This window comes from Mirounga angustirostris, unplaced genomic scaffold, assembly GCF_029215605.1.
Source record: "Mirounga angustirostris isolate CCGP_5_RB_7025 unplaced genomic scaffold, mMirAng1.0.hap1 SCAF_4, whole genome shotgun sequence".
In the NCBI taxonomy this organism is placed as follows: Eukaryota; Metazoa; Chordata; class Mammalia; order Carnivora; family Phocidae; genus Mirounga; species Mirounga angustirostris.
Genome location: NW_026991712.1, coordinates 106,842,943 through 107,054,122, shown reverse-complemented (window position 1 = coordinate 107,054,122; position 211,180 = coordinate 106,842,943). Strand labels below are relative to the sequence as shown.

Genomic DNA, 211,180 nt, shown 5'->3' with positions numbered 1-211,180 from the left:
GACAGCTGACATATTTATTCTTCTTGAAATATTATCTTTTCTTTCATTCAGTTCGGTGTGAACTACATGGTGCAATGACTGATTATGACCTAAGGCTATTAGATGGAGGCCTTCCCATATTCTCAAAGAATACAAATCTAGTCTAATGTTTGACCAATCCTTGTAAAGATGTTAGAAGCCTAATATTAAAACTTAATAGGAATGCATACAGCATGTCATTCCTAAGTGTTCTTGCCAAGATGTTAAATCCTGATTTGAAGAATACACCCATGCCACTTCTCTCCTACTCTACCTTCTTGTACTGTCCTCCACCCAACACTCTCAAAATCCATCTTCACACATCTTCCCCTGGATCATGCCAGTGCATACTACCCAGGTCCCGCAAGTCCTTCAGTGAATAGTCTGTTTCCTCTCAGGGCAGAAACTGAATTTCTCTGGTGAAACTATGGTGAGACCTTATCTTGGTTACTGGTGTGGAGGCAATGAGAGGTCAAAGAAGCAGATTCTGATGAGGACAAGCTTAACACCCTGCCAAGCATCAACCTCAGATCAATTGTTTGCAAGGGGCAGTTGTTCTGTAGCATGAGAAAACTCCTCTCTCTGCTGGCCTGGAATCTGGAAAATGTGGAGGTTCAAATATCAGAGACACTTTGACATAAACACCCCTGTCCCAGGTCCAATGTTCCCATTCCTTCCCTTTCATGGTTCTGACTTTAGCATAAGTGACTTGTAAAATGGCACATTTTTTGTAGCTCTGCCAAACTTGTGATTAAAGCACCGATTTTTGGTTTTGATTGTGCATACACAAATGTTTATTAGAACTGCCTGGCACCTAGCAAATGATCAATAAATGAATGAATAAATGAATGAATGGTTCAGAAAGGAAAAGATGTAGTCTCCAAGGGGGGACTGTGTAATACCAGCTGGCCTCAGGCAACATGAGCCAGAATCTGGCTGGCCGATATCTGGTCCCTTACGAAAAGGCATGGGCCAGGGCTGGTGCATAGAAGTGGCCCAGCATGGCCACAAAATACCGAAGGCTGGAGCTGGTTTTTTATCTAGGGGTGAAGCTGGAACTGCAGTGGAATTGGCTGCCAGGCGAGCAGAGGGGGACTGAGTGCAAAGCTGGAGCTGGTCAGTCAGGGCGGCTAAAGTGAAACTGTACTATCCCACACACCAACCCATTGACTCCTGTGCTCAGTGAATAGAAAGGAAAACTAGAAAATGGAAGTGACGTGCCTTCTTGCGGCTCTTGCCTCGCAGCATCCCTCCACCACCTTCTCTCAGCAAAGCCTAACATTGCATCAAGTGACAAAGGAGAGATGTTTACAGGGTCAAGATCACAAAACAGGGCAAAGGATGCATTTGGAGATGAAACATTAAATGATGATGATAAAGATGAAGCATTAAACTAGCACAGTCCACCCATTTTTATACTCAGCTTCCATATTTATCTTTCCACATAGATTTGAACATTGGAGAAACCAAAACACAACTCTGTTTCCATCTAATAAGATGCTGCTACCTTTTATACAAAGATTTCACCCTCTCCCCAAAGGAGGAGACACACACTCTCAAGAGTCATTGTATCCACAGCTAACTACATTAGACATTACTTTGAAGAACAATTTTAGATGAACAGAAAGATTGAGAAGATAATACAAAGTTTCCATATACCCTGCACCCAGTTTCCCCTATGACTAATTTCTTTATTAGTATGGTACACTTGTTATAATTAAATGAACCAATAATGATACATTATTATTATTATTCTCATAGTTTATTCAAATTTCCTTTGTTTTTACCTGTCCTTTTTTGTTGTTGTTCCAGGATCCCACACAGAAAACATTACTTTTAATTGTCATGTCTACTTTGCTCCTCTTAGATTTTTCTTGTTTTTGATAACCTTGACAATTTTGAAAATTACTGGTCAGATATTTTGCAGGATATCCTTCTGTTGCAAATTGTCTAATGTTTCTCTTATGATTAGAGTGGGGTTGGAGGAGGAAGATCACAGAGGTAAAGTAACATTTTCATTGCATCATATCAAGGGTACAAAATTTCAATAATTTATTCCTGGTGATGTTGACCTTGATCTCCTGGCTCCTGTATGCCTTTGATGTATGCCCCAAAATGTTTTGAATATGAGATGTCTTTCCATTTCATCAGATCTTTAGTTTCTTTCAACGATGTTTTGTAGATTTCAATGTACCAATCTTACATTTCTTGATATTTATTCCTACTTTATTCTTTTTGATGCTATTGTAAATGGAATTATCTCCTTAATTTCAATTTCAGATTGTTCATTGCTTATGTTTGGAAATGCAATTGATTTTTATACATTGACTTGGCATCCCACAACTACAACCTTCCTTAATTCATTTGTTCTAGTAGTTTCTGGATTCCTTAGGATTCTTTTTTTTTTTTTTTTAAGATTTTTTATTTATTTATTTAATTGACAGAGAGAGAGACAGTGGGAGAGGGAGAAGCAGGCTTCCCACCAAGCAAGGAGCCTGATCCGGGGCTTGATCCCAGGACCCTGAGATCATGACCTGAGCCGAAGGCAGTGACTTAAACAACTGAGCCACCCAGGCGCCCCTCCTTAGGATTTTCTATATATAAGATATCTGTATCTGTATATATCTGTAAAGAGTGATAGTTTTACTTCTTCCTTTACAATCTGGATGCCTTTTACTTCTTTTTCTTGCCTAATTGCCCTTGCTAAAACCTCCAATACCATGGAGATGCAAAATGGCTAATGTGTTTGTCTTGTCTTGTTCCTGATCTTAGAAGGAAAATATTCAGTCATTCACCAGCAAGTATGATGTTAGCTATAGGTTGTTCTTAGATAACTTATAATTTTAAAAGAGAAATTCCCTTTTATTTCACATTTGCTGTGTATTTTATATCATGAATGAGTGCTTCTCTTTAATTCTGCCAACTCTTTCTTCATGTGTTTTGAAGTCTGGTAGGAACATAACAATTATGAATGCAGTGTATTCTTGATAAATGAATACTTCAGTCATTAAGAAAGGTCTCCTTTTATCTCTAATAATACTCTTGGCTGGAAATGAATTTATCTAGCATAAATACAGACATTTCAGCCCCCTTGTTCTTACTATTTTATAGTATACCTTTTTTCACTCATTTGCTTTCAACCCATCTGCCTCTTTATATTTAAGTCACATCATGGGTTTTCCTTTATCAGTCTGACATTCTCTGCCCTTTAATTGGAGTATTTAGTCCACTAATGTTTAATGTGATTATTAACATGGTTGAGTTTTGGCCTACCATTTTATTATTTGTTCTCTATCCCCTCTGTTTTTCCTCCTTTATTTTTCCTTTCTTGCCTTTCAAAGTTAAATAATTTTAGAATTCCATGTTAAGTCTTTTTTTGGCTTTTTATATATGTCTTATTTTTTTCTCTAGGAATTACAATATACATTCTTAACTTTTTGCATTAGAACTGAGAACTAACATTGTACAACTTTAAATAAAATGCAGACATTTTGCAACTACTATATAGGTCCATTATCCTTTCCCATCTTTTATACTAACTTGTTATATGTAGTACATTCACCTATATTATAAGCCCCCATGAAACAATGTAGGCTTTTTTGTTTGCTTGCTTTAAACAGACATATTTATTATAAAGAATTTAAATGGGAAAAGCCCAAAAAGCATTTTATATTTACCAATTATTTACCATTTTGAGTGCTCTTCGTTCCATTCTGAGGATCCATGCTCCCATTTAGTATCACTTCTCTTTAGCCTGCAGAACTTCCTTTTGCATTTCTTATAGTTCAAACGTGCTAGCAACAAATTCTCTTAGATGTCTTTCACCCAAAAATGTCATCATTTTGCCCTCATTCTTTTTTTAAAAAATATTGTATTTATTTTTTGAGATAGATAGGTAGAGAGAGAGCACAAGTCGGGGGGGGGGCGGTAGGATTGGGCAGAGGGAGAGGGAAAAGCAGGCTCTGCTGAGCAGGGAGCCCAACATGAAGCTCAATCCCAGGACCCTGGGATCACGACCTGAGCTAAAGGCAGACACTTAACCAACTGAGCCACCCAGGTGCCCCCGTTTTGCCCTCACTCTTGAAGGATTTTTTTTTTTCAGGTAGAATTCTTGATGACTTTTTCTTTCAGCACTTTGAAGATGTTCTACTTTCTCTGGTCTCTATATATTCCTATGAGAAGTCAGATGTTAAATCATTGTTTCCCTGTATATAATCCCTCCTTTTTCTCTTTCTCATTTCAAGATTTGCTCTATGTTTTTTTTGCTTTCAAAAGCTTGACTATGATTTTAAAAAGCGTAACTGCCTTCATTTTTTTTTGCTGAAGTTGTTTTCCTGCATCATGAGTGAGTAAAGTTAAGCTTTTTAGCATATTTGGGGATTTTCCAGTCATAATCTCCTCAGATTCTCCTCTCCTTCTTAGATAACACCTAAAGATGCTATTATTTAACAGGTCCCAGAGACTCTGTTCAATTCTTTTCCAAATTTTTTTCCTTCTTCTCTTAAAACATTAGACAATCTCTATTGATCTGTCTTCAAGTTCATGGGTTTTTTTCTTTGTCATCTCCATTCTGATATTAATTCCCTCCAGGGAATTTTTCAAATAGTTTTATTTTTTCAGCTCTCCAATTTCTATATGGTCCTTCTGTATTGTTTCTATTTCTATGCATATTTTTTTATTTATAGCAAGCATATATTCTTTTACATCATGAGAATAGTTATAATAGATGCTTTAAAATCCTTATCTACTGAATCTAATCATCTAAGAAATCTTTAAGGTTGGTCTTCATTGATTATTCTTTCTTTAAAGCATGGGTTGAAAAACTATAGCCCATAGGCGAAATCCATCCCAAATCCTGTTTGTGTATGTTTTTGTATGTTTTTCCATGGCCCACAAGCTAAAAATGGTTTCTCAAATTTTTGAAGAATTAGTTAAAAAACAAAACAAGAAAACCATATATATATATTCTACAGAGACCATACGTAGTTCACAATGCCTAAAATATTACTTATCAAGCCCTTTAGAGAAAAAGATAGCCAACCTTTACTTTGGAGAATGGGTCAGAATTTCCTGGTTCTTCTTACCTTAGGTAGTTCTGGATTATCATCTGTACATCATAAAATATTAGGTTATAAAAATACCGGATTCTCAGGGCACCTGGGTGGTTCAGTCAGTTAAGCATCCGACTCTTGATTTCAGCTCAGGCCGTGATCTCATGGGTCATGGGATTGAGCCCCATGTGGGCTCCACACTTGGGGGAGTCTGCTTCTCTCCTTCTCCCTCTCCCTCTGTCCCTGCACCCCCCACACACATATGTTCTCTCTCTCTCTCAAATAAATAATCTTTATAGAAAAATACTGGATTCTCTTATTTTTCTCCATTGAATGCTCCTTCATTGGAAATGAAGCAATTAACTTTTCCAATTAACTGGGTTAGAACGCAAACTGTTTCTTGTGTTACAGCTCCAATCTCAGGTCAACTTTTTTTCTTTGCTCTAACTGCTTTGTGTTTGCTTCACTCATGTGAACATATCCAAGGTTCAACCAGAGCTTTTGGCAAATAGGAATTGGGATCTCCTCTTTCATGTTTTCTTTCCAAGATCACCTCACCCCTCCCCCCGACAGCGGTAGTTGGCCCAGCCATCAGTCCTCTGGTTTCCTCTTCCAGAAGCACTGTGGTTCCCCTGCCACCCAGCACCGCACACAGTTGACTACAACTGCCCAGAACTTAAAAACTTTGAAAACAGGGCACTCTAAACAATTTGCCTCCTCTGAGTGTGGACTCCTCTCCAGCATCCTCCTACTTCTGTTCACTCTCTGGAACCCTCACATAGCTACTTTTTTGAAGTTTACACTAGTTTTCTGGAGGAGAGTCAGTTTGGCAGGATCTCACCCGGCCATTATTGGCTGTACATATTTAAGGCGCATGGGTTCAGGAAATTCTTATACCAAGAATTTGATTACCATATAGCAGTGTCTGAGGACAAATCAGAAAATGTGTTTAGGTCCTTACAGGAAACCCAGAGTACAATAACAATTTCTTTTACACATGAATAAGACATCATATGAGGAAGATATACTTCTAAAGATATGTTCCAGAGACTTTTTCTCCCCTAAACTAGAGGTATATAACCAGGCATAACATAAAATTCCATTAACTTCTTTGATAATGAGATAACGAAGCTGATACCAAGTTTAGGGCCAGCAAAAACCCCAGGTCCTTCCACCCAAAGGTATAATCCAAAAGCAGTAATAAGACAAATATTTGGGGGCGCCTGGGTGGCTCAGTTGGTTAAGCCACTGCCTTCGGCTCAGGTCATGATCCTGGAGTCCCAGGATCAAGTCCCGCATCCGGCTCCCTGCTCAGCAGGGAGTCTGCTTCTCCCTCTCCCGCTCCCCCCTCTTGTGCTCTGTCTCTAAAATAAATAAATAAAATCTTTAAAAAAAAAAAAAGACAAATATTTTTTTAATGGTGGTGATAGTCACACAACATAAAATAACCATTTTATAGTGGACAATTTAGTGGCATTTCTCACATTCACAATGTTGTACAACTATCACCTCTATCTCCAAAACTTTTCCATCACTCCAAAATAAAATCTTACTCCCGGTATGCAATTACTCATTCCCTCCTCCCCCACTTTCAAGACTATGGCAACCACCACTCTGCTGTCTCTATGAATTTACCTGTTCTGGATATTTCATGTAAGTGGAATCATAATATGTGACCTTTTACATCTGACTTCTTCCACTTACTATAGTGTTTTGAAGGTTCATCCACATTATAGCATGTAGTAGTACCTCATTCCTTTCTATGGCTGATAATACTCTCTTATATGTATGACCACAATTTGTTTATCCATTCACCTGTTGATGGACATGTGGGCTAGTTCCACCATTTGGCTATTGTGACTAGTGCTGCTATGAACACCAAATTTCTTTTGTTTCTTTGTTTTTTATTGTTAAAAATATGCATAACACAACATTTACCATTTTAACCATTTTTAAGTGTACAATTCATTGCATCAAATACATTCAGTATTATGCAAGCATAACCACAACCAATCTCCAGAACTATTTCATCATCCCAAACAGAAACTCTGTTTTATTTTTTTTTTTTTTAAGATTTTATTTATTTATTTGACAGAGAAAGAGACAGTGAGAGAGGGAACACAAGCAGGGGGAGTGGGAGAGGGAGAAGAAGACTTCCTACATAGCAGGGAGCCTGATGAGGGGCTCAATCCCAGGACCTTGGGATCATGACCTGAGCTGAAGGCAGACGCTTAACAGCTGAGCCACCCAGGCGCCCCAGAAACTGTTTTAAATGTTTAAACATTCCCTCTTCTCCCTCAGCTCCTGGTAATCACAGCTCTACTTTCTTCTCTATGAAATTTAACAAGTCTAGATACTTCAAATAAATAAAATCACACCCTGGTTGTCCATTTATGCTTAGCTATTTCACTGAGCATAATGTTTTCATGGTGAAAATCAAAACTTTTTATAAAACAAAAATATACATTTTATATGCAAAAAGGACTCAAGTTTAACACTGTAATCAAACAGCACCAACGTCATCAATAACATGTACAAAGCAACTTTTGTTGAAATCACTTCATTCATTCCTCACAACTGCCCTGTGAGGAACCAGGTTCAGAGAAGACATAAGTCACTTGCCCAAGGATAGGCAACTTGTAATATAAACATGCACACAAAGATCTTCCAACTCCATTCCCAAACTCCTGGTCCTTTTTACTTTTTTTTTATTTTTTTGAAGATTTTATTTATTTATTTGAGAAAGAGAGAGCACATGAGCAGGTGGGGGGGGGAACCGAGGGAGAGGGAGAAGCAGGCTCCCCGCTGAGCAGGGAGCCCAACACAGGATCAGTCCCAGGATCCCGAGATCATGACCTGAGCTGAAGGCAGGCTCTTAAGCAACTGAGCCACCCAGTCGCCCCAATCCCAATCCTTTTTAATTGACAGGATCAGCTGCCTCATAGCCCAATACCACACCACTCATAAGGATGGTCAGGAGAGACCCATGTGGAAGGGACAGCCAGGGAAGGCTCCAAGGACAAGGAAGATTTTGAGATAGAACTTGATAAACTAGCTTTTGCTAGAAAGAGAGAAACACAATGGGCATTCTAGGCATCATCATGACCATCAGGGACCTGGGTGCAGATGAGCCTGGGTACTGGGCAAGGAGGAAAGAAGCAGGATATGGATAGGAACAGGGTGTATCCTAATCAAATTTGAGAAGCGCTTAGAAGACTCCTATCTTTCATTCCCATCTATAATGGATTATCTTAAACAAGGACATTTGTTCTTCTTTTTTCCTGCTTTAGCAGAACACAGAGATAAATAACATTTCAGCCAAAAGCTACATGTGCCCCTAGAGCTTCCTAGCTGGCACTGACTGCCGGTCGGCACCGTCTTTTTTCACTGCATCCCGGACTGAGGCCGGATGTGGAAGGGATGAATATCACTTCACACACATTGCAGCCAAAATCCTGATTGAAATCAAGTAAGCACTAAAGGGATTTTGATTCATTTATTCGCCAACTTATGCCATAGGCTACCTACACCCTTAAGATTCATTTCCACAGAGCAGAAAATAATAAAAGCAAAAAATAGCCTCAGCTGTGAATGCTACCCCAACCGTAGTTTTCGAGAATTTGTTTCATCTTTTCCAAAAAACATACTTTTATTTTATAGAGGAAATCATCTTTAGGAAGAAAACTTATGATTTTGATCACTGGGGGCAACACTGCTGAAGATCTAAAGACATTTAGTTTTACAATCACTCCTATCAAAAGAAGTTGTAAAAAAAATTGTTTATTACAAAAACAAAAAAAATAATGACAGGAGTAAAAAATAAGCATTTTTCAATCTGTGGATATCAACCATTCATAAGCAGAAAAATCATAATTTGGTATTAATAAAATGGTGTCTTTATCAAGATTAAATAAGAAAGACTTTTTGGACAACTCTGTATATCAATTGATGATACAGCAAAATAGTGCCAACAGATGAATCAGGGAAAAAGAAAAAGTTAAAATATCTTAGCCTCAGTACTAGAGACCCAATAAAGTCACAGATTTGAAAACTAAACACCAAGGTTCATTTTCCCTTTAAAGGAAGTTTTCTTTGTCATATACAGAATATAATTTATTAAAAGAAATTTATTAACCTTTAAGCCCCATATAATTGAAAACTGGAGGAAAATATTTTAGTGCACACTTAATTTTCTATATTTAAAAAAAATGTTTTTAATGAAAGTATTTAAAATGAAAGTTTAGACTGTAAATAGCCTGGCACTCACAGAACATGAACACAGAAGATCCACATCTCAACCCTAAGCTATTTACGATAAACACCTATATAAGGAACAAAACTAAAACTTCCATATCATTTTACCCCATAAAAGATGTAGCAAACACAGACAAGGCTATTATTTACACCAAAAACAAATGAGGTCCTTGGACTAAGCAGAAACTATAAGATAATCAGACAGAACACCTAAAAAATAAAACATGCCTTCCTAAATATTTTTTTAGGAATGTCCAGTTTTGCTTGCTTCCTCTGCTTAAGATAGTTATATTCATTTATCACAGGGTCAGATGAACGTAAAGGGAACTACCAAGCAATAGTTACAATCATGGTTAGAAAACAAACAGAAATGTAACCAGAAAAATAATAATAGTCCCTAATTTCAGTTTCTAACTCACAACCCCAGCCCCCTCTCCCTCCCAAAAAAGGCAGAAACTTTTCAAATAAAGATTAAGAGTTGGTGAATTTAAGGGAAATGCCACTCCATGGTATTACCTAAGTACTAAAAATGAGTTAACACAATGAACAGGAACAAAGCAGTACTTTGGTATTATGGCGCCACCCACTGGCTAGAAGTCCTCATAGCAAATATGAAATCCAACCATTAAAAAAGAGATTATTGGAGTAGGAAGGAAAATATTCTAATTCATTACACCATCAGGAACTTCTAACAAAAAAGAACCATCCATATTATTTATTACCACTAAGAAAGAGAGTAACTGCTAAATATATTCACAAGGGTAAATTTTATTATTTTTGAAATGCAAGTCTACAATCTCCAAAAGCTAGGACTTAATCTTAAGAGTCAAAACAATTAATATATAAAATGTCCTTTCAGCCCTGTAACTGAATATATAAATACAGTCTTAAGCAGAAGATGCACACTTGCATTTCACTGCTAAGAAATTCTAATATCCATAATATATTTAAATGTTAATACAATGTAAGTTAGCCCCACTTCCACCTTTACCAGAGAAGTAAAGAATACAAAGAAAAAAGGACATGTCCAAAAAACTGGACTGAAAAACACAGTTTCTCAAAAAAATGTCCTAAGAAAGACCATTCAGATAAACTAGCATAAATATTGGCTTTAAAACAGCACCTTTATAGTCCAAAATATATTCACTTTAATACAATCTCCATTTCCTCCAAATAACATCATTTCTGCCTTTCCAAACAGTTCTCTTCTTAAATGCTAACATTCTAAAAATCTCATCATGAAAAATATCTGAGAGTCATTTCTCCTCAAGGATAACCTTCCCTGGTAACACTCAGAGCCACACATAAAGGCTTGATGTCCTTTTTAGAGTCCATAGGACCCTGCTAAAAGTTGATCTCTAAAGACCGCTACTCAGAATTCCTCTACAGATATGACCTGCTCTTCTAATTCAGAATTCATGAATATGCTCCAAGCAGTCAGTATAAGCTTCAAGTTTCTTTGGCTTAATGATCATTATCATCTGGTCTGCAAAGCCAAGGTCTTTGCTTGCTCAGAGTTGGTTGATTGCAGATAAGAAGATGATGAGAAAAGTCACATTCCCACAGATATAAACTGCAAACACCACCTTTTTAAAAGCATGACCCTGAAAGAAAAAATTGAGACGTGAAAGAAAGAAACAACTATCATTGAAGTTTGTGTCAGTAAATAAGAAAAGGAGGACTTACTTCTGCTTCAGCTACAGTAAATGACTGAAGGATCTGAATTCTGGCATCATCCAATATTTCAACTGTCAAAAACAACAACGTAAGTTTGTAAGGCTTGTGAGTATGCCGGTAAACTAACTTTCAAAAAAAAAAAGTCCTGATGTGTAGCATTTGTTGATTTCTAGGTGTATATTCTCCCATATCAAGCTACCAAATGTTGCAAACTTCCTGAACATGTAAGGCTCTCACAAATTGGGACAAGTGGGCTACAGAACATATTTGTCAAGGGACTTGAAATATGCCTCTTCTCCTGGTCAATAAACACCATATCAAAGTCTTAACAGACCATGTTTTAAGTATGTATGTATTTTAAATAGCAAGCCATAATTCAGTGGTCATCAGAAACCCCATGTATGTGACCCTGTTGAGAACCAAAAATGGCAGGATAGATATTTACTACTCGGCTCCTAAAAGCTGCCCAGGCTCCTAGATTCACAACAAAGAGGTCTTATTTTTAAAAGGCCACCTTAACTTATCATTTAGGGGGGTGGAAACTAAATAAGACACAAAGGACACAGCCCAGAAGCCAAGCTAGTTTAAAATGTCACGTAGTCTCTACTAATGTCTCCATTCCTAATGGCTATAGGTATCTTGACCCTGCCTAAGGCCCATTTCGTACTAAGATCAAAATGGACTGGCCACTAGAAAGTCATGGTAAAAGAATTCTTCCCCTCTAGCTTGCCTAGTTAGCTAGCTATATATGATGTACATGACAACTGAAGTGTTAGTACACAGTAAGTTTATCAAATAGGCAAAACCTGCCTGCAGCTTTGCCCTCTGTTGACTTTAGGCATCTCTTCTTCCTCCATTTCTGAGTTCTCTCAGCTCCATGCATTCAGGATTCTCAGTGTGGACTGGCTCCAAGTCAGACCAGCATTATAAAAAAAGACTTCTTCCCTAAAACCTAAAATCGTTCCCTTTTTTCCCTCATAAATTGTAATACTGGGTGCCTGGGTGGCTCAGTTGGTTAAGCGACTGCCTTCGGCTCAGGTCATGATCCTGGAGTCCCGGGATCGAGTCCCGCATCGGGCTCCCTGCTCAGCAGGGAGTCTGCTTCTCCCTCTGACCCTCCTCCCTCTCATGCTCTCTGTCTCTCATTCTCTCTCTCGCAAATAAATAAAAAATCTTAAAAAAAAATTTTTTTAAAAATTGTAATACTAATGAGTATAAAAAACAAGAGCAGAATATTTCCATGAGTTCTAACACTGACTAATCACCACAGACAGTTTTAGTGAGCTATCCTGTAAGAGCCAACCATCAGTATCTAGAAACTAATCACATTCCTAGAGTTTGTATAAAGGTGATTCTATATAACATGGCTGTTTGAGCAGGTTACCTTTTCGAGAAAGTCGGTAGGCATGTATCTCCAGAACAATCTCCACCCCAACATGCCAGGCTACAAATCCAATCATTGTATAGGTTTTCCATGGGCCAGGAAGATCTAGTCCTGGTAAATCCATTCCCAGGAACATTGCTGCCACTACATTTATAAGAAAAATATATATATTCAAATGTAGTCACCCTCAAGAGAGGTAATTATGTGTGTATTATATCAAGTAAAACACAGTAAAAGAGTTTATGAGCTGAATTAGACTAATATTTAAGACCAAATAATTAACTTAATCTTTTTTTAATTGTAAGACTAGAAACGGTAAGATGGGAAATTAAATTATGATCTATCAATTGTTTAAAAAGAGACACTCAAACTTTCCAAAATGTTTTAAGTCTGTAATGTAGGAAAGGGAGAAAAGTATGGAAATCATTGTTGACTATGATGTTGACTCCTGCTTCCACGAAGAACCCCCAAAGACTATCAAAATGTAAGAATAGGAGGTGTCAGTTTATGTATTTATTATACAAAGCATCAAAATACATTGGATAACCACACCTGACTTTTGAAAATCACCCTTCCCTGGAAGGTACCATCTCCATGGAAAGGACCTGCAGACAGAAGGCTGGGACGCCCACAGCCCACCTCAGCCCAACTCACAAATGGCCCTCAACTTGAGCGTTTGGCCATTAGCACAGCTTATTCTGTGGGCAAAGGCAAATGCTAAAAAAAAAAGAGTCGTAGAAGGAAAGTTTTAAGGCCATTTCAAAAACCTTAAACTTAAAACTGAAAAAATGACTTAAATAGTCACCTCAAGAAATTACTTTCTGGATTTCAATGTTTAAGACTGATCTCTCCTCAACAACCAATTACTCCAATTACTAATACATCTAAAAATCATTTAAGCCAAATTACCATCTGCAATATAAACAACCAGCAATTATATATGAATAAGTGGCATCACAATTACTTACCTGCTATTATTCTAGCAGCTGTGCCCATACTCCAATGAGTCCAGTTAAACATTGGCCTTCTACCAAATAAAGAACCAGTCAGTATTTTCAAAAGTGACAGAACTACAATTAATTCCCAAGAGAATAAAAAGCACAAAATTTCCCTTATTGCCTCGGAATTAGGTATCTGAAATACATTTTAAAACCATTTAAAGTAAATATAATTTATCACTGAATTTTATAACATGCAAAGTGTTTTCACTTAAAAAGGAGTTAGTTTTTAAAAAAAAAAAAAAAAGAAGATAGCAGGAAGGGAAGAATGAAGAGGGGGAAATCGGAGGGGGAGACAAACCATGAGAGACTATGGACTCTGAGAAACAAACTGAGGGTTCTAGAGGGGAGGGGGTGGGGGGATGGGTTAGCCTGGTGATGGGTATTAAAGAGGGCACGTACTGCATGGAGCACTGGGTGTTATACGCAAACAATGAATCATGGAACACTACATCAAAAACTAATGATGTAGGGGCACCTGGGTGGCTCAGTCGTTAAGCGTCTGCCTTCGGCTCAGGTCATGATCCCAGGGTCCTGGGATTGAGCCCTGCATCAGGTTCCTTGCTCGGCAGGGAGCCTGCTTCTCCCTCTCCCATTCCCCCTACTTGTGTTCCCTCTCTAGCTCTCTCTCTCTCTGTGTCAAATAAATAAAATCTTTAAAAAAAAAAAAAAACTAATGATGTAATGTATGGTGATTAACATAACATAATAATTAAAAAAAAAAAAGGAATTAGTTTGCCAAATAATGATATCCACATTAAGACCATTTATATATAAAAGCTCTAAGTACCTTGGGTCATGTAAAGTTGGCCTGAAGGCTGCCAAAAGAGGCTGAAGAACTGCTAAAATCATCACTATACAACCAAGATACGGGTGATAACCTGCATACTGAACAAAGTTACATGATTTTAATGGTCTCGATCTCACCCATCAATGTAAATCCTCAAGTTAAAAATAATACACACAGATGATGTATTCTTAGCGTTTTTCTGTAGCTTAAAACATTTACTAATAAGAACAGGCACCATTCACTGAGCACCTACTGTATACCAGGCATGTACTTTATATACATTATTACTGATGCTCACTACAATGCTTGACAGTTATCAATACCCCACTTTCATGGGGAACTGAGGCTTAGAGATAACAAGCAGTCTGTCCAACGACATAGAGTGTGTAAATTGGTTGTGGTGGAATCCATGTAAGGTGCTGCCTCTCCCCCATCAGGATGTTAGATGATCACCAACTCTAGTACAGCCCACCTAGGACTAGTTAGTATCCCCATGTCAAGGGCAATCACCCCAGTGTACGGTAATTTTGTTTAGAACTCTGTGTTTCCCTGAGCTGAAGGTTCTATATGATTCCCTATAACTCCAATGCTTAACAGAGCTTTAATCACTCAACAAATGTGGATTAAATGAATAACCTGTATAGCCACTGCATTAAAATCTTAGCTCCTCTGTTCAGAATGGAGGGATAACCTGAGAAAAAACATCAACAAAGTATCGCAACACTGTCAGCTCCACTCCTCTCTTAGAAATGCTACATGCCTGCTCAAAACAGCAGACGGTAGATCGCTTGGCACAATTATTCCACTTAAAAACTTAAGAGACTAAGGAGATGTTCTAACCTGTGACATGTTTAGGTGGGGGAATATTACAGTCTGTTGTCACTGACTGCCATGCTTGGGTAGGCTCTAAAATCTGTGATCTAGAACAAGGGTATAATGGTTTCTAAGCCATGATGGGATGCTTTGGTCAAGAAGAACAGTAAGCTGACAAAAGAACATTACAAAAACACGCTCAAGCTATGGACTCGGTTATAGACGGATAAAATTATAACCAGGACCATGGAGAGGGAAAGGGCCTCTGTTTCATAAAACGACAGTAACAGCAGCAATGAAATTCCTACATGTGCTTAGAATGTGCACAAAACTGTCCTAAGTGCTTTCAGCTAATTAACTCTCAATTCTCAAAAAGCCTGTGACATGGCTACTATAGTCTCCCCTTTATATGATCCAATTCATAAATGGCAAAGACTGCAAACTACAAAGCTCACAAAATAAGCATTACCCTTGTCCCAAATACCTGCATAAAATAAGGTTCTGATGTCTAGATTCATATGAAGATTTTCATCATTTCCTTTAAAAAAAATAGGTTGACCAATTTAGAAACTACCTAAAAAGCAGGAGGGAGGTTTCCTAGACCCAAGATTCATCAATCTTGCCCTTATAGCAACAACCGGAATGGAAATATCAAAGTTTGAGATCGAATTCTGACTGGATATGAAATTGGAGAAATGTCATGGGAAGCACAGATCTGACCTTAGGTATATTACTTATTCTTGGTAAGCCTTATTCATTCATTCAATACTTACTGAGGACCTACTACATACCAGAAGCTGCTCTGGGTGCTGAAGAATCACTGGTGCGCATACCAGTAAATATCTTCGCTCTAACATTCGCTTAGTGGTAATCATAGTATTAGTTAGAGAAAACCACTTACAAAGTTCACGTTCCTTAGATAGCACACTGAATTTTCACTGCTCCATAGTGAGAAAACTCACCCAAGCTATGTAGAGTATCCATAACATTTGATGCAGCCTAAAAATATATTTCATTATCAAGTAATCTGCAATGACATCCTCACTCTATTCCCTGACCCCCCAGCCATATGGAAGAGTTGCCAGATGATTAAAAAAAGGAAAGAGAGATGTACGCAGAAATATCTTTTAACCTCTCATTTGAGAATGAAACAGCAACCTCCTCTGACATCAAAATGAATTTATATAAAAACATCCTGTTTGAGAGATACCTACCCAACTCCAGCCTCCTCTGTAAACAAAAGGCAGAACAAAAGCAATGCAGGTAAGGGCGGTGGTCATGAGCATGAGCATCCGATGCACCTGCAAGGGTGAAATATAACCATGAGAATACAATTAACCAGGTAAGAGGAAGGAGTTGGCGTTACTGTGGCAAGAAGACTGAGGGGTGGGATTCACTGAAGGCAGGCATTCGATGGACATCTCATCACCATTTGCTGTGAGTTAAAAAAAAAAAAAAAAAAACTTAGTAAACGACTGAACTTAAAGAAAACTCTAAGCTGCCATCCTCGTCATTCAAAAGCATTTGCCAAGACTTCACCTGCACAGAGCAGCATTAATGGCTATTTCACACACGGAGCATACCTACTTGCCAAAAGTCCTTCCTTTCCTTCCTTTATTAAGTTCCACCACCAAGCACAGTGCTGTACCAGATACCATCAAACAGCAAGGAAACAGAAAATACTGTCTCCCGAGAAGCTTCGCATACAAGTGAGGAGATGAAACATTTATGAAATGTCATTCATTGTCTAAATCATGCAAGTGGAATGACACTGTTAATTGAGTATGTCAGGATAAATGATGCAAACAAAAACTATCTCAGGGAAAGGAGAACACATAATCACTCTATATATCGCACTACATATAGAGACAGCAGAGTTTTAAAGGCAGTAGAGAACCGAATTGGTAAAGTGGAGACAGAAAGAATTTTCCAATTGGGAATATCCATACGAGCAGATGAGAGAGAGAACGAGAGAGTGAAATCAAAGGCAGAGACAGAGGCGAGCAAGGTGCATAGCAGTAGTGAGAACATATAAAACAGACTGACCCTGTCAGCCAATAGTGAGAAACCAGGTTAGATAAGGTAAGTCTTAAAGGCTACAAACTTATATGTACATAAAGTTTCAAGAATACTCCTTATAAAGTTCAAACTGTTCCAATAAACAGTATTTTCTCAAAAGCAGACATGTACACGCTATCTCAACATAGACACATTGATCTTCCACTATACGTGCAACATCTATACTCCGTGACATGTGAAAGAGAAGGTTGTTTTGCTTTGTTTTGAGGCGTGCTTATTGACTCTTGTCTTTCTATGAAGAGTCTGCCTCCTCATCCCATGCAAAGGGGCAGCATGAAAAAAAACACTTCTAGTTCCTCTTCCCACCTACAGAGTAGACAGATGATCTTGAGTAGTGAGTTAGGGACAGTCTAACATTCATTGGCATCAACCAGAGGCCAGACCTCTGTTCGGAAATGCATTAACCCTCGCTACTTCTTTCTTCGGCTCTCCCATCCGCCTTGACCTATCTGTACTCAGTGAGAGCAGTGAATGAATGCTCTTCCAGGCTCTACCCTCGTCCAACAGACATGTAAGTCAGGATCTTTTGGGTCCCAAAGTCTATGTTGCAAAGGGATGCACATGGTCCTGAGACATTCTCCAATCCAGCCTGACCCTCATAAAGCTGTCTCTATTTTGACCACCATCAAGTATCTTATGTCTCTTCTCAACTGGTTAGGAAGCCAAAGAGCAAAATGAAGGAATTATTAGGATTCCACAACTACAACAACTATAACCACAAAAAAAAAAAAAAAAGAAAGAAAGGAAAAGAAACCCACATACTATGTATGTTTTCATGTTGCAGTGTTCAAATAATATGGAAATTGCATTAAACTTTTTCTCCCACCTACCTGAAACCAAGCTGCTTGACCAAAGAAAGCCTTTGACCACACAGATTTGAAGAACCGAGCAATGAGCACACCTATGCCCACGGTAGTCATCCATGCCACAAACATTAAGGCACCTGCAGGTGGGAAAATAAAAGGGTTGAAAACACAAACCACGCTGTTTCTTAAAGGGCCATGCCAAATGCTCAGAACATGGAAAACAACTAAGGAAATACATTCAATGAACGTAAGCATAACCTAAAAACATCCTGCATATCATAGCTTTTACCGCCACCATTACTACTTCTAACAGCTAACACTTCCGTCGCTCCTACCGTGTGCCAGGCACTGTCTCCGAGTGCTTTACATGTATTACTCTAATTGATCTTTATTACAATCCCATTCAGTAGTTACAATTATTATTCGGGTTTTGCTGGATAGGGAAACTAAGGAAGAGAGAAGTTAAGTAACTCGCCTAAGGTTACAAAGTTGGGATCCGAACCCAGCCTGGCTTCAGCAACTGTGCTCTTAACCATGACACTAATACAGCCCTTCTGCAGGTAGGCGAGCATCTTCTCACTTCTCATTCCAAAAACAGTGAAAAACAAATAGGCAGGTTACATGCGAAATCCAATTACTGTCACCCTGGAGCTACCAGTAGAAGCAAATTACCAATAATAAAATTATTTTCAAGCTTAACTATGATGACATTTATTGAAACTCTACTGGAAGGAATAACTCTGGGAATATAAAGGAAATATACCAAATAAGGACAGATTCCCCACCTCATACAAGTATACACTACACTATTCCCCTACTTTTAAATCCCATCTTTTCAACAACAAACCGGGCTACTTTTCAAATGGAATCGACTTTCATCTGTAGAACCGAGCATGTTAGAACCTTATTTTGGGGCTATTGCTCTTCCAACGTGGTTAATTTCATCATTTTAATGATTTAATCATATCATGGTTAAAATCATCATTTGTATAGCACTGAGTAATTTGTACACCCTCAATTACTTATACACTGATCAGTTCTTCAACAAAACTGTATTTCTGAAACCAAACTACTATTAAACAATCAAAATCACAAAGCACTCTTTTATTATAAGCCTTTATTTTAATAAATGGCCTAATTAAGGTCTCACAAAAATTAAATTGATTAACCCAGATACTCAACTCTGGCTACAGTTAGAAATAACTAGGGCACTCTTTAAAAATTATAGATGTCTTAAAAGCTCCATTAGTGACTTTAATGTACAGCCAGGGTTAAAACCAATGACTTATCCCTACTTTCCATTTTTAATAAAAAGGAGAAAACATTAAGATAAACATTGCTACCTGCAAATGTTAATATTTAAATATAGAAGACTGATGAACATTTGGTAAATTATGCCCACCGCCATTCCTAATCCAGCCAGCACTGAGTCATCAGGTAAATTTATTGCACAAAGTAGTAATAATACTACACACATAACTTACCATGAGCCTTCAGAAGGAAAAAAGAACGGGATCCTCCCACATTCCTTGGATAGTCTGTCACATTATATTTTTCATATGTAATCAAAGGTTGCTGAGAATGCTTATAAATTTGACCTGAAATTTCACAAAAAGAAAATGAAGAAGAATTACTTGCTCAGGAGAGAAGGAATGGAAAGACAGTGGCATGGCAAAGAAACAAACTTTCTTACAGTAATAAAAAATAAATAAATATCATCAGAGATGCCACTCATATGCAAAAGCCACATAAATGTATTCACAAGCACACATGATCATCTTGAAAAAAGTTAGAGAAATAATTTAGCCAATCAAGAGATGAATCAAAACGAGGACGAAGAATGGCGAAGTTATGCTGAAAGAGCAGGTGGTATGCAAGAGACCAAACACTGGGAAGTCAAGATGATCACTGGTAATATCAAAAATCACTGAAAATGTCAAATACAATTCTTCAAAGATACTACATACTTTTTAAAAATCTGGACTCCTAGACTAAACTAACAGAACTCAGACCTGGACAAAGTAGGTGGGTAGAAGACAAACAAAAGCATGTTGATGCAATATTATATTATTTGGCATATGGTCAATTCGGACCGGCTTTGACTAACAAATCAAAATCCCAAATAATGGTGATGTAAACAAATTAAGGATGTGTTATTATTTATTATGTATAAGATTAAGTCTGTGAATGTATAGAATCAGTCTGGTATGTGAGTATGTATGTGTGGCTGTTCATTCTGGGAATCTATCCTACAGAAATACTCCCCTTTTACCCAAAGATATATGTGTAAGAATCTCTACGAGAAGTTGTGGGGGTTTTGTGCTGGACCAAAAAAAAAAAAAAAAATTAAGCAAGCTAAATGTCCATCATTAGGAGAATAAATCATGGAACATACATTATTTTAAGAATACAAGTGTCAAAAAGAATAAAAAGAATTAAGAAATTTGATATAACAGATATATAGGAATCTTTACCCCAATAATAATAAGTACTAGACTATAGACTACATCTCAATAATTTCCAAAAAGAAATAATTATATAAGATACAGGTTATATTATTTATCCAAAACACAACAAAACTAAAAATAAACAACAAAAAGCTAGGAAAAAATGATCCACCTAGATATTTATAAAACTACTCTTCTAAATAACCCTGGGGCTAAACAGGAAATCAAAATTTAAATTTAAATTTAAATTTAAATTGCAATTAAAATGACATTTCATATCAAATGATATGACATTTCATATCAAAACACATGTGATGCAATCAAGGTACTATTCAAAAGAAGCTTTTATCATTTAAAAAGAATTTCCTTTAAAAAAAAAAAAGACTTAGGGGCCCTGGGTGGCTCAGTCGGTCAAGCGTCTGCCTTCGGCTCAGGTCATGATCACAGGGCACTGGGATGGAGCCCTGCATTGGGCTCCTTGCTCAGCAGGGAGTCTGCTTCTCCCTCTCCTCCCCACCTGTGCTCTTTCTCCCTATCTTTGTCACTGTCTCTGTCTCTCTCTCTCACATAAATAAATAAAATCTTTAAAAAAAAAAAAAAGACTTAAAGTATTGAAGTCATCATTTAATTCAAGAGGTGTTTACACCAACAAAATATAACCAGGAAAACAGAAAGGAAGATTGGTTAAAAATAAAGGTAGAAATTAACAAACTAGTAAGTCAAAAATGAAGTCTATAAAAGGCCAATGAAATCGACTGTTTGGCAAGTCCAACCACAAGATAAAAAGAAAGAACACAAACAGTATTAGAAATAAAAAGGGTGACACAGCAGCTGATAATAGAAGATACTCTTCAAAATTATATGAAAATGCTACATACAACTTTAAGTAAGCCAAAAATATTTTAAAATCTAAATGAAATGGATGAATTTATGGAAAAATCTAGAATTAAAAACTTCACCAAAGAAGTAGTAGTAATTCTAGAGAGTAATAATGGTAGAAGAATTTTTTTAATTAGTCAAATATTTCTATCCCTAAAGGTTCAGACAGTTATTATGTGGATGAGTTCTATTATACAATTAAAAAAATTTTTTTAACTTTAAAATTTCTTTTTTTTTTAATGTTTTATTTATTTATTCATGAGAGTCAGAGAGAGAGAGAGAAAGAGAGGCAGAGGCAGAGGGAGAAGCAGGCTCCCCGCCTAGCAGGGAGCCCGATGCGGGACTCGATCCCAGAAACCTGGGATCATGACCTGAGCCGAAGGCAGATGCCCAACCATCTGAGCCACCCAGGCGCCCCTTAATTTTAAAAATTTTTTTTTAATGTTTTATTTATTTATTCATGAGAGTCAGAGAGAGACAGAGAGAGAGAGGCAGAGGCAGAGGGAGAAGCAGGCTCCCCGCCTAGCAGGGAGCCCGATGCGGGACTCGATCCCAGAAACCTGGGATCATGACCTGAGCCGAAGGCAGATGCCCAACCATCTGAGCCACCCAGGCACCCCTTAACTTTAAAAATTCTTATTTATTTAAGCTCTTCTAGAGTTCATTCTATGAGATTAGAATAACACTGAAACCAAAACTAGGCATGCATGCGCACACACACGCACACAATCCCACAACCATAGACCAAAATCAATTACAAATATAGATACAAAAAGTTTAAATAATAAAATATTAGTGAGTCAAATCAACTGCCCATTAAGAGAACTATGAAACATAGCCAAGCAAGGTTTATCCCAATAAAGTTGAGGATTGTTTGCCATTTTGAAGTCTACAAAAGTAATGGTAAAATATTATCTCAATTGCTGCCTAAAAGACCTCAGATGAAATTCAGCACATGTTCATGTCATGAACTCTGTCAAGTTAAGAAAAGATCATTTCCTAAACACCGTAAGAGATACCTACCAAAAAAATACAACAAACATGACACAACAATGAATATCAGAAGCATTCCCATCAAATTTAGGAACAAGACAAGAAGGCTTGCCACAGCACCACTACCAGTCCACTTTTTCTGGGAGAAGTAATCAATGCAATGAAACAAGAAAAAAATGAGGGCTTTGAACCTTGTCGTTATTTGCATAAAATATGGCGTTTATCTAGAAAATCCAAATAATCAACTGGCAAACTAGATGGCTAAATTCGAGATAAACATTCAAATATCAATAACTTTCCTACACACCAACAAATTTAGAAAATGTAAGAAAAATAATCCCATTCACAATAGTTTGTATTAGAAATCTATAAAATACATAGAAACAAAGTAACAAAAAAATATATAAACCTATATGAAGACATGAAGAAAACCACCAGATTTTAATCAATGGAATATCCAATATATTCCTGGATAGAAAGATTCACTATTGCAAAGATGTTGATTATTTCCAAAATTAATCTAAAATTTCATTGCAATTCCAATCACAACCCCAATAGGATTTTCAATGGAATCTGACAGTCATTTCTAAAGTTTATCTAGAAGAAAAGATATACAACAAAGAGGCAAGAATTCCTAGAAAAGGAGGCCAGGAGGGGAATCATGCTCTATCAAAATTCATAACCTGTTATAAAGCTACAGTAGTTTCAACTGACACAGTAATTGAGTAATGGAAGAATAAACTAGAAATAGTTTGATTTATTGATAGATGTTTGGCATACAATAAAGAGGCTTCTGAAGCAGCAGAGATAAAATAAACTATTCAAAAAATGGCATTAGGACAACTGGTTATTCGTTTCACAAATACTACTATATCATGGCTTGTTTATAACAGAGAGGATCGGAGAGAAAGCAGAAAACAAGAAAAGTTTTACGTAACGAATACCTAGAGAAGAGAGTCAAGAAGAAAGAGACAATAACTATCAGGAATTATACTGAATTAGCAGAGTTGTGGTGATGAAAACCAGACCACATTCCCCAATAGCCTGAGAGACAAGTTGGAAGAAAGTGTTTTTAAACTGATTCACTGCAGACCCATAGGCTAACCAAGAACTGAACCTTCATAAAAGCAGAAGTCCATTATAATTTTGGGATTCCTTTGTATGGCTCCATTATAATCTTGGATTTCTGCTCTAAGGCAGATTGACTTCATGTTTAGTACAAGGCTCTACAGTATTACGTGACGTGTGGTATTCCTAAATTGTTAAAATAACCGGTCATGTGATAACGGGGTCTCCAATTCATTAATTATTTAAATTGGTAGATTTCCTAATTGTGAATTACTTATTCACCCAAGTAAGTTCTATCATTTCCCATGACTGCTTATCTCATGATAGAGCAATGTTAGCATTCTGGGGGGGAAAACAGCATTAGAAAAAGGTTTTAAATGGATTTTACTGCAATTGGGTACATTTTACATTTATATGGGTCACAGAGATTTTATGATTGCTTTGAAAAATGGTTTCAACCTCACAAAGTCTCACTGCTTTTAAGCAGAGTGCAATTTATAAATGGTTCACATACATATAACTAGATAACAGAAGAGAAAATGATTTATGTGGCAATTTTATTTTGTTCCCCAATACAAGGGTAATGGAAAGTTTATTCCCTGAAGCATTAATGCCTAGGTTTGGGTTTTGGGGTTTTTTTTTAAGGTTTTGTTTTGCATTTTTGCTTTGCACTCCACCAGTTTAAAAAAAAAAATGAGTCCGGGGCACCCAGGTGGCTCAGTTGCTTGAGCAGCTGCCTTCAGCTCAGGTCATGATCCTGGGGTCCTGGGATAGAGCCCCATGTGGGGCTCCCTGCTCAGCAGGGGGTCTGCCTCTCCCTCTCCTTCTGCCCCACCCCTCTGCTCCTGCTCTCTCTCAAATAAAATCTTTAAAGAAATAAAAAAAATTTTAAAAATGAGTCTGTGCTCCCAATATATGTATACTTTAGAACATATTCATGTACTATTGTCTTAATGCATTATGAACACTGTAAAATATATTAAAATAGAAATTTTTGAGATGAGAGGAGATAAAATAAATCTAAATATAAGATTCTAGTGTTGCTCATTGTATCCCCTAAACTGCCTTACAATGTATATACCTTATTTGGGAGAAACTTGTCCTAGAGTAGTAAGTTATCAAATCACAGTATACAAAACAATCACCTGCAGATTCCAAGCATCAACGACAGAGATTCAGTGAGTCTAAGCTGGAGTTCGGGAATCTACATTTTCAGCAGTCACTCCAAATGGTTCTGAAGCAGGTTGTTTGGGGCCACACTTTGAGAAACACCACAAAAGATAGAGATTCTCCCCACCATACCATCCGCATAGCAACACCAGCAGGAGAGGGAGATACAGAAATGCTCCATTCTGCACCTATATTATCCATGAACTAGATTTTTCTGGGGGAATATTGGAACTATCACTTAAAATATTGTTTCTATCAGAAAATGCATTTCAATTTCTACAGTGCTGACCTAAGAAGAAAGTTTTGGCATCACCACACACACCCCCACACACAATTTATTATATAATAGAATTCATCTACTTAAATGAAACTGCTTTTCTTTTAAAGTGTAAATTTTTTAAGTATCAAGTTTTTTTTGAAGATTTTATTTATTTAACTGAGAGAGGGAGCATGAGCAGGGAGTCTGACATGGGGCTCAATCCCAGGACCCCAAGATCATGACCTGAGCCGAAGGCAGACGCTTAACCATCTGAGCCACCCAGGTGCCCCTAAGTATCAAGTTTTTTAAAGTATAAATGCAAACCGTTAAATGCCCTAGCAGCTGAAGACATCCATTTGCTTCAGTAGTCACTCATGGAGCACCTGCACCACACCAGGCACCAAAGGAAGCAGGCTGGTATGATGGAAAGGGCACGGCTTCTGTAAGCAGAACAGCCTGGGATGAAATTTCTGACTCCGCTACTTGTTTGATTTGGAACGAGTTACTTAGCCTTTCTAGGTTCCAGTTTCCTCCTCTTAAATGGGCAATATAATGTCTATTGACAAAGCCTCTGTGAGACATGGGATATATGTAATGCACAATAAGTGACAGCTAGAGTAACAACAAACACAATTACCTCTACTTGAGTGGCATCCGTTTCAAAACACAAATATTTGACCCTTTTCCTCATTAAAAATTCAATTCCTACATTTTCCATGTTCAAAAGTGTTGACGACTTAGGCTCTGAGGTCAACGAGTTTGGGTTCAAATTCCAGCTCTACCATGGACTCATCTGGGCAAATTACTTAACCGCTCCTAAGCCTCTGTTTCCTCCTGGATGAAACAGGGATAGTAAAAGAGTACATATCTAATATAATTTTTATGAAGATAAAAATGAAGGATCTAACTACAGTGCTTAGCCAGTGACTGGCAGTCATTAGCACGGAGTAGTTTTTCTTCATTATCATCACTTAGCCAAGAAATGATTTTCAAGCTCTTTTTGCTGTTACTGGCGCAAACGAGACTACACGATTTAACTAAAATAACTACATATATCACCTACAACTAAATCTACGAATATTCCTAAATTTTCTCATAACACTGAGGAGATACTTTATCCTGCTTCAAAACTATTGTGTCCCCTTTACCCATAGTATAAAATCAAAACCACATGATAGAATATGCAAAGGCTTTTCACCATTTTACCTACACCACATTTCTGCTCTTTCTCTTCCTTTACCTCACCCCCTATCCTTCCATTCCATCCACCCAGCTTCTCACCATTTTCAAAGGAAGCTATATTCTCAAAGTTTGGGGGTGGTATTATCTCTCAAGAGATGAGTCACTACATACTACCTTGGCATTTCCTGTAGTTCTTCAAAACATCATCAGCCAAGACCTTAAACAAAATCTAATAATCCTTATTACTATGTGTTGCAATACCCACCAGGGCAGTCTTCTTAAGGACAAAGGAAATATTCTTTTAAAAAAAGAGGATAAAGTAAATATTCAAACACATAAAACTACCGCGGGCTGCACTTGGCATCAAATTCACTTAGAGAGATGTGGGACAGAGACAAGCACAGCTGCAGGGCATTTAGAGGCGTTTTCCTTTGATGGGAGATCTTGTAGCACCTTATTCAGTTGGCCAGGGGCTATTCTCTCTACCCCTCTTCCACCTCCCTGGAGAAAGCTCAGGTTCAAGGAGATGAGATTCACATTAGACAGGTTATCCTACAAAAGCCAGCATCTCTTGCAACAATCCCACAGTCACTGCTTACAGGATCCCTGCCAGGAATCTGCCAACGTCACAACACTTAGGGAAGCCCAAAGATATGGCTTCTTACTAGGTATTTATAGTTCTTCCTGGTCCAAATGCAGTTTGCCAGCCAGAAGTCACTTTTGTCATAAGCATGTCACCTTATAACATAGTTGACACTACTTTTATCTAGTTTCCCAGGATACAAAACGAGAAGGTCATCCACAGTCGAACTGTCAGGCAAAAATGGAAAAGGGTTTTGATAACTCTTTACCCACAAGTGTGTATCTTAAAAAATGAGCAATTATAGTAGTCTCTTCAGGAAAGGTGGAAAAGGGAAGAAGAGAGAGAAAAAAACTTGAAAAGATAGGTTTCATCAATATACGTACCACCGTCAGCTGCACCATCTGCTAGAAATATGTAGTAGCTTGTGTTTAGATCAAATCTATTCTTAACCCCAGGAAGGGTAATGTTTCTTCTGAAAGAACACTGCATAACACCATCCGCCAGCCTCCAAGCCAGATCCTCAAGAGCACCCTACAAACGTACACAATGGGTCTTCTCAGCACTTTCCACAGATTTGTTAAAAATAAAATATGATCAAAATCCTGACCTGCTGGATTTCCTTTCCAGGAAAACTATATACATAGTGAAATGATTACTACAGTTGTGTCCTTACATACTTACCTTTTTTTTTGTGGTGAGAGCACCTGAAATTTACTCGCTTAGCAAATTTCCAGTATACAATACAGTTTTATTAAATACAGTCATCATGCTGTACATTAGATCTCTAGACTTACTCATCCTACATAACTGCAACTTTGTACCCTTTGACCACCGTCTCCCCTTTTCTACACTTTGCAAAAGCACAAGTTTCTCTTGTAGGAAAAGATGAATTCTTGCCTGTGTCACCTAAATCCTTTTTTTTTCACATGTTAGAAAAGAATATTTTATGATGAAGATGGTCAGAGCATCAGCTCCTTTTCAAAACCTTACAGACCGATTTTTAAGAAGAGGCTTGGGTTAATGACACAGAGTTTCTCGTCCAGTGAGAAGGAGGAGTGTATAGGGCGGAGACTGGTTCAGTGCCTTGGACAGTTGTCTTCTGTGCCTCTTCTTGGCATCTGTGCCAGAGATGGCCTATTTCTGGTAGAGAAGTGTCTCTCATCACATGGCATCGGCAAGCAGATGAGCGTTGACGGAGCGGTAGCTGTTGCCTAGGACTTCACACACTCTGTGGAGCTTTCCCCTGGGCTTGGGACTTCTCCCTTGTTACATGTTACATTGTGGCCACGGGCGTATTACTTCCTAATTGTTTCTTCAGTGTTTTTGATTTTGTGTCAGTGGCCAGATGGGGTTACTACATCTGCCAAAGTTTCTTACCTGGGTAGAGGACTTATGGGGTTCTGACTCCAAGTAAAAACAGTATTTTGCCACGTGGGATAAAGACAAATAAACTAGGAGAAAATGTTTCTTGTACTCCTCAGAGAGGAAGTGGGAAAACAATGTATATCAAACCATCATGTTGTATACCTTAAATACACATAATTTTATTAAATTATATAATAATAAAATATACTTTAATATATATTAAAATATAAATATATAATGATATTAATAATAAATTAAACATATAAATATAATACTATATAATTTATTTTTATATTTTATTTTAAAATAAAATAAAGCACAGAAAAGTTTCTCCCAGATTATTATAAGAAAGGAAGCCTGTTGCCAGACTCCTGCTCTGGGTCTGCTAACTGAGGATGGGGAGCTATCTTGCAGCAAAGTTACTCCACTGTTGGCCACACAGCCAAAAGACGGACAAGCCAGGTGGAGGTTCCCAGAATTTTCACACCTACCCCGGAGTCCATCACAGGGTGACTTCGCCCTGTCAAATGGGAAGGTTGTATGTGCACAGTCTGATCTTCACGAATACACAAATAAGCATCATCATCACCCTAAAAACATTTGCAAATGAGAAAAATTCAAAGGAATATCAACATTTTGTTTTTAAAAGCATCCCTAATGAAATCAAATAGTATTTGATGCTGTTAAAACATAATTTTCTGATTCAATCCTAATGATGCTATGAACTCAAGAGAATTGGCTGCCCAATTTATTAATTTAAAACAATTTTGCTATAATGAAGAAAGAAACAAAGATCAGAAACAGACCCATAAATACAGGGAACAAACCTGGTGGTTGCCAGAGGGGAGGGGGTGGGGGGATGGGCAAAATGGGTGAGAGGCAGTGGGAAACAGAGGCTTCCAGCTGTGGAATGAATAAGTCATGGGAATAAAAGGTAGAACACGGGGAATATAGTCAATGGTATAACAGTGTTGTATGGTAACAGATAGCAGCTACACTTGTGATGAGCATAGCATGATATTTAAAACTGTCCAATCATTATGTTGTACTGAAACTAATGTAACATTGTGTGTCAACTATACTTCATTCAATATAAATAAATAATAACTTTGTTATAATACAAAAGCAACACAATTTCAATGTAAAAATAGATTAAAATAACATGTTTATATGCCCATAAACTCAAACACCACTGTTAATGCTTTCATGTATATTCATCCAAACCTATTTGTATTTATACCTACTTTTTCACCCCAAATAGGAAAATACACAGTTCTGTTACTTTTTCACTGAACTTATTATGAACATTGTTTGTAAATAAATATCTGTGTCTTACAAATTTTCATAACTATAAATGCACTGCACTATATTGGGTTTGGGGGTGGTAACTTTTAAGATGAGGACACTGTAATCAAATACTGCTAATATTGTACACACTCAATAGATCACATATTAAGACCAACTTGTCTGAACTCAAGGAGGCATTTTCTGTCAGTCTAATTCCTATCTACTCTTTAGTCTCCAATATTCCTTAGCTCTAAAAGTTAGAGCTTAAAGTGACTATCAGAGGACACACAGAATCTTCAAATTACATTTAAATGATGGTACAAAGAAATAATCTGCATTTTAAATTACTGTGTATAGTTTTGGTTCTTTCACTTATTCTAAACCATTCTCCATAAACTATCTAACAAGATGTTTTTATATGTTGTAGTCACTAAACTCCTTAAACAAAGCCAAGACTGACAATTTATAATAAATTTTGCTATTAATCCCAATGATATTCTAACATATTTTAAATTTATTTTTTAAAGTTCCACCTTTGAGAACTCCCAAGTACATAACCTTAGCAACCAATTATTCACTGTTACACATCTTCTATTCAAATCAGAATTAGCCCAACTCAAGAAATTTGGAGTCATGGTGATTTAAACCAGGAATCAACCAACTATAGCACACACACCAAATTCAGCCTGATGCCTGTTTTTGTACAGCCCACAGGCTAACAAGGATGTTTACATATCTAAACCATTTATTAAAAAGAAGAATATGTCATGGGCGCCTGGGTGGCTCAGTCGTTAAGCGTCTGCCTTCAGCTCAGGTCATGATCCCAGGGTCCTGGGATCGAGCCCCGCATCGGGCTCCCTGCTCCGCGGGAAGCCTGTTTCTCCCTCTCCCACTCCCCCCTGCTTGTGTTCCCTCCCTCGCTGTTGTCTCTCTCTGTCAAATAAATAAAATCTTTAAAAAAAAAAAGAAGAATATGTCATGATGAGTAAAAATACATGAAATCCAAATTTCAGTATCCACAAAGAAAGCCTTACTGGAATACAGCCACACCTATTAATTTATGGATTGTCTATTGCTGTTTCAGTGCTACCACACAGAGATGAGTATTAAGAACACAGACCATATGCCCACAAATTCTAAAGTTGCTACTATCTGAATCTTTACAGAAAAAGTTCACTGATCTCTAATTTAAACAATGTGTTTTCTCTACACTTTCATCTATGAGGTATACAAACTCTTTTTTTATTTAATAAAACAAATTTTAATATAACAAAACGGTTGATTTTGAGGCAAAATGATGATAAGCCAACTGCCATACTAACTCACTGCAGACAGACCTCTCAAATATTGGAGAGAATGATGGGGATGGAGAAGAAGTAACTTTCAGTCCTCACTACTCTACAGTGAAGAGTATGAGAAGGTTGCTATTACAACCTTAGGCTCCAGGCAATTCTAGAAACCCCAAGTATGGAGCATAGAAGCACACATATAAGAAGTTCCACCAAGTTTCTGAATTGGACAGATCCTCTTTCTCCCATTTGTTTCTCTTGAATCAAGCATTTAGAATGCACTCTGTTCAGAAAACATTGTGTGGGTTACTGTGGGAAAAATAAAGATGACTAGATTGTTCTTACAACCAAAGACTACTTTTTAATGGAAGAGACAGTTATAATAGTATGTGAATTATGATAAAACAGGTTTAGACAAAGTACCACGGAAGGACAAATTACGTAGAGCCAAAGGTTTGAAAAAACTTATCAGAAAAGATAGTAAGTAGGCCTTAGAGAATGAAAAATATTTATATGTTGATAAGGTAGAGTTGAGATTAAAGGAAAAGTTTCCCAAAAGGAGGAACTTCCAGGACCAAAGACATAGAAATAAAAAAATATATGAAACTTTTAGGGAACAGGTGATTATGTTAGCTAATACATATACATGGTAAGGCTGGAAATTCCAACAAGGACTTTGAAGAGTTTTGAAAGCCATGCTAATGAAAAAAGAACATTTTTCCTATAACTACTAAAGGTTTCTGGAGATAGGATTGAGATGATCTCCGTGGTAGCCCAGGAAGAAAACAACAGTGACTATTGAAAGATGAAATGGAATAAAATTGCTAAAAATTTTAAAGGAGAAATCATGGAGCCAGCAGGACCAGTGAGGGGTCACTGCGGCGATCTTGAAATGACAATAAAGGTGTAAGCCAAGTCAGAGATAGTGACGATACAATAAAAAGAATGAAGAAGTATGTCAAAGACAGAATCAAAAATCTGGAAGATTGGTAGCAATGAACATATTGGCACCCAAATCTTGACTTATTTTAAACACTATTCCTATTAAAAGGAAACAGACCTCCTTGGAGAAATAAAAATGCAAAACAGTGTAAGATGAGTGGACATCTTGTTTCACCAGAAAACAAAGACACACCAAAAAATTAACACAGACACATCGAAAGGTCACAAAAAAAAACAGCTTGAAAGAGCCGTATTTGGGTTAATATGAGCATCTAAAACAAGAATGATGATGATAAACTATAACACAATAGACCAAAGGAATTCATTAGTCCATAGTGTGTCACCAAAAGGGAAGGGCAGATGCAGAGAAAAGAAAGTTCTTCTTTTTAGAAGAACACCAGTTAATAAATAATTTAGAAAATCACCATTTTGTAACCACAAATGTAATAACTGTTTCAGGAAAGGAACAGCAATAGATGCTAAAATCATTTAGTAAAATGTTATTGAGGAACAGAATATTCACCCTCAAAGTATCACCCCACAGATTACTTATTAATTAAAAAGAGAAAATTCGGGGCACCTGGGTGGCTCAGTTGGTTAAGCATCTGCCTTTGGCTCAGGTCATGATACCAGGGCCCTGGGATCGAGCCCCACATTAGACCCCCTGCTCAGTGCAGAGTCTGCTTCTCCCTCTCCCTCTGCCTGCCACTCCCCCTCCCTCTGCCTGCCACTCCCCCTGCTTGTGCTCTGTCTCTCTCTCCCTCACTGTCTCTGTCAAATGAATAAATAAAATCTTTCTTTTAAAAAAAAAGAGAGAAAATATGCCTTCACAATGGAAAAATCTGACAGATACCAGTGATCAAACATAGAATCATCAATAATGGACTAACTTGACATTACACACCTCTTGATATGATCACTGAGATAGAAACAAACCCTTTTGGCAGTCTTTGTGCCAAAAATCTTAACCTGAATCTACTGTACAAACTGTGGAACATTCTACAGAATTGGACTAAAAAGAAATCTAGAAAATAGGTAGGGTAGGGTGCCTGGGTGGCTCAGTTGGTTAAGCGACTGCCTTCGACTCAGGTCATGATCCTGGAGTCCCGGGATCGAGTCCCGCATCGGGCTCCCTGCTCGGCAGGGAGTCTGCTTCTCCCTCTGACCCTCCTCCCTCTCATGCTCTGTCTCTCATTCTCTCTCTCTCAAATAAATAAATAAAATCTTTAAAAAAGATTTTTTAGGTAGGGAAACTGATCAAAGAGATACGATAATTAAATGTATTGGGTGATAAATGATTGGATCTTGGGTCAGAAATTTTTTTAAAAAACAGGTATAAAGGACTTTATGGGGACAACTGAGGTATTTGGAATATAGACTATATTGCATAAAATTATTATATCATTGTTAAGTTTTCTCAATGTGATCAAGATATTATGGTAATTATAGGAGCATATCCTTGTTCTTAGGAGATACTTGCTAAAAATTGTAAAGATAAAATGTCATGAGATATCTATAACTTTCAAATAGTATGGGGAAAAATGTGTGTTTTATATACACTTCATAAGTCAATCTACACACAAACATACAAACACACACACACACACCTGGTGGGGGAAGGAAAGGGAGAGAACATGGCAAGTGTAGATGAAGAACTTATTGGTGTTTGTTGTACTATTCTTTCAACTTTCATGTAGGTTTAAAACTTCTCAAAACAAAAAGTTGGGGGTGTGCAGGAGGAAGAAGGACCTGAGGTGAATAAAAGGGAAGAACCTAAGTCACAACCAAATTCCCTGAACACCAAAGAAGATGGTGGCAGCAATGAATGAGAGTCTATAAACTGCCCAGGACAGTTTCTGAAAAGAAGCAAGAGATCAGTAATGGTAACTGCTTTTTTATTACTGTTTTTGATCACCAAGAATGGGGAACACAGGAAACATGAGGAGGGAAGATACTAAATTCAGTTTTATAAATGATGGTTAGTGCTGTCCAGGAATACTCATCTGGACAAGATCAGCCAGCCACTGGAAATCCCAATCTGAAGTGCAAGAGAGGCCAGAACTGGGAACATTCTAGAACTCAACATTAAGAAATTTTGTACAGAGCAAGATGACACTGGGCAGGAGAAGGAAGCCAACAGAAGCTAATATATAGTATGCCTTCTTGATACACTTTGTATCATTTAATAAAGTATCTGAGATAGGGAATATGTGTATACTTTGAAATTTAGTTAAAATTCAGACATCAGCAAGTCATTGTTAGCAAAAATATGGAAAATTATACTTTTCATCAATTTTAGTGATGAAGTCTAATACCAAAATAATTGTTATCATTAATTCACAAGTAAAATTGAAAAAGGTATCATTTAGCTAGTATTCATAGCATCAGATACCTTCAGTATTTAAATTTATATTAGGAACTAAAAAGAAACAGCAGGTCATAAAAGTATCCTAAAATTTTCTGAATAACCAAAAATAGAAATAACCACTTTAAAAATATTTTCTGAGGATGATTTATTTCCCCCAATTTAGGCAAACAGGTGTACAGATGATTTTAATCATTAAGTAAGATTGCTCTGTAAATCAACTGCACCTGCATAATTAAGTCTTTTTTATAAACATTTTTTGATGAGTACTATACTAGAAACATAAGATTTCTAAGTAAGATAAATATATCTTGAAGTAAAGACAAATGCTTTTGTGCCATCGATGCCTACAACTTAGAACAGAAACAACGGGTCTACTTATGGGCTCCTCATCACCACGCCCAGGGTAGCAGTACTGTCTTTTCCTCTCGCTGACAGATTTTATGTGACCAGAAAAAGAAAAATGTGAATATACTATTGCATGAAGTTTGACTCTAAAGTGACTGCAATGTTTTCTATTTAAGGGACCAGAGCACATATCTCAATGAGCACTGTATGTTACAGATGAAGCTACATGCTTATTCCAACGAGACCACCACTGTTAATCCTTGGAGGGGGGCCATCTTCAGAATTTCCTTCATAACCAGTTCCATCACATTTACACAACAAGCACTACCACCATCTTTCCTTATTGCTGTGTAGTCCCATTTTATTTTTAATCCAGTCTCATCATCCCCCTTAGGCGCCAAACCTGGTTCATTTTGGCCAGAACTGCAAATACCCAAAAGAATATGCTATAGGTTTGATGACAATTACAAAGGGAAATGGGGAAAACATTTTGAACTACTGTAACATCATTCAATCAAGTATAAAATTTCCCAAGAAACAACTTTAAAAAAGAAAGAGTCATAATTCCTTATATGTTATTTTTAAAAGCACATGACATATCTGGGGAGCTTACGTGGCTCAGAAGGTTAAGTGTCTGACTCTTGATTTCAGCTCAGGTCATGATCTCAGGGTCATAAGATCGAGCCCCACATCGGGCTCTGCACTGGGCATGGAGCCTGCTTAAGATTCTCTTTCCCTCTCCCGTTGCCCCTCCCCCTCTAAAAAAATAATAAAAAATAAAAGCATATGACAGATCTTATCTCTCATAAGTTTAAGATATACACTTTGCTTAATGAAAGAGAATAATGGGTGCATTCAAGGACTATATAGTAAAATATCTAGGTCATATGCATACACATATAGTAAAATATCTAGGTGTAACTTTTTACCCCTGGCTTCCTGCAAAACTTGCAAGCAACATACAAGGACCAATGCAATCAGAGCGCACTTTTGGGGAAAATATTAGTTCTAGTACAGAATCTCAGCGTTCCTTTCCTTTTTTTGAAATAGGATTCCCTAAAGAAGTGATGTTAAGTTTAAAACCTGACAGGAAGAAATCTCTCTAGAAAAGACCTGTTGCCTTTGCTAACGTGGAAGTAAGAGGCTTTCTCCATTTGTAGTCATCCCCAACCTCCCCGCCAACTCTGCTCTGAACAGGACTCACACATGTCCTGGCCCATACTCTCCTGCCTTCCTTCAGGGAGACCAGGATGCCTCTGCAGCACTTGGCTCTTCCACACCACAGCACAAGGCTGCCATCTATAGAACCATTTAATCCATTCAGCACTACCCAGGGAGAGTGAGAATCAGCTTAAAACAAATGCTGCCTTCCCTAGATCTGACAAAGGAGCCTACCGGTGAAGAATATATTAAGCCTGGACACACCAGATGTCATTCTGTTTGGGATAGGCACCGATGACTACCAAAATGGGGACACCGAGGCAGCAACCCATGCTGTGGTTGCTGGCCACTCGAGAAAACAACGAGGGTTGGAAAAGCATCACAAATAACATAAGACTTTTATGCAGAGCAACTTTTCTTAACTGTACTTCTTGCTTTTATCACAGACAGACAGAGACAGACAGAAAGATACAGTGGCAAGTCCACTGGATATAGAGTGATTTTCCTAACTCTCCGTAGGATGGCCTGTTCTTAGAGCTATGTAATTGCACAACTGTTAAAAACATGAAATACCCAAAGATGTTTAGGTCAGCATCTGCTCTAAGTTACCATTTCCTGCCCTCCCGTTCCCCTTCCCATTGTTAAAGTGTGATCATTTGACTCTAGAACCAACAAGTACACCGCCACTGATTACAGTCCCTCTAGTAATTTTCTTTCATTACCACTTACGTAAGTGAGGGATACAAACCATCCATCTGTCATGAGAAAACGCAAAGGATAAATAGCCTTTACTGGGACCACTCATTTCAACCACCACTGACTGGTCATCTCGTGTGAAGGACAAGAAGAAACAGGCCGGCTCCTTCTCTGGGTCACAGTTCACAGGACTCCTAATACAGAACTTCTTGTTCCCACAATCTGAAGCACTGAACTAGAAAAATGACAGGGAGAAAAAGTCTTAATTACCAACCAAGCAGTTCATTTCACCATGATAAAAGAGCCACTACCTGGAAGCACAAATTTTAACAAGAATATCTTCTCATAATATTTCAAAGAAGGAAACAAAAGACACATCCCAAATTAGAAATGATCAAAGTAGTAGTTAGGTTGTGAACTTTTAAACTTAATTAATTTTAATTAAAATCTGGAAGACAACATTAGTTGGACTATAATGTGCATGAGTATTAAAAGGATTTTAATACATAAAATTAAAAGGACTTTAATACCCGAAATATTTCACATTAATTATGTTCTGGAGCAAAGTTTCTAGCAAATTTTGAAAAACATCTTAGAGAATATTTAAGTCCACATTGACATTCTTACCTAAAGGATACCCTTGAGTTTTTAGAATGGACTTTTAAAAAGCAAATGGACAAACTCTTAGCAAGTTTTTATATTTAGATCCTGAACTCTGCTTCTAGAATTCAGGTTCAAATTGGATATTAAAACTGTAAGAAAAAATGGTTATCCCTATGTATACCACCACTCCAAATAATAACAATTTAGTGGAGGAAAAACAGGAACAATCTACAATGACTTGATTCAGAGCTTCTTATGGCAAAAAAGAGGAAGCATATCAAAAAATGTCAGCTCTACAATTTGACAGAGCAAATGTGCAGTCATCTTGTTAGAAGGCACTGTGAGGGTGTATTTCAGAAAAGAGTTAAATACTACGTAACTAAATCTAATGGGAAATGAATAAAAAAAAAACTTCTCATTTCTTCTACTCTACCAATATTTCCGGCCACCAAATGTGTGGCGGGTTTTCCCACATTAACCAATTCTGCAATTCTCTGGGGACCCCAACTGCGTATCCCACATCGCAATTCCATTCTGACACAATCTACCTGAAGTTAGTGTTCCATCCTACAAGTTAGGGGCTCAGTCCCATAAGACTGCTCCTTTCAGGGCCAATCGCAAGTTCCAGGTTCCCACTGGACGGGATTGGGGTTCCCATGACCCTCTCCTCAAGTTTGATAATATACTAGGATGGTTTGCAGAACTCAGGAAAACAGCTTTCTTACTAGATTACCAGTGTGCTATTTATTTATTTATTTAGGAAGAGAGTGAAAGAGAGAGAGCACACATAAGCGGAGAGGGAGGGAGAGAAAGAGAATCTCAAGCAGACTCCTTGCTGAGTATGGAGCCCACGTGGGGCTCGATCTCACAACCCTGAGATCATGACCTGTGCCAAAATCAAGAGTCCAACACTTAACGAACTGAGCCACCCAGGTGCGCCAAGTGTATTATTACAGGATACAACCCAGGAATAGTCAGATGGAAGAGGCACACAGGGCAAGGTATGTGGCAAGAGGTATGGAGCTTCCACACCCTAAGGCACCATCCTCCCAGGACCTCCATGTGTTCAGCAATCTGGGAGCTCTCTGAACCCCATACTTTTGGGATTTTTATAGAGGCTTCATCGTGGAGGCATGCTGGATTATTGACTCTATTTTCAGCCCCTCTTTCATCTCTGGAAAATAGAGAGTGAGGTAGAAAGTTCCCAGCATGGGTTGGTCTTTCTGCCCTCACCCAGGAGCCCACCCAGAGTTACCTCATTAGAACAAAAGGTATTCCTACCACTCAGGAAATTACAAGAGATTTAGGAGCTCTGTATCAGGAACTGGGGTCAATGGCCAAATATTAGCAGGAACCACGGCAGAGACCAATATATATATATATATTTCTTATTATTTCACAGGAACTTAAAAGTCACAGTAGAGTGGAAAAAACAAGCCACTACAAAACTTGGATTTTTGGTCTCTGCTCTCCCCTTTACTCCAGCATGTTTGCTAAAGAACTTACTGTCTCTCTTGTATACCTTCAACTACACAACAGGGACTGAACCCTGAGGTCTCTTCTAGCTCTACAAATGCTGTAATCTCATGACTCTTTTAAACTTTTCTATAATCAGAGGTTACAAACCTGGTGCAGAGATACCATAAAAGCTCTGAAAACAAATGCCTTTTATGTGAATATATGGAAAGATAATTTTGTCAGTAGATTCCTACCAGGAAGCTCAGGTCCAAAATGACTATTTACTCCCCTAAAGCAGCTTTGAAATTAAATATTAAGACTAAGTAAACTGAGGGGTGCCTGGATGGCTCAGTCGGCGGAACATGTGGTGCAACTCTTGGTCTTGGGGTTGTAAGTTCAATATCCATGTTGGGTGTAGAGGTTACTTAAAAATAAAATCTTTAAAAAAAAAAGACTAAATAGACAAGTGCAAATAAAAGATCTAATTATATGGTCAAAAGTGTAACATTCATAATAATGTAGTCAAATAAAATCATCACACATTGCAAAATGTAAAAGGAAAACAAAATGAGACATTACATAGGAGCACAAGTGCTTTACTTAGTCTTCCCTACAAGAACAAAGAGCTATAAAAAGACAAAAAAGAGAAGGAAAAGAAAAAAGGAACTAATATTTACAGAATTTCTATTAAGTGCAAAGTAGTTAGAAACCTTATATTCATTACATTGTTTTAATTCTCATAATGATACTAAGAGCTAGATATTAAGATTTCTCATTTTATAGGTGAAGAAACTGAGCCCTTGAGAATTAAGTAGCTTGTCCAAAGCCACACAGAAAGTAAACAAGTTGGGAATCAAACCCAAGTTTGTTCTTTCAACTGTAATAACTTGCTGTAAGACATTTTTCATTATATGCACTTCTGAATTAATAAGTCTAACATCAGAACTTCTTTCAGTGAAAACTTCCTAATGTTTCCAGTATGCATTACCCTTTACAAGATATGTTTTTTCAGTCATCATTCTTCTGAACCAGAGGGCCTGAATGAATTCTCGCTGATGAGTCTGCACAAGTTTCTGTAGTTCAGCACAAAGAATCCCCCAGTACTCACTGGCTTTCATGAAATCAGATCTAAGAGTTACATCATCATTTCAAGATTCTCCTCCAAATCCTGTCTAAATTTAGCCCAAGCTTTAATCTTCCTCTTCCACGTTTGATATTTAGCTGTACAGACTCTGAATGAATGTCAGATCCACAACTCGAACATGCAGGATCTTGCACTGCCTTTATTCTGACCTGTAAGTCATAATGTTGCAATGAAGACTTCCTTCAGATTTCCTGCAGAAATCCCAAAAACTTACTACCGCGACCCAGTACAGCTACTTCTCTACGTACTTCACCAAGCCTAGAACCACAATTTCCAAAGACACCGTTATTACAGATTGCATTTGGTGAAACCATAAAAATGTTACTTACTGATTTGGTTAGATGGGAGACCGGAGGGAATGTCGACAAAGGGGCTCTTGTAGCTTCAGGTGTCGTAAAAGGCAGGGCGTTTGGTTGTGAAATTATAGGACCAGGAATCTTCACCCAGTAGATTTTATACTTCTCAACAACTGTGACTCTGAAATTCAGTACTAATGAGATCAAACAGAACCCTGATTGTGGCCCATCATAACCAAATCAAAAAAAAAAAAGGGGGGGGGAGAAAAGGAATAAAGTAGAGACACACAACGTACTACTACCTAACAGTACTACCGCTTTTGTCTAAGGCAAATCTCCAATGACTCTTCCACCTCATCACTAAATGAACTTTACTGCTCTTACTCTCTTGTTCGCTCTCGATCTTTCTTTTCTTCTCTTCTCCTCTCTTCCTTGTCCGCTCTTTGGACATACTCACGGCAGTCCTGAATGCCAGATCTAGGGACTAAACTGCACAGATTTCTAATCCCTGACGTATAAAGAACACACTACTACTACTACCCATTTCAGAATGTGCTGTTCAAATTATTCCACAGGGCATGTGTAGCAGGCAGCTACGGGGAGAAGCTATTCTATATAGCAACCATCAGCTTGTACTGGTGCCACAGTCCACACAACACACATGTGCGAAGCTGTGTTACTGTGTGCTGGGACCTGTGTGCAAAGTGGAACAAAAAACAGAGACGTGCCAAGAGAGCAATTCTCCTTAAAACATATGCCTCTAACACCACTCAGGAATATCAGACTGCTTTTCGACAGTCCACTTCCCCTTGCACGTCGAAGTAAGGACTTCGAATTCTACCAAATTTCATAATTCTGAGGGCATGCACCATCTTACTTTTCTGGCAATCTAATCTGCAAGTTGTAACACTACAAAAAAGTCACCCAAATTTCAGGATTTTTTTTTCATATTCTCCTCTTAAGACAAGAGCAAATCAAAAAAAAAAAAAAAATGTATCAGTCCATACACCATATTAAGTATTAATAGTAGTAACTGATGCCTCTTAGTTTGAAGGCACTGCAATATTTCACTCATTCAACCGATGTCTATTAAGTGCCTATTAGGTGCCAGGTCCTGTGCTAGGTGGAAAAAAATCAAACAAAAAGCAAAATGACTACTTATCTCACTGACGTGGTGTCATTACTACACCAAACCTCTCCTGTACAGGTAAATGTCCAATAGGTATCAAAGATGATATAGACAGGGCGCCTGGGTGGCTCAGTTGGTTAAGCGACTGCCTTCGGCTCGGGTCATGATCCCAGGGTCCTGGGATCGAGTCCCACATCGGGCTCCCAGCTCAACAGGAAGCCTGCTTCTCCCTCTCCCACTCCCCCTGCTTGTGTTCCTGCTCTCGCTGTCTCTGTCTCTGTCAAATAAATAAATAAAATCTTTAAAAAAAAAAAAAAAAAAAAAAAAGATGATATAGACAGTTATTGTTTCAATTTTACTAGTTGCAGATTTGTAAGCTCTCCTACTCACAGAAACTTTACGTGATCTGGAGCATCGCTTGGAGCATTCCAGTAGACTTTAATTTTTGTTTTCTTGGATGGACTTGTGTGACTCACAGCATATCCCTGAAATAAAATGGAGAAGAACTACCATTCAGTCACTCAATAGTTGAGCATGGCTGGAACGACTATCATTTTGCAAAGTAATCTATCACTGGGTGATGCTGACACCCTGGTAAAGACTGCTCTACTTAGAACAGGGACTCAGGAACTCAACAAATACATGTTGGCTAGTGGATACCAGATTAGCAGCCGGCTCTGTGAATAAATTAGAGTCCACAGAAATTTAACAACTGCAGAGGGTTATGAACACTGGGTATGTTAATGCTATATAGGGCCTGCTCCTTATTCATTTATACTATAAATTTATATTCCTTCCATTAATAGGAACAAAGAGAACACAGAAAAGTCATCAAAAGAAAAAATTCCTGCCCCCACATACATAGCACTATATTTTAGGAATACCTTCCCCTTGAACAATCTCATTTCCCACTTTCACTCACCTGGCAAATTCCTACTCATTCTTTGAGGCCTGATGTGGAGACTACCTCCTCCAAGGAGCTCTCTCTCAATTTCCTCCAGCCTGTGTGTGACTTTCCCTGCTATGCTTCCTACCCATCCTGTGTGTTTCTAATCTAAGTCTACTTAGGTGTTCTTGTATATCTGTCCTATATCCTTATGTTCTACTTATGTATCATACATCGTATGTCCATATGTTCTACCTATGTGTAATGCTCTGAGCTCTTCAAAGAACAAGTCGAGCTGCTCATCACCATATCACACTGGGACAGTTCCTGATATAATGTTTATTAAATGAATGAATGATAAAAATTAGACCTCTGTCCGACTCTAGAATCCTATCTTCAATACTAACACCCTTTATAATCAATATAATATGAGTCAATACTATATAAAATATCAAAACTCTTTAAGCTACTGTCTTTTCTAGGATGCTGATGTGTAAAAAATATATTGCAAATAGGAAAATTAGGGGGAAAGCCTGATCAGTGTGAATCCACTTAAATGTCTGCAATACACAGATAATGTCATTGTTTATCTTACAACCACCACCCTGTAGTGAAAAGATCCACGCAAACCAACAGATTTCAGACATAACACAAACCTGTACATCTTCACAGGTCAGAAGCTGTGACACCTGACTGTCAATCAATGTGAAGGAGCCAACAGGAGGGCCACTCAAATCCTCAGCAGCCCGTGCTTCTAAGAGAAAGCCTTTAAATGGTTTCCCTGACAAGGTAACTGAGAAACAAACAAAAAGACGTTTAAGAGGTTTAGCAACATCCCCAAAAGGAAACTGTTCAAAGGAGGCACTCACAGTTCGAATCTGGTGTACATATACAAAACTGCTCCAGGAGAGAAAATGGTAGAAATTATCCTGTAGCCAAAGAAGTTCTAAACTGTGTTCCACAGGACATTCACTCCGTGAGATGTCAATAGCCATTCCAAAGGGGGGGAAAAAAGGTAGGTGATGGTCAGGGAGTAGTCCATGGGGCCAAATTAGTTTGAAAAATGCTGAATGAAAGTAAATACTTGTCTCTCTATTGAAAATCGCCAAGACCTTTAACATCCTACTCGGCAGGATGAAACCCTCCGAAGTACATTATATGTAACACACGGAGGGTTCCAAATTTATTTTTCCATACGCTCTTTTTGTCAAAGTTTGTTAATATTTTGCATTTCTGGAATCACAGAAAATAGTTTGTAAAACACTGTTATAGACACACCTTTAACAGCCCATATTTCACCAGAAGAATCAGAAAAACACAAGAGTTTACATGGAACAAAGAAGAAGGGTTTATTACACCTTAAACCAGACAAAAGAAAATTTATTTTCCTCTTCTATTGAGTTAATAGTACTGTTAAAAAAGATCTATTAACTAATGATAAAACTGTACTTAAAACGTACTCTGATTGGGGAGCACATATACCACTTAAGTAATATAGTCATCGTTAGTAGTTAAACTCAAAATGAGAAGTATAAGATGGCGGTCTCTTATGAAAACAGGTGAACAGATTTAAATGACACTGTATAAATCCCTCAGTAATACAGATTCAACATACAGGAAAAGAGTGAAACTCAAAACCGAAATAGTTAATCCCAGCACAGTACCTTCGATCTGATCTCCTGGTCTGAATGTCATCTGACTCACTGAAATGTTGTGAATAGGATCCGGGTGCGCAGTATGACCATGTTCAGGAACCATTCCACGGCATGATGTTCCTACTTTTCCACTGGGATAATTAGCCACAGAACTAATGTGCAGCACAAGTATGAAGGCACCAAGGGTAAATCCAAGAACTGCCATCTCAAAAAGAAGATTAAAAGCACATTATTTTCATATGTAATTAAAATATAAAGCTTTCATACCACAGAATAGTAATTCTAGATGGCTGCTTGGTGTCAACACCAAGACAGCTAACCATATTTTCAAAAATATGTAATAAAAAGAATATGATACGTGAAGTTTGACCTGGATTTGCATCTCAGCTCTACCAATTACCAATTATGAGACCTTAACCAAATCACTTATGCCTCCACTTCCTTACCTGAAAAATTAGGAAACTAACACCATCCTTTCAAGTTGTTTTAATAAAATGAAGATACAAAAAAATAAAATAAAGTTACAACCCAAAGTCTGACAAGGAAGAAAATAAATGTTAGCTTTCGTTAGCATGATTTGGAAATAATAAGCCAGTCCACTAAAAGCGAAAGATTCTATTCTACTTTACCCTAGGAAGCTTAAAGAACAAATAAGAAATGTTTCTTCTGGATTTAAATACCGTCATCTAAATAAGTCTCTGATATGACTTCTCCCAATTTCCCATTAAATTAATCATGACAGGGGCGCCTGGGTGGCTCAGTCATTAAGCGTCTGCCTTCGGCTCAGGTCATGATCTCAGGGTCCTGGGATCGAGCCCCGCATCGGGCTCCCTGCTCAGCGGGAAGCCTGCTTCTCCCTCTCACACTCCCCTTGCTTGTGTTTCCTCTCTCGCTGTCTCTCTCTCTGTCAAATAAATAAATAAAATCTTTTTTAAAAATTAATTAATTAATTAATCATGACAGGGTGGATAATTTAATTTGCAATACTGAAAACTAAGGATAACAGAGAACCAATTGCAAGAAACAATATTTCTATTACCCATAGCCCAGTTACTTCTGAATTAAGAAACACCATTGTCAATCCAAGCAATATTCTTCTTTTTTTTTTTTTTTTAGATTTTATTTATTTATTTGACAGCGAGAGACACAGCGAGAGAGGGAACACAAGCAGGGGGAGTGGGAGAGGGAAAAGCAGGCTTCCCGCGGAGCAGGGAGCCTGATGCGGGGCTCGATCCCAGGACCCTGGGATCATGACCTGAGCCGAAGGCAGACACTTAATGACTGAGCCACCCAGGCGCCCCCCAAGCAATATTCTTCTCTCATCCAGTTTACCAGCCTCTTACCATCTGCCTAACAGAAAACTAGCTACTTTACGTCAGTCCCACCCTCTTGTAGCCTATAACAATCACTTCACTTGGTCCTTATATTCAGAACCTGCAAATCACCGCATATAACAAGGCTAGAGGAGGATGGCAGGGACATGTTACATAGCAGTAAAAAAAAGTCAGCTTATGGAGAGGCTGCAGATGGGCAGAACCCAAGGAGCAGCTCATTCTCCATAGAGATGGAGTTAGACAAAATAAAAGCACCCCTAGAATCACTAGAATAAATTACTCTTTTATGGTCACATAAATTACAAACCCCACACTGAACCAGCACTAAACTGCAGGAATTCCTGCTAGACACCAGAAATTATGCTGGGGGCTACACATTTCAACCAGCCCTGCACCTTCCACCAGTAGCTATAAGGAGATAGTATAGGGTCCAATGGTACCACATACCCCTATCTTTTATCAAACATCAAATCTAGGTAGGAGTTTTTCCCATTTAAGGATAAGCAAAAAGAACAAATAAACAAATCAAGAGTGTCTGAAAAAAAATGTATAACATAAGAGAAGCACAAAATTTCTCTATAGAGTCCTAAGAAAAACAAAATTTTGAAAATGGTTAATTACTGTAAGAAACAGTATTTAGGAAAATAACTGTCTTAAACATATTACAGTGATTTATAACAATTATTTCTCAATAAAACTGGGAGAAAAAAAAAAGAGTACTAAAGAGTGGAGCAGTAGGAGAATTTTTCTATTCAAACATGGCTTTCGTGTGGTTTTGTCAGGGGCGGACCTGCTTTTAGGACCAGGCAAGATTTGCTGGAGACGATCAAGGTCATAGTTTTTTAACCATGTGACCTTAGCCAAATTATTATGAAGGTTAAATGCAGTAATGTGCCACTCAACTAAAGGATGGTATAGGGGAAGAGTCAGCCCAGTTTAGCAAATATTTATTTGGCACTGACTTCCTGCCAGGTCAAAGTGGAAACAAGACGTGATTTCTAATCTCCGCTATGCGTTGTTTAGCTGAACGACGTCAATCCACTTACTTAATCTCTGTCTCAGCTTCTTCATATGTGAAATATAATAGATGAACCAGAATAAATTCAGGATCACCTTCATGCCTAACATCATGATTTTAAGAAAGTCAAGTGGGGGGAGTCACCTGGGTGGTTCAGTCCGTTAAGTGTCTACGGCTCAGGTCATGATCTCAGGGTCCTGGGATGGAGCCCTGCCTCTCTGCTCAGTGGGGAGTCGCTTCTTCCTCTCCCTCTCCCTCTGCGATCTCTCTCACTGTCGCTCTCTCTCACTCTTGCTTTCCCTCAAATAAATAACATATTTTTAAAAAATAAATAAATAATAAAAATTTAAAGATTAAACAGGAAGGAAGGAAGGGTGGGAGGGAGAGAGGGAGGGAGGGGGCAAGGAAGGAAGCCAAGTGGGAAAGGCTATTAGGAATTATCAAAGCAAGAAGTGAAGTGTAAGCCCAGAAAGGGAAGTGACCAAGGCGCCACCACCGCCTGTCAATCATTAGGAAAATATAACAAATGTAGTCAGGGAGAGAAGTAAACCAGCAATTTCTTTATCCTTGGTCAGATGCTGACCATGAAGGGTGAAGCTCTATTTGCATTACAATGGCTACTGACGGATTTTCCAGTTAATGATTTAAGAAACAGCCTTTTTTCAAAGTAATACTTTAATTCATTAGCCAACCTATGCCAACAGACTGCATAGTTATGAAAAGAGAATCAGAAGTTATTCATGGAATCATTTAAGTTAAAATTATGTAACGTGGATAATGAACTATATTATACTCTGTTATGAGGTCTTCAAGCACTGAAAAACTCGCACCAATTTTGTGGGATTCTTTGAAGTTTTTCATATTCGGGGCGCCTGGGTGGCTCAGTCGGTTGAGCGACTGCCTTCGGCTCAGGTCATGATCCCGGAGTCCCGGGATCGAGTCCCGCATCGGGCTCCCGGCTCAGCGGGGAGCCTGCTTCTCCCTCTGACCCTCCCCCCTCTCATGCTGTTTCTCTCTCCCTCGCTCTCTAATAAATAAATAAATAAAATCTTTAAAGTTTTTCATATTCATATTCGACGGTGGGTACAATAGAGAAGATAAAACAAAAGTATCACAATTTGCATTTTGTCGTCCCAAAGATAAACCAATTAGTTTAAAAAATTAGAAGAGAAGTTATCCTGATTCTCTAACTGAAATATTCCCAAACCTGATATTTACATAGTTTTCTTTCTTGCCTGAAAAACAGGCATTTAGTAAAAAAAAAGTATGACTGCTTATATCATGTTCTACATACATCTCAAAGATAAAACTTCAAAACAAATGTATTCTTTATTATTTAAATACCAAATTCTTGTATTTGCATGAATATTTAATTAATATTGTGATTGTGGACCACAGAGGCAAAGTGATATTAATCAAAACAATATATTTAATTAAAGCAAAGTAAAATTCAGATAAAATGAGAAGAATCCAATTGGAAAACATTTAGGTGTAAGAAAATGATTAGAATAAAGAGTCTGTGTTAAGAATTTTTTTTAACAAATTAGTCATTAAATGTCTTTTTATTGTGTCACTCCAAGAACATGTGAGAAAAAGAAGAAATGGAGGAGAGCATATCTTTTAAAACCATGTCAGATGATTAAGCTAGCAAATAACTAATCAAGTCTAGTTATACTGCAATCAAGCTCTAGCTCTTGTTAATCATTCATTCTAAATTAAGGCATCAAAAAGTTCAAAAGTTAACATTCACACAAAAATTGTAGGAACTCGGGGTGCCTGGGTGGCTCAGTCGTTAAGCGTCTGCCTTCGGCTCAGGTCATGATCCCAGGGTCCTGGGATTGAGCCCCGCGTCGGGCTCCCTGCTCCGCGGGAAGCCCGCTTTTCCCTCTCCCACTCCCCCTGCTTGTGTTCCCTCTCTCGCTGTGTCTCTCTCTGTCAAATAAATAAATAAAATCTTAAAAAAAAAAAAAAACTGTAGGAACTCAGGCCAGTAACACTCAATCTACAGTACCAAGATATGAGTATAAGCACACAGTGAGAGTCTTAATCAATGCACAGCTATGGGGTAACAAGGTTTCTTAATTATGGGGAATGAGTTGTTAAAAAAAAAAAAAAACTTAACCAGAAGGGTTCACTATAAAATATTTAAATAATTTAGAAAAGGTTGGTTTGGGGTTTTTTTTGGGGGGGGGTTGCTATATGCAAGGAATTTATGTAATTTTTTACCATATTCAGATAAGAAAAATATGAAATATTTTTACATTATGACCCAACAAACATTTCAAGAGATATTATTTACCTTTACCACTTGGGATAAATTCATACATTTTCTATTCCTTACTTTTTTTAATGTTGGTTTTATCTATCCTACTGAATTGTACAATCTATCAATTGATCTTAACCTGCAGTTTGAAAAATACTACTTTAGAGCATATACAAACCATTAAGTTTCAGCCTTGAATCAAGCTCTAAGTTAGGAGTATCGAGGATTTCAGTAAAAAAGGAGAGTTCTCAGAACCAAAGAAAAATAAGCCAAGCAATAGGGAGGATCTTGGAAATAGGAGATGGACTTATTCAATGAAAATGTCCTATTCTCTTTTATCCCATTTGTGAACCTAAACAGAAACTATAAATACAGCTAATAAATGAGCATTCTCACGATGACCTTCTGCATGAGAAAAAAAAATTTTAATTAATCATAGCATACAAACACTGCAATCCCTAAAGCATCTAAACATTCCTTTCAGAATTTCCATCAACTGCATTCCACAATGTTCAAAGTAAATAACTACTCCTTACTCAATATAGTTTTCATTTTATTTTATTACTAGAATTACAATGGCATTATTTTCTTTTCCTCTGTTATAAGTGTAAAATATTTCAATTAACTTCTAAGTTAAACATGCTTTTGCTTCTAGGCTTTGGGCCTAGAAACAGAACCACCATTTATAATATTGCTTCTCTTGGAAAATGGAATTGAAATTCCAAGCGGAATTGGAAATTAATTTGGGGACCCAGCACATTTGTAATAACATCAGCATTTCGTGTAGGATCTGGGGTAAACCTGACAGGCCTGTGACCAAAAACCTAAGAGGGACTAGGGCTAGAGGTGGAAAGAGGTGGAAATAGAGTGGCAGAGTTAGGTGGAAAGAATTTTAGAAAAATAGGTCGAACCATAAGAAGGATAAGGAGACTGATTAAGTCAAAACAGTTAAGACTAGGCACAAGAGATACACAGGAAGCAATGAAATTTCTAAGACATAAAGAAAAGGATTACATTTCTATTACACAGGAAGGAAGAAAGAGGACATAGCATGGAGAAAAAGAAAAAGAAATAAACATTTAATGAAAACCTAGAAGATACTACTACATCTAATATAATTCTTACAATACGCAGATAGTACCTTCATTTTAGAGATGAAAAAACAGAGGCCAGGGAATGTACCCTAAATCTAAGGGCAATGTCCATGTTCTCTCTTCACTTTGCATCACTGCTCCCTCCTTGCAGAGAGAAGGATGTAGAAAGTAAATAAATCCAGCAAGGATCCAAATTTCACAATGAACAATGTTGAGTGGGGGCATACTGTGACAAAGTTGAAATCTAAATTAGCCTAATTCAGAATGTTGAGGGGCACCTGGCTGGCTGTCAGTAGAGCATAGGATTCTTGACTTCAGGGTCATGAGTTTGAGCCCCATATTGGGCACAGAAAGTACTTTAGAAAAGAACTACAAGTGTTTTGAGGCACGTGGCTGGCTCAGTCAGTAAATCATGCAACTCTTGATCTCAGTGTCCTGAGTTCAAGTCCCACATTAGATGTAGAACTTACTTTAAAAAACAAAAACAAAAAACAAAATATTGAGTCCACTCTAGGAGCCTAAGAAGCAATATAGAGAACTTTTCATAGAACTAAAGCTCCTGAAAGAATGGACATTAAAACAACTAGTTTGATGCCTAAAACACCAAGTTGTCAATAAATGATAACTGCCATTATTTGTTAATCACTATTAAATTTCCTTATCAGCAGTACGTGCTAATTTCTTCCCAACACTGTTGTGGTTAGACAAGTGAAATTTTCATATATTTCTTTCATCTGCATTTAATTTGTTCAAGCCTTCTGAAATATTTCAGAAAATGTGCTCCCCTTCTTTCCAGCAATTTAACTTTACCTTCATAGAAAACTTCCACATCAAAAATTAAATTGATTTTGATAGCAGAATCTCAAATTATAGAAAAATTGAAAAATAGGTCAAGTATTTCCACTTCTTCAGATAAAAATGTTTCAGACTCCATTTGCTCAGCAGGAAGCAAAGAGAAAAAAGATTTTTTTTTTAAATTAACAATTGGAGTTATGACATTTTCAGAGATGGTTCTAAAAAACAAAGAGGCATCAAAAGTGACATATTGAATACCAATTTGAGATCTGTCAGGTCTAACAACTTAAAAGGGTTGAAAAAAATTCTGAAAAAGAATTTAGAGTTTAAGTAAAAGCAAGAAAAAGTGAAGGGAAAGGTAGAGGAAACCACTGAAGAAAAAGTGATGGGGAACTCTACAATCTAATCCTGATTCTCCTAATCACAGCATCCTCAGCAAGTAATGTTTCCATCTTCTTTATTCACCTCTGGAAAAAAGATTGGAAGCAAATACCTTATTACATGATATAGAGCTTTCATCTGGGTCATTCCACATGGCCCTCACAATAACCCTGTCCACAAAACAAAATTAGGTAGAAAGTGGAATGGCCCCTTCTCTAAAGATGCAAAACTAATGATGAAACAAAAGCAAATACCAGTAATCTATCATTTAAATGACACTATTTATTGAATCCATTGTAGTCATCACAGTACGTGCTTCACAGAAAGGAACTCTAATCCTTGGAAGAAACATACAAAGGTTTTTTTTGTTTGTTTGTTTGTTTGTTTGTTTTTCGTACAGACACTGAAGCTCCCAGAGGTTATAAAAAACTACAGTCTAAGATAACACAGGGCAGAATAGGAAAAAATTATATTTCATTATAGATATTTAGAGGTATAAGGAAAAAATAAGAAGAGCTAACAATTCCAAGGGCTTACAACATGTCAGACATCATGTCAAGGATTTAGCATGCATTCCTAAAAACCACCCAGGAAGGTGTGAAGGGTGTAATTGCTCCCACTATGTAAAACAGGGCACTGATTAAGACATTTATCAGAGGCACAGCAAATGAGTGGTGAAAAGTATGGTCTCTGATCTGGCTTCTGAGGTTTTAACCAATAAGCCATCCATAACTTCAGATCAGACCCTTAAGGCTGACATGGTAAGTAAACAAGGCATTATGGAGGAAAACAGGTTCAGAATGTACATAATTTGAATAGGAACAATAAAAGAAACAAAGATGGAGACAAAAAAGTGGGCATGGACTTTTGAGGGCCGTTAAAGGATTGTCTAGATCCGAGGTCAAATGTCAGAAATAGTCATTGTAAAAATATTGTAATTAAGTCTGGTTCCTCTTCATGCCTCATACATGAACGTATCCATTCCCAAGACTTTTTACCTTGGCCCCCACATTTCTCTGCAAGCTCATCATGATTTCCATGGCCTGTTTTCATCCCTAAGATATCTCCCAAATCTTCCGATTGCCCCCACCCCACATCTGAACAATGCTTTCACTCAAATTTCCAACTCTACGTATATTTCTGTTTGGACGACAATAAGCTTAATTTGTCTGCAATGAAATTCATCATCTTTTCCTCCAGACTAGCTCTTACACCTGACTTCCCTATTCTGATGGTGGCCTGTCAACACGTTTCTGGTCAGCAATACTCGAAACCCCATATTCTCAAGACTTGACCCCAAATACTCTTTTAGACCCCAATTTCCAAACAACCTCTTCAGATTCTCCCTCCACCCTTTCACCCTCCTACCTATCCCTTTTGCATCTCTCTTCTACTGTCCATTCTTTCTATTACATCTGTCTACCACTTTCCATTCTGCCATCACCTCCAAGCACAAAGCCTTCATTGTCTATCACCAAAATTAATGAAACACTCTCAATTGGCCTCTCTGTTTCTTTATCTCTATTCTAATCTGTCCTACACAACATCAGAGATCATTTTCCTAAAGCACAATTCTTATCATATCACTCTTCTCCCCAGAAACCTTCATCAGCTTCCCAGGAATTATTAAATTAAGGACAAAAACTTTAATGTTTCATACTATTCAGCCCAACCCCATTTTAAGGATTTTTTTCTCCCAGGCTCTTGCAACAACGTACCATTTGTACTAACTCCTGGAATAAGCACCACTCCTTCTTTCTATCCATGTCCTGCCTTCTAACTGGGACCTCCATTATTTCATGCATCAAATTCTTACCCGTGTAAAAACAGATGTTAAATGGGAAAAAATAAGATACAAAAATCTCTGTACACTATGCTTTTTATGTAAAAAAAAAAAAAAAATTCATTGCCTGTCATTTCATGGATAAATGCAAGAGACTGCTAATATCCAGTATAAGCAAGAATGTACAAAAATGAGCACACATACACAGTGAAAAGTGTAAATTGGCACAATATTTTTGGAGGAAATTTGACAGTATCTTACTAAACTAAAATATGCCTAACCTCTGACCTAGGAATTTCACTTCTAGGAATTTATCCTACAGAAAAACTCGCACAGTTAGACAAAAATTATATTTGTAGTAACAAAAATTTAAGACAATTTGGGTGGTTACAAAAATAAGCTACACTATATCCAGACTATAGAATACTGTATACTCACTCACTTAAAAGAATGAAATAGAAAAGTCAATGACGGGGTGCCTGGGTGGCTCACTCAGTTAAGTGGTGAAGCGTCTGCCTTCGGCTCAGGTCATGGGATCAAGCCCCACATCAGGGCTCCTTGCTCAGCAGGAAGCCTGCTTCTCCCTCTCCCTCTGCCTGCCACTCCCCGTTTGTGCTCTCTCTCTCTCTCTGTCAAATAAATAAATAAAAATAAAGGAAAAACATTTAAAAAAAAAGTCAATGACAAATATAACAGCTAATAATTACTGAGTGCTTTATGGGAGCTAGGTATTCTTTTAAGTGCTTTGCAAGTATCAACTTGTTTCACAAAAGCCCTAAGACATGAGTCTGCATATACTTAAGTGGAAACATGCTCCTGCCACACTGAGGAATGAAAACAAGCAGATTACGAAATGATATGTAGTATATTGAAAGAAATGTTACTTAAAAGTTAAAGGGAAAAGAAAAAAAAAAACCTTCTACTCCACACTTTAACAGTTCTCAAGAGTGGTTACCCCCAGGAGAGTGTTTTCAATAGGGGAAGAGGAGTGGACTTCCTCTTTTTAATCCTCATTGTATTGTGCATATTTTTTTTAAAGCATGTAGTGTTTATAATATAAAAATAATCTAAAAATTTTAAAGCATGTAGTGCTTTATAATATAATAAAAGATAATAATTTATAACTACAAAATACGGATATATAAAGACCGTAAAGAAATACAATAAAACTACTTAGCTTTTTTTCTTTTATCTATTTTCAAACCTTCTATGTTACCTTCACTGCTTTTGTTTTTGTTTTAGTAAATAAAACCTCCTCCCCTCTTTCAAGGTCCATTTCAAATGTATCCTATGAGAGAGTGAACAGTTTGGACCTCAAAATCACATAGTTCGAATCCAGCTGCAGGTTTGAATCCAGCAGGCACCATCTTAGTGACTGTGGGCAAATTATTTAACCTCACCAGGCTTTTTCTCATTTTGTTAAGAGAAAATGCAACAAATATCAAGGTGCTTTGTGAAGGTCAAATAAAGCAATACATATGAAACATCTAGCAAAGTGCACACCATAAACCAGGTCTCCCATTAAAATCTTCTTTGTAGGAAACAAACTGAGGACTGCTGGAGGGGAGAAAGGTGGGGGTAACTGGGTGATGGACATTAAGGAGGGCACGTGATGTAATGAGCACTGGGTACTATATAAGACTGATGAATCACTGACCTCTACCTCTGAAACCAATAATAAATTATATGTTAATTGAATTTAAATAAAAAATAAATTAAAAGAAAAATAAATAAAATCTCCTTCTTTCCATGGAGTCTTGGCCAATTCTGTCACCTTCTGTAACTGCTCTCTCTTTGGAACCTCCAGAAGCTTTGCTTTTGCTAATAAAAAATGTTATCACACTTGCCCCAACTGGTGACTTGTCTTGTGGCCAGCTTGTTGATCCCCTTTCCCACTGACTAGCAGACAACCTTGAAAACAGCGCTTGTACAGTGTGATTTCCAGAGAATCTGACATTACGCAAATGGAGAGCTGTGAAACAGAAGCTACACTTGGCCAAAATAGTCAACATGTTGGCTTACTAAGCAAATTACCAGAACTCATCCCCTTAAACAAAATAAAATGTCTAGCTCATTGTTTTCAACAAATCAATAAACCAAATTTTAGCCTCTACCTCTGTATAGTACTCAAATCTTTCCACTTTTTCTTTAATTCAGAAGAAAAAGAAAGTATCTGAGCTTAAAAGTTTAGCTTTGTAAAGAAATATCCCTGATAACACATTCACAAACTGAAAAATCTCCTTTGCCCCTAGGTAAGCACTGACAAGATTAAAAAAAAAAAAAGGAGGGGGTGGCAAAGGTCTTACCAGAGCCTTTCTGAAATTCTAAATGCACACCAGGGGTAGGGGGTGGGGGAAGCTAAAATTTCTAAATTAAAACATACTTCAAAAACCAACTAAGGCTCTAAGTAATCTGCATACAGGTAATTATGCCATTAAGTTTAATTATAAAAGAGAGTTTCCACAGTTTCAAGTTTTTTTTAAAAAGGAGAAAGAAACACACGTGCATGAATAAAGTCCATGCTTTTCAGGACCCCAAGCATGACTCTACTTTTAATCACCCATTTCTTGGGATTAAAGCTCGTTAGTCAAAGTCACAGGACATCTTACTAACCTAACTCGTTTGTGAAAACTCATTAGCTCAATACAAGCTCCAGAACATAATTTGTTAAAGCATTCATTCTGCATCGCCGACCGCCCCCATCATCACAGTCGCCTGTTCTCAGTACTGTCGCCTTAGCTGGCTTCAATTTTTAAACGCTTTGCAAAGAGCTCTGACTTAAAGAGAATAGAAGGAGACGCTTACCTTGAGAAGCGAAGGCAGCCTAGCCAACTTCCGGTTTTGTTACAATTTGTATCTCCTTTCAGCAGCTGGGTGGAGCCCGCTTACCCAGTAACAAGAAGGCAACTTTCCCAAGCTGAGCAGCAAAGTTTGATTTGCAAGACCAGGAGACCAGTACTAGTTTGGGGACTCCATTTCCGAGAATTAAGCGTTCTGTTTTACATACAAGAGCACTTTGCCAAGTAATAGTTGTTTCCTTGAGAAAATTGTGTGCCTTTAACTACAAAACCACTTGGGAATACATATCTGTTCTATATATTCTATATATTCTAAGTAAAGACAAACAAAGGAACCTAGTTGTGCTTAGGTAGGGTTGCCAAATTTAGCAAATTAAAATACTGGCTGCCTGCTTAAACTCAATTTCAGACAAACAACCAATATAAATATTGTTCTATGCAGTATTTGGAATATAATTATACTAAAAAAATAATTCATTGTTTTTTCTGGCAACTCTTAAGGCATAACCGTAATTAGCAAACTATTTCAATTAACTATAAAAGGTGCAAAAGAATCAGATTGCATAGAACTGAAACCTTGGAAAGTAAATGATATCATGCAAAAGAGTTTTAGTTTGCAAAATTCACTCAGAAACTTAGGAGTTTAGTTTTCATTTCTTTCATTCCTTTAATCTTTGTTTTGCACAAGATTTTTTTTGCAAAAGAACATTTTTAGGGCTAGGAAAAGACAATGTATCTATAAATATTAAACATTCCATTGCGAGCTATGAATCACAAGTGCAGACTGGAAAATAAATGTCATATACGCTTTGACCTGTGATCCCTGGTTGGCAATCAACACTACTAAATTCTCTAAAACCATTTTAAAAGGAGAGAAGAGAAGTGAAAGAACACCATCACTTTAATCTTTCTCCTTAAGAACTCTCTCTGTCAAATAAATAAAATCTTTTTTTTTTTAAGATTTTATTTATTTATTTGACAGAGACACAGCAAGAGAGGGAACACAAGCAGAGGGAGTGGGAGAGGGAGAAACAGGCTTCCCACAGAGCAGGGAGCCCGATGCGGGGCTCGATCCCAGGACCCTGGGATCATGACCTGAGCCGAAGGCAGATGCTTAACGACTGAGCCACCTAGGCGCCCCAAATAAATAAAATCTTAAAAAAAAAAAAAAAGAACTAGTCACAATTAACAAAAACCCCTCTTTATAGGATTTTAGAGAGAGGCTTTTAAAAAAGATGCCAGAGAGCCGGTTCTCTATTCTAAAGCTGTGTGAAATGTGAATAGACTCAAACTAAGTAAGTAGAGCTTCATTCCTTCTGTATAAAGCCTCAGGTGATGACAGAGATTTCTGCAGTCATAATTAAACCTTTTCCAGAAATAGTCCCCAGGGGACACTGTGCATGCCAAAAGCATGATTAAAAAAAAAAAAAAAACCTATAAGACAAATAATTCTTAGAATATAGTATTGTAATCTTTCATCCTAAAGCACTCTTAAACGGATGAACATGGGCGGGGGGGTGGGGGGGGAGGCAAACCAGGAAAGGGAACTAAGGGTTACCGGAGGGGAGGTGGGCAGGGGGATGGGTGAAAGAGGTGATGGGGATTAAGGAGGGCACTTGTGATGAGCACTGGGTGTTGTATGGAAGTGCTGAGTCACTAAATTCTACACCTGAAACTAATATTACACTGTGTTAACTAACAGGAATTTAAATAAAAACTTGAAAAACTAAATAAATAGTAGTGGGAAGGGGCACAGTGGGAAGAACTGAACAGAGAGGATTAGCTCTATCTAAAAGCACCCTTTTCCAGGCCTACCATTTCCCCTAAAGTCCCCAGCTGTAACTCCCCTTATCACTCCCTGCCAGATGTCCACCTCTACCAGGCTCTTTCTTCATCAGCTCCTTGTCAGCTGTTCCCAAAAGGAACCAAATTTAGTAAGATGTTCAATGGAGCTCAGACTCTGAGAAGTTGATACTATCCTATTGGATCCCATTCTCATGCCTCTACATTAGCAGTTCTCAAATTTTTTGGTCCAGACTCCTTTACAACTTTTAAAAATTACTGTGGACCCCAAAGAGATATTCATTTACATGGGTGATATCTATCATTATATGTATTAAAAATTAAAAGTGAGAAATATTTCAATACTTACAAATTCATTTTTTTTAATTTTTTTAAAAGATTTTATTCATCTATTTGACCGAGTGGGAGAACACAAGCAGGGGAGACAGTAAAGGGAAAGGGAGAAGCAGGCTCCCCGCTGAGCAGGGAGCCCAATGCGGACTCATCCCAGGATCCTGGGATCATGACCTGAGCCAGAGGCAGACGCTTAACCATCTAAGCCACCCAGACGCCCCAAATTCATTTTTAAATGATAAAAATAAACCCATTACGTGTCAACATAGTATTTTTTTTCGCTATTGCTGTTATGATTGTTTGCCGAAAATAAGACTTTAGTGAGAGGAGTGTTGTTAAATTTTTGCAAATCTCTTAAGTGCCTGGCTTAACAGAGGACAGCTGGATTCTCACATCTTCTGTATTTGATCTGTTGCAGTATTATATGACACATCACAGAGCCACTGGAAAACTCCAGTGTATATTCATGAGAGAATGAGAATGAATAAGGCAAATAAAGTATAGCAAGAATAAGAAGCATTTCATTCTGACCAAGGCACATGCACTATCTTAACTCTCACAAGAACCCTAAGTGAAAGGTATTACAATATTGTAGACATTCTACCACTGAGTGCTGAGGGCAATGCAGAGCTAAGTAAATTGCCCAAGGTCAGGCAGAGAAAAGAGGCAAGACAGGGTTCTAAGCCACAGCTACTATCTACCCTGAACCTCACTGCCAAAACTGAATGATGTCTGATGGACCAAACATAAACTTGCCTTTTCTATGATACTGAGCATTTCATAAATGGGATTCAAGTAGAACATCTCCAATTGATTAGACCCTGCCTCCACTCAATAAATCCCAAACCCACCATCTAAAATGGACCCATTCTCATGTGGCCTTTAATTTTGTCCTCTTATTCAAATTCGTTCCCTCTTTATCTCCACTGCTATCACTTATCCTCTGTTTTTGTTACCTCAAGAGTAAAAATGAAGGGTTACAACCAGAACCTTATGTTCTCTAAGGTCTCCTGCCAAATTGTGAAAGCAGGTTTCTGTTGGCCAAGAAGAGACATACAATGGGCCAGAAAAAGACTAGATTTTTTAGAATGACAGGTCACTTAAATAAAAAAAAAAAAAGAATTATCACAATCATTCAATAGCTATTTTATCAAACACCTACTATATGGCAGATACTGTGCTAGGCACTATCCTATATTTGTACAAAGTGGCTCTATGTCTAATATATTGCGATTTCTTAGGTGGATAATAAAGGAAGAACAAAAGAAAGAGAGGTAGAGGGGAGGAGAGGAAGGAAGGAAGGAAGGAAGGAATGGAGGGAGGGGCATAATTACCTGATAAACCCATGTTCCTGTAGATGTGCAGTTCTCATTCCTTTCCAGATGTCATTGGGTTAAGAATCTTGAGATAGAGGGGGGTGGGAGGATGGGTTAGCCTGGTGGTGGGTATTGAGGAGGGCACATTCTGCATGGAGCACTGGGTGTTATGCACAAACAATGAATCATGGAACACTTCATCTAGAACTAATGATGTAATGTATGGGGATTAACATAAGAATAAATAAATAAATATTAAAAAAGAAAAAAAAAGAATCTTGAGATAGAAAGATTATCCTGGATTATCTAAGTGTGCCCTAACTGCAGTCACAAGTGTTCTTAAAAGAAGAGGCTGAAGGGGGTGCTTGGGTGGCTCAGCCTTTTGAGCATCTGACTATTGGTTTTGGCTCAGGTCATAACCTCATGGGTCTTGGGATCGGGCTCCACACTCAGTGGGGAGTCTGAGGATTCGCTCCCGCTGCCCCTCCCCCCACTCACATGCTCACTCTCTCTCTCTCTCTCTTCCTCTGTAAAATAAATAAAGCCTTTTTAAAAAGAAAGAAAGAAAGAAGAGGCAGAGGGAGATTACACACAAAAGAAGACAAGGTGACCATGGAGGTAAACACTGGAGGAATGCAGCCACAATGATGCCAGTAGCCACCGGAAGTTGAAGAGACAAGGAACAGATTCTCAGCCAGAGCCTCTGGAGGAAGGGGTTCTGCTTCACCTTGACTTTGCTCCAGTGCTACCGATTTGGGACTTCTGGCCTCCAGGATTGTAAGAGAATAAAGGTCTGCTGTTTTGGCCACCGAGTTTGTGGTCATTTGTTCCAGAGCTACAGGAAACTTAATCAGTCGCCCTTTCCAGTTTCTCCTGCATTTTTATCAATGCTCAAGCAAAACCTAAAGATGACTTTCAGCTTTTTGTCTCTTTCATATTTTATAGCTCAGAGTTTTTCAGTTTGGAGCCCCAACCCATTTATTAGCAGAATATAAAATCTTTAGTGGGTGGGGCGCCTGGCTGGCTCAGTCGGAAGAGCACATGACTCTTGATCTCAGGGTCGTGAGGCTGAGCCCCACATTAGGGGTAGAGATTACTTAAAATAAACAAATAAGCTTTTAAAAAACTATTTAAAGTCTTTAGTGAGTAACGATCAGAAAAATATTAATAAAATAACAAAAACATTAGAGCACCTTATATATAATAAGGGTAAATAAATGCTGTTTCATGGGTCTAATTCAGATTATATCCATGAGTTGATATGTCCTGGGTTGAGCACTGCTTTTTTTTTTTTTTTAAGATTTTATTTTTTTATTTATTTATTTGAGACAGAGAGAATGAGAGAGACAGAGAGGACATGAGAGGGGGGAGGGTCAGAGGGAGAAGCAGGCTCCCCGCTGAGCAGGGAGTCCGATGCGGGACTCGATCCCGGGACTCCAGGATCATGACCTGAGCCGAAGGCAGTCGCTTAACCAACTGAGCCACCCAGGCGCCCCCTGGGTTGAGCATTTCTTATTTCTTACTGTGGGCAGCAGGCCAAAATGTTGAAACCAAGTGCTTCTAATATCTCCCCAACTCAATTATCAGTTCCTCCTTTCTCAACACTCATATACAGGCCTTCCTACTTATTTATTCTGAGCAGGGGAATCGGATCACCCAGGATTGAAGATCAGCTCCACCACTAAACTTTGTGATCTAGACCTCTCTAAACCCGTTTTCTCACCATGAAATGAAGATCACAATACATAATGTTGTTGTGAGGATTAACTAAGATAACATATGTCAAGTGCTTAGTTCAATGTCTAAACAAAGAAGTTGTTCAATAAAATGTGTGCACTATAATTACCTATGCTCAAATTCTCTGGAACTAATCTCTCCTACTTGTTCTCATGACCCCCATGAAGCCTGCTGACAATAGTCCAACATTGCATGGATCTTCCTAAAGTAATACTTTTATCAATAATGTCCGGTGACTTACCATTGCTTATAGCGTTAAATCCATACTCTTCCTGACATTTAAAGCACTCCATCACCTGGCCACACTTAACAAACATCCTCATTGCTTTCCACCAGGTACTGCTGACTCAATCACTCCATGAAACACCAAGTCTTATTCTCATCTTTCCACATTTGCTAATGCTGTTCTCTTATCACATTTCTTTTTTTTTTTTTAAGATTTTTTATTTATTTATTTTGAGACAGCGAGAATGAGAGACAGAGAGCATGAGAGGGAGGAGGGTCAGAGGGAGAAGCAGACTCCCTGCCAAGCAGGGAGCCCGATGCGGGACTCGATCCCGGGACTCCAGGATCATGACCTGAGCCGAAGGCAGTCGCTTAACGAACTGAGCCACCCAGGCGCCCCCTCTTATCATATTTCTTCCCGCATATTAAACGCCACACATTCTCCAAGGTTTAGCAAAAGTCCCAATTCATCCATGAAACTTTTCTGATAATCAGAACTAATATTAGTTCCTCCATTATAAATTGACCATATGGCCAAGTAAAACGATCATATTCTCTGAAGTCTGACCCACTTCGGTTGAAATCCCAGCTCTGTTCTTTAATAGCTGGTTGACTTCTGGCAAATTACTTAACCTCCTACTCTTACTTTCTTCATTTGCATAAAGAAGATAAGGATACAGATGTAGAGTTATTTGATGTTTTCATGAGATAATATCTCACTACCTTTAACGTCTTGTATTAGAGTAAGGAAATACACATTACATAAGATGCTAGTCCCACAGGTAGGCAGTCATCATCATCAATGATTTATAATCTCTTCTCTACTAAACTGGACATGATTTCAGATCCTTCTCAATACACTATACCAAGTAGTCAGTACCAATGGATGAAAACTATACTTTAAGCAATTCCTGGGGTAGGGACTATGTCATTACTTTCAATACCTCTTTTTAGGAACTCAAAAAATAGATGTTAAATATAAGATCTCACTTTAATTTAAGTAACAGAAAGATAAGATACTAGAAAGCCCCTTCTTCTGTTTTACCCCTCTTCAAACTTGACTTGAATTTCAGTTCATTTTTTTAAAAAGATTTTATTTCTTTATTTGAGAGAGACAGAGAGCATGAGCAGTGGGGGGGTGGGGGTGCGAGGAAGGGAGAAGCAGACTCCACTGAGCAGGGAGCCCGATGCAGGGCTTGATCCCAGGACCCTGAGATCATCATGACCTGAACTGAAGAAAGACGCTTAACCAACTGAGCCACCCAGGCACCCCTTGAATTTCAGTTCATTTTAAGGCCAGTTTATTGATTATAATGAAAGCATGGCAGACATTCTTCGTCCTCTTTAATTACATTATTTTCTTTTGTAGCATTTTAATTTAGTGCAAGACAATATTAATACTCTATAATTATGTGCCAGAGATGGCAACACTGATTTAAGTAAAATATTAAAAGTTTGATTCAGCTTTACCAAATCGTCAATAAAATCTCTGTTGATCATCTAGAGACATGATATAAAGTTAAAAGTCTTGGCAATTACAATCAGTGGCTTCTAATATTTTCTATCATTTAGGGTTATACTACATTCAAGTTTCTACCATATCTGTTATTAAACCAATTAAAGCAAATTAGAAAAGAAATTAAAAAAGAATCAAGGAAAGGAAGAAAATAGCATCTATTTAGTAATAACCTAGTTCTACTCAGTAATAACCTAGGGTTTTTTTTTATTTCCCAAGTTTTAACAATGAAGGAATAGTATAATTTACTGCAGAATTTTGTTTTAGCAGCTCTTGGGCTATGTGACTTTTTAAAATGCCATTTATTGGGGCGCCTGGATGGCTCAGTTGGTTAAGCGCCTGCCTTCGGCTCAGGTCATGATCCTGGAGTCCCAGGATCAAGTCCTGCATTGGGCTCCCTGCTCAGCAGGGAGTCTGCTTCTCCCTCTGACGCTCCTCCCTCTCATGCTCTCTCTCTATCATTCTCTCTCTCTCTCTCAGTAAATAAATTAAAAAATAATAAAATGCGATTTATTTACAAGATGGCTTAGGTCCTATTGTGTTAAGTCAGTACCTTTAATATATACAGATGTAATGTAGTTTAGGGGCACCTGGGTAGCTCAGTTGGTTAAGTGGTTGACTCTTGATTTCAGCTCAGGTCACTATCTCAGAGTCCAGCTCTGTGCTCAGTGCAGAGTCTGCTGGAGGATTCTCTCCCTTCCTCTGCCTCTGCCCCTCCCCCTTCTAGTGCACATGTGCGCGCGCGCACACACATGCACACAATCTCTCTCTCTCTCAAATAAATAAATAACTTTAAAAAAGAGAAATCTATAAATATATACAAATGTAATATAATCTTAATACTGAAAAGAAACCATGCTCTCACAGTCAAAATGAGAAGTAATACATTTATTAACTGAGTAAAAAGTCATTGGTTTCTTTTTTGCACAAAACATTACATAGTCAGGGTGACATTTACAATGAAAGCCAGCAGCTCTAACCATTTTTGCAAGAATACTTTTTCTCCATTAGGTAAGCCTTCAAAGTAGAATTTTAAATTCAACAAACATAAAGCATAAAAATAAGTAACATAAGGTCCCAATCCTCAGGAACCCCCAGAATATGATGAAACAGCATCATCTCCTCTGAGAATGAAAAATAATCCTAGAACATGAGTGAATTGAGGTGAATATGATTCTCACCCTCAACTTCACCAGAGGAAGCAGGAGTTTGTCTATCCTATATTGCCCCAAAATTGAATACAGAAGCAAAAGCCTTTACTCAAAAGCCTCTAGTTGCATAAAATCTGAAGGCAAATACCAAATATAAGATCCTGCCAATGAAACAATATTAAAATAAGCAGAGCATATCCAAACCTGGTCATTAACCAAAGCAACTAGTATGAAAATGAAAGCGGAAATATGTGGCCAAAATAAGGAAGCCTGAGAACCAAGAAAAGCAGGAGTGAGGAGTAATGGAATGGCTAAAAGTACTGATCCAGATTAATTCTGGAATGGAGCACAGAGTTTATGGTAACTTTTTATGCAGGAATGGACCAGCATAGGCAAAAAGGGCCTTCTAAAGGGATAAAATCAAATGAACACCATCCAGTCCCTCTGGTTTCCCAGATCTCCCCACCCCCAAAAATGGCCCAAAATGTTTAGTGTATTTTTTCTTGTGTTCTGATTTTTTAATTATTATGAATTACATAGATCTACGTGTTTTGATTGTAGAAACTGAAACAATAAAGATAAAATTCTACATGATACCATTTAATTCCATTTGCTTTCCCAAAAGCAACCATTGCTATCAGTTCAGTATGTTTCCCTTTAAGACTTTATATACAGTTTCTTATACTTGCAAAAAGATATAGCTTTGGTTTTGTAATAGAAATAGTATCATTCTCTGCATATTGTTCTGAAATTTTTTTCATATAACAATATATGGTCAAAACATTTTTCCAAAGAAGACATCCAGATGGCTAACAGATACATGAAAAGATGCTCAACATCACTCATTATCAGGGAAATACAAATCAAAACCATGATGAGATACCACCTCACACCTGTCAGAATGGCTAAAATTAACAACACAGAAAATAACAGACATTGACAAGGATGCAGAGAAAGGGGAACCCTCTTACACTGTTGGTGGGAATACAAGCTGGTGCAGCCACTCTGGAAAACAGTATGGAGGTTCCTCAAAAAGTTTAAAATAGAACTACCCTATGATCCAGTAATTGCACTACTAGGTATTTACCCAAAGGATACAAAAATACAGATTTGAAGGGTACATGCACCCCAATGTTTATAGCAGCATTATCAACAACAGCGAAATGATGGAATGAGCACAAGTGTCCATCAACTGATGAAGGAATAAAGAAGATGTGGTGTATATATACAATGGAATATTACTCAGCCATCAAAAAGAATGAAATCTTGCCATTTGCAGCAATATGGATGGAGCTAGAGTGTATGATGCTAAGCAAAATCAGTCAGTCAAAGAAAGACAAACACCATATGATTTCACTCATATGTGGAATTTAGGAAACAAAACAGATGAACATGTGGGAAGGGGGGAAAAAAGAGGAGAGGGGGGAGGCAAACCATAAGAGACTTTTTTTTTAAGTAGGCTCCATGCCCAGTGTGGAGCCCAATGCAGGGCTTGGGTCTGAGCTCATGAACCTGAGATCAAGACCTGAGCTGAGATCAAGAGTCGGTCACTTAACCAACTGAGCCACTGAGGTGCCCGCATAAGAGACTCTTAACAATAGAGAACGAACTGAGGGTTGATGGAGGAAGGTTGGTGGTGGATGGGCTAAATGGGTGATAGGTATTAAGAAGGGCACTTATGATGAGCACTGGGTATTATATATAAGTGATGAATCACTAAATTCTACTGCCAAAACAAGTATTACACAATATGTTAACTAACTAGAATTTAAATAAAAATTGGGGAGAAAAAAAACAATATATGGTCAAAGAATAACTCAGGTATTTAAGACACCTTTATTTATTTACTTTATGCACTGTTTATTTTTTACATGAGGGAGGCAGACTATCAAGGGACAAAGGCAAAAATAGGATGTATAAGAGAAAGAGGAGAGGAAGCAAATTGTAGGTAGTCTGGAAATAGTGAATCTTTCTGTTCATTTTTGGCATAAACTAATTCACCGACAGCTAGCTAAAGGTTCAGTCTGGAAAGTATGCCATTGAGCAGGCTGGCTGGAGTCAACAAAGATAACCATTTCAGTAGTTTACAGATTCTCTAGAGAACCTTGCTAATACCTACAGGGCATACGGGAGCAGCTGTCTCTGTGTGACAGCTGCCATGTCTGTCCAGTGGCTCCCCAACTCCGACAGCCACATCTGCATTCATTCAATACCCTCCTCCAGTCTCTAACCTTCCATCAGCCAACAGCAGAGGTGAGTCCTGATCATATCAGTTCTCTGGTGCTTAGGAGAGTTGCCTAATAACCAGTTATTCTCAGTTGCCTTCTCTGGGTCTAAATATCTAGCACACTGTTCTCTGTGGCCCCCGGTGGGCCAAGTTTACTCTTCTCTAGCCTAAAATAGGATATTTTCTTTTAAGAGGTTAGCAGTAAGACTCTAAAAACACTGAACACTGGATATATTCTTGACCTGAATCACTATTAATTTTACCTTTTCAAGAGCAATGGGAGTAACAACCAGAACTATGTGTCTTGAATCAGTCCTGATCGACAAAGAAACTTTAATGAATCCAGAGACAGATAACGTGAGAGAAAGAGAAAGAAATTAGAAGTGGTAGCATCTATTTGGACAGGAAGATTGGTGGGACATAGGGAAGGAGCTAGTTTGAAAGGTGGAAAGCAAGAGTTAAATGTTGGACATATTAAGTTCTAGATGCCATTAAAATATCCAAGTGGAGATATCTGTTTCACAGATGTGTTTGGAGGTATAAATTTGAGTCATTAACACTTGGCAGTCCTAGAAAAAGGAAGTGAGTAAGGATTAAAAAAGAGATCTGAAGAGTGAGCCTTGGGACACACTAATGTTTAGAAATTGGGAAGAACAGGCAAATTCAGTAAAGGAAATTGTGATTGAGTGGCCAGTAAGATAGGAAGAAAACCAAGAGTGGTGAGTCCCAAAGTGTAGAGAATGGTTCTGAAGGTGCGTGTGGTCAATCATGTCACGTGTTGCTGAGAGCTGGGATATACTGGAAACCAAGAATTGACCGATGAACGTGGTTTTTCAGAATCATCTGTGAACCCCCTGCATCAGAATTACTTAACAAAATGGATTTTTGGGGGGCACGTGGGTGGCTCAGTCAGTTAAGCATCTGCCTTCGGCTCAGGTCATGATCTCAAGGTCCTGGGATTGAGCCCCATGTGGGGCTCCCTGCTCAGTGCAGAGTCTGCTTCTCCCTCTGCCTCTCCCCCTGCTCATGCTCTCTCTCATGCGAGAGCTCTCTCTCTCTCTCTCAAATAAATAAAATCTTTTTAAATAAATAAATAAATAAAATGGGTTCTTCTCGCTCCTCACACCAGCCACCTGGACAATGTGCAAAATGGGTTCTCTTACATTCCCTCCAATTATTAGAAATTGGGCCATATTTCAGGTTGCTTCATGTTTAGAACATACCTTTCCTATATTGTTGAATGTTTGTTTGCTTAGTCTTGGGGTTTCTTATAATCTTTATTTTCTTAGGACATGAAGAAATATATGCATTCCAGACAATATCTTTAACGTCATCCAACTTTTTACTCATTCCATCTATTGCTTAAAATCCTATTCCATTTTAGGGGCGCCTGGGTGGCTCAGATCAGGTCATGATCCTGGGGTCCTGGGATCGAGCCCCATATCAGGCTCCTGACTCAGCGGGGAGCCTGCTTCTCCCTCTCCCTCTGCCTCTCCCCCTGCTCATGTTCTCTCTCTCTCTATCTGTATCTCTGTGTCTCAAATGAATAAATAAAAAATCTTAAAAAAAAAATAAAATCCATTCCATTTTAGTTTATGTCCATGGATCTCCTATTTTAGGTTGGATTCATTTAGGCCATGAGTTTCTTGTACATTTTTTTCTTGAAGATTTTAAATTGCCTTTCCTTTAAAAAAAAAAAAATGCACTGTAGTGCCTTCTTAGTGCAGTGGGCAGCGTGTCAGTCTCATAAAAAAATGCATTGTGTGTTCTCTGCCATATCCTAAAGTTTGTACTATTTCTGTTTTATGGATTCAGAAATTTCTTAAATTTTTCGGAATTTTGTTTTTACGTGTAGTTTCTGTTCTCTGGATTACCTATTTCCTCACAAGTCAGTTCTTTTCTTTTTTTTTTTTTTTACTTTATTTTAGTTCTTCTTGTTCAGATTATAGGCTTACTGCAAAGGTCAGGCAACTTAGCTGCCTGTTTCAACTTAAGAATGCAGCAACTGGGGACGCCTGGGTGGTTCAGTCGGTTAAGCATCTGCCTTCAGCTCAGGTCATGATCTCAGGGTCCTGGGACTGAGCCCCACGTCTCGCTCCCTGCTCAGCAGACAGCCTGCTTCTCCCTCCACCCCCTGCTTGTGTTCTCTCTCGCTATCACTCTCTCTCTCTCTCAAATAAATAAATAAAATCTTAAAAAAAAAAGAATGCAGCAATTGAAAGTTTGACAAAGCATCCGTAAAAACAAACAAACAACAACAACAACAACACCTTACTCTTCCTCCTAGGAGTCTCTTCTTTTTTTTTTTTTTTTTTTTTTTTTAAGATTTTATTTATTTATTTGGCAGAGAGAGAGCGAGAGCAGGAACACAAGCAGGGGGAGTGGGAGAGAGAGAAGCAGGCTTCCCGCTGAGCAGGGAGCCCGATGTGGGACTCGATCCCAGGACCCTGGGATCATGACCTGAGCCGAAGGTAGACGCTTAACGACTGAGCCACCCAGGCGCCCCTAGGAGTCTCTTCTTTATTCTGACACTATTACCCCATTCAAAACACTCTGACACCAGGGCGCCTGGGTGGCTCAGTCATTAAGCCTCTGCCTTCGGCTCAGGTCATGATCCCAGGGTCCTGGGATCAAGTCCCACATCGGGCTCCCTGCTCGGCAGGAAGCCTGCTTCTCCCTCTCTGACTCCCCCTGCTTGTGTTCCCTCTCTCTCTGTCAAATAAATAAATAAAATCTTTAAAAAAAAAATTAACAAAAAAAACACTCTGACACCAGATGTGTGGGGGTGTGTCCCCACATCAAGTAATTCTCTGTGACACCAGCTGGGTATCCTACAACTTAATTCTGACACTATCTACTTGGAGATAGCATCAGATCCTACAGGTTAAGGGTTTAGTCCTACAGGACTGACCCCCACTTCAGATGCCAATGACTAGTCCATGTTGTGACCTATTCTTCTGGCCAAATTGCTATGTATCAGAGGTTCCCATGATCTCCTCCTCGAGTTCAATTAATTTGCTAAAGTGGCTCACAGAACTCAGGAAAACAGTTTACTAATTAGATTACTAGTTTATTATAAGAGGATAGAACTCAGGAACAGCAAGATGGAAGAGATGCACAGGACAAGGTATGTGGGAAAGAGCATAGAGCTTACATGCTCTCTTGTAAAACACCACTCTCCCCAAAACTCCCTATGTTCCTCAACCCAGAAGCTCCCTGAACCCCAAACTTGGGGAATGTTTATGGAGACTTCATCACATAGGCATAATGGATCAATAACTCAATTTCCAGCCCCTCTCCAGAGAATGGGGGGTGGGGCTAAAAGTTCCAAGTTTCTAATCATGTCTTGGTTTTTCTAGTGACATACTACCAGCCAGGAGCCCACCAAGAGTCACCTCTTAGAACAAAAGATACTCCTATCAAAAGACACCCAGGAAAATCCAAGGGATTTAGGAGCTCAGTGGAACAAAGATGTTTCAAATGCTCTTATCATTTAGGAAATTACAAAGGTTTTAGGAGCTCTGTGCCAGGAACTAGGGGCAGAGACCAATATATAGACAGTCCCTGAATTAACAATCATTTGCCTTTTTACGACTTTTCAACTCTGCATTGGTGCAAAAGCAATATGCATTCAGTAGAAACTGTATTTCAAATTATAAGTTTTGATCTTTTCTCAGGCTAGCAACATGCAGTATGATACTCTCATGATGCCAGGCAGCAAGCACCTAGCCACAGCTCTCAGTCAGCCTTGCAATCATGAGGGTGAACAACCAATATACTTAGAACATCCTGTATCCATATGGCCATTCTGTTTTTCACTTTCAGTACAGTTTTCAATAAATTACATGAGATATTCACAACTTTAGTATATAAGAGGCTTTGTGTGAGATGATTTTGCCCAACTGTAGACCAATGTAAGTGTTCCGAGCACATTTAAAGTAGGGTAGGCTAAGCTATGATTTTGGTAGGCTAGGGATATTAAATGCATTTTCAACTTAACAATATTTTCAACTTACAATGGGTTTATCAGAACAGAACCCTATCGTAAGGTCAGCGAACCCTCTTGCTCAACTATAGACACCAACAGTTAAAATCAGAAATAGACAAGACCACTTAACTCACGCTCTAACTGAAACCCATTGTTCTTATTTCTTATGGCACTTTCTTGACACTAATGAAGATGTTTTGCAATGACTGGAACATTCCAATAGCCAAGCCCGAAAAGCCCTGATAGCAAGAGAATGCCTAGAAGACCACATGCCTTTTCCTGCCCATGATTACATGCTAAACAGATCTCGACCCCCACCCATGTTCACAGGTTCCTTCCCGGCTCTCTTGCATGAGCTACCCCCTACCCCCGAACCTCTCCCTATAAAACTCAAGGTGTCCATCTTGCAGGCAGAAAAGTTGGTAGGCTTGAGCCTGCCACCTAAGCCAGCTGCCAGCACCTGAAGTAAATTTCTCCCTTTCTCTTTTCCAAACCCCAGTCTCTCACGTGATCGGGCTTCTCTTGTGACCAGTTAATTTATTCGAGTTTTTTCGGCAATAGCGTTGGCAAACCCAGCCAGGAGCTCTGCTTTTGATTCCTCCAGCCCCCTGGGGATTCCCTGGGACTGAGCAGGCTGGCCACGGCAGTTGGCCAGGGCTTCCCTATTCATGTCCTGAGTTGGCAGCTATGATAGGTCAGCGACAGTAAGTCGAGGAAGATCTGTACATATTTTCTATTACCTCTGAGGGAGAGGACTGGGCTTATCATCAGACCAACTTTGCTTTAGAGTAGGTGACCTTTTGGAGAATCAGCCCAGTCATCCTGCTGGCTACCAAATACCACAAAGATAATTAATAGATCTAAATACACAGCTGCATGTGAACTTTGAGTATCTGAAGGCACAAAGTAAACATGTAGAAATTTCCACTAGACCAACTAGACCAGATTGAAAAATGTAGTAAGCAGGAGGTAAGGCCAGACGCTTGGTTCCTGGACCTGTTTTCAAAGCATAAGTAGAACCATAATTGTATTAATTGCATTAACTTTGCTCCGTGTTCTGTTTTGTTCCCTAGTTAATTACAGTTTTATGCACATCTTATTAATCATTAACTTTGCCTTTTCCACTACAACTCCCTGCTCACCCACTGATTGCAGAAATCTAATGGGGATCAAACAGTAACATTTGTCTTGAAGTTATCTGACATACCTGATTGTACCAGGTCCCAAACGGCACCTCATTGTCTGGAAGAATGCATACCTCCAAACTGTTTCAAGGCACCCTCCCTGAAAGGTTTCAAGAAACATTTCACCCTCTTCTCAGGTATTCATTTCCTTCCCCAAACATAGATAAGCTGTCCCTAGGCTCAACACAAGCAAGGCAGCTTTGGGAATAATCCCCTGCCTTCTTGCTGGGCTGTTTTTCTTTTTTTTCGTTTTTTCTTTTTTTAAAGATTTTTTATTTATTTACTTGAGAGAGAGAGTGAGAGAAAGAGAGCACAGAGGGAGGGGGAGAAGCAGACTCCCTGCTGAGCAGGGAGCCTGATACACTCGATCCCAGGACCCTGAGACTATGCCCTGAGCTGAAGGCAGATGACTGAGCCACTCAGGCTCCCAGGGCTGCCTTTCTGATAACAAAGCTTTCTTTGTTTCAAAACCAGTGTCTCAGACACTGGCTTACTGAGCACTGGGTACATGGACAAGTTCAAGTTCAGTAACAACACCATGTTTCAATTAAAATGTAAGCCTTCTCCACCTCAAAAGATAATCTCTCATCTTACTTGATTTTCTTGTGGCACTGGATACCACTGGTCACTCCAAGTTTCTTGATACCATTTTCTTAGCATCTGTGACTCCACCTTCTCCTAGTTTTCTTCCAATGGCTCTGATATGGCATACTCAGCCTCCTGCATGGACTATTTAACCTGAAAATAAATGATGAGGGAGCAGAAGGCAAGCTGCGGACAAAACGTGAGCTGACACCCCACAAACACCCTCCCCCCAAGGTGGTATATGTGTGACATTCTTCAGGCACTCCTGCCTGCCCTAAAACTAAGGGAAGGGAAAAACAAATGGTTAACTTATAGAGATCACAGTCTTGCAAGACAGGAGTCTCCCTCAGTTTACCAAAGTCTTAGAGACTTATAAGAAAAAAGTATTCTTTTTTTTTTAAACAATTTATTTATTTGAGAGAGACAGAGAAAATGAAAGAGAGCACAAGTGGGGTGAGGGGCAGCGGGAGAAACAGACTCCCTGCCAAGCAGAGAGCCTGATGTGGGGCTCCATCCCAGGAACCTAGGATCATGACCCAAGCCGAGGACCCTAGGATCATGACCTGAGCCGAAGGCAGACGCTTAACTGACTGAGCCAACCAGGCGCCCCAAGAAAAAAAGTATTCTTATCAATAACCTAACTTCCACAAGGAAGCTCACAACTGTCTTAATGTTAATGCCTTACTAGAGAGGAAAAACAACCTTGACAATGGCAAGGCCTCCAGTATCTCACAGGTCCTCTTTAGCATATGAAAGTTGTTTTGAAAACCTCCCTTTTTCCTTACCTCCCCCAACCCCATAGTACATAATCAGTCACCCCTCACAACTGCCGTGCAGCAGCTCTTTCTGCCCACGGGTTCTGTCCCCGTGCTTTAATAAAAATCACCAAAGACATCTCAAGAACTCTTTCTTGGTCATCAGCTCCGGACCTCACCCCACTGAACCTTACCTATATTCAAAAACTACATCATAAAGAGCCACAATGAGGCAAATAAGTGTTTATTTGCAGTCAAAGAATTGCAATGTAGGGAACACAGATACAGGGATTAACCCAAGTTGTGTCCCACTTGTAGGGTAAAAGCAAGGGGTTTTTATGAGGAAAGGAAGGGCAGAAGAATTTCCTGTCCCCTTCAAGGTCCTTTTGGCTGGACTGAGAATCAAACTGGCATGAGACAGATTAATAGAAGGAAATAAAATTTAATTTTGTATGCACAGGGAATCCACAACAGACATGAAAGTCCAAAGACAGTGAAGCAATATGAAGCTTATATGAGCTAAGGAGAAGGGTAGGGGTCTGAGGATGCAGAGGGGAGAAGGACCATCACCAGGAAGGTGAGAGGAGATGTGTAGAAAACAAAAGTTGCCCTATTATGCAGATAAAGTTTCCCAGGTAAAGAGGAATCTCTGTTAATAGCTCTCTTCCTGGTACAAGCAGGCAGTTGAGGGAGACGTAAAGAGCTTTTCCTGAATCTTCTGGGTTTTGATTGCTTTTAACTCAAAATAATGTTCATGCCAAAGTGACCCATCTTGGGATGGCCTGCCCTTTGGGGTGGCCCTACATAACCAATTGTGAACTCTCACACCAGAATTCTTTAGATTGGCAAATTTATGAATATATTTCATAATTTCTAGAAATGTGCTTTTTCATAGTATGATCCTCTCAATAACGCATAAGACATGTTTACTAAAAGACACAAATTTATCTTTAGTTTCTCTGTAATAAAAGTAGATAAACCTATGTTCAGTACCTAATGTTTCATTACTTTATCTTATTTGAAAATGATCTAGATATTTAATGAATATAACTTTATTCATCATTTAAGTTAGCAAAACTTTAAGGTGCAGGTTACCAAAATTTTGGAAACTATGTAAAGGTTTGCCTACAAACCTTTTTATCTTATTAAATGTCTATTTAATTTACAATTATGTTTAGACTACCCGTAAAACTTCGTGAGGCATTAGACAAAGTCAATCATTATTCTTTTTTTTCTGACAAATTTTATAACAGAAATAACATGAACTTATTTGACTTTTAGTAATATAAGCAGAATAAAAGTTTTTATTTAATGCTAAGAACTCTAAAGACATATCTATTTTAATTAAACCAACAACCTTAAATTAGCTTTTTTTTAAAGATTTTATTTATTTATTTGACAGAGAGAGACACAGCGAGAGAGGAAACACAAGCAGGGGGAGTGGGAGAGGGAGAAGCAGGCTTCCCGCAGAGCAGGGAGCCCGATGTGGGGCTCGATCCCAGGACCCTGGGATCATGACCTGAGCCGAAGGCAGATGCTTAATGACTGAGCCACCCAGGCGCCCCTAAATTAGCTTTAATACTGAATATTCTCCCTTGATCATATGAACTTGAAAAACATTTAGGTTAGTTTCTATCTTTCTGAGTTTTAGAATACCCAGTTCCTACAAGTGCTTGTCTTCAAACCAGTTAAGCAGAACTCTTTTACAAATTAATTTTAGCAATGCCAGATACAGAGAAAATATTTCACATGTACAGCCTATCTGGACACACATACAAATACACAAACAAGATGCAACCAAAATCTTATACTGGTTTTACTAATATTTGTGGAGAGGATATTAAAGGTCCAATTTCCAAAGACTCTTTTTTTCCCCCTAATGAAACACTTCTCCCTAAAATTTGCATTTCAAAAAATGGTTCCTAGGTCCTAGCTATGCTAGGGTAGAAAATTTACATCATAAAGGCAAAGATGGAGTATCTGAGTGTTCTCCAAGGTGGATATTTAGAGCCTATCTGTTGGAGGTGCTAGAGTCTGGGCACAAGAGATTTTTTAGCAATTTGTATTTTTAAAAGGCCTCTTCCCCCCCCCCCCCACCCCCACCTCCTTTTTTTTCCCTTCAGTTTCAGGAGATTATGGACTATGTTTACATTTTAAAGACAAGATTTATAATTTCAAGGGACAGAAGAATAATGTAAAATCTTTTTTTTTTTTTGCAAGTATAGGACAATTTTATTCCAATATCTTGATCTTTTATAATACCTACAAACATTTTGAGAGGAATAGGCAAGTTTTGGGGATTGGTAAAAATACGTAGGCTTTGACTTGTTTCTAGAGTTGCATTTTTGGTTTTGTAGAAATTTGTAAGGCAAAGTCAGTTGTTTCTAATTCCCCAAATAACTGGAATTGCAGCCTCAATATGAAGGAATTGGCTGTGTTCCTTTTTAAACTAAATTCACTCTTTATTGTATATGAGAGAGCTTTTAACTAAAGTGGGACTCAAAAGATTTATCTTTGTAAAGTCTGTGTGAAGCATTTTAACAAAAGCCTTTGTTCTGGGTGCACTATTTTAAACTTGGCTTCTATTAGCACCTGAATATTAGCCTTTTGCAGATCATTTGTAAGAAGGCCTAAGAGAAATTTTGGTCCTCTCTTTCCTCTATGAAGGGGAAGCTGTGAATATAATCAAATAATCTTTTGCATTACTCTCTAAATTTGGTAAGATCTTTTGAAAGTAGAGGTAAAAGGGTTTTATAATTTAAAAGATCTGCTACTGTCCAAGAGATACAGTGGGGATCTAGGATACACCAGCAAAGGACATTGCATAGGAATGCCTGAGGCTGGCAGGGCCTGATTACAGAGCCCTGGGAGATAGGAGTAAAGTGAGCCTTAATGCCAGTGTCGGATGCTTTTGTTAAATTCATTTCCTGGCTTCTAGCATCTACATGAAAAACCTGTATTCTTCAAACATAGAGATTAGGCTGGAGTGCTCCTTCTAAATCTTGTAGGGGAAGAAAAGTTAAAACAGGTAGATAAGGCTGGATTTTAATTCTTTTTTTTTTAAGATTTTATTTATTTACTTGACAGAGAGACAGAGAGCACAAGCAGGGGAAGCAGCGGACAGAGGGAGAGGGAGAAGTAGGCTCCTTGCAGAGCAGGGAGCCCGATGAGGGGCTCGATCCCAGAACCCTGGGATCAAGACTCGAGCTGAAGGCAGACGCTTAACCAACTAAACTACCCAGGCGCCCCAAGGCTGGATTTTAAGAAGGGAATTTACATTGGGTGCAGACATTTATATTTAAATCTGAAGTCTGATTTTTGTTCTTTTAATTTGTCAAGGGAGTCCCTAAGGCTACCTATTATGCTAATAAGACCATTGAAAACTCTCCATAAAACTTATAATTTTTTTTAAAACATAGCCAATTTAAAGGATCCATCACCTAGTCATTGATGAGTAGAATCTATTAATAGCAACTCAAACCAATAAGCCTTTTAATGGTTTAACCAAAGATGGAAGAGGCATCCAGAGACGGCAGAGATGATGTAGCCCCCATGATCCAAAGTTTACTCCCAAAATTAATCTAAGTAAGCAAAAACCTTTGTTGCACAGCAAGTAAGGATTCCGTAGTGAAAACAGTGTCTTCAGTCTCCCATTAATCATGAAACACCTCCAGTCACTGACCACCCCCTAACCTATGACACCAGGCAGGCATTTCGGGAATGGGACTTTCCAGCACTAACAAGCAACAAAGAGTGAGATAACAAAGGCTCCTCTGGGCTGGAATCTCTTGTAGCAAACACCCCTGTGAGTTGTACAACTGGAGAGAGAAAGAAACTCGGATCCCCAGTCTATTTAACTGGCCACCAAGGTGCACCCCAGTAAGTGCACCCTCCAGATGGTGGAGACCAAAGTGAATATTCTCACCAGTCACAGAGCCAAGCTCTTAGGACACAGAACAAGACCAAAGGAAAAATATATGCACTTTAACAGCTTTAGTTAAGCCTTGGATCTCCTGGAGCCAAACTCATAATGTGTCACAGAGTTATGTGTTGTTTTACAGTGTTCCTCATTGCAATGAAGTTTTCTTGAGTTTGGCAGGTAACCTAGTGTTGATCTAACCCATTCCATGACCAACTTATCCTAACATGAGAGTTTTCTTAAGGTGGCAAGTGCTCTAACAGCTTTTAAGTGTTCAACCCATGCCCACCAATTTTGCAGTTTTGGCTCCTAAGATGTCCCTCAGCAACAATCTGTAAGCCACAGCAAAATTTGTCTAAACAGACTCTGGTCTGATGAGAATTGTGATTTTACCAGTCTGTGGGGCCGGCTCCAACAGCAGGATTATAGGCCTATGCCTGCATTCTATCCTTTTTATGACATAAGACATAAAAGACACAAAGAAAAACAAAGACCATTCCTGGGAGGAAATGGATCAATAACCAGAGAGTACTCTACCAATTTCAACCAAAGAATCCCTAAGCCCAAGGAACTGATTCCAAAAACATTTTCTCCTGCTAATCTAAATTTAGAAAGAGAGAAATAGGACACTACCACTCTCCATAAGATTCCACAGATAGAGATTCCAGGAGACTGACATAATAAATCTTACCTTCTGCCAACTGTTTGTCAGATATCTCTCAGCTACAGCAGTGTCTGGGGTGAATGACATCCAACAAGTATCTTGCCACCAGCTACACCAATTGTTAGCAAGAATTTCTTGTCCATTTCAAGGTCCTTCTAGCTGGACTAAGAATTCAGTTGACATGAGACAGATTAATGGTAGAAAATCAAACAATTTCTTACATACAAGAAATCCACACAGACATGGAAATTTCCAAAAATGGACACAATGAGGTACACATGTCATCCTGAACTATGGAGAAGGGCATAGGGGTCTGGGACTTCAAAAAGAAGGAATGTAATGCATAAAAAGATGAAAAAGAATAAATATTTGATAAACAAATGTTTGCTGCACCACTCAGTAACAATGGGACATAGAGGACTTTGATCAAAGAGATCTAGCTAGGTTCCTCCCTGGCTACTACACTTAATTCATAGTATAATGAAGTTATCTATGATGATAACCCTCTTCCCAGAGCAAATTCTCTATCTAAACTATTTTTAGGCAGTTTAGGGGGAGGTAGGGAGCTTTTCCTGAATCTACTGGGTTTGGTTGCTTTTTAACTCAAAATAATCTTCGTGCCAAAGTAACCCACCTTGGGGCAGCCTGCCCTTACCCCTTACAGGGTAGAGGGAAAATTATTTTTCCACCTTTACACATATCACCAAAGCCCTTTAGAATATGATTGCTGCTTGCCCCTCTAGCTCCTACCATTGAAAATGCTTTGTAGTGCTCCAGGTGTTTCAAGCAGGTTCTTGTCTCCAAACTGTCCCATCACATGTTTCTTCTGTGTTCCCCTCATTTTCTTTTCTTATCTTTCTTTCTCCCATTACACATTTACTTTAAAGGTCAGGAATGTTTTAAAGGTTCAGAAAGTTATATGACTAGTATGAAGTCTCACAGTTAGTTGGAAATAAAGCTTCAGCCTAATAGCATAGCCTCTCCTCAGATTTTAGGCTCCATAAGGAATATCTTTACATATTTTTAGTTCTGGAAAAACAATTTAAGTATAAATACAGATATTCTCTCTTAGCCAAAGTTATATATATATATACATATATATATATTTTATTTTTGGTACTCATTTTCCTCTTTGTCAACATCAAGTTGAAATCAAACTCAATAAGACAACACAAAGGAGGGGTGCCTGGGTGGTGCAGTCAGTTGGGCGTCCAACTCTTGGTTTTGGCTAGGTTGTGATCTCAGGGTCATGAGATCAAGCCCCACATCGGGCTCCACATTCAGTATGGAGTCCACTGGGATTCTCTCTCCTTCTCCTCTGCCCCTCCTGCTCATTCCCCCAACCTCTCTCTCAAATAAATAAATAAATCTTTAAAAAATAAATAAAATAAGACAACACAAAGGAAAAATTAAATAAAAATACTTGAACTCAAAAATTTCTATTGAGTGGATTGGAAGAACAAATATTGTTAAAATGTCTATGCTACCCAGAGCAATCTACACATTCAATGAAATCCCTATCAAAATACCATGAACATTTTTCACAGAGCTGGAACAAATAATCCTAAAATTTGTATGAAACCAGAAAAGACCCCAAATAGCTAAAGGAAGGTTGAAAAAGAAAACCAAAGCTAGGGGCACCTGGGTGGTTCAGTCATTAAGTGTCTGCCTTTGGCTCAGGTCATGATCCCAGCGTCCTGGGATCGAGCCCCACATCGGGCTCTCTGTCCACGGGCAGCCTGCTTCTCCCTCTCCCACTCCTGCTTGTGTTCCCTCTCTCGCTGTCTCTCTCTCTCTCTGTCAAAATAAATAAATAAAATCTTTAAAAGAAAAAGAAAACCAAAGCTGATGGCATCATAATTCTGGACTTCAAGCTCTATTACAAAGCTATAATCATCAAGACAGTATGGTACTGGCATAAAAACAGACACATAGATCAATGGAACGGAATAAAGAACCCAGAAATGGACCCTCAGCTCTATGGTTAACTAATCTTCAACAAAGCAGGAAAGAATATCCAATGGAAAAAAGACAGTCTCTTCAACAAATGGTGCTGGGGAAATTGGACAGCCACATGCAGAAGAATGAAACTAGACTGTTTTCTTACACCATAGACAAACACAAACTCAAAATGGATGAAAAACCTAAATGTAAGACAGCAATCCATCAAAATCCTAGAGAAGAACACAAGCAGCAACCTCTGTGACCTTGGCTGCAGCAAATTCTTGCTAAACACCTCTACTACTGGGACTTCATCAAGATAAAAAGCTTTTGCACAGCAGAGGAAACAGTTGATAAAACCAAAAGACAACCTGTCGGGTGAAGGAGAGAAGATACTTGCAAATGTCTTATCAGATAAAGGACTAGTATCCAAAATCTATAAAGAACTTATCAAACTCAAGACCCAAAAAACAAATAATCCAATCAAGAAATGGGCAGAAGTCATGAACAGACATTTCTGCAAAGAAGACATCCAAATGGCCAACAGACACATGAAAAAGTGCTCAACATCACTCAGCATCAGGGAAATACAAGTCAAAACCTCAATGAGATATCACCTCACACCAGCCAGAATGGATAAAATTAACAAGTCAGGAAATGACAGATGTTGGCAAGGATGTGGAGAAAGAGGAACCCTCTTTCACTGTTGGTGGGAAAACAAGCTGGTGCAGCCACTCTGGAAAACTGTAAGGTTCCTCAGAAAGTTGAAAATAGAGCTACCTTATGACCCAGCAAATGCACTACTAGGTATTTACCCCAAAGGTACAAATGTAGTGATCCGAAGGGGTACCTGCACCCAATGTTTATAGCAGCAATGTCCACAATAGCCAAACTGTGGAAAAAGCACAGATGTCCATCGACAGATGAATGGATAAAGAAGATGTGAGGGTGCCTGTGTGGCTCAGTCAGTTAAGCATCTGCTTTCAGCTCAGGTCATGATCCTGGGGTCCTGGGATTGAGCCCTGTATGGGGGGGTGGTCCCTGCTCAGTGGGGGGGGTCTGCTTCTCCTCTCCTTCTGACCCTCCTCACTGCTCATGCTTTCCCGCATGCTCTCTCTCTCTCTCTTTCAAATGAATAAATAAAAAAAAATTTTTTTAAAGGATGTGGTGCATTTGTGTATATATATATAATGGAATACTACTCAGTCATCAAAAAAATGAAATCTTTCCATTTGCAACGATGTGGATGGAACTAGAGGGTATTATGCTAAATGAAATGAGTCAGAGAAAGACAATTATCATATGATTTCACTCATATGTGGAATTTAAAAAACAAAACAGAAGATCAGAGGGGAAGGGAGGGAAAAATAAAATAAGATGAAATCAGAGAGAAAGACAAACCACAAAAGATTCTTAACTATAGGAAACAAACTGAGGGTTGCTGGAGGGAGGGGATGGGGCCACTGGGCAATGGGCATTAAGGAGCGCACATGATGTAATGCGCACTGGATGTTATATACAACTGATGAATCACTGACGTCTACCTCTGAAACTAATAATACACTGTATGTTAATTAATTGAATTTAAATAAAATAAATTTTAAAATAAATAAATATGTAAATATATAATAAAATAAAAACTCTCTATTGAGTAAAAATGCTGCTATTATTACATTTTTCCTGAGATGTAACTGACATATAAATTTCAGGTATACAACATAATAATTTGATATTTGTATATATTGTGAAAGGATCACCACAATAAGTCTAATTAACATCTACTACCACACAAAGTTACAGAATTTATTTTCTTGTAATGAGAACTTTTAAGATCTCTCTTAGCAACCTTTAAATTAACTGTAGTCACCATACTGCATGTTACATCCCAATGACATTTATTAAGTTTGTTCCTTTTGACCCCTAGGGGCGCAGAATTTGCCACCCCAAAATGTACCTTTTTGGCATGTGGATTATTTTTTTTAAAGATTTTATTTTATTTATTTGAGAGAGAGAGAGCACATGAGCAGGGGGAGAGGCAGACTCCCTGCTGAGCAGGGAGCCCAACATGGAGCTCAGTCCCAGGATCCCAAGACTATAACCTGAGCTGAAAGCAGACGCTTAACTGCCTGAACCACCCAGGCACCCCGGCATGTGGATTATTTTTAACTGACTTTTTCCTAAGAAACAGAAGGATCAGAAAGAACCTTTGTACTTCCCTATCACTGCCTGAAAAAATTTAGATAGAACTGTTCCAGGAAGGGAGCTATCACCATAGATAGATACAGTATAATACAAACTAGGTGTGGTAGACTGCAAGGAACCTAGCAAAGTCTGTTTGTTAAAATTCCTCTCTGTGTCCCATTGTTTTTGTAGGTCCGGCAGACCTTTGTTCATCACACATCCTTTACTCATTTTCATCTTCCTGTGAATTGTCTTCCTCCCCTTTGAGGTCCCATACCCCAACCCCTCTCTCCTTAGTTCTGGATGGCATATAAGCTTGAAGTACCTGACTGCCTTTGAGCCTCATATTCTTATGGAGCCCCCATAAGAATGGGTACATATGTAATTAAATTTGACCTTCTCCTGTTAACCTGTCTCCTGTCTATTTAATTCCTAGACCAGTAAAAAAACTTTGAAGGATAGAGAAAAATCTTTTTTCCCCAACATCCCCTTCACCCATTTCCCCAACCTCCAAAACCCTGCCCCCTTCATTTTCCTCTAACCATCTCCTTCCTGTCCTCCTGCCATCCCTTAAGTTAACTTATTACGCTCATCTTTTTTTCTGTAGGAGACTATAAAATCACTGTGGGCTAGATCTATATCTTTTTTTTTTTTTTTTTTTTTTTTTTAAGATTTTATTTATTTATTTGAGAGAGAGAATGAGATAGAGAGCGCATGAGAGGGGGGAGGGTCAGGGGGAGAAGCAGACTCCCTGCCGAGCAGGGAGCCCGATGTGGGACTCGATCCCGGGACTCCAGGATCATGACCTGAGCCGAAGGCAGTCGCTTAACCAACTGAGCCACCCAGGCGCCCTAGATCTATATCTTATTAGACCTTATGACCCATCTGCTTAGTGAACAACAAGAACAAAAGGTTGTTTAATTAATTGATTAATTAAATGACTAATTAATCATTAATCTAGCCACTTCCTCCAATTTCCAACCCTTAAGCCCAACTATTCCGGCACATAAATTTGCACATGCTGGGTCTTCTGATGGGTCAGTCTTTGCCCCTCCCCACCATTTTTGGCTTCACACTTCTGTCTTAGTGCTCTCAAAATTGACCCAAGTTCCGGGCGCCTGGGTGGCTCAGTTGGTTGGGCGACTGCCTTCGGCTCAGGTCATGATCCTGGAGTCCCGGGATCGAGTCCCGCATCGGGCTCCCTGCTCGGCGGGGAGTCTGCTTCTCCTCCCTCTGACCCTCCTCCCTCTCCTGCTCTCTGTCTCTCATTCTCTCGGTCTCAAATAAATAAATAAAATCTTTAAAAAAAAAAAAAAAAAAAAAAAAAAAAATTGACCCAAGTTCCACCGTGCTATTGTAAACAGAATTAGGGGTCCTGTTACCCACAAATCTACCATAGCTGATCTATCCCAGCCGCTAACTCAGGAAATGAAAGGGTAAGCCCTGGTGCACTGCCACGACCATATTGCTCCATCATAGGGAATCCCGGGGAGGATGGACAAATCAAAAGCATAGCTCCTGACTGAGTTCACCAACACTGTTGCTGAACAGATTCAGATAAACTCATCACAAGAGAAGCCAATAACTCAAGGGATGGGGGTTTGGAAAAGAGAAAGGGAGAAACTTATTTCGGGTGCTGGCAGCCAGGGAAGGTGGCAGTTTTAGGCCTTAACAACTGAGCTCTCTCTACCCACAAGATGGACACCTAGAGTCTTATAGGGAGAGGTTGGGGTGGGGCACATGCAAGAGAGCAGGCAGAGGGTGTGTGATCATGGGTGGGGGGTGGTATGTGTTTAGCAGAGAATGAGAACTCTTCTATGCATTTTGTTGCTATCAGGGCTTTTCTGGCCTGGCAACTGGAATCTTCTGGCTGTTGCCAAACATCTTCATCAATTCGTCAAGAAAGTGCCATAAGCATTAAGAACAATGGGTTTTAGTTAGAGCATGAGTTAAGTGGTTTTGTCTATTTTTGGTTTTAACTGTTGGTTAAACTTGAAGAAGAGGGCCCACTGACAGTTCTTGGAGAAAGAAAGATGAGACATAGCTTTCCTGACATAAGAAATGTCATCTTAGGGGTACCTGGGTGGCTCAGTCGGTTAAGCATCTGCCTTTGGCGCAGGTCATGATCCCAGCGTCCTGGGATTGAGCCCCACGTTGGGCTCCCTCCTCATCGGGGAGCCCGCTTCTCCCTCTGCCCCTCCCCCCTGCTCGTACACCCTCTCTTGCACTCTCTCAAATAAATAAATAAAATCTTGAAAAAGAAAAAAAAAAAAGAAGAAGAAAAGTCATCTTAGGCTCCCAGCCATCTTGTGATCTATGGCTGACCAGCACTACTTGACCAAGCACATTTTTTTTGCAGAACTTCCTGGGATATGTTGAAATTGCAAAATAGACCCCAGTAGCTAATGATTTTAAAGGAACAAAAGATTGCAAGAATGAATAGCCACTATCAGGTCAGGAACAATAAATCAGCGGTAGAACTCCCAGAGCTGGTTCAAAAGTAAAGATTGACCTGACACACATTCTTGATTTATCTTATGCAGGATTTAAAATCAGATACTGGACCAACTGCAGCCAGAGAATTGAAGATGCCGACCCTTGCCAGCCCTTGTGACTTCAATCAACTAAGACTTGGACTCTGTCACCTTAAGATGACTTTTGCCCCAATTCCATGCTGAATTCTCCATTGAATATGCATACCTTCATGCATATGCATGCACCCTTAGCTTAAAACTTCCCCAGTTTTGTTGTTTGAGGAAACACTGCCTTGGGAACTATGCCCTATCCCCAGTGTTCTCCTTTACTTGTTACAAATAAGACTCTTCCTTTTCCAATTCTTTGGCGCAATTATATCTTTTGGCTAGACACCCACAAAGAGGTGAACCCAGTTTTGGGTGTCCCAGGTATTGGGAGGTGGGGGAGAGACAGTAAAGTATCCCCCAAACTGAGAAGGCTCTTTGAGACTGGAAGGAAGCAGGCAACTCCATACGGTTTACACAGTTTTATTCAGGGTAACTAATAGTGGGGGCATAGGATGGAGGATGATGCATGGCAGCCACATTGTTATTCTCTGCAAAGTCCAGACTTCAGTCCACAAATTATATAGAGTAAGGGGACACTTGGGGAGGGGCACTCTAGTGAAATCCAAGGGCTTATAGGCACCTAACAGCTAACCTTTCATTAGACCTTGTGGCACCACTTGTGCATCAGGAAGGGAAACGACTATGTTATCTCTAACAAACCACAACAAGCCTCCCCCAAACCTGGCCTTGGCAGGCATTTCTAAGATACGTGTATTAATCTCCAAAGGGCCCAGAACATGTAGCCCCAAGCGAGGTCATGGAGCAAACATGAACAAGATGGAGGGCAGAAGACGGGGTAAGCATTATCAGCACTCCTACAGCAGGCATGTGTGTTTCCATGAAGAACCTACCTGTGCCCACCTCTGCTTGTTACACTGGCCCAGTTTGTGCATCTGCTTTTGTCTGTGTCTCCCTCTCTATTAGACCAAAATAGTTTTTTGGAACCATCATGACATCTCACCTAAATTTAAATATTGCCTCTGGCCTCAATTTTCTACATTTTTTTGGACAGTGGAGATTGTTTTGTTTTGAGATGCCCAAACCAGGGATAGTGGTGAAAGGTGGCAAATAAAGACTAACCCATCAGAAGATGCACCATGAGCAAGTTCATGTTCAGGAAGAGTCCAGTGCAGGGCTGGATAGTGACGTATACTCTACTTTGAACAGGAAGTCACTCATCAGGAGGATCAGTTGTACAGACTAATCAAGTCTGCACTGAACTTCCCAGAACTACCAACCTCCCCTTTTCCATTGTTGATGGATCAATCACAGCTGCTGACTCAGGAAACCAATGCGTGACTCCCACCCTGGCCAACGGCTCCATTCCAGGAAATCCAGAAGGGGCTGGACAAATGGAAAGCATTGCTCCTGGCTGGGTTTGCCAACTGTTGCCAAGCAAACTCAGATAAACTTGTTGCAAGAGAAGCCAATAACTCAAGAGATGAGGGTTTGGAAAAGAGAAAGGGAGGGTGCCTGGGTGGCTCAGTCGTTAAGCGTCTGCCTTCGGCTCAGGTCATGATCCCAGGGTCCTGGGATCGAGTCCCGCATCGGGCTCCCCGCTCTGTGGGAGCCTGCTTCTCCCTCTCCCACTCCCCCTGCTTGTGTTCCTGCTCTCGCTATCTCTCTCTCTCTCTGTCAAATAAATAAAATCTTTAAAAAAAAAAAAGAGAGAGAAAGGGAGAAATTTATTTCGGGTGTTGGCAGCCCGGGCAGATGGCAGGCTCAAAGTTTAACAATTGAACTCTCCACCCACAAGATGGACATCCAGAATTTTCTAGGGAGAGGCTGGGGTGGGGTACATGCAAGAGAGCAGGCGGAGGGTACACAGCATAGGTGGGGGAGTGAGGTATGTGTTCAGCATGTAACCATGGGCAGGGAAATGGATGTGGTCTAGGCATTCTGTTGCTATCAGAGCTTTTCGGGCTTGGCTATTGGAATGTTCCAGTCACTGCAAAACCTCTTCATCAATGCCTCAAGAAAGTGCCATAAGAAATAAGAACAATGGGTTTCGGTTAGAGCATGAGTTAAGTGGTCTTATCTATCTTTTGTTTCAACCGTCCGCGTCTATAGCTGAGCAAGAGGGCTCACTGACATCCACTGCCCTTCAGTTGAAACTGAGCATGCCTGGGCGCCTGGGTGGCTCAGTCGGTTAAGCGACTGCCTTCAGCTCAGGTCATGATCCTGGAGTCCTGGGATCGAGTCCCACATCGGGCTCCCTGCTGAGTCTGCTTCTCCCTCTGACCCTCCCCCCTCTCATGCTCTCTCTCTCTCTCTCATTCTCTCTCTCTCAAATAAAAATAAATAAAATCTTTAAAAAAAAAAAAAAGAAAGAAACTGAGCATGCCTGACAACCAAGCTTACTTCAATCATGCCAACAAGATAATTTATGAGCACTTTTTGAGTTTAAATGTACTTAAGCCTCTGTACCAGAGCTGAATAGATGCTATTCTGGTTTTCGAAAAGAGTAAATTAAATTCTAGAAACTGCAGATCCTGATGGCACCCCCCTACAAAACTCTATGTTTCATGAGAAAAGGTGATGTTGATACTAGGAGCAGCTTAGGTTAATAAATTACCAGTTACTACAGGTGAATTTCCTTTACATTTATCAGACTGGTTCATCAGAAGCATGCCATTGACAAAACACAATTGGCTCTCCATAACATATATGAAATTCCGTGTAGTTATTAAAAAAAAAAAAAGCCCTGGTTGTAGGATAGGATCAAGCTGATGGTCCGTGATAAAGGGAGTTACTCCCTCTCCCCACCCTTGCCTTTTAGCACTCTCTGTCAAGTGTTTCATACTCTTAGTCAAGTGTTTCATGACAAAGCCCTGACATGAGCGTTTTTTAAAGTTAAAAATAAGTTTAATATCTGTCATAATCACTATAGCTACAATCATATAAATGCATCTGGAAGGGGATGAATTATCCGACAAGGTATGTGATCTCAGTTTTTGGCTAAGTTGAGTCCACTGCTGGATTTAAGCCTACCCACTATTATTTGGGAATTATATATGCAGTTCCAACAGAACTCTCTCTGTATGAATAGCTGAGGTATTTCCTGAGTGAAAACTTACCTTAAAGGAATCAGGCACAACAGCCCCTTGGAAGGAGGGGACGGACAATTCTAGCACAGAATGGTGTTTGTCAATTACATTTATTTCCAAGAATGGTCTCTAAAGACCTATATTGCAATCCTGTAAGGAGGGGAGTCACATACGTAAAACCAAAGAACTGTGTATTAATTAGCTATTGCTGCAGAAAAATGGCCACACATTTAGGAACTAAAAACAACACACATTTATTATCTCATAGAATCTGGGCACAGCTTAACCTCATCCTCTGCTTCAGGATCTCTCCTGAAGCTGCAATCCCGGTGTCAGCCTGGGTAGCATCTCATCCAAAAGCTCCACTGGAGAGCCATCTGCTCCCAGGTTCACGTGGTCGTTGGCAGGATTCAACTGGCTATGTCCTGTTGGATTGGTGCCTCTGTTTCTTGCCCGCTGACAGCCTGTAGTGGCCCCCAGTTCCTTTTCACTGGGCCCCCCCAAACATGGCTTCTTGCTTCATGCATGCGAGCCCAGAAGGCAATCTAGAGAGTCTGCTAGCAATATGGAAGTTGCAGTGCCATGTAATGTCATTGTGGAAGGGTCATTCCCATCACTTCTGCCATATTCTGTTGGTTAGAAGCTAGTCACGGGTCCCACGCACACTCAAGGTGAAAGGGATACACAGGCATGAATATCAGGAAACAGAGATCCTTGGGGATCATCTTGGGGTCTCTCTGGCTCAAACTGCAGTTATCAAAAATTAAAAGTCATTACAGTATCAGCAGCAGGACTTCAGCACTGCTTTAACAGACTGCAGCATAAGGGAAGAGAAAAGTAATAATGGAAACTCATTGTGAGTCTGAGAGTACAGGGAAGCTGGAGGGGATGCAGGAGCCAATCTGAGGCTGAACGACACTAAAACAAACTTAAAATTCTGTGCTTAGGACCAGGCTTAAACAGGGAAACACTCAAGTTTGAATTCAGTAATTGTAAATACCCACACGGTGGCAGTAGATGTCAGGAAATTTGAAGTATTATGAGCACCTGAGAGTACAGAAAAGCACATTTATCTCCCTCAGTGACAACCCATGTTTTCCTTTCTGTCTGATCACTGGAAGGAGAGGGAGGTAACTAGTAGCTTTCTACCCACCCACCCTCAAAGCACTATCCATAAAGCACTACCCCTGAAGAGTGAGGACCCATACAGTTCACCGTATTCTTCCCACAATTCCTAGAACAGTGGTGAGGGTCTCAGGGAGAAGGAATAAGCTGTCTTGAAATACATACTTATAAAGACTTCTCCTCTCAAGTACTAACAGCCAAACGAGTCAGCACATTAATTAAAAGTATCATATTTGGTCTTATGTAGAGCCAGTCTAGCTCAGAACTGACACTATTGAGAAATCCCAGGGGAAGAAAAGTATCAAATAAAATGGGGAATATTATTTCTACAAATGAGAGACATTAAGGAGAAAGAATTAGTGCTATATATACATGCCCACAAACATAGTCATATATTTACACACACACTGTACAGAAATTTCTTTGTGTTAAAAGAACAGCCAAAGAGGTAGAAAGTTGAAAGTGCCTTGTGAAACCTGAACAGTCATGGAGATGACAAATAGTTAGCTAATCTTGGAGGAATGATAAATGCTAATATTATCCTCTGCCAACTATATGCCCACGCAAACCACAATCGCATGCAATCGTTTGAGGAGTTAATAATGTGAGCAAAGATGTGAGTTAACTGAAAAGATGAGCCCCACAGAAATATGGAGAAAACTTTACTCCAGGATGAGAAAACAGTGAGAGCACTCTTGGTGTTTTCAAGGAAATTGGAGTGCGATGGGAAAGGGGAAAAGTGGCGGGCGGTGAGGTAAGCCCCAGTGAAGGCTATGGATTGTACTCTGGGTGTGATGGGAAGCCAGCGGAGGCTTGTGAACAGGGAAACAACACAATTCACGATTCATGGTGTTAAATGATTGCTCTAAGACATATTCTAACTGTTATATATAATATATATGAAATCCATGATTCATACTTATCTAGAGGGCTGGAGTAGCATGACAGCAGGACAAATGATGGGATCTGAATGACAATGTATTTTGAAGGTTGAGCTGACAGAATTGGATGGATTGAGTGTACAGATGGGAGACTGAATCCTGAATTATTTCAAGGTGTAAGAAGATGAGAAGAGAATGCAGTGTGTTAGGGAGAATACGAAGGTTTGGTTTGGGACAGGTTAATTGTCAGATGCCCAGAGAATTGTCATTTCAGACCTAGAACCAGAACGTGGTGACTAATTGCACTGGAATTAGCAAAAAGGGAAGCCATACTCAGGACAGGATCCATACTCAGTCAAATGTCTCTTAAGCTTGCCGTGTTTGGCTCCAGACGCTCAATTTCTAATGCCTTCAGGTACACAACCGATACAACCAGGATTGAGAATCTCTGGTTTACAAGATTATAACAAACTCAAACTATTTTCTTACAATAATTATAATGTGTTGAGCAAATGCATCTGGTTCATATTCAGCTATAATTTCTTATTTAAATAAAAAAAAATGCCATTGGAAAAGACATTTTTTTTCCCTTTCAAGTGGTCATCCCAATTTCATTTGGATTATATAGCTAAAAAACAAATATTATACTAAACTCACTGCCAACGTGAAAACCACACATTCGCTGCAGGTTCTGAGTAGGATCTGGGTATAATAACTATTCAATGAGCAATTGTTACAAGTCTGTACTCATCACCCTGGGAGGATGACAAAAAGGAAATTATTCCTGCCATAGATGATTTTACAATCAAGTTCAGAGACCATTTCTAACCTCCTACCATCATATCACACAACCTACCAGCATTTGCACCCTGGCCCTCTGCCTTCTTGCCCGTCCTGAGCGTGAACCACAGGTGTTCCCACTCTATGGCTAATCCCTCCACTTGTACACCAGGTTCTCCTTCTCTCACTCAAGGTCACATTTCAATTCTGCCATTCTTCCTGTGCAGAATTTTCTGTTTGCCCCTTCAGATCCATTTTCCTCCTTCCCTTGTCCCACTCTCTGCCAGAGAGTCTGCCCTGAATCAGCAGGTTCCCCTGCCCTCCAGTTTCCAGACTTTTCTGTCCAGTGAGAAGGATGGGGTGCCCAGGAAAGGACTTGGGATGTAACAGGAGGGAGGAAAGTGGAGGGAGGGGCATTTATTTTTCCAGCTCTCTCTCTATGAGCTGGCTTAGTCCATCCACCAAATGGCACACGTAGGTCTGTCTACACAGCTCCCTTTTTCCAGATTCTGGTAACTTTTCCCGCTCCCCTAATGGGTATTAATACCAATCTGTAACTTACCCCAGGGTACTGCACTATCCCTTTGTTTTCCTTATACTCTGACCATAATTTTGTATAATAAATAATCCCTTTTAAAACTCCAAATTATCCAACTTGTGCCCACCATCTGCTTCTTGCCCCAATCTAGACTGATACATTCCCCTTTTCTCTCCTACATCATCACTTTTTACCTCTCCACTGAGTCCCACTGATGGTAAATAGACACGCGGTTCTTTCTCTGATATTAAAAACAAAGAAGAGGGTCCTAACGGCACACTCCTCTTCCAGCTACCACATCTTTTCTCTGCTCCTTCTTAGGGCAAACCTCCTTGAAAGGTCTGTCTTACCTGCATCCTTGGTTCCTTTCTTCTTCCACCTATCAGATACTCAACCCCACGAACTGGGTTCATTGGGTCACCAATTACATCTCCGTTCTTGCGGACCCATCAGCAGCACCTCCCTCACTCTCCTCCCAGAAACCCTTCCTTCACTTCTCATCCAGCATGCCCTGCTCTCCTGTTTTTCCTCCAAACTCTGCCCTGGTTGTTCCATCTCAGTTCCCTTCTCCTGTTTTATTTTGATTTTTTAATCCCCACCTCTCAATGTCGCAGTGCCCCCAGGGCTGACATTATGAACCTTTTCTCTTTTCTACCTACATTTCAGTGGAGCTCACACCCAATCTCATGGATTTTACCACCATGCTACCTATTATGTAGCACTAATGGGAGTTATTTCCACCCCAAACTATAAAAAATGTTAGTCTCAATTGCATCTTCTAAATACTAGGATTTGAAAAGAAGCTTTCACAACTGAAAATAAGTGGGCCAACACAGTGTCCTTCCACACTGTCCGGCAGCCTCTCTCCGTCTGATACAGCTGTCGCTGAAATCTGCCAACAGTACAGTTAAAAATAGATGGTGGCTCCCTTCAAGGAGTTGCATGATTGATTTTTATAGCCTTCCACAGTTATTTGTCCAGATCAGTTGTCTCCAAATGTTTGTGCTTGCATGCCCTTGAAGGTAATGTGAAAAGCTGTGTATCCACAGATGTTTAAGTTGACCACCTAATATTTTTAAATATGTTTGAAGGTTTATTTATCCATGGGTTAATATTACTTTATTGCTAGAATAAGTCAGGATTTAGCTATTCCTATTTTTTATCTGTACCTCTTGTACTTAAAAAAAATCTTGTTCTTATACACAAGAAGTTCTGTTTGCAAAACTGAGAATATATTAAGTATTTATTTTGCATCTAATAATTAAGACAACATATTAACATTGGAGAGGCAGGACTTAATCTTAACTTAATAAAGCCATTTTTCTAAAATTTAGGGCACTATATCCTAGGTGATATTTTTGGAATACTTTGCTCTACATCCCATATATATTAGTATAGGTCCTGCTTTTAAGAACACGAAAAGCAATGATGAGAGAAACAGACAGAAAGAGAAAGATAGAGAAAAAATATCAGGTCTGGGGAGGGATTTAGGTCTTGTTCAAATATAGCTTGAGGTACAGACCTCTTAAAAAAAAAGAATACAATATTATCACTTTAAAGAATAAGTATAAAAGTAAATATTTTTGTAATACAAGAATAAAATCAGGGGCGCCTGGGTGGCTCAGTCGTTAGGCATCTGCCTTCGGCTCGGGTCATGGTCCCAGGGTCCTGGGATCGAGCCCCGCATCGGACTCCCTGCTCGGCGGGGAGCCTGCCTCTCCCTCTCCCACTCCCCCTGCTTGTGTTTCCTCTCTAGCTGTCTCTCTGTGTCAAATAAATAAATCTTTTAAAAAAAAAAAAGAATAAAATCACAACAGGGGCACCTGGGTGGCTCAGTCGTTAAGCGTCTGCCTTCGGCTCAGGTCATGATCCCAGGGTCCTGGGATCAAGCCCCGCATCGGGCTCCCCGCTCCGCAGGAAGCCTGCTTCTCCCTCTCCCACTCCCCCTGCTTGTGTTCCCTCTCTCGCTATGTCTCTCTCTGTCAAATAAATAAAACCTTTAAAAAAAAAAAAGAATAAAATCACAACAAATTATAAATTTTAAAAGGATGATAAAGTCCACAAACATCATATGACCTAGAAGAACAGAAAATATACTTCTTAACATATCTCTGCAACACTTCTTCTACAGTTTTGGGCTGATACTTTTAATCACCCCTTCAAACGGCGATGCCTTTTTATACCATTTTCTCTGGGGAAAATAGAAAACCGAGACCTTTCTTCAACATAGTTGATACATTTTCTTTTTATTAGTAGTAGTTAAGAAAAGCTTCTTTCTGTTTCATCATGATTGGTAATTATTGGTGAAACCGTAGCTACCATTTTCTCCCAGTTTCTTATTCAGGAGGTGCTTCTCACCAGGGGAAGCCCTTGGCGACTCCAGCCCTCTGACTGGCCAGGCGACAGGCACAGCATGGGGGCTACAGCACCCCTGATCTTGCTGCCTGCCTCTCTGACCCTCCGGACCGAGTGTGTGTGACTCCCTCAGCAGTAACTCATTATGACAAAATATGAATATGAAAGAGGTGAGGCAGTTAAACAAAAACTGTCATCGGTCCCACTGTGCCATATTACTGAATTTGGAATATCCCAACACCGGTCAAATCACCGCTTTCCTAATGTCATGACTCACCCTTAACAGACGTTCATATAAGACAGGAAAAGACAATGACCTATGAAAGGTTTATGATTTTTTTTTACAGATTTTATTTATTTATTTGAGAGAGAGAGAGAAAGAGAGAAAGAAAGGGCACGCACAAGAGGGGGAAGGGTCAGAGGGAGAAGCAGATTCCCCACCGAGCAGGGAGCCTGATGCAGGACTCCATCCCAAGACTCCAGGATCATGACCTGAGCTGAAGGCAGCTGCTTAATCAACTGAGCCACCCAAGGGGCCCAAGGTTTATGATTAAGAGAGAATTCTCCGACACCAGTATTGGACCTCTGAAGTTTGTATGCCCCGAGATGATGCATCATGGGAAATCTGGGATGGAGAAGAGGTATTCCTTTCTTTTGAAAAATGGGAAAATGGTGACGGTGAAAGAGAATTTGCGGAAAGGAGAAACAGCATCAAGGCATATGCTCTAGTTGTTGCATACATTATTCTCTGGGCCTATACTGTTTTCTGATTTGAGCCAACATCAATACAGTTACTTGGCGTTATTCAAAGTTTCTATATCTTTATTACTATTTTGTCTGCTTAGCCTATCATTAATTTTGAGATATGAGTTGAAATATTCCACTGTGATTGAGGATTTGTCAACCTCTCCCTGTAGTTCTATCCATTTTTGCTTTGTAAATATTGAGTATTTTAATTAGGTATATACAAGTTTAGAATTATTAAATACTACTAGTGAATTGAATCTTATCCTAGCACTTATCCCATTATATTGTAATTATTAGTTTATTTGTATGTTTCCCCACTAGAAACCTGTCTTATTGAGGAAGAGTCGATGTTTGACTCATAGGTAAGTACCTGATACCACTACGATGGATTCGGCTCTCATTACCTCCTTCCTGACTATTAATACAACCTCCTTACCAGACCAGCACTAAGCTACCAATTTTAGCTCTTTAAAAAGTCTCTCTCAGATTAATATACTGTGAGGACAGCTCTGATCATATCACTCCTTTTTAAAAGTATGGGTCCCTATTGCTCATGAAATAAAGTACAAACTCCATAGCTCATCATTTGAATTATTCAATGACTTAAAATTCACCTACTTTCCATTCATTTCCCTCTCACATACTAGGAGACCAATCAAATTCTCACTAGTCCCACACAAATCCTATATTCCTTCTGCTTTACACATATAATATTTAGATCATGGCATAATTTCCCTGCCAACTCTGCAAGCCCAAAGTCTGTGAAGTCAATCCTAAAAGCCTCTTTCTCTAAAGATTTTTGGCATATTCACCCAAATCATATTCTCTCCTTCTTTTGAATGGAGTTATGGACTAAATGTTTATGTCCCCTCAAAATTCATATGCTGAGCCCTGACCCCCAATATGACTGTATCTAGGGATAAGGCCTATGAGGAGGTGATAAAAGTTAAATGAGGTCATAAGGGTAGGGCCCTAATCTGATGGGAGTGGTACCCTTATAAGAGAGCCCTGAGCTCTCTCTCTCTCTCTCTGCCACGTGATGACACAGTGAGAGGTAGCTGCCTACAAACTAGGAGAAGAGCTCTCACCAGGAATAAAATCAGTTGGCGTCTTGATCTTAGACTTCCCAGCCTCCAGAACTGAGAGAAATATATTTCTGTTGTTTAAGCCACCTAATTTGTGGTATTTTGTTATGGCAGCCTGAGTTGACTATTACCGATGGTAATATACTACTTTATAAATATCTCTTCATGGCTTTAGATTTTTTGCACTGAATTATCATTGTTCATGTAGCATGGTTATTTCTCAAATTATTAATCTAATAATTCATAATGATTCAAAGAATCCAGTGACCTCTGTGCCAGATACATAATCTCATTTGCATGCTTACAGAGCCAAGTTTTCTTGTCAGATTCATATTTACTTAATATCTCGTCATCAAAAAAATTGAGTGTGAAAATTTGTTTACAAAATCTTGTGTGATCATTTAAAAGCTAAAATAATTCATTGTTATGTAAGCCTTACCCTCCAAGATTGATGTTTGTTTTCATTATCCGTTAGGGAAAGTTATATCTACTTCTTATGTATTTAATATAGGAATTTTAATTCGGATATAAATTTCAAATTTATAATTTTTTTAGTTTTTTTTTGAGAGAGAGAGAGTGTATGTGAGTGGGGGGAGGGGCAGAGGGAGAGAGAGAGAGAGAGAAACTCCACGCTCATCACAGAGCCCAACATGGGGCCTGAGATCATGACCTGAGCCAAAATCAAGAATTGCATGTTTAACTGACTGAGCCACCTAGGTGCCCCATCAAATTTATAATATTTTAACTCAATGACTCTGACTTCAATGATTTTGTTATACTGAACTCAACCAGCATAAAATATTATTTAAATTCTCCTAAAATTAAGAAATCACCTATTTTCCTCTTAGCTTAGATTGTGCAAATGAAAACAGTGAATGACTATAGTAGAATCATTTTAAAAACAAAATGCAGAATCTCTATTTTTTCATCTATACAAATGTGCTTTGCATTTATACAGCATTTCTTTTTCCACACACTTTAATTTATACATTACTCTGGCAGTTACCACATGCCTGCCATGTGTCATAAACTGTGTTGGCACTGAGTAAAAATTGATGAGCAAAAATAGTGGGAGAGACAGATGATAATTAATTTTTTTAAAACTACAGCAGACATTTACATATGCTTACTATCTTCCAGGCACCATTCTAAGCATTGTACATACACTAATCATTCAAGACTCACAACAACCCTTACAGGTAGGTTCTATTACTATCCCCATTTTAAAGATGAGCAAACTCTTGGCTCCAAAATCCCTGCTCTTAACCGCTCAACTGTATTCTGCTGTCTCATTAACCACACAAGTAGATGGAAAACTGCTCCTGTGCCATGCCATAAGGAGATGTTTGGGGACCATTAAAGGCCTCCATAATGGGGGATTGGCACTGGTTAGGAACGTCAGGGAAGGCTGCCTGAGGAAGTCTGCTTGAGGTAAGACCCAAAGGATGAGTTAAGTAGGTAGAGGTGAGCAAGAGGAGCATTCTAGGCAGAAGAATCCTGTGGTGGAGCATGAGCAAAGGACTGAACCACAGTCAGCTGCCTTGAGTAGGAATACAAGAGGGATGGTGATGGAGGATGAGGTTAGGGAGGGTACAGGGGTGAGAGGCAGGGGTGGAGGCAGATTATTCAGGCCCTTCTAGGCCAATTTAAGAAACATCATTTCCATCTTTAACTGTATTATTCTCATTAAGAACTAATGTTCTGGGGTTTCTGGATGGCTCAGTTGGTTAAGTATCTGCCTTCAGCTCAGGTCATGATCTTGGAGTCCTAGGATCGAGCCCCACGTTGGGTTCTCTGCTCAGCGAGATTCTGCTTCTCCCTTTCCCTCTTTTCTCTCTCTTTCTTTCTCTCTCTCTCTCTCTTTCTCACTCTCTCAAATAAGTAAATAAATAAAATCTTTTTTAAAAAAAGAACTAATTTTCTTACCTTTCAAAAGGTAAAACTAGGAGATTTCTGTTTTCTCTAAAGGACAAGGCTACCACACAGAGATAAGACTCACAAGCTATGGATAAACTATTGTCTCCAGCTTTTTCGTTGCTGTTGGTGGGAAGGTTGGCCTGTTTACCATACTGAAGCTAGTTCCTTGTAGCTGGAAACAGAAGTATAAATATGGAAACTAAAGCCTTGGATGGGGATGAGAGTCCCCAGAAAGAGAGCTGAGTAAGAAGAGAATGCCAACATTTAATTATCCATTGGCAAAGGATGAACCTGCAAAGGAGATTTATTTTGTTTTTGTTTTTTTTTTTAAAGATTTTATTTATTTATTTGAGAGAGAGAGAATGAGAGACAGAGAGCATGAGAGGGAGGAGGGTCAGAGGGAGAAGCAGACTCCCTGCTGAGCAGGGAGCCCGATGCGGGACTCGATCCCGGGACTCCAGGATCATGACCTGAGCCGAAGGCAGTCGCTTAACCAACTGAGCCACCCAGGCGCCCTGCAAAGGAGATTTAAAGAAAGAGAGAGAGAAGGGGGGGGAGGGAAAGAGAGGAAGAAAGAGAAAGAAACAAACGAACAATTTGAGAGGTAAAAAAATCAAGAAAATATTAAGTCATTGGAGGTTAGAGAAAAATGTTATCTCAGGAAGGGAGAGGTTAACAATGTCAGATGCCACTGTGATTTCAAGTCAGATAAAAAATGAAACAGCATCATGAAAGTATCAGTAACCTTAACAGGCGCCATGGGGATAGAATAATGATTCCTAACCAGAGGCAATTTTGCCTCACAGAGGTCATTTGACGATGTCTAAAGACATTTTTGGTTGTCACAGCTGGAGGGAGAAGGCTGCTCCTGGCATCTAGTGAATGAAGACAGGAATGCTGCTAACTAAACATCCTAAATGTACAGGATGGTACCACATACATAAAGGACTGATTCAGCCTAAAATGCCAATAATGCCAAGGTTAAGAAATCCTGAGATAGAGTAATATAGGACAAAATTAACTTGAAGATGGTTTAGAGATTGTTAGTGGGAGAGAAATAGAAATAGTACATAGAGACAATTTTTCAAAAATTTGTCTGTAAAGAGGAACTAGGGCAGTAGCTAAAAGAGAATGAAGGCATCAAGTGAGGATTTTCCTTCTTCTATGTCTTTGTCTTAGTTGGGGAAAAACTTGAGCCTTTTTAAAAGCTTCAACTGAGAGAGAGTATGAATATTCAGATTAGAGAAAAGATAATCCATAACTTCAGGTACCTTAGAAGGTGAGAGGAGGTAAAATAAAAGCAGTAGAGGAGGATTTAGCCTGAGGAGAAATAATTATACCCATATTGTAACAGAAGGGAAATGGAATAGTATGGATAGAGATGCAGTTAGGGTCGTGTGTGCTGGAAATGGGACAGGTGATGGAGTTCCCATTTAACAGCTTCTATTGTCTCTATAAAATGAAAGTCAAGATCACCTTCTGAGAATCATAGCAGATGAGAGGAAGGTTTGAGGAGGCTTGACATAATCCTTATGGAAAATGGGAGAGAGACTGACTGAGAATCATTTCAGGGTTGGTATACAGTTTGAAGTTATTTTAATTAATTTTCTGTAAAATCAACATGCCCTATTGTGTAATTCTCTCCAGCAGCGCTTGGCTGCTCAGGCATAGATGTAGAGAAAGCAGTTGGTTTATCGATGACTGCAGCCTTGGCAGATGCCACAAAGAAGACAGAAGGGGAAGGGAGTGTAGTGAGCTAGCAGAAGTATTATTGAACAAATACAGCATGGCATCTTAGCTGGGCAAGGAGATATGTGAATAAGGGAGGTAGATGGCTGAGAAGAAAATGCGCAAGTTAACAAACACAAATAGGAGGACATTTTGTCCAAGGCAAAACATGACCGTGACCAATGACTTTAATCCCTGTTACAAATATGCAAACTGAGATACAAACTGCCCAAAGCAAGGTATGCAGAGCAAAGCTTTGATGTGCTGTGCAAGATGGGCCCTTTTGTGGTGGCCATCTGAGGTTCACCAGAGCTCAGGGTAAATTTTACAATATCATACTGTAAGGGTTAAAAAAAAAAATAGGTTTTACTGCGAAAACTCAAGCAATCAGCAACAAAAGTCACAGGTCCTTCGATCCTACCATTTTTCCCATGAAGAAATATGCAGGGGCCCAGGCCATCTGAAGGGCACTCAGTCCAGTATTCCAGGAAAAAGACCCCTCCCCACTGTTGCTCTTCTTTCTTACAGGGCAAGCATGATAGCAAATTTCTCAGAAGACATAAGCAGACAACTTAAATGTTAGGCAGTCTGGATTGCATGCTATCTATTTAGAGGAAGTGACTGTGAATGCTAGCTGCCCAGCATCCAATGTCAGTGGAGACCATACAAAGTTGTAGTTCTTGCAATAGGGTAAGATAATGCCATAGTCTTATAGACACTGGGTTCAAGTGTGGCTTCTCCCACTGATTGAAAGGTATTCTTGGTTACAAATGGCCCAGTGGTTCAGGTAACCAAGAATGAGCTCTCAGGGTCAATTTCAGACGATCCTATGCCTTGTACCATGAAATTCTATATATCATTTAATAAATGATATTTAGCATAGTTTGTTGTATGTATAATTCAGCATACTTCTCTCACTTTATTTCCTCATCATCCTGTGTGGTTTTTAGAGAAAATGAAGAAACAGAGGACATGGTTTCAAAGTAAAGAGAGGTCTTATGAAACAAACCATGATGTTGTTGGCATTTACCAACTAAAATGGTTTAAGTGTAACTTACAGAGAACATTTCTAAATGTGACTTCTGATACACACACAAATAGTATATACATACATACCTAAAATTCAAAATGGCAACATGTCTCATGAGGATTTTTTTTCCTTTTATAACAAAGATGGGGAGGGGCATGTAGGTGGCTCAGTTGTTAAGTGCTTGCCTTCAGCTCAGCTTGTGATCTCAGGGTCCTGGGATCGAGCCCCACATTGGGCTCCCTGCTTGGCGGGTCTGCTTCTCCCTCTCCCTCTGCTGCTTCCCCTCTTGTGCTCTCTCTCTCTCTCTCTGTCAAATAAATAAATAAAATCTTTAAAAAATATTGAAAAAAAAAAACAAAGATGGGGAGAAAAAAGAAAACAAAGCTAAGAGATCAGAGAGGAGAAAATGCTCAATAAAAATTTTCCCTTAATTGGTTCAGAGTTCTGGGATAAAATAATAGTAGACTTACAGCTAAGAAACAGAAAATATAGCTACTACTGGGAGAGATGAAATTTATCAGGTCCAAGATTTTTCTTTTTCTTTTCTTTTCTTTTCTTTTTTTTTTTTTGAGTATAGTTGGCACACAATGTTAGTTACAGGTGTACAACTTAGTGATTTGACAAGTTTTTACATTATGCTATGTTCACCACAAGTATACCTACCATCTGTCCCATTGCATCACTATTACAATACCACTGACTGTATTCCTTATGCTCTGTTTTTTATTCCCTACTAATTCCATAACTGGAGGTTTGTATCTGCCTCTCACCTTCACTGATTTTGCCCAACTCCCCACTGGCAATCATCAGTTTTTTCTCTGTATTTATAGTTCTGATTCTGTTTTTTGTTTATTCATTTCTTAGATTCCATTTATGAGTGGAATCATATGGCATTTGTCTTTTTCAGGCTGACTTATTTCATTTAGCATAATACCTTCTAAGTCCATCCATGCTGTCTCAAATGGCATGATCTCAACTTTTTTATAGCTGTGTAATGTTCCATGATATAGATATAGATATCCCCCACACTTTCCTTATCCATTCATCTATTGATGGACACTTAGGTTGCTTCCATGTCTTGGCTATTATAAATAATGCTGCAAAAAACATGGGGGTACATATGTCATTTTGAGTTAGTATTTTCATTTTCTCTGGGTAAAATACCTAATAGTGGAATTATTGGATCAGAAAAGACTCTATAATGTGGTGAAAAGGCAAACAAAAACAAAAAAAAAACAAAAAGAAGTTGAACATGGCAGAGAAAGCCACCAAGTAGTTCTTTTGGCAGTTTTATTTTTAAAGATACTCTAAAGCTACTTAGAAATATACAATATTGGAATTCATGGCAGCTCACCTTTCTGATAAAATTCCACATTCAACAGAAACTCAGTACCTCAGTGTTTTTGAGGGAAATGCCATGGACAAAAATATTCAGGTTGAAGATCAGAGAGAAAATGTTTCCTGAAAGCCAGAGGTGATGTTTTTCCTCCAAAAGCAAAAATAATCAAGAGGAAAGAAGTAAAAAATGTTAAGAATGCAAAAGAAAAATGTCCCCCTTTTCTGACAAATAAGGGAAGAACAACTTAGAGCACACAAAGTTATAGGTTTTAGAATTTAACATGCATCCAACTGAATTGGCTACCTGCTGGCTTGCACATTTCAGAAAAGTTAAAAATGGAGGTTTGGGGAAGTATGCACTTAAGACACAAAGGCATAACTGGTGCTTCTCAAACTTGAATGTTCTTACAAATTACCTGGAGAACTTGTTAAAATAGACTCTAATATAGTTGGTCTGGTATTCAGCCTGGGATAGTGCATTTCTAATAAGCTCCCAAGTGATCTGAATGCTGCTGGTCCTGGGCTTACACTCTGAACGGCAAAGTACTAATGACTCCCAACTTAACATAGCATCCAGGAAACCCAAGTAAAAATTCTCCAAATATTCATTCAGTCATAGAAATGTACAGAGATAGGTCCCTTTGTGTTGGCCTAATCACAAGATTTAGGAAATTGGTGGCATGGGGAAACAGGGTTTATTCCCTTTACCTATGAGTCACTGAATTAATTTTTGCTTTATACTAATCAAACTTATGAACATAACTCTATCACAAAAATACTTGTGCTGGGGCGCCTGGGTGGCTCAGTCAGTTATGTATCCGACTCTTGGTTTTGGCTCAGGTCATGATCTCGGGGTCATCGGATCAGGCCCTGTGTCCAGCCCCCCACTCAGCAGGGAGTCTGCTTAAGATTTCTCTCTCTCTCCCTCTGCCCTTCCCCCTGCTCTCTCTCTCTCTCTCAAATAAATAAATAAATCTTAAAAATAAATACCTGTGCTATTTTTCAGATAGTTCCAGAACCACTGATAAAGCAGTATATGCTCACCTGGCAACATTTCATGAAAATACACATGGGGATTACTACAAAATTGCAGTGGCACCCATTTTATACAGGTGATGTATGGAAACTTCCAAGGTGTAAATCTGTGGACTTCAATGAGCAGAGCACCTCACGTAAGCCTCGGATAAAGCACATGCCCTAGAAGTTGAACTATGTGCTCAAGTGCCAAAAGAGCAGTGCTTCTTTCCCCTGCCCACTTGTGCTCCACCCAGCAGAGAGGACTAATGACACCTCATCAGCAGACTGAGCCTTGCCAGTGAGAACCAGGCCTGGAAAATGTCAAAAGGTCTAGAATTAGCCTGCTTTCCTTATGTTTCACTTCCGGGGTGACATTCTCCAGCCGGTTAATTAGCAGCAGCCTCCTCCCCAAACTCCTCGCCCAATTCTCAGTGTTTCCCCAATATCTTAGACTGAGCAGCTACCCTGTCCTGATTTATGTTCCACTTCTGCAACTAAGACTGGAGCCTGGCCAAGAATCCTAGACAGTATGGCTTCCGGGGCCCCTGATATTATGCTCGGTCCTTGTAGTCTCTACGACCTGTGGTCCAATTCCATTCCCAAGAATGAAGATATTGTTATTTGACTAAAAGTATTAATGAAATGATTGTTACCATATTTCACCCAGTCAGATTGAATCTTTTCCTACTTATACCAGCCTAGATAGGATCCATGCCATTTCTGAAACTGTGCTGTTTTATTTTAAAACAAAAATGAAAAGAAAAAACACCAAATTATTTGTATGACTAATCTGTTTACTTTGTCTCTGTGTAACCCCTAATACCTTGTGGCCACACTTAAAAATTAAAAAAAAACCTAGACACCACTGACTAGCCAGATTATATTACTGAAATCACTTTATAGTCCAGGACCTCATTTTTCTTATCTATAACATAGACATGTGGCATTAGTAACTATCTTGTCTTCACAAAATTGCTGTGAAGATTAAATGGAATTCTGAATATTGCAACACTTTGGAAATCTGTAAACTATTACATAAGCAAATATTATCACTGATATTGTAAGTTTAGTTTAGCAGATGAATAAACTACTTTTAGAAGCAAATTCTCTAAGCCTAGAGTAATGAAGTGACAGGTAACATTACATTCTGCCTCTTAAAGTAACCTCAGGGATTAAGCAGACAACTTTATCTGCAGTTATGCTACCAAATAAAATGCAACTAACTTGCATAGGTTTAAGTACTCCCCTAGGCACTAGCTAACAAAACGTGACTACTGAGCTTGTTGTCACAATACTTTGTGGTTCACTTATTCTTTGTAGGAAAACTAATTCTATACTTCCGTAATTTTTATTTTTTTCTATTTTTGATATTATAAACCAATTGGATCAATATATTGCACGACAGTGCTTTGTAGGTACGCAACACATATTATACTAAATAAAGTGCCAAAGAACTTTATCAACCCAGGGATGATGCGACCCTATGGTAAAACTGAGTATAAATTATTCATAGAGTCTATATTCATTTTCCAATATAGAGAATTTTTAAAATACAAATAAAAGGGGTGCCTGAGTGGTGCAGTCAGTTAAGCATCTGACTCCTGGTTTCAGCTCAGGTCGTGGTCTTGGGGTCATGGGATTGAGCCCTGAGTCGAGCTCCATGCTCAGCGCAGCCTGACTCTCTCCTTCTCCCCACCCCCTGCATGCTCTCTCTCTCTTTCTCTCAAATAAATGAATGAATCTTTAAAAAAAAATACAAATAAAAAGTATACATTGATTCCATAATATTCACACAGAAAATCATCCATTATTTCTCTAAATATTTCTCAGTATTGCTGAGAAATTCCATTTTAGTCCAAGCTCATCAAGTTGAATTGGCTAGTTGATGGCTTGCAGATTTCAGAAGAGTAGAGGGTAGAGCGTCCTTAAAAATGGTGGTTAGGGGCGCCTGGGTGGCTCAGTCGGTTAAGCGACTGCCTTCGGCTCAGGTCATGATCCTGGAGTCCCGGGATCGAGTCCCGCATCGGGCTCCCTGCTCGGCGGGGAGCCTGCTTCTCCCTCTGACCCTCCCCCCTCTCATGTGCTCTCTGTCTCTCTCATTCTCTCTGTCTCAAATAAATAAATAAATAAATAAATAAATAAATAAATAAATAAATAAATAAATGGTGGTTAGGAAGGCATGAACATGAAGCACAAAGGTATGACTGGCGCTTCTCAAACTTGAATATGCTTACAAATCACCTTTTATGTCATCTTGCGTCTTAAACAGTCCAGAATTATGAACATAAGAATGTTGTTTGACATCTTGATTTTAAGATCACTATTAAGATATAACATGAAGGAATTAGAAATCACCTCGTTTTCATTCCTTTTTAAAAATTTATTTTAAGGGGCACCTGGGTGGCTCAGATGGTTAAGCGTCTGCCTTCAGCTCAGGTCATGATCCCAGGGTCCTGGGATCGAGTCCCGCATCGGGCTCCCTGCTAGGCGGGGAGCCTGCTTCTCTCCCTCTGCCTCTGCCTCTCTCTCTCTCTCTGACTTTCATGAATAAATAAATAAATAAATAATTTTTTAAAAATTTATTTTAAAATATCAAAGAATCAATAAGCCCTAGGAAGGAGAGAAAGACATGCCAAGATGGATCCCAGAGAATATATTAAATGAATATGTCATGATTCGCAAAATCAGTTCAGACTAACATACTGAATCTGTTCTAAATTTAGTACACATTACATATATTTATACTTCAAAAATACTATTATTGTCAAATATATTTTTAAAACATTACTATGTTTGAATCTCTAAATAAATTCTTCCCAAAAAAAATACTTAAAAAAAAAAAGAAAATGAAAGCTTATTAGTATTTTTCAAAGAAGCGATCATTTGTCTCAACAGGACATGTAATCTATGCCCATGTAAATTAATCCAAAGTGCTGATTAATTTAATTTAACCTTAAAGTTTTGCTGATTATCCACTATGCTGCATTCATGATATACAACCCCTTTAATCACCGTGTAAGCAGGAAAATGATTCCGACAGTCACTGTAAATCAAGAAGAGGGCTTTTTTTAAACCCTTAGGCAGTAAAAATAGACTGCCCTTTGTCTTATACTGTTGACCTTTCCTCTGAGTTTACTTGATTGGCAGTGAAAGACTTCAGTCAACTGTTCTGGTAAATTCAGTTGTGTTGGTCATCAAACTGAGAATCTATATAGCAGGTATCACTTGTAGATTATACTTCACCTAATTTTATTTTTTACCAGTGTACTAATGTGATGCTCTGTATTTAATAAAGACCTACTTTGATGGGTTAGTCGAAATGCCTCTATTTGCCAACTCTGACTTTATATTACTGTTTGGCCATCAACCCTTAGATAGTCTATCAACTTAACTTTTGAGAACTGAATAATGCATGAGTCTATATAGCTTTAAAATGAGAAGGCAATCAATAATGACGTGACAAAAAGAGTACAGTTCTCTCTTAATACCAAATCTAAATATTTCAATTCAACAATACTGATTCAAATGGCACACTGCTCACTTTTGCACTATTTGCAGAACTTGGATACTTTCATACTTATACTTCACAGTAGATTAACTACATGAAAGTTACTGAGTTTGACGCAATCTCTCTTGGAGAAAGGAGAGGGAGAAAGGGCAAGGAATACACCATTGTTCTTTGATTCCCTCCCAGGATATTTTATGAAGAGTTTGTTATTTACCACAGGTAACAATCTCCAGTTCTAGGCACTGAGAGTTAGGAGAAAAGATACTTTCCACCCTCCCCTCTGGTAGGAGAGATGGACCTATAATTGTTATTGTCAGGATAACGAATGCATTCTTCCATTTTTGAAAGCTTTATTTTAAGAGGTTGGTTTGTTTTCCACCCTTTTGAGTTGGGCAAAAGACCCACAAAACCAGCTATCAAGTAAACTCCTATTCATGTCTGAGAAAACTGAAAAACCTAATCAAAATTAATAAGAAGAGTACTACTTTTGAAAAGACATTAAATGCAACATTGTTAGCTCCATGCTAGCTATGGGCTTATCATATGAGATACAACAAATTCAAACCCTGTGACATTTCAAAAGGAAAAGGAAATGAATGTTTTTATTTTTTTGGGGGGATGCATGTTTTTAAAAAGAAATAAAATATCATCTCAATAGGTGCAGAAAAAAACTTTTGGCAAAACTTAACCCCTTTTTATGAAACAACACTCAACACTCGTATGTGGAATTTAAGAAATAAAACAGGGAATCATAGGGGAAGAGAGGAGAGAATAAAATAAGACAAAATCAGAGAGGGAGACAAATCATAAGAGACTCTTAACTATGGGAAACAAACAGGGTTGCTGGAGGGGAGCTAGGTGGGGGGATGGGGTAACTGGGTAATGGGCATTAAGGAAGGCACGTGATGTAATGAGCACTGGGTGTTATATAGGACTAATGAATCACTCAACTCTACCTCTGAAACTAATAATACATTATATGTTAATTAACTGAATTTAAATAAAATTAAATTAAATTAAAAAAAAAAAGAAACTACCTTAACAAATAAAAGCTTTGTTTGGGAAAATCCACAGCAAACATTATGCTCAATGGTGAAAGCCTGAAAGTTTTTCCTCTAAGATGAAGAACAACAGGCAAAGTGCCCATTTTCACCACTTCTATTAAATATAGTACTAGAGGGCGCCTGGGTGGCTCAGATGGTTAAGCGTCTGCCTTCAGCTCAGGTCCTGATCCCAGGGTCCTGGAATCGAGCCCCCATAGGGCTCCTGGCTCAGAGGGGAGCCTGCTTCTCCCTCTCCCTCTGCTGCTCCCCCTGCTCATGCTCTCTCTCTCTCTCTCTGTATCTCTGTGTCTTAAATGAATAAATAAAATTAAAAAATATATATATATAGTACTAGAAGTCCTAGCCAGAGCAATTATGAAAAAAAAAAAAAAAGAAAGGGCATCCAAATTTAAAAGGAAGTAAAATTATCTCTGTTCACAGATTATATTATCTTACAGTAGAAAACCTTTCTTTCTTTCTTACAGTAGCCATCTGTGGGTATGAGGTGGTATCTCACAGCGGTTTTGATTTGCATTTTCCTAATGATTAGTGATATTGAACATCTTTTCATATGCTTCTTGACCATTTGTATATCTTCTTCAGAGAATTGTTTATTCGAGTCCTTTGCCAATTTTTGAATTGATTTGTTTGTTTTTTTGTTGTTGAGTTCCCCCATATATTCTGTATATTAATCCTTTATTGGATATGGATATGCAAGGATTTTCTCCCATTCCATGGGCTGAATTTTCATTCTCTTGATTGCGTCCTTTCTTGCACAAGAGTTTTTAATTTTCATGAAGTGCAATATGCTTATTTTTGTTATTGTCCATGCCTTTTATGTCATATCCAAGAAATCATTTCCAAATCCAGTATCATGAATTTTGCCCTAAGTTTTCTTCTAAGACTTATATAGTTCTGTAGTTACAGCGCTATAAACTATATTTATAGATTATATATATACATATTTATAGTCATTTAGTTTTACATTTTAAGTCTTTGATCCATTTTGAATTAATTAAAGATATCAGTGTGCCTTTCTCATTTGCCTTTGCAACATACAAGACTTTCTGCCATTAGGCCTAAGACACCCATCTGCCTCAGTAGGGGACTTCGATTGTTAAAGAATTAATGCAAAGAAAAAGACAAGCTAATATTAAACACCTGACATTCAAAACATGATTCTGCTGCAAGACTATAGGCATTTTTGATAGAGAAAAATTCTCTAAGTTATTTTTTAAAGATTTATTTATCAGAGACAGAGAGCGAGAGATCACAAGCAGAGGGAGCAGCAGGCAGAGGAAGAAGCAGACTCCCCACTGAGCAAGGAGCCTGATGCAGGACTCCATCCCAGGACCCTGGGATCAGGACCTGAGCTGAAGGCAGATGCTTAACTGACTGAGCCACCCAGGAGTCCCCCTAAGTTCTTTTATCTCTCATTTAACATATTAGAGGTGGGGACTAATGAGGTAGCTCCTAGCAGGAAAAAAAAAAGGGAAATCCATTCCTTCTGGGTTTGGTAATTGTGAAAATGAGACCATCTAAAGAGAGAGGGAGGTGAGAGAAACAGTTTGATGTGTCCTAATGGAAACAAGCCAGAGAGGTTCAGGGCATTTTTAGAAAATAAACTCCAGATAGTCAAGGATTCATGTCTGCTTTGTTCATTACTGTACCTCCAGTGTCTAGAACAGTGCTTAGCACACAGTAGGTACAGTATTTGTCAAATGCACAGAGGACTTTTTGTTCTGCTCTGTTTTGAACTCTGGGTGAAGAGTGCTATGCTAGGCAAAAAAAAAAAAAGTAGGGCAGAGGTCCAAAAAGGGGAGTCCCAGCATGATTAGAAGGGTAAAGCAAGGACATCAGTTACAGACGGGACCTAGTTTTCATCCCCAGCACATATTACATGGATCCATCATGGCAGAGGTGAGGTGGCTCCAGCAAAGTCTTATGAAATGGATATCTTGTGCCTTGGACCAGGCTGAGAACACTTCAGATACTCAGAGGGGTCTTCAGTGAAAGTAGGACATCAAGGAAGTCTGAGGCAGCAGGGAGGGCTTCTAGGCTCTGACCAAGCCAAGAAAGAATGACCAGGAAGTTATCAGCTATAGACATCAGTAGCCTTTGTCAACAGGATAACCAGGAACAGGATTATACAGATGTACTTTAGGTAACATCAGCCCCTGCACAATGCCCAGTTCAAGGTCACAGAGTTCAACTCCTCCAATGCAATGATTTCATGTAAGATCCTATTCTGTGTGCCAGACACAATTTATAAGTAAGGAGAGGAATGGGGATGGAAACAATAAAACAATTATTTCATAGAAACAGAGTTAAAGAGATTTTTTTTTTTTTTTAAGATCCTATTTATATATTTGACACAGAGAGAGATAACGAGAGCAGGAACACAAGCAGGGGGAGTGGGAGAAGGAGAAGGAGGCTTCCCGCTGAACAGGGAGCCCGATGTGGGGCTCTGTCCCAGGACTCCAGGATCATGACCTGAGCCCAAAGCAGACGCTTAACGACTAAGCCACCCAGCCTTCCCTAAAGAGATTATTTAACCTTGTTTGTTTGTTTGTTTTATTTGACAGACACAGCGAGAGAGGGAACACAAGCAGGGGGAGTGGGAGAGGGAGAAGCAGGGGGAGTGGGAGAGGGAGAAGCAGGGGGAGTGGGAGAGGGAAGCAGGCTTCCCGCTGAGCAGGGAGCCCGATGCGGGACAGGATCCCAGGACCCTGGGATCATGACCTGAGCCGAAGGCAGATGCTTAACAACTGAGCCACCCAGGTGCCCCTAGATTTAGTTTTAAAATAGACTAGACTAAAATTACTTTTGTTTTCCCATGCCTATCTAGCAGTTGAGGAGCAGTAAAGGAGATGAGAGCAGTTTCTAAGAATAAAATATATATGCAACAACCTAAGTGTCTGTCAGTGGATGAATGGATAAAAAAGATATAGTATGTATTGGGGCTGGGGATGGGGGAACTAGGGAGATGTTGTTTAAGGTTACAAACTTATAACCAGTAGATAAATAAATCCTGGAGATCTATTGTACAGCATAGTGGTTATAGACAATACTGTGTTATAAACTTCAAAGAGACTAGGTCCTGCTAAGAGACTAGGTCTTAAGGTTTTCCTCCCCAAAAAGAAATAATTATGTGATGTGGCACGGTGTTAGCTAACTCTACAGTGGTAATCATATTTGCAATATATAAATGTATCAAATCAACACACTGTACATCTTGAACTTACACAATGGTATATATCAATTACATAACAATAAAACTCCTTTTTTTTTTTAAAGGAAAGTCTGGGGCGCCTGGTTGCTCAGTCAGTTAAGTGTTTGCCTTCGGCTTAGGTCATGATCTCAGGGTCCTGGGATCAAGCCCCACATCGGGCTCCCTGCTCAGTGGGGAGTCTGCTTCTCCCTCTACCTCTGCCCCTATTCCCCTCCACTCATGCTCTCTCTCTCTCTCAAATAAATATATAAAAAAATCTAAAAATTAATTAATTAAATAAAAATAAAAAAGGAAAGTCTAAGAAACCGTCACAGCCAAAAGCAGTTTAAGGAAACATGACAACTAAAAGTAATGTGGTATCCTGATGGGAACCCAGAACAGAAAAAGGATAGTAGGTAAAAACTGAGGAAATCTGAATAAACTGTGGACTATAATAATGTGTCAATATCAGTTCACTAATTGTAACAAATGCATCATACTATTATTGTAAGATGTTAACAATAGGTGAACCTGGGCTTGAAGAAATGGGGATCTCTCTATACCCTCTGCAACTATTTTTTTTAACTCTAAAACTATTCTAAAATAGAGGGCTTATTTAAATTATTTTGAAAGAAGAAACTATAGTTTTCTTGTATATCTAAAAAGTGCAAATAATTTTACAACTCTACCGTCCAGAGACAGAAAACACAATCCCTGCCTCAAAAATTCTAGTGAGAAAGGGAGAAAAGAAAAAGACAGTCATCGGGGTGCCTGGGTTGCTCAGTCGTTAAGCGTGTCTGCCTTCGGCTCAGGTCATGATCCCAGGGTCCTGGGATCAAGCCCTGCGCCAGGCTCCCCACTCAGCGGAAAGCCTGCTTCTCCCTCTCCCACTCCCCCTGCGTTCCTTCTCTCGCGTTGTCTCTCTCTGTCAAATAAATAAATAAAATCTTTAAAAAAAAAAAAAAGAAAAAAACAGTCCTCATTTAACATGATATCATATATCATACAATAGAGGACATGAAGGAGGCACACCTAACCCAGACCCATGGTGGGAAGGGCAAGGTGGGAAAGATTTCCTGAAGGAGCTGTCCTGAGATGACTATTAGATTAGCCAGAATATTCCTAAAAGAAAACAAACTCACTGTTGACAAAGCCATATATAAAGTCAGCAACATCCAAATTCAATTTATAAAACCTTTATTGATTTCCACGCCATGGGAATAACATCAGTGCCCTCAGATTTAGAGTTTACTGAACAGAATCACTGAGAATGCAGTTGAAATCACATTCTTCCACTTGACCGCTATGTGACCTTAAACAAGTTACTTAAGCTTGGGCACTCAGTTTCCATATCTTTAAATTAGGGGTAATAATAATATTGTTTTGGGAATTGAGTTAGTACGCGTAATGGGCTTAGAACACTGCCTGGCATCTCTTAGATGTTCATTAAATATTAACTGTTATTAACTATTTATAGGGTATATATTAATTTTTGAAACATTTCAGACATTTTATTTTTACATATACTTGAAAAATAAATTACAGCTTAGGAAGTAGAGCACAAAAGAGGTTAAGGGACTTGCATAATGTCTGAAGATGAATGTTTTTCCCTAATTCTATTTTTTTTAAAGAAAGAGCCTCTCTAAACAAACCTTTGGCTTCTCTTTGCTCTAGTTAACTCACTCCATTCCTGGGGAGGGGGAGTGATTTACCTGGTTGGTAAATTTGGGAAAAATAACTGGTCAGCTTGGCTCACCTCTGTCCTTCTTTCTGGGGAATAAACATGCAGTGAGCATGATTTCCCCAATCCGTCCGTGATGGGGAGAGTAAGTTGTCTGGTTCTGGAGTTTAGTTGTAGCAAGCTCATTTGGCTGACAGATCTATAACTGCAGTCTCCAACTGGACTTTTTAAGTTTTTTTGGCAAGTTTGTTTGCTTCATCACCCCCAAGCTTTCTGACAGAAAACTAAGGTTTTTGTGAAACATCTCTCAGTGTGGCCAAGCACACTAAACAATCAGCTCCATCTTTTTTCTTTTCTTTTCTCTGTCCTTTTCTTTTCTTTTTTTAAGCAATCTCTATGCCACACGTGGGGCTCAAACTCACAACCCTGGGGTGCCTGGGTGGCTGAGATGGCTAAGGGTCTGCTTTCTGCTCAGGTCATGATCCCAGGGTCCTGGAATCGAGCCCCACATTGGGCTCCTGACTCAGCGGGGAGCCTGCTTCTCCCTCTCTCTCTGCCGCTCCCCCTGCTCAGGCGCTCTCTTTCTCTGTATGTATCTCTGTGTCTCAGATGAATAAATAAAATCTTAAAAAAAAAAAAACCTCACAATCCCAAGATCAAGGGTTACACACTCTACCAACTGAGCCAGCCAGGTGCCCCCTCCCCATTTTTTTTCTTGGAGATATTCCCCCTGAACCTTCCATCCTCCTGCTCCAAACTGTATCGCTTTGAAAACAATTAAAATAAAAAAGTACATGCAAACTGTAACAGACACTACTTATTCATTCTCTCTTTCCTTAATAACAAAACCTGGGTTTGGACTAGTCTCACCGCTGCCTAGATGCAGCTGACCAAGTTTTGGTGAATGAGATAGAAACAGATATGCTGTCTGGTATTTCCAGGAATACTTAAAGGGAGGAGGTGCATCCTTCTTTTCCTCTTCCTCCATCATGTTGCCCGAACTTGGATATGATAGCTGGAGCTCTGGTAGCCTTCTTGTACTATGACAAGGTCCACATAATAAGAGGGAGGAAGCTGTGAGCTGGAGAGAGCCTGGCTTCCTGATGACTTTACAGAGCTGCCACACCAGCTTTGAATTGCTCACCTCTAAAGTTTTATGTGATAAACAAATTTATCTCTTGTTTAAGCCACTGTTGCTTTGTTTTGTTTTGTTTTGTTTTGTTTTGTCATATGCAGCTGAAGTAGTCCTTACAAATATAGAAAATCAGCTCAAGCCCTCCTTCTCTTGTCCTTTCTCCCCAACCAGACTGCCAACTCTAAACCTTTCTACAGGGAAACTCTGGAGTCAGGATTTCAAAAGGAAGTTAAATTTATTTGCAAGGGTAAAATGATTTAGCTTTAAATTTGGGGCCAAAGAACATTTTATAAGACCTATCGTTAGAAAAAAGAAAATATCACCATTAAAAAACCATCTCGAGTTTCTTCCTATCATGGTTTCCAAGCATTCCATACACTGTTTTTGGTTTATTTGTTATATCAATGCTTAGGACTTTTTTAAAAGACTTATTTATTTATTTGAGAGACAGAGAGAGCGAGCGAGGGGAGGGGCAGAGGGAAGGGGGGGAAGCAGACCCCCCCACTGAGCACGGAGGCCCATGCTAGGCTCCATCCCAGGACCCTGGAATCATGTCCTGAACCAAAGGGAGACACTTAACCAACTGAGTCACCCAGGCACCCTGATGCTTAAGACTTTTTAAATGACTTTTCCTATGCAAGCTCTAAGAGCCCAAGTTTTGACGGTTATTTTTTTGTTTTTTAATAAAAACATCAGGGCTCAGTTGTGGCTCAATTGGTTAAGTGTCTGCCTCAGGCTCAGGTCACGATCCCGGGGTCCTGGGATTGAGTCCCGCATCAGGCTCCTTGCTCAGTGGAGAGCCTGCTTCTCCCTCTGCCTGCCACTCCCCCACTTGTGCTCTCTCTCTCTGATAAATAAATAAAATCTTTAAAAAAAAAAAAAGAGTTGTATGTAATCACTTTAAAAAAGTAAATAAATAATAAAAATAAATAAAATACAACTATCTTTGCCTCTATATATGTGCATCTCTATAATTTTTCTAACAAATATTAATTGCACAGCAACTAAACCTTACTTCATTCTTAACGTCCTTCCTCTGTTTTCTATAATTTAGGCTAAAACCTTGGGCTCTGACTTCACTCTATGAACTCACTTTTATACTCCCTCTTCACTGAGTAAGATACCTTTTGATTATGTCTTTTGATTCCCATGCTCTGGGAGCCTCTTCTTCATCTGCTTTGTCTAACTGCCATCCTCACCCAGCAAAGACAACTAGCCATCAGCCCTTCTCTTTTTAAACTATCACTTATTAAAAAGCCTGATTTTTGATAAATGCTTTCATTATTTCATCTAATCTTCATAATGATCCTCCAAGTGAAGTGTTATTCTCTTCATTTTACAGATGAATCAACTGTAATTCAGAGAGAATAAAACTAATCTCTGGTTTGTTTCCAAAGTCCGTTTTCTTTATATTGTACGACCCCTTTTCAAAAAATCTCTCTCTGGTTTCCATATCTCTGTCATTATATTAGGTCCTTCTACTTGTCTGACGTCAACTCTATTTCCTTTCCTATCTCCCCTTCTCTTCACTGGCTAAATCTGGGTATTTCAAAAAAGTGCAGAATAAATTGTTCAATTTAGAAGAGATTTTGGAAACACAATTCCAAATTTTACAAAATAATATTATTAACAATATCAGTATATTATTGCTACAAAATAAAATACACCAAAAATGCTGATGGATATAAAAACTAAATGAGGCAGACTTGTCCACTTCAGACCCAAATTATCACAGGATTGGGACTATGAACTATACATAATACCCCAAATAACTCCTTTCCTTTCCAAAAACAGACACACACATACACAGACCTTAAGAAACACTGTAGTGTTTTCTGACCCTTCTGACTATAGCCCTTCTCCCACTCCCCAAATACATTAATATCAATGTTTTAGAAAACCCTAGAGTCACTGCCAAATAGCTGAGATTATCCATCAGATGTTCCTCAAGGAGATTCTTCTCCTGACAACTCCAGCATGAGATTATTGTGTATATATAGATCACTGTTATGCACAGGACAGGCTCATGACAAATGTTTGCCAAAATGAAGACAGCACATGGCACCACTGTAGCCCTAGACAGCAAATTCACTGGCATTCCAAGAACGTCACAAATAGCACACTAGTGTGACTTTTTTAAAAAGGGCACTATGTGGCTTGTAAATGTCATCTTGGAGACACGTCACATTGAATCGTGGTGTTTTCATTACTTAACATTCCTCACTTCCTTTCACAATATGAAATTTCCAAAATTAAGATCATTTGGATTGACAGATCTTTTAAAATTCAAGCATTTGTATAAGAATAATTCCCCACTAAAGGAATTCATTTCGTCAGTCTGTTTTACTCCTTATTTCTAGCTAAAATATTGGGCACTAACGTGACAGTTTTGCTGGCGGAGGGACAGCAAGAAAGGCTAATTTTGGAGCCCTGGAGAAGAGTGATGAACAGGAGGGCAGTGCAATGAGAGGGTCATAGGATAGACTGAAAGTGGAAGGGGGTATGGGTAGGAGAGCCTGAAGACAAACATGAACATGAACTGTGTTTCACATCAGTTAGGGTCCCACTCTAATATTTGTACTTCCACAGTACTTAGTACGTCTCAGGCACAGTTCTAAGACCCCATTCAATTAATAGTAGCTTCTAGGGGCACCTGGGTGGCTCAGTTGTTAAGAGTCGGCCTTCGGCTCAGGTCATGATCCCAGGATCCTGGGATCGAGCCCCACATCGGGCTCTCTGCTCTGCAGGAGGCCTGCTTCTCCCTCTCCCTCTCCCACTCCCCCTGCTTGTGTTCCCTCTCTCTCTCTCTGTCAAATGAATAAATAAAATCTCAAAAAAAGAATAAAAGAAATTAATAGTAGCTTCTATGTTTATCCCTATTTGGTAAAAACCAAAGCACAAAAAGGTTGAGTATTTTCCAAAGCTTCACAGCGAGTTAGGGGCAGAGCTGGGTTGAAAACCAGGCACATTTCATAATCATGAATTATTATGCTTTTCTACAGCATACACCCTAGAGCAGTGGCTCTCAAACATGTTTGACCATGACCCCTTGGAGGATTACATGACCCAGTACAACAAAAAATAATAGAAACAGAAGTTTTTAGAAATAATAGTCTTACCACGTACAGTGCATTCAGCTCTTTCCTATTTTATTTTAAAAATCGTTGGTTGCAGGGACGCCTGGGTAGCTCAGTCGGTTAAGTGTCTGCCTTTGGCTGGAGTGCCTGGGTGGATCAGTCGGTTAAGCGTCTGCCTTTGGCTCAGGTTGTGATCCCAGGGTCCTGGGATCGAGTCCCGTCATCGGGCTCCTTGCTCAGCAGGGAGCCTGCTTCTCCCTCTGCCCGCCGCTCCCCCTGCTTGGGCTTGCGTTGCCACGCACTCTCTCTGACAAATAATAAATAAAAATCTTTAAAAAAAAAAATAAAAATCATTGGTTGCAACTAACAAATTACTTTTACAACCCTCAATGGGTTATGACTTACAATTTGAAAAACACTACTGTAGAGACCAGGGCTACGAGTGATCATTCAGTATCTCCACTTGGCTATTTGACAGTCATGTCAAACAAATGAATAGTTATCTTCACTTGGTTACTGATAGTCTACAACCAAACTCCTGAATTTCATCCTCCAATTCTGTTCCTTCCCTTTTCTTCCTCTCTCATTAAATGGTAGCTTCTTCTGCACTGTCCAAATGGTAGCCACTAGCCACTAGCCACAAAGCTATGGAGTGCTTGAAATGTATCTATCATAATTGAGACATGCTGAAGTGTAAAATACACACCAAATTTTGAAGACTTAGCAGGAAAAAAGAACCTAAAATATCTCAGTAACATTTTATATTGATTGCATGTTTAAATAATGTTTAAGATATACTGAGTTAAATCAAATATATTATTAAAATTAATTTCACCTGGGGTGCCTTCAGCTCAGGTCATGATCCCAGGGGCCTGGGATCAAGCTGCGCATGGGGCGCCCTGCTCAGCAGGAAGCCTGCTTCTCCCTCTCTCATTCCCCTTGCTTGTGTTTCTTCTCTTGCTATGTCTCTTTCTGTCAAATAAATAAATAAAATCTTTAAAATTAATTTCACCTGTTTCTTTTTACTTTTTTGATGCTACTTGAAAGATTTTTTTTTTACCGGGGCGCCTGGGTGGCTCAGTCGTTAAGCGTCTACCTTCAGCTCAGGTCATGATCCCAGGGTTCTGGGATCGAGCCCCACATCGGGCTCCCTGCTGGGCAGGAAACCTGCTTCTCCCTCTCCTGCTCCCACTGCTTGTGTTCCCTCTCTCGCTGTGTCTCTCTGTCAAATAAATAAATAAAATCTTTAAAAAAAAAAAAAAGATTTTTTTACCTATGTGGCACATATTTCTTTTCTTTTTTTTTTTTCATGTATTTCTATTGGACAGTAATCTTCTGATTGCTCAAGCTAAAAATCTTAGAATCATCCATGACTCCTTTCTATCCATCAGTATAAGCTCTACTTTCAAAATAGATCCATAATTCAAAACTTCTTACCACCTTTACTACTATACCTTCTTTTCTTTCTCTCTCTCTCTCTCTCTCTCTCTCTCTCTCTCACACACACACACACCAGTATCTCTTGGTTAACTGAAATAACTGATCTTGCTTCCTTCGTCACCACACCCTCCAGCTTATTTAGCTATTTTACACTTCTAGCATGTCTCAACTATAAAGTTGCAGAGTAATCCTTTTAGAAGGTCTACCAGATTATGTCACTCCTGTGTTCAAAATCCTCCAATGTTTCTTTTGCCCTGATTAAAAGCCCAAATCCTTGCCATAGCCTACAAAGCCTTATAAGATCTGGCTGCCAAGCCCACTCCATTATCTGTCCTAATTTCTTACCACTCTCTTCTCAGCTTTGGTGGCCTCCTTGAATCCACCAAATATGCTCCTAGACCTCATGGCCTTTCCACTTCTGTACCTCTGTGTGTAACCCTCTACCCTGGATATCCTCCTTCCTCTTACTCTGATTGGGATCAAATGTCAATTTACCACCAAGTCCTTCACTGACTATTGTATTTACAATTGCAAACATCCCTCTCCTGACTCTTCCACACTTCCACTTCCCACTTCTTTTTATTCTTACAACCTTTCATTATCTTATATAATTTACTTACTTAATTTGTTTATCTGTCTCCCACAAATAAAATGTAGGAGTTCCATGAGGGCAGTGAATTTGTTTCACTTCCATGCCTGGCAAATCCTAGGTGCTCAAAAAATACTAGTTGAATGAATAAGTGAACTACATATTCCCAAACTCAGTTTTGGACCACTTGCAACTAGCCATTCTCAGAAATCTGAAACAAACATTTCAGGATCTTCAGTTTTTAAACCATTATTGTTTTTGGACCTACAGTATTTCCACAATAAGGGAAGCAAGATTTTTCTCCACACTCCAAATCTTTTGTCCGTTTTCTCATGATCCTTAGGTGTCCTCAAAGTGCTCTACAAGAGGGGTTTTCTTTTCCCCAGGCATTAAATCTCCATAGGCATCTGTACCACATCCTAAATTTCTGGCCTAAAATATGTACAGCGATAGCCAGTATAAATCCTTTTTTTAAAAAACATATATTACTTGTTTCAGGGGTACAGGTCTGTAGATCCTTTTTTTTTTTTTTTTAAGGAATTGTAGTTATATTTATTGAGCCCATATTGTATAACAAGTGCTCTTCTGTCTTATTTTTTTAATTATGTTCAATTAGCCAGCATATAGTACATCATTTGTTTTGGATGTAGTGTTCAACGATTCATTAGTTGAGTATAACACCCAGTGCTCATCTCCACAGGTGCCCTCCTTATCCTTAACCCCATACAACCTTCAGGTCTATGCAGTGTACATGAGATACAACCACGTTGTACAAGTGGTATTTGCACCCTCAATTGTTTGTAAACTGGCCACACTTCACCTACCTAGTAGTTCCATCTCTGCATTCAAGATGCGCCCTGTGTTAGGACTAGAGTTGGTAGACACATGGATGGAATGTCAGAGATTGTACACAGGCCCCTTATTTTAGACATGGGGAAATCAAGATTCAGAGAACTGGGGCCACAAACTTAGGTCACATAAAAAAATATAACAATAGGGTGCCTGGGTGGCTCAGTCGGTTAAGCGACTGCCTTCGGCTCAGGTCATGATCCTGGAGTCCCGGGATCGAGTCCCGCATCGGGCTCCCTGCTCGGCAGGGAGTCTGCTTCGTCCTCTGACCCTCCCCCCTCATGTGCTCTCTCTCTCTCTCTCAAATAAATAAATAAAATTTAAAATATATATATATATATATATAACAATAAATAGATATTTTAAATTAAAAAAAAATCAAAACAAAGACACAAAACACTTCGTGGTAGAAGAAGCACTAGAAGCCAGGTCGCTTGCCTCCCACCATTCAGCTGTTCCGCAAAACGACCCTGTTGTGCAGCTCAACTTAGTGGCAGCCTTCTACCGCAACATTTTAATGTGCAAACAGGAGCTCACGGGCTGATAAAGCAGGTGCACAACCGGGACCTCGCACCTCCACAGCAGCGAGAAAAACAAGCAGCTCGCAGCTTCGGCCGCTACCGCCTCCCGACCCCGGCCCCGCTGACCACAGTCTCGCGAGACTAGCGGACGCGGCGAGCCGGCGCAGAGCCGCCCGGAAGTGGGCGAGGGGACCTGACAGCTCCACCCTGGCGTGTGCACTCGAGGCCAGGTGGGGTCGAGGGTCTCCTCGGGGAGCAGCGCGAGGCGGAGTCACGGAGAAGCTTTCTGCCGTTCGCACGGCGGCCTCGGCCCTGGCCCCGCTGCGGCCGCCCCGCCCTTTGCCCTTCACGGCGCCCGGCCCTCCTCGTCGGGGGCTGCCTTTTGCGCCCGGGCAGCCTGCCTTTCCCCTTTTGCTTTCCCTCACGTCTCCTCCCCCGACTCCAACCCCGGAGTCGCGGGTCCTGCAGTGTCCCAGAAGCCGCACGTATAACTTGCTCAGTGTAAGTGCTAGGAATGCCGCTGGCCTCTCTGGGAAATGTGTTCTATCTATAGCTCGGTCTGTCCATCCTGTGTCTGCAGCAGCTATTCCAGGGGCGACATCTGCTTCCCTCTGTTCTCATCTCCCCATTGGTGGCTTCCAACCCGAATTTGGGAATGGGGAGCTCTCCCACCTGTTATCTTTGAGCAGACTAATCTCTTGTAAGCAGAAGTGCCATTTGTAGTCTTCAAAGCCTTTTGGCTTGGGACCGGGAAATTTCCCCCCGGCCCAAATCCAGGCTTTCCAAAACGTATTGCTTTTCTCTGAGAATAATTTAGTTTTGTTTTTTGTTTTAATTTTAAGAATCTGTAACACAATAGTTTTTGCTTTGGTCCTATTGTGCTCGAAGGGAGGAAACTATTAATTTGCCTTCTCAGGTCTTATAAAATTCATTCTCTTTGCTCTGCTAGGGTTAAAACACATTTAGAACATGTAAGTGCGGCTGTCAGCCTTAAAGAATTTAAGGTAATAGTTATTTTCTTTATCTTAATTCCTTTTTGTTTCATAGGGGTAACTCATTCGATTTCGGAGTTCTTTTAATTCTTCTGAAAGATTTCAAGTCTTCTAGAAGCCAAAATGGGACACAGTAAACAGATTAGAATTTTACTTCTGAACGAAATGGAAAAGCTGGAAAAGACCCTCTTCAGACTTGAACAAGGTCAGTAGCAAGTTGTATAGTTGGCTCTGTGTCTTTTAAATTTTTAATTAAATGTCATATTAATTTTTTTAAAACTTTAAGATAAATATAATTTCCAAGGACCTTTCTAAACTTGATCAGTGCAAAGATGGTGCTGCATTCTAAAAATATCACTAATGAAAGTTAATTTTAGTTATAAAGTTGAAAATATGTTTGTCATGTTAAAACAAGGATAAAGTAGCTCACTCTTCTTTCCATGGTAGCTTCCACTTAAGACAGAGGTGTGTATAGGATCAAGACATTTACCATATTATTTCTATTAACAGTTATTATAAAAACTTAGTAAGTTACTTCATCTGTAATTTTACTTGGAGTGTATGTATAGTTTTCCTTTTTTTTTTTTTTTTTAGTTTTTCTTTTTTATAGCCCTCATTCTTTTCCTTTACTGGGACTTTGATTTAGTAAAATAGATCACAGCAAAAAGCAAACTATTATTTATGTTTTTCAAAAGCCCCTCAAATATGGAGAAGATAAAGCTGAAAATATTTTTTGCCAAATATAAAGTGAAAAAACTGATCAGGTTATGTTGAAATATATTTGAGCTTTTTTTTTTTAGACTTTATAATTTTTCAAGATTGAAAAACATTCCAGGGCGCCTGGGTGGCTCAGATGGTTAAGCGTTTGCCTTCGGCTCAGGTCATGATCTCAGGGTCCTGGGATCGAGTCCCGCGTCAGGCTCCCTGCTCCTTGGGAGCCTGCTTCTCCCTCTGCCTCTCTCTGTCTCTAATGAATAAATAAATAAAATCTTTAAAAAAAAAAAAGAAAAGAAAAGAAAAGAAAAACATTCCACACTCATTTATGTTAATATAACTTGTGAAGTAGAAGTTTAATGTATGAAATATAAAGTGCATAGTATAACAGATAGATGTTGATAGTAAACATTGAAGGATTTTTTCCCCCAATATCTCAAGTTAAATTTTTGAAAGAAAAAAAAAAATTCAACCATCACATGTGTTACCTCCATGCCAAATCACCTTCTTCCAACTTTGGCATTTAAGATCACTGAGTACTTACTCCATTTTTGGCTTTCCTAACTCTGCACTTTCCTGGTTTTGATTTTTTCCCTACTCTCTTGAGTACTCTTGTCAACTTGGTGGTGTCTCTTGCTGAGTTCTCTTCCTTCCACATTTTAATTAATTCTATCTATCTGCAAGAAATCCTTTCTTTTTCTCTTCCTCTGCCCTCAAAGAATTATACATTCTCATAGCCTCATTTGTTGCTTCTATGCTGACGGCTCTTTTTGGAAGAAGAGCCTTGAATTTTGCTTGCTTCTTGAAAGCCAGGAGTATAATGGCAAGAGTAAGAAACTAGAATTTTCTTGGCTCTGCTGCTAACAACTTTTTTTGACTTTGGGCAAGTCACATGAATTATTAACATTAATTTGTGAAGTGAAGGGGCGCCTGGGTGGCTCAGTTGTTTAAGCGACTGCCTTCGGCTCAGGTCATGATCCTGGAGTCCCTGGATCGAGTCCCGCATCCGGCTCCCTGCTCAGCGGGGAGTCTGCCTCTCCCTCTGACTCTCCCCCTCTCATGCTCTCTCTCTATCACTATCTCTCTCAATAAATAAATAAAAAATAAATAAATAATAATTTGTGAAGTGAAGATGTTAATTTCTGCTCTTCTACCTTCCTGGATTTTGAAGCTCAAAATTAATAATACATGGTTTTAAAGACTAAATGGGTATAAGGCATTGATAGATCACTGTACCTATTTATTTCACCCTGGTTTCTTGGCTTCATCCAGGTATTACACTATAGAATAGACTCAGGATAGCTCCACTTGGAGATGCTTAAGTCTAACATATCCAAAACCATCTCCTCCCCATTCTCAAACCTTCTTCATTTCACATCCTGTTTATTCTAGTGATATCTCCATTTTCATAGTTTCAAGGCCTTTGAAACTATGTACTCTTCTTTGACAATTTCTTCTCTTTAACTGTAGTCTCTTTAAGCCCTATAATTTCTTTCCAAATGTCTGTTTGCCTGTCTCTCTCTTTCATATGCCTGAATATGTATACTAGGATAATCTTGGGATGCTTGGGTGGCTCAGTCGGTTAAGCGGCTGCTTTCTGCTCAGGTCATGATCCCAGGGTCCAGGGATCGAGCCCCACATGGGGCTCCTTGCTCAGCGGGGAGCCTGCTTCTCTTTCTGCCTGCCTCTCCCGCTGCTTGTGCATGTGCTCTCTCTCTCTGACCAATAAATAAATAAAATCTCAAAAAAAAAGATAATCTTCTTATGCCATCTCTTCCCTTTTCATTAATTGGTGTTTATATAGTCAAATTTAAATGCTTCTGGCTGGCTTCCAAGACATTCTATAATGAAATACACCTTCCTTAGCCAAGGTTGTTATCTCATTGTTCCCCATTACTAGTGTCCTGCATCTTTACAGTTCCCCTGTTAATTCCCTCCCCACTGGCTTTTCCTTTTTTTAAAAAAGATTTTATTTATTTATTTGACAGAGAGAGAGACTTCGAGAGAGGGAACACAAGCGGGAGAGTGGGAGAGGGAGAAGCAGGCTTCCCGCTGAGCAGAGAGCCCGATGTGGGACTTGATCCCAGGACCCTGGGATCGTGACCAGAGCCTAAGGCAGATGCTTAACGACTGAGCCACCCAGGCGCCCCCTACTGGCTTTTCTCATAGCTCTCCTGACACTTTCATTTTTGTCAGATTCCTCTATAATTATTAAATCCCTTTCCTATCATTCTGTGTGTTGCCTACCTCTCAACTTGAAGCTAAAATTCCACCTCCTCCTTGAGGTCTTTCCTTAATTTTTTGTTATCTCCTTTCTTTGATTTCCAATCACACAATAGTCACAGAACAATTAAGTCCTCAACAATGTAGCAGTTTCTAAAAGATTATTGGTCTTACAGTGTCCAACTAGAGTTTAAGATCTGTGAGGATAGGGCAAGTATTATAAACCTAGTACAATGTACAACAGTCAATAAATCCCTGCTGATTGATTACTAAAACATGAGTTAAAGCTAGCAAAAAGTGTAAAATCAGCCAAGCTAGTTGAAGAGGGAACTGTGAAGGGTTTATAAAATAAGAGTGATGTGGTTGAGTCTGTAACTCTAGTTAAAATCAGTAAATTCAACCAAATGCTATAAATGGGAACATGTCAGTTTTTTGTGTGCAGTAATGAGGTGATCATATTGTTATAGAAGATAATTATAATGTGAAAGATGAAGAGACATTGGAGACAAGAAATCCTCAAGAAGGCTATTTTGAAAATATGTCTGTTTGAAGATAAGGGTTTAACTACATCAGAGTCAGAAAAAAGGGAATAGAGTATGAGACATTTTAAAATTCACAGGACTTGGCGACCAATTAGGTGTGAAGAAAAACTCTGGCAGTTTTTTGTTCTTTCATATTTAATTGGTCACCATGTCCTTCTTTGTTTTTCTTTTCTTTTCACTTTTCCCTAAGAAAGGATTCCTCCTCATTTTTTTTTTTTAAAGATTTTATTTATTTATTTGAGAGCGAGAATGAGAGAGAGAGAGCATGAGAGAGGGGAGGGTCAGAGGGAGAAGCAGGCTCCCTGCCGAGCAGGGAGCCCGATGCGGGACTCGATCCTGGGACTCCAGGATCATGACCTGAGCCGAAGGCAGTCGCTTAACCAACTGAGCCACCCAGGCGCCCCTCCTCCTCATTTTCAAGGCTAGTATCTCTATAGATTCTTCTAATTCAACAAGTACAAGACCAAATAATTATTTTTTTCTAGCCATATCATAGCCTTCTATATTTCCTATTTCACTCAGTGGCAGAATAATGAACAAAATCAGTTTTCCCCAAACCTGGAGTTCTTCCATTTTTATATTGGTTGGTCAAATTTCAACTTACACTTTTTTTTAAAGAAAATACTTATAGGGGCGCCTGGGTGGCTCAGTCGTTAAGCGTCTGCCTTCAGCTCAGGTCATGATCCCAGCGTCCTGGATCAAGCCCCACGTCGGGCTCCCTGCTCCACAGGAATCCTGCTTCTCCCTCTCCCACTCCTCCTGCTTGTGTTCCCTCTCTCCCTGTCTCTCTCTATCAAATGAATAAATAAATAAAATCTTAAAAAAAAAAAAAAGAAAGTACTTGTAAAGCTTTCTTGATTAGGATCTGGAGCTTATATAAATTTAGTGGAGGGGAACAAGATGGGAAAATTTAGTTTATATTAATAGTTTAATCACTCACTTTACTAGTTGCCTGCAGGAGGGAATGGCTAATCTGAGTAAAGTATTCCTAGTGTTCTATGAGGAATAAGATAGCCACACCATTTACTGCTATGACCTAAGCTAATTTTAGCAAACTGAGTGAGTAATTATGGAATCTGACATACTCTAGGTATTCTAATGTTTCATTTACTGTATATAAAAATTTTAATTTCAGTGAGTTGTATTAGAGGTCTACAGAGTGGCTATGTACCCTTAAGGGTAGGCACTGATCTATCTATTGGAATATAGGAAAAAAGTACAGGATTTTTCCTTTCTTTTCCTTTTTTTCTTTCATCTGTTTTTGTTTTTAAAAAAGCTATTAAAGGGCGCCTGGGTGGCTCAGTCGTTAAGCGTCTGCCTTCGGCTTGGGTCATGATCCCAGGGTCCTGGGATCGAGCCCCGCATCGGGCTCCCTGCTCGGCGGGGAGCCTGCTTCTCCCTCTCCTGCTCCCCCTGCTTGTGTTCCCTCTCTCGCTGTATCTCTCTCTGTCAAATAAATGAATAAAATCTTTAAAAAAATAAATAAATAAAATAAAATAAATAAAATAAAATAAAAAAGTTATTAAATTTGGGGGCACCTGGCTGGCTCAGTCAGAGCATGCGACTCTTGATCTCAGGGTCGTGAGTTTGAGCCCCACGTTGGGTATAGAGATCACTAAAAATCAATCAATCAATTTTTTAAAAAGATTTTTAAAAAAGCAGTTACATTTTGGTAATGCATAAATTGATATTGATGCTTTCAGTTTGTGTGTCACATGAGTTATAAACAAGAAGGACATATTCTAGAAAAGAGTGGAGGTTGGAGGTCTGGAAGGGGTTGACAGTCACACCATATCTGGTTTGCTTGCAGTATGTTGCCACGGATTACATTTTTAGCTAATCCAGGTTAAGTACGTATACAAGTTATATTATCTTAAATAGTAGAGTCTGTATAATACTTTGCCAAAAAAGGTAGAATAACCATAAATGCCTCTTTTACCTCGAGGTTGTCAAACTTAAAGATGAGTTAGAAAATGTTTGATATTTGCTGTTTGAAATTTGTCCTTTTCAGGAATGACATGTAGCTTTCTTAGAAAATATTTTCTGAAAAAAAATTTTCTGGGGGCACCTGGGTGGCTCAGTCGATTAAGCGGCTGCCTTCAGCTCAGGTCATGATCCCAGGGTCCTGGGATTGAGCCCCGCATCAGGCTCCTTGCTCAGCAGGCAGCCTGCTTCTCCCTCTGCCTCTGCCTGCCGCTCCCCCTGCTTGTGCTCTCTCTCTCACTGTCTCTCTCTCTGTGTCAAATAAAAATAAATAAAATCTTTAAAAAAAAATTTTTTTTTCTGAAAAAATAAACACAATTTAACTGTGAGGTAAACCTGAGTGAGAAAGTTAACTGCTTTTTGATGAAAATTGATAGTATAGAGCAGAGTTGAGCACATTTTTCCTGTAAAGGTTCAGATAACAAATATTTCAGCTTTGCAGGCCATATACTTTCTGTTGGAGCTACTCAGCTCTGCCATTGTATCATGAAAGCAACCATAAACGACATATAAATGAATGGGTATGGCTGTGTTCCAATAAAACTTTATTTACAGAAACAGATAGTAGACTGGATATAGTTTGCTGACCCTTGCTATAGCAAGAACATTTTGAATATGTATTTTAGGAACCCTTCCATCATATGATTTTAGCCATATAATGAATATCTGCCCTCTTTAAAAAGTTGATAACAAAATTTTCTAATCTGTTTAAAATCTTCCAAATAAAGGATTTCTGTTGGTTTTCAAATCATCTGTTTAATATATAAATGTGGAACATCTTATTAGCTTATAAAAACAATTGATGATGGCAGGAAAATATATCTTTACTAGCACATTTCAACAAAAATCTTTACATAATTGGTGAATGGGATTGAAAAATTAATGTCATGGATTAGTAAACACAGCCACCAAGAGCTTCTTCCATTTGAATTTGGGTATCTTTGTGTTTTTTTTTTCAAGTCTGAGGCCGCTAAATCAAATATCAATAAACAGAAGTTGGAATCTTTAAATTACTTTATCATGGAATATGAAACCAAGACTTAAAATTAATGAAATTTATTTAATCACATTGCTATCACTGACAGATATTATCAATACTAAATTTTAGTGAGAGCTAAAAGATTTTTTCCGTCCATTAATAAATTAGTTATTTAAAATGTTTATTTTATTTACATCTTATCCCATTTTTATGTTTTATAATTTATATAATCTATTAAATCATCATACATGTGTATTCTATAAATAAATATTCATATTTAGAGAATGCTTGTCAGTTTTTTTCTGAGGGTATACCACTGATCTAAATACTGTTTTGAGATTTTGGATGAGTTTTAACCTTTGTACTACAAGTTCTCTGAATCCTTGTGTAATGATAAAAACAATATTTGTATAAGCTGAACAGGGGACAGGTTGTTTAAATATGCTCAGACAGCTAATCTCTGATGTTTGTACCTGTTCAAAATAATACCACTTCTTCCATAATAAATTTAATCAGTATTGTAAAGATATAGATATTTATGGTTCTCACAGTCACTGAGTATTAAAATTTTGTGTTTTAAATCTTTGGGCAATTATTTCTCAAACTATCTCTTCATAATTGTATCTCTAACTTTAAAATGATGTTTTCCCAATTATGAAATTATAGAAGTGTATAAAAAGCCTTTGTTCTGTGCTCTTTGTTTCAAAACAAAATTGGGTTTATACTATCCAAGCAAGTTGAAACCTGCTTATAGTATAATGGTGGGTGAATTCCACCTCCTAGCTTACTGCCACATTTCAGCCATGCTTTTTTCTAGAAAGGATTTCAAAAGATCTCTATAGATGCATAAAATGAACAAAATGGAATAAAAGTAGCCATGTTATTAAATATCTTTAAATAACATGACTTATAATGGCTAATAATATTCTAGCTTGGATAATACCATAATTTGTACCATAATTTATTTAATCATTCCCAATCTTTAGATAGTTTGTTGTCAGTTTATTTAATTATAATAAATGAAGCTGTTATGAATACACTCTATGTTTACATCATTGATTAATTCCTCAGAAAACATATGTGTATATGAAATTATTGGGCCAAACATAAGCCTTATTAACACTTAGTATATTTATGCCAAATTATGTTTAGAAAAATTTAGGTATACAGCTACTTGGAAAAAAATTATAAGTTTCACTGTACAATGTGAGAAGTGAGTCCCTAAAGTTTTGCAGTTAATGACATTTGGATAATTTGTTTCTTATTTGCTAAAGCCATTTGCTATGGAAAAAAATTATATTCATAATTTAGTACAATCCAAGAATGTGGTTAGCAGTACTTATCACTAAATTATAATTTTTTCAAGGAATGCCTAGAAATTCCATTCTTCACATTATCTGCAGTATGCAAAACAGAGTATTTGTATTTCTCTAGGCAAAGATAGGGGTATTTGATTGGATTACAGTAAATTGAAAGAGTCCAGCATTCTCTTAATATCTTTTATTGAAATCTCCTGTTCATAAAGAATAGCTTACCAATCTCCTGTTCACAAAGAATAGCTTTGGTATTTAGTGTTGTGATGTAGAATTTACCATCTGTCAAATATCATTGGGAGGGGTTTACTTCTACCAAAGAGCAGTTTTAAACATGACTGAAACATCTACATGTTCTACATTTCAGAATTTGCTTTGAATCAAACTGACATTATATATGTGTGTGTGTGTGTGTGTATTAGCAGATATATATGTATAGTATATATACATATATGTGTGTGTATATATATATATTAGCAGATACTGATATCTCTGATTCATATCCACCACAGTAGGGTTCACTGTAGCTTCAGCCTTGCTTATTTGTAACATCTTTCTCTGACATTGAAAAATTACCTTTATTTTTGAAAGATATTTTCACCAAGTATGGAATTCTAGGCCGACAGTTTTAATCTCTAAGTACAGTTGACCCTTAAACAATGCTGAGGTTAGGGGCACTGACCCCCCTCCCCATGCAGCCAAAAATCCAGGTATAACTTTAGATTCCCCCAGAACTTAACTACTAATAGCCTATTGTTGACCAGAAGCCTTACAGATAACACATATTTTGTATGTTATATGTATTATATGCTGTAATCTAACAGTAAGTAAGCTAGAGAAAAGAGAATGTTATTAAGAAAATCATAAGGAGGGGCGCCTGGGTGGCTCAGTTGGTTAGCCTCTACCTTCAGCAGGGGTCGTGATCTCCAGGTCCTAGGTTTGAGCCCCACGTAGGGCTCCCTGCTCTGTGGGGAGTCTGCTTCTCCCTCTCCCTCTGCCCCTCCCCACTGCTCATTCTCTGTCTCTCTCTCTCAAATAAATAAAATCTTAAAAAAAAAAAAATTTATGAGGAAAAGAAAATACATTTACAGTACTGTACTGTAAAAAAAAAACAATGTGTAAGTGGACCTGCACAGTTCAGACCCGTATTGTCCAAGAATCTACTGTACCTTAAGAATCTACTGTACCTCCACTATCTTCTTGCTTTTATTGTTTCCCATGAGAAATCTGGCATCCTTATCATTGTTCCTCTGAACTTACTATGACATTTTCCCCCCTCTGGCTACTTGTAAGATATTTTCTTTATTACTGGTTTTGAGCAATTTGATTTTGATGTTTCTTGGTGTGATTTCCTTCATGTTTCTTGACTGGGGATTTATTAAACTTCTTTGATCTATAAATTTGTTGTTTTTATCAAATTTGGGTATTTTTCTACCCATTATTTCTTTAAATACTTGATATCCCCCCTCTCTTTACTCTTCTTTGAGGACTTTAATTACCTATATATTAGACCACTTGAGTTTTTCCACAGATCACTGATGCTTTTTCAATTTTTTAGACTCTGTTTTCTCTCTTTGTTTCATTTTGGGTATTTCTTTGCTGTGTCTTGAAAGTCACTAATTTTTTTTCTGCCATGTCTCACCATCCATTAATTCCATGTTGTAGATTTTTCATCTCAGACCTTATAGTTTTCATTTTTAAAAAGTTTTATTTCGATCTTTTGTTCTGTTTTGTTTTTTATTATTTTCCATGTCTTGAAATAACTTTTTTTTTAACATATGGAATACACTTACGATAACTGATGTCCTTCCTTATCTGCTAGTTCAACATCTGTGTCATTCCTGGGTCAGTTTTCATTAAGTGATTATTTTCCTTGTTAAGGGTTGTGTTTTCTTCTTTGTATGTCTTATAATCTTCATTTGGATGTCAGACATAAATTTTACTTTGTTGAATGCTGGGTATTTTTGGATTCTTATAAATGTTTTTTGTCTTTGTTTTTGGAATGAAGTTAAGTTACTTGGAAATATTTTAATACTTTTGAGCTTTACTTTTGATTTGTGAAGCTAGTCTAGTCTATGTCCAGTCTAGGGCTCATTACTCTCCACTCCTGAAACAAGATCCTCTGAACTTTCTTCCCAGTGCCGCATGAATTATGAATTTTTCCAATCTGGCTGGTTAGAAGAAACACTATTCCTGGTCTCAGACATGCACTGATCAGTACTCTGCTGAATACTCAAGGGAGACCTTCTGCAAATCTCTGGAGTTCTGTCTCTGTGCAGCTTTCTCCTCCTCACTAACTGTTCTCATCTGCAAACTAGCTGCTTTGGTCTCGACAGATTCTTAGCTCCATCTTCTCAGCTCAGAAAGTTAGTTGAGCTCTGCCTGGTTCTCCTTCTGCCTCAACCTGGAAATTCTTTTAAGGTAGTAAGAAGGGGCAGTTTTAAGGTTCACATTGCTTATTTTCTGTCTCTTAATTGCCTGATGTCCAGGCTTAAAAACTATCATTTCATATATTTTGTCTGGTTTTTCCTGGTTTCTTTTAAGTTTCAAGGAAGAGTGTAAATCCAATCCCTGTTATTCATTACATCTTTGCCAGAAGCAGGAGTCTGAGGTCCTTTACATCTTCTGTTTCCTCTGTGTGGATTGCCCTACCCCAGATATCTGTGTCATTGACGCTCTCACCTCTTTCTGTTTAGCAGTTTTTTATTGGATGCTGGACATTATGAATGTTCTGTTGTTACATCTCTGGATTTTTTTGTCTTCCTTTAAAGGAGTGATGCCTTTTATTTTAACAGCCATATACATTATCTGTGGGTCACCTTATCCTTTTGAGGCTATTTTAAGCTTTGACAGGATAGGTTTATAGTAGTTTTTACTCTAGGGCTATGTTAGCCCTACTACATAAGACATGATTCTTTTGAATACAACAGGTGTTCAAAAACGTCTCTTCACTCTGGCTGCTTGAAAATTGTAATGTCTCCCAGGCCTGAGTGAGCTCTGGGAATTGGTCAATTGATAGTTCCTAGTAGTTATTCTTTGCCCAGGCTCCTGGAGTCAAATACTGCCCATGTCAGCCTGGTATTCAGGCATATTCAAGAAGACCCTAGGTAATTTTCTAGAGCTCTTTCTTTGCATAGCTTTCTTCTGTGCCATACTCTGCCCTGAAAATTGCAGTTTCTTCACCCTCCCCAAACTCTAATCTCTGTCTTCTCAACTCAGACTACTGTTCCTGCTCCCTGTGTCACAGCCCAGAAAGTTTCCCCAGTCTAAAAGCTAGAGTCCATAGGAATCACCCTTCTCTCAGGCATCGCAGTCCTTTACTACTTATTTCTGAAAACAGTTGTCTCATATATTTCTAGTTTTTCAGCAGAGGGCAGATCTAATGCCAGTTACTCCATTATGGCCAGAAGCAGACATATTCAGAGTGATATATCATGCAAAGTGATTTAATATACAAGTTAGGTTATGTGACTTCTCTGCTTAAAACTGTTGATTGGCTCCTCATTTCAGTCAGAGAAGAAGCCAAAATACTTACAGTGGCCTACAAAATCATGATTTGACTTCCCTGTTACCTTTCTTTCCTTATACCCTACTACTTCTCTCCCGGTTTATTCCAATCCACACATACTGAACTTCTTATTTCTGGAACCACCAGGCATGCTTCCATCCTAAGTCTTCTCTGTTTCCTTTGCTTGGTCAGTACTTTCCATAGATGGCCATGAATAGCCATGTGGCTAACTCCCTCACTTCTCTCAAGCTTTTCAACTTCTTAATAAAATTGCTACCATCTCCCCACCATCTCTTCTTTTCCCCCATTTTCCTTACACTGCTCTGATTTTTCTTTTTTCTCGTAGCATTTATCCCTCCCTGACATATTGTTTTTTCTTACTTATTTGTCATGTTCATTGTTTAATGGCTGCCTTCCCCCTTTAGAACTCAAGCTCCACAAGGGCAGAGATCATTGTCTATTTTGTTTCCTATACATGGTCTACACTTATTACATAATTTTCTATACTTTGTTAGATGTTTAATAAATTGAGCATTAAAAGTATTGATATTGGGCGCCTGGGTGGCTCAGTTGGTTAAGCGACTGCCTTCAGCTCAGGTCATGATCCCAGGGTCCTGGGATCGAGTCCCGCATCGGGCTCCCTCCTCTGCGGGGAGCCTGCTTCTCCCTCTCCCACTCCCCCTGCTTATGTTCCCTCTCTCGCTGTGTCTGTCTCTGTCAAATAAATAAATAAAATCTTTAAAAAAAAAAAAAAGTATTGATATTAGTATGCTTCTTTCTATTCAAAAAGTTTCTTAAGAGGTAAACATTTCCGGTTCTACAATAAATAAGTCCCAGAGATGAAAAGTACAGCATAGGGAATATAGTCAATAATATTGTAATAACATTGTATGATGACTGCCCTTATTGTGGTGAGCATTATGTGATGTGTATAGTTGTTGAATCACTATGTTATATACCTGAAAGTCATATAACATTGTATGTCAACTATGCTTCAATAGTAAAAAAATAAATTAAATAAATTTTTAAAATTTCCTTAAGCTTGGGATGCCTGGGTGGCTCAGTCGGTTAAGCACTTGCACGCTCTCTCTGTATGACAAATAAATAAATAAAATATATATTTTTTAATTTCCTTAAGCTTAAAGATTATAATCAGCAAAACTAAATTTTCCTGCCTTCATTGGTATGACCCTTTATTAACTGAAATGTTACATTCATGATTAAAATTTATAAGCCTTATATTTCTTTTTTTATTACTTCTTTTTTAACGATTTTTATTTTAATTCCAGTGTAGTTAACATACAGTCTTATATTAGTCTCAGGTATACATATAGTGATTCAGCAATTCTATGTGTTACTCAGTGCTCATCATGGTAAGTATACTCTTACATGCCTTATAGTTCTAACAGACTTTACTATAGTCAGAATTTTCACATTCTAATAATTATAATCAGGATTTAAAATCTGCCGTGAACCAACCACAATTTTATTTCACTGTAAAAGTATAACTATAATGTGTTGATTTTTTTTTCATGGCAAAATACTTGTAACACATTGTAGAAGTCTCGGATATATTTTAGTAGAAATAGCCTAACTTTGGTAAAAGCGGGAATGTTTTGGCCCTCGGAATTCCGAGAAAGGCTTAAATATTAAATACTAAACCATGAGAAATAGGGATAGAGGCATTAGTTTGCTGGAATCACTTGTGTTGACTCACAAGAGCAGACTGTGCATATCTCTTCCCAGTTCCATGTTCAGTGAGATCACGTTGGTAGCTTAAGGTTGAACACAGTAAGATTGTTTCCCCCAGAAAGTCAGCAAACACGCTCAGTTAGGGCTCAGCACTCCCAACCCCCAACCCCAGCCTCACACAGCCACTTGTTAACTATTACCATACCGCTGGATTTGAGCAGACATCAAGAACATACATCAGGGGCTCAAATGCCTCTGGAGCTTCTGTTAGAAATCTGAAAACTGCCTTTCAAGAGGCTGACTTCTCTCAGGAAGACTGGCTTTCTTTCTATGGTGAGATAGTTACTCCAATACCTCCCAAGTTTTACATACTACCACATACTCTGACACCACAGAGAAACTCACTTTTTCTGTTGCTGTTTGAAAAATACTAGCAAAGATCTCTAAGTACTTAGATGCCCACCTCTGGGCAGTCAATTCAGAGGTGGGGGCTGGGGGTTCAGAAAGTGTTGAGGGATCATGGGAAATGGGGTAATATAAGAGCTTGCACATCTTGGAGAAAAAGGAACCCATGTGTACTGTTGGTGGGAATGTAAACTAGTGTAGCCACTGCGGAAGACAGTATGGAGAGTCCTCAAAAAATTAAAAATAGAACTACCATATGATCCAGTAATTCCTCTACTGCGTATTTACCCAAAGAATATCAAAACACTAATTTGAAAAGATATATACACTCATATGTTCATTGCAGCATTATTTACAATAGCCAAATTATGGAAGCAGCTGAAGTGTCCATCAATAGATGAATTGATAAGGAAGATGTGGTATTAACCATAAAAAAGAACAAAAATTTGCCGTTTACAACGTGGGTGGATATAGAGAATAAATCCTAAATTAAATAAGTCAGAGAAAGACAAATACCATATGATTTCACTCATGTGGCATTTATGAAACAAAACAAAGAAAAAAAGATAAACCAAAAAAACAGACTTTAACTGTAGAGAACAAACAGATAAGTTACCAGAGGGGAGGAGGGTTGGGGGATGGGTGAAATAGGTGAAGGGGATTAAGAGTACACGTATCATGATGAACACTGAGTAATGTATAGAATTATTGAACACTGTATTGTACACCTGGAAATAATGTAACTATATATTAGTTATACTGGAATTAAAATTAAAGAGAAAGAAAGATTTCAAGTTCAGTAAAATTTCATTTTGTTTTTTTGCTTTAGTGCTATCCTAGTTTCTAAAAGTACTCTCAATAAACTTGAAGACATATTATTAAAGAAAAAAAAAAAGAATCTGCATATTCCAAAGTAGCCATGCAAATAGGAATCAGTTTCCAGGAGGAGAGGAGAGAGACAGGACAGAGCAGGCAGTTCTATGATGTTAAGTGTTTGTTAAAATATAAAATTCAGCTAAATTAGAACGCAAAGTAGTTCCAAAGCCAGCATTATTTATTAGGAGTTATTTCATTTTATTTAAGTTTTATTTATTTGTCAGAGAGAGAGAGTGCAGCAGGCAGAGGGAGAAGCAGAGAGCCCGATTCTGAACTCAATCCCAGAACCCCAGGATCATGACCTGAGCCGAAGGCAGACACTTAACTGACTGAGCCACACAGGCATCCCTAGGAGTTATTTTAAACATAGTTGAGAAACCGTAGTTTATGTAATACTTTAAATAAAACATCTATTTTTTAATGTGGTAATTTAAGTTCCTACAATGAGTTTATTGAAATGTGCTTTTTGTTTAGGGTTCGAACTACAGTTCCGATTAGGCCCCACTTTACAGGGAAAAGCAGTTACTGTGTATACAAATTACCCATTTCCTGGAGAAGCATTTAATCGAGAAAAATTCCGTTCCCTGGAATGGGAAAATCCAACAGAAAGAGAAGATGATTCTGATAAATACTGTAAACTTAATCTTCAGCAAGCTGGATCATTTCAGTATTACTTCCTTCAAGGGTAAGTCAGGTGTTCTATATGTGGTGGGGGGGGGGAGTTAATTTATTCTATCCAGTTAAATTATATAGCTTGTAAAAAGTTATTATATAAACCATGGCAGTGCAATTTTTACAGGATTCTTTGAGATGCAAATATAATATGGTTCTTTTGTTCCTAGGAAGTAACTGTAAGACTCGTTGCAGGTTCAAAGTATTTTTTTTAAGTAAATGTTTGAATATTCTAGTCTTTTTATATAACTTCATTATAAGATGCTATTTGCTTGAGTGCCCTTGTTATTACTGACAGATTTTAGTACACTTATTTTTCCTTAAAGCAACATTATTAGATGTTACATGTATTATGTTATTATGTAGAGATTAGAAAAGGATAAAATGAGGCTTTTCCATTGAATTTCATTGCAACTTTGTAAATGATTTTATGTGCTTAGAAATATATTTTTAAATGGGACAATTCACTTCCCATTAAAGAGTCAGACTATCAGATGAGGATTTTTTTTTTTCCTATCATTAACTGAGAAGTTTTTGTTTTGTTTTTTCCTTAGAAATGAGAAAAGTGGTGGGGGTTACATAGTTGTGGATCCTATTTTACATGTTGGTGCTGATAATCACGTGTTACCCTTGGACTGTGTTACTCTCCAGACATTTTTAGCCAAATGTATGGGACCCTTTGATGAATGGGAAAGCAGACTTAGGGTTGCAAAAGAATCAGGTAATGTCAGCTATCTTTCTTTTCTTTTTTAAAATAAATGTAATTATCCTCTGTGATACAGATTTCAAAAGCTTTGATTCTCCTTTTAATTTTGTTTCTTAGTATATTTAGTAATATAAATAGAATCCTATAAAGTTGTTAAGACTTAACCATTTTTAGTCTATAAAAATAGCAAATTATATGGTTCAACTCAGTAAATTAAGGAACTCCAATAATAAAACGAGATCATTATTATCTCTAAGACTTTTACTTTGACATATAAAAATTAGTAGCAAACTATTAAAATGTTTTGAAAAATGTATTATTATTGTATATAACTTTAATTCAACATTGAGTAACTGTCTTCCATATGGAAGGTGTGTACTGCCCTATATACAAAAGGTATATGCAATGGATAATATTAATTTTCTACTTTCAAGTTGAATATAATATGAAGAAAGAGATAAGTTTACTGACATAATTGAAACAGAACACAAGTATAAATGGAGCATTAAAAGTAAGAGCAAGACATGCTGATATACTTGTGGATATACATAAGTATATATATATATAATTTATATCCAACAAATATAAATTGAACCCCTAATAATAACTAGGCACTGTGTACAATGATTTTTTCAAATGCATTATCTCATTATATCTGTCTTATATGTGAGGACACTGATATTCTGAAAGATTTAAGTAGACTTGCTTGAAGTCACTTGGGGTACAGCTAGTCTTTGACTCCTTTTCTAGTTGCATGGTTGCCTTGCTATTTAGAATTACTTAAAGAAGTTTAAACTTGTATTTTGCTTAGTTTTAGTTTGTTTTTTTTTCTTACATTGGTCTTTGTTTATTTTCTTGTGTTGCAGGTTACAACATGATTCATTTTACCCCATTACAAACTCTTGGACTATCTAGATCGTGCTACTCCCTTGCCGACCAGTTAGAATTAAATCCTGACTTTTCAAGACCTAATAAAAAGTATACCTGGAATGATGTTGGACAGCTAGTGGAAAAATTGAAAAAGGAATGGAATATTCTTTGTATTACTGATGTTGTCTACAACCATACTGGTATGAGCTTTATTAACTACTTCCATTAATTTTGATGAAAATATTATATTCTGATTATTTTATTTCTTGCTGTTTTATATAACATAAATTTTGAAAACACAAATGATGCATAGGTGTCTTTCAATTTAAAAATCACTTTATATAGTACCACTTTTTTCCTTTCAAAGAAACAGTGTTAGTTGAAGGTAAAATCAGCTTGTAAGTATTTTCAGTGTGATGATTATAAAAACAAGAGAGTGATCATAGAAGAGACATATAAGCACACATTTCAGCTTGCAGTATTAATACTTTGCAGACCAACATGTGAATCCCATATAGCAACAGCTCTGGTACTATAGTATATATTTGAAAAAACTGAATGTTATTTAAACAGAAAGTTATTGGTAAACTCTTAGAAGTTAAATCTAAAAATTATACCCCTTACATACTAGAAGGGCTTATTAAAGTTAACCCATTTGGATCCCAAGATTCTTCACCAATATACAATTCTATTAAATGTATCAGAACTTCCCAACTGATCGTGATCCTCAGGGAGATGATTGTTCCAATCACCTGTCAGAACAGCTGGGCCTGGAGAAGCCTCTGGCCATGATCAGCTTTCAGTTTAACCCAGGGTGCCTTGCAAATATTATCTTCTCTGTAAGCCACAGTGAAAACTTCCTAATATCTAAGAACTCAGTATTCTTCACTTGAAAATTTGACATTACTGATAATTACTTTAACATCTATAATATCATTCCCATCAAATTTATCAAACTACATAGTGACATTATATGAGTTAGGATATGGGATAGGCAGCTGTAACAATGAGACAAAAACGTAGTGATATAAGACTGAAACTGTATTTCTTATAAAAGATGAGATACACATCCCCAGACTACTATAGTAGCTCAGTGGTAATAGAGAATGAGGTTCTTGCTCATGCTGCTCTAACTCCAACACTTTGCTTCCAACTCTTAATCAAATATGGCCACTCCAGTTCTCAGTATCACCTTCTACCAGTGGAAATGAGGAAGGGAAGTCATGCTTTTTAAGGGCATGATCTGGTGTGTGTGTGTGTGTGTCACATTTTATCAGATAGGATTTTTTTCTCTTGTCACACCTAGCTGTAAAGGAGTCTTGCAGTATAGCCTGTCAGCCGTATGTACAACTGAACCTTGGGAATTCTGTTACTAAAGGAACAAAGGGAGAAAAAAAATTGGCGTACAGTAGCAGTCTCTATCAGAGACTATATTTCTGAGGCATTTGAGAGATTCTAAGCAATATAAAAAAGTAAACTTTGCTTCAGCCTTAAATTGGAAAGTGTTACAAATCATAATGTCCTTTCTGTGAAACAGGTTTTCATTATAAAGTTACCATCCAGGGGGAGTCAACTTCCAGATTGGCAGTGTGAGGGCTTCACAGACCCTCTACCCAGCAAAACAACTGGTAAAAATTATTTTTAAAAAAACTGTTTAAACTCTTTGGAAATTGTTCTAAGGGGATTCAGCATATGGAGAAGCATATAAGGAAATCTACTAACTCTCAGTAAGAGCAGTGATAGTCTGTGACATTTGAACCAGGACCTTCTTCTCCCTGCCCCAGCTCAGAATGATGGTAGGTCTACTCCTGGCAGGTGAAGCTGGGAACACAAGGCTCCTTTTCTCCTCAGCTCCCAGTATGGGGCTACAGTTGAAATGGTAAGGCTTCCAACATTTTTCATGCCTCTCCCAACTCCAGCACTCTGTTGCAGAAACTCTGTTCTGGGCAAGAACTGCTGAGAGGTCTTGGGCTCCCTTCCTTCATCCAACCCCACTCATAGAGGAAAAGCTTTACCCCATGCATGGCAGGGCAAGAATACTGGGCCCCAGTTGCCTTTGCCCCAGCTTGCTTGTGGGGTGGAGGTTCCATACCTGGAGAGGTAAGCCAAAAAACCCAGAGGTTACAGTTCCTGTCACCAGCTGTGGAGCAGTGACACAAGTGTTCTGTGTAGAGGAGGAGATGTGCAGTCAGAACAGAGTAAGAATGAAATTGACTTTATTTGGTACATAGCATGGGACGCTGTTGGAAACAATGGAGACTTTGGTGATAAACAAGAGGAGGCTGGTATCACCATGAGCAACACATGAAATCATAGGCTAGCTAGTAGTTTAACTGAGAAAACCAGGGAAAGAGACAGCTAAGAACAGTCCTCCTGGGGTCAGACAAGTCTCAGAGACTGGCATCAGAGATTATCCCTGCCAAGGAGTCCAAATTTAATTGGATCAGATTGTGGAGTAATTTATGCTCCAGCCTATTATCAAAAAATAGTAGCACAAAAGAGTAACAGCTAAGTGTGATTCCAGCAGAGGCAAGCAGTTTAACAAAGTTCAGGGAAGGAGACAGTTAAGAGAACCCTGCTAAAAACCACTGTCATCCCAGACTGACTGCCCGTGGCCACAGCTGCCCCTCTGAGTGGCAACATCAGTGGCTGCACACTGTAGGGGAAATAGACTGCACTGAAATAGTCTAGCCAAGTTACAGACAGCCAGCTAACAAAACCTGGAAGGAATGGGCTCAATATCCGGAGTTGCTACAATACGTTATCTAAATTGCCCAATTTGCAACAAAAAATTGAGAAATGCAAAGAAACAGCAAGTGTGACCCATACACAAGAAAAAAGCAGGCGACAGAAATGCCTTTAAAAAGTCCTAGATGTCATGCTTAGCCAACATAGACTTCAAAGCAACTATTATAAATATATTTAAAGAATTAAAAGAAACCAGGTTATAAGCAGTAAAGGGGGGATATGATGATGATATCTCATCAAATAGAGAGTATCAGTAAATGGAAAATTTTAAAAGTAACCAAATGGGAATTCTGGAGTTGAAAAGTAAATAACCAAAATTAAAAATTCACTAGAGGTATTCAGCACTATATCTGAGTTGACAGAATAAAGGACCAGTGAACAGAGATTATACATTTTGAAGATCAGAAGAAAGAAGATAAAAATGAACAGAGTTCCAGTGAAAGGTGGGACATCTTGAACCACACCAACATGCATCATGGAAATACCTGAAGGAGAGGAAAGAAAAGAACAGAAAAAACACTTGAGGAAGTAATGGCTGAAAACTTCCCAACCTTTAAAATTTGATTAAAAAAAAAAAATTAATCTACACATCCTAAAGCTCAGTGTACTTTAAATAACATAACAAAGATAGCCACACTCAGCATAGTAAAAAATTTGTAAGCCAGAGATCTAGGGAATTTTTAAAGTAATGCATACCTTGTTTAATTATGCTTCGTTTTATTGCACTTCTCAGTTACTGTTTGCTTGCTTTTTTTTTTTTAATTACAAATTGAAGGTTTGTGGCAACCTGCATCGAACAAGTCTAATGATGCCATTTTTCCAACGCATTTGCTTACCTCAAGTCTCTGTGTCACATTTTGGTAATTTTTACCAACTTTTTGTAATTCAAACTTTTTCATCATTATATTTGTTATGGTGGTCAGTGATTTGTGATTATGACTTGGTGAGAGCTCAGATAATAGCATTTTTTAGCATTAAAGTATTTTTTATTTAAGGTATGTACATTGCTTTTTTAGATATAATGCTATTGCATACTTAATAGACTATAAAATAGTATAAACATAACTTTTTTATACACTAAGAAACCAAAAAAATTTGTTTGACTTGCTTTGTTGCAATTTTCATTTTATTGCAATGGTCTGGATCCAAATCCACAATATTTCCAAGGTGTGTCTATATCTTGAAAGGCAGATGCTGTCAGAGTTAATTGAAAAAACAAGATCCAACTATATGCTGTCTGCAGGCATAAATCTACACTTTAGATTCAAAGATACAAACAGGTTGACAGTAAAAGGATGGATAAAAATTTATCAAGGACTGGCAGCTTGGAGGTTCTCTCTCTGGTTGCTCTGGAGACAACACAGCTTTGGGCATATATATGGTCTCCCAGACTGCCAGAGGTGAATGTGATTTTATCTTTAAGCCTGGCTTCCTAGGATTCACCCTGGGTTAGAGTAGGTTAGTGTTCACTCCATGTTTGGGTAGAGGTTGTGTTTAAGTCCCTTTGCCAGTGAGTTATCCTATGTTGATGGGTCTGTATGAGATATGAGGAATGTTTTCAAGTCTTTCCCATGTCCTATTAGAATTGCTTCTGAGGGGCGCCTGGGTGGCTCAGTCGTTAAGCGTCTGCCTTCGGCTCAGGTCATGATCCCAGGGTCCTGGGTTCGAGCCCCGCATCGGGCTCCCTGCTTCGTGGGAAGCCTGCTTCTCCCTCTCCCACTCTCCTTGCTTGTGTTCCTGCTCTTGCTATCTCTCTCTCTGTCAAATAAATAAAATCTTTAAAAAAAAAAAAAAAAAAGAATTGCTTCTGAGTGGGTGCAGCCCCAGGAAGGCTGTCCTCTGCTTTCTCTTTCCCTGGTTCTATTAAGCTTCTGTTTGCTCTGATGTTTTCCTTACACAGTGGAGCTAGCAGCATTCTCTTAACTGCTCCCCACCAAGGTCTTCATTATTTTCAATGACACCTTTACACATGGAATTCTTCACTCACTGTTCCAAACAAATTCAGTCCTTTCCAGCAGAGCCCTTTATCCTCATGGCCTGTCTTTCTCCCTGAGCAGAACACCTGTGCCACTGCTCCAGAGCTGGGGATGAGACCACTTTTCTCCAAGTACCATCTCATTCTGGGGGCACTCAAGGCAGGAGGTGGCAATCCCTGGTCTTCTCATTTGCCCTTCCCACGTGGAATCTTCACCCTACAAGTAAGCTCCAGCTCTCAGGGGCAATTGGAGTCCCAGTATTCTTGGCCTCCCTACAAGGGATGTCCACCCTACAAGGTGGGGTGGTGACTAGGTGGAGAAAAGGAGCCGAGATTTTCTTTGCCTGCCTGCTTGGTATAGAGCTTCTACAAAATGGGGCTGGAGGGAGTGAGAAACCTAGGCAGCCTGCCTCTCCCAGCATGAAACTGTAACCCCAGACTGGGAGTGGTGGGAAGAGGGAGGCTCCATGTTGGCCATGCCTACCTGGCATAGAGCTTCCATTAACACATAGCTGGTTGGGAGGGTTAAGGGAACAGATTGTAGTTCAAATGCCACAGACACTTGCTATTCTTGACGAGAGTTAGTAGATTTTCTTGAATAAATGTTTGTCCATGTGTTGAATGCCCTTAGGACAATTTCCAGAGACTTTAAATGATTATATTTTGTAATTTTTGCTATTTAAATTGCAGTTTTGCTGGGGAGAATGTCTGCTAAGTTCTTCACTGCACCACTTTAGAAATCCATATATATTAAGATGTAGTTTGGTTTGACTTCTCATTCATGTAGAATTAGAAAAAAATACTTTATTAGCTAATGTTTAGAATTCCTTCATTTTACACTTGATTATTTCTCTTTTTTTTCTAAAGATTTTATTTATTTATTCATGAGAGAGAGAGAGAGAGAGAGGCAGAGGGAGAAGCAGGCTCCCAAGGAGCAGAGAGCCCGATGCAGGACTCAATCCCAGGACCCTGGGATCATGACCTGAGCCGAAGGCAGACGCTTAACCATCTGAGCCACCCAGGCGCCCTACACTTGATTATTTCAAAAAAATAAAATAAGCAACAAAGTTTCAGGATTTTACCATTTAAAAAATTAGGGTAGCCTTAGTATTCTTAATAAATGAAAATCCAAACTGGATATAATTATCATTACATTTTTCTCTTACATCTTGAATTCTAATAACTATGATGATGAATCTAGGGAAAACCCAGCTTGATTTGGATTTGGAGAATTATTAATTTAACTGTTAATTACAACATCTCTGTTTCTTATGTATCCTGTCTTCATCCAAGTGTTCATTATAGATATAAATAAATAAATTATATACTACATTATTTGCTAAATAAATTACTGAAACTAAAATAATAATGATTTTTAAACTCTGTAAGGATTGTAATGGTGCTCAGCTGAGTGAATGAGGCATGAACACACTTATTTGGTTAAGATTGCAAGTTCTGAAGAAACTTGCCCAAATTCATTCCTACCTGTATGACTTTGTCTGAGTTACTTATCTCTCTGTGCCTCAGTTCCTTATCTGTTAAAGAAACACAATAGCATGTCCTACACAATGTGGTAGGACATGAGGATTAATAAATTAGGATATTTAACTGGTATATGGTAGGTATTCAACAGTTGTTACTACTTTTTGTTTCATGTATATTGACCACTCAGCCTCCTCAGTATGAATTCAGGGGCATTACTCTATCTTAAAGATGAAACAGAATATGTATAGCTTTTATTTGTTTACTTAAAAATTAAAACAAATATTCTTTAATGTTGTAAATACTTGGAATACCTGGCAGAACTCCTCTGATTCTGATTCTGAATTTACTGATACAAATGGATAGTAAGATGTAAGCTACACTCTTGTCCTTTGACTATGTTTCTTTTAGCAATTTCTCAGCCTCACTTTTATCAGTCTTACTAAAACAATGTATCTTATTAACCATTCAAGATTAGCTATACAAAGAGGTTGCCTGTGAGAGAACTGAGTTTTCTTCCATCAGAATTGTCTAAGCACAATAAAATAAAACAAACAAACAAACCCACCTCTCTAGAATGAAAAAGCTCCATGAGGACAGGAGCCTTGCTCACTTTTGCTGCAGAATATCCATCTCCCAGAATAGTGCCTGGGACAGATCACATTCTTTTTTTTTTTTTTTTTTTTTAAGATTTTATTTATTTATTTGAGAGAGAGAGAGTGAGAGAGCACAAGAGGGGGGAGCGGGAGAGGGAGAAGCAGACTCCCCACTGAGCAGGGAGCCCGATGCGGGACTCGATCCTGGGACTCCAGGATCATGACCTGAGCCGAAGGCAGTCGCCCAACCAACTGAGCCACCCAGGTGCCCCGACAGATCACATTCTGAGTGATGTAAACATATGAATGGATTTTGAGTTAACATGCTGTCCTCAGGCAGTGCTACCCATCAAATACTTGGGTAGATGTGCCTGGGCCTTGGCTGGAGCTGGGACTGGTTTGAGATGTGAATACTAAGAAGAGTGGGTGAGATGAGGAAGGACATGTTCAAGGAAAGAGAAGGACTAAAATGTAGCAAACCTCCCTCAAAGGTTTAGCAGAAATGAGAAGGACCAAAAGAGAGAAGGAAAAATAAAAAACCACCAAAATAAAGATACCTTTTGTAAATCAAAGAAGTATTTTATAAATCAATGAAGGAATAATCAGTAATGGCAAATGTTACAGAGGTTGAATGGATGAAGTGGAGAAAGTAGCACTAAATCTCATGATTAGGAGGCTTAGGGTAACGTCAGTGGAGTGCTGGATGCAGCAGCAGATTGCAGTGGGAAAAGGAACAAGACTGGGGGGAGAAGGTGGAAGCAGACTCAGGTTGGATTTTCTAGACATTTGGTCTTGATACTAATAGACTACAGAAGTCAGAGAAATAACTGTGTTTGAGTAGGATGTGTATTTGTTTGTATTGGTAGCCTTAGGGAGATACAATCATATTTAAAGATCCAGAGGAAGGAAACTCACCTCCCTACCCCTTCTCCCCCCAAAAATATAGGAAGAAATGATTATGCAGGAAAAAAGGTGTATATGACATTCTGAGTTCTGAAGATTGGGCAGAAGCCCTGTCTGGCTTGCAGGAAAGATGTTTTTCAGGCTTAGAAGGAATGTTCCAAACTGTAGTTGACTGTCAAAATGGACTAAGGACAAGGCCCTTCTTAACTCTCACAATAGTAAACATGTCATTACAGGGGTATTAATAAGTCAGTGTTGCATCTTACAACAATTAAAAATTCCTACAACAGAAAAGAAAAATGTATGGTGAAGTGGATCACAGGACACCACAACCAAGAAATGTTTTTCACATTACAGTATCATAAATTATGATAAATATTTTAAATTAATATCAAATATTTAATATAAAATGTAACATGAATATATAATATATAGTTTATGTAATATAATTACAATATTTAAGTATTGATGTCTAATATATAAGAAAATGAGTGGTGGATGTTGATATTTTGTTTCATCTTTAAACTTAACATAGATACTAACTTCACTTTAATTACAAGATATTTCTTTATGTTTCCTTTTTATTTAAGCTGCTAATAGTAGATGGATCCAGGAACATCCAGAAAGTGCATATAACCTTGTAAATTCTCCACACTTAAAACCTGCCTGGGTCTTAGACAGAGCACTGTGGCATTTATCCTGTGACGTTGCAGAAGGGAAATATAAAGAAAAAGGAGTACCTGCTTTGATTGAAAATGATCATCAAATGAATGTCAGTATGTATAGACGAGTACCACACTAAAACAGAAAAACAAAATTTCTAAAGTACAAAGTAAATGTATGGTTGAAAATTATTTAGAGTCTATCTTTAATTTGATAAATAATATTTAGTGAAAAGATTTTAAATATATTTTTTTTAACTATTGAAATTTTTCAGTGCATTCGAAAAATAATTTGGGAGGATATTTTTCCAAAGATTCAACTCTGGGAATTTTTCCAAGTAGACGTTTACAAAGCAGTTGAGCAATTTAGAGGACTTCTTACACAAGGTAAACGATATACATTAAAACGTTCCTAGCAATTTTAAGAAGTTTATTATTACCCTTAAAGGGATAACCCTTTTCTCTGGTTAAGACATTATTAAATCTGTTATTATTATATATTTGTGTTACTATAAACTGTGGTCCTAGAAGCTATCTGAGAATTAGCAGAGATATCTAAAGGGCATGTCATCATAATACATAACATAATTATTTCCCTTGGGGACTGTTTCTTACTATTGGTTCCTTAGTACAATACTCAGAATATAGTAGAGCTCAATATGTGTTTGTTAAGTGCATGAATGAGAGGTAGGTAGAGCAGATTACTGCAGCTGCCAAAGGTAGCTTTTAACCTCTAGATAGCAATACCCTGTTTTTATTTTTTTTTAAGATTTATTTATTTATTTTAAGAGAGACGGGGAGAGCATCGGGGTGGGGGGAGAAGCACAGGGAAAGGGAGAGGGAGAGAGAGAGAATCTCAGGCAGACTCCCTGTTGAATGCAGAGCCCAATGCAGGGCTTGATCCCACGACCCAGAGATCATGACTCGAGCAGAAATCAAGAGTCGGACGGACGTTCAACTGACTGAGCCACCTAGGTGCCCTTAACCTTTTTTTTTTAAGATTTTATTTTTAAGTAATCTCTATACCCAGGGTGGGACTCAAACTCACAACCCCAAGATCAAGAGTCACATGCTCTATTACCGAGGCAGTCTTTTGATAGATTATTTCCGGTTTTTTCATCATTCATTCAATATGTATCTTTTGAGCCACTTAGTATGTACTAGGCACTCTTCCAGGCATGGGGATTCAGTGGTGAACATAGCAAGCCCTTACTTTTGTAGAACTTATATCCTTATAAGCAATATTATAGAAAATATATCCTTGTATGTGTTATCTTTACTTATGTGAGTAAATCTGCAGGATAAATTGTTAGACATAGAATTTCTGGGTCAAAGAGTATACAAATTTAATGATAAATTTACAATAGATATGTCCAGTTGCTTTTCAACACAAATTGTACCAGTTTACATTATCATTAACTAAACCCTCACTAGCATTAGATACCATTAATCCTTATAATGTTTGTCAATCAGGCAAAACATTCCTTATTTTAATTGCTAGTTCTTTGCTCATTAGTGTAGTACCTTTTCACATGTTACTTTGCCATTTATAGATCTTCCATTAATTGTCTATTAATGTTCTTTCCCTATTTTTTCTATTGGGCTGTTTGACTTTTTCACATTGACTTATTAATATTGCTGATTCCTTATTATACTGGCCTCAAATATGTCCTCTTAGTATGCTATTGATCTCTTAACTCTTGATTATGGTATTTTTTTTTTCAGTGTAGTCAAATTTGTCAGTTTTTATGGCTTCCAATTTCACATCATGCTTAGAAAAAACCTTCCATCAACATTGTTTTCTTAAAAAAAAATCTGTTTTCTTCTAATAATCTTATTTATTTTTTACATTTTACAAATGTTCAAGGGGCACATAGCTCAGTCAATTAAGCATCTGACTCTTGATTTTTACATTTTACAAATGTTCAAGGGGCACATAGCTCAGTCAATTAAGCATCTGACTCTTGATTTTGACTCAGGTCATAATCTCAGGGTCATGGGATCGAGCCCCATATCAGGCTCCATGCTCAGCAGGGAGTCTGCTTGGGATTCTCTCTCTCCCTTTCCGTCTGCCCCTCCCTACATCACACACACACACTCTCTCTCTCTCTCAAATAAATAAATCTTTAAAAATAAATAAATAAATAAATGCTCAATACACCTAGGATTTATTTTTGTGTGTTATATAAAGTATTTATTTTTAATCAAAAAATGGTATTGAGTTGATAATCCATCCTTTTATACTGATTTGTTGTACACCATTAAGACGTCATAGTGTAGTCATATACTAAATGTATGTGGATTTGTTATGTATACTATTCCAGTAATCTTTTATTCATTCTATCAATACTAAAGACTGTTTTATCATTTACACTAATTGTATAAGCTTTTCTTTTTTTCAAACACTTCCTGGCAGGTTTTTTTTTTCTTCTTTTTTTTTTTTTAACGATTTTATTTATTTGAGAGAATGAGCAGATGGAGGAGCAGAAGGAGAGGGAGAAGCAGACTCCCTACAGAGCAGGGAGCCCAATGCAGGGCTCAGTCCCAGGACCCTGGGATCATGACCTGTGCTAAAGGCAGACACACATAACCCACTGAGCAACTCAGATGCCCCCTTGGCGGTTTAATATATTTACTCTTCCAAATGAACCTCAGAAACTAAATTTTAAGAATCTGTTTATATTTTATCTTATTTTGTTTGTGCTTTTATAAGCCACTCCAAGGTCTCTTTAGAATAAGCCAGATATTAATTAGTTAATATAAAAGCAAGCCCAATTAAGGAGCGTACTTGATGTAATAAGCACTGGACGTTATATGCAACTGATGAATCACTAAACTCTACCTGTGAAACTAATAATACACTATATGTCAATTAATTGATTTTAAATTTAAAAAAGAGTAATAAATAAAAAATTAATAAAATCAAGCCCAGTGGAGGCAGTCTGCACAACACCTAATTTATTAGGAATGAGTTCCAGAAAAGGGATGAAAATTCTTTCCACAAAACATTTATTTACTTTTTCATTTTTTATTATTATATAAGGAATATACTTCTTGGTAAAAAGGAAAAAAGTATAAAAACAAGCTTTTGTGTTTCAGAGAATGCAAAGAAAGTCAATTTGTTAATAAGACTTACTTTTGAATAGAAAGCGATGTTTGAAGAAAAAGTACTCCTAATATTAGTGTATTTGGTAACACCTAGAAGGAAAATTGTACCACCAACATCTTAATGCCCTAAAAATTGTAGTAAGAGAATGCTAACTAAGGCAGAGAAGTGGGGCAGGGGTTGAACTGATAAGAATCCCTGTGTTTTTATTCTGTAATGTTCTTCTTCTTTCCAGTCTGTCTCTCCCTCTCTTTCTGTGTGTGTGTGTGTTAGGTGGTGTGCAGGAAGATGGGAGGCAGGTAGGAAGGATGCTTGTAAAAAAACATTTGTTTTATTTTTCTGTGAAAAAATTGTAAACTAAAAATTTGGTTATCAGTAACAGTTATAATCTCCTTGTGGATATTTGCACTTAAGATATCATCTTTCTTTCTTTCAGAAAATAGGAAAATAACAACCAAGCCTGATCCAAAGGAACACCTTAAGATTATTCAGGATCCTGAATACAGAAGGCTTGGCTGTACTGTAGACATGAACATTGCACTAGCAACTTTCATACCACATGAGTATGTTATGTATTTTTCCTATGAAATAAAGGATAATATTACTTACAAACCTTTATGGCTAGTATTAAAATCCTGAAAAGAAAATCAAATAAAGTAATTCACCATAATTCTACTAGTTCAAATGAATGATGTTTTCCTCTTTTTTCTGTGTGGTGGACCATGGTCCTATATTTGTATATAAAATTTTTTACAGTTGAAAAATGTCCTCAGCCATTAATTAAGATCCTGATGAATATGTTTAAAGTTTCAAATAAATAAATAAATAAAGTTTCTATGACCCTTGTTAGAAAATTTTTAAATATAGAATTTTAAAACCATTAAATATTCAGTGTGTATTGTTCTCTTCTTGTTAGAAAATTTTTAAATATAGAATTTTAAAACCATTAAATATTCAGTGTGTATTGTTCTCTTTGCTCTAGCAAGGGCCCAGCTGCAATTGATGAATGCTGTAATTGGTTCCGTAAGAGAATTGAGGAGTTAAATTCAGAGAAGCATCAACTCATGAACTATCATCAGGAACAGGTTTCACCTACTTTTGAACTGTTTTTCTTTGAGTCTTAATGTTGTTGCTTTCACTGACATATATAATTTAATATATATATAATTTAATGTGTTCCAGGCAGTTAATTGCCTTTTGGGAAATGTGTCTTATGAACGTCTGGCTGGCCACGGCCCTAAATTAGGACCTGTCACTAGAAAACATCCTTTAGTTACCAGGTATTCCATTTCTGTTTTCTTCTCATTTCTTCTCATTAAAGGTTAAAAATTGAAAATTGCATTTAACTTTTTGAATTAATCTGAGTGTTTTCCTTCAATATGTGACTTCAGTACATTTTTTAATTGAAATAGAAGTTTTGATTTGGTAACTAGGGTTAATATTAATTAATTTTGTTAGGCCAGTCCTTAAAGAAGCTATCATCAATATGAATCAATTTACAATGATTACATTAATGTTTCTGGAGGACTACATACTTACTAGTAAATTCCAAAGTTAATCGAATTGAGCCAGCATTTAGCTCCTCATCTTGTAGGTAATGTGCAGCACAGATTAGGCAACTGAAGTGTAGTAAAAGCTTTTTGCAAAGTAACATCAATACTTCAGTGATTTTCTTAGTAATTTTATGAGATTTTTAAATTTATTATTTAAAATGTTAATCAGATAATGCTATAATGCTGACTTTCCATTTCTCAAATCTTAGTAGATTTACTCAGAAAGTCTTCTGGAGATTTTCGACCTATAACAAAGTTTATTTCCTGTAGTGTAAAACTAATCTTTATTCTCTTTATGAGGGAGGAGGTTTAATTTTAATAGTACTAATTTAAATTCTCTCCAAAGAATCTCTCTATATGGATTTAATACTTAATTGTATCTCCATAGATATTTTACGTTCCCATTTGAAGAAATGACCCTCTCCGCAGAAGAATCTATGATTCATAACCCAAATAAAGCTTGTTTTCTGATGGCGCATAATGGATGGGTAATGGGAGATGATCCCCTTCGAAACTTTGCTGAACCTGGTACATCATTTTTGTTAACTTCTCTGTGGATAGGGAAAGAAAAGTTTACAGCAAGCTCAAAATATAAACTGTTTCGTTGACTTTTTTCCCCACTAAGCTAATAGTTCTTAAACTATTTTATCACAGAGGCGCATACAGTTCAAGAGAGAAGAGAAGGGTTGGACAAAAAGGATGGGATTCATCTTTTCCTTTCCCCTCCTAGTCCTTGTATGTTCAACTAGAATGGCTTTTATCTATTTTGTATTATGGTTCTGCATAAGATTTTTTATGGTTAAAAATTTAATCTGTTGCATTTTTAAAATACATTTAAAACCACTGCTATTACAATTATATTGCCATAAGAGATATTTTCATTCATTAGCCAGAGGGGTATTAAGGTATTTGAATAGCAGTTACACTAGAAACTAATTTTAGGTTCCCCCTCACTCCTAGCATTTTATTTTTCTACAGCTATTTCTTTGCCAGAAAGAATTTTGCTGGGGACCCATCAATATGTTTTTCAGCATTTAGAAGTCTTTTTGAATGACTTTAAATTTAATTCAAAAATCTCCTTTTTTTTTTTTTTTAAGAATGTACTTTGGGTTTAAGTATCTCTGCCTTTTCCTTTCTAGTCATTCTAAATGAAAAAAGGCATTCTACTATATGCTATAGATTTAATGTAACTAGTGCCAAAATGAGTAACAAGGTGGAAACACAGCTTTAAATGTTTTAGACAGAGGGGCATCTCGGTGGCTCAGTTGGTTAGGTATCCAACTCTTGATTTTTGGCTTGGGTCATGATCTCATGGTTGTGGGATTGAGCCCCACATCAGGCTCCACACTCAGCAGGGAGTCTGCTTGAGATTCTCTTTCTCCCTCTCCCTCTGCCTCTCCTGCTCATGCTTTCTATCTCTCTCTCTCTCTCTCTCAAATAAATAAATAAATTAAATCTTTAAAGAAGAAATGTTTTTGGTAGAATGCTGTCTTCAAAGGGCCTGTGATATTACTATAACTGATTTCCTTTAAAAGAAGGAACTTGATTTTTTTTTTTTTTTAAAGATTTTATTTATTTATTTGAGACAGAGAGAATGAGAGACAGAGAGCATAAGAGGGAGGAGGGTCAGAGGGAGAAGCAGACTCCCTGCCAAGCAGGGAGCCCGATGCGGGACTCGATCCAGGGACTCCAGGATCATGACCTGAGCCGAAGGCAGTCGCTTAACCAGCTGAGCCACCCAGGTGCCCGGAACTTGATTTTTTTTTACGCTAAGTACACATTTTTAGGAGAGACTCTAGGTTGAATTTTAGCAAAATAGATATGAGATATAAATTAATATTAATTTTTTAAGCTTTATAGATTTAGATACCCATACCATTTTAGACATAATTTTAACCAGTATATGGTTTGTGGTAGAAATAGTCAATGTGATTTAAAAACAACGTTTCCTTGAAGTAAATGTTTTCATGTTATTTCTTGAACCGTTGAAAGCAAGCTCCTTTCTTAACAGGCTCAGAAGTTTATCTAAGGAGAGAACTTATTTGCTGGGGAGACAGCGTTAAATTACGCTATGGGAATAAACCAGAAGACTGTCCTTTTCTCTGGGCACACATGAAAAAATACACTGAAATAGCTGCAACTTATTTCCAGGGAGTGCGTCTTGATAACTGCCACTCAACACCTCTTCATGTAGCCGAGGTACAGAAAAACAATTCATCTACATTAAGCAAAGAAATGTAGTATTCTTTCCTTGCTTTCCGTAAGTAAAATACGCAAGTATGTGTTTCCTCTTGCTAGTTAGACACCAGCATTGATTTGGTGGTAGGTAGTATTTAACACTTTGGCATAACTTCCCAATTCTAACAAAATCTTTTTGATGCGGTTGTTATGGAATACTGGGCTATAAAATGTTTAACGAGTTAATATTTTTATTTCAGTTTAGGGAAATAGATCATATTGTCTCTGATAATATATACATAACCATATTGCCATGCATATTATTAAAATATTACTAATATTTTCTTACTAACTTGTAAAGGGTTAATATTAATATTTTAATAATATGCCAATATCTATCTTAGTCTTGTTATTTTCTGGTTGGTTGGTTTTAATATAATAGACACTGAAGTCGCTTGTTACATATGATATTATTTAAGCACTAACATTACAGTATATTGAAGCTTATTTTAGCCTCATTGATTCCATTTTTATTGATTTTTATAAAAATGTAAGTGTAAACATAAAGGCGGTTTATCCCTCTTTGGGCTTTTTACAGAAACTGGGGCAGTGCCAACATTTATAGCGTTATCTTCTAACACCACTTTGTAAACACAATTTTCATCCTATTTATAAGATCTTTGATAGCTTCCTAGTGACAACTTAGTGTTCTTTGGGAATGTAAACTTATCTGGAAAATATCTATTTGTTATATTAAGGCAGTATTATAATGAATATGTTTCAAGTCCTATGATGAAAAATTGACTTGATATGGAAGAATTTAGTGAACATTAGTTAAGGTGGTAGAACATTTTTTAGCTCCAAAAACTAGCAGAGGTTTTTCCTTATTGTGCTCTTAGCAACAGCAAAATATATATATAATTCTAAGATTATTATAACATTTTGGCAAAACAAAATTAAAACTCAATTTGCTTGATTTTAAGTTACAAAATCTTCTAGGACCCTACTTGTTAGCTGATAGAATTTCAATTCTTTTATTAACCTTTGTGGAAACATTATGTTAAAAAAATCAGAACCAATTTGATTTCTGATTAAGAATTGATTGCCACGGGCGCCTGGGTGGCTCAGTTGGTTAAGCGACTGCCTTCGGCTCAGGTCATGATCCTGGAGTCCCGGGATCGAGTCCCGCATCGGGCTCCCTGCTCAGCGGGGTGTCTGCTTCTCCCTCTGACCCTCTCCCCTCTTGTGCTGTCTCTCATTCTCTCTCTCAAATAAATAAATAAAATCTTTAAAAAAAAAAAAAGAATTGATTGCCATTTGTAGGAAAAGCTGGCTTTAGTATAGTTAGTCAGACCTAATCTTTGCAATAGCTAAATGATTCACCAGCAGGGAATTTACCAATAATGGCCTAGTCAAAACCTGCAAATTATTAGTCTGGTTAGAGGTTTTAAAAACAAACCCACATAAAATAGGGTGAAAGCCTAGCAGAATCACAGTGTTATGGTTTACATTTTTTAATGTGACACTAACATTTTTCTTCTTCCTTTTTTTCCTCTTTCTGTCTTTTTATCTTTGCAAAATCTAATCTTCCTTTTTAACTGTTTTAATCTCTTTATAAATTCTCGTTTCCTATGTATTGGTGTGTTTTATGTTTTCTTACATATGCACAATTAAATTTATTTGGAAATTCTTCTTGGATTTCCATTTTGTCTTGTTCTATGACATTTTCCTATGTCAAATCCATGCCTAGTCTTGTCTCCTTTCCTTCCCCCCACTTGCTTTTCTCTTTGTGTTACATTTGTGACTGTGCTTTTTGCAGTACATGTTGGATGCTGCTAGGAAGCTGCAACCCAATTTGTATGTAGTAGCTGAACTGTTCACAGGAAGTGAAGACCTGGACAATATCTTTGTTACTAGACTGGGCATTAGTTCCCTAATAAGAGGTAGGCTTGCTGAAGTGTATTTCCCATCTAAAACTTTAGTTTTTGTTTAAGTAGATTAAAAGGCATTTAATAGCATTACATACAAAGTTTAATAATTTTCAACATAGTTAATGTTCTTTTAAGTACTCTACACAAACTTTTCTCTAACTCAGTCTGTTTTTATCAGGAAAAATTTCCACTTTGGGGTAAAATATCTCATTTTAAATTGAAAGACCAGTAGGATGAATTGATGACTCATGAACAAAGCATTTTTTTGTTTATGAAAATATACAAATCTGGTTTTCATCTTTTACTTGGATAGATGATATAGTCTTAGATTTTTTTCCATAGATCTTATATAACCAACATCCTAATAAACAACATATGTTCCCTTTTACCTACATGAGCCATTTCTCTGGCCAATTATAGAGAAGAGTTTGGGGCGCCTGGGTGGCTCAGTCGGTTAAGCGACTGCCTTTGGCTCAGGTCATGATCCTGGAGTCCCGGGATCGAGTCCCACATCGGGCTCCCTGCTCGGCGGGGAGTCTGCTTCTCCCTCTGACCCTCCTCCCTCTCATGCTCTCTGTCTCTCATTCTCTCTCTCGCAAATAAATAAAATCTTAAAAAAAAAAAAAAATTTATAGAGAAGAGTTTGTGTCACTGAAACTAATAGACATTTGTTTAAATGTTTAAAGCAGTTTTATTTTTGATAATATTTTTGTGGTCTTTTTTTGGAAATTTAGTCTTGATAAGAAACCTAACCTTGAACAATTATAAGGAAGATTGTTAAAATATTCTGTAATGCTTTGCAGAGGCAATGAGTGCATATAATAGCCATGAAGAGGGCAGATTGGTTTATAGATATGGAGGAGAACCTGTTGGATCCTTTGTTCAGCCCTGTTTGAGGCCGTTAATGCCGGCCATTGCACATGCCCTGTTTATGGATACTACCCACGATAATGAGTGTCCTATTGTGGTAAGCATCTAATCTGTTTCTTGTATTTACTTGTTTTGCTAAACTCATATGTGGAATTTAAGAAACATAACAGATGAACATAGTGGGGAAAAAGAGAGAGGCACACAATAAAACAGACTCAACTAAAGAGAACAAACTAAGCGTTGATGGAGGGAGGTGGGTGGGGGATGGGCTAAATGGGGGATGGGGATTAAAGAGGGCACTTGTTGGTGAGCACTGGGTGTGGTATGTAAGTGATGAATCACTCAGTTCTACACCCAAAACTAATATTACACTCTATGTTAACTGACTGGAATTTAAATAAAAACTTGGGGGGCGCCTGGGTGGCTCAGTCCTTAAGCGTCTGCCTTCAGCTCAGGTCATGATCCCAGGGTCCTGGGATCAAGCCCCGGAGCTCGATGCGGGAGCCTGCTTCTCCCTCTCCTTCTGCTGCTGCTCCCCGACTTGTGCTCTCTCTCTCTGTCAAAAAAATAAATAAAATATTTTAATAAATAAATAAATAAATACTTGGAAAAGGAAAAAATAAATAATGTTTTGATCTGATATTTAGTGGCAATATCCACATACTTCAAAATCACGTCTTAGATTTATAAGTTTATGGTACAAAGTTTTTGAATGTTTTGTTTTAAAGCAAATTAATGTCAAAAAATAATAAAATAAAGCCAATTAATGTCTTATAGTGTGTAACTATGTAACTATCCTTTTACTTCATTATGCCATAGGATGGCACTTTGCATTTGAAAGAAAATAAACCTTGGGGGTTTTTTATTGTTTTCTAGCATAGGTCAGAATATGATGCTCTCCCAAGTACCACGATTGTTTCTATGGCATGTTGTGCTAGTGGAAGTACTAAAGGCTATGATGAATTAGTGCCTCATCAGGTATGTCTTTGTGTTGTTTTTTTTTTTAAATCCACATGGCCAACGACTTTGAGCATTTTTACTAAAAGTTCTTATTATAATTAAAATGTATACATTCACTTTGTTCAGATTTCAGTGGTTTCTGAAGAACGGTTTTATACTAAGTGGAATCCTGGAGCATCTCCATCAAATACAGGTGAAGTTAATTTCCAAAGTGGAATTATTGCAGCCAGATGTGCTATCAATAAACTTCATCAAGAACTTGGGGCCAAGGGTTTCATTCAGGCAAGAAACTAAATTTTTGTAAGTTTCTTAAGGTTCAATTTCAAGTAAGTCTTTCCAGTTTGAGCGCTAACGTGTTTTCTCTTTCTCTTTCCCAGGTGTATGTGGATCAGGTTGATGAAGACATAGTGGCAGTAACAAGACATTCACCCAGCATTCATCAGTCTGTTGTGTCTGTGTCTAGAACTGCTTTCAGGAATCCTAAGACTTCATTTTACAGCAAGGAAGTGCCTCAAATGTGCATCCCTGGTAATGCAACTTAAAAATGTTATTGTGATTATAACACAGTGCAAGTGTGGCTGTGGTTGAGAAAAAGAATTCGAAATTTTGCACTACTTGGGGCACATGGCTGACTCAGTTGGTAGAGCATGTGACTCTTGATCTCAGAGTTATGAGTTCAAGCCCCATGTTGGGTGTAGAGCTTACTTTAAAGAAAGGAAGAAAAGGAAGAAAGAAAGAAATTAAGACTGTGATCACGACCTGAGCCAAAGGCAGACACTCAACCAGGCACTCCGAGATGTGTTTTTATAATTGTCAAAGAAGAGCTGTGGAGACACTATAATTGCTATATGTTCACAAAAGAGAGAAATTACTGAGTATTTAGAAAAGGCTTCTCAAGGGAGGTGGAACTTTAGTTCTTGAAAGATGTAAAAAAAAAAAAAAATTCATATTAATAGGTGTTAGTAAGACTATTTGGGGACCAGTGAAAATATCTATTTGGTTGAAATAGTGGAGTGACAGAAGGCTAGGAAGGTAATTGAGAAGGGATTATGAAAAGCCTTAAATATTACACTGTTTTCCACTTTGGTTTATATATGGGTATGTATGTACATGCACATACACAAATCCACACTTAGACACACTGCAAATATACATGTGTATACACATATAAACACATGAATATACATATATATTTCCTGGATATAAAAGAAATACATGTTTGTTTTATGCAAAGTAGAAAATAGGGAATGAATTAAGAGGAAAATAAAACTACTTTACCACTCAAAAAATGTTAATATTTGAGAATATTTCCATAACAGGAATTGTTCCAAGTAGTAAAAATGTAAGTTACCCCGGGCGCTTGGGTGGCTCAGATGGTTAAGCGTCTGCCCTCGGCTCAGGTCATGATCTCAGGGTCCTGGGATCGAGTCCCGCATCGGGCTCCCTGCTCCTTGGGAGCCTGCTTCTCCCTCTGCCCCTCTCTCTCTCTGTCTCTCATGAATGAATAAATAAAATCTTTAAAAAAAAAAAATGTAAGTTACCCCAAATTAATTTCCCATGGTCCTGGGATTGAGCCCTGTCTCAGGCTCCCTGCTCAGTGGGGAGCCTGCTTCTCCCTCTTCTCTCCGCTCATGCTTTCTTTCATTATCTCTGTCTCTCTCCCAAATAAAGAAATAAAATCTTTAAAATAAATAAATAGGGGCGCCTGGGTGGCTCAGTCGTTAAGCGTCTGCCTTCAGCTTAGGTCATGATCCCAGGGTCCTGGGATCGAGCCCCATGTCGGGCTCCCTGCTCCACGGGGAGCCTGCTTCTCCCTCTGCTCTCCCCCTGCTTGTGTTCCCTCTCTCGCTGTGACTCTCTCTGTCAAATAAATAAATAAAATCTTTAAAAAAAATAAAAAAATAAAAATAAAATAAAATAAAATAAATAAATAAAAACACGTCCCTAAATCATATCCTTATTATTGCTAGATTTTTTTTCTAGATTTGTGTATTTTATTTCCTTCCTTATTGTTATATATATTATAGCAAAACATTCTCCTGTGCATATAGCAACTGTCCAAGTCTGGCAATTAATTGAGGGGATGAAGATTCCCATAAAAATCATCATATTCTATGTTGGTTACTAGTTATTAAATATGTATTACTCCAGTTTTTAAAGATTATCAACTTGAATAGTTTTAAGGTTAAATGTTTATTAGTTATTTTTAACTGCTTGCAAGTGTATAGTCAGTAATCTTGTCTGATTGTTGCTAATGTACATACACAATTTCACATGGTTGCAATCAGTGTGAACAATATATCTCAGGTTTTGTTTTGGTCATTGGTCATTATTAAAACATTTCCATTTTGTCACAAAATTGTGGTTTTCATTATGTTAAATATTTCATATTTTATTATGTTAGTATTCCATCTTTAATATTCTTTAGTATGTTTGGGGCGCCTAGGTGGCTCAGTCGTTAAGCGTCTGCTTTCAGCTCAGGTCATGATCCCAGGGTCCTGGGATTGAGCCCCGCATCAGGCTCCCTGCTCCGCAGGTAGCCTACTTCTCCCTCTCCCTCCGCTTGCCACTCTGCCTACTTGTGCTCTCTCTCTCTATCTCTCTGTCAAATAAATAAATAAAATTTTTAAAAAATATATATATATTATTTAGTATGTTTAACAGTGAATATACACTAGGAATAATTCTTTTCTTTTGAACAATTTCTTAGTAATTATTTCAAGGAGTAGAATTTCTGGATCAAAAGGTACTGTTACTTATTGTCAGATTAATGGCTTTGTAAATAACTTAAATAATAAAATTCAAGTTTTATATATCCTTTGACTCAGCAATTCTGCCTCTAGGTGTATCTCTGAGAAACTCTCATATGTTCCATTAGAAGACAGGCACAAGAATATATCTGGTATATTCACACAATGGAATACTATTTGGCATTTGAAACAAATAAGTTGCAGCTTATGTAGCAGTGTGAACAAATCTAAAAAATACAGTGTTGTTTAATAGAAAGCAAGTTGCAGAAATTATATATATATAATTTGAATCCACTTTAATAAAACTTGGAAATACGGAAAATAATATATGTTGTTTTGAGAAACAGACATATGTAGTAAAAATGCACAGGATCTATGAACACCAAACTGCAGGTAATGGTTACCTCTGAAGAAAGGGTACACATTTGTAATGTTTTCCTTAGCTAGGAAATAGGATCTGGCTTTTTTAAATTTTTCCCTACTTTTTGTATTTCTGAAATTTTTCATTTTTTTTGTAAGTCTTTCAAGGGATTTATTTTCTCTCTGCTTAAAATTAGGAAGGTTATATGTATATTGTTCCTAAGAGCTAAGCCATTATTACTTGATAAGATCTTTTTCAAATAGATGTTTGTTAATTTATGATTTTAACAAAAGCATTTGCGTGAAAAATGCATCTTGGGTAGAATCATCTACTCATACTGATACTTCATATTCAACTTTAAGTTTAATTAATTAATTAGGTTGAATTAGCAATTCCTAATTTCAGATGGTTTAATGTGAAATTTGGTTAATATTTTTATGTATTCCTAGGCAAAATTGAAGAAGTAGTTCTTGAAGCTAGAACTGTTGAGAGAAATACAAAACCTTATCAGAAGGATGAGAATTCAATCAATGGAATGCCAAATATCACAGTAGAAATTAGAGAACATATTCAGGTATTTGGGACTCTCATCTTACTACTGTTTAACATCTTACGGACATTAGAATTATTGATTGAATGGTTTTATACAATTTTTTTCAAGCTTAGTGAAAGTAAAATTGTTAAACAAGCTGGAGTTGCCACAAAAGGACCCAATGAGTATATTCAAGAAATAGAATTTGAAAACTTGTCTCCAGGAAGTGTTATTATATTCAGGTATGTTGGAGTTCAAACTGTTGACTTTGCTTGTAAAATAGATTACATATTCTGTTAATTTTGAATAAATCATTCCTATAAAGTAACCATTTTTTAATTAACATTTTCAGAGTTAGTCTTGATCCACATGCACAAGTCAGTGTTGGAATTCTTCGAAATCATCTGACACAGTTCAGTCCTCACTTTAAATCTGGGAGCCTTGCTGTTGACAACTCAGATCCTATATTAAAAATTCCTTTTGCTTTGTAAGTATGCCTTAGTTTATGGAGATTTGCCACTTTAATAACTGATAAGTTACCACAAGCCTGATTTAAGCAGTTTTAAGTTTCCTCTGTATCCTTGCTACTCAGATGGTGGTCCAAGGATCAATAGTCATATCAGCATCATCTGTTGTTAACATTTTGTCCTATTGCTTTATCATTTGTATGTGTGCTTGCATGTGCACTCTCTCACACTCTTGCACTCTCTATATGTAGCTATAGATACAGGCAAACACACACATACATCTGTATACACACACACATGCACACAATTTTTATGAACTATCCGAGACTAAGTTGCATACACTATATTCCTTCCACATCAATTTTTTAAATATTTATTTTTTTGAAGTAGGCTCCACACCCAATGTGGGGCCTAAACTCATGACTCTTGAGGTCAAGAGTCACATGTTCTTTGCACTGAGCCAGCCAGGTGCCCCTAAGCTAAATTTTTTGGTTTTGTTCATTGGCTATATATTAATTCAGTGAAATATCATTTTTTACTGACCCATTTTTTGATTGTGTTCAATTTTTTGTTTTTATAAGAGCTTTTCTCATAAGGATATTAATTCTTAACTCAAACTATTAGAAAAATATTTGCATTCTAAAAATACCTGTGATGAAGCAGTTTTATGTTTCTGTGGAATGCTTATAAAATGCATATCCGGGCGCCTGGGTGGCTCAGTTGGTTAAGCGACTGCCTTCGGCTCAGGTCATGATCCTGGAGTCCCTGGATCGAGTCCCGCATCGGGCTCCCTGCTCAGCAGGGAGTCTGCTTCTCCCTCTGACCCTCCCCCCTCTCATGTGCTCTCTCTCTCATTCTCTCTCTCTCAAATAAATAAATAAAAAATCTTTAAAAAAAAAATGCATATTCATCCTCAGACCTACTCAGATTATCTTGGGGTAAGGCCAAGAAATCTGCATCTTAATAAGCTCTCCAAGTAATTCATATGCAAGTTCACTGGCTACATGTCAAAAAATATTTGCCTAGAATGGAGTTGGCATTGAGACTGCTGATTGATTTGATCAAACTTGACTCACAAACTGCGGATGAAGGAAGAGCCAGTCCCAGCTGTGAGGACAGAGTCTGGCAGAAACAGGGAACAACAAAGCACAGCCAACTATAATTTTCTCAGTTGAGACAGAACTAAAAGAGAAAGAAGAAAGTACATTCAAGAGGATATGTGTTCAGTTCTGTAGAATAAAATGACCTGAACAGCTAGAATTGTAAAAAAGTAGGGTTTTCATTGTGTGGTCAATTATACAGTCTCACTGCTACCTGGACAAAGGGGAAACCAAGGCCATGATAGATACCTCCTTCTGACTATTATCAAGAAGCATCTTCAATCTTGGTTTCTTGAATAACACAGCTAAAGGACAGTGCCACCTTAGGAGAGGAGAGAAGGGAAAGGAGAGAAATACATGATTTCTAAGGTGGTTGACTGTGACTTTTGATTATCCCTTTGCTGGTCCTTGACAAGTATTTTGATTTTAAGATAATTAGCATAAAAAGTTATTGATGTCCTCCTTAGGAGAATATAAAGAAGGGAAAAAAAGCCAAGCCCATCTAGAAAGATTGAAAAAGCAAATTTGTGAGAAAAAGGTTGTAGCAACCAAAAGATTTTTCCAGCACACTTCTAAGTAATAAAATTTAGCAATTGATTATTTTCTTGGCTTGAAAGAAATGTTACTTTCCAACTGAATTTTTAGCATGTTTTATCCTTTAATTATTATTTAAAACATCTATTACATATATATTTAATGCTGAGTTACTAAAACATACATTGCTAAGACATTTTATGGTTATGATTCAGATTTTCTTCTTTGTTGACAGCAAGTGAAATTTTACTGTATTTAACCAGTTCTTTTTATTTTCTACTTCTTAGCATTGCCTCAAAATTAACTTTGGCTGAACTGAATCAGGTACTTTACCGATGTGAAGCAGAAGAACAAGAAGATGGTGGAGGCTGTTATGACATACCAAACTGGTCATCTCTTAAATATGCGGGGCTTCAAGGTAAGCAAATACAAGGATAGTTAAGCTTTTGGGTTCTTTTTTTTTTTTTTTTTTTTAGGGTCATTTGGTATCTTCTTTATAGAATTAAAGTATGGGCTTAGAATTCAGCTGCTTGGGTTCAAATTGTGGCTCTGCCACCTCCTCATTCATTGACCTCCAACAAGTAATTTAACTTCTCTGTGCCCCAATTTCTGCCTCTATAAAATGTGAATAATACTGTCTCTTTCATAGGCTTTTTTGAAGACTAAATGAGAAAATTTATTTGGGCCCCAAATAGGACTAGGTTATAAATATAATACATTCATCTTCCTTTTTCATCTAATCGGAAACTTTGTCTCATTGCATATTTGTTTTATCCTACAAAGAGAACTTACAATAAAACATTATGCAATTAGAGTAGTTGTAAGGCAGGACATAGGATCTAAATATTTAATTATCAGTTTAACCCATCTGGTTGGAAATATTTTCTTGGATTTTTATCTAGGAAATTTGGTTTATCACACATGTATTCCTAGTTCATACAGTATTCCACGTCATGCCTCCTTTGCAACTCCTTATTTTCTTTGTCCACCTAACCCATCTTTAAGGATGAGTTCGATTCTTACATCTTCCACAAAGCACTTAAATAACACTTAGTTCATAGCTAGTACTTTTAATTGTTAGCTTTGAAACTCCACTAAGTAGATTGTACCTTGAGAAAGAAGAATGTTTGCCTTTTTTGCATTCTTTTTTTTAGCTTTTGTACTTTCTACAAAACCAAGTACACAAGAAGCTCTCAATAAATTTCTTCTATACTTTTGTACTTTTGGCATTTTTTTTCTAAGCAGTCTAATTTTCAACACAAAATGTTTTGTGCTGTGAGAAATAGAGAAATGTGTATGTTACCACTCATAGACAGCTGTTTACTCCATTTTCACCCCAAGCTGTTGAATTCCTTCTGCTCCCTGACTGAAAAGACCACACTTTTCTGAACTTCTTTTCTGGACTTTGTCTTTCTTAAAGTTACGTTCTAGTTCTTCACTAACTCTCTCCTGACTTATCTTCTCCTGATTTACTTTTTACTTTATATCAATCCCTTTTTTCTCTGACAGTTTAGTATTTCCAGCATTCCACTGGCTATTTCTAGCAGGCTCTTAATAGCAACATCCAATTAAGTCAGACTTAACTTCATTGACTTTCTCTCCTCTAAACAATACCCCTTCTCTCCTTCCCTACTTCTTATAATAATACATATTCAGTCATGTTGGAATCTAGGAATCTGTTTTTGGTTCTGTCCCTTTTATCTTTGGTACTTAATCAGTAATTGTGCCTGGATTTTTTTCTGTTCTCTGTGGTATACCATATCCTTTTATTTTCATAGTTAACACCCTATTCAAAGACTAAGTCCAGTCTGCAAAATCAAGTAATCAGTTTTCCAATTTCTTGTTACCTCTTCCACAGAACATTCTATCCCATTGATCAGATCTCTTTTCCTAAAATGCTGCTTTATCATATCACCATTATTCAACAAGTGAAACTTACATTTACCGAGCTTTATTAGCCTCCCCTGAAAATGCTAGAGCAAAAGTGGAGCATTATTGGGGTGCCTGGGTGGCTCAGTCATTAAGCGTCTGCCTTTGGCTCAGGTCATGATCCCAGTGTCCTGGGATCGAGCCCCGCATCGGGCTCCCTGCTCAGCGGGAAGCCTGCTTCTCCCTCTCCCACTCCCCCTGCTTGTGTTCCCTCTCTCTCGCTGTGTCTCTCTCTGTCAAATAAAAAAAAAAAAAAAAGTGGAGCATTATTTTATACAGTTTCCTAGTTTTTTTTATGTTTTAAGCTTTGTTTCCCAAAGAAGGATGTAAGCCCCTAAGAGAAAGAACTAAATCTTAAATTTACATATTTATTTTTATATTCTCAAGACATGCTAAATACACAGTAAAATTAAATCCTAAATATATAGGGGCGCCTGGGTGGCTCAGCCGTTAAGCGTCTGCCTTCGGCTCAGGTCATGATCCCAGGGTCCTGGGATCGAGCCCCGCATCGGGCTCCCTGCCCAGCCAGGAGCCTGCTTCTCCCTCTCCCACTCCCCCTGCTTGTGTTCCCTCTCTAGCTGTCTGTCTCTCTGTCAAATAAATAAAATAAAATCTTAAAAATAAATAAATAAATAAATCCTAAATATATAAATAAATTTAGTCAAAATGAACTTGGTGAGGCTATTAATATAATATTTTTAAGGTGGAAATTATTACATTATTGGGTAATGAAAGAAGTACTATTGTTCTGTCATTGAAATAACAAAAACTACTATGTATGCACAGAAATTCTAATGTTTCTGTTTGAGTATTACTTAAGGATATGCTCATATACCTCACCTTGGTAGCTTTAGTTCCAACTCCCTCTTGTTACATTTCAAAGATCCTTTCCAAAGCAGGCCTTATTATTATTATCACCAGAGATGCTCTTGCTCTCTCTGAAACCAGTCCTGTGATTGCCTGAATATTAATGATTCTGCCACTTTTCAACATGAGAAGATACAGACTTATCAATTTTCCCCCCGATGCCTTAGGGCAGGGAAACTATGCCAGTTAGTTGCCTTTGAATATTATAATATTAAAATTCAGAAGAACAAGACAAGTCTCAGAAGTTAGGAATCTTGGAAAGCTCTGCATAGCTCCTGCGACAGTAGTCTCCTTCAGTATGTCTTTATATCTCAGGTCAAGCCAGTGTTGCCACAGATATCTCCAACCATGGGAAGTGCCACTGTGGTCTTTGCAGCCCTTGTGTCTACCTCTATATGTGTTCACCCCACATCTTTAGAGACAGCAGTAGCCCAGGCTATGGGAACAAATTGCCTCTGCCAATAATAGCACGATATTTCTATGAATTTTCAGGATTAATGTCCGTCTTGGCAGAAATAAGACCAAAGAATGACTTGGGGCATCCCTTTTGTGATAATTTGAGATCTGGAGATTGGATGATTGACTATGTCAGTAACCGACTTATTTCACGATCCGGAACTATTGCTGAAGTAAGTAAAACTCTATTCTAGTTCACAAAACAAGGAAACAATAAAAACTATATTACTATGGTATATGTAAAATTAACAGTTTTGGGGCACCTGGGTGGCTTAGTCATTAAGCGTCTGCCTTCGGCTCAGGTCATGATCCCAGGGTTCTGGGATCGAGTCCCACATCAGGCTCCCTGCTCTCTCTTTCCCATTCCCCCTGCTTCTGTTCTGCTCTTGCTCTCTCGCTCTCTCTCTGTCAAATAAAGTCTTTAAATAAAATAACGGTTTTCTAACCTGAAATATGTTCCTCCCTTCTTCATCATCTTCCCATTCTAATAAATGGAAATCTGGTTGATAGATTACTAGATAGTAGAGCTGCATGTTTGGATTTACCTCTTAAAATGCACCTAGCCTGTAAACACACCAAATTAACTTTTAAAATTATTTTTATTACAGGTTGGTAAATGGTTGCAGGCTATGTTCTTCTACCTGAAGCAGATCCCACGTTATCTTATCCCATGTTACTTTGATGCTATATTAATCGGTGCATACACCACTCTTCTGGATATAGCATGGAAGCAGATGTCAAGGTATATCCAACAAAGCTTGAGTAAATAGGCATGTTTGTGTAGAAACTATATGCAGTCAGCTTATATATTCTTAAAAGACCAAAACATGAGGAATCGTCATAGATTCATAGAGTTGAAAAAGTTGTAAGTGGATAGTAAATGTATATGTATCCTTTTATCTGGAGCATACAAAAACAAACGTAAGTATTAAAATCTGTTCAGTAAAGCTAAAAACACATGTTCATGGGAAAATTTAATTGTTTCATATTATTTGCTTCTATTTATTCCTTGACTTGTTAACAGATATAATTTTTAGAATATGAATACACAGTTCTTTTTCTAATCTTTCATTAATTAAGAGAAAAATTATTCTGCTATCATTATGAATGAAATTTGCCTTTAATGATGAATTTCCCTAAAATGAAATTACAGATCAGAATGTACCACTGAAGAGCCACCAAACTGATTTGGGAATAATTTCAGAAAGAACAAAATTTCAGGGGTGCCTGGGTGGCTCAGTCAGTTAAGCGTCTGCCTTTGGCTCAGGTCATGATTCCCAAGTCCCAGGATCGAGCCCTGCATTGGGCTCCCTGTTCGGCGGGGAGTCTGCTTCTCCCTCTGCCCCTCACCCAGCTCATGTTCTCTCTCTCTCTCAAATAAATAAATAAAATCTTTGGGAAAAAAAGAAAAACAGAACTTCAGCCCTTCCATTTGTTGCACAACAGGCCTTGGACTTAAAGCCAGCCATAATACTGGGTGAAATGAAAGCAGTTCTGAAATCTAACCAAATTGAAAATGTTTTCAGCCAGTATTACCATTGTTACACATCTGGTAGAGAGCCTAGTTGAAGGAAAGAAACCAATTAAAATGAATTTTTGAAACAATGGTTACGCAAGATGAGTAAGTTCTAGAGATCTGCTGTGTAACACTGTGCCTGTAAATAACAGTATTACTGCTTTGTACAGTTAGAAATCTGTTAAGAGAGTAGATTTCAAATTAAGCATTCTTATCACAATAAAACTTTTTAAGTAAATAAATACTAAAATTTTTGTAGTTCTACAAATAATATTTTAAACTCAGTCACTTTGTTACAGCTTTGTTCAGAATGGGTCTACCTTTGTGAAACACCTTTCACTGGGATCAGTGCAGATGTGTGGAGTAGGAAAGTGCCCTTCTCTGCCACTTCTTTCACCTTCACTTATGGATGTACCATACAGGCTAAATGAGATCACAAAAGAAAAGGAGCAGTGTTGTGTGTCTTTAGCTGCAGGTAAGAAATTCCATAAATGCTAAATGTTAAAAAAAGGTTAAAATGTGTCAGTCAATATTATTCAAGGAGGAAAAGTTATGGGGAAATCACCATTTTTAAAAAAAGACTTGGGCGCCTGGGTGGCTCAGTTAGTTACGCGACTGCCTTCGGCTCAGGTCATGATCCTGGAGTCCCTGGATCGAGTCCCGCATCGGGCTCCCTGCTCAGCAGGGAGTCTGCTTCTCCCCCTGACCCTCCCCCCTCTCATGTGCTCTCTCTCATTCTCTCTTTCTCAAATAAATAAATAAAATCTTTAATAAATAAATAAATAAATAAATAATAAAAAAATAAAAAAAGACTCATGATGTTATCCAAGATTTTATGTGACTGCTTAGTAAAATTTTATATTCACTTGTAGAACTAATATTTGTGCTTACTATTTAATTAATGCTGTGCAACAGGCATTTATTTTTGTGTGTTTTTCATTGTGGCTGGTTAATCCTTCTGCATGTTTCTGTTTTTTTCCGACTGTTGACATTTTGTATTTTTTTATCAGATTTGTTTTACTACCTTTTTGTATTATACTTTTTTCCCAATTTAAAAAATTGGGAAATTACCAAGAGATAATGGGAAGATCCTCTACAAGTTACAAAACACAAAACAAATGTTAAATATTTTTTTTTATTATATGTCTAATTGCATTCAAATGCTTTCAGCTATATTTTTTGGCATCCTTTCCTGCAAGTAGTATTAAAACCTGAATTAAGTAACAAATCTAAGAACAGGCTTTTATTTTCTTTTTAATGCAACCTCAAGCTATTTATAGAAAGTGCTTAACATTTAAGGCCACTGAATTTAGAACTTTCCAAACTAAACTGAAAATTACCTAACTGCAGGATGAAAGTAATAGTATTTATGTGATTTCCTCTGTTTACCCTTAACTTTGCATCTACCCAGACCAAGAAAAAAGACTTAGTAAGACCTGACAACTAAAAAAGAAATTAACTTTTCATTTAGAATGATTATATGCTTTAATTACATAACCATGTTTTAGATTTTCATTCAACTATTTCATCTTCTCCTGATACTTACATTTCCCCTGTAAATCCATGCAGATGCTCATGAAACTGAACTAGGTCATTGTGGAAAAAAAATTGATGTGCAGAATTTGGTTTAAAGCCTACTGCTTTGAAGCCTATTACACAAAATAGTGATCTCAACATTTTTGATTATTCACTGCTATTGTTAAGCACTCCCAAAATAAATATACTGATATACTGATATTATAAATGATATATTGATAGAAGTTATGATACCCAGTATACTTATGATCAGGTACAGTATAAAACAAAAATAGAAACTATAAAGATAAATTGAGAAATATAAATAGAAGTTTTGATATTTTCTTCCAGTATCCCAAGGGAGTGTTCTGTACACTCCATACTAACAAAGTATAGAACCATACTCATATTTGCAGACAGGTTTTGGGGGGTTCATTTTAAAATGAATACCAAGGCCTTTGGTGATAGTAGGACAAAAAAAATTATAATTGTAAACTTGTATAATAAATGACAAGGTAGAAATCACTCACAAAATATATGATCTATAAGTCATATACTCTTAGAGGTCAAAAGTTAATGCAAACATTTCCACATATCAGTGCTAGAGATTTTATAGTTTTGACTTCGTAACAAAGACAGATTGTACTTTGGGACATACCAACTCAAAATCGCCCTTAAATCTACCTATACTTATATTTCATTCAAGGTGTTAGATGGGTTGAAGTACCAGGAAGTCTATGTGGCATAGAGTACTATATATGTTAACTGCTGTCCTCATCGTCATCAAAGTTATAATGATCAACCGTATATAAACCATATATCAATAATCAACCATGTGTAAATAATACACAAAGTGTTTAAGGAAATTTTATACCGTTATTTTGGAGATGATGCAGAAAGGAAGTGTCTAATGTTATCTTTAGTTCTGATCCTTCTTAGAAAATAATGTCTACTCCAAAAAAGGTAAAGACCCAATTAGCAGAAACTTAAACGGCCAAAATTTTCTTTTATCTTAGTCAAATTCTTTTCCCTCTCAATTTATCTTTTATAATTAGCCTTTTATTTCATTCATTAAATTTTTATATATATTATATACCAGTTACAATTGTCAGTGATAGATATACTTTGGTAAACAAGCCAGATAAGGTTTCTGTAACTGTGAATCTTATTTTCCACTAGGGAAGGACAGTTATTCATGCAACAAACCAGAAAACAAGCAAACAAGATAATGTTAGATTGTGTTAAATGCTTAGAAGATAGTTATGAATGAATACTGTGTACATTTTATTTAAGTCCTTAGTTTTCCCTTCCTGAGATATGTGTTATATTTTTGCTTTAGCATATTTCTTTTCTGAGTAGAATCCTAATTTCCTTTACTTTCCTACTGATTATTGGTTTTAGTACAAATAAGGATAACAGTGTATTCTTGACATGTTTTATAAGAAACTAAACTCAGTGTAGAAGTAAAATTTTAGATTTTATCCATCAATCACCCTATTTTATCTCGTGCCTAAAGGCTACAGTTACCTAGAATGTTCAAGTCATTTGGCACCTGAAATCCTTATTTTCTTTTGTAAAAACTGGCCAACAAACTGTAACACTTCTTTTTATTTATTTGAGAGAGTGTGAGCACAAGTAGGGAGAGGGGCAGAGGGAGAAGGAGAAACAGATGCCCTGCTGGGTAGGGAGCCTGATGCGGGGCCCAATCCCAGGACCCCAGGATTATGACCCGAGCCAAAGGCAGATGCTTAACTGAATGAGCCACCCAGGCACCCCTATAACACTTTTAAGTTGTTTTGAATTAATGGGAAATTTGGTATTAAAGACTCTAGATTGATAGATTAATAAACATGTTCAGTTATGTATCATTAAGATAATAATTTCATATTTAATTTGTTGCCTCTAATTGCAGGTAGAATCTTTTCAAATATATCATTAGTATTATATGGCACAGCTCTCTTTCTTGAGCTCTTCTACTCTCATATCTGGAGAGTGTACTTTATGCTTTAGTAAACTTTCCCACTTGCGTTACTAAAAATATATATATATCATTAATATTATATTAAATGTTTGTTTCTTTGTTAAATATTAGATCTCTGATTTCAACCCTTAATTTATCAAAAGAACGTTTATCTATGTTTAAAGACTCACATTCTAATCAATTTAGATAAGAATTCCTCTCTAGGCCTGCTTCTTAATCTCTTTGAGGTCACAGATTCCCTTAAGAATGTAATAAGAATAAAAAGACAAAAAGGAATAAGAATATGGGACCTCTGGGCGCCTAGGTGGCTCAGTTGGCTAAGCGCCTGCTTCTGCTCAGGTCCTGGTCCCTGGGATCGAGCCCTGCCTCTGGCCCCCTGCTCAGCAGAGAGCCTGCTTCTCCCTCTGCCCCTCCCCTCTTTCTGTGCTCTCTCTCTCTCTCAAAAATAAATAAAATCTTAAAAAAAAAAAAAAGAATATGGAACCTCATCACAGAAATGTTGACATACGTATAGTCACACATTTTGAAGACAATTTTAGAGGGTTTGCAGACTCCCCCATTCTTGTCCCCTTGACTTAGAGGAACTGGCCTGTAGTAATGGAGTTCATAGGCTTGTGTGTATTATTAAGATTAACATATTACTTTGTTGTTTTCTGTTAGGCTTACCTCATTTTTCTTCTGGTATTTTCCGCTGCTGGGGAAGGGATACTTTTATTGCACTGAGAGGTCTACTGCTGATTACTGGACGCTATTTAGAGGCCAGGTAGGAGATCTCTAAAAAGTTGCAATGCAAGTTTATATCTAAATGTTTTTCACATGCTCTTCAAACTTTCTTTCTTACCATCTACTCGTAACATTTGGGAGGTATGTTTTCCTTAAGTGTTTTTTTTTTTTTTACACGTTCATTTAATAAGATCATAGAATTTCAAAGGAGTGAATATCTTTGAAGTTATTATATTCTAGTCCTTCATGTTACAAGTCAGATTATCTTCAGCGTTTGCTAATTGATCTCAGTAAAAATAAAAAATGTGTAACCATGTTACTAACATCACTCACTAAAGAGTAAAATTTCTATGCCCAAATTAAGTCTAAGAACTTAGATGAACTTTTAGGTAAAATTTGAATTCTATCATTTTTTTCCTTCTATAATGAAGACTGAGTCCTGTAGAAAGAATTATAGTATCAGGTTTTCCTCTAAGTGTTGTGAGGCCTTGTAACCTCCAGTTGTGTCTTTTAGTCTTAAAATAATGTTTTCTTATGTCACAATAATACGAATGAAATTGTCAAAGGTAGAAGAGAGAAGCTGTACAGCAGTGCCACTCAAATCAACACAAATCAGTACCACAGATCAGCGGTGTCACCATCACCTGAGAACTTGCTAGAAATGCAAATTCTTGGTCCTTATGCTGGACCTCTGAATGTGGGGATGGAGAGGGTAGAGTAGCAGATGGAAATCTTCCACAAGGGCTCCAGGTGATCTTCAGCAGCCCAAGGCTAGCATTTGACAGCACTGCTCTACAAGTTAAAACTTTCAGCAGAAAAAGCATTTATGTGATACTTTGATGTCATTCAAAAAAACTGAAGTTTGCCTCTTCAAATGACAAAAGTTCTGGTTTTGGTCTTTTTAAAATTGAAAATTTCTTTTTTAAGTTGAAGATTTCTAAGTGGGCATCTGAAATGTATTACATTCTTCCCTATTACCTAATATAATAAGACCTTTTCTTATTCACTTAAGAGACCGTTGTGAGGCTGTAGAAATTTGGGAGGCTATTTGCTTTTTCCTTAAATGTTCCTAAATGACTATGATTAAGAAGTAGGAAATGGAACATCAGGATTCAGCACAGTGTAGTGGTTAAGTACTTGGGTTTGGGCCAGACTGCCAGGTTCTAATCCTGGTTCCAAACTACCAACTGACATTATTTATCCTCTTTGTACTCTATAAAATGGTGATAGTACTTACCTTACAGGGTTTTTCTAAGGATTTCTTTTTAAGATTTTATTTTTTGAGGGTGCCTGGGTGGCTCAGTCCGTTAAGAATCTGACTTCGGCTCAGGTCATGATCTCAGTGTCTGGGATCAAGCCCTGTGTAGGGCTTCATGCTCAGCAGGGAGTTTTCTTGTCCCTCTGCCACTCCCCCTGTTCATGCTCACTCACACGCGTGCGTGTGCTTTCTCTCTCAAATAAATAAATAAAATCTTTTAAAAAAAAGATTTTATTTTTTTAAGTAATCTCTTCACCCAACGTGGGGCTCGAACCTACAACTCTAAGATCAAGAGTCACATGCTCCACCAGCTGAGTCAGCCAGGCGTCCCTAGTGAGGATTAAATGAATGTCTAGAACAGTGTCTGTCACATGCTAAGCATTACATAAATATTAGTTTTTAAAATCATTATTATTATTTTCCTTGTTATCTGGGCTCCCAATTATCACTTTTATATGCTATCAACAATTTGTGCTTCTTAATTTTACATATGACTATCTAGATCAGGGGTCAGAGAAATATGGCCTATCACCTGTTTTATGTGACCTTGGAGCAAAGAATGGTTTTTACCATTTTAAACAGTCATTTAAAAAGAAGAAGAATACATGACTGGGACCATATATATGGCCAACAAGGCCTAAAATATTTACTATCTGGTCCTCTGCAGAAAAAGTTTGCCAACCCCGATTTAGATGATTCCGAGAGGATAATGTATTTGTTAAGGTAGTGCTAGCTGTTATAAATTATAAATTCTTATATTTCAATGGTTTTTCACAAATGAAATTTATTTCTTGCTTCTGGTCCAAAATGGGTGTTCAGGAGGCAGCTTTCCACATAGTGATTCAGGGATATAGGCTCCTTCATCTTGAGAATCGACCATCTCCTAGGGCCTCTGAGTACTACTACTCTCCAGTCAGCTGGCAGAGAGGGAAAGAGTGTGGGGAAAATACACCTGTTCCATGCACTTAACATACATCAGGTCCATTCACCTTCTTGCCTTAGAAACCAGTAATCTGGCCACAGCCAGCTGAAAAGTAGGTTGAGGCATGTAGGAAAGCCATTTTGGTGGGCACAGGGCTATCTGTACCACAGAGAGTTCTACTTCCTCCTTCTGCAGAGATATTCATGGACAGAGGTCTTTTTATTCAAGTTTCAAGTGTATGACATTGTTCTGGATGGTTACGATTGCCCCATTCTGACCTTTTATTAATTGGAAGTGTCACTATCCATACTAACACTTGTACTGCAGAATACAAGAAAGGCTTTTATTGCACTGTTTTTTAAGAGATGGGCATTAAACTGAGATACAAAATTAATTAAATTTCTAAATGGTTTAGCCAAAAAGCACTGAGGCCTACATATTTTAAATGACTTCCTAGATCATACAGATGGCAATGTGAGGTTTTAAACCCCAGTCTTAGTTTCATGCCCCTTTTAGAAATGCCATCCCGTCTTATGAAGTTGTCATTTGGTATATAATAGTACAATAATACTTAAAAGATTAAGTGTTCTCTACCAGTTTTTGAAAATAAATCATGATTTTCAAGGTCAGCTTTTGCCCTTTACTTATGTATTTGCTTTGGTATTTAAAATAATAAAGTTCATGTCATATTTACTTAGATTTTGAAATACCACAGATTTCAAAAGTAGAATCTAGAGCTAGAAGGGACCCTAAAAGCCAGTCCAATACCTAAATCCACAGATGAAAAAACTATCCCAAAGAGGGTAAGCCACACAGATTGTCAGAGAAAAAGCCAAGACTAGGATTAAGGTTTCAAGATTTTAATTCAGTGCTTAATCTCTCATATTATGACCACTTTCTACATGAAAATTCAAAGAAATAGGGACAAGAGAGAAAATGCATCTGAAATAATAGTCACAAAAAGGGACTTAAATCTTTTAAGTGATTGTTTTCATGTCAAATGATCCACTTAATTCTGTTGTTTTAGGAATATTATTTTAGCATTTGCTGGTACCCTAAGACACGGTCTCATTCCTAATCTCCTGGGTGAAGGAACTTATGCCAGATACAATTGCCGGGATGCTGTGTGGTGGTGGCTACAGTGTATTCAGGATTACTGTAAAATGGTTCCAAATGGCCTAGACATTCTCAAGTGCCCAGTTTCCAGAATGTATCCTACAGATGATTCTGTTCCTTTGTCTGCCGGCACACTGGTAACAATCCTCTTCAAACAATTCTTTTTCTGAAAAATAACTTTTAGCTTCTAATATAAAAATGTATGTAATAAAGAATCCAAATCTGAAAAATTCAAGTATTGGTATATGTTTTAGCACCTGCTTAGTTCTATGAGCAATTGCAGAGATAAGACTTGCTTCTTGCTTAGAGAACTTGCAACATGATAGAAGAGATGGTATGTACATAATATGGCCATTGTAAAAGGAGGTGTATGGGAAATGCTGTGCATAGAAGGGAGAGAGATAATCTAGTAGGTGGTTCTCAGGGAGGACTTCATAAAGTAGCTGAAATTTCACCTAAACTGAACCTTAAAGGTGAGTAGGATTTCAGCAGAGATGAGGGAAGTTGTGGGAAGACCTTAGAGGTGAAAGGAAAATAAAGTGCAGGGTGGACTGAAGCACAGGTTAGGACATACTGCTTAGTCTAGTTTGGCTTTTTGTGGAGGGTACCTGCCGGGTAGTAAGAGTAGGTGAGAAAGGGTGAACCAGGTTGTGGAGAGCCTGATCACCAATCCAGATAGTCCAGAGTTTATCCTGTGAACAGTGCAGAATAAATAAACATTTTGAGTGGTTTTCTTCCCAGTCAGTAATGCACAATGATACTGTACTTTTGCCACTTCTGATCTACCTTTACATTATAGTTTGTTTGGTATGTGACTGTGGAGGACTTCTAAACCACCTTAGAGTTAGCAGAGATCTATGTCCCCATGATGTTTTTATTATGAAATATTCAAAGAACATTTCTCAAAAAACGTTTTTACCTAAAGTATCACTTCAGTATGTAATTTATCCCCATTACTATATATGTGGATGAGTAAGAACAGTGGTGCCAATTTAAAGTTTAGATCTCTGTTTAAGATAGATACATTTATTACCTGCACAATTCACTCTAATAGAAATTATACACAAGAATTTTCACACGAATCATTTTCATGTGTCAGCAAAATTATAAACTATTTCATGTCACAGACATGAATAGTCAAAACTACAATATGTTAAATATTCGTATGCCAAAGCCTGACTGTACGATTCAGTGTACAGGAGCTCCTTCTTTCCCCAGTCTCTGATCCCCATTTCTTCCCCAAAGGACAATATATGTTTCACAAAATCTCAGTTGTGGGATTTGAGAGAAGGTAAGAAAAATGTCATTTCTAACAGAAATAATATCCATTATGTCTCAAACAGGATCAACCATTGTTTGAAGTAATACAGGAAGTAATGCAAAGACACATGCAGGGCATACAATTCCGAGAAAGGAATGCTGGTCCACAGATAGATCGAAACATGAAGGATGAAGGTACATAACTTTACATAGTAAAGATTTACTGATGAGGTGGAATATAGCCCTGTAATTGTTCATGTATTTGACAAATATTTTATTTGTGTGTAAAGCTTCATACTATAACAATGAAAAAGATTAACACAGTTCCTGATCTTACCGGTTTAGTTTGAGTTTCTAGAGGAAAGATAAAATTTTATATATTTTGTCAGCCAGTTTGAGAGGTAATTTTGGTGGTTGCATTTATAATTATAAAAACAAATAAGTGCTTACTATGTGCTAGGCATTATGCTAACAATTTACCTATGTTATTCCCATTTATACTCCCAAGAACATTGGGGATGAGTTGTATTGTTCCCATTTGTACTGATAAGATGACTGAAGCAGAGTAGCTTGCCTAGAGTCACACAGCTACTAAGTGGCAGAGCTAAGATTTCATCTACAATCTGTCTCTTTAACTTGGACTCTTACAAAATTCTTTTTGTAAAAAGTTTCATCTACAGAGTTAAAATAGATTTACTTTTTTAACCTCTTAGAACTTTATCATATTCCTATTTTTATGGCATACTGTCATCACCAGCCAGTGCAAGGCTAATGATAATTTATTTTATTACCCTTTAGAGACTTTACATACAAGAAGTGATGCAAAGGCATATGCAGGGCATTTCTGTGTACTTATTTATGTTCTGTAAAACATATACTGTTTTATGTGCATGTAGATTTTTTTTAAGTTCTTAATGTTGAAAGAATTGGAGACTGATAGAAAGTTGCAAAAATGGATCGCCTGGGTGGCTCAGTCAGTTAAGTGCCCTACTCTTGATCTCAGCTCACGTCTTGATCTCAGGGTTGTGAGTTTGGGCTCCGGGCTGAGTGTGGAGCCTACTAAAAAAAAAAAAGTTGCAAAAATGATACATAAGAGTATCCTGAAGCCTTCATCTAGCTTCCCCAATAAGGATATCTTACCCCTTATTGTATCTACATCTTACTGTAGTACAATATCAAAATCGGAAACTGACACTAGTTTAATACTGTTAACTAGACTATAGACCATATTCAATTTTAACTATTTTTACATTAACTCATTTGTGTGTGAACATATGTGTGTGTGGTTCTGTGTAATTTTGCCCATGTATAGCTTCATGTAACCACCACCACAATCAGGATACTGAACTGTTCAATCACCACAAAGGTCTTCCTTGTGCTACCCCTTTACCGTCACACCAACGATCCCTGGTTTCCGGCAACTACTACTCTTTTCAGCATCTCTACAGTTTTATCATTTTAAGAATATATAGAGAGGGAATCATATAGTATGTAACCTTTTGAGATTGTTTCTTTCACTAAGCATAATTCCCTTTGTGATCCATCCAACTGTTGCATATATCAATAGTTTATTCCATTGTATTGCTCAGTGGTATTCTCTTTCATGATGTAACATTCATCTGTTGAAGGACATTTTGGTTTTTTCCATTTTTTGGTTAATAAATAAAGCTAATATAAACATTTATATACAGGTGTCTGTGTGACCATATATTTTTATTTCTCTGGGATAAATGCCCAAGAATGTGATTGGTGATATGCTAAGTATGGATTTTGTTTTATAAGAAACTGCTGAACTATTTTCCAAAGTGGCTGTACCATTTTACATTCCCACCAGTAAACTGGAGACATCCAATTCCTCCACATCCACAGGAGCATTTGATGTTAATCATTTTTTTAAAACTCTTCTGGTGGTTGGGTACACTACACATTGTGGTTTTAATTTGCATTTCCCTAATGACTAATGGTATTGAACATCTGTTCATGTGCTTATTCATCATCTGTATCTCTTTTTGATGAAATATCTGTGTCTTTTGCCCATTTTTTAATTGGATTATTGGGTTTTTTTACTATTGAAGTTTTTTGTGTGTGAGGCAAAATACACATATTTACCATTTTACCATAAAATATATCATTTTAACTGTTTTAAGTACGCAGGGGCTTTAAGTACATTGTTGCATAACCATCATTACTATCCATCTCCAGAATTTTTCCTCATCCCACACTGAAATTCTGTACCCGTAAACAATAACTCCCATTCTTTCCTCCCCTAACCCTTGTAACGACTTTTCTATTTTCTGCCTGTATACATTTAACTATACTATGTACCTCATATACATGGAATCATACAGTATTTGTCCTTTGTGTTTGGCTTATTTCACTTAGTATTACTGTATCAGAGCTGCATGTACTATACTCTTATGCTCTTTGATTAAATACTACCAAATTTCTTTCCATAATGATTACACTAGTCTATATTCCCACTAAAAGCCAAATTAACCTTATCTATGATGTCCTTTCACCATAGTTTATTTCAGAAATCCTACTCCACCCTCATGTCACAAAGATAATGTCTCACATTTACTTTTATTAACTTTGTAGGCTTGCCTTTTACAAATAAAAAAGAAACAATTCATTCCATTTTAATCCCTTCATCTTGTCCTTATGGTTCTTAAGACCTATATCTATATAACTTATTATCTCTATGTTAGTTTCTTTAACTTATTAAAATCCCAACTGATCCCTAACAAAACAAGTAATTTAACATGTGCCCCATCTCTATTTTAATGAATTGTTTTGACTCTACTTTTTCTTTCTCTTTTCTTTGGTTATTGCCTTTTCTAGGCAGCAATAAACTTTTATGTGTACTTTGATCATCTTTTCTTTCCATATCTCTTACAACATCCTCCAAGATTTATTTATTTGAGTTAATTCAATGAATTAATCTCATTTATTTGTTACTTATGAAACCTCTCAGAACAGTGCCCAGTAAAAAAGCATGTGATCTGTAAGTTGCTATAGTTGTTTTTATTGTTGTGATGTAAGCACTATCTTCAAGAGTGTTTTTAAAGTTGGAATTTATGTTTCAGACCTTCTGAAGCCTTGTATGACTGGAAATTTTTTTATTATTAAATGGCATAATGCACATAAAATTCTAGTTCAAGTTCTTTTCCTTCAGTATTTTAAAAAATATTATTCCATTGCCTTCTTGCTTCCAATATTTCTATCGGAGGTCTGTTGACGTATATCTTGTTCCATTAGTGGTGATCTACTCTTTCTTTCTTGAAGCTTTTAGAACCATCTCTTTGTTTTCATTCAGGATTTTATTCTGACTCTTCTTATCTGTTTCATTTGGCATTCTATGAGCCCTTTCAATCTGAGATCTTAATTCTGGAATATTTATCATTTTATTTCTTCAGATATTTCCTCTCCTCTTTTCTGCTTTCTGGGAGTACTATTATTTGGATACCTTCTTGTTTATTTCTACCCACACAGCTTTTAGCTCTTTTCTTCTATTTTCTCTTATCTATTTTTTTCTTATCCATTCCTGCTGCCTCTGGAAGATTTTCAACCTGATCTTCCATCTCACTAATTCATTCTTCAGTCATATCCATCTATTTAGTCCCTTTATTGTTTTCGTTATTTCAGCTACTAAAAATTTTAGACCTAACATCTCCGCATGGTCATTTTTAATGACTTTTTGTTCCTATTTCATATTAATAATGTCTTCAAGAATATTATTATGTCTTTGAAGATTTTTATTTTGCTTATTTTATATTATTGGTCCATCTGTTCCAGTAATTCTGCTTTATGTGGGATATGTTGTTCAGCTTCTTTCTCTTTTATAGTACTTAAGACTCCTCTGGTAGCTAATGTTTTCTTTTTCTCAATAAGCACATGTTCCCTTGATTATTAGTAACTCCATACAGCGCTGAAAAGAGGCAATCTCCTTAGCTTATAATACAACAACCTTAAAAGCCAAGGTAGAATGAAAAGCCCAAGAGTGACTGTCAAATTCCACTTGTTTTCATCAGTTTCTCCCAAAAATTATATGAATTCTTCAAATTAATACCTCACACTTACTTCTGTAGTTTCTCCAGGGTTGATTTTGGGATCAGAGCCAGTAGCCTGGGATACTTTGCCATTTCATCAGGAACTACAAAATTGGATTTCTTCATACTTTTTTTGTGCATTTGAAGCAACCTATCCTTTTATAGTTATTTTAACCTGTGTACCTTTGTGTGTGTGTTTCTGTTGCTCTCCACTAAATCTCTGAGAGGAAAACCACTAAACATTGATTATCCAATTATTGTCATATATTTAATATCAAATTATAAACCTCCTTGCCTTTGTGTATTACTTTGCAAACATTTTCCGGAGGCTAGTCCTTCTATCCCTAGCTCACAGTACAGGAAATAAGAACAGGGGGTAAAAGTAGTTTGCCTAAGGACGTGCATACACAAATAAACACGAGAGAAGCATTCAGTCTTACCAGTACTCAAACAAATTAAAATTAAAGGGGGTCACCATTTTTCCCTATTAAATTACCATAAGAGACAGCATAGCATAAATGAAAGCACCAATGCTAGAAGCAGACCTGCTGTCTTAAAATTCCCCTCTACTCCTTTTCTAGCTGTGTTCCCTTGGATAAGTTTTAACTTCTCTTTGCCTCTCTCATCTACTTTTGTAAAAGAAAGATAATAATACCACCTACCTCCTAAGGTTGATATGAGGATTCAATGAAATATGTATGTTAAAGCACTTAGAATAGTGCATGGCACATAGTGCTGTAAGTCTACTATTTATTATTAGGAAAAACAATGTATTCGTTTGCTGGGACTGCCATAACAAAGTACCACACACTGGGTGGCTTAAATGACAGAAATATATTGTCTGTCAATTTTGGAGGTGAGGAGTCCAAAATTAAAGTGTTGGCAGGTTTGACTCGACCTTGGAGCTGTGAGAGACAGATCTCTTCTAGGCCCCTCTTGTAGATAGCCATGTTCATGTTTACATGGTGTTCTCCCTATATCATCACATCAGCTTCCTTCTGTGCCCAAATTTCCTCATCTTATAAGGATACCAGTGGAATTGGATTAGAGCCCAGGCTAATGACCTTATTTTAATGCAATTAACTTTTTAAATTACTATCTCCAAATAAGGTCACATTCTGATGTACTGGGGTTAGGACTTCAGCATATGAATTTGGGTGTTTACACAATTCAGTCTATAGCAAACAGTAACAAATAACTGTTTTTTATTTGAGAGGTATTCAGATACTACTGATGGCATTGTAAATTGACTCATTCTTCTTGGAAAGCAACTTGAAGATAGATAGATAGATAGATAGATAGATAGATAGATAGATATCCAAATATGTTTTATGAGATACAGAATATTCATGTTTTTGTTCATGAATTTATTCCACTCCTGGGACTCTAGTCCGTGAAGTAATCTAAAACACACAAAAAAGTCATATTACATGATATTGATCATAACAGTGCTTACAATCACATAAAAGAATGAAACCTTTTGTTTAACAGGAAATGTTTACAATGACTTGAATGAAAAATTCTGTAATTCCTATAAATCATAATTTTTGTAATTTGTATAGTATTAATATAATATAAATATTAAAGACTGAAATATTAAGGACTTATGGGTGTTGAATCTAATACATGAAAAATAGTTGGATATGAAATATTTATGAAAATATTATTATTGGGACACCTGGGTGGCTCAGTTGGTTAAGCGACTGCCTTCGGCTCAGGTCATGATCCTGGAGTCCCGAGATTGAGTTCCACATCGGGCTCCCTGCTCAGCAGGGAGTCTGCTTCTCCCTCTGACCTTCCTCCTTCTCATGCTCTCTGTCTCTCATTCTCTCTCTCTCAAATAAATAAATAAAATCTTTAAAAAAAAAAAATTATTATTATGTGAAAAGACTAGAAAGGAATACATAAATGTAATACTTTTGTTAGGGTAATAGGATTGTGGACTCTCTTTTTTAAACACTATTGTTTTTAATGTAAAATGATAATCTTTTTAAGTGATCTATTTCAGATATTTCAGATAACTCACTAACTCATTGGCAAATTTTGCTGTAGACTCAAGAACTTAAAATTCTGGGGCACCTGGGTGGCTCAGTCAGTTAAGCAGCTGCCTTCAGCTCAGGTCATGATCCTGGGGTCCTGGGATTGAGCCCTGCATCTGGCTCCCTACTCAGCAGGTAGCCTGCTTCTCCCTCTCCCCGCCGCTCGTGCTCTTTCTCAGTATCTCTCTCTCAAATAAATAAAATCTTTAAAAAAAACTTAAATTCCTTCATACACATTATAAATTATATTTTAAACAGTAGTTAGACCTCATTTAGTTAATTTAGTGTTTATAGTGGTAACATACAAATTGTATACATGATTGAACTGGTAAGATCACTGATACTTTTTTTATCCTTCACTTAGAGAACTAAATAGAAGTAGATTTTATATTTAAAAGAACATTTTTTGTGATATCTCTAAATTATTGTAGTTTTTAGATTTAATTATGAAACATTTCAGTAAGAGAAAATAATATAAATTATACCTTTAAGCCTAGAAATAAAATTAGATATTTAACATTTGGTTGTATTTTCTTCAGATCTTTCTTTTTTGTTTTGTAAAGAAATAAACCATTACAGATGTATCTAAAGCTTCATCTTTATCTCTCTCCCTTCCCTCCCTCTCTAGAATTAATGACTACGCTATAATCACGTTTTTTTTCCATGTATGTTTTTGTATTTTATGAGTTTGTGTTTGAGTATGTGTAAATTACATATGATTTATATTATGTAGTATATATTCAGTATATTATATAGTATGTAGTCAGTATATTATGGAATACACTATAATATATACATATAACTTTTATGTTTTTGAATTTTATCAAGTATTATGTTAGACATAGTCATATAGACATACATGGTTGTATATATTAGTATTATCTATATTTTAAACTTTTAAGGAAAGGTATCTTATTATGCATTTCCTTTTGCAACTTGTTTGCTCGGTAATTTTGTTTTGGGGTTTTGTCCATTATGATGCATTGTAAATCCAGTTCATTAATTTTAAATGATATAGTGAGTTTTCCACTGTATGAATAAACCACAGTGTTTATTCACTCCTCTGCTCAGCAGTTATTTATTTTCTTGCTAATACAAATAGTGTTGCATTGAATATCCTTGTACATATCTTCATATGCACATGGGTAAGGAGTTCTCAAAAGTATATATCTAGAAATGAAATTACTATGTGGTAGAATATGCACATCTTCAACTTTTTTACCACATTGCTCTCCAGAGTAGTTGTCCTAGTTTATTATATCCCTTTCAGATTTTGTAAATGTTTTATTTTGCTTTTTTAGGCTTTAATATAACCTCAGGGGTTGACGAAGAAACGGGATTTGTTTATGGAGGAAATCGCTTCAATTGTGGCACATGGATGGATAAAATGGGAGAAAGTGACAGAGCTAGAAACAGAGGAATCCCAGCCACTCCAAGGTAGTATTTATTTGTACAGTGCTTATATAATAATACCCTTTTTAAAACCACATACTTGTGGAGTCTTTTATTCTCTTAACCATGAAGTCTTCTTATTAAATCCGTCAAAATCTGGGGTACCTGGGTAGTTCAGTCAGTTAAGTGTCCAGCTCTTGGTTTTGGCTCAGGTTATGATCTCATGGGTGGTGAGATCGAGTCCTGCGTTTGGCCCCCATCCTGGACCCTGCACTCAGTGTGGAGTCTGCTTGAGATTCTGTCTGTCCCCCACCACCTACCGGCTCACACATGAGTATGTGATCTCTCTCACCCCCCTTTCTCTCTCTCAAATAAATAATCTTTTTTAAAAATTAGTCAGAATCTCCCTTCTTCCCTCCTCCTTCTTCTTCCACTCACTCCTTCCTCTCCCACAACATGCACATATACAACTCTCTTGTTACCAAGTCATCAAGTAAAGCTGTCTGTTCTTTTCTGGAAGTTCTCATGGGATGCTTCTCTACAAGCACCTCAAAGGAAAATTTTATGATTCTTTATCCCTGTCGTTAAGATCTTTTCTTAACCTGAATGTTTTCATTGTAAACATTTCATTATGCCCATCTCTTATAAATATAGAAAATACCCAATTATCCTGTTCTTTATGAAATACTTTTAATTTCTGAACCTTTTTTTCCACCTAATTTTTTATCTTTTGTCCCATCATTTCTTTTTATGGTTTCAAATGCTTAATACTACATCACAAGTCTAGGAGTGCCTGGGTGGCTCAGTTGGTTAAGAATTTGACTCGAGGGGCGCCTGGGTGGCTCAGTTGGTTAAGCGACTGCTTTCGGCTCAGGTCATGATCCTGGAGTCCCGGGATTGAGTCCCGCATCGGGCTCCCTGCTCAGTGGGAAGTCTGCTTCTCCCTCTGACCCTCACCCCTCTCATGTGCTCTCTCTCTCTCATTCTCTCTGTCTCAAATAAATAAAATCTTTAAAAAAAAAAAAAAAAGAATTTGACTCGATATCAGCTCAGGTCTTGATCTCAGGATCATGAGTTCAAGCCCTGTGTTGGGCTCCACACTGTGTGTAGAGCCTACTTTAAAAAAATTAAAAATTAATTAATTAACTAAAAAAAATAGTATCAAGTGTGAGAAACTATTTTCTTATTCTAAATTTTATCTTCAGTCAGCATCGTGAAAAAAATCATTTAATCACAGCTGTTGTTACATGCTTTGCAAATTTCTTTTTAAAACATGTTTATTTTGGTACATAATTAGATCTTTTGTACTTCCCTTTCATTTTCTTTAAAAATGGGCTCTCAGGGGCACCTGGATGGCTCAGTCGATAAGCATCTGCCTTCGGCTCAGGTCATGATCCCAGGATCCTGGGATCCAGCCCCGCATCGGGCTCCCTGCTCTGCGGGAAGCCTGCTTCTCCCTCTCCCACTCCCCCTGCTTGTGTTCCCTCTCTCACTCTCTCTCTGTCAAATAAATAAAAATCTTTAAAAAAAAAAATGGGTTTTCAAATTATTATGTGTATCTTCCCTGGCTTTCTCCAGTCCTATATCCCATGTTTGCTATCTTTTCTCTGGTACCCTATTTCAGTATTCTCTGATTCCTTACCCCTACCTTTTCCAGCTGCCATCCCCTCTAACTCCATAATCACCATTCCACTCCATAGAACTTTTTTTAACTGTTAAGAAGGTAAGCAATGGCAAAATAGTAAGAGGAGAGGTTTCTTATATATGCAGCATACATTTCAATGAAGTGAGGGTTTTTTTAATAGATAGCTGCTTTTATAATATATAATTCATCAAAATTGTTTATTGAATGACCTTTAAGTAGTGCTTAAATGACTCCAACTCACAGAATAAAATTTATTTTAATTTTAGAGACGGGTCTGCTGTGGAAATTGTGGGCCTGAGTAAATCTGCCATCCGTTGGTTGCTGGAATTATCCAAAAAAAGAATTTTCCCTTATCATGAAGTCACAGTAAAAAAACATGGTAAGGTGTTCATTTTATTTAAACAGAAACTTTGAATATACTGTCTATACTCTTAATCTACGTAATCATTTGACTCCATGAACTAATATTAGAAAACCCTTACAATTAAGAAAGAAAAAAGCATTAGTATAAAATTGTAACAAACCTGGTTACTAACCATATTTTTGCAGCAACTTTGAACTAAGATATGAAAAGCATCATAGTTATTGCCTTGTGCTTTTTTTTGTCCTTAATGTGACTGAGCATGTTACATTCTTGTGAACACTTATGAAATCTTTACATCTTTTACTAGAACTCTGCTGTCCGATAGAAATATAATTACATAATTTTTTTCAGCCACATATATAATTTTAAATTTTCTAGTACTCACATTAAAAAAAGTAAAAAGAAATAGGTGAAATTAGTTATGATAATATATTTTATTAACTCAATATATGCTAAATGTTATTTCTTCATGTAATCAGCATGAAATTATTCATGAGCTATTTTACGTTCTTTTGTGGGAGGAGTATTTTCTTTGAAATCCAGTATATATTTTACACTTCTGGCACTTCTCAATTCAGACTAGCCTCATTTCAAGTGCACAATACATGTAACTTTATCAAACATGTGAGAGTGATACAAAGAAAAATCAGGGGTCATTTGCTGGATTCTAATCCTTTGTATTCTAATACAATGAAAGATAATTTTTAATTTCAGGCTTGTGTCCTTCAAAAGACCCTGACACTTACAAGAAGTGGATAATTTATTGCCTAAATGTTACTCTTTGGCTGTAACTAAATATATGGCTTTCTTTGAATGCTTAAAACTGCCAAGTCTTTTATCGTGTTTCAGGAAAGGTTGTGACAGTCTCATATGATGAGTGGAACAGAAAAATACAAGACAACTTCGAAAAGCTATTTCATGTGTCAGAAGACCCTTCAGATTCTAATGAAAAGCATCCTAATCTGGTTCACAAACGTGGCATATACAAAGATAGTTATGGAGCTTCCAGCCCTTGGTGTGACTATCAGCTCAGGCCTAATTTTACCATAGCAATGGTTGTAGTAAGTGAATTGTTACTTTCAAATTTCAAAAATGTTGTGATGGAGTACATTTAGTTCTTTATTCCCATTTGTTTTCAAATTCATTTACTTGCCAAAAAGTATATTGTTTACTAGCTAGTTCGATATAGTCTTTCTAAATTAATAAAGCATTATGCATACCACCCTTAACTTCGGTATCAAAAAACAGAAAATAATAGATGACAACTAATGAAGTGCTTCCCAGTGTTTTTCATATGATAGCACACGTAGAAAATAATGGTATTTGTATAGCACACTGGGCAAAATGGATTAGGTTGGTTGTGCCAGATCCAACTGCTTCAGTTAGCCCCGGGCCCGCCCCACTGCCTTGAAAGCTGAAGGCCTGGGTATTTCAGCACACCTGTGCTAAGACCAGTACCTCAACATACTAGTTGGAAAGATCTAGACTGGTGAACTAATGTGAGTAGCTTCAACTCATATTCTGTTTCCTTCGTTGTATTGCTGTAATGCATTCTATCTAGCCAAGAATTCTAGACTCTGTTTTATCTCTAGTCTAAAAATAAACTATAAGGACAGTAAAATAGAGAAGGTATGTGCCCTTCTGTGCCTGCTTAGCTGTTTTTACCTTGTCGAAAAGAGTACTAAATATGGCACTATAAATTATTAGAATAAAAAATCCAAAGGTACGTAAAGTTATCTTCTGTTCAGTATGCATTTGATTTCATTTAACCATTAAAATTAATGCAGGTTCTTAGCCACCAGTACTTTCTCTCCTTCTCCGTATCACAAGTAAATTTACTCATGCTGTTAGAGTGCAGGTCATTCTGTATTTCGCTGTGACCCCAAAAGCAAAAAATGATTACCAGATACACTTTAAGGAAGCTATTATAAATCTTCTGAAAAATGAATTAGGTGGGTTTAAGTGTGCTCTGCCTTCATTGTAGCTGTGGCAACTTCCTTCGGGAGCTCGTATGCTTTCTTAAAATGACACAAGGAAATAGTCACCTCTTAGCAGCTTTCCTAATTTCTAAGGCCAAGAACAGTGCTTCTAAGTCATCTCCATTAGCATTAGATCGGGTTAGGCATCTGCGCTCGAAAGGAATTCTGACCCACCCTGTATTTTTAAACAGGTTTCATTTCCAAGTTTATGACTAGTTTATGTTCCACTGTGGGTGAAAACTAATTCTTTTGTGATCTTCAAAAGTTTGAATATTCGTTTTTGACATTCATTAGGCCCCTGAGCTCTTTACTGCAGAAAAAGCATGGAAAGCTCTGGAGATTGCAGAAAAAAATTTGCTTGGGCCCCTTGGCATGAAAACTTTGGATCCAGAGTAAGTTAGAATATTAAGTATTAAGAATGTCGTTCATATGGTTTTAATGTATAATTATATTTAATTATATTTAATCTTGGCATGAAAACTTTTGACCCCGAGTAAGTTGAAGTATAAGTGTTAAGAATGTTGTTGATATTATATTGCATCAGCCATAATTTTTTTGCTTGTCAGTAAACTCTCTAAAATTGCGTTCAAACTGAGTTTTTAAAAATACCAGCTATATCTTCATTAAATATCAGTGTTCATAATGCTTGTCCTATATTTAATAATCAATAAGAGTTTTAAGCTTATAAAACTAATATGTTATGAATATTTCCTAATGCCTATTTTTTTCTGATTGTAAAATACATGATTATTATGGACATTGGAAGCATAGACATATTGTCTCCTCAGAGACAGTCTTTTTCAAGTTGTTAACTCCTAGTAGTTCCCTCCATATTTCTAAGTACTGTGTGTGTGCAGCTGTTTCGAGTTTTTTTTTTAATATTAGACATTATTTGGTTACTTCTTGTGATGACAGATGAAGATGTAACTCTCTCCTCACCTTACCACTAACCATTTCCATCCTTTCTGTGTTATTACCTGACTGTTTTTATTTAAACCAATAACTGACTTTGTTTTTATTTTATGATTATGTGTTTATGCCATTTTATATTTCTTTTCTTTTCCAACTTTTGTTTTTTCTTGAGTTTCTAATGACCTTCCTGTTTGTCTTCTGCTGTTTTCCTTTAAAGCTTGATGCCCTAGCCCAACATTAATTTGCTTTCTGTATCAGTGTATGACAGAACCCCTTTTCTATATAGTATCCTCACCTTTGTAGAATTTTCCCAATTTACTGTGTACTCATTTCAATCTTGAGATGCAGACTTTTTGTGTGTATACTTATCTGCATTCTGAGGTGTTCTCCACATTTTCAGAGGTGTTAGGAACCACTGGTCAAAACTAAAACCCACAGTTAAAGCTTACTCAGGTTGCAAATTCTGTCTCTCACTAAAAGGAAAAAAAGAAAAGTAATAATTTAATTAAACGGAGTATAGATAACTGTCTTGTATTATCCATTACAATAAGTTTGTAATAGTTTGTTTAGTTTATAAGTGTGTATAAATTTTCTATGTCTATTTGGAATCTGATAAATACCAATTTCACTTAATTTTAAAATAACTTCATGGAGAAGTTTAAAAAACAACCTTTCTAATATGTAATAATTAATAAAACTGTATCTTTAATGTTTACTAATTCAAATTATTTTGTGTATATTTTAGTCATCATCAGTGTATTAGAAGCTTAGTGAAATAGTTGACTTTAACCAATATTTAGTGTCAGACTAACTCCTTGAAGGCAAGATACCTGAATACTTGACATTTTTTTTTTATTAGCCAGTAACTATTTGTTAATCATTCCCTAACACATTGTTAAAAGTATTCTGGAGGTGCCTGGCTGGCACAGTCAGTAGAGCATGTGACTCTTGCTGTCAGGGTCATGAGTTCAAGCCCCACATTGGGCGTAGAGCTTACTTATAAATGAGTTAATTAGCTAATTAATTTTTAAGATGGGTTGTAAAAAAAAAAAAGTATCCTGAACCCAGTATATGCTAATTTGATTATTTCTCTTACTTTTGCTATTGAAAAATCTAATGCTTCTTATGTAATATCTGATCTTTTTCTAACCTAAATTTCAATCATTTTGCAGTGATATGGTTTACTGTGGAATTTATGACAATGCCTTAGACAATGACAACTACAATCTTGCTAAAGGTTTCAATTATCACCAAGGACCTGTAAGAACTTCATTTCTCTTTTCAGAGTTTTCAGTTGAAGTTATTTTTCAAGTAACTTTATAGATATCCAAAGCTCTTTTTTTTTCTTTACCTTTAAATCATCTTTTTTTAGGAGTGGCTGTGGCCCATTGGGTATTTTCTTCGTGCGAAATTATATTTTTCCAAATTGATGGGTCCGGAGGCTAATGCCAAGACTGTGTTTTTGGTTAAAAACATTCTTTCCCGACATTACGTTCATCTTGAGAGGTAAGTCATCAGGGGGCATGTAATTTCCAGAACTAGTGTTTAGTCAGTTTATTAGATATTAGGTAAATAACAGCTCCTTAAAATTCATTTCTGTATACTCTAGGTATCCCAATGAAATTTGAAAGCTTTACTCTTATTTAACATGACAAGTTCAATGATATAATTTTCACCTTCCTTTAATTATTTTAGGTTGTTATTTGAAGACTTAATATTGCATGATTTATACATGTGGAATAGTCTAATTTTTTAAATACAGTGGCTATTTTGGGGTATGGCCAAAACAGAATAAATATAAAAATTAAAAGTACTCAGGCCGGGCCTTTTGAGTTAATTGATTTAAAGACATATGTGGTTGCCAGAGGGGAAATGGGGGGGGAAGGATGAGTGAAATAGATGAAAAGGATTAGAAATACACTTACCTTGATAAGCACTGAGTAATGTATAGAATTCCAGGATCATTATATTGTATAACTGAAACTAATATAATACTGTATGTTAATTTTTTTTAATTTAGAATACTTTAAAAATAAATTAAAAATCAGATATATCAATAGTTTTCAGAAATGCTTTATTAAAATATCAGGGTTGGTCTTTTAACTATATTTCAAACCCATTTGTCACCTCCTTTGTCATAATTATTAGAGATAGTGTCAGAATTATGTGTCTTTATAAGATGATATAAATATAGTCAAAAGCTATCCTAATTTCCCAAATTCTAGATTAAACCTAAATATAGGCATGCCTTGGAGATAGTGTGGGTTCAGTTCCAGACCACTTCAATAAAGCAAAAATCACAATAAAGCGAGTCAAATAAATTATTTGGTTTCCCAATGCATGTCAAAATTACACTTACATCATACTGTAGTCTATTTAATATGCAATAGCATTGTGTCTAAAAAAACCAATGTACATACCTTTTTTTTTTTTTTTTAAGATTTTATTTATTTATTTGAGAGAGAGAGAGAATGAGAGACAGAGAGCATGAGAGGGAGGAGGGTCAGAGAGAGAAGCAGACTCCCTGCCGAGCAGGGAGCCCGATGCGGGACTCGATCCCGGGACTCCAGGATCATGACCTGAGCCGAAGGCAGTTGCTTAACCAACTGAGCCACCCAGGCGCCCCCAATGTACATACCTTAATTAAAAAGTATCTTATTGCCGGGCGCCTGGGTGGCTCAGTTGGTTAAGCGACTGCCTTCGGCTCAGGTCATGATCCTGGAGTCCCGGGATCGAGTCCCGCATCGGGCTCCCTGCTCGGCAGGGAGTCTGCTTCTCTCTCTGACCCTCCTCCCTCTCATGCTCTCTGTCTCTCATTCTCTCTCTCTCTCAAATAAATAAATAAAATCTTTTAACACACACACAAGAAAGTATCTTATTGCTAAAAAGCATCTGAGCATTCAGCAAGTCATAATCACTGACCACAGATCACCATAACAAATACAATAATGAAGTTTGAAATATTGTGAGAAATACCAAGATGTTACACAGACACAAAGTGAGCAAATGCTGTTGGAAAAATGGCGCCTATAATAGACTTGCTTGGTGCTGGGTTACCACAAACCTTCCATTTGTAAAAAGACGCAGTGTCTGTGAAGTGCAGTAAAGCAAAGCACAATAAAACAAGGTATGCCTGTATATGTACAGTTTATTGCTCAGAACAATTATGCATAAACAGCATAAATTTTATCTCCTTTATTGTATGAACATGAAGGGCTTCCATCTATCACCATGAATATTGTGTTTTCTTTTTTTTTTTCAAAATTTGTTTTTATTTGCTTGAATGTAGTCACAGAAAACCCAACCCTGCCATAGTTCTTGTACCTCATCTAGAAATTGCATCTGATTGTGTGTGATGTGAACATTCTTATATCCTTTATTGCTCCACAGTATTTATCGTTGTTTGCATTTATTTTCTTTCTTTTGTCCATGAGAAGTAAGAACATCTTGCACTGCAGGGATCACTCTTCTACTTTACCTGTGATCCCATCCCTCCCACCTGTTCCTCCACTTTGCTCTACTAATTATCCTTTCTTGGTATTCCACTTGATTCTTCCTTCTTAAGCTAGAAAGAAATTTGTCACCACATCCTAAAATGAAGTCCGTTCATACTGTTCCTACATCTAGCTGTGTCCTTTCGTTCTGTTTTCTTCTCAGCACACTTCCTATAGGAGTAGCCTCATTCCTTTTGCTTTCTGACCACCTTAGTCATTACCACCCATGGTCTGGCTTTTGTTTTGTGAAAGAATGTTTCACTCTGGTGAAGCCACTCAACAAGATCCTTTCTTTTTTCTTTTAAAGATTTTATTTAGGCAGAGGAGGGGCGGGGGGGCGGGGTGTGGAAGGAGGGACAAGCAGACTCCACACTGAGCTCGAGGCAGGGCTCAATCTCAAACCCCTGATACCTTGACCTGAACCAAAACCAAGAGTTAGACGCTTAACCGACTGAGCCAGGCAGGCGCCCCTTCAACAAGATCCTTTCTTGTTCCCAGATCCCATGACTTCCTTTCGGTTCTCTTCTTTGACCTGCCTATAGTATTTGACATTGTTGCTTTCTTCTTTTCATAAAAAACTTTATGCCATCCACAGTATTAGGTTTCCCTTGTTTACCTCATGCTAGTAACAATTATTTTAATAATAGGAAGTAATATTTATTGAGTACTTACTGTGTTCCAGGCATTGTTCTAAATGCATTTATATGACATTACTCATTTAATCCAAAAAAAAACTATATAAAATAGCTATTATCATTATGATTATCCTATTATTGTTATTATTCACTTCTCCACTCTCTAGGTATGTCACCGTGGGCAGGTTACTTGACTTATCTGGGCCTGATTCCTCATCTGTATAATGGATGTACTGGGGTTGTTTTGAGGATTAATATGTTAGTACATGTCATATAGACAAGATACTAACTCAGCTTTGAGCTATTATTAGTTATCTCTATTTTATAAATGAAGCTAAGAAAGTTAAGTAATTTCTACGAAGTCAAATGGCAAGTAATCTGCTAGAGCTGTTACTAAACTCCAAGCAGCCTGCTTCACAGGCTGTGCTCTTAACTACTACACTGTTGTCTCAATTTACTGTTTTTCCAGCTTTTCTTCCTGGCACCTATGTTCACTCTCCAAAAATCTGTCCTTAATCTTCCTTTTTTTTTTAATCTACATTTTCTCCTGTTACATTTCATCTATCTCATGTCTTCATTCTCTAGCAAATTTTGAATTCTCTTACAAGCTCCACTATTACTTTTTAACTATCTAATACACTTCTTACCTTGGATGTCTTTCTGCCATCACTCATCTTCTCCCACATACACAATTTTCTTCCCTTTGCTGTTATGGTATTACCATTATGCATGCTCTGCAAGCTCAAACATCCCAGGTACTTTTTACTTTTATACCTCATTACTTCTCCAGAACATCCAGATAGTTGTCCAGACTTGATTCAGCTGTATCCTGCCTTCTAACAGCCCATCTTCTTTGCTCTTGCCACTGCCTAACTTATAACTCAGAACCTTTTCTCTGAACTAGGCAATAGGCTCCATACTTCCAGTCTCCCCTCTCTCCACCTTGTCATATTACCTCAAATAAGATTAATTTGGTTCAAATATAACTCTCACAATTTTAGTCTTATATTTAAAAACCTTCAGTAATTCCCCACTGCATACAAAATGAAATCCAAATTCCTTACTTTCCAGTTTTTTTTTTTACCATTTCCTAATAGCTACTTTTGATAGTACAGTAGCTTCAGGTGTGAGCTTTGGGTCCAGATTGGATTTCAGATTTTGTCCTTGTTACTTCCTTTACGTGTGACTTTGCGCAAATTACTTAACCTCTCTGAAATAAATTTCTTCCTCTGTATTATGCTAACATCTCATTATTTGCTGCAAAGATTAAATGAAAAGATAGTTCGAAAACACTTGTCACAATTCAAGAAATGGTTTTATCTAAAGTGAATTATTACTCTTAGTTATCTCTGGAATCCGTAGCAATGTCAACATTCTCATTCTTGATATTGGTAAGTTGTATTCTCTTTTTTTCCTGTTCTGCCTGGCTAGAAAGTTTATCCATTTTATTGCTCATCTTAAAGAACCAGTTTTTGGCTTTATTGATTTGTTTTCTGTTGTTTTTCTGGTTTTTGTTTCATTGATTTCTACCCTGCTCTTTATTCTCTTCTTCTGCTTACTTTAGGTTTAATTTGTTTGTCTTTGTCTACTTTAAGGTAGAAGTTGAGGTCATTGACTTAAAGACCTTTCTTCTTACCTAATAAGGGGCTTAATGCTATAAATTTCCCATTAAATACTAAATCAACAGTATCCCACAAATTCTGGCTTGTTGTGTTTGTATTTTCATTCAGTTGAAAATACTTTCTACTTTCCCCTTTGCTTCTTCTTTGACCCATGGGTCATTTAGAAAGGTGTTATTTAGCTTTCAAATATTGAGGAATTTTCCAGAGGTGTTTCTGTTAATTCCATTGTAGTCAGGGAATATACTTTATATGACTCTAATCCTTCTGAACTTATTGATACTTGTTTTAAGGCTCAGAGTATGTTCTGTCTAGGTTACTAATTTGTTTTCCAGTGGCAGGGGGAAATGTGTGTTCTGCTGTCCTTGGGTGGAATGTTCTATAAATGTCAACTAGGTCAAGTTGATTGATAGTGTTGTACAAAGTACTTACGAATTTCTGTCTACTTGTTCTGTGAATTACCTAGAGAAGAGTATTGACATCTCCTGTTATAATTATGGATGTCTATTTCCCCTTGTAGCTATATCAGATTTTGCTTCATGTATTTTGAAAACATATTAGATGCGTATTTAGGATTATTTTGTTCTTTTCATGAATTGACCCTCTTATCATTATGAAATGACCTTCTTTATCACTGGCAGTATATCTTTGCTTCAGAATTTACTTTCTTTTTTTATTTTTTTAAGATTTTATTTATTTGAGAGAGAGAGAGAATGAGAGAGAGAGAACACATGAGAGGGGATAGGGTCGGAGGACAAAGCAGACTCCCTGCCAAGCAGGGAGCCCGATGCGGGACTCGATCCTGGGACTCCAGGATCATGACCTGAGCCGAAGGCAGTCGCTTAACCAACTGAGCCACCCAGGCGCCCCACTTTGTTTGATATTAATATAAGCCCTTCAGATTTCTTTTGATTGTTACCATGGTATATATTTTTTCATCCTTTACTTTTAACGTATTTGCTGTCTTTATGTTTAGGGTAGGTTTATGTACATAACAGCATATAATGGTGGTCTTGCTTTTTTGTGCAGCTTGATAATCTCTGACTTTTATTTGGAAAGTTTAGACTATTTACACTTAATGTGATTATTTATATGGTTAAGTATAAATCTATTTTTTTCTGTTTATTCTTTTCCTTTTTTTCTCCTTCTTTTGGACTGGATATTTATTATTCAGTATATATTCCATTTTATCTCCTTTGCTGGCTAATTAGCTACTTTTTTAAGTGGTTGCTTTAGGTTTATATATACATCTTTAATTTATCATAGTTTACCTTCAAGCATAGTATAAGAATCTTAAAATATATAGTTCTATTTCTCCCTTCCAGGCTTTTGTGCTATTATTGTCATCTATTTTGCTTTGCATATGTGTTATAATTTCCCCACACATTGTTATTACTTTTTGTTTATGCCATCAGTTATTTTTTAAAGATGTTTAAATAATACAGAAAAAAGTCTTATATAACTACTCACATAGTTGCCATTTCCAGTGTTCATCTGTTTGTGAATATCTCTGTTTCCATCTGGTATAATTTTCTTTTGCCTAATGAATTCCTCTATCATGTCTTATAGTGTAAGCCTGCTCATGATAAATTCTTTAAGCTCTTAAATTCTCAGAAAAGTCTTTATTTTGCCTTTATTTTTGAAAGATATTTTTGTTGTGCATAGAATTAAAGGTTGACAGGTTTTTCCTTTCAGTGCATTGAAGTGTTACCTTGTTTTAACAGGAAATCTGCTATCATCCTTATATCTAATCTGCCACTATTTCCATTAAGTATATTTTTCATTTTATAAATTATAGTTTTCATCTCTTGAAGTTTGATTTCGGTCTTTTTTATATCTTCCATGTCTCTGCTGAGTATTTTGAACATACAGAATACAGTTACAGTAACTATTTTATTGTCTTTGTCTGCTAATTTATATCTGGGTTAGTTTCATGTATGATTATTCTCTTCTTATGGGTTGTATTAGCCTACTCTTCACCTGCTAGTGTTTTATTGGATGCCAGCTATGAATTTTACCTTGCTTGGTATTAGATTTTTTGGTATTTCTATAAATATTCTTGAACTTTGTTTTGGAATGCAGTTAAGTTATTTGGGAACAGTTTGATCCTTTCAGGTTTTGATTTTAAGGGTTTTTTTTTTTTTAATTTTTTTAATTTTATTTATTGACAGAGGGAGAGAGCGAGCACACAAGCAGGGGCAGCAGCAGAGGGAGAGGGGGAAGCCTCTCTCCGCTGAGCAGGGAGGCCGATGCAGCGCTCGATCCCAGGACCCTGGGATCATGACCTGAGCCGAAGGCAGATGCTTAATTGACTGAGCCACCGAGGCACCTCTGATTTTAAGCTTTGTTGGGCCTGGCCAGAGCAGCATTTAGTCTAGGGCTAATTATTCTCCACTAATGAGTCATGGCCCACCTGAGTTCTCTATCCCATATCCCTAAAATTATGAAGTTTTCAAACCTGGCTGGTGGAAATAAGCACTGTTCCTGATCCTGTGTAAATGTCATCAGGTACTCCTTTAATTCTTTCAGATGGTTCTTTCCCCATCTTTCATTAGTTTCCTCTTGTGTGTTGACTGATCGGTAGGTGAATACTTGAGTGGGACCCTCTGCATATCTCCAGAGTTCTCTCTTTTTTAGTACTCTGTCCTGAAAATTCTAGCTGCCTTGTTCTTCCTGGATTGTCAGTTCCATTTCTTCAACTCAAGGAATCTGCCAGGCTCTACCTGTGTTCCCTTCCCTGTGCCAAATCCTGGAAACTCCCTCCAGGCAGTAAGGTATGGTAGTCCTAGGGCTTCCTTCAGTGTATTCTCATTTCTTAGGGGTCACTGTTCTTTGTTGCCTAATATCCAGTATCTTGAAGATTATTGCTTCATATTCCTTGTCCAGAACTTTGTTTCAGGCAGGAGGGAAATACTGTCTGTGCTGTTCCATGTTTGTCAGAAGTGGAAGACCTTTGCTTTCTGGCCCAATCAAATGTTTTCAGCTCATCTTTTACTTTCCCTGCCCCAGCCTAGGAGGGCAATTCTCTATCCCTGGTTTGTTTACTAGCTTGTTTGTTTTTTGTGTTTGTGAAGAATGTTATTTAAAAGCCCAGATCCAGGGGCACTTGGCTGGCTCAATCGATAGAGCATGTGACTCTTGATCTTGGGGTTGTGAGTCTAAGCCCCACATTTGGTGTCGAGATTACTTTAAAAAAATAAATTTTTTTAAATTTTATTTATTTATTTGACACAGAGAGAGAGAGCGAGAGAGAGAGCACAAGCAGGGGGAGTGGCAGGCAGAGGCAGAGGGAGAAACAGGCTCCCCACTGAGCAAGGAGCCCAATTCGGGACTCGATTCCAGGACCCTGGGATCATGACCTGAACCGAAGGCAGCCGCTCAACCAACTGAGCCACCCAGGCATCCAAAAAATAAATTCTTTAAAAATAACTAAATACAGGCGCCTGGGTGGCTCAGTTGGTTAAGTGACTGCCTTCGGCTCAGGTCATGATCCTGGAGTCCCTGGATCGAGTCCCGCATCGGGCTCCCTGCTCGGCAGGGAGCCTGCTTCTGCCTCTGACCCTCCCCCCTCTCATGTGCTCTCTCTCTCTCATTCTCTCTGTCTCAAATAAATAAATAAAAATCTTTAAAAAAAAAAACAAAAAACTAAATACGTACATGCATACATACATTAAAAAAAATAAAAGCCCGGAGCTAAATACTTGGTATATTCGTGCTCTTGGGGAATTGTTATTGTGCCTTCCAGTAGATAGAGCTAGGAAATGATTGATAGATAGATAGACAGATAGATAGATAGGCAGGCAGATCTCTATCTCTGTGTATTTATCTATCTCTATATATTGAAAACCTACATTCACACCAGTTCCACTCAGTGTTTTATCTTGTTTTCTCCCTTTTCATGTTTGTATTTCCCTTTTCCAACAGTGAGTAAGCTATTCCCCATACTCTGCTATCACTACCAAATGGATTCAGCTCACCCTTTTCTGGCTCTTGGTATACCTCTTCCTTCATGGGCCTGACAACCCCACACTAGGCCACACTTATGTGTGGATGCCCTCCTTGCACCACTTGGGTTCTAGTACAGCCCCACCTTGGTGTGAACTCTCTTCATACACCTCAGGCTGTGGCATCCTACCCTGTGCTATCCCTGCTACCCTTCTTTCCTCTTCTCCCCAACTCTGATCACCGACCTTTGTCCCACCTAATGACTTGAGGAATGAATTTTTCAGAAAGGAAGGGAAAGAAGAATTCTTTTACCAGTATGGATATGTTCCATGTTCTAGTTCCACATATAATTATGAGCAGCATGTCACTGGTTCTGTAAGTTTGTCTCTTAACTTCAGTACTATATTAGTTTGCTAGAGCTGCCATAACAGAGCACTACAAACTGAGTAGTTTAAATATTTTCTTATTGTCTCACAGTTCTAGAGGCCAGAAATTTGAAATCAAGGTGTTGGCAGGGCCATGCTCCCTCTGAAGTTGCTAGGGAAGGATCTCTCCCAGCCCTCTCTCCTAGGTTCTTTTTTTTTTTTTTTTAAGATTTTATTTATTTACTTAAATATTTACTTTTAAGATTTTATTTATTTACTTGAGAGAAATAGCATGCTTGAACACGAGCTGGGGGTGGGGGGGCGCTGAGGGAGAAGGAGAAGCAGACTCCTTGCCGAGCAGGGAGCCAGATGCGGAGCTCGATCCCAGGACCCTAGGATCAGACGCTTAAGGCAGATGCTTAAACAACTGAGCCACCCAGGTGTCCCTCAAAGAATAATTTCAATCTAAATTCTTTATACATAGATAAGGATATCCTGTTTTATTTTGTAGCAAATGACTATATATGATTATTTTTCTATACTAGAAGGAAAAGCACCAAATGTATTGCCTATTGCGTTAATCCAAACAAGATATGTGTTGTATCTCATAAAATGTCTTTTCTTTTTTTAAGATCCCCTTGGAAAGGACTTCCTGAACTGACCAATGAGAATGGCCAGTACTGTCCTTTCAGCTGTGAAACACAAGCCTGGTCAATCGCTACTATTCTTGAAACACTCTATGACTTATAGTTGATTCATGGATATGTATTAAGTATGCAGTCACTTGTATTATGGAATGCAAGGTCAAAATATAATGTAAATGTTTTATATGCACAGGCTTGAGTCATTTTAAAAATCTTATTCATAAGATATTGATGCCCAGTTAGGTAAGACTTTAAAAGCATTGATCTTTCGTTTTGTTTTTTTAATGTACACAGGTAGCTTTTGATTTGAATCAGAAAGAAAAGCTATCATAACCAATAGGATGTTTTTCTTTTGAATTCAGGAAGTATTCTTGAAATGCCTAGAAATAAAGAGTCTGATCCAGAGTTTGAAAAAGAAAAATCATGTAATCTACTGTACATAAGTGAAAACGAAATATGAGAATGTAATAATGAAAGAAATGGAAAAGTATTTTTAAATTGTGGTATTATATTTTCTTTAGTAATAATACATACTGAATATGCTATAGTTAACTAATGTTCTCACCTTTTACTGTGTTATTCCTAGCACCTTCCAAACTGCATTCGATAAATATTAACTAAATATTGAATCATGGAAGTATCTATCTAGTTCACTGTGTGCTTTTATTTTACTAATATATTAATATGTTTTTAATATAATGAATGCCATAATTTGCTTATGTTAATGATGCATACATAGGATGTATGAAAAAAACACAAGCATTTAAGAATTTATTTCCCACAAACAGTTTTGTAGAATTAATCTTGAGTTCCTGCTTCCTACTGTGAGATGGTTTACATTCTCAAAATGCACATTGTTGGTCATACTTATGAGAACTTTGAAGAAAAACATGCTAAATTAATTTTTCTAAAACGTAATTATTTTTAGTTTGTGTGTAAAAGATATTGATGGGTCATAGTAGATGCTAGTTTCCTATTAACTAAAACCTACATTGACAAGCTTAGCATTGAGAACAACCTTAATGTAATAAAAATATATGAATTTAGTAGTTATCTTGAATTCAGTAGAATCATTTAAAAAGTTTTTCATGACCTTAACTCTGAAAAGTCATAAAAGGAAAAAGGTTTTTAACATTTATATGAGTTAATATTTTTGAATAATACTTATTCTCTAGATGGATTTTTTTTTATCATTTTACTGTTTTTGTCTCAAGAAAAAAATAAGATCATTATACTTTTAGTTGAAAGAAAATAGTTGCAAAAATCCTTTCATTACTATTTAATATTTTTCAGTGGTGTATTTATAGTTAATAAAATAATAGTACAGTAACACTTTTCTCACTTAAAGGTCACATACCCAACCATCTGAAGTATGACTAAGAAATAAAAATAAAAGAAGTAAACTAAAACTTCTAGGTAGCAAAAACATATGAATACTTAAAGATGTCAAATTCCCACATTCAATAGCTCTTGCAACTTATTGTGTCCTGCACACCCTTCTTCAAAGCTGACCCTACTTTAGAAATAGTTTTAACTTGCTTACTTTTTTGGTTTCCCAACCTAAAGCAGATTAAATCCTACAAATTTTAGGACAGTTATGATAGTCATCTGATCACTATCTATAAACTCATTGGTTTCCAAATGTCCCTTCCTTCTTCATTGCTCAATGTATAAATTTCTCTAAACTTTGCAGTTACAAGGAATGACCTTCCTTGAGAGAGTGAACCATTAGTCATCAAAGGTTTTTGCAGTTATGTTGCTGTACCTTAACTTCTTATATTAAAGGTGGTAAGAAAAATAACTGAAAACCAGTGTATTTAATGAAATCAAGTAATAGCCGATAGTTAAATGGGATGGATGGACGAATGGATAGATAGATAGATGATAGATAGATAGATAGATAGATAGATAGATAGATAGATAGATAGATAGATAGATAGATAAAAAGTTGATAATTTCTAAAACATAGCCATATTGGGATGTAGGGCAATTACCCACCTCAGCAATTTTTAATGATATCATGTTGTACTAGAAAATTAATTGGTTGATCTTCCAATAAGGAATATTAGGGAAAGAACATTGTGATTATCTGCATGGTCTATTTTAAAGTTTAAGAAGGCATGTTAGACATTATTTCATCAAAGGTAGTTAAAATAACAGTTTTAGACTTTAGAGGGATATATGTCGTTTGAAGAACCTTTAAATAAAATGCTTCATTCCTGAGTGATGATGGATGAGGTACCATTATATTAAATTTTGATGATGGCTCTGTGCCTTGGTTCTTCACTAATCCAGATCAATCTTACTCTTTAACAAGAGAAGTAAGTTTGCCAGTATAACCAGTATGCTGTGATAATTTAATAAGTTTCAAAGATAGTTGAAGAAACATGAGACTTGTCATCATATCTGTGGACATTATAACCTAGTGAATTGTAATCCATTTCCAATATGTTTTCAACTGCTATATCTAGTTTTAAAAATGTCATTTTTATGTCTGTGTGCCAAGAAAATAAAAATCTTTTCTAAAGGACCATATTTTATTTCATTCCATTATTTACCAATTAACTAATCTGTTGACTACTACCATTTATTCAGGGCTTGCTTATTTTAGGTACTTATTTTTTTGCAGGATGTGGGAGGGCAAAAAGAAGAGGAAGATTTTTAAGCTGTTTGGTAATTTATTTAATAGTCATATTGAAATTAGGAGCAAAATAAACTTTTGATATAAAATTAGATCTGTTAGCAAGTATACACTCCCCTAGTATTTTTTTTTTTTTGCTGTTATGACTTTTTTTTTAACTTTTATTTATTTTTTTTTTTTTTCATTTTTTTATTGTTATGTTTGTCACCATACATTACATCATTAGTTTTTGATGTAGTGTTCCATGATTCATTGTGTGTAATACCCAGTGCTCCATGCAGAACATGCCCTCTTTAATACCCATCACCAGGCTAACCCATCCTCCCATCCCTCTTTTTTTTTTTTTTTAAGATTTTATTTTTTGACAGAGAGAGAGTGAGAGAGGGAACACAAGCAGGGGGAGTGGGAGAGAAAGAAGCAGGCTTCCCACAGAGCAGGGAGCCCGATGCGGGGCTCAATTCCAGGACCCTGAGATCATGACCTGAGCTGGATGCTTAACTGAATGAGCAACCCAGGCGCCCAAGCCACCCAGCACCCCAAGCCACTCAGCACCCCTCCCCGCCGGTATTTCTTGAAACCTTTTACTCTTCCATGAATTTTTTATTTACCTTTCATCAACTTACTAAAGGCAAATACTATAGGCCAGAACAGATATAATATAGATGTGTGCCTCCCAAAAGTGGCCATAAAGATTGTTTCACATGTCTTTTTTTTTTTTTTTTTTAAGAGGATTTATGTATTTGAGAGTGAGCAAGCACGGGGAAGGGCAAAGGGAGAGGGAGAGAGAATTCAAGTAGACTCCCTGCTGAGCATGGGGCCCAAAGCAGGGCTCCATCCCAGGACTCTGAGATCATGACCTGAGCTGTATGCTTAACTGAATGAGCCACCCAGGCGCCCCATTCTACTTTTGTTTTGTTTTTAATTATAATATAGAATAAAATAACATCAAATGACCAAAGTTGATCCATTTAGTCTTTGCCTTTAATTACTGTTGGTTCATTTTTACTGCAGATAATTATCTCTATCTTCAGATAAAAAGTAATTACCTAGAAATCCAAACTTCTATCAATTTTTATGAGTGAATTTGTCAAACTTGACAAACTTATTTATATAGATCCTCAATATGCTAAAATAATAAACTCAGGCAAGTTGTTCAGTTTGTTTGTTTTTTCCATTTGTACAGGCCTTGAATTATTAATACTGATACTGTATCATTTTGGCTACAAATTTTTTCCCTAATATTTGCCTTGTTATTTTGGTTAGAGGCTTTTTTGTTTAACTTACAAAAGCTTTTAATTTTTCTTCAATCAAATCTCCTCATGTTTATCTTTGTGAACTCTTCTATCTCTCCAAAATTTAATCAACCTCATTCAATAATTTAATAAACTTTTTCTTCTGATTTAATATTTGTGTTTTATAGCAATATCCAGCAATGAGGTGAAACATTTAGGTTTTTTCTCAACTGTAACATTCCAAACTCATGAACTGAATATGACGTACAGTGATTCCATTTTTCAATTATTTAATTTCTGGGATATCCTATTGAAGTTATTCATGCCAATTTACTCATTTAACTATTATAATATTTTGTTTTAATATTTTTAGAGCTATTTCTTACCAATCTCCTACTCTCCTTCTTTGGAATCCTGTTTTATATACCCCTCTTTGTTCTTCTTAAGTACTTTTACATATCCAAAAAGTATTCCCTTACTGTTTTTACTACGTATACTCACACTGTAAGTTAATGTGATAAGAACTGACATTAACTGTATTTACTCTCATCTAGGAACATAGGCTGTCTCCATTTATTCAAAACAATTTTTAGCTTGCTGAAGTTCTTCCTAATTCTTATGTTTTTGGTTGCTATTCTGTATGTAATCCATTCTGGTTCAACTTAATAGCCAATTAGTTGGAATAAAAAATTCAGACTTAATAAACATTTATGAGCCCCTACCATGTAATAGTCAATTTTATACTAAATGTATTATACCCATTTTATAAATAAGAACATTGCTGAAGTGTCTTGCCCTAAGTCACACAACACATAAATTACAGAACCAAGATTCAACCCCGTCTTTTTACTACAACTCGTCTCTCAAAGATCCTCAAAATTGCAGTTTTCTGTCCTTGTCCTCACATTTCTTGCCATCATCCATCCATAAGTCAAGCATGGCTATTATCAGTTGCCATCTGATTACAGAAAGCATTAGATCTTGTTCTTCTTGGGTCTAAGCATATAACCTGGTCAAAATGCTGTGTCTGCAGCCATCTGCCTTAATAAGGTAACTAGTTCTTGGCTAAATATTCAGACCCCAAGTGCCAAGCATGGGTTAGGTTACACAATTTGAATACATTTGCAAATATAAGTGTCCTATCAAGTTGAGGCAGAAAAAAGAGAATAAGGATAAGAATGGTTAAGAGAGGAGCACCTGGGTTGGTTGGTTAAGTATCTGCCTTCACCTCAGGTCATGATCCTCCGGAGGTTCTGGGATAGAGTCCCTATTGAGCTCCCTGCTCCTCAGGGAGCCTGCTTCTCCCTCTCCCTCTGCCCCCTCCTCCTGCTTGTGCTCTCGCTCGCTCACACTCTCTCTCTCTCATGAATAAATAACAAAATCTTAAAAAAAAAAATGTTAAAAGATGGCCAGCTATCAAAATTCCTACATGAGAATTTGGTAAGAAGTTAAGATTCAAAAACAAACGAACAAAAAGAACATTCACCCCCAGGCAGGAGAGTACCAAAGGAAGCAATTTATATCTATGGAAGTTCACTAACATATGGCACTTCATTCTGCGAATGTTTACTGTTAACATTTATTATAACCGACATATTTTGTAAGTGCAAAACTAAGCACTAAGTCTTCTTAGACACCTTATAATCATAACACACACACACACAAAAAAAACGATTTATCTTAACTACCACATCACATTTGATAGATCACAAAGTCTCACTTTTACCTGACTAGCTTCTCACCTATTCCCCCCTCTTTCTGTTTGCACTCATCTTGTCCTTAGACTAATAAAATGATTTCTTAGTTGGTCACAACTTACTTCATCCCTCATAGAACTATGAGGAAAACCTCTATTCAACACTGATTCTATCCCATCACTGCTCAGAGGACACTTGGGATCCTCTATAATTTGGCCCCTTCTCTCTCCAGTCTTGGTACGATGCCACTGCTTTTTCCAAAGCTGATTCCTTGCCTCTCTGAGCCTGTTTCTTCAACTGTAAAAACAAGAATGATGGTAATACCTACACTGCAGGGCAGTAAACGTTCATGACGGTAACCCATAGTATATCAGGATTAAGTTTGATGGCATGTAACAGAACCCAAATAACAGTGGTCTAAGTGAGATTGAGGTGCAGAGGTGTGCAATCCAAGGCTGATACACTGGTTCCATGGTCATCAGGAACCAAGGTAGCAACTAATGGACAAAGAATATTCTTATCACTTCCCAGGTATAATTTTTTTAATGTGAGCTCATTGTCTCCTAGATGTGAGCAGAGGTGTACAATATCTGTTCACTTATATTTGGGGTTTTTTTTTTTTTTTAAGATTTTATTTATTTATTTGTCAGCGAGAGAGCACAAGCAGGGGGAGCGGCAGGCAGAGGGAGAAGCAGGCTCCCCACTGAGCAGAGATAATGACCTGAGCTGAAGGCAAACACCAAACCGACTGAGCTACCCCGGTACCTCCGCCTTTTTTATTTATTTATTTTGTTGTTGTTGTTAGATTCTTAAACTTAGTTTAACTTTAAAAAGAGGGACTTCGAGAGCCATTCTGCAAGCTCACCGAAGAGCCAGGAATATTGGACACGATGCAGGGCTGCGCCCGTCACTGCCGCCGACTGCTGAGGGCGGCTCCGGGGGCTGCGCAAGTTCGGGCAAGCGCCACCAGAGGGCAGTGTGTGCTCAGCTCCCGGCCCGACTCACCGGACAGCACGGGAAGCCTCAGCAGTTCTCTCCAGCACCCCTTTTACCCTAACTCGGACCCTTGCCCGCCGAAATCAGGGTATATATATCCTTTCTTTAAAGTTCATAATAATCTAACTTTATAGTAAGTTTAATATAAATTATAAGATATGGACTTTTTTTCTCTCATAAATGAAACTTCGCTTTCCTTTTGGGATCAATAGTGAGCGTAATTATTTCTGCTCTGCCCTGTCACTCTTTACATCAGCCTTTCCAAATAGTCCCAATCACACTTCCCTGGAAAGGAGGTAACTGATTCTAAAGGAAATGCGGTGACTTTTTAACAAATCACTCAGTAAGAGACAGTGCCAATTATGAAAGCTCTGAAATTACAAATTCTTCACATTTACGTTCATAATGTCATGGTAATTTCTCCAATTGTGTCATCTCTTTATCAGTAAGTTCATTAGCGCATCTTTATAGAAAAGAAATCCCTTATTCTGGTAATCATTTCTCAATATACATGTATAGCAAATCATCACACTGTCCACCTTAAGCTTACCCAATGTTATATGTCAATTATATCAGAATACAGCTAGGGGGAAAAATGCAACCGAGGCCCCAAACCCAAAATTAAATACATATTATTTTAACAATAGATAGGTTGAAGTTTTAATTCATGAGAAAATTTAAGTTTTTTTTTCAACCACTAAAGAGATTTTAATTTCACTTTAGTAATAGTATGGGAGAAACAAGAAACACCTTTGCGGAAAGCCTCTGGATAACAATGTCTACTACAGTATTAAGAGGTAAGGTATTTCTACGTAGCCAATTGGGGTCAGGAAGATGAGATTCCCACTGCCTTCAAATTATTTCCTATAATGAGGGGTGGATAGGAAACTGAGTAGAGATGTGGGAGACACTTCCTCATTGTAAAGTATTTGAAGAGGTTGAAAGGCAAGCTCTGTTTTCTCTAGACTATAAAATGTCTCAGCATCTTGATGACTCTTAATCTTTTCCCTGTAGTTAATAAGGTAACTCAATCATGTCCTATTTTGTTCTCAGCCAATTTTGGACGAAGCCTCTCCTACTAAACTCGAGACTTCAGGGCACAAGTAAGTGTCTAGAAATTTTTTTAAAATATGAGACATAACCATAATTAAAATATGACAGTTCATTATTAAGAAGAGAGATCCATAACCTTGGTCCTTTCTTTCCTGGAAGCATTCTTAAAACTGGCATGTTTAAACCTCTTCAAACAAGTTGTAAAGGGAGAGTTAGGATACCATCCATTTCTGTTTGGTATTGGAAGAAAAGAAAAAGATCCTGGATGTGCTTGAAGGGGTTTTGTTGATTTGTTTGTTTTCTCCTCAAAATGATCACAAATCCCTCTTGAGTGTCCTATTTTCTAGTCAAGGTTAGTGTTTTTGAATAATAAAAGTGAAGAAACTTCAGGTCTAGCATTACTTTCATATTCATGACCCAGAAATTCATATGTAAAAGAAAACGATTGTGAATACGGCTTGGCTTATCCAGACAATTTCCTCCTCCTGCTTTCTTCTGAATTGGGGCTCTCAGGTCATTATGATTCAAAATCCAGGAAGTGGAAAAAAGAGAAGCTCTGGAGGCTAAGCTGATCTACACAATAAAGAGTTGGAGAAAATTGGGAAAGGAAAGAAAACCTTTGGAGAGTCGATGAAAAGGGTGATGTAGGGTCCAGTGCCCATCCACCCTACATCTGTTACCTGCTTAGGTAACTATTTCTGTCCTCTCTCAACTGAGTCTTGCTCTGAAGGATGTTCCTTCAAATCAAGTATACAGTAATGTTTTTCTAAAGTGAAATGAAATTCACAAGTCACATCCAAACTCGTGTTTAACCCTAACTTCTAGCAAGTGCTGCTATAAAAAAGGCTGACAATTCAGTTTAACTCCCTGCAAAATACCTCTCACACTCTCTAGAGGAGATGTTAACATTACCAAGAAGCAATCAGCTAAAGAGAGAAGACTTCAAGGAATGTTTATGGTCAAAAAATAATTCAGAAAGTAGAAAGTTTGGCACACACAGAGCGCTGAGAGTTCAAATGAAGGAAAGATGGTAATCATTTTCCCAGTTCACCAGAAGCTGGAAGAAAAAATAAATCCTGGAAAACAGTAACCAGGATACAGATGGCAGACAACACTGGGTATTTACCCCAAAGATACAGATGTAGTGAAAAGAAGGGCCATATGCACCCCAATATTCATAGAAGCAATGTCCACAATAGCCAAACTATGGAAGGAGCCAACATGCCCTTCAACAGATGAATGAATAAAGAAGATGTGGTTCATATCTACAATGGAATATTACTCAGCCATCAGAAAGGACAAATACCCACCATTTGCATCGACACGGGTGGAACTGGAGGGAATTATGCTAAGTGAAATAAGTCAAGCAGAGAAAGACAATTTTCATATGGTTTCACTCATATGTGGAACATAGGAATAGCATGGAGGACATTAGGGGAAGGAAGGGGAAACTGAAGTGGGGGAATAAGAGGACAGACGAATCATGAGAGACTATGGACTCCGGGAAACAATCTGAGGGTTTCAGAGGGGAGGGAGTGGGGGGGTGGGGTACCCCGGTGATGGGTATTAAGGAGAGCATATGTTGTAATGAGCACTGGGTGTTATATGCCAATAATGAATCATGGAACACTACATCAAAAACTAGTGATGTACTGTATGGCGACTAACATAACACAATAAAAAAAATGAATTAAAAAAAAAGATGGCAGACAACATTTGCACCTTGGCCTTCCTTCTCTCCACAGACCAGGGCTACTCAAAATGCTCCACAAACCAGTGTAGGGAAACAAACTGTATGGGGCACCTGGGTGGCTCAGTCATTAAGCGTCTGCCTTTGGCTCAGGTCATGATCCCAGAGTCCTGGGATCAAGCCGCGCATCGGGCTCCCCGCCCTGCGGGAGGCTTGCTTCTCCCTCTGCCTCTCTCTCTCTCTCTCTCTCTCTCTCATAAATAAATAAATAAAATCTTAAAAACAAACAAACAAACTGTATATTACAGGTCTACAAATAAAGAAATACAGAAATTGAGTACAGGCACGTAGAAAATTTTATAGCAGTCTGGAATTGCCTGATCAGATTGATTTTTTTTTAATATTTTATTTATTTATTTGAAAGAGAAACACAGCGAGAGCGGGAACACAAGCAGGGGGAGTGGGAGAGGGAGAAGCAGACTTCCCGCTGAGCAGGGAGCCCGATGCGGGGCTCAATCCCAGGACCCTGGGATCATGACCTGAGCCGAAGGCAGACGCTCAACGACTGAGCCACCCAGGCGCCCCTGATTTTTATTTTTAAGATTTTATTTATTTATTTATTTATTTATTTGAGAGAGAGAGAGAGCGTGCTGAGAAGGGGAAGGGACAGCAGACTCCTCCCTGAGATTGTGAACTGAGCTGAAATCAAGAGTCAGACACTTAACCAACTGAGCCACCCAGGTGCCCCTGATCAGATTGATTTTCATCACATTTTTCTGGCAGTTCCTTTTTATTTTATTTTACCAAAAGCACCAGTCCAAAATGATTTGGGGGGAAGGATCCTTCACTGGGATCATTTGAGAAGCTCTGCCCTAGTCTCCACTGAGAGAAGGTTCAAAAGTATCAGGACTTACCTAATTTGATGGTAGGAGAGGCCCAACAGCTATCTGCCTTCATGGTCTTAGGAGCTTCCTCGGAACAGACTCTTCCTAAAAGTTGAGGAACTAGTTTAATGAACTTGATTCAGTAAGAATTGAGAAGAACCTTTGCCATAGAGGGGAGCAGCATTTTGAGAACATCTCAATGGTTGTCAATCAACTCTATTTCCATTTTTCTCCATGGGTATATAAGTCTGAGTCCTGGAGAGAGACAAGGCTGCAAGAAATGATTTGTCCTAAATGTAGTGACGCATCAGGCTTCCCACTAACAAGGAGCACTAACTAGAGACTCCCTCTTAATACAGATAAAACAAGGAAGAGGCATTGCATTCCTCACTGCAGACCTGTTTGCTCAGTTTGCTCATAGGAACTGCCCAGTTTAAATAGGCGGTGGAGGGTGTGCCTGGCTGGCTCAGTCAGTAGAGCAAGACTCCTGATCTTGGGGTCATGAGTTTTGAGCCCCGCCTTGGGCACAGAGATTACCTTTAAAAACAAACAAATTGGGCGCCTGGGTGGCTCAGTTGTTAAGCGTCTGCCTTCGGCTCAGGTCATGATCCCAGGGTCCTGGGATCGAGCCCCACATCGGGCTCCCTGCTCGGCAGGAAGCCTGCTTCTCCCTCTCCCACTCCCCCTGCTTGTGTTCCTGCTCTTGCTATCTCTCTCTCTGTCAAATAATAAATAAAATCTTAAAAAAAAAAACAAGTAATTAATTAAAAATTAAAAACAAACAAGCGGGGTTCTCCCGCGACCCTCTCCCAGCCGAGCTCCTACCCGCCTCGTTTTTTCCGAAGGCGCTAGGCGGCGCCACCCTCCGGCCGGAGCTGGCACTGCACAATCCCCTCCGGCTTTCAATGTTCCACACTCCCTGGCCAGAGTCTCCTCGGCTTTTTTTTTCCCTCCCACCTCCCCGCTCCCCCCTCCCCGCCCCCAGCTGCCTCTATTTCCTTAAGAAAGGTTTTTTTTTCCTCTCTCCCTCCCCCACACCCTAGCGGCGCGCGAGCAGGCGGGGCGGGCGGCTGGGTTTTCCAAGAAATAACTTCACCAAGATGTCCAGTGATAGGCAAAAGTCCGATGATGAGAGCCCCGGCACCAGCAGTGGTAGTTCAGATGCGGACCAGCGAGACCCAGCCACTCCGGAGCCTGAAGAACAGGAAGAAAGAAAACCTTCTGCCACCAGCAGAAGAAAAACACCAAACTCAAGCAAAACCACTGCTAATTTATCCACTAGCGCTAAAAGAATTCAGAAGGAGCTAGCTGAAATAACTCTTGATCCTCCTCCTGACTGCAGTGCTGGGCCTAAAGGAGATAACATTTATGAATGGAGATCCAGTATACTTGGTCCACCAGGTTCTGTATATGAAGGTGGTGTGTTTTTTCTGGATATTACTTTTTCATCTGATTATCCATTTAAGCCACCAAAGGTTACTTTCCACACCAGAATCTGTCACTGCAACATCAACAGTCAGGGAGTCTTCTGTCTGGACATCTTTAAAGACAACTGGAGTCCTGCTTTGACTATTTCAAAGGTTTTGCTGTCGATTTGTTCTCTTTTGACGGATTGCAACCCTGCGGAGCCTCTGGTTGGAAGCATAGTCACTCAGTACTCAACAGAGCAGAACATGACAGGATAGCCAGACAGTGGACCAAGAGATACTCCACATAATTCACAGAATTTGTATGCATGTGAAGGAGCAGAAGGCCCCTTCTCACTGTGCTGCGAATCTTTATAGCCTTTACTGTACGGACTTCTGTGTGTATGTTATACTGATTCTACTCTCTGTTTGTATCCTTTGGAGACTGGGAGACTCCCCAAAAAGGTAAATGCTATCAAGAGTAGAACTTTGTAGCCGTAGATTAGTTATGTTTAAAACACCTACTTGCAGGTCTTGCTTCTTTAGGATATCAAAATGTATTTTCTTTTTAAATTTTATTTATTTATTTGACAGAGAGAGACAGCGAGAGAGGGAACACAAGCAGGCGGAGTGGGAAAGGGAGACGCAGGCTCCCCGCTGAGCAGGGAGCCCAATGTAGGGCTCCATCCCAGGACCCTGGGATCATGACCTGAGCCGAAGGCAGATGCTTAACCGACTGAGCCACCCAGGCGCCCCCAAAATGTATTTTGTGATGTACTAAGTATACTGGTCCTGAAGTCTACCAAATATTATAGTGCATTTTAGCCTAATTCATTATCTGTATGGTTATAAAAGTAGCCATAGATGACTAGGAATTATGTCATTTGTATTAAGCCCAGATCTATTTTTGAGTATGTGGTTCATGCTGTTGTGAAAAATGTTTTACCTTTTACTTTTGTCAGTTTGTAATGAGAGGATTTCCTTTTACCCTTTGTCGCTCAGGGAGCACCTGATGTATCATCTCAAACACATAAGGGTGCTCCTAAAGGCATTAGAACAAAAAAAAAAACAAACCAAAAACCAACCAAATAGGAGGTGGAGGACCTGGAGCTCCTGGATTCCATTGCTGCCTGCTGACCGCGGGTCGCAGCACTGGAAGAGGGTGTGGTGTTTGTAGAGCCCGGACAGCCCCCTGCAAGGTTAACGTGCAATTGAGAGCATGAGCAGGAAGGAGATCACTTAGCAGCCAGGGCAGCAGCCAGTGAAGTGAACTTGTTCATGCGAAATGAACGCCAGCAAAACCAAGGGTGGGTGCATGTGTGTGCAGGGGGAGAGTGCAGGCACAAATGTGTGTATGAGGTGTGGAGCCGGCTGCAGAGCTTGCAGTCGCAAGGGAGCGCAAAACCCCTGAAAACCTGAGCTATCACTGTTAAGACATGGAGCGGGTGGGTGGAAGAGAAGCCCCATAAAGGCGCCTGAGAAGGAGCAAAGGACTCATCAGAAAAATAAGGGAAAGGACAAGAGAGTGGTGGTGTGGGCAGTTCAGGTGGTTAAGTGCCCAACTCTTGATTTCAGCTGAGGTCTTGATCTCAGCGTCGTGAACCCCACATTGGGCTCCATGCTAGGCATGGAGACTACTAAAAAAAAAAAAAAATTGTTCCTGCAGGCAGTGGGGGGCAGTGCCCAAAAGGTGCCCTCTCAGCCTTCAGCCCCTGCCCATTGAACTTTGATCAGGACTTCTAGCCCAGCGCTGTGCTGTAGAACCCTCAGCAGGGATGGACATGCCCTAGACTGTGCTGTCCAATGAGAGCCACCAGCTACGAGGGGCCGTTGAGCCCTTGCAATGTGGCTAGGGTAACTAAGGAGAGTGGATTTCTAATTTGATTTAAGGTTAATTTAAATAGCGGCAGATGAGTAGTGGCTCCTATTGGCTAGTGCAGGTTTAGACTAATAATCTCTTGCATCCATCCCACCTGTGTTCCCCCAGTATGCCCACACTGAGCTGCCTGGGGCCTCAGAAAGGAGGGGGTCTCGGCCGAAGAGTGAGAGGTGTAGAGGAGAAAGCCCGGTGGACACCCAAGCCCAGAACCAGCCTGACTCAGCCTGCACCAGCCCAGGCTCGACAGCACAAGCTCCATGGGGTGGGTTTCCAACTGCCCATCCACCTGAAGGCCCTCGGGCAAGACCATGTTCTGAGCCTGGAGCTTACTCAGTGGACAGCTTCTGGGCCCCTGCTTGAGACCCAATCCCGCCCCTCACAGAAGGAAAAAAAAGAGAGGACGACTGGGTGGCTCAATCGGTTAAGCGTCTGCCTTCGGCTCAGGTCATGATCCCAGGGTCCTGGGATCGAGCCCCGCATCGGGCTCCTTGCTCAATGGGAAGCCTGCTTCTCTCTCTCCCACTCCCCCTGCTTGTGTTCCCTCTCTCGCTGTCTCTCTCTGTCAAAAAATAAATAAAATCTTTAAAAAAAAAAAAAAGCCCCACTATAATATCTGAGTGGCAAATAAGAAATAAGGAAGTAGAAACACTAAGTGTAGATTACTATTCTTTCAAACAGTTGATAGCTAAGGGAAGAAGAGATCAGGGGCACCTGGGTGGCTCAGTCAGTTAAGCCTCTGCCTTTGGCTCAGGTCATGATCCTGGGGTTCTAGGATCAAGCCCCGCGTCGGGCTCCCTGCTCAGAAGGGAGCCTGCTTCTCCCTCTCCTCTGCCACCCACTCATGCTCTGTCTCTCTCTCAAATAAATGAAGTCTTTAAAAAAACAAAAAAAGAAGAGATCAGTATAGGATAAGGTCAAATGAGGGTTTTTTTTTTTTACAGGAGAGATTTAAGCATATTTATATGTTGAGGGGAATGAACCATAGAGGAAGAGTAACAACATGAGCAATCATAGAGCAAGATGTCTGTCATTGAGGGTGCAGAAAGGGAAGCGATCGTAGCATAGAGGTACTAACCACGGAGAAAGGAAAAAAGGTGCAGACCAGTGAAGATGAAGAATGGTTTATAAGGGGCTGTATTTGTTTTCTATTGCTATGTAATAAATTACCACAAACGTAGCAGCTTAAAACAACACACATTTATTCACTCACAACTCTGTAGGTCAGAAGTCCGACATGATGTGGTTTGGATCTCTGGTCAGCCTCCAGGGTGGTATCAGGGTGTCAGCAAGATTGCAGTTCTCATCTGGGGCTTGAGGAACTTTTCCAAGACTATCACTTTGTTGGCACAATTCAGGGCCTGAAGTCCCCACTCTCTGGCTGGGTATCAGCTGGAGCTACTCTCAGCAACTAAAGGTCTCCTGCAGTTCCATGCCATATGGGACCCATAGGCAGTATAAGACACGGGATACTTGCTTTCTTGCAGACCAGATGGAGCATCTCTCTGATCTCCCCTTCTGTGACTGGCCAGAGAAAATGTTCTGCTTTTCAAGGTCTCCCCTGATTAGGTTAGGCCCACCAAGGATAATCTCCCTTTTTTTTTTTA

At 37.9% G+C, this 211,180-nt stretch overlaps 2 protein-coding genes, 1 long non-coding RNA gene and 1 pseudogene across 14 annotated transcripts; 3 read left to right on the top strand and 1 right to left on the bottom strand.

The window, feature by feature from the left end:
- Window positions 1-10,073: 10,073 nt before the first annotated feature.
- FRRS1 (ferric chelate reductase 1) lies at window positions 10,074-117,431 on the bottom strand. 9 transcript variants are annotated; one of them, XM_054512721.1, is made up of 18 exons: window positions 117,344-117,431; window positions 113,934-114,198; window positions 97,968-98,188; window positions 43,085-43,280; window positions 42,077-42,213; window positions 40,925-41,019; window positions 39,439-39,586; window positions 35,957-36,139; window positions 28,308-28,406; window positions 26,835-26,982; window positions 19,355-19,468; window positions 17,895-18,007; window positions 16,200-16,286; window positions 14,173-14,270; window positions 13,353-13,411; window positions 12,385-12,528; window positions 11,010-11,071; window positions 10,074-10,927 (listed from the first exon to the last, which is right to left on the bottom strand). In XM_054512721.1, exons 4-18 carry the CDS (start codon window positions 43,278-43,280, stop codon window positions 10,835-10,837), a joined length of 1,776 nt encoding a protein of 591 aa, XP_054368696.1. In that variant the 5' UTR covers window positions 97,968-98,188; window positions 113,934-114,198; window positions 117,344-117,431; the 3' UTR covers window positions 10,074-10,834. The 9 variants fall into 9 exon arrangements, with proteins under 9 accessions (XP_054368696.1, XP_054368697.1, XP_054368693.1 ...); XM_054512722.1 differs by having other exon boundaries at window positions 113,934-114,220; window positions 117,344-117,419; XM_054512718.1 differs by having other exon boundaries at window positions 117,307-117,390.
- An 83-nt stretch (window positions 117,432-117,514) lies between these two features.
- Window positions 117,515-198,628, top strand: AGL (amylo-alpha-1, 6-glucosidase, 4-alpha-glucanotransferase). 3 transcript variants are annotated; one of them, XM_045897114.3, is made up of 34 exons: window positions 117,515-117,791; window positions 118,338-118,487; window positions 132,992-133,202; window positions 133,744-133,910; window positions 134,762-134,965; window positions 143,060-143,241; window positions 143,407-143,518; window positions 146,674-146,800; window positions 147,220-147,322; window positions 147,420-147,517; window positions 148,179-148,318; window positions 149,802-149,989; window positions 151,788-151,911; window positions 152,703-152,866; window positions 153,646-153,747; window positions 153,856-154,011; window positions 154,107-154,257; window positions 157,290-157,414; window positions 157,502-157,614; window positions 157,725-157,859; window positions 159,761-159,891; window positions 162,762-162,898; window positions 163,334-163,467; window positions 164,541-164,716; window positions 168,398-168,500; window positions 171,668-171,893; window positions 173,100-173,211; window positions 180,406-180,541; window positions 182,408-182,520; window positions 183,355-183,566; window positions 184,779-184,876; window positions 186,569-186,656; window positions 186,769-186,902; window positions 196,087-198,628. In XM_045897114.3, exons 2-34 carry the CDS (start codon window positions 118,406-118,408, stop codon window positions 196,202-196,204), a joined length of 4,602 nt encoding a protein of 1,533 aa, XP_045753070.1. In that variant the 5' UTR covers window positions 117,515-117,791; window positions 118,338-118,405; the 3' UTR covers window positions 196,205-198,628. The 3 variants fall into 3 exon arrangements, with proteins under 3 accessions (XP_045753070.1, XP_045753071.1, XP_045753069.1); XM_045897115.3 differs by lacking the exon at window positions 117,515-117,791 and adding an exon at window positions 117,845-117,990; XM_045897113.3 differs by lacking the exon at window positions 117,515-117,791 and adding an exon at window positions 117,997-118,261.
- Window positions 198,629-199,878: 1,250 nt separating this feature from the next.
- LOC135364143 (uncharacterized) lies at window positions 199,879-205,228 on the top strand. Of its 2 annotated transcripts, XR_010410822.1 has the most exons (4): window positions 199,879-202,752; window positions 203,388-203,461; window positions 203,718-203,767; window positions 204,231-205,228. It is a non-coding gene; the product is annotated as an uncharacterized LOC135364143 (long non-coding RNA). The 2 variants fall into 2 exon arrangements; XR_010410821.1 differs by having other exon boundaries at window positions 203,718-205,228.
- A 1,994-nt stretch (window positions 205,229-207,222) lies between these two features.
- Window positions 207,223-208,225, top strand: LOC123858298 (ubiquitin-conjugating enzyme E2 E3-like; annotated as a pseudogene).
- Window positions 208,226-211,180: the final 2,955 nt, after the last annotated feature.

Excerpts from the sequence above, each read along its gene's own strand:
- FRRS1 (XM_054512721.1), bottom strand. The coding sequence starts at position 43,280 with ATGGCAGTTCTTGGATTTACCCTTGGTGCCTTCATACTTGTGCTGCAC. Across the intron at positions 36,140-39,438 it reads TCTCCCATCTAACCAAATCA|TTCAGTGCTTCAGATTGTGG; the intron begins GTAAGTAACATT and ends TCATTTTTCTAG. Across the intron at positions 11,072-12,384 it reads CTACCGACTTTCTCGAAAAG|TTGAAATATTGGATGATGCC; the intron begins GTAACCTGCTCA and ends TGTTTTTGACAG.
- AGL (XM_045897114.3), top strand. The coding sequence starts at position 118,406 with ATGGGACACAGTAAACAGATTAGAATTTTACTTCTGAACGAAATGGAA. Across the intron at positions 168,501-171,667 it reads GGACGCTATTTAGAGGCCAG|GAATATTATTTTAGCATTTG; the intron begins GTAGGAGATCTC and ends CTGTTGTTTTAG. Across the intron at positions 186,903-196,086 it reads CATTACGTTCATCTTGAGAG|ATCCCCTTGGAAAGGACTTC; the intron begins GTAAGTCATCAG and ends TCTTTTTTTAAG.